This window comes from Sphaeramia orbicularis, chromosome 3 (assembly GCF_902148855.1).
Source record: "Sphaeramia orbicularis chromosome 3, fSphaOr1.1, whole genome shotgun sequence".
NCBI lineage: Eukaryota > Metazoa > Chordata > Actinopteri > Kurtiformes > Apogonidae > Sphaeramia > Sphaeramia orbicularis.
In genome coordinates this window covers 25,924,294-26,170,326 of record NC_043959.1, presented here as the reverse complement: position 1 = coordinate 26,170,326, position 246,033 = coordinate 25,924,294, and the positions used below count along the sequence as shown (strand labels likewise).

General features: G+C 37.5%; 2 protein-coding genes and 1 long non-coding RNA gene across 4 annotated transcripts; 2 read left to right on the top strand and 1 right to left on the bottom strand.

Moving 5' to 3' along the window:
- Positions 1-7,687: 7,687 nt before the first annotated feature.
- Positions 7,688-28,648, top strand: abhd17c (abhydrolase domain containing 17C, depalmitoylase). Its single transcript, XM_030127497.1, has 3 exons — positions 7,688-8,512; positions 20,899-21,078; positions 26,887-28,648. Exons 1-3 carry the CDS (start codon positions 8,028-8,030, stop codon positions 27,104-27,106), a joined length of 885 nt encoding a protein of 294 aa, XP_029983357.1. The 5' UTR covers positions 7,688-8,027; the 3' UTR covers positions 27,107-28,648.
- A 641-nt stretch (positions 28,649-29,289) lies between these two features.
- LOC115414266 (uncharacterized) lies at positions 29,290-48,471 on the bottom strand. The gene is made up of 3 exons (XR_003934595.1): positions 48,459-48,471; positions 41,809-41,812; positions 29,290-29,395 (listed from the first exon to the last, which is right to left on the bottom strand). It is a non-coding gene; the product is annotated as an uncharacterized LOC115414266 (long non-coding RNA).
- Positions 37,504-245,627, top strand: cemip (cell migration inducing hyaluronidase 1). Of its 2 annotated transcripts, none has more exons than XM_030127439.1 (29): positions 37,504-37,579; positions 145,149-145,334; positions 163,139-163,276; positions 164,303-164,441; positions 164,710-164,946; positions 165,542-165,721; positions 170,214-170,284; positions 170,403-170,498; positions 171,013-171,134; positions 174,213-174,360; positions 177,489-177,680; positions 195,148-195,317; positions 205,948-206,157; positions 207,105-207,310; positions 216,286-216,355; positions 220,558-220,686; positions 222,251-222,336; positions 224,834-224,965; positions 226,767-226,802; positions 231,329-231,484; positions 232,279-232,459; positions 233,067-233,282; positions 233,696-233,907; positions 238,067-238,252; positions 239,817-240,021; positions 240,089-240,172; positions 241,521-241,678; positions 242,295-242,395; positions 243,221-245,627. In XM_030127439.1, the coding sequence occupies exons 2-29, from the start codon at positions 145,283-145,285 to the stop codon at positions 243,346-243,348; spliced, it is 4,041 nt and encodes a 1,346-aa protein (XP_029983299.1). In that variant the 5' UTR covers positions 37,504-37,579; positions 145,149-145,282; the 3' UTR covers positions 243,349-245,627. The 2 variants fall into 2 exon arrangements, with proteins under 2 accessions (XP_029983299.1, XP_029983307.1); XM_030127447.1 differs by lacking the exon at positions 37,504-37,579 and adding an exon at positions 37,762-37,781.
- The last annotated feature ends 406 nt before the right edge of the window (positions 245,628-246,033 follow it).

The window sequence follows — 246,033 nt, the reverse complement described above, 5'->3', positions numbered from 1 at the left end:
GTAAATTTCTCTTGCTGAAGAACCTCCAGACTCCACAGCTGTAAAGTACTAGAACCTAAACAGAGTCAAATAAGTTCTGAAAACAAAACCCTGATCAGATGATGGAAGGATTAATTCTATGCAGTGATCAAGCTAAAGCGGTTTCTCACGGATTCTTCAAGAAAATGAGCCAGATCGCTACGACGTAAGATTCTCCAGTCCACCAGGGTTGTTTTACAGAATGAGTCTAGTCGGTGGATGGAGGTAGAGGGCACATTTAGGTTCAGCACTCATGAAGAGACAGACAAATTGTTGCTGCATGGAATTCCCACTCCCACAATGTACTTCGTGACAAAATTTCCAAAAAGGTCCAAGTGATGTTTTGTTTTTTTATGTAAACAAGCAGACTGTGTTTATGATGGAGTCATCTTTGAAGTTGTTCACCGTGAGGGAAGTGATTCAGGTGCATAAGTACGGAAAGACGAATGGATTAGCGGTAATTAGGCTAGCAATGGGGTTTGACACATTTGAAAAAAAAAAAAAATTATGATTAAAGTCATTTGCTGCTTTAACCCATAAAGACCCAGTGCTACTTTTGTGTCAGTTCCAAAATATTTTTTTCTATATATTTAGTTTAGTTTGGTGATTTATTGACATTTATTATGACATTATGACAGCAGCAGGACATACATGTTAAATGGGTCAGTGGTAAGGCCAAACTAATTTTAAACCGCCCTGATCACCCACTTTTTAGGTCGCCGTTTTAGGCTTCCTCAATTGAGAACTGTGTGGTGTAGAATTTACGACTGCTGGTGGGAGACATCTCTGGTCCCTTTGAGGATCTTCCCCAGTTGTATTTATGTCTCTGTACTCCCATCTATGTAGTGGAACTTTGTCAACTAACAGTCACACAGAACCAAAGACAAACTCACAGACTGAGCAGAATTCGAGCCGCATAAAGTGTTTATTCATACACAAAATAAACACTGAGTTGACATCTGCAGAAACAACTGACTTTTCGCTCTGGGGGACCGCTTTTATTGGACCAAAAGTAGGTTGGGTTTTAGGTATAGACCGTACCCCTACGTTCCCTTTTTATCATATTTTGAACATTAATTTACTCACGTCAGAAGCCCTCCTTTTTTTAGCTTGTCTCCGATAGGGTAAGGTCTTTTTGGTGTCTGTCAAGATTGGTCAAAACATATACATATGCAACTAATTCCCGGTATTTAATTATCATATATAAATATGTAACTTTTTTCACGGAAAATGTAAGTTACTTCCCAGAATGTTCAAAAATTTCCACTCACGTGTACTTCTTTTGTACACCATGTTTTCCGAAACTTTCCATGAGCTCACATGTTCTTTCTGCCCCCCCGTTTTGTAACTTTGCATAAATTCACATGTTCTTTCGATGGCTCCACGTGTTCGTTCTTTTGTGGGTCTCCCAGGAAAAAAAGTCAACTACTCTGTTACAACCATCACATTACACTGAAATTTAACTTCTGGTATGCAAATGAATACTTTTTGAACATAAAATGAATACTTTGATTAAAATACCGATTTCTGACACCACAACTGGACAGGCAAGGGATTCCTTTATTCCTGTGGCTATTAGGAATCTGAATTCACTTAGCTGATATCTACATTTTTTTGTGATTATTTATTTATTTTTTAAGGCTCATGGACATTATGGCAATTAACTTGTGTACTGCCTTACTAGACCTTTTTTATTTGTGTTGGGAAGAGAGTGGCTCCATTGTATGTTGTCCTGTATTGTGTAATTTTAATGTGGTGGCATCTGGTGGTGCTGTTTTTATGTATGTGCTCATGTGTTTATGACCCCTGCTGCACACTGAATTTCCTTTCCTCAGGATAAATAAAGTTGAAAGTTGAATTATCCTCTGTATTTTGCATTTTTTTCAGTGAACATCAGATATTTTCCTATAGTTAATGTACTGATCATGTAGATGTTCATAAAAGTTCAGATTACAGTTGAGGGTTATTATATCAAAAACTGAGAAAACTGAAGAAAAAGTGACTTTTTTTTTTTTTAAACCCAGTGTGTCCATCTACTGTCATTGATCCAACTCCATGGGTTTTACTGGTGAATCAATGTTGTAGAAGACGACAGTGTTAAATGGTAACTACAAGTCTCTGAATGTCCAAATAGGTCATATCTGATGACCATGAAAAAATGACAAACTGTATTTTAAACCAATTATTTACATGTATCGATAGGATTAGTAGATCAATAGGTATTAAACATTTTAGATCAGTAGATGGTTTTGATCGTTGCTGGCTGTTTGGGTCTTTATGGGTTAATCATCACAAAGTTTTCACCATTGTTTTACTGAAACCCTGATGTGAACCCTGTCCTTCCTCCTCCTCAGACCTCATACCGACTGATTGAACGTTCATAAACCCTCCTCTGGATCGGTTTGTCTTGTTTGATAGATTTCTATGTTCTAATGAGGTTCTTTATCTGTAACAGTGTCTCCTCCTCCTCAAAGTGAAGTTTACATTCCTCCAGTTTGCTTTAATTCTGTGTACATTGTAGAAATGCAGTGAACTTAATCCACGTCCAGAGCTTCCATAGAGGAATGTAAATACACTCTGCTGATGTTCATCCTGTTCAGATGCTGAACGAAGGGTTAAACGCCCAGAGTCAGAGCTGTTATGTCTGCAATGGCTGACCGGGTTCAGACGTCTACATGTGAAAATATTATGTTTGACTGTGGATCCAGTAGGTTCCCCTGAGGAATGCCACGGCCAGATATCACACAACGGAAACATTACTCTGTGGTTTTATCAGCGAGCGTCTCCTGATGTTTGGACAGAAAAAACAAAGACAGTAACATAAGGCAGAGCGATGCAAAACCCAACCAGGAAACACATTATACAGGGTTTATTTAATGCCCTCGACACTCAACGGAAAACACTATTACACAGGGGTATTTTTGTTTTTTTTTTTTCAGAAGATGGACTTGTGTGCCTTAGTTCAGTGGCTTTTGCTTCTAATTCTGACTCCATGTTTTTCATGCCATTACATTTGTTTCTGTATCTTTTTGTTACAGTATTAGATTTGCTCCATTTCCACATGCGGAACTTAAACTTTAACTGGATTCCTAAAAACCTTGGTGTATTTCCACCAAATTTACCAGGTAAAAAACTTTCCCCTGACCCCAAACTTTCCCTGATTAAAGTTACTAGTACCGGGGGGACTGGACTTTTCAGATTACTAGAAGTCTTGTGGGCGGGGCTGTATGTTGAAGAACACTGATTGGTGGAACACTGTCAGCGTTCCACTCTTCCGTTCACCCTCCATGTTTAATCCAGTGGCATCTGTGAGTCTGCACATTGTAAAGAATGGAAAATTACTACACTAGCACCCGTCCCCCAAGTGAGTAAAAAACATGAATTTCAGCATTTTACATTTGATTTAGCACAAAAAATGCTGTTAATCATTGAGAAATGCCAGGCTGCAAACATGACACTTATGGTGTATGTTTTATTTTTGTAACTTGTGTATAAATAACGCGTATCATATTCATGCACTTTGTCCAAGCTAACGTTGGTCGAGCTACAGGGGCACCTGTCTTTTTATTACTCATTCATGTAATTTTTCATTGTTTTTACCTCAACCAGGAGGTACTGTGATCGCTTTGCTTTGTGCATGCGTGTTTGTTTGTTTGTTAGCAAGATAACTCAAAAAGTTATGGATGGATTTTCATGAAATTTTCAGGAAATGTTGATATTGGCACAAGGAAGAAATTATTAAATTTTGGTGGTGATCGCTTGCCCCCCCTGCCCCCCTAGGCCCAATCACCACCAAAATTTAATTATTTCTTCCTTGTGCCAGTATCAACATTTCCTGAAAATTTCATGAAAATCCGTTCATAGCTTTTTGAGTTATCTTGCTAACAAACAAACAAACACGCATGCACGGGAGGTAGATCTGTCCTGGCGGAGGTCTGCGCTCTCCGAGTGCTTTTCTTGTTTTACCTTGTTATTGTCTTTTGTGTATCTTTATGCTGAGCTCTTGCAATTCGTTCCCAATGTAGTTTTTCTGCAAATGGCAAATAAACTGATTCTGAAAAAATAAGTGATCTAATTTTTATATAGCATATTAAATAAAGGGTGTTTTTTGCATCAAATATGTGGTTTGTTTACATTACAAACATGGTATTTAAAGGGTAAAAATATAACAGTTATGGAGTATTTGATATTTTTTTATGGATCAAGTTGATGAAATACAAAAACATTTCAAAAAGTTAAAAACAAACAATGAAAAACATTGACATTAGGACAGCACTGCACAATATCACCCACTCCGAGATGAGTACAAAATGCACATTGAATGATTTCAGCATTTAACATTTGACCCAGCACAAAAAATAAGAATACATATTAACCAATGTTGCAGTTAATCATTGACATATACCAGGCTGCAAAAAAAAAAAGATGATCCATTTTTTATGTGGTTTAAAGGAATATATATATATATATATATATATATATATATATATATATATATATATATATATATATATATATATATATATATATATATATACATATATATATATGTGTGTGTGTGTGTGTGTGTGCGTGCGTGCGTGTGTGTATATATATATATATACATATATATATACATATATATATACATATTACATGCTTTTGGTGGTTAGAAGGACCTCTATGGGCCAGATGTTCTGTTCACATAAATATAGATATTTTCCTTCTGCTTTTACTCAAATGTGTGTGTTTTATGGACTATTTCTATACATTAGAACATAAAACCAGTACAAACGCTCAGATAAATCATTGTGTTTTCTCATCTCTTCATCTTCCATGCCCATAAACAGATAAAGCCTGACTTTAAGGTTTAATAAATCTGGTTCATAGAGAAGAACAGTCACTTTACTAAATATCTGACAGAGGATAAAACTCCATCAAACTGAAATGAATATGAAATGTGAGTCAACCCATGATGTAGATGTTTTATCTGGATGGATTCTCTTTCCTCCTTTATGTAAATGTCTTTATAATAGATGTTTCTTCGTCTGAACGTCCACCATCAGCTCCACATTCCTCACCGTTTCACAACCTGTGAAAACAGCAGATGAACAGCATTTACCGTCAGAGTAAAGGAGGAGGAGGAGGATCTGTGGATTTATCTCAGCTTCATATCGTCCACTCCCACATCCCTTTATTTATGGATGTTATTCCAGAAACTAGAGGACGACGAAACTACGGTGACTCCAACGCAACAGGAAAACCTCCTGGAGTCAGAAGAAAGAAGTAGAAGAAAACACCTGAATAAACCCAGTCGTTCCTGGATCAAACCATGTTAACGTCACATATTCATCAACATTTTATTAAGCCAAAAAGACCCAGTGTTACTTTTGTGTCAGTTCCTAAATATTTTCTTCTCTATATTTAACTTTTCTTAAGTGATTTATCACAATTTCTTATGACATAACCCTCTGTATTTTGTATTTTGAACTGAACATCAGGTAATTTCCTATATTTCATTTATTGATCATGTAGATGTTCATAAAATCTCAGATTAAATTTGAGGATTATTATATCAAAAACAGAGAAAACTGCTCTCAGACTGTCGGGAATATACCTGCAACACTACAGCATCCACTGGAACTTGGAATGATAATCGTTAAGAGGCTGATATTAAAAGAATGGAAGTCTCCAAATCCTCCTCCTTTTCAAATGTGGATCAATGATTTGTTGTCATTAATACAGATGGAAAAGCTCAGGTCTTTGAGGACATGTTCTGTGAACACTTTTTCCAGTGCTTGGACTCCGTTTCTTGCATGCTTGGTGTAAATTAGATATGACCAAGGATTATATCTGTATACCAGTGACTGTCCTCTGCCTCTGCCCCTGCCCCTCTTTCTTTAAGTAAGGACTGGCTAGATAATTAATTAATTAGTTATTACACACATCTGCACCTTTGTTTTTATATTTTTGTGTTATAACATAACTGAAAACTGCAAAATAAAATTTACATTTAATTCAAATTCAAGCAATAAAAATTAGCTTTTTCTTTCTTTTTTTTTTTTTTGCTTAATTCAAGCAAAAAAAAAAAAAAAAAATCTGCCAATGGAACAAGTGAAAATTATCTTGGTAAGATTTCTTGAGATAAGATTTTCAAGATCTACTGTCTAAAAATAAGTTCTTATATCTCACTGAAAAGTTACTCTTTAGGTGATTATGTCTTAGTTATTTTAAGTGTGATTTGATATTTTGACTAGAAATGAGAAAAATACATTTGGTAAGATTTAGATTTTTTCCAGTGAAACTGAACAACAGACAAATAAACAGAGGATGTTGAAGAAGCAAGTTTTGCTTTTTGAGGGTTTTTTTTTCTTTACTTTTCAGAGGAACCTGATATAAGTGATGTCCAGGATCAGAGTCAACCCTGCAGATACCGATCAAATCATCTGAGCTTTAATAAAGGTGAGAATCTTCTAGAACCACATGACTCTGACCTGAGTTAAAGTATCTGATGTGTTTTATCTGCAGGATGAACGTCTCCTCCACACGGGTCCAGGTATCGACGGATCTGGGATTAAAAACAACCGCTTCCTGCTGCCGACGAGGATTAGAACGACTGAAGACACAGTTTACTGTCCCTAAGAAAACACAAAGACATGAGGACATAACGACTCATGTCCTGTTAAACCTGGTTCCTCTGGATGAGAAGGAGATCTGATGAAGGTCACACATCATCATCATTACATGTTTAAAGGCTGATGTTTGATACTGATTAAAAAGGCAAGAAACCAGTTATTAAAGGTTTTGATTATAATTTCAGACAAATAAAAGGCGGAAAGCAGTAGAACATAGATTCTAGATCACAGATTATAATGACAAGAATATGAAGAAAAATTTAAACAACAAAAGACTGAAACAAGTGTTCTATAGAGAATAAATTTATTATTATTATTATTATTGTTGTTGTTGTTGTTGTTGTTGTTGTTATTGTTGTTGTTGTATCCACACTGGTTGAACAGGATAAAGGCTCTGGTCATGTGACCCACACATGGAATAAACTTTATAGGCTACATACAGTATTCATGTCAAACGAAACATTCTATTACAGATTTGTTTTTAATTAATCATTTACCAGTTTCACTACTTTTATTACTTAAAAAGGTAAAATACTTTTATTTTACTTTAAATCCATTTAATTGTCTGTTAAATCCAAAACTGAATTATAAGAAACACATAAAATAAACTTCATGAAAATAAACTACTGTCCCTCTGACAGTTACTATTTGTACCATAAAAGATAATGATAAAAAAAAAACCAGACAAACTGTCAGAATAAAACTATATCATCAAAATAAATGTAAATAATAAGACAAATATTCTAAGACACAAAATAAGAATCAGTGAATAATAGAAATAATACATAAAAATCTTCATAAGTGAATGAAATGAGGTTCACAAATAAATGTTGATAAAAAATTATTATAACATCAAAACATGATGAGGTGAGGTCATCTGGACCAGAACCAGAACCATGTCCACATGGTTCCACCTGAAATAGAATAGAATTTAAGACAAAAGAATTAAATGTCCATGTCAGGAACCTTTTCATTCTAACGGCTCATTCATTCCGTTTCGGTCCGGGGTCTGAGGGTCCCGGGTCCGGACTGTGCCGGTCTGTGCGGACCGGATATCCGGTTGTAGCGGAAGCCGGCTGTGTCCAGTCCGGACTAATGGCCGTGTTCTCCGCCTTCAGCTCTAGCTCCTCGGTACAGCGTCAGACCCGGGATGAGTAACCGGACCCGGACTCTGCCCCGGGACCATCCGCCACTCTCAGTCCACTCTGGTCCGTGATCTGAACCCAGTCGGTCCGTCCGGTCCAGCCCCGGTCCGGGCTGCGTTTATCCGTTAGCTGCTAGCCCCTTGCCGGCGCTAGCGTTAGCCGCGGACCGCCGACCCTTCATGGACCCGCAGTAGAACCGGAACCAGCCTCGGTCCGGTTCTGTAACGGTCAGTCCCCGGCTCCGCGCCTCATGCCCGGATCAGGCCCCAGGATGAACGGGTTTTCCCTCGGAGAGCTGTGCTGGCTGTTCTGCTGCCCGCCCTGTCCGAGCCGTATAGCCGCTAAGCTAGCCTTCCTGCCCCCGGAGCCCACCTACTCCGTCCACACCGACCCCAGCGGCGCCTCCAGCCTCCACCTGACGGAGCGGGCCGACTGGCAGTACTCCCAGAGGGAGCTGGACGCAGTGGAGGTGTTCAGCACCCGGAGCAGCCGCGGGAACCGGGTCGGATGCATGTTCGTCCGCTGCGCCCCGAACAGCCGCTACACGCTGCTGTTCTCCCACGGGAACGCGGTGGATCTCGGCCAGATGTGCAGCTTCTACATCGGCCTCGGATCCAGGATCAACTGTAACGTGTTCTCATACGACTACTCAGGGTACGGGGTGAGCACCGGGAAGCCCTCCGAGAAGAACCTGTACGCGGACATAGAGGCGGCCTGGCAGGTCCTGAGGAACAAGTGAGTAGAACCGAACCGGGGGGACGGGTGGGCCGGGGTCTGGGCCCTCAAGAGACCCCCAGGACGGGTCTGGTCTGGGTCCAAAGTGAACCCCCAGGACGGGTCTGACTTGAAGGTCTAGTATGAGGTAATGGTCGTGAGATAGATGTCAGATGTCCATTCATCCATTCGTTCATTCATGTGGAAGTTTTTGGTTCTGGTTCTGAGCTGAAGTTGAGTCAGCCAAGTCAGTTTTGGTTTTATGTAGTGGATCCAACAGACCATATCCAGACCCAGGTTCTGGTCTCCATCTCTGGGTTTATTTAATCCTCTGTCTCATAAACTCAGACCAATATGAGTTCTTCTTCACCTCAATAAAACTGATATGAGCAGACGGGTGTTGGTGGTTCTTGTGGTTCCTGTGGTTCAAACGTCATTGTCCTGGTCCAAACTGGGCTCTGATTCACATCCTGATGTAGAACTTTGAACACTGAACACCATCAGAACGTTGAATCTTTACTTGAACTTAATGAATGAACCCAGATGACTGAACTGGATGTGGATCTGTGGTTCTCCTGGTTCTAGAGATGGTTTGGTTCTGGTCTTCATTCCAGCTCTGGTCTGTGAGCAGTTCCTTCTGATCTCTGTTTGTCTGTGGTGACTCATACACATGTTGGAGTTTTAGGTTCAAGGTTTTCATCAGGAAAGTGGATCAGAACCTACATGTCTGAAGTCTGTTTTTACATTCTCAGATGTTTCGTTTTGTTCCGTTTCATTTACTTGCAGTTTTCAGATCCCGTCCAGTCTAGAGGTGTCCATCATGTCCGTGTTCCTCATCTAGTCTGGGTGGAAATGTTGAATAATTCCAGTTCATTTTACCTTCATTAAAACAGTGTCTGCCTCTGACCTGATGGAGACGAACAGGAGATATTAGAATCATGACTTCAGATGATTCCAGTGTCACAGACAATGTTCACCTGAAACATAAAACATTAAATCAGAGACAATGGGGCTGAAAAAGAGGAGGACTGATGCATTGTGGGATGCAGAAACAAACACGTCCAGTGTAGTTTATGTTGGGGTGTTTGTCAGACTGTTGGAGGTCAGTGTCAGAGCGTTGACATGACACTTAAAAAACTGAATTACTGTCTTAGTTTGACTAAAACTGGACTGTAAAAGTTCATGTAAAGGTGTTAGTTTTCCCAGTGGGACTTACTCACCCAGATAATGGGATGAAAGTACATCAACCATGAGCAAAATAAAACAGCAAAATGAACAAAATAAGTAACAAAATGAATAAAAATGAACAACACATGCATTAAACTGAACAAAATAAGCGTCATAATGAGCAAAATACGCACAACAAATGAACAATAAATGCAAGAAATTAACAAAACACATGATAAAATAAATGACCACAAGCAAAATAATCAGTAAAAGGAACAAAACTGGCAGCATAACGTACAAAATAGGCCAAATAATTAACAAAACACACAACAAAATAAGTGAGCAACGCTGATTCTGAAGGAGAAAATGTAAACGTTGTATGATTATAAAGATCAACTACCAACCAGAGTAGTATTTTGCTGGTCTAATCCACTTCAGATCATATTGGTCTGAATGTGGAAGCGGAACTAAAATGATTTTTAACACCATATATTGTGAATATCTTTAGTATTTAGTATATCTTTTGTATTTTTTTGTATTTCATAAATTCATCCCACGGTCCTTTTATCTTTGGTTCCAGGTCTTGGTTTATTTGTGATGAGGTTTATTTAGTTCAGTTGAATCCTGGTGTTGGTTTTATCAGAGCTGATCACGATGCAGATGCTCATAAAGCGGTGGTTTTCAGCAGACACACTGGGGACATTGTCCATCTGTTCTGGTCTATCTTGGTCTGGTCTGGTCTGGTCTGTCTTGGTCTATTTTGAGCTATACTGGTCTGGTCTGTCCTGTTCTGCCTTGGTCTATCCTAGTCTGTCCTGATCTGGTCTAACCCAGTCTGTCCAGATCTGGTCTGTCCCAGTCTGTCCTGGTCTGGTTTCGGTCTATAGTCAGTATTATATGTTTTTTACTAACTGTCCATTTTCAGACTCTGAAAAATAACTGAGAACAAAAACACAACACTGACAGAAAATAACACATCTCTGAGAGTCATAGCAGTGTTTAGAGTCACAAGTTAAAGTTAATTACCATGGCAACGGAATGCTCTAGGCAAAACTGCATTATTATAATTATAAAGGGCTGAAAACACTGTCATTAAATGTCAACTCCTTAGTTTAATGTAATTTAAAGGAAAAAGAAAATCCAAAATAAAAGGGTTGGTGATGACCGCAGATCATAGACCCCCACCCCCCTGCCTGACCCCCATGACCCCGCCCACAGGCCACATATACAGGAAACACTGAGCATCAACATCAGGGACCTAAACTCAGCAGAACACCATGGATGTGGTTATGATGGAAGAGTAAACAGTAAAAGTAAAACTTCAACGCTGTCCCTCTAGACCTCAAACATCACGTGTGCTGATGTTCAACACATCAGTCATACATGCTGTCATGACTTAAAGTCCAGCGGCTCATCTTTGTGACCGTCCATCTTCTGGACACATTCTGTTGGTTTTCATCGGGTCCAGTTCTGGACGTTTGGACCGGTCTCTGTGATGACCACAGAAATGCAGAAGCTGAGGATGCGTTGGTGATTTGTTGATCATTATCTGTGACAGCAGTGGATGCAGAACGTTCCTGAAGCGTTCACATTGACCTCACATCGCTCACAGTCATTTGCAGATGCTTCTGCAGGAAAAATGTGGCGTTTTCCTCGTCTCCTGACAGCATGAACGGCTAATTTTGTGAAGTGATGAAGCACTTTTGAAGTGAATCCAGATTTAATGATAGAGAGGCGGTCGACTCCTGTCACCTCTGTCTTAATGATCAGGCTGAATGCTAATCGGCGGTTTATCGGGGACACCGCACACGCTCAGGTAGTGCAGGCATTTCAGGGTAATCTTGCATGTGACAGATGGTCTGGATGGGTGTCCTCGGCGGCGGCTGTTTGCAGACCGACCTGTCCAAGCAGAAAGCGGCTGATCATTAAGCTCAGCTCGGGGGAGTCCAGCACCTGAGGACCACTTTCATGTTTATTCAATATCTTTTTAATTACATTTGGTGGAAAATCATTAAGACTGTCGCCTTAAACAGCGATTTGTTTTCATGGAGCTCGTCGGCCTCCGGGCTCTGCTGAATCACACCGACTTCTCAGACTTTAGAGGCAAAACTTGGACAAAGACCTATTCAGCTGACATTCTGATAATCGCTAAATGCGTTTATTACACTTGTTGTGACTTTTGGAGCTCGGTGCCTTCGGGCTTTAGCTTTCCAGTATTCGAATGAGCATCTGATGCACACTTTGCATTTCATGTTATAAAAGGTCTTATTATTTTTCACAATTTGTATTAGGTCACATTTCAAAAGTTGTTAATTTTTGCATGATTTTTAAAATTGTCACTCAGCCACTAAAATCAGCACATTGTAAACAATTGAAAATTACTACACTAACACCCTTCTCCAAAGTGAGTAAAAAAAAAAAGCATATTGAGTAATATTGCTGTTAAATGTTGACATCTGTCAGACTGCAAAAATTAAAAAAAAAAAAAAAAAAGTAATCAAATGTTTACCCCGCCCCCCAAAGGGGAGGCAAGGGTTATTGTTTTTGGTATGGTTTGTTTGTTTGTTAACACTTCAGCAGCAAAACTATTGGTTGAATTCATACCAAATTGGGTTTATAGATTGCCAGTGACCCAGAATAGATGTGATTATATTTTGGAAAAAGAAGGTCAAAGTTCAAATTTTTTATGAAAATTTTTTTTTTCTTCCCAGTAGCTTATAATGGCAGACATTCGTCTATGCTGACATCAGCACACACATAGACATGATGACATCAGCTGGATCGATACCAAAATAAGCTACAATATGTGCGAGGGGCGGGGTTTGTTGGGCCCGGCACCACTTGTTACGTAGTATATTGAAATATAAGTTTTTATGTGGTTTTTTTTTTCCCCATTTAAAAAAAAAGGTTGTTTATATTACAAACATGATATTTGAAGGGTTAAAAATAGATGGATAGTAGATAGATAGGTATTCAGTATTTGGTATTTTTGTTTGACTCAAATTGATGAAATACAAAAATGGATAAAAAAAAATTAAGAACAAATTGTGTGAAAAAACATTCTGACTACAGCGCTGCGCAGGTTATGTACTTTTGGTGGTTTTGAACGGTCTCTGGGCAGGATACTGGAGGGTTAAGGATGGATAAGGACGTCTGTTTGGCTGTTGTTTCTCCTACCGTCTCCTTTAGTTAGGACACAGTTAAGTGTCTCCAAGCATCAGGTTGAACCACGGGGACGGACTCGGATCTATGTGGGTCTCATTAAAGCCGTGGGTTGTGATGGTTCTACTTGAAAACCTTCCAGCTCAAAGTATCAGTGTGAAGAAATAACAGTTTGGGCGTTTTGTCAGAGATATCAGTGTGTTGTACTGCAGAGATAAGAGACATTATCAGACTGTGCAAACACATGAATCAGAAAAACACAAAGACCAGTTCACTGCGAGTTGATGGAATGTCCAAACGTCGATCGGGTCCAGAAAACTGACCTAAAAAACCAGACCTGGACTATGCACCGACCTCCACTATCAGAATGTGGAGATTCTGCAGAAACCTCATTCACTATTAGGATTAACTGTGATTAAATATACTTTAATACCAGCTCATAGTGAATCAGACACAGAACACTGGAGATGTTGGTTTCAGACGTATTAACCCTTACCGCCCTGAGGATCTGGACTGGAGTGGATCAGGTCAGGCCCATATGTGACTCAGACCTGATTCCTGATCCAGTAAGTTAATAAAGAAGCTCGTCTTCAACAGAAAACATTTCTGTAAATTTAACTCATGACAACATGGGTTTAAGTTTTTAAGGTTTTAAAGGGGTCATATTTTGCTAAATCCACTTTTATTAGTCTTTGGTACATTTATTTGTATATTTGAGGACTCTAACAGTTCAAAATTTAGAATTTGAACCCTCCAGGTGCTGCAAAGCTATCTTTATATTCATTTTGGCAAAAATTGAGTGGATTTCTACAACCTGTTTTAATTCCTTCTTAATTTGTTGCATCTATAACCAGTTGCGTCACGACATTTGCACATATAAGGTCAAGACCATAATTGTTTCAGCAGCAGTGGTTGTAGTAACAGCAGAAAATATGTCCAAACTTCGAGCTGATTACCTAAAATGTTCAGTTGTTGGTTGAACGGGACAGAGCGGCACAGCCAACAACCTGGAGGGGGTGGGGTCATGTGCATTTAAAAGGCCAGCGCTTAAAACAACCTTTCTGGTGTCATTACTCAGAAATAGGGTTGAAGATGGACCTGTGGAGCTGAATTTATAAAGAATTCAGACCCAAGCAGAGCATTTGCAGTTTATGTAGACCACAGGGAAATGTTTTAAAATGCATAATTTCATTAAAAAAAGCAAAATATCACTACTTTAATGTAAAATGATTGATTATCACAGTAGGTGTCAATCACTGAAGGAAAGTGTATTGATCAGACGTTATTAATGGGTTTAAATTAGTTGCAAAAGATGCAACAAGGTGAAAATAATGAACATAACACACAGATGATGGTTAATACTAAAGCAAAATGCACAAAAATGTAGCTCTATACCATTTTACTGATCGTAAACACAGAAACAACAGGTACTTCATGGTGCGTTCAGGTGCACTTTGTTCATCTGTGTTCAAATGGTTACAAATGGTCAGATATTTTAATCCGCTCGTCGACATCTGACTCCCTTTCATTTTCCTTCTGTATGTTTTGATAATTGGATCTTAAATTCATAACAATATCCCACTCATTTCCACATGTTTTGAAGTATCATTTCTTTTTCATTAAAACACCACAGTCCTCTGGTCTCTGATCATTTTCAGTGTATTTAACAGCAGCATTTGTTCAATAATTAATCACTAAACTCCAATCCAGTGAGTGCAGTACTGCCTTGAGGTAATCATGTTTCCTGGTCGTTTCTGTATAAATAAAACTGAATTGACTCGACCCTCAGATGATTATTCTCAGTGTTCTGTAAAGTTCTGGTTCCAGATCAGTCTGGAGTTGACCCGTACCAACCCTGACGTCGTTCAGACCGACCCGTGTTCAGTTTTCTTAGTTTCATTTCCGTCTGGAGTGTGAAAGGTGAGCCTTGGCGCTGCCTTCGGCGCCCGGTGCCAGAGTTAATATTTCCGTGGCGTTGGTCCATGGCGTGTTTACTCTGGTCATTTTAGCCTGGCCTCATTTCCACACGGACACACGGTGCTCTGTCTGCAGCTCAGACTGGAACAGGCTTTTACAGTGTGGACGTGACTGTTTGTGTTTCCATTCATTCCTGAAGATGCCTCTGCTTCGACAGGAACCTGTTGGGTTTCCACATCCACCGTCTGGTTAAAGACGGGAGTTCATTCACGATCCAACAGCTGTAATGTTCTGTCATTTATCTGGACCTGTTGGACCTGCTCAGTTTTCATTCTGGGTCTAATCCTGCCTTCATGTGCTATGGGAATTATGGTAAATACTAGTTTTTCAGACCATTTCAACATGGCGTAGAGCAATGAGGGATTCGTTGCAAATGCTAAACAATGCTTTTATTAATGTTCTGCTGCCATTAGCTGATGATTTTGCACATTTTTGGCATGCGCAATTTGCAAAAACAATAATTTCTCAAAAAAAAACATACTGTAGCAGAGGAATTAACACATCTAAAACTGTTTTACCCAAGTAGCAGGTCATGATAAATAGTTTGTCAGCCATTTTTCATTTCACTACGACAACAAAAGCACTTGAACACAACACACCTGTAATTTCGAATTCACTAGTGGAAAGCATCATCATATCGATAGCACGTGAAGGCAGCACAAAGCCCATGAGGACCAGACGATTCAACTTCCTGTTTCAGTGTCACATGGTGTCTCCATGCCCCGCCCCCTTTTGGGAGGCTATCAGCACACCCAGTCCAGTTTATTTTCAAAGGATAAATGAATCTGAACATGGTTACATAAAAATAACAATGAAATGATATTTTAGACATGTTGAGTTCGGTTTGGTTTCTCCTCAATCCAAACCTAAATAACAATGTGTACTTGTAATGGTTTAGTACTGATATTGACTGTTAAATCCTCTGTTTGTGAGGTTTTCAGCCCAGTTGTAAAGTGCTGCAGCTGCTTTAACTAAAACCAAACGTATTCAGGCTAATTAGTAAACATCGCTATAAATGTAACTAATTTGCATAGAGTTGGTAATGTAGTTTTAGTGCAAGCTGCTGAACCACTTTAAAAAATTGGCTAAAGCCTCACAAATAGATCAAACACACATTATTATTACTAAAGCATTACAATTATTCATTTTTATTTAGGAGAAAAGTCTACATTGCTCATTAGCATTCACACACTTTGGCCACATTCGGCCCAATATGATCTGAAGTGGGTCGGACCAGCAAAATAATAACCTTTAAATAATGATGACTCCAAACTTTTCTCTATATTTTACAGTGAATTATTATTAGTAATAGTTATTTTAATTACATTATGAAAATGTTTTAACCACCCTTGAAAAAAATGCGAATAACATGACCAACCTGAAATGCCTTAAACAAAATAAGTGCAATTTTACCAATATGTTAGTTTATCATTTACACATGTATGTTCAAACTTACATATACACAGTACATTTAGTAACAGGCAGAATATTATTAAAATTGCACTTATATTTCTTTAGACATTTCAGCTTGCTCATGGTTGCTGAGATTGTTCCGTTTTTGTGAAAGGATAGTTACTTTTTTCACACTGATCATATTTTATGTGTGATCACGTTTTAATGTCATATAATGCGATGTTCTATTGACATGGGAGCAGCTTTCGGTTCGTGTCTTCTCTGTAAAAGCAGCAGAAGCTGGGATGAGTTTGGAGGAGTTGGGTCTTCACGGGTTTATTAATGTTCACGTCCTTGAACTGGATTAAATCAGGCTGAAGGAGGAGTAATATGGTTAAATGTTTAATTCAGGAGCTCTGTGGAATTAGTTAATTATTACAAATAACTGCAGTTAATGATAATGTGGTCTCATTTGAGTCTAGTACTTTTTTAGTTCAACACATTTATTGGAACGTAGAAAATGACATTGGATATTTGTTCATTAAAAAACTCTGATTATGACAGATATGACATTAGTAAAGTTAATATATATTAATTGTTGTCCTTATTTAATAATCTGTTAGTTTCTTCTTGATCTGTTAGAGCGTGATTAGTGGTATTGATATTAAATGACGCTAAAAGTTCATCAATCACTGAATTTAAACCATGTTTATTTTAAATTTATTTATCTTAATATTGTTCAGTGACATAAAACATTTAGTTGTTGGTGAATAAACAGCAACAGAAAGAAAAGACAGATCAATTAATCACTTAAAATATGGAGAATATGGAGGTTAGACGATAAAAATCAGTTTAAATAGATGTTTGACAGTTAATTTGATGTTTACCACCTCATTTAATGGCGACTTCTGTCAGATTTCTATGTATTTATAACTTTGACCCGTGTTCAGTTTAATGGTCCTGGTTTTAATAAGGTGTAAAATTTCAGCTTCCTCATGCTCCAAACTGTGACTATGAGCCTAATGGAGATCCATCAGAGTGGTGTTGTCTGTGTTGTCATGGTGACAGTCGGGGGAGGGGGGGGGGGGGGGGGGGGCTCTGTCTGTCCATATGTGGGGTCATAAGCTCCATCAGCGAAGGGGCTTCAGTCACTTCAGTCTCTGCTTATCAGAGGATGGTCGGCCTCATCCAGGAGATTAGTCACAGTCGGCCTGTTATCTGAAGTGCCGCGACCGTGGCATCACTTCACAGGACGCACACAGACCAGACCGACCCCCCCACCCCAGCACCGGACCCCCCCCAAATCCACCGTCACGCCTTCCTCTTAAGTCCGACTCTAATCCTCCTGCTCCTTGTCTCTGGCAGGAGGTGGGAGGCTTCGCTCAGAGCTTCCTCCCAGAGTCAGAGTCCTGGCCCGCGAACACGCCATCCCATCCCATCCCCCTCCCCAGACCCCCCCATCCCGTCTCCCTGACAGGTTGTGGACTAGCCTGCTTCCTGTCAGCGCTGCACTGTTTGTCTAAAGGAGCTGGAGAAGAAACGCTGCAGAAAATCAGTCTGAACCCGGTACCAGGCACCGACTTGAACTACAAACAGTTTATTTTACAGACGAGGAAACCCTTCAATGTCTGAAATTGCTTATTATTTTGTTGATTATTTCGCTCATTTTGTTGATATTGTTGATAATTTTATTTATTTTGTTAATTTTTTTTTTTTTTTTGGTTAGGTTTTTTGCGTTGTTTTTTCAAGAGCTAGAGACGAAATGCTGCTGAAAATCAGTTTAAACTCGGTACCAGGCACCGACTTGAACCACAAACAGTTTATTTTATAGACGAGGAAATGATTCAGTGTGTGAGAACATTTGTGTACATGTAGACGACAAGAAAGACCTGGAATTAATGCTGTGTCAATAAAACACCAACAGTTCAGAGGAAAATATCACCGTTATTAGAAGAGTCTTTGTAACTGAAGTCCAGTTTTTCACAGCTGATTCATTAGGTCTGAGCATTTTGGTTTAACCCATGAATGAAAACACCAGATAGTTCAGATTAGAGGAAGTTATGGGATTGTAATGACACTAAAAACAAGAGAAAAATATTAACAAAAGTCGGTAACAATGAGCCGAATTTAACACATGGATGTAGACGATGACGATGGGATGAATCTTTCTGAGCCACAACGAAAGTGAAAGAGAAACGAACCAGACCAGGTGTAGATGAAACTCATGGACTTAGATCAGAACAAGAACATGAATGACATGAGGAAGTGACTCAACCTGTTAAAGTCCAGCTCAAAAACAAAAAAAAAGTCCAACTGTGTTTAGAAACCATCATGGCTGAAGGATGAACCGACTGGAACTGACACTTCCAGTGAGGGTTTGGCTGATGCTGATGTTGGTTTTCTTTCTTTTATGTCACTAGCTGATAGATCGTGAGCTATTGTGAACGTGCCGTGTCCATCATCATTGTTGTCGTCATCTTCGTCATTGGCGACGGTGTCCTTGTTAGCGATTTCATCACACATCTTCTCTGATGAAACTACTGGTCAGATTCATTTCAAATTTCATATGTAACTTCCTTGGGACAATGTCTACAAAGTTTGTTGACAGTTTTGAGCAATTTTGATTTTTGGAATATTAAAAATTGGCCTTCTACTGGTCCTTATTTGAATGGCTTATAACATGGAAATGGTTAAAGATATCAATATAGTTACTATTGAAACTTGAGGTCACCAATGTCTAGATTTCAACAATCTTCTTTGAAACTACTGGTCAGATTCACTTAAAAATGTTTGGGACAAAGTCTTCAAACTTTGTTCAGTTTTGAGAAATTCTGATTTTTGAATTTGACAAATTTTTGACATATCAGTTTGCTTTTACTTATAATGGTCCATATTTTGATGGTTTATAACATGGAAATGGTTAGAGATATAAACATAGTTACTAATAAGCACTGATATGAAGTCATGGACTTTGATTGAATTAGTTGAGTTCTCCTCCAGTGAAAGTACCACCCACTTCTGTTGGGAGATTGATCTGCTGCATCCAGACCACAGGACTCAGAACCTGACATCCTCACAAATTCATTGTTATTACTGACTCTTGATAGAACATGTTGGTTAGATACAGGGACATTGGTCCTATTTTTGTTTATATATCATTTGTTATGTATAAAACTGGACTAACTCAGTCTTTGAGCCCTTCATTTTCTTACATTGATGAGCTCTGAACTGATGGTGGTTATTTCTGATGTAGCATGTCGTCAGTGTTTCCTGCCTCATATTCAGAAACAGTTTCCGCAGGAACCAGGTTTATTTTTACTGTTGAATCTTCTGTTGCTGTGGAGGAAGGATAACGGTCATCGATCTGTTTCAGGACGATGTCAACGCCGTCTTCTCTCTACAGCCTGGACCTTTATCAGGTTGTTTTTGGAGGATTAAATCTGTTAAACTTAATTAGAACTGAAACATTCAGAGAACAGGAGGTCTAACACATCCTCAGGAGGTTTTGCTGTCGTCTACAAAACTGTCAGTCTGGCGTCCACCTTGTTGACTCCTCCCCCTTCCATCGTCTCCACCCCCTGGTTGTCATACCAGTCATTCCATCCCGTCCACATGTCTGTAGATCCATCCCATCAGCCCCAGCTTTGACGTGTTGATACCGGTCTGTTATTAAAACCGGGGCCTCATGTCATGTGTGCGTTATTATCACGTCCAACCACAAAACCACAACATGATGAGTCCATGAGATCCTGAATAAACATGAGACCAGGTTCCATCCAGATCCTGAATGAACATGTCCACAAGAGACCAGATTCCATCCAGATCCTGCAAAAGGGGGTTACCCTGTCTAGACGGACCATGGTCTGCATTTGCACCGTTTTACAAAAGAGTTTTTTTGATTACGGTATTTTGCTATTTTTATTATTATTTTGTTCATTTTTGTTCCTTTTATTTAGTATTTTGTAAATTTTTGTGCATTTTGTTGATTATTTTATTCACTTTTGTGCATTTTGTTTAGTATTTTGTAAATTTTTGTGCATTTTGTTGATTATTTTATTCATTTTTGTGCATTTTGTTGATTATTTTATTCAGTTTTGTTCCTTTTGTTTAGTATTTTGTAAATTCCTGTGCATTTTGTTGATTATTTATTTTTGTGCATTTCATTGATTATTTTATTTTATTCATTTTTGTGCATTTTATTGATTATTTTTTTCATTTTTGTTCATTTTGTTGATTATTGTATTCATTTTTCTTCCTTTTGTTTAGTATTTTGTAAATTTTTGTGCATTTTGTTGATTATTTTATTCATTTTTGTCCCTTTTTGTGGATTATTTATTCATTTTTGTCCCTTTTGTGGGTTATTTATTCATTTTTGTTCATTTTGCTGATTATTTTATTGATTTTTTTGTTGTTGTTGTTGCTTATTTAATTAGTTTTTGTTCAAGTGTTTTTTTTCCTGTTATAAAACCTCAGTAAATTAATGCCATAAATGTCATATTGTCTGAGCTAAAGGGTTAAAGACATGTTCATTTTAAAGGCAGGTCACAGTAAATATGACCATTGTGGTTTATAGAAGCGGTTTCTGTTCATTATGTTTGTTAATTATCCGTACCATTGGAGACTGGACATGACTCACCTGTGACGTCGACCTTTGACCTTTTCCAGGTGTAGAAATGTTGTAACTGAATGGTTGTATCGTGTTGGTCCAGGTACGGTGTGACGCCAGAGAACATCATCCTGTACGGTCAGAGCATCGGCACCGTCCCCACCATTGACCTCGCCGCCCGCTACGAATGCGCCGCCGTCATCCTCCACTCGCCGCTCATGTCCGGTCTGAGGGTCGCCTTCCCCGACACGCGCAAGACCTACTGCTTCGACGCCTTCCCCAGGTGAGTCCACGCCCAACAGACGGCAGGCAAAGGGGCGGAGCTTCAGAGAACACCTGTTACACCCGTGACCTCTGATCTTTAGGCTCAGCGACAGTGAAATACACAACTTCTGATGGAGAAATCGACCGTAAATCTATGTTTTACAGCTGATATTCCGGACATTTTCATTCAGGTTTAAAAGGATATTTATCACCTCTTCTCCCTGATGAGTTTTTGTTGAAGTCATTGGTTGAATCGATGAAACCTTGGATTCAGACACTGAAGAAAAACGATAAAGACAGACTCGACCTCAGGGTTCAGATACTTTGTTATTGAATTTGTTTTTTTTTGTGTTCTGATCTATAATCCTACATGCATCTGCAAATACCATTAAATTCATCGTTTTTCTGAGTCATTTAGGTGAATCTGAAAATAAGCCAAGTTTTCATCCAATACTTAGCTGAAGTTGACATCGCTTTTCTTTCTTAAAGGTTGTGAATCATGAAAAGGTTGAATTTTTGTCCATGTCAGGCTTGTTTTAATGTTTGTCAGCATTGACAAGAATGAGTTGAATTTGATCAAACAGCGACAGATGTCTTTAGTTTTTCATCTTTTGTCTATAACTGTCATAGTATGGTTACTTTTTTACCTTTTTTGAAGTTGCTTTTTTGATCAAATCTATCATTAATTGAACATAAACTGTCTCCAACCTTATTTTGTTCATTCTTATTCATTTTATTAGTTATTTACTTACTTATTTACTTATTTTGTTTACTTTATTAGCTTATTTCGTTTATTTTTCTTCATTTTTGTTCATTTCATTGATCTCTTTGGCTGTTTTTTTTATTTTGTTGCTTATTTTAGTCTTTTTTACATCATTTTAGTAAATTTGTTTAGCATATTTTTCCACATTTTTTATTATTTTATGAATATTTTATTCATTTTTATTCATATTATTTATTATTTAATATATATACGTATATCTAAATCAGGCATATCCAACAACTGTCATTTATCAAACTGTGGGTTTTACTGGTGAATCAGTGTTGTAGAAGATGACGATGTTTCCACATTCACTACAGAGCCTCTGAACGTCCAAATGGGTCATATCTGATGACCATGAAAAGATGACAAACTCTATTTTACATCAATTATTTACATGTATTGATAGGATTAGTGGATCAACAGGTATTAAACATTTACATTAGTAGATGGTTTTGGTCGATGGAGGATGTTTGGGTCTTAATGGGTTAAAATAGTTTTAATTCCTAAATGATTATTGCCATATTTTCATCAAACCCCTGAAGTTAAAGCTGGAAGTCCGCACTTCAGTCACATCTGGATTAATTCATTTCAGATCCACTGTGATGGTGAACAGAGGAAAAACTACAGAAGTAGAGTCACCGTCCAAATCCTTGCATTCCCTGTAACTGAACCCAGATCTGCTCTGACTCTTTGTGGTAAAGTCGAGCCCCAGCGTCGCCTTCACTCGAATAACTAGTCGTAAACACCCTGAATCCTCCAGGAGACGGTGTCCGGTGGTGACACACAAACAGACGTGTGTCGACATCATTAAAACTGCCTGGAGGCTGACGCCAGCCTCTGACTCATCCTCAGCATCCTCACGGTGTCGTCACGGTAACAAGGCTAAAGTTCAGGCCAACAAACCCGAACTCTGAAAAAAGCTGCAGGAGATGGAAAACAAAACCAGTAAATGTATAAACAATATGATGGCGTTCGACGGGTTCAACATTCACATCAGTCAGTAATGATAATTAAAGTTAAGTCATTAAAGTTTAAAGGCTGATTCTGGTTCTGGAGGAAAAATGAAGGAAACAGACAATTATTAAAAGTTTTAAATAATTCATGAAAGACGCAACAAGATGAAAATTAAGGAAAAGATGCTTATGTGAGTGTGGAAAAAGTAAAAAGTATGGTTTAGTAAGATTTAGCACATTTAACCCACTGGTATTCAAGTGAGCTTATTATGCACACTTAGCATTTCATGTTATAAAAAGTCATATTTTTCACAATTTGTTTTTGGCCAGAATTCACAAGTTGTTCATTTTTGCAGGATTTTTAAAATTCTGATGCAGCCAATATGGGTAGGACTGTTGTGTCCCCAACAGGTGGCGCTGTAGATGATATTATGGCTGTAATAACTAGAGTAGAAGAAGTGGAGCATTCTGTCCTTTTTTTTTTTTTCATGGGTGATTCATATTTACTAATATGTTTTTATATTTATGATGCAGGTTTCAGACTTTGACGTTAGAGCTAAATGTTCACTACGTCAGAATTTCCATTACCTGCATGTGAATTTGCTCTTAGATGGAAAAAAGATGGTTAAAACAACCTGAAGCGTGTATTGAATCAGGTTTTTCAGCCTCCATAATTATTTTCTGGTGCAAAATGTAGATTAAATTCATTTTAAATAATCTAACAAATATGCTCCGGGCGAAGACCAAGGTTCAGGAGATGAACAGACAAAGAGAGTCCACGTCTTTAACATGTTATGTTTTAAACCTTTTTGTATTTATTTATTTATTTATTTATTTTTGATCTGCTCTAGCATTTTTAGTTTTTTTTCCACATATGGTCATAATGATGATGTGGACTTGTAGACTTTTTTTTACTGTAAAAACACCATCCTGTTCACTCAGATCCTCCATCTGGATGGGACGATGCAAAATAGTGATAATTGGCACCAAATCCACTGAAACCAAGGAGACTGTGAACATATGTGTGTGTTAAAACATTCAGAGTAGGAGTAAAAACACATCCTGAAGTGCAGGTACTGAAGTACAGGTACTGGTGCTGAAGTGCAGGTTATTATCGTTAACGAAAACGAACGAAATGACGAAAACTAAAATTGAAAAAACATTTTCGTTAACTGAAATAAATAAAAACTCTAATTAAAAGAAAAAAACGATAACTAACTGAAACTGTATTGTGAGCTTACAAAACTAACTAAAACGTATAAAAATTATGGATACAATTCCCTTCGTTTTCGTCTCTGTCAATGTCGGATTGATATGAAATTAATTTATTTCGCTTCAGCAGTTTGAGCTGGTGACACCATACGACACTTCACAGTCTGTCATGTCTGGTCATTTGTGGTTTCCAGTCGTCTTCTGGTCCCCACTCTACCTGGAACATACAGACTAAAGCTGGGACACAGCAGCACAGTCCTGTCTGGGGTTTACTGTAGTGATACATGGGTCGTTTTTTTTTTTTTTTTTTTGGCGTACCGTGTGTGTGTGCGTGAGTGACAAACAGAGCTGAGCTAAAGGACAGTCAGTGTTGAACTAGCATCCAGGTTAAAACTGGAGAGTTTATCACCATGAAAAGGCCTTCCAAGCCCTGAACTGCACAGTTTAGAAGAGGAGAAAAGAGGAGGATGAAAACTAATCCAATTACAGAGGTATGGAACCTGTTATAATGTTAAAAAATGTTTGATGTTACTAGCTACAGCTAGCTGAACTGAACTGAAGCAAAGTTGGCTAATAATGGAACTGGAGATGATTAAGAGATGAGAAATCTGCTAAGGTGTGGTTGACTGATGAGGAACTGGGTTATATATGTTTATAAGTGGTTTGTATATGTTTCTGTCTGCTTTAACTGCTGGTTAGCTGGTTTATAATAGGTTCCTATCTGGTTTAACTGCTGGTTAGCTGGTTTATATATGTTTCTATCTGCTTTAACTGCTGGTTAGCTGGTTTATATATGTTTCTGTCTGCTTTAACTGCTGGTTAGCTGGTTTATATATGTTTCTGTCTGCTTTAACTGCTGGTTAGCTGGTTTATATATGTTTCTGTCTGCTTTAACTGCTGGTTAGCTGGTTTATATATGTTTCTGTCTGCTTTAACTGCTGGTTAGCTGGTTTATATATGTTTCTATCTGCTTTAACTGCTGGTTAGCTGGTTTATATATGTTTCTGTCTGCTTTAACTGCTGGTTAGCTGGTTTATATATGTTCCTATCTGCTTTAACTGCTGGTTAGCTGGTTTATATATGTTCCTATCTGCTTTAACTGCTGGTTAGCTGGTTTATATATGTTTCTATCTGCTTTAACTGCTGGTTAGCTGGTTTATATATGTTTCTATCTGCTTTAACTGCTGGCTGCTTTGTGCATCTCCTCTCATGCTTTGCACATCTTCGCATTGTTTCACGTAAGTGACGTTGTGTATGGATTGCACCCCACCTCAACCTGCTATAGGGAATTTATACATTGTACGGTACATTGTGTCTCTGCTCAGTCCATGAGCCGCCCTAACCCGACCCCCAAATAAAGTGTCCAGGGTAACACATATCCACGCCTCACTAATTTCTTTGAATAGGATGATGAGGAAGATAAAATATATGAAATAACTAAAACTAATACTAAAACTAAACTAAACTAAACTAAAACTAAGCATTCAGAAAAAAACGATAACTAATAAAAACTAACAAACCTGCTCTAAAAACTAATTAAAACTAACTGAATAAGAGAAAAAAAAAGTCAAAACTAATTAAAACTAAACTATAATTAAAAATCCAAAACTATTATAACCTTGGCAGGTACAGGTACTGAAGTGCAAGGACTGAAATACAGGTACAGGTACTGAAGTACGGGTACTGAAGTACAGGTACAGGTACTGAAGTGCAAGTACTGAAGTACAGTTACTGAAGCACAGGTACTGAAGTACAGGTACCAAAGTCCAGGTAGTGGTACTGAAGTACTGGTACTGAAGTGCAGGTACTGCAGTATTTGTATGTGGTTCATGTATCTGCTGCAGTTGAACGTGTTCGTGTCCTGGTTCATTCTCGGTTCCAGCTGTGAACGGAGCAGGATCATTGTTTTATTCCATCTCAAATCAAATTATCTGCTGATAATTTCCTGGCTTTAATCTTCGTAACCTCTACACGAGCGCGAGGCCAAGGGAGATTAGTGATGACTTAGTATTCAGAGCAGACGCCACCGCCGCTCATTCAGGCCGTGACAGGAGGCGATGGGCGCCACCCGAGTCCGTCAAGGTGACAGCGTTCCACCATCGCCAGTTAATTTCATCTGTTCCACTCGTTCTTTTCAGTTTCAGATTAGATTTAATTAGTCTCTGTCCGAGTTTTAGTTTGTGTTCTGTGAAAAGGCCTCGTTTGATTGGATGATCGTCGCCCAGGAAACGGCCACCTGGTCAATAGAAATTGGAACGATTATATTAGTCATCACTGGAATCTGTCGTCTCCCAGTTGTTGGTTTATAGAAATAAAACAGAAACAAAGACTAAAATCATACCTGTCCCCTTCATTTGTACAGATGTAGATGAAGGTAAAGGGTTTCATCTAATAATTAAACCCCATCATCATTGCCTCTGTCTATTTTAACCATCAGTTCTTCTGTTTTGTTCGCTTTTACACCATTAAGGATCTACCAGTTTGTTTATTTCATCTCTGAGGGCGGAGTCAGCCGGACAGAAGGTCACATGACGCAGAATCAGGACATGATTTTCAGGCTGCAGAGGCTTTTTACTATAAAACTGCATTTTTCATCATTTTTAACCATAATATTACAGTTTTGGATAAAAGATGAAGAAAAACCAGAAAAATCTGGCATTGATTAAATGATGGTTAAATTGAAAACTGAAGTTGTTTTCTGTTTTTTTCTCATTTTGTTTCATGAAAACAAAGACATATAGAAAAATAAGTTCAGTGAACTATTGTAAAACTTGGTCCTGGTTCCGGTACATGTCCTGGTCCTGGTCTTATTTCCATTCCTGGTCTTGGGTCCGGTCCAGATCTTGGTCCAGGTCCTGGTTCTGTTCCTGGTCTCTAACCTTGTGTCTTCTGTCCACAGTATTGACAAGGTGTCCAAGGTGGCGTCCCCGGTGCTGGTGATCCATGGGACCGAGGACGAGGTCATCGACTTCTCCCACGGCCTCGCCATGTACGAGCGCTGCCCGCGTGCCGTCGAGCCACTGTGGGTGGAAGGGGCGGGGCATAACGACATCGAACTGTACGCCCAGTACCTGGAGAGACTGAAGCAGTTCATCTCCTTCGAGCTGCCGGCGTCCTGAGGCCCACGGGTCCAGAACCGGGCCTGGTCCGCCTCCACGCGGTGCCCCGCCCCCTCCTGGTGGCCGGCAGAGCAGCGGCGTTCCGGGTGTTGAGGTGTGGCCAACGTGTGCAACTCAGACTTTTGGTTGTAGTGCGTCCAGAACCGGGTCGGCACCACATGTGGACCCAGGGTGCCAACGAGCCCTAGACGCTGTTTGTACTCGCTGCTAAATCTGGAATCATTTCACACTCCGACTCTCTGTCCTTGAACGCCTCACCCTGTCCGAGAACACTTCACCCTGTCCATGTCCCTGAACGCCTCACCCTCTATCCCTGAATGCCTCACCCTGACCTTGAACGCCTCACCCTCTGTCTCTGAACGCCTCACCCTCTATCCCTGAATGCCTCACCCTGTCCTCGAACGCCTCACCCTTTCCCTGAATGTCCTCTGGTGGTAGAGATTCATATCAGTCAATTTCAATGACAAACAAAATCCTTAAGTTTAATGAAAGTAAAAGTTGTAATAAGACCAATCCAACGAGGTTCATTTCATTCATGTTTATTATGAAATGGTTCAGTCTGAGTTTGACGGATCTTAAACTGGTTCTAAACTCATCTGTCGACTGAATATTTAACACTAATGTAATAAAATGTCTGACTCCAGGAGAAAATGAAGTAAATATTCAAGTTAAAGTCATGATTTCACGTGACGTCAACTCAGATTTGAACTTGGTTTTGGATTCGTTGTCTCAATCAAACTGTCCCTTATGATCTGATCTGCCACTTTAGCCCCGCCCCCTCTGCCCTTGTTTGCCACGTTAACCCCACCCCCAGCCAGACCTTGGCTCCTCCTTCTCACTGAGAGTCTTTTCAGATCTTCAAGCTTGATTTTTTTTATTCTTTTATACCACGTAAAGAAGAATAGATTTTTGCACCTGGAGACAAATTGAAGTTTTTTACTTATATCTGTTTTTACGTTGACCGGTCGAGTTCACAGCTGCACCGATGACGTGCAGGTATTTTCAGGTAATGATTTTTCTGTGTTCAGATGTTTCTTGTTTTTTTTTTTTGTTTTTTTTTGTTTCTATGTTTTTGCATTCCATGTTTTTTCTTAATCACAGTCAGAGGCTGGATTTGTTTTTGGTCGTGTGTGTTTTTTGTGACCTCGCTGCAGAGATGTTCAGGTTCAAGGATTGTTATGAATCTGTGGGTTATGGACGTTCACGCCTGAACTCTGTGGATGACGTCGCCCTGATGCTGCTGCTGAATGGGAAGAAGAATAAAACACTGTTAATATTAACACTGTAATGTCTGCAGTCACTGGTAAACTGAAAATATGTTCATCTAGAGAAACAAACTGGACCTAAACCAGTGGACACTAAAGGTGGACGAGACCAAACATGAACATCAGTGGATCTGATGAAATTGTGGAACTTATTAAGCTGTGGATTTAATAAAACTGTGGATCCTCCAACTGACGGAGCAGCAGGTATCAGGACTGAACCTGTGGAAATACCTGAACATCATCTGCAAAAGGACGGAGCTCATGTCCTCAAAAAAAACCAAACCACAAACGGGACGACGTCGACAAATGAAAGACAAACCACAGATGCATCAGGCTTCACAAACAAAACAAGTGGTGCCAGGCACAACAAACCCTGCCCCTCGTACATATTCAGCATATTTATTTTAAAAAATCATTAAAAAAAAGTGAACTTTAACCTACTTTTCCCAAAATGTAATGACATCTATTCTGGGTCACTGGCAATTCATAAACCCAATTTGGTAGGAATTGAACCAATAGTTTTGCTGCTAAAGTGTTAATAATCAAACAAACTGAACCAAAAACAATACCCCTTGCCTCCCCGTTTGGGGGTGGGGTAATAATAACAACAGTAACAGAACAAAAGGAGGAGGTAAAATAATAGATCTGTTCAACTCCAGGATGATTTTAGTTATTTTTGACCCGATTCAGACGTCAAATAAACATCAGAGACAAAAGATCTACAAACTGAAACTGAAGATTATTAAAGTAAAACAACCACAAATGGATGAAATTTTTACAGATTTAGTCTAAATGCTGTAGGCGTCGTTTCTTCTGAAACATGCGCAAAGTTTTCTGAGATTTCGAGTGCATTCTGTCACTTAGAACAGTATTGAATTTGGTCTCAAAGTTCATAAAAAATAATTTAAAAAAACTCCACAAACTGAAATCAACACATGAAACATTTATTTCCTCATAAACCTGAACCTGAGCCTCTAGAGCTGGACCTGAAACAGAACCATCAACTGGACCTTGACACCTGTCACTGTTTTTTTTTTTTTTTTTTTTTTTTTGTTACAATTTTGAGTCGTTTATTTTCTCATAAATTGGTCTTATTACCTCCGCCAAGGAGGTTATGTTTTTGCCAGGGTTTGTTTGTTTGTCTGTTTGTTTGTCTGTCCGTTAGTGTGCAACATAACTCAAAAAGTTATGGACAGATTTGGATGAAATTTTCAGGGTTTGTTGGAAATGGGATAAGGAAGAAATGATTAAATTTTGGTGGTGATCGGGGGTGGGGGGGCCCACGGGGGGGGGGGGCCACTGATCAGCCTTGGTGGAGGTCTGCGCTCTCCGAGTGCTTCTAGTTAATCAGTGAATGTAAATCTGCAAATTGAATTTCAGTGGATTCTGTAAATGTGTGTTTTTTCTGCAGATTTATGAGTAGATCATCTTGGAATATTCTTCTTAGAAATCTTCAAATCTACAATCAAACCTCAGAGAATATTAAAAGGGATAGTTTCACTCACATTTACTGCTTTAATCTCTAATAGTTAACGTTTTTTCTACTTTATACGTTTTTGCAGATTTTCAACACTGATCATCTAATGTCACATGGTTTATTTTTTGTTAATTTGCTGGATATTTGTTTCTGAAGCCTCATGTACGTATCAGGTGTTTTCTGTTGGGTTTGTTTTTCATCGTCAGACCAACCCGCCAGGTTCTAAACTCGGTTCTGGTTCTAAATGAGCTCCGTTCTGCTGGACTTGACGCCTTACGTTGGTCGACCTTTGACCCCGGTCGCCGCCGCTCATCCTCTGACGGATCAGCCAGTCTGACACTGTGAAGGACTGAAGGAACCGAACCCAGTCCACCATCTGAGACCAGGACCGGTTCAACCTGAACCCGGTTCAACTCCAAAAACAAGAACAAAACCACTAAGAACCGGATTATCATCACCGGGGTTCAGTCCAACCCTCGACCTGATGATGGACAAACTGCAGAAAATGAAGTAGAAATGATATAAAAACAGTCAAATGAAGTGAAAGCGACAGCAGAACGCTGCTGTCGACGTCAAATATTCACACACAGATGAAAATCATAGACATTTTAGATCAAACTGAGCCAGAATCAATGGTGACGAGACAAAATCAGAAGGTTTTAAGATTAAAGTTGCAGATTTAAAAATTAGAAAATAGAAATACAGTTAGATTTTTTAAAAATATATCTTTAATCTCATAGAATGTGAGTTAGATCTCTTACAAATTCATGACAATTTTTAGATAAAATGAATAAAAATCTAATCAGGAACTGGAAGATACGTGTTGAAAAGTTGAGCCTCAAACTGTAAATCATTTTTTTCTTGGTGAATCTGAGTCGACTGAACCACGAAAACAGAACTTTATCTGTCAAACCTTAAAGACGAGGAAGAGGATGACGTGGAAACCGGTCCAGTCTCCTTCGTCCTGGTTAAAGAACGAAGGTAAATGGACGAAGCCACCGTTGGAGGGCGTTCGACTCATGCTCGTGTTTTGCTGTGACGTGTCCGTTGGATATTTGTTCGTTCTGATCGGACTCGAACATCTCGTTTTTAATGAAATGAAGAATGCATACACCCCGATCCTTGTTTTTTTGATACTGACGTTTTTACGAGGTTTTCCAGACTACGTGTTGATAATTTCCACTTTGTACGGTGAATAATCTGTGACGGTGAAGTCGACCATGTTTAACCCTCCAGTATCCGACCCATACAGGTCCTTCATAAACACCAAAATCACGTATTCTGCACAGTACGGTACTAATGTCAAAATGTTCTTCGTATACTTTGTTTTTAATTATTTTTTCACTTTTTTTTTGCATTTCATCAACTAGAGCTGTAAAGAGAAATACCAAATACTCAATCATTGTCATATTTTTTAACCCTTTAAATGCCATATTTGTAATGTAAACAAACCACATTTTTACAGATTTCCTTTTTTTTTGTCACACATAAAAAAAGTAGATTTTTATCTTTACATGTTTCAGCTACAACCTGTAGCCTTACTCGATCCTGATCGGAAAAAACCACATTTTTTGACACAAAAAAATGTTTTATTTCAATATACTACATAAAAATGTTATTATTTTTTTTGCATCCTGTCATATGTCAGTGATTAACAGCATTGTTGGTCAATATGCATTATTATTTTTTGTTTTGGGTCAAATGTTAAATGCTAAAATGTGTCAATTTGCATTTTTTACTCACTTCGGAGAAGGGTGCTACTGTAGTCATTTTCCATTGTTTACTATGTGCTGATTTTAGTGACTGGGTCAGAATTTTAAAAATCATGAAAAAAATGAACAACTCTTGAATTTTCACCAAATACAAATTGTGAAAAATAATATGACCTTTTATAACATGAAGTGCAAGGTGTGCATAATATGCTCACCCGGATACCGGAGGGTTAATGTGTATGTTTTAGTCTGAATATGAGGACGTTGAACACTGGATTTATGCAAACGGAGGCAGACGACGCTCGTATAGTTTTGGTTCTAGTGTAAAACAGACATAAGCCTTAAATATGCTGTGAATCTGATTGTCTTTATGTGGTTGTTGTCATGAAGAGGCAGCGTAAATGGATGTTTTAACGCTTATAATGGAATAAAGAATGCATGGAAGAGCGTCGCATTGTTTCACTGAGTCCTCACTTTATTCACATTATTCAACACTTCTATTCCTCAACTCACAACATATGAGTTATACAAGTTTAGTGATTTCAGTAATGACAAAAAATATCAACGGTTACACTCATTTCTAGTGTTAAATATCATTAAAATGATCTGAAATATTTTTACGTACTTTAACATAGAAATACAGTAGAAATTTTAAAGTCAACATTTGTGTTGATTTCAAATACGTTATTTCTAAAATCATGTATTGTTTTCATACTCTTTGTCATTTTTACGTACTTTAACATAGAAATACAGCTGAATTTTTTTATTTTTTTTTTCACTTTTGTCCATTTTTATTTATTTATGTAGTGCTAGACAAATATTGTGACAGTGGTAACGAAAACAGACCAAAAATAAAAGACTCATAAGACATGGACATGTAAACAAAGGTCTATTTACAGGTGTGTTTATGTGTGTGATTATTTCTGGTTATTTTGTGCGAGTTGGGCATATTCAGGTGGAGACAGATGAGAGAATGAATACAAAACTGACAGTCTAGTAATAAGTACAAGGGTCAAAAGCGAGAAATCGGGAAAGGGTTTTAAATAATGGTATAGAAAGAAGCTTAAGGGAAAAAAGAGGGTAGAAAGAAAGGAAGGGAAAAGGAGAGAGAAAAAGAAAGCAAAATCAATAATCCCAAATACAATAATAGTGACAGCCTTTTCTTCCCCCCCCCCCTTTTCTAAATGGGTTGACGTTTGTGTTTATTTCTAATAAGTTATTTCTAAAATCATGTATTTTTATTTTCATATTCTTTATTGTCATTTTTATCTATGTCATATTAGTCACAATAAAACCAGATAAAACACTACAAATACAATAAACAGGGTCTTAAAAGTCTTGAATTTACAGATCTGCATTTAATACCTTAAAACACAGGTGTCAAACATGTGGCCCGGGGGCCAAATCTGGCCCACCGAAGGGTTTAGTCCAGCCCTTTGGATGAATGTGTGAAACACCAAAATTACAGTTAATAACAATCATTTTAGTTCACTTCCACATTCAGACCAATATGATCTAAAGTGGGTTGAATCAGTAAAATACTATTGTAATAACCTAGAAATATTCATTCATTCATTCATTTTCTGAACCAGCTTTATCCTCAGTAGGGTCGCTGGAGCCTATCCCAGCTACTTATGGGCAATTCCAAATGTTTCTCTTTGTAAATGTAAACATTTTCATGTATTTACACTAAAACAAAGTATAATTTCGCAAAAACTGTGAATAACCTGAACAAATATGAACAACCTGAAATATCTTAAGAGAAGTAAGTGCAATTTTAGTAATATTATGTCTGTAAATGATAAACTGAAGCATAATATTCTTAAAATTGCACTTATTTTTTCAGTTTGTTCGTGTTATTCACATTGTTTTAAAGGATAGTTTGTAGACACGAACATTTTCATAATGTAATTTTACTTTTTTCACACTAAAGCATAGAGGAAAATTTGGAGTTGACATTATTTATATATTATTACGTTATTATTTACTGGTCCGGCCCACTTCAGATCAAATTTAGCTGAGTGTGGCCTCTGAACTATAATGAGTTTGACACTCCTGCCTTAAAAGAAAGTCTTTAAAAGTTATTAACCCTTTCATGCACACTGGTCACCAGAGTGGACAGTTATTCAAAGCTCTTCTCTTGTATATTCATGGGTTTTGTTGTTTTATTTCCATATCAGCCGACACAGTGGATGCTTATGCATCATCCCATACACTGACATTCATACCATTTGTGTAACTTTGCTGTTCTAGATAAACCTGATTTGCACTAACATGTTTGAGTGTTGAAGGGGTGGGATTAAATAAATTATATTTCCTCCCACTCCTTTTCGAATATGCAAATGAAGTCATGTAGACGTGTAAGTTTTGTTTTTGTTTTTTTGTTTTCTTCAATGACCTCTTACTACCTGTTTTATTTCTAAAGACTAAGAAAGATTAATTTGTCTTGTTGCATATTTGAAATAAACTAAACAAAAAAAACAACAAACAAAAAAAATCAATTGCTTCTTATTGTTACTAAACTGCAATTAACTTATTTCTTTTTTTTTTTTAATTTTTCTTTTTCTTTTTTTTTTTTTTTTTTTTGCATATTGTCTCCCTGAAGTGAGTAATGACTAGTATTAGAGTTTGTTAAAATGTGAGAAAACAGCAGATTAGCAGCATTAACAATGTTTTTATTTCATAGTTTTCACACAATATATCAGTAAATCTTTGTTTCTTTTCTTCAAAAATTAAATGCATGGTGTCAAGCTGACATTTTTGGAACTCCATAAAAAATAGGTTCATAAGAAAATTTTCAATCGCATTGTTTTTTTCATGCCTCAAGAGGAATTAAAACACTCAGGAAATAAATATTGATTAAGGCTCTCATAATTCATGCATGAAAGGGTTAAATTGGATATGGTAGGTCTTAAGTTGTTAACAAGGTATGGAGGCTGGTGCACACCTAAAAAGTCTTCAGGAGACAGGTGCGTAGGAGCATGAGGTTCAAGTGAAGAAGAAGAAGGAAAAAAAAAGGTTTCCCACACACTGTACAACTTGCAAAAAACTTTAATATAGGATAGAAACGTATGCAAGTAGAATGGACTGTGTGTGGGATACCTTTTTTCTTCCTCAGATCTTAAGTTGTTGCCATAAGCTTGTTCACTGTATTGTGTTTAAATGTGTCCAAGCTGTAAATACATTAATCGACTCAGTTCCACCCATCCCAGCCTGACAATTTATATTGAAATTAGGAACCAACTGTCGCTAACTTTGCAGCCCCCTGGTGGGAATCAAGGCGTTGGAGTAGATAAATACATCTTCTTAAATTCTAGGACTCATGAATTTTTGACAGTATGGCTGTGAAATGGGCATTAAATTCTGTTCTGACTAGTCTTAAAAACTCTTAAATGTAACATGTAAGAACCCTTAAACAGAATAAAAATCATGTGTAGAAAAATATATATGAATATTCATAAATATCTGTACATGATAAAATCTATGGTGAAAACTGTACCCAGTTCCACGATGCATTTAATGTCACTGTATTGCACTGTGTTATAACGGATGATGTTAATTAATAGGAATAATCTGAACCGGATCCAGTGTTGGTCCATCATCTCATTTGGGGCCAGAATTATTGATGTCGAGAATTATTTGGACAGTGACACCAGTTTTATACTGTATAGTGGATCTGAGATGAATCAGATGTGGCTGAAATGAAGATTTTCAGATGGATAATGACCTGAAATGAACTGCAGAAGCAAAACAAGAACTTTAGATACTAAAGAAATGGAGAAAAAAAAACAAAACAAGTATTAAAACCGTCTTAGTTCAGTTACTTTTGAGTCTCTGGACAAACTGATTAAAATGGGTTATAATTCCTAAATGGTTAACGATATATTTTAGTTAATCTACTGAATTAAAGCTGAACATCCACACTTTAGAATTAATTTGATTCATTCATGTATAATCCTGGACATGAGTGAATCTGTTGAACTAATCTGAAGTTATTAAACTTCATGAACATTCATGAAAAGCTCTGATCATCTGTTCAGAGTAAAGATGAGAAACCAGACGATTGAGACTGAGACCGGATGAAGGTCCAGACCCAGATTTGGGGTCAGATATGTACAGAACCTGCCTGGTTCTGTTTGGTTCTGGTGGATGTGAGTTCCTGTTCCTATTTAAGGAACTGAAACGTGTGGTTTCTGTGGAGGCTGAACACACTCTATAGGTGGGTACAGTGCCGTGGTTTGACCTTTGACCTCCTCCTCTGTGGAGACAAACAGGACGAGGATGAAAATCTGACATGTTTGTCTGTTAATATTTTAATAAACATTAGGTTCAGATTTATTCAGCAGTATCTGAACATCAGTCTGATCATGTTTAATGTTCATTTTGACATTTATCTGCATTTATTCTGATGTTAATTATTATTATTATTATTACTGTCAATAATATTATGTTCCTTGCTCTTATTATTATTTCTATTAGTATATTCTTATTATTTTGATTAATAATAATAATAATAATAATAATAATAATAATAATAATAATAATAATAATAATAATAAATTGCATTTATAAAGCACTTTTCATTCAACAGAATCTCAAAGTGCTACAGAGAGAAGCTATTTATAGGTTATGAAAGTATTTTACTGACCCATTAATTGTTGATATCTTCAGTGTAATGTTTTCATCCGTGGGCCGGATTGGACCCTTTTTGTGACCCGTTTTGGTCCACGGGCCGTATGTTTGACACCCCTGGTCCAGACTGTATTTTAATTCGTCTGTAGATAACCTCTGACTTAATTTCTGTAACACTGTGTCAGATATTAACTTGGTGAATCTCTAGTCCAGTAAATAAACAGAGCTGTCTTTACATGTTAATCTAAAATTACTAAGGTCAAATAAATATTGAAAATCAAAGTGCGTTAATATGAAGTAAAAATAAATAAAGTATATGATTAGAGATGTGCAGTCTCTTATTTGGGTGAATATTTGTGTTTTTTTAATATGTGTTTTTATTTTCAGAGGCATCTCCATCTGGAACCTTCTTCTCTTTCTCAGCCTCCATAGATGAAGATGAGCTGAGGCTGAAGCTGTCATCTGCACCTCCACCACTAGATGGCGCCTCACTCTGAACCGGTACCACAGAAGGGTTATGACCTCCGCCAGGAGGTATTGTGATCACTTTGCTTTGTATGTTTGTTTGTTTGCCTGTTTGTTTGTTTGTTTGTTTGTTTGTTAGCAAGATAACTCAAAAAGTTATGGACGGATTTACATGAAATTTTCAGAAAATGTTGATACTGGCACAAGGAAGAAATGATTACATTTTGGTGGTGATGGGGGGGTGGGGGTGGGGGGGGTCAGTTCTGTCTTTGCGGAGGTCTGCGCTCTCCCAGTGCTGTTCTTGTCAGTAATTATAGGTTTAACAGTCATTGATGCAGGTCAGTTTATCAAGATATTATTAATGGAAGAGTTTCTCCTAAAATGGTGAATTCAGAACCAAATGATTCAGAAACAAACAGGTGAGTTTCATCATATTATCTTTTTTATTTTTTATGTCTTTTTTTTTTCCCCTTGGTGGTTTTCCTGTGATATTTATCACCAGTGGATCCGTTTTTTCTCAGTTTCTACTTCATCCATTTATGTTAAAATCAGACACAAATAAAAATAAAAACAACAGAAAAGAATAATTAAACTGAATCTGTTTCATTATGTGTTAAATTCCGTGTTTTTGTGTTATGTATTGTCTGACTGTCAGTTTTTGTTTCAGTTCTTTTATTTCCACGGAATCAAAACACACACACACACACACACACACACACACACACACACACACACACACACACACACACACACACACACACACACACACACACAGGTATGCACGCGCAATGGGCGTGTCCTCAAATGGAGTAAATAGAGGCGGCGCTGCGTCGCGCGCCTCGGACGGGGAATGTCCGCGTGTGGCTCAGACACCGGCTCCTGCATCACGGACCCACACCGGGACACGGAATATAACACAGCGGTAGGTGTGCGTGGGGGTCCAGGGTTTGTGTGTGTGTGTGTGTGTGTGTGTGTGCGCGCGTGCGGTGCGTGATTCCTCCGCGGCCGCAGGAGCCACAGGTGTGTGGGAGCGGGTCCACGGGGACGCGGTGGAGGTGTCCGGTCCGTCATCAGGTGCGTGACGCCAGATCACCAGCCGCGTGTCCTCCGGGTTCAGCACCAAGGTAAGTGGACCCGTGGACCCGTGGACTCCAACGCGCCGAGACCCGCTCCGTGTCCGGTCCACGAAGCCTCTCGACCCGCGGGGGTTTCCGTGACGAACCGGCGTCCGGGACCGGGAACCGGGGACAGATGGGATGCGCGTGCGGGGTTCGTGTTCCGCGACTTTGGATGCAGCAGGTCTGCGCGTTATTCAGTACACTGGTCCGGGTCTGGATCCGGATCTGAGTCCAATCCGGGTCTGGGTCCGGGTCCCTCACGCAGAGCTGCGGTCCGTCTACCTCGTCCTGACCCGGGTCCTGGTCTCGCCCTTCGCGTTAAATAGTGCGCAGCGTCCGGAGGAAACAAGTGCATCCTCCAAGTCCTGGTCCGGGTCCTGCATCCTCTGGGTCCTGGTCTGGGTCCTGCATCCTCCTGGTCCTCATCTGTACCGTGCATCCTCCAGGTCCTGGTTCTGGTCTTCAGGGTCTCCTCCAGGTCAGTGCTGGTTCTTCTGCTGATGTTCTGTGTGATGGTTCTCCATGTGACCTTCTGAGGTTCTGGTTCTGGTCCAGGTTTTATTGTGAGTCCGGGTCTGGTTCAGTGACATTAATGATGTTTTGTAGAATGTGATTAAATGTGTTAAACCCACATCTGATCAACATGAACATCCAACTGGACCAGAACCGAGGCAGGTCTGTGCTGGTTAACTTTCCTTCAGTGTCACTGGTTCCAGTTGTGGGTGGTGGTTTTGGTCCTTCTGGTTCTGGTCCGGATCTGGTTTTAACGTCCTTTTGGTTCAGATTCAGCATTAAGCTTTAGTTTAATTTTAGACCTGAGTCTGAGTCTGAAGGAGGTTCAGTCACATGACCAAGACCAGGGTTCTGTTGGGATGAAGATCCATGTGATGATGATGATGATGATGAAGAGCGGAGGTAGAAGCAGCTTTCATCCACAGCCACAGTGTACAGTCTGTGTGTGTGTGTGTGTGTGTATGTGTCTGTATGTGTGTGCGTCTGCTGGGTAGTTATCTGCTGTGTGTGTGTTGTGTGTCTATTGTGTGTCTGTTGTCTATTGTGTATGTGTGTGTGTGTGTATGTATGTATGTATGTATCTGTGAGTCTGTTGTGTGTGTGTGTGCGTCTGTTGTGTGTATGTGTGTCTGTATGTGTCTATATGTGTGTGCATCTCTTGTGTAGTTATTTGTGTGTGTCTGTTGTGTGTGTGCGTCTGTTGTGTGTATGTGTATCTGTATGCGTGTGCGTCTGTTGTGTACTTATTTGTGTGTATGTCTGTTGTGTATGTATGTGTGTGTCTGTTGTGTGTGTGTGTGTGTGTATGTGTCTGTTGTGTGTATGTGTGTCTTTGTATGTGTCTATATGCATTTGCATTTGTTGTGTAGTTGTATGTGTGTGTCTGTTGTGTGAGTGTGTGTGCGTCTGTTGTGTATACGCGTGTCTTTGTATGTGTCTGTATGCGTGTGCATCTGTTGTGTAGTTATTTATGTGTGTGTCTGTTGTGTGTGTGTGTCTGTTGTGCATCTATAGTTTATGTATGTGTGTGTGTCTGTTGTGCGTCTGTTGTGTGTATGTGTGTGTCTGTGTATGCGCCTATATGCATGTGCATTTGTTGTGTAGTTGTATGTGTGTGTGTCTGTTGTGTATGTGTGTGTGTGTGTGTGTGTGTGTGTGTATGTGTGTCTGTTGTGTTTGTGTGTGGCTGCTGTAGATTCCGTCTTATTTTAGTCTGTGGTTGAAGCTGCAGCTGCTGAAACGTCTGAAACAAACGACGACCAGAAACAAATGTGTTATCGTCACATAGAGACACAGACGGATGGGAGACATGAACACATACACATATAAATATAAACACATTTGGACATTTGGACACTAACTGGTGTCTGTCCTCAGATCGCTTGCAGCCGAGTCGACAGATTCTCCTGCTGCTGAAAATAGAATAAAACTCAGAACATGAACAAATAAAATAAAAGTGAACAAAGTAGAGAACAACTGAACAGAAAAAAAACAGCAAAACAAATAAAATCAGTAACAATTGAACAAGAAATTAAAGGAACAGAAATGACCACAATAAGTGATGAATAAAATTGGGAATAAAATGAAATAAAAGCAACAAAATGAATATAAATGAACATGGTATGAAATAAAATGTACAAAAACAAATACAATAATCAGCAAAATGAACAAAATTAGCAACAAAATGTATTAATAATATACACATTAAGAAACAAAATCATAAAGAAATGAACCAAAATAACAATAAGCAACAAAATGAATAAAGTTCGTAACGTAATAAAAATCCACACAGGAAACGGAAAATTAAGGGGTTTTCAGACAGGTCGGGGTTAAATGTGTGCTTGTCAGCTGTAACAACCAATCGGTGATCAGATTCAGTCCGATGTGAGTCTTCTGCTCCAGTTCAGTTCATGTCGTCAGAATATCGTTTATGATGGATGCAGATACAGATACAGGATGTAAACGACCTCTGGGACATCCATAAATACACGATTAATCCTGAGTTGCTGACCCCTGTTTACATACACACTAATAATCTGATCAATGTCTGATTTGTGGAGTTATCAGATTACTAGTGATTATAAATCTGTGTTTCATTAAATTGTGAATGGGATCCCTCAGGGCCCCATCTTTGGCCCCATCATTTATATGTTTTATATAAACTGATTTTCAGATGTAGGTCTGTAGGTGTACGCTGATGATACTGAGCCCGTTTACGTCCACACCAATACTCTGATCCTTATCTGATTATTATTGATCATATAAACAGTATAATCTGATCTGTTTTATCAGATAACAGCAGTAATCTGATTATAAGAATTCAGATTAACACATCTGGATTTGTCCCCAATACTATGATGTCTTCATGCGTCCCATTAATCTGATTTATGTAGTTCTTTTACATCTGCACAAGTGGAAAAAGTATTAAATCAAAGAAAACAGAGGTGATGTAGAAGACAATAACAGGAAGTTTAATTTGCATTTTTGTTCAGTTTTTGTTTTGTTTCTAGTTTCCATCGTCTTTTCTCATTTTGTCTTTGTTTTCTCATCTGGTTCTTGTCTCATTTTCGTGAAAATTTTCATCAGTTTTTTAGCTTTTTTCATCTGATTTAATTTCATTTGCTTCATTTTGTCCTCATTTTTTTTCTTGCAAAGAACGGATTTGTTTTTTTCATTTTTGTCTTTTTTTCATTTAGTTTTTTTTTTTTCTCATTTCCATCCATCTTTTGTTTTCTCATTTTTTTTGTCTCATTTGTTTTTCACCTGTTTTTGGTTAATTTCTTCTTGTTTTTTCTTCTTTTTTCTTTCTTTTTTTGTTTTCATTTCATTTTCATTATCATCACTATGTACGTATGCACTCTGAAATAGATCTATAATGGACTGAAATGTCTAAAATAGGGTTTATGGATATTCATATTTCTGAAGTGCATGTAAACACATCAGATCTGATTATTATCATTATCTGATAATTAACAGTTATTGGATTTATGTGGTCGTGTAAACAGGGTCAGTGTTTCATGGATGGTGGATTTCGATGTTTTGCACGTATTTTTAGATAAAAAGCATCTATATCCCATAAAACCCTATTTCTACCAAACATGACATGAAAAATATAACGTTATAAGGATTTAAATGTGTTTTTTAAGCTGAAGTTATTTTCAGATTTGGTCGAATGTGAATCCAAGTTGTGATTTTGCTGCTGTTGTGTGTCATAAAACAAGGTCCAGGTGGTTTTGGGATGTTATTGTATATTGTTTTGTTGAATATTTTCCGCAGCTCCGCTTTCAGCCTTTGTAGATTAAACCCGTGGCCTTTCTGCTCCGATGTTCTGGTGTCGGAGCAGAACTCAGCAGAACTAAAAAAAGCCTCGTTGTTCCACGGTGGCTGGAGTTTCCGAGGGAGAACAGAGCGTTGGCGGGAGCTGCCACTGTGGATGACTGACTGCGCTTTTACCCAGAAACCACCACACGTCACCACACTGGCTCAACAGTCGGCACTGGGTCGCCCACGGACCCGACACTTGCCTGTTCGACCCGTCCGTCAGCTCCTTAATGGGCTGAGAAACTGTCAAGGTCGAACAGGAGCCATGTCAGGGTTAATGAAATGAAACCGTGTCCAATGAGGTGGTCCTGGTCCTGGTGTGGTCGTGGTCTTCTACCTGTTGTCCACATGCCGCCACCACGTCCTCAAGTCGGTATTTAGTTTAAATCCCTTGAGTTTTCAATTTGGATCAAAGCTGTGAAGAGGACGGAGCAGAGAAACCCAGTGGATCCATGTTTACCCACTGGTTTATTGGCTGGATGTGAGTTCACCACCTTTACAGCTAAAAACAGAGCTGTGGGAAACGCTCTGAGCTCAGCCAGTAACACGGCAGTAACACGGGATAAAACCATAAATGTAGATTCACTCATCTCAAACTGCCACCTGTTAAAACCACATAGCTATAACGCACACAACTACATACTAGTACACACAAGTACTACTGCTAGAATACTGTAACGACCGGCTGCTTCTACAGTAAAATGTACTCATCACAGACCATCTGTTTCCATGAGAAAAGAGTTTCAGATAAAAATGAAATGATTCAAATAAATCCTTAATTTTGTTAAGTTGTTTTTCTTTTGTAAAGAGCCTAATCTAGAGGATTAATTAAATGTATTTTAGTAAATAAACCAGTTCCAGATGTCGACAGACAAATCTTAAAGGTTTTTAGATTAACATTAAGAGTTTTGTGGCTTAGTCTCAGTCTAAATGAATACCTCACTAGCTAATATTTACTCCGATTAGTTCTCTGAATTTAGCTGCTTTTAGCTCACAGGCTACTTTTAGCCAATATTAGCTCCCTAGCTAATATTAGCTGCTATTAGCTTGGTACTGTACATTAATTGCTGTTATCACATTAGCTAATGTTGGTTATGTTAGCTCACTATGTGATGTTAGCTCACTAGCTAATCCCAGCCAATGTTTCATTACTAACTAATATTAGCTGCTATTAGCCTGCTACTGTATATTCATCTTTGTTACCATATTAGCTAAATGTTCATTAAATGTTATCTCACTATGTGACTGTGTATATTTGATTTTTGCACATTTTTCAGTAGTAGTAGTAGTAGTAGTAGTAGAGTCAAACTAAAACCAAAGATAATATTTTTACTAGTTTCCGTTATGAATTGCGTTGGGATTGTTGACTCTTTAGCTAAAGTTCGCTGCTGTTAACTTGCTAACTGTATTTGACAAAATATATAGCTTAATCTTGTATTAAATGATTACTAAAAACAGAACACAACATATAAACTTTCTTTAAATTCCAAAAATGGGTTTAAATCAAATATTGATAACAGGAAATAGCATTTTTACTCACATGTTTTGGCTACAGATCAGATGTATCAGCTGTGTTTAGTGTAATACTGTGTCCTGTTTAGTTTGTCCATTTGATCTGGTTTTATTGCAGTGTTGTTAAAATGTGATTGTATAATTAGATCCACATTGTAAAGACTTCGTAAAACAGAGTCTGACAGATGCTGTTCGCCCCCTGGTGGCTGATTCCAGTAGCACGGTGAATCCGGTCTGACATTGGAATGAAAACTGCAATATTTGTAATTTCTTGTTTGTTTTTCCATCAACATATTTGGTCGTGATCCATTTTTATTTAGGTCAATAAAAATCCTAAATGATTTGGTTCATAACAAGTTTCATTGTGGAAATTATCTGGGATTGAAAACGAGAGAGAAAACACTAAAAAGAGGGGAAAATAAATGAAATAAAATGCTTATTGCTTTTATAAATGAAAACAGAACTTAGGCCACACTAATAAACAGCTGCAACAACAGCAGTTGGTGCAGAAATACATTTATTTTAATTACAGTTGCAATAAACCCTTTCACAGCCTAAATCCAACAGCTGTGGAGGTTTTTAATGCTGTGAATGTGTTTTCGATGCATGTGTGGTTTTGGATCAAAGTCGACCTGTGCTGATGTTCAAGGATGAGAAAAAAATCTAAACGGAAAACTTTCAAATTGACCCACGTATTGTCGTCTTTATCAACAGTTTGATGAATTCAGCTTCCGACTGTGGTGGTGTTGCTGTGTTACCGACGTCCTACATGTCAGATAACCCTTTAAAGAACCGTTTGCGCCATTGGCTGAGGGGGAGGGGTAGAAGTGGGTGGTGCAGAGAGCAGCAGAGTGCAGTCGGTGAGAGAGAGATGGAAGATTTTTATGACTCGGCAGTGTTTTAGCGGTGTTTCAGCAGTGAATTCTTGTAAATAATGATAGTGATATCTCTGTTTTGGAGTGTTCTACTGTGTTTTGTCGAGTTTTGCTGTTTTTTCACACTTTAATTTTTCCATTTTGTACAGTTCATTGATAGTTGAAGCTTATGTACTATCACACAGGCTGAACATTAAAATTTATTCATTTACACTTGTTTTTCATAATAAATGTGACAAAAATTGTGTTTTTTAAATTTTTTTTTATAACGCACTGTTTTAATCCTTTGTGACATATAATAATCATAATCACCCGATATTAAAAGTTAAGTTCTACCTGTAAAAAGGTGCAGAGGAATTGATGAAAAAAAAGACATTTTCTGACACTTTTATTGCAAAAATAACATAAAGAAGTCTAGGTCTGTTATAATGCTAGTTCTTAAAAGGGATAAGACTCTCGTTAAATGCCTGTAACGACTGGAATCGACTGTTTCTGTTGCCATGTTGCATTCAGAGTTAGATGTGAATGTTGTTGTCAAAGTGTCTGGAGGTCATGTCCCCCCCTTCACTCTTAGCACTGGCTGCCAATTACTGAACAACTGAACTGTTCAGAATTCAATTTCTGCTAAGTGTGAAATCCTCGGCTGCAGATCTTCACATCCTTGTTCTCCTGCCGAGCCACTTTGAGGCGGCATGGACGCTGCTGGATGGGGTTTGTAGTTTGGGGAATGTGAAGCTGCTGCAGGGCTTTAATGCAACAGGCTGACAACATCCCAGCGCTGATGAGTAGTTTGAACAGAGTCTGAGCCGTCGACGGAGATAAAGGAGCATGACTACGCTCTGGAAAACAGATCAACATGATACGGTGCCGCTGACTTCATATTAACGACATCAAGCAGACGATTCGCCTGGTTATCAGACCTCTTCCAAATGTGGCGAGGGATGTGTTTGGACGACTTAGGTTTGGACCGCTGATGCGGATCTGTGGAGGGTTTGGTGACGGAGGTTATGAATAATAAAGGTGAAAGTGAGAGCAGCGGTTCAGCCTGAAACCACAATCGTATCGTCTGTGACAGGAAATATGTGCTGTGTAAGGACGGCGCTGTGTGGTCGTTATCAGGATCTGAATCTGGTTCTGGAAGTGTCTGGAGGATGGCGTCGATCCATCTTTCTACAAACTCAGTACCTGAACATGTAATGAATGGATGAATCATCAGGGGTTTAATGCTTAAAGATGTAGATCCAATTTTGTGGCAACTTCTTAATGAATTTCTCTACTATATTTAACCTTGAATGATTTATCACCATTAATTATATTATATTTTTTCACTAAACATGTTGCTATTCATAAAACCTTAGAATAAATTTAAAGGTTATGATATCAAAATAGAGAAAACTGTAGAAAATGTGACTTCAGCAAAATATATCATTGACTGAACGTAAAAATATGCCATTGTTGTAAGTCATTGTTTTCTCCATTGGACTTTGAAGTTTGATGGTGAAATGTCAGTGTTTCTTCTACACGGCTGAGTTTGATTCTGAGGTTTATGAAGGTATGAAATTATTATGGAATGTTATCTTTGCTAAGTTGCTGTTTGTTGATCCACAGTTCAGACTAAACTGTGACAGTTCTGACCTATTTTATCCAAACAGATCTGGTGTTCATCTACTGACAACACAAACTGTACAGAAAATGGAGGTGATGTTTGGTTTTACTGTGGCTGTTTTTCAGTCTAAAAACAGAGCTAAGCTAACAGAGCTATAATGTAAACTATCAGCTGACACCGCACGTCAACATTGTAAGACACTGTGGTAATTTGAGCAACAGTTAAAATAAGCGTCTAATGAGTTTTAGCTTGAAGAAGAAAACCTGAGATACAGATGCGTGGAAAGTATTTTAGTTTATTTTAACCACCTTTTAGTTAAGTGTTACCAACTTTTAGTCTGTTTAAACTGTCTCTTAGTTTGGTTTTACTATACTTTAGTGTAGTCTAACCATCCTTCAGTTGGGTTTGGCATCTTTTAGTTTGGTTTTATTATCTTTTAATTAATCGTTTCCATCTTTCAGCTTAGTTTTACTGTCTCTTATACTGGTTTTACCGTACTGTACCGTACCGTCTTCATCCACCTATCTTGGTCGGGGTCTCAGGGGCAGCAGCCTCAGCAAAGAAGCCTAGACAGACCTCTCCCCAGACACTTCCACCAGCTCTTCCAGGGGAATCCTGAGGCATTCTCAGGTCACCCGAGAGATATAGTCCCTCCAGCGCGTCCTGGGTCGGCCCGAGGTCTCCTCCCTGATGGACATGCCTGAAACATCTCCCCAGGGATGCGTCCAGGAAGCATCCTCACTAGATGCTCGAACTACCTCAACTGACTCTTCTCGACATAAAGGAGCAGTGGCTTTACTGCAAGTCCCTCCCAGGTGTCCGACCTCCTCACCCTGTCTCTAAGGCTGCGCCCGGCCACCCTGCAGAAGAAACTCATTTCGGCCACTTGTGCCCGCAACCTCATTTTTTCGGTCATTACCCAGAGATAATGACCATAGGTGAGGGTCAGAGCGTAGATTGACTGCCTGGGTGCGAAACGTCTGGTAACCTGCGGACCTCACAATTTCACAGCATACTGGCAGTAAGACAACTAAAGATTATAATGTCAGTTCATCTCGTCTTGTTAATGAAAATGAAGAGACATTTTATCACAGTTTTTGTTTTGTAAACTACATTTAGTCTCGCTTTTATTAGTCAACAATATTGCGTTACATATTTAATCATAGGTATGGTCACATGGCCATCATTTTTGTTATGTTTTGTCTTGTTTTCGTCATGCAAGAAAGGTTCGTGACAAAGATTGTCATAAAAGCAACACTAGCTGATTTGTTGGTGATTTTGGTTCTAAGTGTGTTCTGGTACCAGACTGACCCCTGCTGGTGAGACTTTGGCATATCAGTACTACATAAAAATGCTAACAAGGTACAAACATGTGAACACTGCATATTTGTGTAGTAGCTGCATGTGTTAAATTTTATACTTAATGCTGAGTGTCTTAATTCCAGGTGCAGCTGTTTTCAGTCTCTTGGCTAAAGCTCAACTGTTCATTATGATTTTCATTTGCTTCAGTTTGTTGTTGAGCAGGTGTTTAATGAATTCTCCGTTGTGTCTCCACGGATTTACGATTTAGCTGTATTTATAAATAACCCTGATCGGAGTAAAACATCTGCTGAAAGTGTAATGTCTCTGAAGCTTCTGATTCACTGGTAGTTGGTTCTAAACATCAAATTAACTGTAAACCTTTTCTGCTTCAACATGGGCTGTATGACTCGCTGATGACCTTCTAGTGGACATGTATGGAACTGCAGGGTTTGCTCTTTCTGCATTGCCTTCATTTTCCAGCCTTTGAGGTTTCTGTCCTATTTTATGGCTGTTTTCGTATTAAAACTAATGAAGCTGTGAACTGGATGCAGAGTTTCCTTTGCAAACACAGTGATAAACATCTGAGTGTATGACGTTGCATGACTTCCAGTTGCTTCGCTGCTGATTTGCAGAGTTGGCATCGTTGAGCAGCAGAAATAACCTGGACTGAGCTGTTTTTATCCATGGGCATGGGCGGGGGAGGGCTGGAATCCTGTTTGGGTTGAGGGTTTGGGTTTGGCCTGAGGTAAAGGTGAGGCCTGTGGGTAACGTTCACTGCTGTGGTTTTTCTTCTGCCAGATGAACATTTGGCCTCATTCGCAAAACCACAAGTACAAAGTGAGCTGCAAACCCTCTGGTCTCCGCACCGACGGATGGAAACACATGTGATTTCAGAATTCCACTGCCTCGAGCCGATGCTCGGCGAAGAGAAACAAATAAATACGACTCAACCGAACACGTGGCTTCCTTTACCAGTTTACGGAGTCTGAAACCGACGCTGTTTGTGTGGTTGAGTTGGATTCTCTTCAGGTTTCACACAGATCTGACAGTCCTGGATGAAGTGGTCTGGGTCTGGACAAACTGAGGTGGGATGTGGTCTGGAGGCTTTCAACCATAATGAAACGGTTACCACGATGACTGTGATTAGTATTTGTCTGTTCCTGTTCATCATATTAGTTGCCCATTAATTTATTTATACATGTAACATAAATGAATGCACTATCACCTGGGTTTTCCTGGTTTTCCTGGTTTTTGGGGGGTTTGGTTGGGGTTAGTCTGGTCTGGATTTAAGGACTTGAATGCCACTCAAGTGAAAATGATCATTTAATTCTGGAAGACTTTGGTACATTAGGATTCAGACTGTATAAACAGATCTCACTAAAAATATATAATGTTATTGTAATTATTCTGGATCATTGTTATGGTGAGCACACACACACTGTTTTTATCTTTCCTTCCTTTGGTTTTTGGTTGGAGTCGAGGTCCTTCTACTGTTACATACTAACCATAGCTGTTGATCGTCAGTGGAGTCGACAGGATTATGAACTCATTCACATTTCACATCAGTTTGTTTTATTAATAGAAGTCTCTTTGAGTCATGGAGCATTTCCAGAGAACGTGGTATAAATGCCTTTGTTTGTATCTCCAGCAACTTTGAGGGAATTCAATCTTGTCTTTATTAAAGCTTAAATAGAAGATGCAAACACAGTGACATTATGTATTCCATCCATTTTTCAGTTCGTCTTTAATTCTTATTCATGGCTGTGGCAGCGTCTCCTGGGTTTTGAGTCTCGGTCCAGATCCGCCGTCAGACCTCAGTCCTTCCTCTGGGATTATTGTCAGGATGCAGAGAAATGATTTTGTCAGTTTCTCATCACAGTCTCATAGAGGATAAAACCAAGGCTAGCATGTGTCATATCACACAGTCCCAGTCGGTCAGAGCTTTTAATATTCCTCCGTTAACACTAAGCGTTTACGTGGACGCTGTCCTTGCCTCGGTGAGCTGAATAAAACAGGAGTCTCCTCTGGTGATGGGTTTCATCCTTCATCCCTCTGCTGCCTGTCAATCATCCCTCATCACTGTGTCTTTTACTGTCAGACTCGTCCATCCATGTGGAAAACCAGGACGCTTTGGTTGCTAAATAAACCCGGGGCTCAGATACCTTCAGGCTTTAATATACAGGTAATTTAGGTTTTATTGGTGGGGGTGAATCCTGTGTTTTTAGTTTGTAAATCAAGGGTGTCAAACATACAAAACAGGCCCTCCGAACGGTTCAATCTGGCCTGTGGGATGAATTTGCAAAGTGGAAAAATTACTCAAGAAGACCATGATAGTCAATTTGTATTGGTCATAAAGTGACTTACTGTCTAAATTTATTTACAATTACATAAAAAAAAAACATATTTGTGTTGTACAGGGTGGGGAAGCAAAATTTACAATGAACATTTAGTTGTTTTTTCTCAGCAGGCACTACGTCAATTGTTTTGAAACCAAATATATATTGATGTCATAATCATACCTAACACTATTATCCATACCTTTTCAGAAGCTTTTGCCCATATGAGTAATCAGGAAAGCAAACGTCAAAGAGTGTGTGATTTGCTGAATGCACTCGTCACACCAAAGGAGATTTCAAAAATAGTTGGAGTGTCCATAAAGACTGTTTATAATGGAAAGAAGAGAATGACTATGAGCAAAACTATTACGAGAAAGTCTGGAAGATACTATTAAAGAAGAATGGGAGAAGTTGTCACCCGAATATTTGAGGAACACTTGCGCAAGTTTCAGGAAGCGTGTGAAGGCAGTTATTGAGAAAGAAGGAGGACACACAGAATAAAAACATTTTCTATTATGTAAATTTTCTTGTGGCAAATAAATTCTCATGACTTTCAATAAACTAATTGGTCATACACTGTCTTTCAATCCCTGCCTCAAAATGTTGTAAATTTTGCTTCCCCACCCTGTAGATGCTAAGAGGAGATTGTTAATTTGAATATACCTTATTTTAATATACTTTATTTATCTATGCAGTCAACAATCCAAACAAGACAAAAATGATCCAAAATTAAGTAGAATGTTATGAAATTAATAACAACAGAAACAGGCCATTGAAATCTATGAGTTGTAATGCACATGTGTAAATGATAAACTGAGGCAGAATATTGGTAAAATTGAATTTATTTTTCTTCAGAAATTTCGATTTCTTTATCTTGTTCATATTTGTTAAAGGATAGTTTGTCGATGTAAATAAACATTTCATATGTAATTTTACTTTTTTCAGTTTTGTTATTTTACTGGTCCAAACTGTTTCAGATTATATGAGGCTGTATGTGGAACCTCAACTTAATATGAGTTTGACTTTTCTCACTCAAGAAAAACTCTCCATACAACCCTTTTTTTTTTCTTGTAATATATTAATTGTATAAGTTTTTCTCCAGTCATAAAGTAAACTTTATTTCTATAGAACTTTTCACATATCAAATCACAAAGTGCTTTATGATAGAAGTGCATGAACATGAATTAAAATAATTCATTAAAATAATATAAAAAAGCATACCATTAAAATCATAAATCCATTCCCCCAGTTCACAAGCTTATCTGTGTAACAGTGTCTTTGGTTGTTTTGTAAGAGTCGACAGAATCAGTTTTCAGTAAATGGATTTAAGTTTTACTGGAATAAAGAGTATAAACATACGGAGCAGGGATTCATTAATGTCTGTGGTTGAAGTATATTCTGAGGAGATGAACTTCAAAGTCAGACTGTAAATGTGCTTTTTCTTTTCGTTTCTTCAGTTAAAGGTTTGATGTGAACTCAGTCGTCTCAGAGTTCATTAGTTTTAGACGAATCCTCCAGGTTCAGTTTGACACATTTTATTCCAGTAGATTCGTCTGATTCTGATCCAGAAAAATTCACCGTCTAACGCTCAACTTAAGTAGAAAGGAATCGAGGAGGAGGTTTTACATCGAATCACAGTTAGGATGTAGACGAATTAAGCACAAGATGTACAGGATGATGTTCAGTGATGTCTTGGATTACATTAGATTAGATAGAACTTCACTGATTCCTCCGGGAAATTAAAGTTCCAGTATCGGTACAACACTGTATGTACAAATACAAGACCAATTAGAGGATAAAAAAGGAAAAGAAAATGATAACAGTAACTATTGAATCTGTAGTAAAAACAGGCAGTTACGAATTATTATTATTATTATTATTATTATTATTATTATTATTATTATTATTAAGTGCTAAGATATACCAGTAATGGTCGTCGTAACAACAATATCAATAATCAATAGTAACAATGATAACAGTAATGGTAATAACAATGATTCCAATAATGTAAGTAATATGCTGATATGATGCAGAATACATGTGTGTATATAATATATTTAGTATGTTATATTCATAAACTAATATAATTGTGGGTTATATAAAAACAAAATGAAATCTTGATATATTGTATCAATGATAAGTGAAATTATATTGTATTGTATTTATATGGGTTTATATTTATTACAAATGTAGTAGATTGTTGTAGAATTATATGTATGGACAAATTTTTATTAATGTATATATACATATACACACACATTAATATAGATTGATAAAGTTTGTGTGTTGTGTTGCAATAAAGGGGTGGATTAAATGAGTGTTGACTTTCTCACGCATTTTCAGGTGTGCAAATAATACTAAAATACTTTCTTCTGTGTAATAGTATAAATGTTCTTTTTGTTTTGTCTTATGTTGTTAATTTGCTGTTGTTGGTGGTCATATTGTGCTTTTTATATGTTGAAATAAAAGATTTATTCATTCAGTATAAGTAATAATACCCCTTAAACGCCTCGTCCTTACATGCCTCCTTCCACCGGTTCAGTCCTTAAACGCCTCCTCCATCCGTTTGGCAGCAGCTTCAACTCCCCATGTTCTGATTTAATGTGGGTTAAAAAAAAAACCTCTGCACTGGGTGAATTCTCATCTGTTCTCAGTCGGTGGTTCTGATGATGCTCACAGGGAAACACACTTAAACTCCAACTTCTGTCCATTATGTAAATGTGCAGTGAAGCAGAGGAGGATGTTCCTCTCAGCAGCTGTTCAATGGATTCATGGTTCAGCAGAAACATGGACCTGGATCAGGGAGATGAGGATGAGGAGAGTCTGCGAAACCTTCATCTGGAGCCCTTGAACCACAAACAGGTGGAGAAGGTTCATCATGTTTCTACTGTGGGACGGGTTTAAGGGTCAGAACCAGATAAACACTGAAACCAGGAACTAATAAACAAGTCAGGTCAGGTCGGACGCCCATGGTGACTGCTTCACTATATTTTTTGGGCCCGACACAATTTTTAACAGCAGAGAGTTGTTGGTCATTCAGCATTTACTTACTTTAATGCACTTCTGTCGTTTAGTTAACTGATTGGCTTCATCAGGTTTAATGGATACGTATAATTGGGTTCCATCACCATAACAATGAAAGTTGATGGAGTGCTTCCTAATTAAGTTACCCATAGGGAGCATGTAGAACAGGGGTCCACATGCCAATTGAGGCCCATGGGATGATATTTTTTGGCCCCCTACTTGACATTAATGTTTAGTGTTAGTGTGGGCCGCACGTAGTTCTCAAATGCACCTTTTTGGTGAGTCTTGCCACGCTTTTATTTTATTTATTTTTATCACTTATGGGCTACCATATATGGTCTTGTGACAGGTTCCGGCAGCATGTGTTGTCAACGGTTGTCAAGCTAGCCAACCGTGAAGTACCTAGGGAAGTATGAACGTTAGTCACTTAGTTGAAACATATTCCGGAGTGACACCAAGTGGACAGAAAATATATGCCATCACTCAGTTCCAGTCATGTCTCTCTCAAAACCTGCCATGAAGAGAAAGGTTGGCGATGATCACAGGAATTTCAGGAAGAGTGGGAGACGGAATATTTTTTGTCGAGCACATGGGCACCCCTACATGTCTCATATGCACAGAGAAAGTTGCAGTGTATAAGGAATACAACATCTGACATCATTACTCAACTAGACATGCTGAGGAGTATACAAACTACCAGGCAGATGAGAGAAAGAACCGGGTTGCCAATCTTAAAAAATGTCTCTTGAGGCAACAAGATTTATTCAAGAAAGCAAGCAAAAAGAATGAAGCAGCAGTCGAAGCTAGCTACGTGGTGAGTGAGATGATTGCTAGGGTTGGAAAGCCATTCAAAGAAAGTGAGTTCATCAAAAAGTGCCTGTTACTAGCTGCAAGTAAATAAAGAAACCTTTTTTCATGGAATACTTAATGTATTTGAGACCCCTGATGTATAAGGTGAACAGTATTGGTCCAAGAGGCGAGCCTTGAGGAACTCCATGACTAATTGTGGTGCACTGAGACAATTTATTATTAACATTAACAAGCTGAAAACGATTTGTTAGACAGGATTTAGACCACATTAATGCAGTTCCTTTAATTAAATTAAATTAAATTAAATGTAATTTAATTTAATTTAAATTAATTAATTAATTAATTAATTTACATTTAATTTAAATTTAATTAAGTTAAATTTATTTGCACAAAATAAAAACAGTACTAGAAAAAACAACAACATTCAAACAAGTAACAAAATTGTGCAGGAGAGGTTAGAAGCCAAAAAGAAGGCTTATATGAATACCTCCCCCGAAATGAACAATACACAAAAACAAAAAAAAAGAATTAAAAAATACAATATAACTGAAATAATAAACTAAAGTAAAAACAATAAAAATGTAATCTACATTACAAATCATCAAATACAAATCAAGTGATACACAGCCTTACATTTTTTCATGAATTAAAGTCCTTTTCAGATGCTTTTTAAACAATGATAAAGTAGATGTTGATTGAAGTTCAGGTCTTAGATTATTCCACAGATTTGGTAACGATATTTCAGAGAATACTGACAGACTGAAGTTTGGCAGTACGGAAGATAAAATTTGCTTGAAAATCGTGTCAGAAAGTTGTGAATAACAGAAGACAACATAAAGAAATTGTGAAAAACTTTAGGAAGAATATGAGTTAAGTGAACATATTTGTACATGAAGACACAGGTCTGGTAAATGTTCACATCAAAAACTGAGAGAAGATTGAATTTTTTGAAAAGAGGAGCAGATGAGTCAAGTCTCTTAGAAAAACTGATCATTCTTAAAAATTTCTTTTGAATTAAGAGAATCTTATTGAGATACGTGGGACAGGTTGCCGCCCAAACAGTATTGCAATAAATAATGTGAGGGTAAATTAAGCAATAATAAGAAACAAGAATGATTTATAAATGAATGAACTCTGTTCAAAATGCCAATTTACTTCATGATTTTTTTACAGACAAGATTAATATGAGATTTCCAATTCAATTTTTCATCTACAATAACACCCAAAAATGTAACGTAAGATACCTGGGTTATTTCAAAGTTATCTATGAATATTTTGTTGTTTTCCTTGTTATACTTCTTATTTGTGTTACAAAATATGATAAAATTAGATTTTTGGGTATTAAGAGAGAGTTTATTCATCTGAAACCATCTAGAAATAGATGATAGTTCTTCATTTGCTTCTCTAATCAGTGTATTGAAATTTTCATGTGATATAACCAAACGTGTCATCAGCAAATAAGAGGCAAGACATTTTTACATACCATAGGGAGATCATTGATGTAAATCAAAAAAAGGAGAGGCCCAAGAATCGAACCCTGAGGAACCCCACACATTATCTTAGCTCTATTTGAATTATACTTATTGAATAATACATACTGTTCTCTATCATTTAGATAATCCTGTAGCCATGTCAAGGCAACATCATCAAATCCATATTTCTGTAATTTTGCAATGAGAATGTGATGATCAGCTGTATCAAATGCTTTGGATAAGTCTAAAAATATGCCAAGAGATATTTTTTTTGTTATCTAGGTCTGTAGAGATTTTATGAACAAACTGCAAAAGAGCCATTTCTGTTGACATGTTTTTTCTGAAGCCATATTGATGGTTATATAATATATTACTTCCATCCAAATGTTTTATTATTCTTGTGTATACTAGCTTCTCCATTACTTTAGAGAAACAGGGTAAAACAGATATAGGACGATAATTTGTGAATGTACTGGAATCCCCTGATTTAAACAGTGGTATTACTTTGGCTACTTTGAGGTCACTTGGTACAACACCTGATTTTAAAAGATACAGATATAATATATGTCAAAGGCTCAGTAATAGAGGAAACTACCTCCTTAATCAAGCTTGGTCTTATTTCATCATGTCCTTTAATACAATACAGTAGAAAAAAATTTTAAAATACGGCATGAAGGCTGAAACCTTTTTGCCCCAAAATTAGTCTCTCAATACACATCAGTCACTTTGTAGTCATAACGAAGTGGGTGATCGCTCCAGTGTTTGTCCAGCCTGGCTTTGAAGGTATTGACTGCTTTAATACCAACTGATTGCTCAGATCGTTGCAGGAGGATGTGATCGCTGACAGTGTTGAATGCCGCACTAAGATTCAATAGGACAGGTATAGAAACAAGTCCCTTATCTGAAGCAATTACAAGGTCATTTGTGAGTTTGGCCAATGCATAGTCATTCTGTGGATGTATAGATGAGTGTTAGACCTTCATTTACCTGATATGACTGGCACGTCGACTGATGGTGGATGTGTAGAGGCTGATGGAATCACAGTTCATCACAGTTTGGAAAAAAGCAATGAACCGACGAAATTTATACATAAAAGAGATGCATCGATTTATTGGCTGATATATTTATCTGCTGTGTTTCATAACTGTATGTTTTGGTGTGTGTTCATTCATTGATTATGTACTGAGGGACTGAAGGACTTTAAAATGACGCCTATTTTTATATTAAGAATGAAGATGTGTTTAACTGGGGGCATAAATAAAGAAACAGAAAGTAACGTCGATATCAGCCAAGAATCTTGCAATCGAACCATACTTCATAAAGAGCAAAAGAAATAGATCTGATGTTTTCTTCACACAATACTTAGCAAAAGTAACATTTTCATCTGAACAGAAGATATTTTATCCATGTGGAAAACAGTTCAGGAAACTGGTTTTGTGCAATAAACATGTATTTATATGTAAACTAATAGTTCATTATTGTATAAATCAGTGAATGAGCTACAGTCGATTACATGTGGAGACAGATTCAAGGACTGAATATCAAGAATAAACAGCATAACCCAACACTTTGACTCCAGATTAGAACTGAATTTCCTGACGGATTGAACCTCTGGATGTGAGTCCAGATCATCTGTAATTAGACCAGGGTTGGACTCAGAGTTTGGAGTCAGTCTGTGGACATATGAAAGGTCCACATTTAACAGAACCACTGACATGTAATAACACATCTGTTCAGCTGGAACTGAAAGCTTTGGTTTGGTTTTCAGCTGTAGATGAGTTTATTACAGATCAGAGACTGGTTCATGCAGGTCTGAACTGACCTGTGGCCCAAGTTTGTATGTGGATTTTGTGCTGGTTCATATATGTGGAGGTTGATTATAAAGGTCGTACATGTGTTTTGGTTTCGGTTTTGTGATGCTCTGTGTTGTTTTATTCAGTGTCTGGTCTGAGATGGTGTCGATAGTCGGCAGGTTCATCTGCAGATCATCCTGTTGTATCTGTGTTTAAGATTCTGTCTGACATCCTTTTGCCTTAAGAAGTGAATCTAAGGAAGGTGGAGAGTGTGTTTTTGTGTAATTTCAGTGAAATGACCCTTTAACATTCAGCAGTCGACTCCAAGTCCGACCTCCAGTCATTTGTATTCATGCTCGGTTGGATGCCACAAGATGCTGTAGGGAGTTGGTTTTCTGCAGCAGAATGAAAAGCGCTGCATGTTCCTGTTGTTCCAGGCCTTAACCCGGCGTCAGAGCTCTTGTGGGTGTGTATCGTGTGTGTTCGCCCTCCCACGGGGAGTTGGATGACGGAGGAGGTGTTTTCGGATTCCAGTGTTCAGGTACATGAATACAGACGAACCATCGCCCGGTGCCACTCACTCGAAAGTTAGTTTCCCTTTAAATTGGGAACGACTCCTCACTTCACGCAGCCGAGGCTTCAATCAAAACAGGATTATTGTCGAGGCCTTGCTTTGAAGTGTTGCCCTGGAAAACACACACAGACAACAGATCCAGACGCTTCCATGAGCGTTGGAGCTGAAATACAGACGTATTAGCATTAGTTTGACAGCGGACGGGATGAAGAATCCACCGTTTGACAATAATCTATCGCAGGCTGTGAGCATATGATTTTCTTTTCACGTCCCTGTGGTAGATTCCAATTATCTCCCATTTGTCTGATGCAGATATTTTCTCATTCAAAAGCCAATTGACAGCCGTAGGATAATGGCCGGTTTGGTCTCCTCTGTGAAAGGGTTTTTGTCAATAAACTGACAGACACAAGCGAAGGCCTCTGCTCCTGCAGCTAATAATTCATCCTGATGTCGAGTCAATGGCTCTAATGATGTGTATGCAGGTTGGCATGTGTGGATTTGTGCGTGTGCTGATAGAATTGTCGACGCTGGCTGTAATCCTGTTTTGTGTGAAGAGAGTAGGTGTGTATTAGCTAAGTCGTCGGCTTCCTTCTGTTATAGCTCAGGGCAGAACGCAGAGCAGACGTACTGTGTTTATGTCAATATCTTCCAATTATAACTTCAATAATGAGCCATACAGGCTCCATCTCCCACCGCATCATTCTGCAGAGTTCACTTTAATGCACCACTACAACTCCTTCAGTTTCTGGGCTGTTGTGTTCTTGTAGGTGTCAGTTAACGTAAGTTAGCGTTCAGCACTCGTAGTTACATATTTACAGTCAAACAATGGCAGAAGCAAAACATGGGATGACCAGTTCAGACCAGAAGACTCCAGTTTGATCAGGTGTTAGTTTGTGTCATGGACGTCAGGTCTGAAACTAATCTGACACATTTATATCATGCAGTTGAAGATAATGCTCTAATTAAAGCAGTCAACTCCTTTCATTGTCATGTTTTACCGCTTTGTGCCACTAGAAGGATTAGGGAGTCATGTTATCATCCAGCTGGTCCAAAAGACAAAGAAGAAGCTTCTGTTTGGAGTCTGATTGACCCTAAATCATCATTTAATCTACTTTTTAGATATTTTGTACAGATCAACATCGTGTCCTACTATACAACCAGTCCTCCACTGCATATCTTTACATTTTTACAGCTGTAGTGACATTTTTTGGAGAATTTTAATTTACTATACATCAATATAAGCCTCATTGCCCAAATTTTTATATGTATGTTATACGTCCATTCTGACAAAATAAACTGAGAAAAATTGTTGTAAAAAAACTAAATCCATAAATGACATAGCTGAATGAAATGATGAAATAATGCTAAGAAATTAAAACTTATTTTTTGTCAGGTTGCCAATGTGTTGATGTGTAGAATTATAAAATATCATCTGCATACACGGGTATTTGGGGTTTTTATCATATGCTCTCGGCTGTGTTGCCATATTCCCATAAGTCTGTGATGTTCTGGTTCAATGTGAGTCTGATTTCAGATGCTTTATAGTTAAAAACATCATTAATTGCAAAATTCTGTTGGACAAATCAGGCCACAGTTTATGAATGAATGAATTTTCTTTGTAATCGTCTTAAAATTCATTAATTCTTTCATCTTCAGATATTAAACCCCGATCTATCTTTTTTATTGTTATTATTTAATTTATTTGTTTTTTCAAATTCTGATCTTTTTATAGGAAGGCAAATAAACCAAACTATTACAGACGCATTCATGTAATATTTCACAAAAGCCAAAGCGTAAAACTTTAGAAACGGACACATCCAGAATGATTTATTTCCATCCATGGCTTCATTCATTCTTTCATCATTCTGTTGGGTTTCTGGACCCAATCAGAACCAAGCAGATCTTCACCTGGACCTGGTTTGTTCTGGACTGATGGATTTTCATGCAGACAATAAGGGAAAAGCAGAGAAACCCCCTGTGGAGCTGCTAATCCAATCAGAGTTGTCGTCTTTTGTGACAGATTCTACATTCTGCAGGTTTTTAATCAGTCGTGGCCTCCTGAGCTCCTTGTCTCTGCTTTCTGTCGGTTATTGAGTAGAAAACAGCAGCGAATGGACTCTGCTTCTGTTCGCTGAACTAATCGTTTGTCCATAGGTGCGAATGAGCACCGGCGGTCAACAGTCGACCTTTTGTTGGTGAAGAGGCCCCTGCCGGGCTGAAGCTCACTTTAATTGGATGTGTTCTTTCCCCCGGGCTTTGAAAGTGATTGTCCATTAGTAGAAGTGTAAAACCTCCTCCTCCTTCTCCTCCCCTTCTGCTGCAGAGGGAGGACGCATCATTTCACTGCTGATGCGATCCACAGCCTGTGGCATCACCTCCGGTTTATTACGTTTGACCAGCAGGAGGTGAGATTTGGCTCAGGTCGACGGACTTGGCCTGAAGCCTGAGGACACAACGCCAAGGAAACATGATCCTGTGGGGTCAAAACCATGGTTTGGACAATGGTACAGCTGCTCAGAATGAAGAAAAAACACAGAAACAGATGAGCCTAACCCTGGGAGACACAATGGCTCTGGTTCTGCTGTTTGGAAATGGGTTTTTATTAACCAATGCCTAAATTTGGATAAAGGAGGTGGAGTTAGAAAAGAACAAGAGAACACAAGAAACCACGTCCACTAACAGTCAGTATGTTTACATACACCGTTTAATCAATGTAGGACTGTAACTCAACTAAACCATTGAATCAGACTGTTGTCTTTGTCCTAGTCTACATGTGCAAGACTGTAATCGATTTATAGTTAAATATCTCTGCTCTGCTTTTATAGGTGGTGATATTCACTTTTTCAGCTTGTTAACTTACACCGTCAGAGATGCAACAATAGTCAGTAGTGAGTTAATCACTAAACCAGAGGCAAACTGGAACCACCATGGACAACGGCTAAAATCTGGACATATGAGACCACTCTACTGTTAGTGCAGATCAGACACATGATGTTGGATTCAGGGTCAAGATTTGGGTCAGAACACCTGGTCCAGTTCCAGTCCAACTGGTCTGTTTACTTTCAGGAGTAGATCCACTTCAATCCCATTATCTGGTTGTGTTAGTCCCACGAGGAAAACTAACACATGGACATTTACTGTCCAGTTTTAGTCAAACTAATGCAATAATTCAGTTTTTTAAGTGTCACATAAATGTACTGAATAAAATAGAGGTCAAGATGATCTAGACAGAGGTTTATTATTTGTCATTTACAGTAATTTTTCTGTGGATCCTGAAAATGTCTTAAAAAGTCATGAGTTTGGTTTCCTCAAACCTGCAGATACGCTGGATTAGTAAACAGACAAATAATGATCTACAATACAGCAGTGTCGTCATCACATCTCCAAAAATGTATTAATGGAAATAAAAAAACCTAAATATCCCATTTACAACAGCATATAATAATTATATAGTCTTCAATATCCAGTCTTTTCAGAGTTAGTAGTTTAATTGATGGGACCAGGACAAGACCAAAACCAGACCAGAAGTGCATCATGGGAAACCAGTTTGTACAATATTCCACAGGTGACAGAATGGTGTGACCAAACCAGTCGACAAAAACAACTGATTATGACAGTTCGATTCCATTACTGGTATTTCTCCAGTATTTCACATAAATTTTGATAATGATGTTCTGTTTGAGGTAGGGATGTAATGATTACTGGTATAATGATAAACCGCGGTAAAATTGCAGATGGTTAGTATTACCGTTTAAATTCTAATTATTATGATAACCATGTTTGATTACCGCACTTTTAGGGAAAAAACCCTATGTAAAGCTATGCTTTTATGTCAAATATTTGACTATAGTTTTAATTTATAACAAATGTAATTTTATATACCTAATATTTGGAACCAATATTCACTTTTAAAGTCTTTGAAAAGGTTCGTTAAGCATCTGTGTGTTAGTTATACAATAAAGTATATACATTTTTCAAATCAAATTTTATATTTTTTTTAATGTTTTCTGGCCTTTTGTGTCAATATAGTAGGTTAAAGTGAAAAAATAATAGGTAGATGATATAGATGAAGTTGTGCTGAAAAAAAAGATGCCAAACATGGGTAATATTTCTTTATATAGTATATAAAGGTAAAATCAAAAATACTGAAAAACGGCCTAAATAGGATCAGACCACTAGGGGTTAATATTTGAATGTTTCTGCCAACAGAAGGTACACTGTACCGATTATTGTATTTGGGTTTTTTAAAATTTTTTAAATAAAATATAACTTGGTTAAATTATTTCAGTGTACGTGTAAGTACTTTTTGAACATTTTGAGCACAGTTTCAATAATACCACGATAATAATGATAACTGTGATGATTTTGGTCACAATAACCATGATATGACATTTCCATATCGTTACATCCCTAGTTTGAGGTCACGGCGTCTAAGCACTCCAAAAGAGACTGTGCACATTTACATATTGTGCAGATTTCTTCAGTAACTTCAGATCAGGCTCTGACTTAGTGTTGTTTTTCATAAACCAGTCGATATAAACAACTCATTCTCACAAAAACGCAGTGCTTCCTGTTTCCAACTGATTGAACACGATGAAATCCTGTTTATGAAAGTTGGATTCCAGTTGTGCAGTTAAATCCTCCCGAATCCGACTCGGTGGATGTTTATTAGTGTTGAATATTTCCATGTGTTCGTGTGAAGACTCTGCTGCTGTTTTTAATGAAGTCATTACACCAGGGTCAGCTGTATTGGATCTAATTATAAACTATGATAGGAATGTCTTTGACTCCAACAGGGTCTTCAAATGCATCGTGTATGAGTTTAATTTGTGTTCAGATGCCGCCTCAGCCTATCCATCCCGGGCTGATGACTGCCAGACTCTGTAAACTCAACACACATGGGTGAATGGTGAGCTTGTGCTGTCAGTCGCTGCTCAGTGGCGTGCGGTGCAGGAGACGTGTGAAGCTCCACCCGCCACATGGCTGAGCCTTCACCTACTGAACAGCTGTAATTATACGACACCAGGAGGTATTTTACTCCTTTTGGACGCCGACGTCTGCTCTGAAGTGGGTCAGTGCTGTGAGCAATTGATAATTATGTCTAAAAGTAACTCGGGCACCACCACGATGATGATGGTGATGATGATAATGATGTCATACTGGTGAAGCCTATTACAGGTTAGTGGAGGGAAATGCAGACCTACACCCGAGTGGGGCTCTGTGTTGTGGACGTTACATGGACCGCATATGGACCTGAAATACGAACATAAAACAGAACCAGGGTTTGATGAAGCTGAATTTATGACTTTTTAAGACTTTTATTTGGCATGTTTGGTCAAATTTCCAACCTCACATTCACATAAATAACAGTCTAACGGGCCTCATAGTTATTATACACCAACATGCACAAAAATACACTAAAATGCACTGATATGTATGCTAAAATAGGCTAAATGCACAATCAGGGTGTCGTCTGAAATCAGTAATGAACTGGGTCTTTCCATGAAACTGAGTTTATTTTAGTATGTACCAGCTTTTTTAGACCCATTAATAAAAGAGAAATTTTGACATATATCCCCCCAGGATCTACCTAATGATGACCTCAGATAAATGCAAAAAAAAAATTTACTCTTGCTCTGAGCCATCCCAAAATTAATGAATTTGTAATAAAATATTGGGGCCAAAAATAGGACCAAAATTAGGACATGAAAAGTTACTCTAGGTGCATTTTATGTTGAAAACATGGCTTGAAATGGTCTTATATACCGCTATAAATAAAGACACTGTGTTAAATTTGACAATCCTAGTGGTTTTTCTAATCCAGACATGCAGGTTTTTCATGATTCGACAGTCTCATTCCAGGTTTCGTGCGTAACCCATCGTGTCCACTCATGTTACGTGTGGAACCTGTCCATTTAAACACAAATAAATCGTGAGCGATTTTGCAACAGCGGTCATTTTTGTGAAACACTCTGCCTTGCGTATTTACTTTGATTCCCAAAATGTACCTGTGAGAGAATAAAAATATTTTTGAAAAAATAGTAGTGTGTAATTTTCGTGTCCTTTTTACTGTTACATGCGGATTTTTGTATGCGCACGTCAAATAAAAATGTGTTTTATCTGAAAAATAGTTTCTCTTTTATCTCAGTAAATATTTATATGTAAAATAGACCCAAAGTGCTTCCAAACTTACTTCATAACATTAGTCTACATCTTGTTTGAATTTTTAGCGCCTCTGTCCTGCTTTTAGGGACCAGTTTCATAGAAGCCCCCAACTGCAAACTGCACAGGAATCAACAAATGAAATGTTTAGTCTATACTCACAGAGGATAAAAATGATTCTTTAACCTCATAAGACCCAGGAAATGTCAGCAAAGTACAAGCTTTTTTTTTTTTTTTTTTTTTTTTTTAAAGTGCCTATATTGGAAACATCATGATGCAACAGTTTTTTCAGATGCAGTTTTTAAAATATTTATGGAATGTCCTTTGTGGTGGACAATTTTCTTTTCTTTTTTTTTTGTATAAAGTTGTGAAACTCTTGTCCACAAATGTGAACAGAAAACCCATAGCTGGGTCTTAGGAAGTTAAAGTTCAGCCAAAAAAACCCCAGTCTTTAACTTAGAGTCTGGAGTCTCCCCAAACTTAAAGCATCAACACACTTTATCTGATAATACTAATACTGATCAGTCATTCAGACAGTTAATGCATAAAGGTCTGTAAATGCACAGATGTTCTAATTGAGCATGAATCTGTAAATGCATTTAGGTTTGTTTTCCTCTATATGTTACGCCTCATATCCTCGAAACAGACCAAACTGAACTCGTCCTAGAAAATAAACGACCGTCACTCGCATAGAACCAGGACTTCAGGATCATTAGCCTGAGGACAACCACGTCAAATGTCCGACATAAATCTCTCTTTAGTGACTTTATGATCCGACATCCTCAGAGTCTGAAGCCGATCTGTTTGACATTAACGCCGCCGACTCCAATCTCTATTAAAACGCCGTCTGACACGATGAGCAGCTGACTGACACTTGGACGAATAGATGAAAAATCTGCTGACGGTAACAGACTGTTAAACATGCTGCTGCGATGCCTCGTGTTCTGTAAAAACACCACGCTGATGGTTTAAAAATTATGCAATCAAAGACAATTATTGCAAATTAAATGAGAAAACGGGCACAAAAAGGACATGACGTTGTGTTTATGTGGTTGAACGTAGGATGGAAGAGTTTTATCTGCAAAAGGCAGCAGAAAGTTTGTGAAGCAGTGCATGAATAGTACAGTAACCCCCCCGACCCACCCTCAACACCCACCCCTCCCTGTTAATTATCACACACTGACTCAGCCCAGATCAAAGAGGCTTAATGGAAAGGTGAGATTCCTTAACATTAATATTGCAGAATAAACCTTTTACAGAGCCCCTCGCAGCTCAGTGAATCCAAGTCAAAGACGTCTTCTGCATCACAATCAGCCCGTTCAGTTGACAATCCCCCAATGCCGCCCGCATCCCATTTGCATGATGAAGGAAAACCCACCGCTTAATGAAGCTTTATTCTTCAGCGACTTCCCCATGTGGGCATATTTTAACAGAATCCGAAGGCTTTCCTGTAAAATTCCTTTTGAAGAAAACGCAGCTCAGCCTCTCATCATGGTTCAACCTGGGAAACCTGTCAGAGCAGATGGATGGAAATGTTGATGGTGCCGGGGAATAATAATAGTAATAATAACCTCAAACCTCAACAACAACACTTTAATGCTCATAAGAACCGATGAAAGGTAGAAAATGTAAGAATCAGACTCTCATTTGATCCAGTCAGTGCCAAACATTAACCAGTAAAGACCCCAAATCAGCTACTGATGTAAAATGTTTAATAACTTCTGGACCACTAATCTTACTGATACTTTGAAATAACACTGGTCTACATTAAAAAAAAGAAAAAAAAATCTGCTTCAGAGATTAAATGTGCTAAATGTTACGTATTTTAATAAGATTCATTGGAAAACAAATGACAAAAGTGCTGGTTTGCTGATGTTTTCAAGGAATATGATAAATTGTTATTACACATATACAACAGATTTATATATCTTCCACTGATAGTACCCGTAAAGCAGGGGTGTCAAACTCAGATCCTCAAGGGCCGGTATCCTGCATGTTTTAGATGTTTCCCTCTTCCAACACACCTGATTCAAATGACTAGCCTATCATCCAACTCTGCAGAAGCCTGATAATGACCGTCAGGTGTGCTGGAAGAGGGAAACATCTAAAACATGCAGGATACCGGCCCTCGAGGACCGGAGTTTGACACCTGTGCTGTAAAGTGAACGTACTGTCATGTGCAGACAGTGTTTTGAAGTAGATCTGGTAGCTCTGAGACTAATATTCTTTTTGAGTCAAATGCATTCTCTCATTAATTCTTGAATTTCAGATTTTCACCCTTAGACTGAATCCTGGAAACTTCAGCCAACCAGCATTTTTGACTCGATATTTGTTTATCAGTGACTCACATGTGGTAAAATTTCACTACTTTTATTCTGGAAGCATTTTACTTGTAGACCAGTGATATTGATGTAAAATGCAGTTTGTCATCTTTTCATGGTCATCAGATATGACCCATTTGGATGTTCAGAGGCTCCGTAGTGAACGTGGAAACACCGTCATCTTCTACAACATTGATTCACCAGTAAAACCCATGGAATTTGACAAATGACAGTAGAAGGAGACACTTGTGTTTACATCAGGTTATTGATATCTTTGCTGAAAAAGTCACTTTTTCTTCAGTTTTCTCAGTTTTTGCTATAATAACCCTCAGCTTTAAACTGAGCTTTTGTGAACATCTACATGATCAGTGAATTAAATACAGGAAAATACATGATTTTCATTGAAAAAACACAAAATACAGAGAATGATATTATAATAAATGGGGATAAATCACTTAAGAAAGGTTAAATATAGGGAAAGATCTATTTGGGAAGTGCCACTAAAGTACCTTCATGGGTCAATGTATTATTTATGTGGAGTCGGCGATCTGGTCTAAAGATCATCTGAGGAAGATGAATCTATGGTCTGAGTCTGTTTGTTCTTAAGTATCTGTCACAGATTTGATGTCACTGTTCATTTTGGCACACATGCAAAATGGACACAATGGACGTTTTTATTTTATATGTAGACACTCAAAATAGTTTTTCTATGGTTTGAAAGGATTTTGTGTATCTTTTTCACATTTTTTTTTTTTTTTAACAATTTTTATTTTTCAATTTTTAACGGTACAAAACAGTCTCCTCAGGTTGAGGAGTAGGAAGAAAAAAAAAAGATGAATAGAACAGCCTGTGATGGTGTCAGAATATTAAGGTCCCTTAATAGATACATTTGTCTCTGAATGTCAGCCACTTTCCCCAGTTTTTCACAAAGAGATTTTCTTTTAACTTCAGTTTATATGTAAGATGTTCCATGACAAGTATATCATCTATGATTGAAATCCATTGTTTATAATCTTTTTCACATTTACAGTTTTGAGGGATACAGCTATGACATTTATGTATTTCGAATTTTGAATGAATGAATGAATGAATGAATGTTTATTTCAGTTAAATACAAAATACAAAACACATACATATTAAAAAAAACAACAAAACAAAACACCTACATATTAAAAAAAACAAACATAAAATTAACACATTTTGTAACTGAAAAAGGAAGAAGCTGAAGCCGGAGGCTTATTTCTGCTTCTCCTATTCACATCCTTTGTCCAAGTCCACACCTTAAGTTGCAGCAGATAAATACTTAAACTTAAATTATACTACATTCAGTGTAGTAAGTTATTTTGTAATCATATTACTTTCATAGCCCTTCATAACTTGACAAATTAAATTCTTTTTGAAACTCAACAGTGAGCTACACAATTTCACTTCATCCTTCAGTTCGTTCCATAGCTTGACACCAATAACTGAAACACTGTGATATTTAATGTTTGTTCTTACTTTACATTTTTCAAACACAAACATCCCTCTTAAATTATAATGTCCTTCTCTTAACTTAAAAATTTTCTGAATACAAAAAGGAATGTTTTTACTTTTAATGCGAAACATAAATTCCATTGTTTTTAAATATACAATGTCAAAAAATTTTAGTAAACCAGATTCTACAAAAAGTGGATTACTTGATTGGAGATAACCAGCTTTGTTTATGACTCTAATAGCTTTTTTTTGGAGTTTAATTATCGGGTCTAAATTAGTTTTATACACATTGCCCCATATTTCCACACAGTATGACATATATGGCATTACAAGTGAACAATACAACATATGCAAACATTTTTTGCTTAACAAGTCTCGAGTTTTATAAAGAATCGCAACAGCCTTGGACATTTTGCGTTTGATATATTCTATTTGTGGTTTCCAACAGAGTTTTTTGGTGGTTTATTGCAGTTTTTATCAGTTAGTGTGGATTTATATATGTAATAATAAAACTTGGGATATAAAGGCTGTGTTTATGTATACAAAATTAAAATGCTCCAAAAAATGTCAGAACAATATGTTAAAATGTAAATATATGCTCGGGAGGACTGGTTCTATGGGACATAAAGGGTTAAAGGTGCTACATGGAGGCATTGCTGTCACAATGAAAGCCCAGATTTTGCCTAAATACGACCATTTCTATTTAAAGACTGGACTGGCTCTGACCCAAACCACCTTAAATGAAGACCTGGACAGTATTTGATGAAGTACAGTGCAACAGTTCCAGGGGAAAGTGTCAGAATACATGAAAAACACATTTGTTGGAGCATCAACAACCTTTGTGCAGCTTCATGTGGCCATAAACTCTCAGTGTCTCCCAGACTAATGAGAAACTACATCACTGAACAGACTCAAAGGCAGGTGGACTGGTTTTATGTCGCCGTTCACACACAAACTCCATCATATTAATGACTGTGATGCAGGGGGTTTTGTGTAGAAGTGGGACAGACTCTGTCCATAGAGTCTTGTATTCAGAGCAGATGCTGTGATGCCATTTTTAGTCGATTGTAGATCAGCGAGTCCAAACCCAGACTCAAAACACACATTTGGTCTCGACTGGATCTAAATTCTCAAATCTGTCAAGAATTTTCTTATATATTGTTTCCATTTTGACCAGATTTTCCATTTTCGTTGCATTTTTTTATGTAGTGTTTGTGTTATTTGTCTTTATATTTCAGTACTTCCCATAGCTTTTGTGGCTCTTTTACTTTAATTAGGAAAATAAATTCCCACATCGTATTACTGTTATGTAATTGGCGACCCAGTAAAAACAGATCTACAGCACTTTTTCAGTTTTACAGGACATGTAGACGACATCATAAGGGTCGACGTTTCAACAGCTGCATCAGACTCATCTGTCTTGGCTTAAAACTAAACACCGAGGACAGATCCATGACGGATTTTGCAGCTTTTGTGCCACAAAATAGATACTTGTAATGATGCACCTGCCATGTCTTTCTATGCAAATTAACCTTGTTTGCATACTTCATGTAAAACTAGAGCAAATTACAACATCAGGTCAGTTGTTGATATTAATACCTGCAGAAAACCTCGTGTAAACTCAGCCCTCACTCACTGTCTCGCTCTTTTTCTTCAAATCTTCCAGTTTGTGAGATTTAAATGATGTTGAATTAATGTTTAATGACATCGAGGATGAAATCTTCAGTCAGATATCAAAGGGATCAGGTCGGTATGGGGTTATCTTGGAGTTTCGGTAACTTAACAGGCTAAAAAGCAGATCTAAAGCACTTCATCAGTTTTACAAAACATGTACATGACGTCATCAGAGTCGATGTTTTAGCAACTGCATTAAACTAACCACAGAGGGCAGATCTGTGAAGGATTTTGCACCTTTTGTCCCACAAAACAGATACTGGTAATGATGCACCTGTTATGTCTTTCTATGCAAATGAACCTTGTTTGCATATTTCACATAAATCAGTACATGAAGTTTGGCTGTTTTATATGAATGTTTGCTGAAAACTAGATGTACACTCATGTTTCTTGCTTTAAAAAAAAAAAATCTTCCAGTTTGTGAGATTAAATAATGTTGAGTTAAAGGAGTGATATTTTCCTTTTTTGAATGGAATTATGCATTTTAAAACACTTCCCTGTGGTCTACATAAACTGTAAATGTTATACTTGGGTCTGAATTCTTCATTAATTCAACTCCACAGGTCCATCCTCAACTCTATTTTTGAGTAATGACATGAAAAAGTATACACATTTAGTTCCGCTTTTTTGTGTCTTTTAAGGCTGTGCATATATTTCTTGTATTTTGTTGTTATATCTGCAGAAAAGAGAATGACAAATAAATATGCATGATAATTTCAACCTTGTAAAACAACACAAATAAAGGTGGGATACGATTTTTACACAGGACTAAATGTGGAGAAAATAAGCATGAAACACCAGTAACTGATGCAAAATGGGTGAAAGGCATTGATGTGCAAAACTTTATGACCATGTTTGTCTCAGCACATTGTTGGTGCAAAGTCTTGTGGGCATATGTCCTTAAACCGCGGGCTGGTGCAGTGCATTCTGGGTGTATTTTGTGGTATATGTAGTTTGTGTGTTTTGTGCCTAACCATGTGTTTGTGTATTTGTTGAAATCAGATCTGTGTACATATCTGAAAACCTGATTCCTGTCAAATGTCCATGTCCTCAGGTCAAAGTTGAACTCTTAAACGCTTAATCACCCGTTTTATTCTCAGATTCCTGTTTTTTCCGACTCAACGCTGCCATGTTACACCACATTTCGCCACTGCCTCCGGTGGGAAAGTGACGTCGGTGCCTAAACCTCGACACACATTGTGTAACCAACAATAACCTCATCAGGGTTAAAACTCCAGCCGCGGAATGCAATATACTGAGTTTTTGCTGTTTCGTTCGGAAGCTTTGTGGTACCAACTGTGCTGAACAAACTGACTCTTGTGGGAAACAATCTGCTTCTAAATTAACTCAAAGACACCAGGCACTGAGTGAAACTGAAATGCAACGTGCCGTTTTGTTTCACTTGCTGAAACAGTGAGTTGAGTGTTTTTGCAGAATTCTATCATGATTAAATCAATAGAAAAAATCAATTTATCATGCACAGACAGGCCCGTTGGATTGTACGGATGTTGCATAAATGTTGTGCACTGAAGCTCCACCAACCACATGGATCTGTTTAGTGTTTGGTTCGTGGTGATGAGGGAGGTTTTGAAACACTGATGTCGTATAGAAGCTCTGTGTTTTGGTGGCATTTAATATCAGGGTTTCTACTTGTCCAACACAAGGTTTTTGGTGTTTTTTTTAAATGCATTTAATTAGTGCTGCCACTAATGACTAATTTTCTAATGACTAATCTTTTGGCAAATTTTTCAATCAGTCGACTAATCTAAATGACTAATTTAAAAAAAAAAAAAAAAAAAAACCAAAAAAACACAAGCGTTTGTCATTTTGTTGTCCATTTTATTTGGAATCCTAAGAGTGGGGGTTGGGGGTGGGGGTGGAGGTGGAGAATGAATGAGGTAAGCACGGATCTGCGGACCGGGGGGGAGGGACTGAAACTTTCACTTGCTCTCTCTTTGAGGTACGGTCGTACGGCTGCAGGCGCCAATGCCAGCATGGATTGCACAGGTGCCACGGCCATACCCGTGCCATGAAGCTGTGGTTATACCTGTGGCTTGTCTCTGGCAGTGGTCGCAGGGAGATTCTATTCCTACTGTGTTTGAGACGGGAGGGAGACCAAAAATAAATAGACGGTCAAATGACACGTCGACTAAAAAAACTGCTGTCGAGTAATTTTAATGTTCGATTACGGCAACTAAGTCGACAAATCGCAGCAACACTACATTTAATCTCCATGATTAGGTGTCAGATCTGTTATATATATCTATATCTATATCTATATATATATCTATATCTATATCTATATCTATATATATATCTATATATATATATATATATATATATATATATATACACAGGTGGGCAGAGTAGCCAAAAATTAGACTCAAGTAAAAGTATTGTTATTTTTGCAAAATTTTACTCAAGTAAAAGTAAAAAAGTACTTAATGAACAAATTACTCAAGTACTGAGTACTTCCTGAGTAACATCACATTTATTATTCTTTTAAATTCAACAATTAATAAATGAAATATTAAAGTAAAATATAGAAAATATATATGGGAACATTACAGCTAGTTACAAATATACCTTGCAATGATCATTGTTGATTCCATCCCTTTAATATCTAGTCTGTTCTTATGGAGGCAGATAGTGTGCATGGTTTTCTATAGACTTTTACCCGTTGGCTTAGATATAATTATACTTTTCTTTTACTCTTTTTCTTTTTTTTTTTAAATTTTTTTAATGATTACATAGTATAATTACATAAACAGAAGACAAAATGAACGTCATTAGCCTTAGTCTAGATATCTTTAAACATATCTTCCCCTTCTGTTGAATTTCTTTAACTCATGTGAGTCATGTGAGTTTTTGGTGGAAATCTTTCTAACGAAACAAAACAAATGGTTCGTGCATTAACAAATGACCAAAAATAAAAGTAACAAGTAGAATGTGCACCATTGTAATGGAGTAGAAGTAGCGTTTCTTCTTCGTAAATATACTCGAGTAATAGTAAAAAGTATGTAGTAGTAAAAGTACTCTTAAAAGTACAATTTATGTAAAAAGTTATGTAAGTAAATGTAACGTAGTAAATGTAATGCATTACTACCCACCTCTGTGTGTGTGTATATATATATATATATATATATATACACACACATATATATATATATATATATATATATATATATATACACACATATATATATATATATATATATATATGTATATGTATATATATACATATATATATATATATATGTGTATATATATGTGTGTGTATATATATATATATGTGTGTATATATATATATATATATATATATATAAAGGGGGAAAAAAAAAGTGTCAGATCTGTAGCAGGATGTCGCTTCACTGTGACATTTATTTGTATGAAAATAAACAACTATAAATTAAATTTGTGTTTTACTGACATAAGCCCTATTCAGATGTGATTAGTTTTACATAGGTACGTGGGGTAGAGTAATAATTGCCAGAGATTTTAGTCCCATCCGAATGTGCTCTGTTAGTAATCATTACTGAACAATGTCAGTAAAGATTACTGCAGCTTTTACCGTGTGCAAAAGGGTCCTGGAAAATGACCCCAGGTAATACTAATCCTGTGCGAATAGTTTGAAGTTCGAAAGCACTTGTTTGAGGCACAGGACTTCTGATTGCTTTAGGTAAGCTAACCAATGTAGCAGGGCTATGTGGATATCAAAAAAATGTTAGTAGCTTAATCATTCAATTGATGAACAATATTAATATTCTAATCAGGAAGCGTCATACCCACATGACGACTGGAGGGGATGGCGGTGTGTGAATGGATTGACCCCTCCCACTTGTTGTAGTTTTACTGATATTTCTTATTCCGTGCAAATCCTGAATTGACTGAAATAATTGAGTCCTGTGGTAAAGATGTGTGCAAATGTACTTTTTCATGTTGATGTTCACTTTTGCTTGATCAGACCCTATAGAAATACAGTGTAACTGGAAGAAGAAGAGAAAGGAGCAAATATTACTGATTTATCTCGTGTAGAAATCCATAAAGGCTGCAGAAGGTAAATGAAAAAAAGTATCAGTATCATTAGATAAATAGAAACATTGTGCAAAGCATAAAACTAACAGTCAGTAAATCAACATGTGAACAACTTATAGTGAAGCGATGACTACATGAGGGCTCTCACCTTGTGTTTCTGACAATAAGAGGATAAAACAGTACAACTGGTCTGTGTTGGTCTCATATCAGTGGAATGTGTCTGTATTGGATTCTCCAGCTGAGAACAAACGGAGTTAAAAGCTTAAACATGAAGGATCAGAGTCAGAAGCGCATCAGTGTTTCAGTCACAGTGAAACCAAACAACTGCAGCGAATCACGGAAGACTAATGAGAAAAAGACCTGATGCACCGTCGCTACGATGCTTCTGATTTTCAGTCGCAGCTTCACTCATTCGTCATCCTCTCAGCTGGAGGTGAAGCTGTTAACTGTCAAATACGACGACGTGGAGCCATCATATCCAGTCTAACCAGTAGAACCGGCGTTCATTAAGACGACAGTGAACAGGATGAGGACGCAGAGATTTACCAGTGATGGTTCCACTGATGGTTGGTGAAGATGCATTATGTTGTTGAGATCAGATGTTTCAGTTTGATGAAGCCGATTCTGTTTCCACCCAGTGCCTGATGTCCAGGGTGGACTGGGAGTGGACTGGGAGTGGACTGCAATTGGAGTGGGATTGGACTGAGACTGGAGTTGGACTGGAGTAGGAGCGGACCGTCCTTCCTGTCCCACCCCATTCCCATGACAGATGAAAACCAAATCCAGTCCCATCCCAGTCCCAGTAGAATGAGTCAGGTCCATCCCAGTCCCATGATGTGGTTGACAAGTGTCTTCGGTCAAATCCGTCTTTCTCTGGTGTCTCTGGCCTTTTTCACAATTGTTTTCCGATGCTTATTCCTTAATCGCATTTTACATAAAACTGTCAGTTACATGTCCCGATGACATGTTTTCTTGTCCCGTCTCGAAAACAACCTCTCCATCCTTTTCACTGACGTACTTTAATAAACTCCTTCATGATACTTAAGCCAAACAACACTACATTTGGTGAATATGATTTATACAGAACTTTTTATTGAACCCATTTATGTGCACACAGTAAAAATCACTACTCATTCTCATTACTCATATCATTACTAAATCATTACTCTGGAGTAATCAGATTATTCAAGTGATCATATAAACAGAATAATGTGACATCATCAGATTAACAAACCTGGATTTGTCCATGGTGACGGGTTCAATGAGTTCGTTTACATGAGCATAAGAATCATATGTTATTAATCAGATAATTGTAATAATCACATCTGATGTGTTTATGTGTTCTGAAGAAATATGATAATCAATAAACCCTGGTTATACGTTTCAGTCCATTATTGGATTTATTTTATTTTGGGATTTGTACACATGTAGAAACAAACTTCCTGTTATTGTCCTCAACTTCACATTGTTTTTCTTCCATTTTAATAGTTTTTCCACATATTCAGATGTAAAAAAACTATACAAATCAGATGAATCTCATAAAAGTGCAGCATTATTTTTGTTACATTATAAGTTTTTTTTTTATTACGACTCTATTCTCATAATATTATGGCCTTATCCTCGAAATAGTACGACTTTATTCTTGTAGTGACAAGAGTTTTTATATTTCCTATTTTCAAAATATTACAGCTTTAACAGGTACACATGCATAAAGACAGCAAAGTATTGGGGACAAATCCAGGTGAAACAGATCAGACTATACTGTTACATGATCAATAATAATATATCTCCACGAATCAGATACTGATCTAGGGCTGCACGATTTTGGCCAAAAATAAAATAATTTTTTTCCCCTTTAAAAACATGGTTTTTGATTTTGATTTGGGCTGTTGGTGGTGTTTTAGCTGACATGTCATTTTCGTGTGCAGCCTGTAATGCAATGCACTGCTCCCACTCTTTGCTGCAAGGAATGGTGTGATCTTCATTGGAAACTTTGCAGCCGTACAAATTCCACACAACTGACTTGCTCTAGCGGTTTTTAGCCACGAACTTCTCACTCACACTCAGCCATTTTTGTCCTGGTGTGTGGAGACCAAAGACTGTGGAGACCGCTCTCACAGTTAGGAGGAGGAGCCTATAGTAGCCTGGAGGCCTGTGGCTCGGAGATACGAGAGAGATGAAGTTCGATTTGATGATTACCCTTTTATAAACATCGTTCTAATTAAATAATCCGAAATTGAATTAGAATCGATAAATTGTGCAGCCCTACACTGATCAGAGCATTAGTGTGGATGTAAATGGAGTCCGTGATTCAGGTTTCTGCTCGTCCTAGTTTCTAGATTTGAGACAATAATACTAAGATTTGAAACAAAAACAGATCTAAGTCCTGACCCCCCCCACCCCCCCATCTGCTCCACACCACCATAACCCATAAACTGATCTGTGTTTTGCTGTTTTCGTCAGCTGTTGACAGGTGTCGAGTGGTTCTCAGTTCTCCAACGGCTGCAGGCAGTGCCGCTCATGCCTTCTTTTTAATGCTGATGGGTTCTAAACAGATCTGCCTCTTCCAGGCCGTTGTCGTGGTGAAGACACCGGGTCGGCGCTCAGGGCAATCGGCGTCGAACATGTCTCAACCTCATCCACGCAGCCCATTACATCAGTGTCAGAGAATAAAAGAGCCACACCTGGAGGGAAGTGAGCCGCTCGTAACAGGTTTATGGGCTGAAACGGCGGAGCCTCGGCCTCTAAGCGCTCACCGCCGTGTTCAGAACCAGCTCATCACACGCGTTACCCGAGGATATGCCACCGGTACCAATTAGCCTGCGATCTGTGCATTGCATCCTACCGAGTGATGGCGGCTCTGGGAGGAGGTGCACCATGTGACCCGGTCGCATTCAGGTCGACAAACGAGAGGCTTTAATCTGATGAGAAGCTCAGGCTGAACCTCGAAAAGCCAAATATGAAAACAGCTGCAGGCGAACGCACGATGGATTAATTAGATCACACATCAAACACAATAAAGAGATCTGAGATGGGAGACTTTAGAGTCTGTCTGTTCAAGTAGAGACACGATGATGTGGTTCATCTTCAGATTTCAGGTTAAATGTATCAGATTCAGGAAGATTATCACATATTCACAGTTCAGTTTCCATTAGTGTATCAGGAAACTGGGTTCAGCTGATGTTTAACCCTTTTCTGCTCTGAGTTGTATATCTATTTTTAGCTCATCGGGCGATAGACTATGACCTGTTGTGAAACCGCTGTGTCAGGCATCATCGTTGTCTTCATTGTTGTCTTTGTCAGATTCATTAGCAATTTCTTCAAACATCCTCTCCGATGAAACTACTGTTCGGATTCATTTACAATTTTTTACGTAGCTTCCTTGGGACAATGTCTACAAAGCTTGTTCTCAATTTTCAGAAATTTTGATTGTTGAATTTTTGATAGTGATGTAGTCATCGAGACCGGTCTTGGTCTTGACACCAGTTTTTTGTGGTCTCGGCCTTGTCAGAGACTCAACTCATTTGGTCTCGGTCTTGTCTTGGTCTCGAACATAGCAGTTTCGATGGGATTTTTACAAAAACCGCATCATCACAAAATAGTATCATTATTTATTACTTGCCTTCTTCAAATGCAACCACTCAGATGCATCTATTTTAAAAACGTTATAAAGTATTGTATATGTATTGTATATATCATATTTTTAAAAGTAAACTTAAAACTTATCTTTTTAGTCTAGCTTTTAATTAAACCCTTACTGTAAATTTTACTTTGTTGCTTGTATTTTTATTTGCAACCGCGGGACAGTGGGGGGTTTTGTTGTGAAGCACTTTGTGCTACATGTACCATGTATGAAAAGTGCTATAGAAATAAAGTTTGATTGAGTTTGATTGATGTATAAATAAAGGCCTAATGGGTAACTCTGACAAATCTGGATGATTTAACATGAAAGACATAAGGACAATATAACAGAAAAGATAACATGAATTTGATTTTAGTCATGACTCTTTACAGCGGTGCCTTTAGCTCAACAGTTGATATGAGTTATCATATGTCGATTCTAACTCTAGTCTGTTGTTGGTCTTGGTCTTAGACTTGGTCTTGACAAGGTTTGGTCTTGCTCTCACCTTAGTGTGTCATGGTCTTGGTCTTGATACCCTCCGGTCTCAGCAATGTCTTGGTCTCGGTCCAGCCAGTCTTGACTACAACACAAAATTTTTGACGAATTTTTAAATATTAAAAATATGGATGGATTTACAGAATACCATCAAAACTCTAAAACTACAAACATTCATTTCTGTTAATGATTTTAAAGGTATCATGGAGAATGCAGTGAAGGAGGAATTTCACAGTTTGTCTTGAGGCCATTATCCCTGAATAATTGTTCTTCATTTTATTGTGTATCATGTATGTGTTTTATATAGTTTCGGCTTTTTGGCTGCTTCCTTGGCCAGGTCTCCCTTGCAAAAGAGATTTCTAATCTCAGTGGAACTTCCTGGTTAAATAAAGGTAAAAGAAAAGAAAAAAAGAAATTCAGCAGGACTTGAAGTCGACAACAAGTGGAGTCTGAGCTGAATAAATGTAACAGAACTTTGAGGTGGAAACACAAACCACACCAGGGAAGTAAATACCAGGAAATAAAAGTGCCAGGGAATGTTGGTGATAAAGGGGCTGATGTTCATCTCCATTATTTACATTTAATCCTGTTAGTTTTTCTTCGACATTTATTGACTGTGTTGAAGACGTCGTTCTTCATCTGCTGTATCTCTTGGACTCTGAACTGTTTCTGAATCCGTCTAATGTGTCGACAATCCAACAGTTCTATCCCAAAAGATAATATATCACACAGCCAGGGGCCAAAATCCTAGTTTATAGTTGGGGGGGACAGTAAACAGTAAAATCTCAGAGACTTATTCCTGGGGGGGAGTGCTGTTTCTTTTTACTGTGCTGTCTGGCATTCTCTCTTACTTTCCTTTGAAACTTGCCTTACAGTGTTCTTCAGAAGTTTTAAATATTGATGTTAAAAGTAACTAGAAAAGCTCGGAAAGCACAGACCTCCGCCAAGGCAAATCACCCCCCCCCCCCTTCCCCGATCACCACCAAAATATGTTCATTCATTTGTTCCTTGTGCCAGTATAAACATTTCCTGAAAATTTCATCAAAATCCTTCCTCAACTTTTTGAGTTATCTTGCTAACAGACAGACAGACAGACAAGCCCCGATGAAAACATAACCTCTGCTGTTCCTTGGTGGAGGTAATAATAATATCTTTATCCTAGATTCGTCCTGGGCATGACATTTAACTGCATCCACCTACTGCTTTGTGGGTTGAGTTACTAGTCCTCCAGGAGGCTCATATCATCCATTATCATCACTGATAACCTGTAATCTAAATGATCCAATGACGTTTATGCTGTGTTGTTTCTGCAGACCCGTGTGAGCTTGTTAATAATCATTAGCTACAAGCTTAACTGGGATGATGATAAAATGCTGTGAAATTGGGGGAAAAGCAGGACAAATGTTGCTGTTCCTATTACAAGCGTGTGCTTATTGAACAGTTGGTGTGATAAATGACTTACCGTCTGACTCGTGGTTTTATATCTCCGTTGGACTGGCCATTGACCGTGCCTGCATCTGACTTTCTAAAAATAGAAACAGTGGACCTGCCACTCATGCTGCAAGTTGAAGAGAAACTTGTAGACTGAGCCATTGTGAGGAAGGGGACATGGGGGTGGGGCATTGTAATTTCCAAAACTAAAACAAAGCCATTGTTTTACTTTTATTTTATGTAGAACCACTTGTATCATGCCTTCATTGGATCTTGATAAACTATTCAAAATTATTTTATTGTTTTTTTGAAGATAAATTGACTCCAACAGTAATGGTGTGTGCATAGGCAAAAATCCTTGTGTGTGGGGGGGGGTTGGTGCAGACATGCCCCCCCCAATAATAAGGTTGTCCTCCCCAGGATTTCCGCCCATACACACACTGTTACTGTTGAAGTCAATTTATCTTCAGCTCTGTCGTCTCACACGTGGCCTCCCAGTGTTTTTATGTCTTTTTCATGACTTTACATGAATTTGTCACATCGTATATCTGTTCAGGTCTTGTTCTCATCCTCACCATGTGCTACCAGGCCTTTTCCTTCAGCTTCTGTTCTTCTTTTGATGAATGGTCCTTCTGTAACTTCCTCTTCACGTCTCCTGGTCGGATCAGAAACCGCCTGTTTTGTTTTAACACTTTAACATTTGGTTCCAATCAGCTGGAACATCTGAAATCTGGACCAAATGAGGCAGCGGTGGAGGCGTTGAGCGACTCGCATGTCTTTAACAGCCTCAGTAGGAAAGGAATAATCAACAACATCATCACTAGATGTCACTAAGTACCACACCACTTTATTTCAGTCTTTTCAGTCGATGTGGGATGACGTTCATGGACTCATTGACCTGATGGAGACAGAGTTCATTTCACATCATCATCGCCTCCATCAGCGACCGATTGTTTTGTTTCTGATAAGAAAAGACATCGGACATCCAATGAAAATGCAACTCAATCCATCAGGTCCTGAACTTTGTCAACTGGAGATTCAGAGGATAAATATAGTGTCTTCACAGGATCAAAACTTAGAAAAACACATGAGGAAATTCCAGAGCAACTAAAGAACAGTGATTTATCAGACATCTTAGACCTCTTAATGTTGTGTTTCTCAGCATCTCATAATGAACATGGACTGATGAGAAAAATTATCAGAATCAGAAATACTGTATTAATCCCAGGATGGGAAATTGTTGGTTACAGTTTAAACAGGAGTGCAAAAACAATACCTACATTTACAACAATATAATAGAAAATGAATAAATAAATAACTTTGTGATTTAGTGGTGAAGTAACAGATGCAGACTTTTTTTCCAGCCCAAAAGTCTAATTTTGGTCTTAAAATATTAAGAATGTTGAATTAAAACACAAAAAGTACAGAAATATGCAGTTTTTTTTTTTTTTTTTTAAATAAATTAATAGGATAGATTTCAATTTTGGGTTTAAAGTCTGCCTGTGTCAAAAAAGGCCCTTATAATTTTATTATGTAATTATTAAAAATGCTGTATTTTATATACCTACACAGCATAAACCTTCCTCTTTTAGGCCATTTGGGGATGAATGTTTACAAGGTGTACCTGAATGCAACATGCCCACCATGTACGTACACTAAAGCCACACACCTGTAAATTATGTTCTTTTATTCTGACACTGTTTTGGTGCATGTATTTACCCTCTGGTTTTGCAGAAAGCCCCTCATTTGTTATGTTACAGTGTTGTAGTGTTTGGAAAAGACAGATATGATGATCCTAATTATCACAGATTAAAACCTAACCTAAACCTAAACCAAGTCTTAACCGTCATTTAACTGTTTAGGTGACGTCACGTTGACTTACATCCATTTCCCTTTGGTTTTTGTCCACGTATGGAGATGAACATCCCATTATAAAGCCACACAGCAATGAATATTTAGTTTCTCTACATCCTATGTAAAAGCTCAGTAATAGTTAAATGATAATCACTCCAACTCCAGGGAAGCAGTAATTAAATGCCAGAGGACGTTAATACAATTTAAAAAAAACACACCAAATTGAAATCAATAATTGAACCTTAATTGGTTTTCAGTGTTTATTTTAATTTATTAATTAAAACTGTTGCATCTTGGACATTGGAGATGGTTGAAGCTGAGAGGTTTTGAAGTAATGATGATAAATGTCAAAATTATGTCAAAAAATAAATTAGCCTAATAACATTGGTAAAACATGGCTAGGAACGCTAATGAAATGAACAAAAATTACATATTCAGACCTTCATGGTCAACTTCCTGTTGGGTTCAGGGTTTGGGTCCAAGAGTCTGGACCTGAGGTATGTTTCTGCCAAACCCAGAGCGGGGTTTTGTTCTTTACAGATTCACTTATTCTGTCCTGAACACGTCAAAGTTTAACACATGAACAAAAACAGTCATGGTGCATTCAGGTGCACTTCATTAACCAGGAATCCCCACTCAAATGTCCACAGAGGTTGTCTTAAACAGTGCCTTTTGTATTTTTTTCTTATTTTGGTTTAACAGAAGTAGACGACTTATCACAGGGACTGATTTTTAATTTGTAGGGGGCGCTATCGAGCTGTTTAATCACTTAACCACTGAAGGGTTATCTATTGTTTTCTATATTTTCTTTTTATACTCTTTTAACTGCACCACATTATTGCATACAGTAGCTATTCTTTACAGTGTAATATTCTACTTTTAATATTTAACTGTTTTTGCTGCTTTTTGCTGTTGTTGTTCTGTAAATTTCCCACATTTGAAGGATTATCTTGTGCTGTTTTACCTTTTTAGCTTTTACACTGTTTAGCCAAGACTCTATTTTTCTAACTCTTTTTCATGGAGATCTTTCTATGACACTAATGACATTTGACATTGTTTGGGTTAATCCTGCAGGAGCTGAAAATCTAAAATTGCATCTGATACTAGATTCAATCCAAAATGGCGACTTCCTGTTGGTGATAATCATAGTTTTATCATGTTTGTATATGTTTCTGGATCTGTACTGAAGGTTTTTTTTCTTGCTTACATAACTTTTCTTGGATACTCTCATTTGTTTCCTTTTCCATTTTCCTTCTGTGCAAATATTCCTCTCTCAGTTTTCCCATTTGTTAGTTGACATTTCTTTGCACACTTTAAACCCTGTTCGTCTGAATGTTTCACCTCTGTTTTTCTTCTTGGTCTGTATTTGTTGTAGGTTTATGAATTCAGCTTTTTGTAACATGTCTTCATCAACAACCTAATGCCATTAGTTGTAATTTCATTACCCAGCCTCAGTGTGAGTGCATGTTGGACGGTCTGCAGGGAGCCTTAAGGCCATGATAAATTAGATTCACTCGTCCAAGTTTCAGTCTGGAGGCGTTTTTTTTCCCGTTGGGCTGAGGCCTGGCAGAGGCAGAGGACGGTGGCAGTGAAAGGGTTTTATTATGGAGCTGCTGTAAAGGGTTCAGTTCAGTGGCTTTTGGTAGATGATGGCGGTGGAGCTCATCCCGGTGAACCGCTCATCCACGTCGCTGTAGATCTGCAGGGACTGGATGGACGAACGGACGGATGGAACGAATGCACATCTGTCAGGTTCCACTGTGTGTTTAACTGTCCAGGAACAGATTGTGGAGGAAAGTCTGAAAAGTATAATCAAGTGAGTCCTAACATACCAAGGAAAAGGAAAAAAACAGCAATAAAAATGAAAGAAATGTGGAGAATGTACCTGGAATGAACCACGTTTTATTTGACACTGGAGAATCTTTACTGGAATTAAAGCTGTGAGAGGTTTTCTATCAGGCATGAAAACATCTACAGGACTCACCTCTGATTGGATGGTGATTAAGAGTTAAAATCACCATGAGACGCTAAAGAATCAACACTAAAAACATATAATTTCATGATGAAACAGTGGAAGGAAATGGCAAATGAGGCAGAAATTTGACAAATTTAAGTTCATTTTTAACCCATAAAGACCCAGTGCTACTTGTGTGGCTTTTCCAAAACATTTTTCCCTATATTTAACTTTTCTTCAGTGATTGATGAACATTTATTATAATATTTTCCTGTGTATTTTACGTTTTGTTTTGGGTTTTTTTTTTTTCAGTGAAAATCAGGCATTGTCTTATATTTTATGTACTATCATGTAGATGTTCATAAATGCTTAGATTAAAGTTGAGGGTTATTATAACAGAAACAGAGAAAAGTAAAGAAAAATTTACTTTTTCAGCAAAATTTATCATTAACTGAACATAAACCAAGTGTCTCCATCCACTGTCATTGATCCAACTCCATGGGTTTTACTGGTGAATCAATGTTGTAGAAGATGACGGTGTTTCCGCGGTAACTACAGAGCCTCTGAATGTCCAAATGGGTCATATCTGATGACCATGAAAAGATGACAAACTGCTATTTACACCAATTATTTACATGCATTGACAGGATAAGTGGATCAACAGGTATTAAACAGTTTAGATCAGTAGATGGTTTCAGTCACCGGTGGATATTTGGGTCTTTATGGGTTACATGAAACCAAATGAAATTGCAGCTACTTGGTTAATTTGATAAAAAAAAAAAAAAAAAAACTGAACCATTAAAGGTCTTTAGATGAAACTGACATGGAGAGGCTTTTAATTCTGTAGGAGTTTGTCAAAATGCAGCAGAAATGTAGGATATACACTGAAAAAATGCAAAAATATCTATAGGTCTTTAAGGGTTAAATCAGTCTTGATGTTGTGAAGATGCACAATGATGGAAAATAAAAATAATGGGTAATTCACTGGAACTCCATCAAAGTTTGAGCCTAATATAATGTGACAGTATCATCAGTGCAAAACTGTAGTTTTATCAATAAATGATGTATCTGACCTAAAAAGTCACTTTCTCTTCAGTTTTTTCTGTTTCTGATATAATGACTTTGACAACTGAGCTGAAATCGCATCTTCAAACCAAGATGGAGGAGTTTCCTTTACATTCCATTCATAAATTGATAGATGATGATAGATACTTTATTGATCCCAAACTGGGTAATTCCAGTGCAGCAGCAGCAGCAGCAGCATGACACACATAAAAAAATGGAAACACATGTGCAAACACACTCTACATAATAAATCAGAAGAAAAAAAAAATCATACCTGGGGGAAAAAATAGGTAATTGAACTGTAAGGTTCAAAAATAAACTGTAATGTTCAGTATGATGAAAGTCCAAACGGACATTTAAGTGTGTTTAACCCAAACCCTTTTATCTAGGAGGTACATTTTCTAGGTGCTTTTAATCCCATATGTCATATTAACCCATAAGGACCCAGTGTGACATTTGTGTCAGTTTCCAAATTATTTTTCTCTTTTTTTAACCTTTCTTAAGGGATTTATCACCATTTATTGTGATATTATCCTCTTTAGTTTGAGTTTTTTCAGTGTAAGTCATGTATTTTCCTATATTTAACTTACTGATCATGTAGATGTTCACAAAAGTTCAGAGTAAGGTTGAGGATTATTGTATAAAAAAAAAATAGAGAAAAGTGAAGAAAAAGCGATTCCCCCCCACAAAATCTATCATTAACTGAACATAAACCAAGTGTGTCCATCCACTGTCATTGATCCAACTCCATGGGTTTTACTGGTGAATCAATGTTGTAGAACAGGGGTGTCAAACTCACTTTAGTTCAGGGGGCACATTCAGCTAAATTTCATCTGAAGTAGGCTGAACCAGTAAAATAATAGCATAGTATATATATATATATATATATATATATATATATATATATATATATATATATATATATATATATATATATATATATATATATATATATATATACGTGTATGTATATATATATATATATACGTGTATGTATATATATATATATACGTGTATGTATATATATATATATACGTGTATATATATATATATATATATATATATATATATATACGTGTATATATATATATATATACGTGTATATATATATATATACGTGTATATATATATATATATATATATATACGTGTATATATATGTATATATATATACGTGTATATATATGTATATATGTGTATATATATATATATGTGTATATATATATATATATGTGTATATATATACGTATATATATATGTGTATATATATATATATATATATATGTGTATATATATATATATATATATATATATATATATATATATATATATATATATATATATATATACGTGTATATATATATATATATGTCAACTCCAAACTTTTGTCTGTTTTAGAGTGAAAAAAGTACATTTACATTATGAAAAGGTTTACATCTACAAACTATCCTCTCAAAAGATGTGAATAACATGAACAAACTGAAAAAATAAGTGTAATTTTAACAATATTCTGCTTCAGTTTATCATTTACACATGTTCATTATAACTTCCAGATCACAGTGGATCTACAAATACACAAAACATTTAATAACAGACAGAATATTGGTAAAATTACACTTACTTCTCTTGAGAAATTTTAGGTTGTTCATATTTGTTCAGGTTATTCACATTTTTTGCGAATTTCTACTCTGTTTTAGTGTAAATGCATGAAAATATTTGCATTTACAAAGAGAAATATTTGGAGTTGTCATTATTTTTGTTATTATGATAGTATTTTACTGAATCCTGCCCACTTGAGATTGAATTGGTCTGAATGTGGAACCTGAACTAAAATGATTGTTAATATCTTCAGTGTCATTTTTGTATTTAACAACTTCATCCCAAGGGCCGGACTGGACCCTTTGACGGGCTGGATTGGGCCCCCAGGCTGCATGTTTGACACCTGTGTTGTAGAAGATGACAGTGTTTCCACAGTAACTATGGAGCCTCTGAACACCCAAAGGGGTCATATCTGATGACCATGAAAAGATGACAAACTGTATTTTACACCAATTATTTACATGTATTGATAGGATTAGTGGATCAACAGGTATTAAACAGTTTAGATCAGTAGATGCTTTTGGACACTGGTGTATTTTTGAGTCTTTATGGGTTCAACACTCATATAATGCTGATAGTTTAGAGCAAGAAAAAGCTGTTATTTTTTAGTATTTATGTGGATTAGTGGATCAACAGGGATTAAACAGTTTATATAGATGATTTTGGTCAATGGTGGGTGTTTGGGTCTTTAAAGGTTAAATTCTTCACTGTTTTTGATGCATATGCAAAGTTTTTGAGTTTTTTTTTTTTTAGCCTGGTCTGGTAGAAGAATAATCCTTCATTGGTCAGTGCTTAGACTTTAACTCCTGAAGCAGTTTCCAATCCACTTTGGAAAGACTAATGTAAATACATGAGTAAACATTGAGTGTGGTAGGCGTGTAGAGGCAGCTGTGCTTTTCCATCCTCCTCCATCATCTGTAAATTGGCGTCCTGCCTTTTCACAACAGAAACAAACCTCTGAAGTCAACACTTTCCACCTGAATCCTTAATCCACACCGTTCAGTCTGAGGTGACCCCACTCCGACGTTCATCTGCCTCCAAGTGCCAGGAAATATCTGGGCCATTTTCTTCAGGAATGTTGGACAGAGTTTCTCCTCAGTGTGTCAGGGTTCAGTAGCTCGTACACGGTGTTGTTGCCAAATGTTGAAGAAACAGGCTCAGACTGAGATCCAATGGAAAGGATGGGCTGATGTGGACATGGGCTGGGTCAGACGTCCATGGTGGGACACTTGTCCACGACACCGGTTCACTGGGTTTCAGGTCAATATGAGGTAAAACAGTGTCAACCCCCCCACACAGTCTGGACTGCAATCAGAACATGCAACGACAAGACTGTGTTTAACTCATAAAGACCCAGTGCTACTTTTGTGGCAGCTCCCAAATGAATTCTTTTCTATATTTAGCTTCTTTTAAGTGATTTATCACCATTTATTATAATATTATCCTCTGTATTTTGTATTTTTTCAGGGAAAATCTGGTATTTTCCTGTGTTTAATTTACTGATCGTGTAGATGTTCATAAAAGCTCAGTTTAAAGTTGAAGGTAATTATATCAAAAGCAGAGAAAACTGAAGAAAAAGTGACTTTTTCAGCAAAGATATCAATAACACGATGTCTCCATTCACTGTCATTTGTCAAATTCCATGGGTTCCATGAGTAAATTCAAAGGTTATTATATCAAAACAGAGAAAACTGAAGAAAAAGAGAGACTTCTTCAGTATAATAACTCATTAAGTTACAACACACCCTTATGCTGATGATACTGTCACGTATGTTACATTATGTTAGTCTCAAGTTTTAATGCATTTCAGGTGCATTATCCATTATTTTTTATTTGGCACCAGTATCCGTCATCACAACATCAAGACTGATTTAACTCCTAAAGACTGATAGTTGTTTTTGCTCCTACAGAATTGAAAGCCTCTCCATGTCAGTTTCATCTAAAGACCTTTTAATGATTAAGCTTTTTATTGAGTTAACCGAGTAACTGCAAATTTAGTTGGTTTCATCTAACCCATAAAGCCCAAACATCCACCAGCAACAAAAACCATCTACTGATCTAAACTTTAGGAACATTAGGAAGATTATTATATCAAAACAGAGAAAACTGAACAAAAAGTGACTTTTTCAGTAAAGTCTATCATTAACTGAACATAAAACAAGTGTCTCCAACCACCAACATTCACTATTTAAAGGAAAAACAAAAACAGCAAGAGTTCACAGTAAAAATGCCTTTTTTTTTTTTTTTTTTTTACCTTGTTTTTGTTTTTTTAAATTGACAACGGTGCAATTTCAGTGCAGACAAAGAAAATGTAAAATATGGACTTTAACCCTAAAAGACCAAGAAATATTACGGCAGCAACTCCCAAATTACATTTCCCTCTAAATTTAGTCTTTCTTAAGCGTTTTATCACCATCTGTATTTTGCATTTTTCAGTGTAAATTTTGTATTTTCCTATATTTAATTCACTGTTTATGTAGATGTTCATTAAAGCTCAGAGTAATTTCAAAGGTTATTATATCAAAACAGAGAAAACTGAAGAAAAACTGTCTTTTCAACAAAATCTATCATTAACTGAACATAAACCTAGAGTTTCCATCCACTGTCATTGATCCAACTCCGTGGGTTTTACTGGTGAATCAATGTTGTAGAAGATGACGGTGTTTCCATGGTAACTACGGAGCCTCTGAACGTTCAAATGGGTCATATCTGATGACCATGAAAAGACGACAAACTGTATTTTACACCGATTATTTACATGTATTGATAGGATTAGTGGATCAACAGGTATTAAACAGTTTAGATCAGTAGATTTCTTTAGTCGCTGGTGGATGTTTGGGTCTTTAAGGGTTAATAAAGATGCTCTGATTGTGATGCTGATATCACCTTTGGCAGGATTTCCTTCACTCTTCTGGAATATATTTCCAACAAATATGCGAGTGGCTGGTATTGCTCAGACATTCCTTCATCTCTAGTTACTGGGTGTCTTGTCTTCTCTTGTGTTTTCTATCAGTCCTTCACATCGTGTCCCTTCCTTCACCTTCTTTTTGTCATGTAACGGGTCATTACATTGGTTTCTATTTATACTGACGGCTTATATCGCCTCTTCTTTGGTTTGTATCATTTTCATTCCTTTGAAAACCTCATAAAATCTAATGTTCATGTTTAGCCGCTCTTACATCTTGTGCTGTGTGTGTTCTTTTTAGAGTTAAATGATGGAAAATCCACTGACTCATCCTGTTTCTTGGATGTGTACGTTCACTGGAAATGTGCAGATCTAACAGCACTCTGCGGTTATTTCCTGCAGGGGATTTGAAGATTTTGTCATGTTTTTTTTTGTGTTTTTTGCACTAACATTGAATGATGAGGTTGTACTGCTTTAATGGCCAATGGAATCGCTGAAGTAATGTTCACTATATGTGCACCGACCCAATGAACAACAAACAAAAGTAGAGGAAACTGTACTTATTCAAATAAACCTCCACAATGTCCACAGGCTTCTAAAGGCTCTGAAACAAACCTTACAACCACCACAGGGGATTTAAAGTGTTTTTTTTTGTTTTTTTTCATACCACAACATCTTAGGGGCATTTTTATTGTCATTATTACAGAGCAGAACCTTCAGCTATAATGGAATATTTTGATTTTACTGTTAATACCAGAAAATTTCCTGTCACATATTAAAAACACTTGGGTTTTGTGTTGATTTGGGGCATGAAATAACAACATATAGTTGAATATTGTTGTGGATCTTTGGTTGAATCCATTTACATATTTTACGGAGGTTCCAATTATTTATCCCAGATAAATTCAAGACCAAATTTCTAGTGTTTTCTTTCCTTTCTCGGGGACTTGGATGGTTTTCCTAACATTCTTCCACTCAGTATTCAGTATTGATATAAACTGACATTTCTCTACCTCTGTTTTCAATAATAACATTGTTCACACCAGATTGGTTTCATCTATGTGAACATACAGTCACGGAAAAAATGGTTAGACCATCAAAAGTCATTAAAACTAATGGTTATGCAATCAAGTACTAACTCCTGTGTGTATCATGTGACTAAAACAGACAGGAAAGAAAACATGGAATGCCTAAAAGCACTGTTTTTGGCAGAACAATGCTATTGATATTAGGGGCGTGAGAAAATATCGGTTCTGCAATATATCGCGATATATATATGTTGGTTCCTTTAGAAACTAGGAGACGTAGAAAAATTTTGAGATTTTGCATTAGATCCTGTTCTGATCAAATAAAAACGTGTTTCGTATTTGTACATATATCTGGTATAATTCAATTCTCCCAGGAAATAATCTTAAAAAGAAAGAAACAAACCAAAAATAGCTTTTTTAACAGTATCATTATATATCGTGATATATCGTATCGTGATCCTAGTATTGTGATTTGTATCGTATCGCCAGATTCTTGCCAATACACATCCCTAATAGCTATTGATTTAAGAACTGAAGTGATTTTGGTTATTGTCAAGAAAACATGGAAAATGACAGGATATCAGCTCTGAAATTAAACTCTTGTGAGCTATTTTTGTCGTTATTATATTTGTCCAAACAAGTGTACCTTTAGTTGTACCAGGCATTAAAATGAACAAGAAATCGAAGAAAAACGAGTGGTCTAATAATTTTTTCCGCAACTGTACGTAAATACACAATAAAGCGCCTTCATGTGGTTTGAGTTAGAATCAACAAAAGTCACATGACACTGATGCATTTTTTGTCTCATACTGTGATGTTCAGACCATAAAACTTAGAAATAATGTTTTTCAGTGACATGAACCAGAGTTGTAATATGGATGGAAATTAAAAATGCAGAAGAAAATCTACTTTTTCCTAGTCATGAGTTTGTCACTGCATCTTTTCTAATCCTTTAACAGCTTCAATGGTGCGTCTGTGTGTCTCGGCTGTAGATACTTAACCATTAGTTAACTTTACATTATCGTGAACTGAGTGAAGGTGATTTCAGGTGTAAATCCATGTAATTGTGACATGTTTGAGTCATTTTTGTGTCTCTGATATTATGCTCGAACCTTCTAGCTCAGCCTCTGTTGCAGAAATAAGTAAAGTCATGTCAGATTTGGCTCCAGGAGGATCCGGTGGTTGGATCTTTTTTAGACCTTCTTGTCTTATAACTACAGACTGGAATGTATTTTCTAATTGTCACATTAATCTTTACACCACAGAGACTGAAACTAAAACCAACAGTATCTGGTAACAATCACCAACCAACTGCAGTAGAAACGGACCAATCAAACTCTGCCTAAAAACACAGATAAGACATTTACACCATAAAGAAACATAGTTTAGACCAGGGGTGTCAAACATGCAGCTCGCGGGCCAAAACTGGCCCACCAAAAGTCAGTTCAGATTCCACATACAAACTAATATTATTTCATATAAAATAATAGCATAATAATCTTTAAATGACAACAAATTTTCTTCTTAGTTTAATGTGAAAAAAAAAACCCAAACATTATACCAATAAATAATGACAACTCCACATTTTCAAAAATGTGAACAAATTGAACAAATATAAACAACGTGAAATGTCAAAAGAAAATAAAGTGTAATTTTAACAATATAATGCATTTTACTAAATGTTTTGTGCCTTTGTAGATTTGAACCTGTATAAATGGTAAGTGAAGGCAAAATATTGTTAAAATTGCACTTATTTTTCTTAAGAAATTTCAGTTTTTTCACGTTATTCACATCTTTTGTGTTTGGATAGTTTGTAACTGTAAATATTTGCATAATTTAACCCATAAAGACCCAAACACCAACCGGTAACCAAGAGCATCTACTGATCTAAAAATGTTTAATTACTTCTGTACCACTAAACCTATCGATACATGTAAATAATTGGTGTAAAATACGGTTTGTCATCTTTTCATGGTCATCGGATATGACTCATTTGGATGTTTAGAGGCTCCATAGTGAACGTTGAAACACTGTCATCTTCTACAACATTGAATCACCAGTAAAACCCATGAAGATGCTTGTTTTTATGTTCAATTATTGATGTCTTTGCAGAAAAAGTCACCTTTTCTTCAGCTTTCTCTGTTTCTGATATAATATTATTCAATGTTAATGTGAGCTTTTATGAACATCTACATGATCAATAAATGAAATATAGGAAAATACATGACTTCCATTGAAAAACCACAAAATTTAGAGGATAATATTATAATAAATGGTGATAAATCACTTAAGAAAGGTTAAATATAGAGAAAAAAGTATTTCGGAACTGCCACATACTGGGTCTTTATGGGTTAATGTTATTTTATTTAAACTAAAACAAAGAGAAACATTTGGAATTGTCATTATTTATAGGTTAATATGTTATTATTCTACAGGTCTGGACTACTTGAGATCAAATTGGGCTGAATGTGGAACCTGAAAGATAATGACTTTGACATCCCTGGTTTAGACAGTGCATTTAATGATAGACATGAGTGTCTGCATCTGAACTGCAGAGTCTGCGTCTGTCCAATGATATGATACTGTAAAAAGTGCAAATAGACCAGAGGAAAACCCACTTATAGGTCAGTGCTCGTGTAAAGCTCCTCTTACTCTGTATTTATACTCATTCCTCAGGATGTGCAGTCGATGGAAAAATAAACTCCTGCAAGTCAAATAAGCACAGGTCCATTTTCCTCATTTGCTCCATAAACGTCCTTCTGAAAACCCCAAAGCACATGAGAAGCACCAAGATTAGGTCTCGAAGTGTTGGTTTATCCACAAGTAGAGACGTTAGATTTAATCTGTGGGAAAAGTGCATTTACTTTATAGTGGGTTTTACTGTACGAGGGTGGAAATGACAACAGAAGCAGAATCTAGTGTTTAATTTATTACAGATGAACCGACAGCTGTAAAAACCATCTGAAACTGTAAGCATTTTTACAGCGTTTACCCAGATGAGATGTGTTTTTAAGAGTAAAGTGGATAAATGGTCCAACATAGATGTACCAGGATGTCCGACATTTCGGTTTGAAACTGCATTTTCATCCTGTTTTGGTCATTTCCAGTTGTTTTACTTAAACCTCTCCATCCAGTCTTCATTTTTTTACAGTATTCCTGAACAATAAAACATAATTAGTGACAGAATCACCTGGATAGTGATAGAAGTGAATGAGACTCCTCCTTGTTCAGTGTCATCAGGTCACATGACTGGCCCAGTCCAGAGTGATACCCCCTCGGTCCAGGACTGAACGCAGCAGGAGGTCCTTCCTGTCAGCTGCTGACTTTTTAATATTGCTGAGCAATAAATTATCGTATGCTGGGCATACTTACAGGTGTTTTGTCCTATTATTGCCTCCGCCAAGGAGGTTATGTTTTCATCGGGGTTTGTCTGTCTGTCTGTCTGTTAGCAAGATAACTCAAAAAGTTAGGGACGGATTTGGATGAAATTTTCAGGAAATGTTGATACCGGCACAAGGAACAAATGATTAAATTTTGGTGGTGATCAGGGGGTGGGGGTGACAGATTTGCCTTGGTGGAGATCTGCACTCTCTGAGTGTTTTTCTAGTTTTACCTTAATTTTACTGTATCATTTGTTCCTTGTGCCAGTATCAACATTTCCTGAAAATTTCATCCAAATTCTTCCATTACTTTTTGAGTTATCTTGCTAACAAACAAACAAACAAACCCCAATGAAAGCATAACCTCCACCATTCCTTGACGGAGGATATTGCATGTTAACCCTTTAACCCCTGATGTGTCTGTGGTGAACATTCTGAATATATGATTTATTTTAGATATTCATAAAAATGTAACCGTTTTCTCAATAAGTAAACTTTCAAAACATGCTGATAGAATAGACCTGTGCTCTCTATAGACATCTGAGCAGGCTCAGTGCACCCCCACTGCCTCTGGAATGGGGGGTAAAACAGAACAGTGAGTGAGACTGACTCACTATAAAAATAGATGGTTTGAGCTTTTATTTTTACCCTGTTTTTCTTGTCATTTTTGTTTTTACTGTTTGTAGTGTTTTGGTGATTTTCTTTTTCTTTTCTTTTTTCTTTCTTTCTTTTTTTTTTTTTTTACTGTGTTTTCTTACCGAGTTTTGGCCGTTTAACTGCTTTTTGGAGTTCAACCAGGTGTCAAAAAGCAGCTGGACTAATTTTTAAAAGAGAGCCCAAAACAAAAACTACTGGTACAGAATTCAAATACTTGTTCAGTGTGTTCCAGTCACAGTTCATGTTCAACATCCTAAATCTCTTATTGATGTACATTCTGAGTTCCTTATTTAGTAAAATCCTGTCAAATTTCAATTCCTATCTTTGTCTTTTTCTGTTATTCCACCTGTTTTGACCCTAAAACACACAGTAAAACAAAACCACTGAAGAAAAGGAACATAAACACATACTCACAGCAGCTTTTATGAACCTAAAACAGGCGACACTTCACAGCAGCAGCTTTACCTGAAATAATGTCTCAGGGCTTAAAAGCTTAGTTATATGAAGGGCGGGGCTGCTGTGATTGACAGGTATGAGCTTCTGTTGATTGAATAAAACATCTTTTTTCTTAATAAACATCTCGATTGGTGCAGGAACAGTTTAGCAAACTCCTACAGGACCTTGGTGAGTTTCTGATGAAAGTACCCCAGTGATGATCTAAAGAACGTTGGCGTTTGTTCCAGATTTTCTCTACATGTATTGGGTTCTAGATGATGTAACTTCTGTATCTTCTGTTTCGTCGTCTGATGGTTTAGTTCTCAGGTCTGTTGTTCGACTGTCTGATCTTTATTCCACATGACAGGTTCCTTTTTGTTGCCGTCTGCTAGTTTGTTGTTTCGGTTGGCGTATCCTTCTGTCCGTCACTTCTGATGGATTTAACGTGTGATACTCGATGCTTCGGGGAGTTTCTGTCTCGTCAGCCTTTAAGGCCGGGATGAATATCTTAAACGGTGTCAGTCGTAGGCGTTGTCGTGGGATACGATGTCTGGGTGAGCGGTCGTCTCTCTTCCTCATCCATCTATCTGTCTCAGAGCTCCGTTTCAGTTCATCCTCCCTCATGAGCCAACCTGCAGCTTCACAAAACGACAAAATGAATCACATCTGCCCCAGACGATTGCAATTAAATAAGAGCAGATTAGCTTGGTGCTAATCTACGCGTCGGCTGCTCAAACAGCTGCGTTATCTAAGACAGTCCCAAGGCTGATGGGATTCCGTCTGGAGGCGGTTTGGGTGGTTTAATACTGGCTTCATTCACTGATTTTAATCCTGTCTGGAGCAAATGTCACTGGTTTTTTCGCCCTCTCCGGTGTTAAATTAGTCTCAGAACTCATCGTCAGGTTGATTTATTAATGAAATTACTACAAGGAAGTGAAGTGTTCATTTACATCCAAAGACTGATGATGTACAGCACGACCAGAACAAAAAGAGTCAGCATTGGTAATGGGTTTTATTATAAATCACATTACGACGACTGAAAAATAAAACCCTCTGTAGCCGTGTCTGCCATCGTCTTTGTCTTCAGTTTCTTCAAACGTCTTCTTTGAAAAAACTGCTGGTTGGATTCATTTCAGATTTTACATGTAGCTGCCTGGGCACACAGTGTAGAGAGATTTTGATTTTTGACAATTTTTTTAAATATGTAAAAATTGCCTTTACTTATAATGGTCCATATTTGGATGGTTTATAACATGCAAACGCTTAAAGATATCAATAAAGTTACTATTGATCACTGATACAAAGTCATATATGAACTTTGGTTTAATTCATTGAGTTCTCCTCCAGTGAAAGTACCACTCACTTCTATTGGGAGATTGATCTGCATCCAGACCACAGGACTGACATACAGACAGAACCTGACAACCTCACAAATTCAACTTGGTATTGATTCTTGATAGAACATACTGGTGAGATACAGGGACATTGGTCCTATTTTCATCTTCCTCCATCATTTCTGGATGCTTCTTGTTGCATCCTTTAATCTGTTCCTTCACCTAATTAGTGTTAATTATTCCCCCTCAGGGGTATACAGATTTACCAGGAATTCCATCCATTTGTCTCAGATTTTTGTCCAACCAATTTCTTGGACACTATTCTTTTCAAATTTTAGCAATATGTTTTTGACATGTGCCCTTTACTTAATTTTGGCATTGTTTATATATATATATATATATATATATATATATATATATATATATATATATGTATATATGTATATATATATATATATATATATATATATATATATATATATATATATGTGTGTGTGTATATATGTGTGTATATATATATATATGTATATATATATGTATGTATATATATACACACATTTTTTTTTTTTTTTTTTCAAATTTACTAATTTTAAAAAGGTTTTTCAAAAGATTGAAAGTTAAGACTCAAAATGAATCCCTGTGTAGATAGGGGATCAGTGAGCAGGAAGTGTTAGTCATGACGGGGTATTGGTAAGCTCCACCTACTTTTTAAACTTGTTTGCTCCTTTTTGCTAAGTTCCAAAGTTTAGAACTGAAGAACCACAAGGACTGAATTAACCAATGACACTCCATTTAAAAGTGATAACCTCTAGTTTCAGTACATTTAATTTATTAGTTTATGGAGAAAATACAACCTGAACTACAGCAGAAACAATTTTTTCCCTTCATATATATATATATATATATATATATATATATATATATATATATTTATTTATTTATTTATTTATTTATTTATTTTTTAATGAATTATGGATGTAATGATGGAATGGACCAGTCATGTGACCTCATGACACCAAGCAGGTAGAAGTCCCATCAGCTTCAATCACTATCCAGGTGATTCTTTTACTAATTATGTTTTGTTGTTCAGGAATATTGGAAAATAAACTTAGTGACTCAACTGTGGAGAATCTGGGCTTTATAACAATGTATAACATGAATATATTGACAAAAGCTTTATTGTACAAACTCTATTGTATATGTAAATGACATCTGGTGCACTTAAAAAACAGGTCTACGTCAGCTCTGGGAGGTTCTAATGTGGTCTACATCTGACCCACAGACCTGGATCAGAGCAGAGACCAGTTAAAATCTGCATTTTCATTAAAACCTGAACAGTTTCTATCACAGTGAACAGTCTCCACCTACAAATACGTTTTCCATTAACACACAAATATCAGAAAGTCAGTAAAAACTCAGCTGCTCTTTAAATATTTAAAGTGTGTAACATTCACAGCAGGTTAATGCTGGAGCGGTCGATGTGTAGGAGTGGAGGAGAGAAACTCAGCGTGATTTATTCACTGAAACTAAACCAGAAACACATCAAACACTGATTGTGAAATAGGGTGAATTCAGATGTAAACTGATGCTCAGTTTGTGAATCAAAGGCCAGTAAATGAACAGACCCAGGCTGATTCTGCTGTTTTACATCGTTTTCATCTTGTGTTTGTTCTGTTTGATCGTCTTTTCGGTGTCTTGTTGTTTCAATTCAGTTCAATTTTATTTGTAGAGCCCAATATCACTACAAGGCTGCCTCACAGGGCTTTACAGAATTTGTTGAATTGATGAAAAACACAATGAAAATAAGCAAACAGTCAAGTTTAATGTGATATGGCATCCTTTTATTTCTTATGTAGAACAGCTGACAGTGCACCTCTTCTCTGGTTAATGTGTTCTGTGTACAAAGTGATTGGGTGGAACATAGTGGAACCTTTTAATAATTTTTTTTTAAAACCCATGGAGTTGGATCAATGACAGTGGATGGACACACTTGGTTTATGCTCAGTTAATGATAGATTTTGCTAAAAAAGTCACTTTTTCTTCAGTTTTCTGTTTTTGATATAATAACTCTCAATCTGAGCTTTTCTTAACGTCTACTTAATCAGTAAATTAAATATAGGAAAATATATGATGTTCACTGAAAAAATACAGAAGATTATGTCAGGATAAATGTGATAACTTAAGAAAAGTTAAACAAGGGAGGAGGTCCATCCAGACAGGTGAGGGTAAAGGAGGAGGTCCATCCAGACGGGTGAGGCTGAGGGAGGAGGTCCATCCAGACTGGTGAGGGTAAAGGAGGAGGTCTATCCAGACAGGTGAGGGTAAAGGAGGAGGTCCGGGGTCACAGGTCAGGTCAGGTCAGGGCCCAGATGAGTCCTCTTGGTCCCGTCGTCATTGGACCTTAAGCGTCTACATCTGAAACAGTAGCCACTCCCCCAGAGGGACGTGTGAAAAAGGGACACTGTGAATAACAATGAACCATTTAGGTTAAAATGACCCAAAACACACTGGATGGTTCACCTGCTGCATTCAAACCAAAGCCTGTTTTAAAGTGTAGGCAGTAAAAACAGAACTCTGAGGTCAAACCACGTCGTCCTCTTTTGATCTCGTTGAGGTGAATCTCGCTGTCTTGTCGGTTTAATCTCCATGTCGTCGTTCTCCTCCGGTTTGAGGGATTATGTGTTCAGACGGTCGATACGTGACGGTGGCGGCGGTGACATGTGTTTAACGTGTGTTTAGCATGTGACCGTTTGCTTCTTTGTTTGTGTTTGGTTGTATCAGTGTCAGGATAATGAACACAACACCTGAAAAAGTAACTCTTTCTTTAGTTTTCTCTGTTTTGATACAATAACCTTTGAATTAAGTCTGAGTTTTAATGACCATCTACATGATCAGTGAATTAAAAATAGGAAAATGCATGATTTACACTGAAAAATGCAAAATACAGGGGATAATGTCATAATAAATGGTGATAAATCACTTAAGAAAGACTGCATTTAGAGGGAAATGTAATTTGGCAGTTGCTGAAAAAATACTTCTTGGTTTTTTATGATTAAAGTCCACATTTTACATTTTCTTTGTCTGCACTAAAACTGCACCTTTGTCAGTTTCCTTAAGAAAGCAAGGTTTTTACCTTGCTTTTTACCTTGCAGTAAAAGTGAGGTATTTTTACTGTGAACTCTTGCTCTTTTTGTGTTTTTCCTGTAGACAGTGAACGTTGATGGTTAGAGACACTTGTTGCTGTTCAGGAAATTTTTGTTGATTTTACTGAAAAATTCCATTTTTCATCAGTTTTCTCTGTTTTGATATAATAACCTTTGAATTTACTCTGAGCTTTAATGAACATCTACATGATCAGTGAATTAAATATATGAAAACACAGGATTTACACTAAAAATACAGAGAATAGAATAAAAAATGCAGAAGTTATATGTAGAGAAAGACCAACTTGTGGTTCTTACTTATTTTCCATAAATATGTTCTGATGTGAGCCGTCTCAGTGGACATTTAATCAGTTCATGTAAACATGTGATGGTGGAGGCGGAGCTTCCGACTTGGCGTGGGTGTGGCTGGTCGTAGAATCACCGGGTTCACCTGAAAATGTGAGACTCAGGACATTGTGGTGTCACTGTTGTCCTGGTAACATCACCCTGAGGATGACACACATGCCCATTGTTTGCAGTTGGCAGCGTGTGAACGGCGGCGGACTCGAATGCATCCCTGAGGACGACAAGGACGTTCCCGCCAGCGGTCCACGCCGTGCCGGCCTGAAATGTCAGGTGTTCAGCAGCGGAGGGAAAACACAGGCAGACAAACCGGTCTTTGAGTTCAGTGACTGCCAAGTGTGAACATGTTGTCGACATTAGCATTAGCATTAGCATTAGCATACAGCTCAGTCCCCCAGGGGGTCACGACCCCACTCACATGAACCCGACGACGCCATCAAAGGCTTTTTGTGAGTCAGACCTTTGTGTTTTCACAGATACAAGGTTTTTACCAGGGAGACTCAAGGAGTTTGATTAATGACACTGGATGGACACACTTGGTTTAAAAAGAAAAGGAACAAAAATGAATTAAAACTTTACAAAATCCTAAAAGAATAAGAAAAAAATCCACCAAAATTATGTAAAAAAGAATAATCTAAGCAACAAGATGAAGAAAAACAGCCAAAGTGATCAATAAAATGAATAAAAATGAATAATAAACCAAGAAAATAAGTAACAGGAATAAAATAAGCAACAAAAAATTGTGGAAAAAATAATAAAATAGGCCACAAAATGAATAAAAAAATCTACAAAAATAATGAACAAGAACATAATCAGCCACAAACTGAATGAAATTGAAGAAAAATAATAAACTCGTGTAGTTAAGTGACAGTGGATGGAGACACTTGGTGTATGTTTAGTGAATGATATATTTAACTGAAAAAGTCACTTTTACACCATTAAAATGGCACTAGTTTGTACATTTCATCTCTGAGGGATGGATGATCTGGACAAAATGATTTTTTTCATATATTTTTTCAGGCAGCAGGAGCTTTTTTACTTGTTTTGTACAATAAAAACTCTACATTTTTGCATTATTTTTAACCATAGTATTGCAGTTTTATATAAAAGAAACACAAGACAAATCTGTTCACTGATTAAATATAGTCAGTTCAATACAACATGAACCTGAAAAAGGGATGAATGACGAAGAAATCAGGGTAATTGTACTGGTTTTTAGCAGTAATGGAAGTCATCGTTCAATCCGAGACTCCAGGTGTGTTTTTATCTGAACCCTTTAAGTCCCGAAAATCACACAGTAACATTTAACCTTTACAGAGTGATTTATCCCAATTTATTATAATATTATCCACTTCAATTTGCATTTTCTGTGTAAATCATGTATTTTCCGATATGTAACTGATTGATCGTGTAGATGTTTCTTAAAGTTCAGAGTAAATTCAAAAGTTATTATATCAGAACAGAGAAAACTGAAGAAAAAGGGACTTTTTCAACTAATTAAGTCGGTTAGAATATGTCTATATAGCTTCTATAGAACCAAGTTTATGACAGAAATGGTCACAGATATCAGTATAAATACTATTGAGCACTGATAGGAAGTCATATATGGACTTTGATTTGGTAGTGATGTAGTTCTCGAGGCCGGTCTTGGTGTCAAGACCAATTATTTGTGGTCTCAGTCTTGTCATGGACTCAAGTCGTTTGGTCTCAGTCTTGTCTTGCTCTCAGACATGGCTATGTCAATGGGATTTGAACGAAAACCGCATCATCACAGAATAGTATCATTATTTATTACACGCCCTCTTCAAATACAACCAGTCAGATGCATCTGTTTTAAAAACATGTTATATTGTATACATTTTCTCAACAGACAATGCCAGCCCTCCACAGTCCACTGGTCATGTAGTTCTCGAGACCATTTTTTTGTGGTCTTGATCTTATCACAGACTTAACTAATTTGGTCTCAGTCTTGTCTTGGTATCGATACCCTTCGGTCTCGGCAGTGTGTTGGTCTCAGTCTAGCCCGTCGAGACTACAACACTATGGGACTGTGACCTTTGACCTTGAGTGACCTTGAAGGGTCAAACTCAAGGTCATCAATGTCTAGATTTCAACAATCTTCCTCTCTAAAACTACTGGTTGAATTCATTTAAAAATTTTATGTAGCCTCCATGGGACAATGTCTACAAAGTTTGTTCAGTTTTAGAAATTTAGATTTTTTAATTTTTGATGAATTTTTGAAATATTTAAAATGTGCCTTTACTTAACAGTTGTTCCATTTTCTATTATTCAATTTTATTATTATTATTATTATTATTTTTAATTTTTGTATTGTTTTGTTTTTTTCCTATGTTTTGTATTATGTTTGTGTCTGAAATAAACTAAACTAAACTTATAATGGTCCATATTTTAATGGCTTATACCATGGAAATAATTAGAGATATCAATATAGTTACTATTGAGCACTGATAGAAATCATATATGGACTTTGATTTAATTTATCCTTCAGTGAAAGTACCACCCACTTCTATTGGGAGACTGATCTCCTGCATCACGACCACAGGACTCGAACATACAGACAGAACAACCTCACAAATTCGACTTGGTATTGATTCTTGATAGAACATGCCGGTGAGATAAACTGGCACTATTTTTCCAATTCTCTCCTCATCCTGGAAAAAAAACTCCACCTGAAACCATCAAAAGTGCATTTATTTTGTCATTACAGTTGCTGTGAAATCATGCATTTCAGACTGAAACCATCCCTGATAAAGAGTATGAAGTCCCGGAGGGAGGGACTGAATCTGTTTCAGGCTTAGACACATTGTGGTAAAGTTTCAGATTAGAATAAATCTCCAGGAAATGAACATAACGTCCTGTACACTCATGGAAACACACGCCTGTGGATGTGTTTTCTTTTCTGTCAGTGTGTCAAAGGTGAAACCATCGTGTTTTTGTTGCCTGTAATTAACCACTGCATTAACGTCCCTGCAGAACGTGTCCTATTATCTAGTGTCGACACGCTCTTTCCACAAACACACACTTGGTTCTGTTTGTGGGACTCCGGCTTTTGTTGCGTTTGGTTTTTGTCGACGTGTTTCAACTTGTCCGACTCGGCTCTGAATAATGTTATTATGGGATGGTGGTAGAACTGGCGACGCTGCAGCACTGTACGAGTGTCGACAGGTCAGCGGATCATGGATTAGACGTGTGAAATGACAACAATGCAGAGGGAGGAGGAGGAGGAGGACGGATGGATGGAGCATGCTCAGAAGCTGTCAGTGAACATCTGGCTGCAGGTCCACGTCCGTGAGGGTTTATGGGAAAATCAAACTAAAGCCCTGACACTTTCAATAAATAACAGACAATAAAATTAATAATAATAATAATAATAATAATAATAATAATGATTATAATAGAAAAGTCAGTTCAATTCAAGTAAAAACAAATTATTTGAAAAATTAAAATTACATGTAAGCAGCAGGATTACATTTATATTCAACTCAAGAAATCTAACAGAATAATTTCTTCTGCAGTTTTAACAAGGATGAACCGTTGGATTTTACGCTAAAAATATCATTAACACGAATTTACTCCAACGTTTTGATCTGATTTTAATTCTATCATTATTTTATTATTATTTTATTCATTTTTTGTTTAGTTTGTTTAAGTTTTTGTTCATTTTCATCTAAATTTACTTCATATTTTGTTCATTTTGTGGTGATTTGGCTAATTTTATGAATTATCATCTTTGTTTATTTCAATTCATATTGGTTTATTTTGTTCATATTTTGATGATTTTGTTGATTATTTTGGTCATTGTGTTTATTTTATTCATTTTTTGTTGAATTTGTTTTTGTCCATTTTTATGTAAATTTACTTCATATTTTGTTCATTTTGTTGGTTTTTTGATTCATTCTGTGAACTATCTTGTTCATCTTTGTTTAATTGGTTTAATTTTATTCATATTTAGTTCATTTTGTTGATTATTTTGGTCATTGTGTTGGTTATTTTCTTCATTTTGTTAATTATTTTTTTCAATTTTGTTATTTTAGTTTTGTGAATTCCTTGGTTCCTCATACTGTTGAGTTAAGTCCTTTCCATTTCCTCCACTGATGTCCAAACCTTGTGGATGTTAACAGACACTCTTTGCTTTTATTGTTCACTCTATTTTCAGTGCTGTGCAGCTCTACGTTTTACTCTCCACAGTGTTAAAGACAGTTATTATTGGAGTGAAATGGTTTGGCTGATGTTGTTCCTTGGACACTGAGGTCATTAAAGTGCTTTTACCTCGTCTCTGACCGAAGATGGAAATATTAAAGTGTCTGTAAGAGACAAGTTTGAGTCTAAAAGCCTCAGAGTCCAGTTATTATCGATCCGACCTGAAAAAACAACAAACTCAGATGACGTTAAAATGTCACCGTCTCATTTAGTAGAAGAGGAAGAAACACTGAAGGAAAACTAGAAGAAAAGAGTCTTTACTGCAGGAAAAGGAAATGTATAAAAACATGTTTACAGAACTGAACAGATGTCATTTTAACCTAATGTGCAGACGAGTAAACCATTAAAACCTCAAATTAAATCAAAAACACTAATGAAAATAATGAACATTCACTTCATTACAATGTGAAAATCAGTATTCAGCGTCAGCAGAAGAAGTAAAATATTACGATCCAGAATCCTTTTTCTTTTACTGAGTTTCCATCCTTTTTTAGTACATTTAATTCATCAGGATAAACCATAAACTAAACCCACAGGATAAAAATAATAATAAAACTCCACTGTTGTAAAAAGATAAAAATAGTAAAAATGGTGAGAAATAGAGACAAGAACAGCCAAACATTAAAAAGATAAAAGAAGAGCAGTAATTATAAGGGAATTAATTCAAATAAATAAATGAAAAAAAAAAGGGATTTGCCTCCTCTAGACTCTGTTTTCAGTGGGAGGGGTTAAATCTGTGATTGACAGCTCCTCTTAGTCCATGTAAATATATAATTATATAAACAGATATTTCCCACCTGTGTTTTCAATAATAACCTCGTACACATTCAGTCGTTTTTTTGTCTCCATGAACCTGGATAAATACGATGTTCAGCGCCATCATGTGGTTAATGTTCAAATGAACAAAAGTCACACGACAGTGATGCAATTTTTAGCTTGCCGGCCGACAGTCCGTAAGCTATTGTCGTCTGTTACAAAAATTTTAATTGTCTTCTTCTCCGAAACTACAATTCCGACTGACTTCAAACTTGGCATACAGCTTCTTTTGATCATGTCAACAAAAGTTAGAGAAATTATTTGGATCCCAATTTGATTCTGGATTTGGTGCGACTTTGAGATATTTCCCCATTATAACAGATAGGCAGTGGATCGATGCAATAACTCAGTAAATATAAATGATATCCAGTGTAAATTTCTACAGTCCAGCCCTGATGGGGAGATGACCAAAACATAATGTCCACATGCTGATCAGGATCTTCTTCTGGATCCGGGAACTTACGGAAAATTTAACATGAGATCTTATGGGGAAAAAATTTCAATCATCTTCTTCTCCGAAACTACAGTTCTGATTGACTTCAAACTTGGTATACAGCTTCTTTATGATGATGTCAACACAAGGTATTGAAATTATTTCGATCCGGATCTGATTATGAATTTGGTGTGACTTTTAAACATTTTTCTATTATAACAGATAGGAAGTGGATTGATCCAATAAATCAGTATCAATGATATCAAGTTGGAATTTGAATTTTTTACAGATCTGATTGGAATATGACCAAAACATGGGCTATTTCTGTAATATAATAAATACACAGAACTGGGTGATAATAAATGGCATCTGGATACATTTCCCAAAGCTTTTAATTTGGCCGGTAAGCTACAGGGCCATTGGTCTTATTTTTTTTTTTTTTATCTCATACTGCGACGCTTGGATCCTAAACTCAGAAATAATGGTTTTCAGTGACAAACTGGAGTTTACATGTGGATAAACTGAAAAAATGAAAGGGAAAATATAAGTTTTTACAGACACCAGATATGTAATCGATAATTACTGACATTCAACAAAAAAACAACAACAAAATAATCAATAGCATTCAACAAAAAAATAAACAAAATGGAGAAAAAATCTGAAAAACAAAATGACAAATAAAAAAGAAAATTTAGCATAAAATGAGTAAAATAAAGAATAATCCACAAACTGAACAACATAATTAATGAAATTCAACAATAAATTAACACATGGAAGCAAAATTGTACAAAATAAATAATCAACAAAATGTTCAGAATTTTACAAAAAAATATAGCAAATGTAATAAACAAAACTGAACAAGAAAATGTTGAAATAATTAATGAAATAAAGTTGAACAAAATCTTCCAGAATGAAAGAAAACATGAACAGTCCTGGTTTATTCCGGTGAACAGACCCGGAGGTTTTGTTCATCAGGTTTATGAAGCTTAGTCTGTTGAAGCCCCGCCTCCTCTGGATGGGGGCGGAGTCTTTCCATTAGCTCAGGAATCTGTCAGAACAAGATGGCAAAAAAACAGCAACAAAGAACGACAGGAGATGAAGAATCTTGAGTTTATCCGCTGTCAATCTGTCGCCACAAACTCTTCATCACATCATCACCATCATCTTAACGCCGTTAATCGATCCGACGTTTGGTTTGTGAAACAACGTCAATTACTGTCACGGACGACGGAAGAAACAGTTAGAGATTCAAGGAGGAAGGAGATGATTGAAAACGAGAACATTTAATGTCCTCATGACGGGATTTAATCTGCTTCTGTTGGAAAGAAAAAGAAGAAAAGAAGAAGAGGAAAGAATGAACTGATGTTAAATGAAAATTAACAAAATAATAACATTCAAGAATTATTAATATTAAGAAAAAAAATCTGCAAAATACTACTACTAATAAGGATAAGAATACAATGTGCTAAATATAGGATAAGCAACAAAATGAACCGAAATAAACTAAAGCAACAAAATTCACCAAAAAAATGAACAAAACTGAAGAAAAAATGAATAAATAAATAAAATCAGCAAAATGCAACCTAAGATTAGCAAAATCCACAAAAATCCACAAAATGAACAATATAATTCAACAAAAATGAACAAAGTTGAAGAAAATACAAAATAACTAATAAAATCACCAAATTTAACATAAAATCAGCAAGATAAACAATCAACAAAAGGAACAAACATGATTCAACAAAAAAAATTAAATTGCACAAAATTAACAAAATTATCAAAATTTAACAATAAAATGTAAAAAACAAACAAACAAAAAAAACACAAGTTGAACTGTCAAAATAATTTACAACATAAGCAGCTGCACAAAAATGAAGATAGTCAATGAAGAATTTGCAAAATTTTACATATAATGAACAAAATAAACAGTTGTCAACCAAGCCAAAGAAAATAATCAACAAAATAATACAAATTGAATGAAAAATTAACACAATAATGAACAAAGTGAACAAATTTATCAAAAATTTATCAAAAAACCAACAACATAATAAACAACTGAACATTTTCCTCCATAAACAGACTAAAGTTTTTGTGTTAAACCTTCATCTCTGTGTTTTTTTTCATACATTCAAGGGTGATTTTCTTCTTCGTATTCAGTTTATTAAACCTCCAGATCTGAGTTTGATTGACTGGAAACGACTGGAACTCACTCATACGACGCATCACAATAAAATGACAAATAAAACAACAAAAAACCCCACAGTTTTGACGTTTAATGGAGTGAAAACGCCCCTGACTGTGGCAACGACCTCCAGAGTGATAAAATACCAAAGGTTAAATGTGTTAAAAGTTCATTAGTGATGGTTTTAGATGTTTAAGGGTTAATTAAGTAGTAGGTTAATGAGACATTTGTCCATATTAAAACACTGAGGGTTGAACATGTTCAGAGTTAATCGTCAGATATATCCCATCATGCCATGCTCCCTGTGAACATATGGATGTATATCTTCTTCTCATGTGTTTCCCGTTGACATGCGTCTGTTCTGTTTTTACTTGGGCACGTGCACCCGGCAGGACCCTGAACACACCATGGGCTTCAGGGGCCTCCTCACATTTCCTGTGGATCAGAGGGGGTCGGGGGAGAGGGAGAGGGGTGAGATTTGCCCCCGTGCTCTTTAATGTCTTCAGTGAAATATGAAACCTGATGTATGGAGGTATACAGCGGCGCGGCGAACGCTGGAAACCCCAACGCCGACTCCTGCCTCGTGTTTAGGTCGGACCGTAGATGAACGGTCCATGTGACCAACACCGTGACCAATCAGAGAACATATGGAGGATTATGCAAGAACCGCTTTGTTCTGCGCTTAATACGTTTAAAGAGGAACAAGCTGACGTGGACGAAAACCAGAAAAAACAAACGTACATCAAGGAAAAGCACAAAATTAAAGCAAGAAACAGTGGATCTACGGGAATAAAATGATGCATTTAAGGGATTCAAATCTGAATCGTTTGCAGTTTTGTTCAGTTTCAGAAAAATCCACTGTTTTAGATTTAGTTAAAGACCCAGGTTTGTTGCACATCAGTTTGACCTTTAACCTTTAACCCCTTCATTCTCATCGGATCCAGTCACGACTTTATATTAAATACATTTACAAGTTTCTACAATAAAACTTTTGTCAATATATTTATGTTATAAAGCTCAGATTCTCCACAGTTGAGTCTCTAAGTTTATTAACTTCAGCCATAAACAAAAATAGCCAATACTGAATAACTGTCATATTTTTAACCCTTTAAATGCCATGTTTGTAATGGAAACAAACCATATTTTTTGATGCAAAAAAACCCAAAACAAAACATTTTTTTCCCAATAAACTACATAAAAATTGGGTTACTTTTTTTTTTTTTTTTTTTGGCATATGTCAATGATAACAGCAACATTGGTTGACATGTATTATTATTTTTTGTGCTAGGTCAAATGTTAGCCTAAATGCTAAAATCATTCAGTGTGTGTTTTGTACTCATTTCAGAGTTGGTTGCTATTGCACAGTGCCGTACTAATGTCAGAATGTTTTTCATAGTTTGTTTTTAACTTTTTAACTTTTTTTTATATTTCATCAACTCGAGCCGTAAACAAAAATATTATCCCGGTCTTTTTCGAATGTTCTTCCTTTCTTTTTCTCCAGTATTCATGAAAAACAAAACATAATTAGTGACAGAATCACCAGGATACTAATGGGACTCCTACCTGTTTGGGGTCAGGAGGTCACATGACTGGTCACATGACTGGTCCATTCCATCATTAATCATATTCCTTTTGTCCAGAAGAATCCAATGTTCAGAAATATTCAAAGTGCTTTTCCATAAAATTATTCCAAGTTATGACATTGTTCCTGTAAAGTCCATTGTCTGTTTTAAAGTTGACCAAATGTATCAGGAATGTTTCTAGGCCCAGTTTGGATCAGTTTGGATTGGTTAGGATTGGTTTGGTCACCCGACACTAAAAACTCCACAGCTCCTATATTTTACTTAAAAAATATAATATATCATCCAGGTGTAGTTGACAAGATGTACAAATGATGTAGTGTAGTAAAATAACATAGCAGGTGGTTCCAGGCACAACAAATCCCGCCCCTCGTATTGTAGCTTATTTTGGCATCGATGCAGCTGATGTCATCATGTCTGTGTGTGTGCTGATGTCAGCGTAGACATAGACAGAATAGACAAATTTCAACCAATATAAGTAAATGGGAAAAAAAAAAGATTTAAAAAATTCATAAAAAATTTGAACTTTAACCTACTTTTCCAAAATATAACCACATCTATTCTGGGTCACTGGCAGTTTATGAACCCAATTTGGAAGGAATTCAACCAACAGTTTTTTTGCTAAAGTATTAACAAACAAACAAACTTAACCAAAAACAATACCCCTTGCCTCTCCATTGGGGGGCGGGGTAATAACCTACAAATAATGTCAATTCCGAACTTCTCTCTATGTTTTAGAGTGAATAACAAAAATTACATGATGAAAATGTTTACATCTACAAACTATCCTTTAAAAAAAAATTGTATAACATGAACAACCTGAAATTTCTTAAGAAGAATAAGTATAACTTTAATAATATTCTACCGCAGTTTATCATTTACACATGTACATTGCAACTTACAGATCACAGCGGATTTACAAATACACAAAATATTTAATAACAGGCAGAATATTGGTCAAATTTATACTTTTTTTAAATTAAGAAATTTCTGGTTGTTCATATTCACCACAGGGTGTTGTCGTCAGTTCATCGTCTGTTTGTCCGTCCATACATATGTGCAAAAACTTTGGCGTGGACTGAAGGCTGAAGGTTTTCAAGTGCAAGCATGTTTTTTTGTAGCTGTCATTATGTATAGGTTATTATGACAGTGCTTTACTGGTCTGACCCACTTTAGGTCATTTTGGTCTTGTGAAACCTGAACTAAAATTATTTTGACACCCTTGATTGTTAATGATTTATTTAAAAGTCTTATGTGTCATAAATTCACCCCATGGGTTGGACTAGGCCCTTTAGCGGGCTGGTTTTTGCCCATGGACCACACACCCCTGCTTTAAAACAACACAAACGAGTGGATCTGTTCACTTTTTGCTCATTCTACAGCATCAGAAAGTGACAGATTTGAAGAATGATCTAGAGTTTGCAGATAAAACGTCAGCGGTGTGACTCTATAATCGGTGTTTCTTCCTCCAGGTGTTGGAACAGAAGGGTCCGATTCTGCGTCGGCTGGTTTCAGCTCTAATAACTGCTGTTGAAAGGCGTCCGCTGTCAGCACATGTACATCTGAAAGTATAGCTTTGAGCTCCGTGAACAAACTGTAAAGGAGCCGCTCGCTCGGCCCGCTGAGGCCGACGCTTTATTAAAAACCATAAAAGAGTCTGAGCGTCGTTATTTCACTTCCTGCCACCGTTTGGCTTCACATCTGCAATATTTACGACATATTTACTGCATTTGAACATCACAGGGTGGGGGCACACACCGGGGTGGTTGTGTTGAAAGTGTATTTAACGCAGCGGAGATGTGATCATGTATGGTGAGGAGGCAGCAGATGCAAAACTCAAACATCTTTTTCTTGTGCTGCCTTCACTGACACGTGGTGGTGCATTCGAGTGTTTAAACCCCCCCCACAGAGGTCCTTCTAATCGCCAAAAGTACGGAATGAAATAATATCACAATGTTTTTCAACTTTTTTTTTTAACATTTTTTTGTATTTCAACTTCAGCCATAAACAAAAATACCCAATTTTGTATAATTGTCATGTTTTTAACCCTTTAAATGCCATGTTTGTAATAGAAACAAACCATATTTTTCGATGCAAAAAAAACAAAAACAAAAACTTTTTTTTCCAATAAACTACATAAAAATCGGATTACCTTTTTTTGTCTAATGTCAATGATAACAGCAACATTGGTTAATATATATTATTATTTTTTGTGCTAGGTCAAATGTTAGCCTAAATGCTAAAATCATTCAGTGTGTGTTTTGTACTCATTTCAGAGTTGGGTGCTATTGCACAGTGTCATACGAGTGTCTGAATGATTTTCATCATTTGTTTTTAACTTTTCAAACTTTTTATATTTCATCAACTTGAGCCGTAAACAAAAATATCATCCCACTCCTTTTCGAATGTTTTCCTTTCTTTTTATATAAATCTTTTTGTTGTTTGGTTTTAATGTTATTTTCAAAATAAATAAACAAAACAAAAATACCAAATGCTCAATAACTGCCATATTTTAACCCTTTAAATGCCATGTTTGTAATGTAAACAAACCATATTTTTTTGATGCAAAGAACACAAAAACTTTTTTTCTTCTTCAGTATACTACATAAAATGGGATTACTTTTTTTTGTAGATTTTTTCATCCTGGCATATTTCGATGATTAACAGCAGCATTGGTTAATATGCATTATTATGTTTTATGCTAGGTCAAATGTCAAATGCTAAAATGTGTTAATGTGCATTTTTTTACTCACTTCAGAGGAGGGTGTAAGTGTAGTAATTTTTCATTTTTTACAATGTGCTGATTTTAGTGGCAGGGTCAGAATTGTAAAAATCATGCAAAAATGAACAAGTTTTGAATTCTGACCTTGTAAATAATAATATGACCTTTTACAACATGAAGTGCAGTGTGCATAATATGCTCATCCAGGTACCAGAGGGTTAAAATGTCACAGATACACAGATGTGTGTGAATATATAGGTTGAACTACATGTAGATAAATACTTTAACTGTGTTTTTTGAGTTTTTCCTTTTACTCCCTGCTGGTTAACACACACATCTGTACATTCTAGTTCTCACAGACTTTAGTTTTAATGCATTTAAGCTGAATTATCCTATTTTCATTTTGCGTCATCGTGCATCTTGAAAGACTATCTCTGCTGAATCCCAAAAAAATGCAAAATGCAGAGAAATAAATCACTTAGGAAATGTGAAATGTAGATAAAATTTGCAAGTCACGACTGATATCCCGCTGTTCCTGTTTCCTGTTTATGTCCATTTCATGTTGATTGGTTCCTCAGTCTTTGCTGTAGTTCAGCTTCTTTCAGTGTGAAGTCATTGGCAGATGAAAGCTGTGATTTCTAAGTCATTTACTGTCATTATGTATATGTGTGTCTGTGTGTGTGTGTGTGTTTTTAAGGCCATCTTCCACATAAATAATAGTGTGCATAAACGCTTCACTCATATCTCTGTTGATTTATCTGGTTGCAGTCCAACCCGCCTCCTCGTTCCAATAAAACTCACACAGAGGAATGTTAAATGGGGGATAATTGTGGTACCTTTGCCAGGGAGGGACTGCAGTGATTTAATGTGATGCTGAAAGGATAAAAGTCTCTCCCACCACAGTCATTCCATCGTCAATTGCTCAGATTTACGGTGGCCGTGACAGTCCAGCGTCCTCCTCCACCTCCCAACATCTGCACACACTTTTAACACGTTAGCATGTCCACTGCCTCCGCCGTTAGCTCACGTGTACGTCACTGTAAAGATGCCGCTTTACGGGTGGTGTTTCCTATAAAAGCCCCTTCGCCCTCCACCTGCCTCAGGCTCTTATCTGTCTCTTTGAAACTTTACAACCTCTTCAAACATCGGGAAGTACCTGCTCAACACGTCCACACAACGCCGAACGCCGAACCACAACCTGTCGCATACTTCCACGCTCACAGCCTCTGCATTCATGCATTTATTCAGTCACCGATAAATTAGGCCTGAAATGCTGCAGGCGGCTTAAGCACAGTGTATTTTTGGAGGAAGATCCATAATCCTCCCAGACGGGATTCTGCTGCGACAATAAACACATCATTCACCGGAAGAATTCTCATTCTCAACCAAACAAAATACAGTCGTCAGTGTGTAGGTTTGGAACAGATCCTCAGAGGTGGATTTAACTCTAGCAGAACCGGTTTAACCCTATATGACATAGTTTTAAGTCTAATTATGACCAGGTTTTAACTCTATATGACAGATTTAAGATTATATGACAGTTCTAACTTTATACGACCAAGTTTTAAAGTTATATGACCCAGTTTTAATGCTGTATGACCAAGTTTTAACTCACTTAGATTGAGTTTTAATTCTATATGACCAAGTTTTAACTCTAAATGACCCAGTGTTAACTCTGTATGACCAAGTTTTAATGCTATATAACCAAGTTTTAACTCACTTAGATTGAGTTTTAATTCTATATGACCAAGCTTTAACTCTAAATGGCCCAGTTTTAACTGTATGACCAAGTTTTAATGCGATGTAACCAAGTTTGAACTCTATTAGATTGAGTTTTGACTCTATACGACAGTTTTAACTCTATATGGCAAAATTTTAACACTAAATAACCCAGTTTTAACTCTAAATGACCCACTTTTTACTGTATTTGACAAAGTTTTAACTTTATATGAAAACGTTTTCATCTTCGATAACCAAGTTTTAACTTACTTGACCTGGTTTTAACTCTATATGACAAAGTTTTAACTCTAGCAGACTAAGTTGTAACTGTATATGACATAGTTTTAACTCTAAATGACCCAGTTTTAACTCTATATGACCAAGTTGTAACTCTGTATGACCAAGTTTTAATGCCATACAACCAAGTTTCAACTCTATTAGATTGAGTTTTGACTCTATATGACAAAATTTTAACACTAAATAACCCAGTTTTAACTCTAAATGACCCACTTTTTACTGTATTTGACAAAGTTTTAACTCCATATGACAACGTTTTCATGCCTGATAACCGAGTTTTAACTTATTTGACCAGGTTTTAACTCTATATGACAAAGTTTTAACTCTAGCAGACTATCTTGTAACCATATATGACATAGTTTTAACTCTAAATGACCCAGTTTTAACTCTATATGACCAAGTTTTAACCCTGTATGGCATAGGTTTAACTATATATGACCAGGTTTTAAGTTAATATGGCAGTTTTAAGATTATATGACTGTTTTAACCTTACATTACCAAGTTTTAAAGCTATGGCCCAGTTTTAACTCTACATGACCCAGTTTTGACGCAATATGACAGTTTTAAGACTACTACAGTTTTAACTTTATACAATTCTGTTTTAACTCGATTTGACAAAGTTTTCACGCTCTATAGCCAAGTTTTAACTTTATAAGACCCTGTTTTAACTCTATATGACATAGTTTTGACTCTAAATGACCCACTTTTAACTCTGTATGACCAAGTTTTAATGCTATATAACCAAGTTTTAACTCAATTAGATTGAGTTTTAACTCTATATGAAAAAGTTTTAACTCTCTATGACAAAGTTTTAACTCCAGCAAGCTGAGCTGTAACCCTAGAACCTCTAAAAATAAAGCAGAGCTGCATCAGCACTGACTCCATCTCACACTCAGATGAAGAATCATTTGTGAAGAAAGTGAGTGAACTCTGCGTATGAATGATGCATCATTTCACTGCAGGTTAAACCAACAGCGAATCGGCAGCTTCTGCTTCAGTAAATCACACTGAGAGTCATTTCCCTCTGGTCCTGCATCACAAAATGACTTTTCATTCAAGTACGGTTCCACGCAGAAGATAAATGCAAACCCCAAATATAATAAACCACACATCCAGCCTGGAAATCAATTTACAGAGGAAACGTTTCACAAATTAACATTCTGAGGTGAACATTTCCCATTTCTGTCCTCACCTCTGTAAATATACTGTTGAATGTTGTTTATTTTAAGACATGAAACGGTTGTAGATCCTGTGCATGAAATATAACAGTAAATAAAAGCAGTTAAACATTTTGGAGAGGAAGATGTCAAGACCTGAAAAAACTTTTATTTTATTTATTACTTATGAACATCCACCAGCGTCCAAAACCATCTACTCATGTAAACTGTTTAATACCTGTTAATCCACTAATCCTATCAATACATGTAAATAATTGGTGTAAAATACAGTTTGTCATCTTTCCATGGTCATCACGTATGACCCATATGGACGTTCAGAGGCTCCGTAGTTGCTGTGAAAACACCGTCATCTTCTACAACATTGATTCAACAGTAAAATCCATGGAGTTGGATCAATGATAGTGGATGAAGACACTTGGTTTATATATATTAAATAATAAATAAAATGAACAAAATGAATAAAATATTTACAAAGTGATAACATGCCCTGCAATGAACTGGAGACATGTCCAGGGTGTACCCCGCCTTTGCCCATAAGTAGCTGGGATAGGCTCCAAGCGAACCCCGTGACCCTAGTGAGGATAAAGTGGGTTCAGAAAATGGATGGAAATGGGTGGATAAATAACATAAAAAATGATCAAAAGAAGGCTAAAATGAAGTAAAACCAATAAAATAAGCAACAAAATGAACAAAAACAGCCAGTGATCAATAAAATGTACAAATATGAATAATGAACCAACAAAATAATTATTAACATGAACAAAATAAGTTATATGTTCAGTTAATGATAGATTTGAATGAAAAAGTCACTTTTCTTCAGTTTTCTCAGTTTTGATTAAAAAAAAAACAAACAAACTTTGATTTCTGAGCTTTAATGAACATCTACATAATCAGTGAATTGAATATAGAAATGTTTAATGTTTTATGGGTGGCTATGGCTCAGGAGGTAGAGCCAGTTGTCCAATAATCAGAGGGTTGGCAGTTTGAATCCCGTTTAACTCTTAGTTGTGTACCGTTGTGTCACTCAGTATTATAATGTGGAGAAAAATGTAATTTGGAAGTCACCACAAAAACAGCTCTAGGTAATGGATAATTAATCTAAAATGCATTAAAACTTCAACCTAATGTAATGTAAGTGACAGTATCATCAGCGTAAAAATGTAGTTTTATGAATTAATATTATATTTGACTGTTCTGATATAATAACCTTTGAATTTACTCTGAGATTTAATGAACATCTACATGATCAGTGAATTAAATAAAGGAGACTACATGATTTACACTGAAAAAAACAAAACATGCAAACGTAAGGAAATGACCTCCTTTAAGCCATGTTTTAATGATGTTACAGATGACTAAATGTAAGTGTACAACATCTGCGTCTTCAAAACATCCACAAACCAATGAGTAAAGTCACAGAGGCTTTGCCTGATTTTTATATGTGAAATGTAACCAATAATCTACAATTATCTTAATATATTAAACAGAGAAACTTAACAAATCCCTTTGGCAACAAAACAGAAAATGTCTGGTAAAGGAACCAGGCCGGTGTCTGCATCCTTAGGCTTTGATTGATGGGAGAGAGGAAATAGAACAGAAAACAACACAAACCCTGAAGTCGTCCAAATGTTGTCCAGGTTGGAGGTCGTAAACGTCTGGAGATGAGCGTTCTTTAGTATTTGTGTTGAACGGTGGTGGTAAACAGGGTCTGGAGGTGGTTTCGGGTCGTGTGTTGGTGCAGATTAATGTGTCCCTGTGTAGAAGTGTTTCCACGTCCACACCTGTCACCTGTGTTGACACGTTGCCATGCGATTGCTGTAAATTGCCTCATAATGACTGACAGTTTGATGGGTGGTGCCACTGGCTGACCGCCAACATAACGGCTTCAGTGATGGGCTGGTTGGAGGAGGCCGAGTCCTCCGTCTGCTCTGGAATCATCCACCGCCCCAACACATGTTCATCAGATGGAAAATCCCTGGCGGCGAACAGGACGGTTTGTGATAATGACGCCCAGCGGCGCTTGGCTGTTCTGAACAAACGTCTGACGCTCAGATTAAGACCCGGCGTCACCACCTCGTCTACGGAGGATCGACCAGGCCTCATAATCACTTATACTCGTCTCCTGAGTCTGAATGAGATTAAATTATTCCGCCTCTGAGGATCAGTCCCTACAAGGGCAGGTTTGGTAAAGATACTCAACTGGAGGGAAGCTCACAGATCATTTCACGCTCTTTTGTCATAAGTCGAATCTCAGAGTCTGGAAGTGAATCGCAGACAGTTCAGCTCTTCATCATCTGCTTCACTTACTCCTCCTCATCCTCCTACATTTGAACACTAATATCTGGACCTTCTACTTCATTTTCCAAAAAGCTTTTTAGTTATATGGATCTGAGGTGGATTATTCGGTGTTTTTATTTTACATTGTTTAATTTTAAGGTAATTGGATGAAACGATAATTGACGGAAAAGCCCGTAGTCTCCACCTCCTTACATTGGTCATCTTCTTTATTATATTCCCGATATCAAGATTCAGGGATATAATGGTTTTTACCCCAAACCCTGCCAGATATCCTTGGTGTGAATGCAATAACTAGGACAGATTTGGTTGGATTTCTTCTCCCTTGGTAACCAACATAGGGGACCCCCAATGGAAAAACCCTATTGATTTCAGCTTCTCTGTGAGTATTATAAGTCCTCCAAATGGGGGCACTTTAGTTCAAATCCATTTTTTGGACATAAATCTAGCAATAATAGGCCAATTGAGATAAAATTTGGTTCATATTGATCGTCTTACAAATATCCATTTTCTTTCTACCATCATATGGTGTCATTTTCATTCACTAGGTGGAGTTTTGTAGGAAAAATTGGTTCTCTGACCGTTGTTCTGCCACTGTCAGGTTGATGCAGCTCAAATGGAGTTCATATCAATTGTCAAATAATTATCGTAGATAGGTTTATATTAGTGCTGTCAAAATTAAGACATTGATGTGGATTAATCTATCATGACTGATCTGATTAAAAGTGTTTAATGCAATTGACACATCTGCAGCGGGCAGTTTGTCCAAGTAGAGTTACCGTTACGCATGTGCAAATGGGCAGTTGATCTGGTAGTGACAGGTACCGATAAAGATGGAAGATGCTAAACAGCACGTTGGTCCTCTGAATGGGAAATTTGAAAAACCAGAACGAAACAGTCAATCGACATAAAGATTTACACACACTCTGCAGGAAGGAGTTTTCTTTTCAATGAAGCATGTCCAGGTTAAAATACCACATTAACGCAAAGCATACTTTAGTCTGGGATTCTGCTAGCACTTCAGCTAATGTGTCACCCAGCCTGCGAAAAACATGTCAAGTGCATAGATATTCCCTTCTTTCTTGAGTCTGTTTGCTCATGCAAAATGAAATGTGATTAATATAGTTTAAAAAAGAATATTTAATTGTGATTAATCAAAATTAATCCAAAGCACCCCGTGATTAATCTGATTAAAGATTTTAATCGTTTGACAGCACTAATTTATTTAATTTGTTCAATTTTTAAATTATTAAAAATTTACCTTTACTTATAATGGTCCATATTTTAATGGCTTATAACATGGAAATCGTTAGAGCTATCAATATAGTTACTATTGAGCACTCATAGAAGTCATATATGGACTTTGATTTAATTTGTTGAGTTCTCCTCCAGTGAAAGTACCACTCACTTCTATTGGGAGATTGATCTCCTGCATCCAGACCACAGGACTCTGACATAGAGACAGAAACTGACAACCTTGCAAATTGAAGTTCTATTGATTGTTGATAGAACATGCTGGTGAGATACAGGGACACTGATCCTGTTTTTATTTTACATCATTGTGCATCTAATCTCAGTATAAACAGATGAAACAATAACACACAGAAAAGATAATTCACTGGGGAATCTGTCATCACAACAAAATGGAATTGTCATTTCCATCTCCAACAGTTACATTGTTAATTTTCTTTGCTTTGATTTATTGTTGCATGTTGTAACGAATGCACTCAGTTTTTACTGAATAAGACAAACAAAACAAATAGATGCAATAAGATGAAGATGTAAAATGATGAAACCAGAAGGCGCTTTGGTTTCTACGTCTCAGAGTCTTTACATTTTCACTCTGCTGTAAATACCCGGTTCTTGTACTTTTACGACCCTCATGTGTGTTGGCGAGTTGACGGTCGGGGGCTTCCAAGGCGCATTGATTGATTTCTATAATGATATTGATGTGCTCGGGCTACAGTACAGGTTTAAAGATCAACCGCCCTGTCAAACCGAGGTGACTTATCCAGATTAATATCAACGCTGAACGTTCCATCTCCTGCTCACGACAGCCCAAACGCAAACCAACCGTTTCGCTGCTCACCTCCACATTGGACTTGCTAATACACCCTCGGTGGTTCCAGACTCTGAAACCGGTGAATATGTGTGAAAAAAGGAAAAAAAAAAAAACCTGTTTCTCATCTGACTTTCAAATGTCGGCCTTGTACAAACCCACGGAGACGAGGTGATCTTATTAAAACCATCCGCAATGTTTCCATTAAAGTTATCAGAGCAGCTCCCCGCCGTGTCAGGAGTCATTTATCAGGAAATAGAGATTTGTTCACCGCCGTTGAGCTTGTAAGGAGGGAGTGCTGTTGCTTTACAAACAGGCGGTAGGAGGAATGAAATAAATAGGTCGTTGTTTGTTTGTTAAATGTTTTGTTGGTTTATTCTCGCTGCAGCTCCACAAGAATCAGCAGTTATTTCGTCTCAACCGTCCAAACACCTTCAGTCACAATAAAACCCTCACTGCACTTCACAGAACAACAAGAAAGTGGAGTTTCAGTTCTGTTTTCAGGTTCCTTTTACTGGTAAAAGCCAAAGCCTTTCAGTCGTTTAAAAAGACATTTCTGCAGAGTCTCAGTGGATCTTTTTTTTCCAACAAATTAGCTCCGGTTCTTCAACTGCACAAGTGGAATATAATGTTCACAACTATGTTTTCATCAGTTTATAATCACCTGAAAATATGAGGTGTGATGTTTTTGTTCCCTTTCAATGCAGCGTTTATTTTACCCCTGAATGATAAGCGTGAAAATAAAATGAGAGAAATGTAAGAGGGGAGTTAATAAGATGAGGAGATGACTGGCAAACCGCGTAAAATCCATCACATCCAGCAAATTTACTGAAAAAATGTGGGTTTGTTCATTACACAGAAGATGAACCAGTAAAATCAGAAATGCAGAGAGAGGCTGGATGGAATCATAAATCAAACGATATGTGGATTTATTCAACAGATACGAGGATAGACAGAGGAACTGGATGGGGAGAAGGAGTTATCTGGTAAAAAAAAAATAAAAAAAAATACTGTTAATAGAAAGAAAAGAGACGTTTCAGGAAACTGAGGGAGAGAAGAAACACAATGACCACAATGACGTAGACCGAAGAAACACATCAGGATGACAAAAATAGGACAAAAGGTGAAAGTTTCTGTTTCTGTATTTGCTCAGAACAGTGTCTTTTATCTACTGTTACCATTAAATGACTAGAATTTCGTCCTGTTGATGCCTTGTGCTAATATGACGACAATAAAATTTCTATCTATCTAAAAAACAACCATCACTGACTCTAATGTTGCATTACCTTATATTGTTTTACTTTACAGCAGTTCTGTTGCATTAAACTACATGTTAGATTTCATTATGTCACATTACTTTAAATCACTTTTCAATACAAGACATTAAAGACCAGTAAGTGCTAAATAAAATGCAGTGTTTAACGAAGACGAAACCCACCCATCTTTAGCATAAACGTCACAATGATTAGTTCGATAGTTATCACCAGTAATTAATCTTAGCGCTGATGATAAACAGCATCAGTGAGAATTGCAGATGAAGCATGTATAGAATGCCGCCATAATCTAAAACTGATAAAAAGTCACTTCAGTAATCATCTTCCCACAATGCACCAGTTCTCTAACATATTTAAAAGTCAACTTCTTATCAGTCTACAGTTGAAGATGCTTTGAGGAAACAAAACTTTAGGCTATGACTGTATTTCTGGCTCCTAAGAACAATTTATTTTTTATCTGAATCTGGCCAAAAACTGGCTTGGAATTATTATTTGCAACTTCCAAATCAGCAAAAAAAAAGGCACTGAAGTCAGATGAGCAGTGACTGTGCAGATTGTGTTGTGAAGTATACAATGGTGAATTTCACATCCAGTTTAAACAGCATGATTTAGATAAAGTATGAATGACATAGGTCCTAGAACTGAGCCTTGAGGGACACTTTTATTGATCATGCCACATGTATTGAACACCACCATAATCTCAAACTGAAAAAAAGTTGCTTCCATAGTCATCTCCCCACAATGCACCAGTTCTTTTACATGATATTTAAAACTTACAGTAGCTTATCAGTTGTCAGTTATTCATACTTTTACTTCGTCAACTCTTGAAGCATTTTTATCGGAGATGCTGATGTTACAGTCATGACAGTAGTCGCTTTTCCATTGACCCTTAAAATGCGCAAATATAACTTGAGCATAAAAATTTACCTAAAAGGAAATACGACAATTTCACCAAACCTCTCATTTTTTTATTAAAAGTTTTTGCAGTGGGAAGAGGTGGTTTTTCAAGCGTAGCGCAAATGGTATATCATCAAAACTGCAATGGAAAGACCTTTTTTCGCAACTAGAGTCACGTGAATTAAAAAAAAACAAAAAAAAAAACAAAACAAAACATGTGGACGGACATTACAACAAGTGAAGAAGAAGAGTTATGATGTGGTGTGTGGACACACCAGGAAACGGAATCATTTTTTTCATTTAGTACGAGACAGAGGGGTAATATATAATAATAATGAATATATCTGTAAATCAACATGATATTTATGTTGGTCGCCATGTTTATAGAATGACTCCTCGTCATCTCACGATAATAAATAAACAAATCAATGCTTTTGTGATTTAATGGAAAAACCGACATTACGCATTTGTTTTTTTGATATTTGGTAAATATAAGTAAAGTAAAGTTTTGCGCAAACGTCCAATGGAAAAGCAACTAGTGAGACAAATTGACTCTTTGCATGAATATGGTTTATTTGCAAATACAATACAGTCTTTGAAATTTAAATAAAGAAACACTGGAAAAGAACACTGAAGCAGCAGAACTTGAACAATAACGTAGTTTTATCTGCATCTATAACTAGCTTGAAAAAGGGCACTAATCGAGGTCACAGGTAATTGATCAGGTTGTGTTGCGCAAAAAACAAAGGTGTCTGCATAAAGGTGACGTTTACATCCAGTTGAGTCAGAATCAGTTATATAAAGTATGACGAACATTGGTCCCAGTACTGAACCTTGTGGGACACCTGTAATGGTTACTTACTGCTCTTACAGTGTAAACCTCTTGGTTATAATTTGATGATTTTCCTCAGTTTTGTTAATTTTTAACGTTGGTCTGTACCCATGTTTGCAGTGTTAGCCTACAACACAGTTATATTACTGTATTAACTTGTACGAACATATATAACGTCATCTACAGCTGCCGTGTGTTTACATAGATTTTCTCAGCTGTAAATTGATGTTTACCTCCACCAGGAGGTACTGTGATCACTTTGCTTTGTGTGTTTGTTTGTTTGTTAGCAAGATAACTCAAAAAGTTATGGACGGATTTGGATGAAAATTTCAGGAAATGTTGATACTGGCACAAGGAACAAATGATTAAATTTTGGTGGTGATTGCAGGGGGGACTGATCTGCCTTGGCGGAGGTCTGCGCTCTCCGCGTGCTTTCCTTGTTAATGCGTGTAAATGTTGAACTCGGGTGATCCGGAATTAAACCGAAGATGATGTCAATGGTGCACAGTTAGTTTGAGGAGATACAGTGAAATCCACATCAGTTTGCATCCTCTTGGTCAGATTGCTCATACGTGATTGGATGTCTCGAACATGTCTGCAGTAGAAGAAATGGGCACTGTGTTGCGTTCAGGGACTCGTCCTCGGCAGGTCTTTGTCTTTGAACCCTCTTCTTCCTCCTCCTCTTCTTCTTCTCTTGTCAGCGTGCCTGCTGAGCATCACCACGAGGAAACTCTTAATTAGAAGAAGTAATTAAAAGTAGCGTCTTATATATTTATTTATCACATCAGTGGAGGCAGCGGCGGCCTGGAAACATCTCTGAGGCAGCAGACACTGGAGACACGTCCCGGTCAGAAAGGTCTCATCAACACAGGCCTGGAACTACACCCACCACTGCTGAGGCTGATGGGAAATATACGCCTTAATTATGTTTGTCACATGAAACCGTTGACTAGTAACAGATAAAACTGTCGGCGCCTCCGTCCAGCTGCTAATACGAAGATTAGAACGAACTCGTATATGTATGAGACGTTAAAGATCGGCTGAAACTCACAAACTGAAGGAACGTACCGATGCTGGAAGGACGTAAACACACACCGACCAACTCATTTAATATGCGCCAGGATCGTTAAGTGAATAATTAATGTTTCATGTAAATGTAGTAAAAGGAATGGTATCCTCTCGAAATTTGACATGTTTGACGCAAACCTTTCAGAAAAGAGACAAATCTGGCGTCTCTTAGAACCCAGACTTCAAAACTTTTTACACATATCCAGGGTAGATTCAGTAGATGTGACTGACTCAGGTTCATAACCACTTGTTCAGACGTCAGCAGTAAGCAGTCAATATCTGAACCCATCAACAGCTCCATGAAATGCACTAATATCTCAAGGTTTAACCTGTTAAAACCTGAGGAGAGTTCGGAAGCAGTCTCTTAAAAAGTCTTACCTCTGGTCTTAATGTGTTAAAGAACCATCATGGAGAATTATTCTGTACTTTCAACCTCCAGTCAAGGTTATAATAGTTTTGGATTTTTTATTATAGTTTTGTTTTATTTAGTTTTGACTTTTTTTCTCTAATTCAGTTTGTTTTAATTGGTTTTTAGAGTAGGTTTGCTAGTTTTTATCAATTTTCATTTTTTTGTAAATGCTTAGTTTTAGTTTAATTTTTCTCATATCTTTTATCTTCCTCACCCTCATATTCAAGTAAATCCCAGACAGGACTCTGCTGCTTTCTCCCAACTTTAGTCTCCATGTTTCCAGGTAGAGTGGAGACAAGAAGACGACTCCAAACGACAAGTGACGAGAAGTGACGGACCATGAAGTGCCGTATGGTGCCGCCAGCTAAAATTACTGAGGCGAAATATATCAATTTCATATCAACCCGACATCTAGAAAGATGAAAACGAAGGGAATTTTATCCATCATTTTTATCTGTTTTAATTAGTTTTGTAAGCACACAATACAGTTCGTTAGTTATCGTTTTTTCTTTAAATATAGTTTCTATTTATTTCAGTTAGCGAAAATGCTTTTTCAATTCTACTTTTTTGTCATTTTGTTAACGATAATAACCTTGCCTCCTGTAGAAGTGAAGTTTTATTTTTTTTTTTTCATTTTGTTTTTATTGAAAAAGGTGACAAAATATCTCCAACATGACCAGTGATACAGATATTATCTATTAGAGCCCTTTTCGTATTTCTTATTTTATACGTACAAAAGTGTTTAAAAAAAAAACAAAACAACTAACATATGAACTGGGTGCTTACAGTTTCGGAATTTCTCACTTAAAAACAATCACAGCGTTACAATACCTCTGGGTTCTTTATACTTTACACATATACAGAAAAACATAAAACGAAGAATGAATACAGGGAGATTATAAAAAAGAGGACATTTTTAGAAGAGCGATACAAATTCTGATTGGCTAGAGGATACAAATTTGATCCATTTATCCCAAATATGATAAAATGTATCCCTCTGGATTCTGATAGAGTAAGTCAATTTTTCCATTTTAAATACTTGCAATATGATCTCGTACCAATCTTCTATTGTTGGTGGAGTTGGGTTAACCACCTTCTTGTAACAGATTTCTTGCCGGCTGCTAAAAGTGCCTGTAATCATTTTATATCCTCCCTCCGTTCTAGTACAGCGACATCACAGAGATATAAAGAAGTTTTATTTTTAATGATATCTTGTCTTTGTCAGAGGTTATACCGGGTCCTGGGGTGTTTTTATTTCATTAAATACAGTTGGAAGCAGATCCATGAGAATTACTGAACACATGTATTCCGTGTTTAGTCCTTTTACATACGTATACTCACAGATAGACGTACCTTTATATGTTAAACATCTGCATTTAACAGCTATTCATTAAACCATTAATTCCCACCAGATGGAGTCCCATGGAGTTGATGAATAAATCGGGGGGTATAATACATAACAGCGGGGGGGCTTCACAACGAACTTATGAGTAACGTAAAATTTAAGCTTGACAAAAAATAGTGATTTGATTTATATCCTGATACATATTGATATCGTCTGATATGAAAAAAAAAATTATCGTGATATTTCCTTCCATATCGCCCAGCTCTACAGTCACTGTGAAATATGCACCATCTATTCTTTACTGAACCATTCACAAGTCTTGGGGGCGGGTCTTTCACAATGCGTCATACGTACCAACTCCTTTTTGTCGCAAGTCAGTCAGTTCCATGTCTGCAAGTCTCTTTACAACTGTTGTCGGTTGTTTACTTGATTCAAAAATAAAGCTTGAATTACAGATTACACCCTTTATTCTCAAATTTCACTGACAAAAGTGGCAGTAATCACATCTGTCTTATCTGTGATTGGTTTACTCGGTATCTGTTAGTCCCGCCTTCATATTTGGATTCAAGCCCCGCGATTCCAGACAGATTTCTCATTGAGAAAGATGGATGGCTGGCCAGGCCTTTTTGAGCCACGGTACATATTTTACATTAGAAAAATCCCAAGGCACACCACCAAAAAAAAATGTCACAAAAAGTGTATTTATTGAAATTTAATGCTAATCTAGTCTGAATTTACCACTCAGTGTGAAACCTGGGCCTGTTTAGTTGAACACAAAGCTGATAGGGTGGGGTGTGGGGGGGGTGTACGGGTGACATTGTCAGGGGGTGTTTGGAACAAGAAAGCTGGGAGGGGTCCGCCAGCAACCCCCCAGAACCCCCGGCTTACAGATTGAGGTCGGTCGCATAAAAACTTCAAAAACTGTAAAACTACATACATTCATTTTATTAATGATTTTAAAAGTATCATGGAGAATGCAGCAAAGGAGGAATATCACTGTTTTTCTTGATGCTGTTATGGTTGAATAGTTGTTATGGTGTTTTGTTGTTCATTGTGTATCATGTATGTGTTTTCAGTTGTTTGGACTTTGTATGGCTGCTACCTTGGTCAGGTCTCCCTTGCAAAAGAGATTCCTAATCTCACTGGGACTTCCTGCTTAAATATAGGTAAAATAAAATAATAGTATGGGGGGCATATCTCCCCCGCCCCAACCTGATACCCAAGGTCTGCTCGTAACTTGCTAATCTGGGGCGGCCATGGCTCAAGAGGTAGCGCAGGTCATCCAATAACTGCAGGGTTGGCAGTTCGAATCCTGCTCTGTCCTAGTTAGTCCATTGTGTCCTTGGGCAAGACACTTTATCCACCTTGCCTTGGTGGTGGTCGCAGGGGCCGTGTAGAAGCCAATAATGTAATAACAACCAATAACGTAATAACGGCCGATAACGTAATAAATTTGCCGTTTTTAAAATGTAATAGGCCAATAACATAATTTCTGGCCAATAACGTAATAAAAGTCCTGAACTGATAACGTAATAGCTTTTGGCCAATAACGTTATAACTTATTATGTTATTGGCTTAGTTATTAGATTTGCAAAGAATTTTTTTTTTTTACCAGGCCAATAACGTTATAACCAGCCAATAAGTTATAATGTTATTGGCTAAAAGTTATTACATTATCAGTTCAGGGCTTTTATTATGTTATTGGCCAGATATTACGTTATTGGCCTATTACATTTTAAAAATGGCAAATTTATTACGTTATTGGCCGTTATTATGTTATCGGCTGTTATTACATTATTGACTTCTACAGGCCGTAAGCGCGAATTTTAGTTTACCACCACCAGAGGGGTAATGTGAGAGTGAATGAATAACATATAAGTGCTTTGTAATAATTATAATAATAATACTAATAATAATGTAAAGCGGTTTGAGTGTCCAAAAAAGCGCTATAGAAATCTAATTTATTATTATTATTATTATTATTATTATTATTATTATTATTATTATTAGTATTAGTATTATTATTATTACACATCACAAGTGAGGGGGGCTTTATCAACAAAACGCACTGCATTGGGGCAGGTTCACTTGCCCTTTTATTTTGTAAAAGGAAAGAGGACACACAGTTCTTATAGAGTGGATCATTGGTGCATGCTGTTGTATGCATCTATATTACGCTGCTTGCTTACAGAACCAATCAGGTGAAACTGGACAATCTTCCACAGCACACCTGATGATTTTTCACGACACACTTGTGTACTGTGGCCTCCTGGTTGGGAAACACTGGGCCAGGCTATTTAAACTTTGCAAATAGGAAGAAATTAACGCTAGTCAGGTGGAAGAATATAGGTTTTGTTCTTATAACTCAAAGTACAAACATGGCAGTAAACGAATAAATCGCGCCCCTCTCGCTGTCGACACGCTCCCGTTTGATCCACTTTAACGCACTTTGTTTTTTCCGCCATTGTCTCCTCTGGCTCCTTTCTTCTGATTCTGTGTTTCCGTTTTGATCTCCTTCTCACTCAGCAGTTTCACACTGATGTTTCAGACCGACCCCCTCCCATCGCCATCCCCTGCCGAGCCCCGCCCTCTCCTCCCCAGGTTTCATCATTTGTAGTGTGTGTTTGGTTTCATCAGGCCCCCGTGGAGCTGCTGTAATCCTCCAACCACACAGGGATCACACCGTGTGACTGCAGGGCCCGCCGCCGCTGCCTGCCGCCGTGTTGATACGACCGCCAGCTTTAACGAGCTCCTCGCCTCGTCCTCCTCTTTAATGCAGGTCTACAGAGGTTTCATCATGTTACCGCGGCGACTGGATGAAGGATCAGAGACTCAGATAGAAATGAGAGGAGAAGCATCGTGATCTGATCCGCAGCAGGTGTCGATTGGACTGTGAAAGTACAAGTACTTCAGTCCTGTACTGCATTATTTACTCTTATATTAACAATCTCCAAACAGGCTTTAGTTTTAATTCATCTGAGGCAAATTATCTAGGATTTTTATTTCATATATCATTGTATGTCTTCACAACAGCAGCAACAATAATAGAAAAAAAGAAAATCATTCACAGCAAACGCACAAAAAAGAAAAAACAAGAAAGAAAAAGGCAAAACAAGACATAAATATAGATAATACACAACCGATCAGCTTTACTTTGCAAATCTATAACAAATGTTCCAAAACACTGTGGATTCGTTCATAAATTCGGGGCTTTTCTCTGCTAGTTGATGTATTTTGGCATCCAGAGGCGGGGCTTATCAGGAGCCATGCCCCGCCCCCTGTCTTCCTGTTCTGTAGGTCCGTGTTAGACCTGGTTTGTTCTGTAAAAGGCTCCTCATTGGTGTAAAGCTATAATAATAATAATAATAATAATAGTAATAATAATAATAATAATAATAATAATAATACATGAGTTTTATAGCACTTTTGTAGGTATTCAAAGACACTGTGACATGTGACCTGTTTCATGTTGGTTCTGCTCACATGTTTGGCGTGTATCACAACATGTGTGCGTGTCGTTGTTTGTTCATGTGTTTCCATGGTAACACTAACCTCGTTATGAATCTACCTGGAAGTGGTTGACGACGGTGTGTTCAGACTGTGACTGGATGTTGCTGCTTTTCCAGAGATGGCGCCCATTTCCTGTCACGACTGTGTGGGGGCGGGTCTGTTATTTCAGCTGGCTGATTGGCTGCTGAGCGTTAGGATCAGGAAAATTACTTAAATATTTTTGACATTGAGTCTTTTATTGGAACTGATGGCGATGGAATGGGGTGTCGCCCACCTCAGACATCAGACTTTATCTGATTAGAAGGCGCAGATTAACACCACAGTACTGATGTTTGTGTTTTAACTAGCATCAGCGCGGCCACAGGGGGCGCTGTAGTGCATGTAACAACACTGGAACTATTACTGTTACTATGACGATGGAAGGGATGATGTGATGAAGATGATTTTAATGATAACTGAAACACCTTGACATGAGATCAGGTCAACATCAAAGATGACGTCAACTGGATTCATTACACCTATGTACTCCCATTACTGTTCAGTCCTGTTACTGTTACTTCTGTTCACTCCTGTTACTTCTGTTTACCCCGGTTACTTCTGTTCACTCCTGTTACTTCTGTTCACTCCTGTTGCTTCTGTTCACTCCTGTTACTTCTGTTCAGTCTGTTACTTCTGTTCAGTCCTGTTGCTTCTGTTCACTCCTGTTGCTTCTGTTCAGTCCTGTTACTTCTATTCAGTCTGTTACTTCTGTTCAGTCCTGTTACTTCTTTTCACTCCTGTTACTTCTGTTCAGTCTGTTACTTCTGTTCAGTCCTGTTGCTTCTGTTCAGTCTTGTTACTTCTGTTCAGTCCTGTTACTTGTGTTTACTCCTGTTGCTTCTGTTCAGTCTGTTACTTGTGTTCACTCCTGTTACTTCTGTTCAGTCCTGTTGCTTCTGTTCAGTCTTGTTACTTCTTTTCAGTCCTGTTACTTGTGTTTACTCCTGTTGCTTCTGTTCAGTCCTGTTACTTCTGTTCACTCCTGTTGCTTCTGTTCACTCCTGTTACTTCTGTTCAGTCCTGTTACTTGTGTTTACTCCTGTTGCTTCTGTTCACTCCTGTTACTTCTGTTCAGTCGTGTAACTTCTGTTCATTCCTGTTACTTCCATTCAGTCCTGTTACTTCTGTTTAGTCCTGTTACTTCTGTTTACTCCAGTTACTTCTGTTCAGTCCTGTTACTTGTGTTTACTCCTGTAACTTCTGTTCATTCCTGTTACTTCTATTCATTCCTGTTACTTGTGTTCAGTCCTGTTACTTCTGTTTAATCCTGTTACTTCTATTCAGTCCTATTACTTCTGTTCATTCCTGTTGCTTCTGTTAATTCCTGTTACTTCTGTGCAGTCCTGTTTCTTGTGTTCAGTCCTGTTCCTCCTGTGTTTAGTCCTTTTAGTCCTCCTTTTGCTCCTCTTACTCTTGAGTTTAGTCCTGTTACTCTTATTTATTGTACTCCTACAACTCTGTTTAGTCCTGTTATTCCGTTTACTCCTGACAACCTTGCAAATTCAACTTGTTTTTGATTCTTGAACGAACATACAGATGAGAAACAGGGCCATTAGTCCTATATATACATATTTATTTGTTTTATTTTATTTTTTTCAGAATGTTTCTCAGCGTCAGGACTTTTTAAAGGTGCGAATATTAGTGCTTTGACCTTTTTGTGAGTTAAACCAGGATAAAAACAGTTTGAAGCTCATGAAACTGATTTTATTTTTTGATGTGTTGAAGGTTCTCAGATTAACATAAACATTTTTATCAGTTTGTGTCTTCTTGTTTCTTATCTTGGTTATTTATTTTTTTTCTTGTACTGACAGATATTGGTGTTTGAAGGATGTCGTGAAGACTTTGATGTAAAAACGTCAGCGTAGTAATATTGTGGATAATCGGCCCGTTTTATCCTGGTTTAATCCATGGCAGATCGTCTTCAAACCACATGGAGTCAGGAGTTAAAGCTGCCGTAGCTGTTATTCTTGTGCCTTTTCTTTCCGGGTCCGTTTGGCTGTTGTTCTTTTTTTTTGCTGTTTCCATCTGTTGCGCTCGTGTCTTTCATACTAAAAGATATAAGTGGTGCTTTGTTGTTGTCGGTCTAAAGGTTTTCTGTCATTTCGAGGCGAACTCAGACCGCTTTTGCTGTCAAAGCCTTTTATTCCATGTGATAGGACTGAAGTCAAGTGTTTTTTGCTCATCTGTACTCGAACTCTGAGCTCAATTAGAGTTTTTGACGTTTTCTAGTGTCTGAGGAAAACCAAAGTGAGTTTATCAACTACATCCACATTACAGTGAACATATAAAATGTAGCTAATGTACTTTAATCATGACCTTTCTGAGCATCTGCTTTATCAGGATTTTTTTTCACTCAAATAACTTTTACTTAACCCTTTCGTGCCTAGTGGTCACTCCAGTGGACATCTTTTCAAAGCTGTTCTCTTGTATATATAAGTATGTATATGTAATAAGATTGTCTTAATTCAAAAGAAATTTTTAAGAATGATCAGTTTTTCTAAGAGACTCGATTCATCTGCTCCTCTTTTCAAAAAATTCAATCTTCTCTCAATTTCTTTATGTTGTCTTCTGTTATTCACAACTTTCCGACACGATTTTCAAGCAAATTTTATCTTCCGTACTGCCGAACTTCAGTCTGTCAGTATTCTCTGAAATATCGTTACCAAATCTGTGGAATAATCTAAGACCTGAACTTCAATCAACATCTACTTTATCATTGTTTAAAAAGCATCTGAAAAGGACTTTAATTCATGAAAAATTGTAAGGCTGTGTATCACTCGATTTGTATTTAATGATTTGTAATGTGGATTACATTTTTATTGTTTTTACTTTAGTTTATTATTTTAATTATATTGTATTTTTAAGTCTTTTTTTTGTGTATTGTTCATTTTGGGGGAGGTATTCATATAAGCCTTCTTTTTGGCTTCTAACCTCTCCTACACAATTTTGTTACTTGTTTAATGTTGTTTTTTTTCTATTCTTGCTTTATTTTGTGCAAATAAATTAACAATTAATATATTCATGTTTTTTGTAGTTTTAGAATATCAGTCAACACAGTGGGCGCTTGTGCATCATTCCTTACACTGCCACCTATTGGCCAGTTGTGGGAAGTGCTTTTTTTTTTTTTGCTCATAACCAAGATGGCCAACAGGAAGTCAAAAATGCTAAGCATCCCAGGAATGTCTTGTAAATCCACCTATAGCGTAACACCCCTGAAGGTAGAAAAAATATGTTGGCATCATCTTTTGCCCAAATCTGTTTCAAAATTATGACACAACGTCTTACATACGAAATATGTGCAGTTTCATCTACATATGTGCACAACACTGTAACAGATGTTATAAACCAAGATGCAAAGAGTGAAACCTATTCTAATTTAAACTTAAATGGATGACATAACAAAAACATAGAAGCATTAAAAAAGGGGGAAAATTTAAATATATTTTACTTTAAATATTGACGTTTTAGGATGAATTGTTTTAATATTAAGTAGTTATTGTTTGAACATAGGATTCTTTTGTTTAATCTGTCTTACTTCAATAATAACAATAATAATAATAAATTTTATTTATAGGCGCCTTTCTTGGCACTCAAGGACACCGTACAGTAAAACAAGAGAGTATAAAACAAGCAATAAAGCAGAGTAAAAAATAAAAGGCAGGTTAAAAAATTGGACAATGCAATTGTGTTCACAAAGAGAAAGAGGTCCTAAACAGATACGTTCTGAGTTTGGATTTGAAGAGAGGGAGTGAAGTGGTGTTTCTGAGATCTAGTCCATGGGCCAGATGAGATGTCGGTACCACTCAAGGTGGCAAAGGTTGCTTATACTTTTTGAAAAGATACATGTCTGTAGTCAACATTTTGGTATGATAACCTTTCTGGAGTCACAGCTAAATTACTGTTTTCAACTGTTAAAATCCCCCATCCCCATTGAAAAAATGCATTTTTGACACTGGTACCTATCTTGGTATTGGCCCTGATTAAGGACATGCTTCAATGTGTTATAGTAATTTGTTTGGTATCATTTTAAAGGGGACACTCTGGGCATTCATTCGAGCTCTTTTGTGAATACTTTTGACAAGTACAGTAGACACTGGAGCTCTTCAAACTTTTAGTCACACAATTTTTCCTACCATTTTCACCTAAATCATCTCTTTTCTTTTAGTCCTGTGGCATCAGGAAGCATCAGAGATACAAAATACAAACACTGCAATACTGACATGACTCTAAGGATTCAGGAAATGTATAATTTACCCATATTTTCTCACTGTGGGGGTGTGATTTTCAGCCGAATGTCAGACAGACAGTTATTCTAAGAAAGCAGAACAAACAGTAAGATGAGGCTTCCGATCCTGTCAACTGACAGGGCGGCTGCGTGTTAGTGATGCATGTAGTGTCGCATTGTGTAATAACGATGCAATATATAATAATGTAATACTTTTTCACCTCATTGTGTAACAACGCCACATTTTGTAATTAAATGCCCCATTTTGTAATAAAATTTTTGAACGCATTTTAGAACAAAAAAAGCACTTGGAGAGCGCAGACCTCCCTCAAGACAGATTGGGCCCCCCCACGCACCCGCTAACCACCAAAATGTAATCATTTGTTCTTTGTGCTGGTATCAGCATTTCCTGAAAATTTAATGGAAATCTGGATCATGGAAATTTCATGGAATTTACCCATATTTTCTCACTGTGGGGGGGTGATTTTCAGCCGAATGTCAGGCAGACAGTTATTCTAAGAAAGCAGAACAAACAGTAGGCAGACCAAAGTCAGTAAGGTCACATTAATTGAATGCATTTGTTCAAATCAATGGCAATACGGGATAATCATTTATCTCACAGTGAGGTTACAGCTATACAAGTAAGGATTCAGAAAATAATATATGGTAAATATAATAAATCAATCAATCAATCAATCAATAAATAAATAATAAGTAAATAAATAATCTGGTGGCAAGGAGTTCCAGAGTTGGGGAGCAGAGCGGCTGAATGCTCTGCTCCCCATGGTAAATAAATAATGTTAATAATGAGTTCTTTGTGACCAGGATTTATGTAGTACTCTGTTGAAGTTTAAGTATGTTATCACTAGGTTTTTAGAAAGGAAACATCTGTCTGCACAAGAGTTAAGTAGGTTCTGTTCTTCCTCTAGGTACACGTCTGAACACACACATTCACACACATAGTGTTGTCAAATATAGGTGATGAGGGTAAACTTATTGTTGGCATAAGTTTACTGAGAGTTAAGGCCCCACATCTGTTTGATCTTTTTAGATAACGCTAAATTAAAGACCAACCCATTTGTACGGGTGAGCCCACCCATAGGGTCAATAAATGTACATTTCGTGTCATGTTCGGGGCTCATTGTCTTTGAGTCCTCAGCGCCAAATGTCCACCTTAGTTTTGAGCTGAATAAATTTTGTCAACTTTGAGACCGATCTGAATCCAGACTTGTCCTTAGAGCTTCCAATAAAAGAACACATTAACAAAATGAAAGCAGGAAAAACAAAAAACATTGAAACAGGAACAAATATGTAACAGGATGAAAATGAAAACATCTGACAAATTGATGTAAATGATGTGAATTAAATATAAAAATGAAATGACACAATTATGAAACAAAAACACAAAAACAACTTAAAAATATGAAAGAAAATGACATAAAAATAACAGAAAAATTAAATGACGACACAAAGATGCGTTAAAGTAATAAAAACTAAATTTAAGGGTTAATGGTTCATGGTCTGTAGAGGCAGCTGATGATCACCTGTCAATCACCTGTCAGTCACCTGTCAGACACCTGTTAAACACCTGTCAGATACCTGTCAATCACCTGTCAGACACCTTTCAATCACCTGTCAATTAACTGTCAAACAGGTGTCAGTCAGCTGTCAATCACCTGTCAATCAGCTGTCCAATCAGCTGAGGGAGTGTCCAGAACATGAACCAATGAAACTGAGGCTTTAGGGCTGTGATACCTTCATAAAACCTAGAACTGAAACCATTCAATCTTGGAGTTAATTAGATTTCAATTCTAGGTTTTATGAAGGTGTTACAGCCCTAAAGCCTCGACTTTTATTGGTTCGTGGTCTGGACTTTCCGTCAGCTGATTGGACATGTGACTGACAGGTGACTAACAGGTGATTGACAGGTGACCATCAGCTGCATTCATGCTGGAGCTAAAGTCGGATGTAGATTCAGATCGTGCTGGGTCAGGGTTCCGGACTCCCTGGAATTCTGGGTAATCTTTGTGTAAACCTCAGCGTTGCTGTGGCGTAGCCGTGGTGGCGGTGGGCTGGGCTTCCTGTAGTCGAGACAGGGATCTGAGCGTTTCCTCCGCCTGTGTCTGTGTGTGGATTCAGGTTGAACCTCCGTCAGTGGATGTTTGTCCAGATGTCGACTCCAGCTTCGCCCTAAGCTCCACCCACAGACGCCTGTTATCAGACCTAATGCCTGTTTCTGCTGAACATTAATTCTATGTTTTTGTTTATCCTGGATGAAAAAAGAAGTGTCCTCTGCCCTCAGGTTGGACTCACAGATGGATGTGTTTATGCAGCGGTGATGAAGTACTAGTACTGCACTCTGTACTGCATCAGCACTTCAGTATCTGTGTTGGACCACAGGGTTTATTTCTGTTCATGCGGAAATGTCAGCGCTGTGTCTGCAGGAGGCGGGGGGTGTGGTTTATGTACATGTGGTTTATGTACATGTGGTTTATGGAGGTGTGGTTCAAGGCTGAACCTGAGGGTAGAAGGTTCAGAGTTTGTACTTTAACTCTGTAGTTGTACTTTCAGTTTCTGATAGTTGTAATGGATTTGAGGTAAATTATCCAGTATTTAAATTTTGCATTATTTTTAACATCTAGACTGAATTCAACCTAAAACGATGAAATGATCAAATATAGAAAAGACAAAAACATGATGAAAGCAGGAAAAAAATGTTGAAACATGGATCAGTGTCTAACAGTGGGCCAGATTCTTCATTGGATTCTGATCCTGTTTCCAGTCCAGGTCCTGGTTCTGGTCTAGTCTGAACCTTTTCATAACTTCCCTCCCATGGTGTCAGACTGAGAGCTTTTAGTTTTACTAATGCATGAAATTCAGGACTTTAGTGTCTTCTGATCCTGGTCCTGGACCTGTGTTGATCCATGGTGGACCAGATCTTCCATCAGATCCCAGTTCCGGCCCTGGTTCAGGTCCTGGTCTGTCATGGTGGTGTTAGATTGAGAGCTTTTAGTTTTACTAATGCATTAATAAAGGACTTAAGTGTCTTGTGGTGCTGGCCCTGGTCCTGGTCATGTGTTAATCCATGGTGGGCCAGATTCTTCATCAGGTCCTGGTCCTGGTCCCGGTCTTGTTCTGTCAGATCATAATGGTTGCATCAGTTTGAAAGCTTTTAGCTGTACCAACGCATGAATGCTGGACTTAAGTGTCTGGTCCTGGTCCTGGTCATGTGTTGATCCATGGTGGACCAGATTCTCCATCAGATCCAGGTCCCAGTCCTGGTCCTGGTCCTGGTCTAAGTCCTGGTCTGTCACATCATAATGGTTGTGTCAGTTATAAAGCTTTTAGTTTTACTAATGCATGAATGCTGGACTTAAGTGTCTCCTGATTGTGTGCTGATCCGTGGCGGTGCGTTTGAGGCACAGGTGGACCGCTGCTCGCCGCACGCCGCACTGAACATGTGCATTCATTTCCTGTCATACTTTAAAAGGAACACGTTTGGAAAAGGTCAGAAAAGCTCTTTACTGACGTTAGTCTGTTTGATTCAGTGAAATCCAAGTCAGTCCAGTTTTATTTCAACTACAACTGTAAACGATCAGAACATCATCACAGAACTCACAGAACCTTCAGGAAGAGTTTTATTTACAGGGACGTGAACAAAACAAGACAAGCAGGACATAATAAAGACACTAAGATGACAGAGGTGAAGTCAGTGCACAAGTAAAAAGCCTGCAAATGTAACCTTTTAGTCCCAGTTGAGGAATCTACACAATAATATGTAATACAATAAATAAATAAATGTTTCTATTGTAGCTCAGAACTACAGTTATTGTTCTTCTAAAATAAGAGACAGAAAAAAAAATTTCAATAAATCTTGTAGAGAAAAAAACAAACAAAAGAGAAAGAGAACAATGAAAAAAAAAGGTAAAGGTAAAAACTAAACATTAAATCTATAGATCATTGTGTGTAAGTATTTTATTTTTATAATTCTGTTCTAAATATGTTTCCTTTCTTTTTTTCTTTTCACTAAAATATGAAACTATGAATCTCAAGTCTTTATATGAACCCAATGACATATGACTGGAAAATAAATGTAAAATAAATATGACGCTGAAGAGAGAATAAGATCAGAAAAAAAGTATAATAAAATGATGACAATAAGTAAAACCAGACGAGAGAATTAACAAACGATTGATTATATGAAATGAATCAGAACGAAATGAAAAGATGATACTAAGAATGTCTGACAACTGAAAATAATACCTACAAACATAACGTACAGAAGGATGCAGAAGGATGAAGTATGGATGCGCAAAATTTGGCAAAGTATTGTTTAATCAGTAAAATGTTAAAGTCAGGGTTTGATAAATACTCAAAGGTAGATGTTTAACCTTCCAGCATCCATTTAACCAGTGTTGTTGTTCTTGACATACGCCAGGCTGGGGGAAAAAAAAAAAAGTTATCCAATTTTTATGTAGAATATTGAAAAAAAATGTTTTTGTGTTTTTTGCATTCAGAAATATGGTTTGTTTCAATTACAAACATGACATTTATAGGGTTAAAAAATAAGACAGTTGAGTACATTGAGTATTTGGTATTTTTGTTTATGGCTCAAGTTGATGAAAAAAGAAAAAAAAAAATTCTCTCTGGGTGTGATATAGATGAGGAGCATGTAGAGGTGATCTGCTCTGACTCGTATGTTAAGAGTTTTAATAAATGTATGTGTCTATTAGTATATTTCCAACAGTTTTCTGGTGTCTAATAAAGTGGATTTGAGACGTACATGATGTATTTCTATTATCAGATCAGATCTACCTGTTCTAGATCTACAACATTTACCTCCAGCCATTCCATCCTGTTCAGAACAGATGGAAAGAGAAAAACACAACAGTTTTTTGCATCAGAATCATGAGTTTGAGGCATTCCGGGTCGTGGATATGTCCTGATTAGTTCTCTCGTGGAGGGGGCGGAGTCTGTGGTGGTGGGGGACGTCCTGCTGGACACAGACGGGCCGGAGGAATCAGAGCGAAGCGTTTGTCCTCAGGCCTTTAATGTAAAACACAGAGCAGATGATGGACCCGACACTGGAGGACGTTCTGGTGGTTTGGACTCGTCCTATAGAGGCGTTACTGCCCCCGTCTGGTCCTCGTCCAAACCCAGACCTTCATAGACCTCCACGGGTCCACATCAGTGCACATTTACTGGAGGTTGATGTTCAGGGACCGATCCACAGTACGACTCAGATCTGGTCTCTGTTGGTCAGTTCGATGGCGGTCTCATGGTCCAGGGTTCTGAGATCCATTGTAGTCCTTCAGGGCCAGATCCAAAACCATTGGACCAGTTTCAGATCCAGATTCAAACCCTCTGGACCAGTTTCAGATCCAGATTCAACCCATCTGGATCAGTTTCAGATCCAGATCTAAACCCTCTGGACCAGTTTCAGATCCAGATCTAAACAAATTCTCTTCAATTTGTAAATTGTTTTGCTCATTTTTTCATTATTTTTTATTCACTTTTGATCATTTTGTAGATTATTTTCTTTTTTTTCTTCATTTCTGATCATTTTAATGATTATTTCTCCCATTTTTTAATTATTTCATATTATATATATTTCTATATTTGTTTGTGTCCTATTTGTTTATCTAATAGATTAGTAAATGTTCCTGTAAAGTGAATGTATTCTAATGTACAGACTGTTTTGAAATAGATCTTGCAGCTCTGATCTTAATTTTGGACTTTATTTCTTAGTGACTTATTATGCTTTCTTATCAGTGTGAAGTATTTGATGGTGGTTTTTGTTCTTTCAGGATCACTGGACCTGAAGATGCTGTCGTCCTGTTGATGATCATTCAACTTCCTGTTCCATGTATTTGTCATTTCCAGCTGAAAGTCACTTTGTAATCAGACCTAAAATCAAGCATAAAACTCTTCTAACGATCTGATTCTGTGTCTGTTTTGTTTTTTGTACCAACACACATCCTTTTCCAAAGTGACTCGAACAGTTTCTATTTCCTTTGTTGTTCTGCTCAAAGACTGAGAAATGAGGCGTTGGATAAATATTTCAGTCAAGGACAAAACCATTAAACGTTGAGCACAGCGACAAAAATGAGCTCAATTTAAAAAGTGTAAATATGAATGTTAAGAGCAAACATCAGAGGTTTTTTGCAGGACTGTAGTGGTTGATAGAATTAAATGACACCAAATGGGGCTGAAAGTGTCTAAACCTGCAGTTCCTTAAACGTCCACTAGAGGCTCTGTCAGTGAATCAGTCCCATAGATTTGAAAGTTAAAACATCCAACATTAAAACAGAAATGAATTTGGTTATGGTATTAAAATTACGCTATTGGTCGATGTGTGGTATAATCACTTTAAGTAGCACTAGTTGACTGTGTAACCCAATGGGAATGAATGCTAACTAGCTAATGTAGCTAAATGATGCTAATAGATTGTATTGAAATAGATAACAAATATGTTTTATTCAATAAACAGAAGCTCTGACTCATTACCCATGGGCTGTCAAACAGAGCTTCTATTGGACCTGAGATCTGATTAATGGATCTATAATTATTACCTCTGCCAGGAGGTATTGTGATCACTTTGCTTTGTGTGTTTGCATGCGCATTTGCGTGCGTGTTTGTTTGTTAGCAAGATAACTCAAAAAGTTATGGACGGATTTTCATGAAATTTTCAGAAAATGTTGATACTGACACAAGGAAGAAATGATTAAATTTTGGTGGTGATGGGGGGGGGGGCAGATCTGTCTTGGCGGACGTCTGCACTCTCCGAGTGCTTTTCTTGTTGTATCTATAACTCTGAACAAAAAACCAAAAAAAAAAACAACTGTCAGTGAATAATTCCCACAGATTGACATTTTAACGCATTAACATGGTTAAGTTTACACTAGAAATTAATATGGTTACAGTATTAAAATGACAATATTGAGCTATGTGTAGTATATCAAAACCAAAAAACTAAAAGAACAAATGTAAAAAAACAAAGTTTAAAGAAAAAATTTGAAAAGGAGCGGGATGCAATACAACTTATATATTCCTGCCCCTTTACCCCATCTTTTTCTACTGATCACAAAGTCCCATGTCAGTTCCTCACAGTAACTTAACAAATCTTACAGATGTCAAAATAAATTCTAACCTATCCTGCACAAAACGCAAATTTATTATACATATCAAAAATAAACTCTGGTATAATCGCAGTAAGTAGCACTAGTTGACCTAATATGAATGAATGCTAATGCTAATGTAGCTGATTTATGCTAATAGGTGTATTGTAATAGTCTAACCTTCATGACAGAATGCTCTGATGTCATGTTAGCGTAATTTAAAAACAAGAATGTATATGTTTTATTCAATCAACAGAAGCTCTGGCTCATTACCTGGGGGTGGTCCATTAAAGCTGTCAATCAAAGCCTCTGATGGACCTGAGATCTAATTAATTAATCTATAATTGCATCTATAATTCTGAACAAAAACAGACAAAAAACTGCGTCAATGAATCAGTACACAAAACATGACTTTTTTTTACAGTAGAAATGAACATGGTTACAATATTAAAATGACACTATTGAGCTATGTGTAGTATAATCACACTAATTAGCACTAGTTGACCTAATATGAATCAATACTAATGCTAATGTAGCTGATTTATGCTAACAGGTTGTATTTTAATAGTCTAGTCTTCATAACAGAATTCTCTGACATCATCTTAGCGTAATTTAAAACCAAGAAATATGTTTTATTCAATCAACAGAAGCTCTGGCTCATTTCTTGGGAGTGGTCCATTAAAGCTGTCAATCAAAACCTCTGTTGGACCTGAGATCTGATTAATTAATCTATCGTTATACCTACTGCAGAGTCCAATTAAAACCAATTGGACCAGAATGACTCCTGTTGACTTCAGTGTCTTCAGTGTAATTCAATGGGAGTCAAAGCTGTTGGCAGCACCATCTAGTGGCTGTCAGCGGTGCTCCACTTCACTTCACTCATGGACTTAAACTGCCACTTGGCTCGTTGTTGTTGGAGGTTTACACCCATGATGTGTTAATTTTAGTTTTGTACATGTTTTTTTTTTTTTTTTTACCACTAGAATCCGTCCAAATCTAACATTTTCGCTGCATTATCAGTGTAACTGACATATGAAATGACGGGTGCTGCTGTGATTCTTGGTTTCCACTTCTGTCTCCAGGACGTTATGTTGATTTGTTGAGCTGTTGACTGTCCGCTCTGTGGTCGACATAATGACAGTGTTGTGTAAAACCTATAATCAATGTTATTACATTTCCTGAGGGGAAGAACTTCTGCTTCTTCATCTTCCTGGAGGCTCTAGATTCTTCCAGGACCCAAACACTAAACAAGTCCAAGAACCAGAACCAAGATTAAAAACCAGATTAACCTTCTGGTATCTGGGTGAGCATATTATGCACACTTTGCACTACTAAGACCATCTGAAAACTGAAAATAAAACCCACAAACATAACATACAGAGGGAACAGATCATAATGTAGGGATGTGTAAAATTAGGCAAATTGTTGTTAAATCAGTACAATTTTAAAGTCAAGGTCTGATAAATATTCAAAGGTAGATGTTTAACCTTCCAGTATACAGCTGAGCATATTATGCACACTTTGCACTTAATGTTATGAAAGGTCATATTTTTCACAATGTGTATAAGGTCAGAATTCAAAAGTTGTTCATTTTTGCATGATTTTTAATATTCTGACCCAGCCACTAAAATCAGTACATTGTAAACATTGGAAAATTACTACGTGAGCACCATTCTCTGAAGTGAGTAAAAAATGCACATTGGCACATTTTAGCATTTAACATTCGACATTTGACTGGGTTGTGACAGACCTAACACACAAAAACAATAATGCATATTAACCCGTATTGCTGTTAGTCACTGACATATGCCAGGATGGAAAAAGCCAAAAATAAGTACTCACATTTTTATATAGTATATTGGGAAAAAAAAGTTTTTTGTGTTTTTTTGCAGCAAAAAATATGGTTTGTTTACATTACAAACATGCCATTTAAAGGCTTAGGAATATGGCAGTTATTGAGTATTTTGTATTTTTGTTTGTGGCTCAAGTTGATGAAATATAAAAAAAGTAAAAAAGCTAAAAACAAGCTGCATTAAAAAAAAAACATTGAGATATGCCAGGGTGAAAAAATGTTTTAAAAAAATTATAAATCCAATTTTTATGAGTTAGGTAGGTAGGTAAGTAGGTAGGTAGGTAGGTAGATAGATAGATAGATAGATAGATAGATAGATAGATAGGGTTTTTTGCATCAGAAATTTAAAGGGTTAAAAAAATATGACAGTTATTGAGTGTTTGATATTTTTGTTTATAGCTGAAGTTGATGAAATACCAAAAAAAAAAAAAAAAAAGTTAAAAACAAACTGTATGGAAAAAATCATTGACATATGCCAGGGTGCAAAAAAAAAAAAAAAAGAATCCAATTTTTATGTAGTATATTTAAAAAATAAATAAATGAATAAATGTGTGTGTATATATATATATATATATATATATATATATATATATATATATATATATATATATATATATATATATATATATATATATACACACACACACACACACACACATATATATATATATATATATATATATATATGTGTGTGTGTGTGTGTGTATATTGTGTTTTTTGAATCAAAAATTTAAAGAGTTAAATATGTGACAGTTATTGAGTATTTGATATTTTTGTTTAAGGCTCAAGTTGATGAAATACCAAAAAAATACCCCCCCCCCCCCCCCCCCAAAAAAAAAAAAAAAAAAAAAAAAAAAAGCTAAAAACAAAACGTACAAAAAAAATCTTTGACATATGCCAGGGTGCAAATTTTTTTTTTTAAAAATTATAATCCAATTTTTATGTTGTATATTTAAAAAAATATGTTATTTTTTATTGTTAAAAAATTTAAAGGGTTAAAAGAAAAGGACAGATATTGGGTGTTTGATATTTTTGTTTATGGCTCAAGTTGATGAAATACCAAAAAACATAAAAAGTAAAAACAAATTGTATGAGAAACATGGTGACGTTAGCACTGCACTGCACAGATTACGCTCTTCTGGTGATTAGGAAGGGCATCTCTGGGCAGGATACCGGAGGGTTAATTAAACCCGGCGTGTCCGTTCTACTGCTGAACTCATCAAATGTACAGTAACAGCAGAAGGTTCTCACTATATTTGCTAAAACAGGCACTTTACCAGCAAGAAAAACTGGAAATCTTTCACTTTCTCGTCAGCTTAGGGATTAATGTGCTGCTCGAACAGTTAATCATGTGATTCCGATAGGTGGAGGGGATTACCTGGAGGAAATGTTTACCACAGATTACTACAGCTGTGACCGGGAGCATATGCAGAACTCTGGACTGCCATTAGAGCTGAAGAGTTACAGAAAAACAGGAGGAAAGTGGAGCAGACAGTGGATGTAAAGCCTGGTACAGACCTGTCACCTCTCCTCAAACACCACAGTAATTACACTATAAAATAAGTGATGATTAATTATTGTAACGCTCCTTCAGGCCCACAGCTTCCCACTGAGCTCCACACGACACCGAGAGCTAATTAAATCTAATCAAAGCTCCAGGATGATGCGGCGTTGCACTGTTCAGAAGAGTTTCTGGAGGTCATGCATTAGTGGGAGAATCAAACTACCTTCAGACCAGTTAATGCGCTTTAAACATCATTTAGGCTTAGAGTGACTAATTAAAAATGTCACGTCTCAGTTGAGTAGCAGCCGAGTGGTCGACGTTAGAGTTAGAGTCACTGTTTGACCGCAGAGGACAAGCCCCGCCCCTTCTATTGTGGGTATAAATATACAAGTCAGTGGAAGAAATGACTTTGTTTGGATTCCATGTGAATTGTGTTGTTATTTACATGTGTTTCTGAGTTTAAAGTATAATTTTGGTGGTCGAGGAATTCACAGTTTGTGGTAAAGAACCGTAAAGTTTAATGTAAATGGCGTAATGTGTCATTTACTTTAATGTAAAGATGGTAAAATATTGTTTCCTTTAGTGTTAAGACGGTAAAGTACTGTTTAGTTTAACATAAAGACAATAAAATATTGTTTAGTTTATTGTAAAAATGGTTAAGTATTATTTAGTTTAAGGTAAACCTGGTAAAATACTGTTTCCTTTAGCGTAAAGAATAGTTTTAAGTAAAGACAGTTAAGTTCCTCCTATTTTAGTTTAACGTAAAGACGGTAAAATATGGTTTCATTTAGGGTAAAGATTGTAAAGTACCGTTTGATTTCCGGTAGAGACGGTTAAAAAATTGTTTAGTTAATATAAAGATGGTAACGTATTATTTAGTTTAAGATAAAGATGGTAAAATACTGTTTCCTTTAGCGTAGAGATGGTAAAGTATAGTTTAGTTTTAGGTAAACACAATAAAGTTCCTCCTATTTTAGTTTAACGTAAAGATGGTAAAATACGATTTCATTTAGCGTAAAGATTGTAAAGCACCATTTAATTTAAGGTAAATACGGTAAAAAATTGTTTAGTTAAACATAAAGATGGTAACGTATTATTTAGATTAAGGTAAATCTGGTAAAATACTGTTTCCTTTAGTGTAAAGATGGTGAAGTTAAGTTTAAGGTCAAGACAATGAACTTCCTCCTATTTTAGTTTAATGTAAATACGGTAAAATACGGTTTCATTTAGCATAAAGATTGTAAAGTACCGTTTGATTTGAGGTAGAGACGGTAAAAAATTGTTTAGTTAAATATAAAGACGGTAACGTATTATTTAGTTTAAGATAAACCTGGTAAAATACTGTTTCCTTTAGCGTAAAGATGGTAAAGTATAGTTTAGTTCAAGGTAAAAACAATAAAGTTCCTCCTATTTTAGTTTAACGTAAAGATGGTAAAATACGATTTCATTTAGCGTAAAGATTGTAAAGCACCATTTAATTTAAGGTAAATACGGTAAAAAATTGTTTAGTTAAACATAAAGATGGTAACGTATTATTTAGTTTAAGATAAAGATGGTAAAGTATTATCTAGTTTAAGGTAAATCTGGTAAAATACTGTTTCCTTTAGTGTAAAGATGGTAAAGTTTAGTTTAAGGTCAAGACAATGAAGTTCTTCCTATTTTAGTTTAACGTAAAGACGGTAAAATATGGTTTCATTTAGCGTAAAGATTTTAAGGCACCATTTAATTTAAGGTAAATACGGTAAAAAATGGGTCAGTTAAATATAAAGACGGTAAAGTATTATTTAGTTCAAAGTAAAGAGTGTAAGGTACCGTTTATTTTGACGTAAAGACGGTAAAGTATCTTTTCATTCGCCGTAAAAACAGTAAATTACTGTTTATTTTTAAATATTTTAATGAACTGCATCTTTCATCTCTTTCATTACATGTCATCAACACCTACACACAATCAACACATTTAGTTCTTGGAGAATGTTTCCTAATCACAGTGAAGCTCAGACATCTCTGAACGTTACCATGACAACACTTTAAGGCACTTTTGTTATTTCATCTATATTCTGATTGGTCATTGGTTTGTTAATGTGACGTCTACAGCTGTGTTCTGATTGGTCATTGGTTCGTTAATGTGATGTCTACAGCTGTGTTCTGATTGGTCGTTAGTACGTTAATGTGATGTCTACAGCTGTGTTCTGATTGGTCATTGGTTGGTTAATGTGACGTCTACAGCTGTGTTCTGATTGGTCGTTAGTTCGTTAATGTGACGTCTACAGCTGTGTTCTGATTGGTCATTGGTTCGTTAATGTGACGTCTACAGCTGTGTTCTGATTGGTCAGTGGTTCGTTAATGTGACGTCTACAGCTGTGTTCTGATTGGTCGTTAGTTCGTTAATGTGACGTCTACAGCTGTGTTCTGATTGGTCATTGGTTCGTTAATGGGACGTCTACTGCTGTGTTCTGATTGGTCGTTGGTTCATTAATGTGACGTCTACAGCTGTGTTCTGATTGGTCATTGGTTCGTTAATGTGATGTCTACAGCTGTGTTCTGATTGGTCATTGGTTCATTAATGTGACGTCTACAGCTGTGTTCTGATTGGTCGTCGGTTCATTAATGTGACGTCTACAGCTGTGTTCCGATTGGTCATTGGTTCGTTAATGGGACGTCTACTGCTGTGTTCTGATTGGTCGTCGGTTCATTAATGTGACGTCTACAGCTGTGTTCTGATTGGTCGTCGGTTCATTAATGTGACGTCTACAGCTGTGTTCTGATTGGTCGTCGGTTCATTAATGTGACGTCTACAGCTGTGTTCCGATTGGTCATTGGTTCGTTAATGGGACGTCTACTGCTGTGTTCTGATTGGTCGTCGGTTCATTAATGTGACGTCTATAGCTGTGTTCTGATTGGTCGTCGGTTCATTAATGTGACGTCTACAGCTGTGTTCTGATTGGTCGTCGGTTCATTAATGTGACGTCTACAGCTGTGTTCCGATTGGTCATTGGTTCGTTAATGTGACGTCTACTGCTGTGTTCTGATTGGTCGTCGGTTCATTAATGTGACGTCTATAGCTGTGTTCTGATTGGTCGTCGGTTCATTAATGTGACGTCTACAGCTGTGTTCCGATTGGTCATTGGTTCGTTAATGGGACGTCTACTGCTGTGTTCTGATTGGTCGTCGGTTCATTAATGTGACGTCTATAGCTGTGTTCTGATTGGTCGTCGGTTCATTAATGTGACGTCTACAGCTGTGTTCTGATTGGTCATTGGTTCGTTAATGGGACGTCTACTGCTGTGTTCTGATTGGTCGTCGGTTCATTAATGTGACGTCTACCGGTGTGTTCTGATTGGTCATTGGTTCGTTAATGTGATGTCTACAGCTGTGTTCTGATTGGTCGTCGGTTCATTAATGTGACGTCTACAGCTGTGTTCTGATTGGTCGTTGGTTCATTAATGTGACGTCTATAGCTGTGTTCTGATTGGTCGTCGGTTCATTAATGTGACGTCTACAGCTGTGTTCTGATTGGTCGTCGGTTTGTTAATGTGACCTCTACAGCTGTGTTCTGATTGGTCGTCGGTTCATTAATGTGACGTCTACAGCTGTGTTCTGATTGGTCGTTGGTTCATTAATGTGACGTCTACAGCTGTGTTCTGATTGGTTGTTGGTGTGTGTTGTGTTTTGTTACTTCCTGCCAGGCCTGTCATGCTGAGCTTCTTCATTTCAATGTGATGTTTCAGGTTTCTTTGGCCGCCTCCCACTGTGAACTTGGATCTACCCCCTTGTAGCCTTGTAGCCTCACCCCCCACTGTGACGCCCACTGGGAGGTCTGGAGCTTCGCCTGACGGCCTGTGGTCAGCACTGGACGTCGGCCATGGACACATACGTGGTGTTTCTGACTCTGCTGCTGCCGAGCATCAGAGCAGGTAGGTTAAAGAAATAAAACATCAGCGTGTGATGTTTCTAATCCTGGTTCACATGACGACGCCTGGAACTGAAGTAATTTACAGCCAGAACAGTGTGGAAACAGAAGGGAACACAGACGACAAACAGCAAAACACCCATTTACATCATTCAGAACAGGAAATAAGAAAAGGAGATGATGGGTCATTCGGTTTGACACACAGATGGAAAATAACATTTAGTGTCATGTCTGGAGAGTACTATTTATTTTGGCTGAAAGAAGGTAAAGTACCAATTACTTTTGCATGAACACTGTAAATTACTGTTTGGTTTAGAATAAAGAGGATAAATTACAGTTTACTTTAGGGTAAAGACAGTAAAGTACCACTTACTTCAATGCAAAAATGGTAAATTACTTTTTACTTGAGCATAAAAATACTGAATTGTATTATTACCCCGCCCCCCCTGAAGGGGAGGCAAGGGGTAGTGTTTTTGGTTCAGTTTGTTTGTTAACACTCTAACAGCAAAACTATTGGTTGAATTCATACCAAATTGGGTTTATAGATTACCCAATTTGACCCAGAATGGATCTGATAACATTTTGAGAACAGTAGGTCAAAGTTCAAATTTTTTATGTATTTTTAATATCTTTTTTTTTCCCCCATTTACTAATAATGGGCGAAATTTCACATGTCTGTAGCAGCAAAACTATTGGTTGAATTCATACCAAATTAGGTTTATAGATTGCCGGTGACCCAGAATAGATCTGATTACATTTTGGGAACAGTAGGTCAAAGTTCAAATTTTTTATTTATTTTTAAAATCTTCCCATTTACTTATAATGGACGAAATATGTGCGAGGGGCAGGGTTTGTTGTGGCTGGAACCACTTGTTTAGTTTAACATAAAGAGTGTAAGGTACTGTTTATTTTGATGTAAAGAGAGTAAAGTATCTATTCATTCACCGTAAAGACAGTAAAGTATCGTTTATTGTTAAATATTTTAATGAACTACATCTTTCGTCTCTTTTGTTACAACACATTAACACAACACATTAAACTCATTCTTTGAGAAAGTTTGATAAACTTCCTGATCGCAGTGAAGCTCAGACATCTCTGAATGTTACCATGACGACACTTTAACCCTTTCATGCATGAATTATAACAACCTTCGTCAAGATTTTTTTCTTGAGTGTTTTTATTCCTCCTTAGGCATGAAAAAAAGGTGATCGAGTTTTTTTTTTTTTTCTTTCCATGGAGTTACATAATGTCCATGCATTTAATTTTTGAAGTAAAGAAACGTGATTAAAACCCAATATCAGAAAGTGAGATGAAAACAATGAAATAAAAACGTTTTAATGCTGCTAATCTGATGTTTTCTCACATTTTAACATATTCTAATGCTAGTTATTACTCACTTCATGGAGATAATATGCAAAAAAAAAAACCTTTTTGTCTAACAAATAACAACTGATTTACACTCAAATATGTTACTGGAGATCAGGTTTATCAAGAACAGCAAAGTTACAGTAATGGTATGAATTGCAGTGTATGGGATGATGTATAAGCGTCCACTTTGTCGGCTGATAAGGAATAAAAACAACAAAACCCACGAATAAACAAGAGAACAGCTGTAGAGTAACTGTCCACTGTAGTGATCACTATGCATGAAAGGGTTAAAGCCTTGTGTTTTTTCACTCTTTATGATTGCATGTTTTCAGTGTTTTATGACAAACTGTTTCTTGATTTGTAAAACTGTCTTACATTGACAAATATTTATAGTTTCACCGTTGACGACTGTACGTGTTTTTCCTGATGGCAGACCGGCAAAGGGGGCGGGGCTTCACCTCTCTATACTGTCAAAACTGTTATTTCTAAACCAATGATAATTTTAGGTGGTTTACGGTTGTGTTCTGATTGGTTGTTGGTTCCTTAATGTGACGTCTACGGCTGTGCTCTGTGTCTTAAAATGATAAATATCTGTAGTTTCACCCGCAGCAAATCTGCCAGTGTTGATTTTCTAGTGTTACTTGTATTTAACACCATTCAGAGTTAATATAACGTTTGATCCATAAAAACTAACACTCGCAGAGTCTGCTTGTGTCTTTGATGATGTCCTTTTTCGGGGTACATTTACCAGGTGTAAACCTTTCTAGGGCGACACGGTGGTGCAGTGGTTAGCACTCGTGCCTCACAGCAAGAAGGTCCTGGGTTCGATTCCAACACCAGTCGATGGGGTGGGACCTTTCTGTGTGGAGTTTGTATGTTCTCCCCGTCTCTGTGTGGGTTCTCTCCGGGTACTCCGGCTTCCTCCCACCATCCAAACACATGCACTGATAGGTTAATTGGTTAATCTAAATTGCCCATAGGTGTGAATGTGAGAGTGACTGTTTGTCTCTATATGTTCAGCCCTGCGATGAACTGGCGACTTGTCCAGGGTGTACCCGCCTTCGCCCCTATGTAGCTGGGATAGGCTCCAAGTGACCCCCGTGACCCTAGTGAGGATAAAGCAGGTTCAGAAAATGAATGAATGAATGAATTTACCAGGTGTTGAGGAGCATGATTGAACACCATAATGGGTGTTGATTTCTGGACAGAGCAACAGAGAAGACCAGTGTGCTCATGGACGTCATATGAGGCGTCGTATAAGTACCATTTTACTTCTGAAACAAGGCTGTTTATTAGGCTGGAAGTAGCTTTTCTGTCAGCTCTGTCAGTATCATAATGTGTATATTTCTGTTCGGACCTACTTGCTAACCATCTGCTAAAGTTAGCTCTTGCTGCAAACTTGGAACATCGAACATGCTGATTTTAGCTGGACGGCTTCTTGCATTGTAGTCTTTGGTAATTCATACAAGAGTTGAGAGTAAAGCTACTGAACAAATAGTAAGTGTCATGGTGCAGTCCTGCGTTGCCACAGACCCCTTCCCTCAACTTCACCTGCTGGCACCTGTCACACCTGGAGCACATCTGCATTAAGAGCCCTGTTAAAAAAAAAGTAAATACTTTTTTTTATTGCAGTACTTTTTGGAGTGATTATTGTACATGTGTGGTGGATGGTTAGACTTAACACTAACAGATTGCACATTTTTAACTCTAATAGTGTTAATCCCAGTTGACAATGTACACCTTATGAGTAGTATAGTAAACACTAGTTAAATTTACATTTAACACCACAGAATGTTACTTGAATACTGGTGCAGTGTTGAATAGTTAACTCTGTTGGTGTCACTAATTAATGAACTTTGAATGCTAATCTAGTGTTCTTTCATCTATTGTGGTGTTAGTATTTTACACTTAAAGAGTTTGTCTGAACACTGTCATAGTGTTAATTTAACACTTAACTGGTGGTTCCCATATAAACCCTGGCTCGGTGTTAATTTCAACTCTGAGGGTGTTAAATTTGCATTTTCAGATTTGCAGTGCTGTTTCACTTTCACCATAGGCAACTGTGCGTGTTTTTCCTGATGTCAGACTGATGATGGTCCAGCAAAGGAAAAAAAAAAGCTAAATTTCTGTTTACTTTAGCATAAAAATGTTGAATTGTCATTTAGTTTAAGGTAAAATGTCTGTTCATTTGAGGTGAATAATTCATTATTTGTATTCTGCATTATTGTGCATCCTCACATCAAGACGATAAAACATAGAAAGGATGAAAATCACATGACAAATGCAGGAAAAAGAAACCGATATTACAACTAACATAGAAGAGGACATTTCTTGTATGAAATAAAAGTTGAATAAGGCAAAAAGGATGAAACGACAAAAACACACACTGACTTTTTCAGCATTCAATCAACATATTGAAATTAATTTGACTTTTTATTTAACAAAATGAAACAAAAACTCTCAAACTCTGACTTTAAATTCAATATCCTGACGTCTGAATGACTTCTCGTCATCTTTAGTGTTGGACGTCGTGGACTTTCTGTTTTCATGACTTTTTTCTGTCTCGTCATCGTCCATGTTTCAGTCAATCATCGACCGTGAAGCATCTGATCCATATGTAAACACACCTGTCAGAATGCTGATGGATGAGTCCCTGAACGCAGCACGACGTCCACTGCTGCATTCTGGGTCCTGTCGTCAAGGTCTGAGCATGTGTGAACGTTTGGTGGAAGCACAGACTGGACGTTTACGGATCCAGAAAACTGATCTGAAATCAGCTGCATAATCATCATCAAAACCATCTGACACCGATGCAAATCCAGTAAATTCAGACATGTTTTATTCAGTTTTTATTCATTGTCTGATATTCTTCAGTCAGTGTTTCCTCTAGAATAAACACATGATGAACTCAGATTGGATTAGATTGATTAGATTTTACTCATTTTGTTCAGTATTTTATCCATTTTGTGATTAATTTGTTCATTTTATTGATTATTTTGTTGTTTTTTCTGTCTTTGGTCATTTTGTTGATTATTTTGTAAATTTTTACTCATTTTGTTTAGTATTTTTTCCATTTTATGATTAATTTGTGAGTTTTATTGATTTTTGTTGTTTTTTGGATCATTTTGTTCTTTTGGTGATTATCTTTGTTCATTTTGTTGATTTTTTTAAATTCATTTTTACTAACTTTGTTCAGTATTTTATCCATTTTGTGATTAAGTTATTCATTTTATTGATTATTTTGTTTATTTAGCTTTTCTGTCTGTTTTTGTTCATTTTGTTGATTATTTTGTACATTTTTACTCATTTTGTTTTGTATTTTTTTTTCCGTTTTGTGATTCATTTGTTAATTTTATTGATTTTGTTGTTTTTTGAATAATTTTTGTTCTTTTGTTACTTATTTTTGTTTATTTTGTTATTTTTTGTTTGTTTTAGTTAATTTTGTTGTTTATTTTGTTCATTGTTACTCATTTTGTACAGTATTTTATTAACTTTGTCATTAATTTGTTCATTTTATTGATTTTTTAGTTCTTTCTGTCATTGTGTTGATTATTTTGTTCAGTTTTTACTAACTTTGTTTATTATTTTATCCATTTTCTGATTAATTTGTTCATTTTATTGACTATGTTGTTTCTTTTGTTGTTTTTTTCCTGAGGATTTTTTTTTTTTTTTTTTTATCATTTTGTTGATTATTTTTGTTAATTTTGTTGATTATTTTTGTTCAGTTTATTCCAGGTATAAAGCCTCAGTGAATTAATGCCATAAATCTCATATTTGTCTGAACCAAACACCTAAAGTCATGTTCATTTTAAAGGGAGGTCACACTAAATACAACCACATTGGTTTATAGAACCAACATGAAAAGTGTTTCATTACTGTTTCAGCACTAAAAAAATACAGAAATACAGCGACATATTAAAACCTTTGTGCTTTAACTGCAAATGGGAATAAAATAAACCCAAACATTAAATGTGTGTAATAAATCATAAAAATCCCATCTGCGTTGAGTAGAGACAGTATTTTATCGTCTTCAGAGTTGAAGTGGATCATAAACGTGACCGTAAACATCAACTGCTTCCCGTGGAGTCGTTGATTTACTCTGGCATCGTATTAAATGAATGTTTAATGGCCTCATCGTTGAGGAATTAGTTCATTCTAAAGCAAACAGTGACAGATCTGACAATTAAGTCAAAGAAATGTGACAAAAGCAAACGTTGATGGAGACAGGCCTCACGTCGAGTCACATTAAATACGACATGAAGAGATGAAAACAGGTCAAATGTGGAGAATAAAAGACGTAAAACAGCGACAACATCCAGGACCTTCAACAATCAGCTGTTTAGGTTTGGTTTGTTTAAACCACAGATGTGAAAGTCAGATTCACGTTCCACTTTCAAACCAATATGATCTAAAACAAGTCAGATCAGTAAAAGAATATTTTAATAATGTAGAAATAATGACAACTACACACATTTCCTTTGGTTTTCAGTACAAAAATAGTAAAACTACTTCATGAAAATGCATAAATCTACAAAATAGCCTTTAAAAATGTGAATAACATGAAAAACCAGAATTTTTTTCAGAAAAATAAGTGTAATTTTAACAATACTCTGCCTCAGTTTGTCATTTACACATGTTCATTACAACTGACAGATCACAGTGGATCTACAAACACATAAAATATTTAGTAACAGGCAGAATATTGGAAAAATTACACTTATTTTTCAGGTTGTTCAGATTATTCACATTTGTGAATAACAAATGAAGGCATTTCCATGCAATTTTACTTTTTTAAACAAAGAAATACTTGTATTTGACATTATTTATATGTTATTATTATAGTATTTTACTGGTCTGATCCATTGATTTTTTTATTTATTTATTTATTTATTTATTTATTTATTTATTTAAATTTTTTATTCAGAACAGTCTCATAACATAATACACAGGACAACATTGGTACAAAGTACACTGTTCTTTTTTTTTTCTTGAAAAATAAAAAAAGGATGTCAATATTGCTCACTGAAAGGAAGAAAAATAAAGAGGAAAAAAGAAAAAAGGGGGTAATTTTTCAATCTTTGTTGCATGAATATTTTCACATAAACTTTGCAGTGTGAAACATAAGAGAAGAGTAAATTGTGAAGATCAGTGCTTTTCATGGTCATCTTACTTTGGAGAACAATAACATGAATAGTAATAAAGATTATATATGCAAACAAATATATTTGCATTTATTTACACACACTCACATTCATCTACATGTATAAATGATTATGGACATGTCCATGAAGCACACATGAAAAAAAAGGAGTAATAAATAAAGTAAATAAGTAAGTAAATGGATAATAATAATGATATTAACAAATATACATATAGCCAACCACACTTCTAGGAAATAAGACAAAGGAAAATATATATAAATACATATTTACACACATGGTAGTATTAATAATCATAATACAAAGAGAAAAAAAATTTGAAGGAGCTTAACAGTGCACATGTGCATTGAGTATTTGGATATTCAAATATAAAAGGTAACTATGAACATAAGAGTAGCACAATAAAAAAAAAAAAAACCCTTGAGGGAAGAAAGTTAGTACCATCTTCCATGTTCAGTCAAAGTCAGATTTGCTAAAGTTATATACGTAATCCATGATCCATTGAATTTTTAATATCGTCAGTGCAATTTTGGTATTTCACTAATTCTTCCCAGGGGCCAGATTGGACCCCTTAGCGGCCAGTTTTGGTCCATAGACCGTATGTTTGACACCCCTGGTCTAGGCGCTGTGTGTGATTGGTTCATTTCCTCCCGTCTTCTGCTGTTCTGTCCTTACTGAACTTCTAAACCTCAGAAGGAGATGAGGTAGAAACTGAAAGTCCTGATCTATGAATGAACACGAGGAACAGCAGAGTCAGATGTGGGTTCTGGTCCAGGATCACAGTCCACAACACCATCCAGTCCTGAGACCAGACCCTCTACCTGAATCTAACGAAGTCCATGGTTTGAGGACGAACAGAATGCTCCGTATTCGTCTGCGTCTTTAACGTGGAACATAAATGGGCTTTTATTCATGTGTTTTCTCTCTGTCTTTCTTCTTTTCACCCTCTGTCTGTTCTTTTCCCAACACTATCAACATTGTTTTTCACAAATGAGTTTCAGACCATGATTAAACTCCTAATGACTATATTTACACACGCAAAACAATTTGCTTTTCTCTCGATATTGGAACAAACAAACCCCTAATAATCTGTTTAATTCCATCAAATGCATTTGGAAAACCCTGTCAGTCTCCTCTGTTGTTATGGAGACGGACACTGAGCGTCAAAACCTGCACTAAAACGACCAAATCAGTCGCACAATGATGCAAAATAACAAAATAATGGACAATTCAGCCCAGATCTATTAAAACTAAAACCTGTTTGGAAAATGTAGGAGCAGAAAGACCAGATAATGGGGTTAAAATGAAGGAGTTAAAGCTAAATAACTCCTTCCTCGGGTTAGAATCTGTACAAAACTGGGACACAAACAGAGTATTGTGAGATGTGTAAATAATCTGGTCTGGTTTGTTGGTGTCATGTGTCCATGAAGCGTCTGATTTACTTAGTTGTGCGTCACTGGGATGGACGGTGTTGGGTTGGGTTTGTGGTCAACGTAATCCCACTGAACATCTGGCATCACTTAACGTCATATTTCACGCCTGGTTTCGTCTCCATCTTCGTATTCGGATGTTTTAATTGTTCAGAGACATGTTTCTTTTTGGCTGTTTTTATTAGACTGTGGTGAAAATGTGTTTGTGTATTAATGTGGAGGTTGGACTGAGGAGGATTTATGGTTCTGAGGGATCAGATGTTTCACTGAAGAAACAATAGGAAGGAGGTCAGCCCCTTTCTCAGTGTTTTTTGACTGGTGGGGTGGGGGCAGTGTTTCATGAGGTGGGGTGTGGTTTAATGATACTGATGATTAGGGGTGTGTATTAGCAAGAATCTGGCAATATGATACAAATCACAATACTAGGATCACGATACGATATATCACGATATATCATAAAAAAAGGCCTTTTTTTTGTTTGTTCCTTTTTTTAAATGGTTATTTCCTTGAAGAATTGAATTACACCAGAAATATGCACAAATACTAAACACATTTTTATTTGATCACAACAGGATCTAAAACTATATCACAACATTTTCATGTATTAAAACTTAAATTATGTTTTACAGACATTACAGTTTAAGATCCAGTTCAAATGTTCATATTCTATTAGTTCAGAACTAACATCAGAACATTATTTTTGTGCAATCCCAACAAAGGAACTAACATTATTTAATAAAAGAGTGTTAAATAATAATAAACTAGAAGCACTCGGAGAGCGCAGACCTCCGCCAAGGCTGATCAGTGCCCCCCCCCCCATGGGCCCCCCCACGCCAAGGAGGTTATGTTTTGCCAGGGTTTGTTTGTCTGTCTGTTTGTTTGTTTGTCTGTCCGTTAGTGTGCAACATAACTCAAAAAGTTATGGACAGATTTTGATGAAATTTTCTGGTCTGCACCCCCCCCCCGTGGGCCCCCCCACCCCCGATCACCACCAAAATTTAATCATTTCTTCTTTATCCCATTTCCAACAAACCCTGAAAATTTCATCAAAATCTGTCCATAACTTTTTGAGTTATGTTGCACACTAACGGACAGACAAACAGACAAACAGACAAACAAACAAACCCTGGCAAAAACATAACCTCCTTGGCGGAGGTAATAAAACACAAACAAAAAAGAAAAACAAAAATGAACCTCCACAATATCTGCATTTGAATAAATACCTAAAAATATCGATACAGTACTTTTTAATATCGATACAGTATTGTGAAATGAAATATCAGGATATATTGCAGAACCAATATTTTCTTACACCCCTACTGATGATCATAGTGTCTCCATCTGATTTTGATTCCACCTGCACATGCACCTTCTACTGTATTTTACTGTGTTCATTTGTAGTTGACCTTCAACGCATCCTCCTCCATTTAGTAACAGGCAGAATATTAACATTTTGGAGATTGGAGTTTGGAACTATAATGAGTTTGACACAAGCGATTGTTAATATATTCAGTGTAATTTGACCCTGTGGACCCTTTGGTGGCTGTTTTTTTGTTGTTTTTTTTTTATAGAAGAAAGTGTTGTACTTTGTAAATATTGCACTTAGCTCCATGTTGTTATTTGTCTACAGTACATTTGTAATGTAATGTTGGGGGAAATAGACAGTAGAAATTGTTTGACTGTAGAAAAAAAACAGACAAACTGGTAAAAAAAAAAAAATGTCTCGTTTGAGACTTGTGTAATACATGTTTCCCATTTCACCCCTTAGCTGTAGAATTGTTTTAATGACCTTATTTTTTTTTTTTTAAATATTACATCAATCAAATTTAACTTGTTACTTGAATAAAAAACAAGCCAAAAAATGACACACTTTTACAAATGCAATACAATATATACTCAATTTCTGAGTCCAACAAAATAAAACTTGTAATGTTACAAAAATGCCCTCAGCATCGGTCAGTGTTAAGTATGAAAACAAAGGAGGGAATGTAATTTCTCTAAGTTTTAAATAAATCTTTTTTGTGAATCATTCTGCAGTTTCTTGTCCAAATGAGTTCTGGTTTTCTTCGCTATATCTTTATGCAAATTGAAAGTCATGAAATGCCAGTGCTTTAGTCCTGTTATATTTGATTCAATACGTGATCTGCAATATTTCACACTGGTTTTAGACCACAGGCTCCTGTTTTAATGGGGTCATATTTTGCTAAACCCACTTTTATTAGTCTTTGGTACATTTATTTGTGTATTTGGACTCTAACAGTTGAAAAAGTTTGAATTTTAACCCTCCAGGTGCTGCAAAGTGATCTTTATATTCATTTTGGCAAACATCGAGTGGATTTCTACAACCTGTTTTTATTTCATCTTAATTTGTTACGTTTACAACTACTTACCAGAATCAGAATCAGTTTATTTGCCATTTGCAGAAAAACAGTATTGGAAAGGAGTTGCAAGAGCTCAGCATAAAAATACATTAAAGACAATACAAGGTAAAAAAAAAAAAAACAATGAAAAATTACATGAATAAGAGTAATAAAAAGACAGGTGCCCCTGTAGATCAACTGAAACTCACTTTGACAAAGCAGATAAATATAAAGTGCATTAATTATAGAGAAGTACAAAAATAAAACATACATCAAACATTGTTAAGTATGTGATATGGAGTTGTTAAGGCTATGCACAGCACTGGGAATGAAACTGTTGGCAGAAGTACGTCACAACATTTGCACATACAGTTTAAGGTCAAGACTTCTGACGAACATTTCTCAGAGTACGCCTAATTTGTTTGGCAGCAGCAGCGGTTGTAGTAAAAACTGAAAATATGTCCAAACTTCGAGCTGATTTCCTAAAATGTCCATTTTAATTTTAATGTTTATTAGTTTATTAGTTGGTTTGATCCCCATTAGCTGCTGCACACCACAGCAGCTACTCTTCCTGGGGCCATTAACAACATAAAAACAAAGCAACTCACTCAACACACAGGATGTACATACACTCAACACAACAACACAAAAACCAAAAATCAACAACAGCACACAATACAAAACAATTACAATAACAATAATAATACCAACAACAGAAAAAAAAGAATATATAATAAACCCAAAAAACAAAAAAACAGCTCCACAACAAACAAAAGAAAAATAAACTGTCTAGATGATGTCACTACAGGATGTGCAATAGCTCAGTTATTCTTGGGTAAATATGACAATTCTCAACCTGTGCATGAAATGTGCATGTGCATTTAAAGGGCCAGCGCTCAAAACGACCTTTCTGGTGTCATTACTCAGAAAAAGGTTGAAGATGGACCTGTGGAGTTGAATTAATGAAGAATTCAGACCCAAGCAGAGCATTTACAGTTTATGTAGACCACAGGGAAATGTTTAAAAATGCAGAATTCCATTTTAAAAAACAAAATATCACTCCTTTAAGGTCTGAAGACTTTATTTTTTGTCTGGGACGGAATAAAATCTCTACATGGAACTGTAACTCTTTGTACCAAGATGATGATAATGATGATGATGATGATGATGATGAAGTTCCTCTTAACAGATGGCGGCGGTTGGAAACGATGACTTCAGCTGATTTTCTGACTGTTCTTTTAAAATCTGAACTGAATCTGTGCTGAATCCCACCTCCAGACACAAACAGCCGTCAATCAGCCTCAGCGAGAGGCGGCTGATTGCACAACGCCACCCATCAGTCTGCATTGCCCTCTGGGAAATCTACCGACGGTTCAGGTCCTCGACTCGTCAATGCCATTGATGGATCCATTAGTCTATGGAGACATGAGCCAACACCGGATTGGACTCAATGAGCACTTACACACTGTGTCTCAGTGCCATCCTGACAATAACAGACACTAAACTAAATGGATTTATCAATCACTCTTAGCCTTGGGCGAGCAATCCAATATTCCTGTGTGCTCCTTTATCCTCATTTAGATAGAACCGGAGAAAGTTACTGAGCAGACGAGGAAAATCAAACTCTCAGGAACAACAATAGAACTGATCTGATGAGTTCCACGGACTCACCCAGTTTACAGCATCATCTACTGTTCAGCATCTGTACAACGTCCTTCAGCGCCTCAGGAAGATGTTTGAGATGTTTGGACAAAAAAGGAATGAAATATAGAAGATAAGATAAGTTAAGGTAAGATGAGATAAGATACTATAAGATAAGACGAGATGAGATACTATAAGATAAGATGAGATGAGATAAGATACTATAAGATGAGATGAGATACTATAACATAAGATAAGATGAGATATGACACTATAAGATAAGATAAGATTAGATAAGATACTATAAGATAAGATGAGATAAGATGCTATAAGATAAGATGAGATAAGATACTATAAGATAAGATACTCATAAGATGAGATACTATAAGATAACATAAGATGAGATATGATACTATAAGATAAGGTAAGATGAGATAAGATGAGATGAGATAAGATACTATAAGATAAGATGAGATGAGATAAGATACTATAAGATACTCTAAGATAAGACAAGATGAGATATGATACTATAAGATAAGATAAGATGAGATAAGATAAGATATGCCTTTATTAGTCCCGCAAGGGGAAATTCCAGATTTACAGAAGGAAAGCACAAAAGCACACATGAGCAAAAGAAAGTGCAAAATCAAGTATAAAGACAAATTAAAAAATCTATATATACTGTTGACAGCTGTGCACATGCTGATCATGCCACAGGCTGCATAGAGATAGAAGAGATGGTGTAGTCATTAGACTGGGTACTACTGGAGCTAGATTTTCTGTTTCATGTCATTCCTGATACATCTCTGAGGATAGATAGATAGATAGATAGATAGATAGATAGATAGATAGATAGATAGATAGATAGATAGATAGATAGATAGATAGATAGATAGATAGATAGATAGATACATAGATCATTTATTTTGAGCATGTGAAAGTGGAGGGAAGAAAAGACCAGAAAAACCTCCCGTTGTGACGTTTGCTGATTCAGTCCATGAACTGAACCGTCAGATCGGATTGGACACATCAGCTCCGTTAGCCTGGAATCACAGCGTCAGCGTCTGTTTGTTGAGTCGTTTCTCGTCTGTTAAATAAACTCGACGGTCCAACGTTCAGATCTGTCAGTTTCACTTCAGTGTCTTCAGTTTCCTCAAATGGCAGCACTGTCGAGATAAAGGTCATACAAGTTCAACTCCCACAAAACCCATATGGATTCACTTCGCCTTCGCCTTCGCCAACACATCGACTCATCAGGACCATTTTACCCTCATTTCACCTCGGCTTCAGTTCAACCGGTCATCGTTATTTCAACGCCAACATGTTCTACTAAAGTATTTATTTCTTTTTCCACTACTGTACTGTACAAATCCATGTCGGATGTGTGTTTCCAACACAAAAACCTGATTCATTTTCTTTTTTCCCTCTTCCTCTGGTTGGATGGTCATTGTTTAATTGAGGCTGTGATTAACTCTACAGTCGCAGAAAACATTATTAGACCATCAAAAGTCATCAAAAACAATGGTTATGCAATCAAGTACTAACTCCTGTGTGTATCATGTGACTAAAACAGAAAAGAAAACATGGAATGCCTAAAAGTACTGTTTTTGTCAGTACAATGCCATAGATATTGATGTAAGAACTGAAGTGATTTTGGTTATTATCAAGAAAACATGGAAAATGGATAGATATCAGCTCTGAAATTAAACTCTTATGAGCTATTTTTGTTGTTATCATTATATTTGTCCAAACAAGTGTACCTTTTGTTGTACCAGGCGTTAAAATGAACAAGAAATTGAAGAAAACAAGGATGGTCTAATATTTTTTAACACGACTGTATAATGTCAGGATTGGATTGGATTAAATAAGTGTTTACATGCTCACTCCTTTACAGATGTGTAGGTAACACTACAGTTATATTAAATATTTCTCTTTTGTAATAGGATAAATTCCCTCAGTAGGTCACCAACCAATAGGTCATGAGCTGTTGTAAAGCCGCCGTGTCCAGCGTCGTCTTCATCATCGTTTTCCTCTTCATTGTCTCCGTTAGCAGTTTCCCCAAGCATCTTCTCTGGCGAAACTAGTGATTTGGTTAATTTCAAATGTTTTATGTAGGTTCCTTGGGACAATGTCTACGAAGTTTGTTCACAATTTTGAGAAATTTAGATTTTTTTTTTTAATGAATTTTTGAAATACTAAACATTTGCCTTCACTTATAATGGTCCATATTTTAATGCTTTATAACATGGAAATGGTTACAGATATCAATATAGGTACTACTGAGTACTGCTAGAAAGTCATATATGGATTTTCATGTAATTAGTTCAGTTCTCCTCCAGTGAAAGAACCACCCACTTGTAGTGGGAGGTTGATCTCCTGCATCCAGACCACAGGACTCTAACATAGAGACAGAACCTAATAACCTCACACATTCACCTGAGTATTGATTCTTGTGGAACATGATGGTGAGATAGAGGGACATTGGTCCTATTTTTTGTTTTGGTTGTTTTCTGTTGTTAACTTGCTTTGTTGGTGGTTTTATTGTGATTGTCAAGCATAAACCATTCATTCATTCATTCATTGGATAAAGAAGAAAACCTACCTACATACAGTATATAGATGTATTTACAGACAAACAGTTCGTTCAGCTGATTTTGACCAAAATATGACACACTGTAGTTGATGAAATGTTAAAAAATGTTTTTATTCTTTGCGGATCAGAAATGTAAGAAGCTTTCTACCAAAATTAATGACAGTAAAATGAAGGAAAAAAAAAAGAAGTACTTCTTTACATTCTTCTGACAAATCAACTACAGTCTCCAAACCACACATTTCTTCTTTGTCTTCTTCTATTAAATGAGGAAAGTGGATTCTCGTATTGTCATGTTTTTCTGTATTTAACTGTGATAATTGTCAGTCCATTCCTGCAGTCACACAAATTCTAAGTGAAGCTCTGAGGTTTTATATACATCAAAATGAGTCGCCGTTGTGTAAATATTTGGGTGTATTAGACAGCAGGGGCTAACTCCAACTCGCTAGCTTTTGTTAGCTGGTGAGGCAACTGCAGCTGATACTAGCTAGCAAAATTCTAAATTCAGCTAAGATTAGTTAGTGAGCTAAAAGCTAACATTAATATTAGCTAAATGTAACTGATAAGCTGCTAATGTTAGCTGCTATTATCTTGCAACATATTTTACCTGCTGTAAGATTACTAGCTAATGTTAGCTTCAGTTAGCTTGCTAGCACATATTGGTCACTGTTGCGTCATCAGCCAATGCTTGACTGAGAAAAAAATATACTTCATAAGTTACATTTATATTATTTTTTGTTTAATTACCAGAATCTGATATCTTAATTCTCACACACTGTAACCGATGCGCTGAGGTTTCATATACATCAAAATGTGTTGCTGTTGTGTAAATATATGTGTAAAATAGATATTACAAGGAAGTGGGGGGAGACAGAACCACCAACATAGCACCAATGGATCACAATTATTAAAAGAATATATACAATGGAAAAAAACACTCACAAACTGCGACTACAAGAAGCACAAATGGACTAAAAATGGAATAAATGGACTGATAACAGAACTTGGAATGGTGGAAGGACTGAATAATGTGAATGTAGTGTCATATAGCATACCCAAGCAATGTTAGTTAGTTTGTTTTCTGTTGTTTTTGGTGACTGTGTTTATAAAATTTCAATAAAAACTCAAGTGAAAAATAAATAAATATAAATATATATATATATATATATATATATATATATATATATATATATATATATATATATATATATATGTATATTTATACAGGGTGGGGAAGCAAAATTTACAATGAACATTTAGTTGTTTTTTCTCAGCAGGCGCTATGTCAATTGTTTTGAAACCAAACATATATTGATGTCATAATCATACCTAACACTATTATCCATACCTTTTCAGAAACTTTTGCCCATATGAGTAATCAGGAAAGCAAACGTCAAAGAGTGTGTGATTTGCTGAATGCACTCGTCACACCAAAGGAGATTTCAAAAATAGTTGGAGTGTCCATAAAGACTGTTTATAATGGAAAGAAGAGGATGACTATGAGCAAAACTATTAGGAGAAAGTCTGGAAGATACTATTAAAGAAGAATGGGAGAAGTTGTCACCCGAATATTTAGGAACACTTGCGCAAGTTTCAGGAAGTGTGTGAAGGCAGTTATTGAGAAAGAAGGAGGACACATAGAATAAAAACATTTTCTATTATGTCAATTTTCTTGTGGCAAATAAATTCTCATGACTTTCAATAAACTAATTGGTCATACACTGTCTTTCAATCCCTGCTTCAAAATATTGTAAATTTTGCTTCCCCACCCTGTATCTATCTATCTATCTATCTATCTATCTATCTATCTATCTATCTATCTATCTATCTCTCTCTCTCTCTCTATATATATATATATATATATATATATATATATATATATATATATATATATATATATATATATATATATATATACTTGTAAAATAATGGTCAAATGTAGAAAAATTAGCATCTTATGGGCGACTGTACCAGTTTACACCATGATTCTGCAGTAAAGTCATCTGTTTAGGATGAATCTACATGATTACATCTATATAATTAAAACATATACACATTTCTACATACACAAATTAAACCCTGGTATATGTGAGTGTTTTCATTTTGCAGAATAATCTTGACATACTGACATTTTGTGGGTTTTCAGTCGTGGACACAAAGCTCTGAAGGTTTCTGTAAAAGGCTCTGTTTGTTCTTAACAAAGCTGAGTGTTTTACGTCATGTCTTGTTTTCACAGTGAAGGTCAGAAACAGATAAAGAACAGCTGACTCATGGTGTTTTGTTAGGGACATCTTCAGTTCTTCATCACGGCTCCATTTTTTTTATTAACCTTCCGAGTGAGCACACTTTGCACTTAATGTTATAAAAGGTCACATTATTTTTCACAATTTGCATTAGTTCAGAATTCAAAAGTTCTTCATTTTTGCATGATTTTTAACCTTGTAAGACCTAGCTGTGGGTTCTCTGAGGACAAGAGTTTCACAGCTTTATACAAAAACAAAAAACAAAAAAAACAAAAACTGTCCACCACAAAGGATATTCCATAAATTGTTTTTTAGAACTGCATCCGAAAAAACTGTTGCATCATGATGTTTCCAATATAGGCAATTTAGTTTTTTTTTTTTTTTTTTTCTTTCTGACATTTCCTGGGTCTCAGGTGGTTAAAATTCTGACCCAGCCACTAAAATCAGCATATTGTAAACAAGGGAAAATTACAACAGTAGCTTCTCCCGAGGTGAGCAAAAAATGTGCATTGACACATTTTAGCAGGTAGCATTTGACCTAATGCAAAAAATAATACTGCATATTAACCAGTGTTGCTGGTAATCATTGGCATGTGCCAGGATGAAAAAATTTAAAAATAAGTAATCTAATTTTTATGTAGTGTATTGAGAACATTTTTTTTTTGTTTTTTGCATCAAAAAATATGGTTTGTTTACATTACAAACAGCATTTAAAGGGTTAAAAATATGACAGTTATTGAGTATTTTGTATTTTTTGTTTATGATTCAATTTGATGAAATACAAAAAAAAAAAAAGCTTAACCCAAACTGCATGAAAAAATTCTGACATTCATACTGCACTGTGCAGATGACGCTCTTTTGGTGGTTACGAAAGACCTCTATGGGCGGGACGCCGAAGGGTTAAACACTCGACCTCAGGATATGTAAAGGTTATGATCAGATGGAGTGTGGATGTTTCTGTCACCTGACCTCCTGGTTTGATGAAGCTTCTGTTGAAGTGTTTTTCTTCTTTTCCAGCTTGTCCAGATCAGGAACCCGGACTTCAGCCCTGGATCCCGGGTCACAGTGAAGACCACCGGGTCACCATTGGCTTCGGTAGGAAGGTCGTCCTCAGGTCCTCAGCCACTGTCCACTCCATCCAGATCCTCAATGGAGGTGCGTGTCTGAGTCCAGAACCACCAGAACTGGGTCCAAAATACTGGGTCAGACCTGAGTCGACAGATATGATGGTTTTATACATAAAAACAATGCAAACTTAACCCTTAAAGATCCAAACATCCACCATGGACCAAAACCATCTGCTGGATCTTAACTGTTTAATACCTGTTGATCCACTAATCCTATCAATCCATGTAAATAATTGGTGTAAAATACAGTTTGTCGTCTTTTCATGGTCATCAGATATGACCCATTTGGACATTAGGGGGCTCTGTAGTGAACATGGAAACACTGTCATCTTCTGCAACATTGATTCACCAGTAAAACCCATGGAGTTGGATCAATGACAGTGGATGGACACACTGGGTTTATATATATATTTATAAATATAATGAACAAAAATGAGTAAAAAAAAAATGTAGAAAATAATAAAATACTTGACAAAATAAGAAAAGAAATTGGACAAAACATGAAACTTTACTTAAAAACAGTTAAGGTCTTTAAGGGTTGAACAGTTTAATGTTATATTGATTCAAATGTGTGATATAAATCAGATAAACTGAGTAAAGTCCAACACCGGTGTTTATTAATCATATTTATTGTATTTATTAACAGTATTTTAAAGAGTTGATCCAGGTGTAATCTACTTTTCACCCTCATCACCCTCCTCCTCCTCCTCTTTCTGCTTCTCTTCCCCTTCCTCTTCTCCCTACCCCTCTTTTTCCTCCTCCTTCTTCTCTCCCTCTTCCTCCTCCTCTTCCTTTTCCTCCCCCTCCTCTTCATCCTCCTCTTATTCCTCTCCCTCTTCCTCCTCCTTTCCCTCCCCCTTCTCTTCCTCTCCCTCCTCCTTCTCTTCATCCTCCTCCTCCTCTTCCTCCTCCTCTCCCTCCTCCTCTTCCTCTTCTTCCTCCTCCTGTCCCCTCTCCTCCTCTCCCTTCTCCTCCTCCTTTTCCTCTTCCTCTTCATCTCCCTTCTCCTCTTTCGTTTCCTCCTCTTCTTCTTCCTCCTCCTCCTCCTCTGTAGGGAGACTGGTGGTCGCTGACACCAGTCGTCCAATCCTCCTTCGTACTAAACACATTCTTATTGGTGAGGGGGGGGAGTTCATCGTGGGGAGTCCGGACTGTCCCTACAGGGGGAACCTGACCATCTCCCTGTTTGGAAGGTGAGTCCACCTGAACCCAGAGCCTTCATCACCTCCTCACCATCATCTTCATCATGTACCTGGACATCTATCTGTGTCCAAACTACAAATAAAAGTATATGAATAAATGTGTATCTGATCAGATCCAGGTGCTCAGGGGTTTTCCAGGGGTTTGAGTTCATCTAGTTTCTACTTTTGATCTAAATGTGTCTATTACGATCATAACATTTTTGAGTTTTGAAGACGTGGACCTGGTTTGCATCGGTAACTCAGTGTTCTTATCCTTCAGGTCTGACGACAGCGACCAGGAACACAGTTACTTCGGCAGGAAGTACATTGGCGTGGGCACCGGGGGGGCGCTGGAGATCCATGGTGCCAACAAACTGTCCTGGACGTTCCTCAACAGGACACTACGACCTGGAGAAGGTGCCGAGAACAACTACCTGTTCCAGAGGAGCTGGGGCAACCGGGGCATCATCATCCACGTCATCCACCCCAAGACTGGGGAAGTTCTGCACGATGACCGGTGAGGACTGGCAACCTGGACTGGGCCTCAAACCGGACTAGGTCTTGGTCCAGACTGGGACTTGGACCAGGCATTGTATCTGGACCTTGGACTAGGTCTGAGACAAGACCTCAGACCAGGCCTCGAACCAGACTGGGACCATTGACCAGACCTCAGACTAGGCCTTGGACTGAGACCTTGGACCGGACTGGGACCTTGGACGGGGCCTCGGATTGGGCCTCAAACAAGCCGGAGCCCAGGCCTCGGACTGGACCGAGATCTTGAACTGGGCAAGGACCTTGTACCAGGCCTTGGACCAGACCAGTATTTCAGTTAAAGACGAGACGTAACAAATTAGAATAAAATTAACCTCTGTAATTAAACAGAGTATATGATCAGAAAAGATCAGAAAACGAGTAAGAGCAAAAAACTGACCATTAAAATAAATCAAAACCAATTAATCTATGAATAAAACATCCATAAATAATTATTAAAATAAAGATTTGACCAATAAAAGTAAGTTCCAAATTAAGTCCAAATTAAATTAAATTATAATATTAAAAGTAAAGCAGAAGATGGTGATACGTACCCAGAATCCTCTGCTCTTCCTCTTCAGATTTGACACGTATCGCAGCAAAGACGAGAGCCGTCGTCTGGCGCAGTACGTGGATGGTTTGGAGGCGGGGCTTATCGTTGCCATGGTGGTCAATGATGAGGGTTCTAATAACCTGGAGGATTCAGCGAAGAAGAGTCTGACCCGCCTCGGCAGCCGACACATCATCGACCTGGGCTTCAGGTGAGTCTGCCGCCATCGCCACCGCCACCACCACCACCACCGCCACCACCACCACTACCATCAGAACATCCATAACCATGACTTGAATCCAACAGGAACATTTCAACTTTTAACTCTATGTTTATGATGAAATGTGACAGTGACTTTTGATCAGTGTTTTACCAGAGCTGGTTCTATAAAATCTTCTAGGAATAAGAAAAACCTCCATATGTCAGATTCAGGTACAAGAAGTCCACCCTGATGTGAGTTTTACTGTTGGAGAATTAACTCAAGCAGTGGCACATTTCACATCCATGCAAACAGCTGATGAACAGAACAGGGAGATTTGGTTGAAGTCTTTGAAATAAAGCGTTTATTCCTTGACATAAGATGAAATACAACAAAATAGCACTGTAATCCAGTGCATGGCCTATGATAAAATAAAAGAAAACTAAATGTAAAAAGGATAGAATAATATCAAATAAAAATAAATACAAAATATAATAAAATTAAATAAATGAATTAATTAATTGCTTTCATCTTTTTAAATAACCTACAGCCTTAAAAGCATCAGTGTTAAATTGCTAAATTATTATTACATTTTCATCATTCGTTCATTAGGGGTAAGTATTCTACATAGTTTTTGTCTGATCTTCTTCCCTGTTTCTGCAGAGTTGCTTCGTTTTGTGGAACCATTTGTGAATAGTTTGGATGTAAATATACCCACATCGATCTTTACCATCTGTAAACACGATAATTATTGATAATTACAGATGTTGAACCATGAACGTGTCCGTGTTTCTCATCCGTTCGATCAATGTTTGGTGTTTTAATTATGCTGAATCTCTGTGTTTGTTACTATGTGAGGAATGCATGGGAAAAGGAAACCGAATCACGGCCGATAACAAACCCCTCGAGGTTGTCACAGTTTTTGGCAGGAGGTCTGCACAGAGGAGAGGAATGCGCCCCCCCACCCCTCCAACCCCTCCCACATTCTTCAGACAAGACTTGACTCTTCATTGTTAATGTGAATAAACCCCACAGAACAGAACAGTGAGGCCTCGGCGTATTAACCCGCAGATGGTCAATGGGGGCTCTGAGGGTCTCGGTCTGCGGTTCAGTGCTGTGTTATGAAACTTGATGCTTCTGAAGCGACAAACTGAGGCTTTTATCCACGGCGTTATGATGGTGGACATCGGCCTTCCCAGAATGCACCCTGCTCCGTGGCCGAGGAGGGTGGGGGGTGTGTGGGGGATTCCTGTCTAATGACTCCTGTCGCCTTCGCTCTGACGCCACCGCCAAACAGGCCGGTTGTGGTGTCATCGGGACAGAAGGCGGCGCAGCCACAGACATTTTTATAAGATGGGATTCATGAGGGAGCATTGACTCTGATACGATTTCACTGGTGTTGTTCGCATTTGTTTGCTGAAGCTGATGATGGCGCCGACAAATACACGTCAAATACGCTACACACCTATGGCGCTGCTCAGCTAAATGGATGAGAACGGCGAGGGTCAAGAAGGTCGAACCAACAGAGGAGTCGACCGTATGATGAACTGACTCTACACTCATATGTCTACCATAGAACCTGCAGAACCTGTAGAACCTGCAGAACCATGGACTTCACAGACCGGCCATGATGTCACAGCACTAACTCATGTTCCAACGTGATATCATAAGTTGCGTAAATATACACGCCATTGGGCGACACGGTGGTGCAGTGGTTAGCCCTCGTGCCTCACAGCAAGAAGGTCCTGGGTTCGATTCCAACACCAGTCGACGGGGGGTGGGACCTTTCTGTGTGGAGTTTGCATGTTCTCCCCGTGTCTGCGTGGGTTCTCTCCGGGTACTTTGGCTTCCTCCCACAATCCAAACACATGCGCTGATAGGTTAATTGGTTAATCTAAAGTGCCTATAGGTGTGAATGTGAGAGTGATTGTTAGTCTCTATATGTTCAGCCCTGCGATGAACTGGCGAAATGTCCAGGGTGTACCCTGCCTTCGCCCGTAAGTAGCTGGGATAGGCTCCAAGTGACCCCCGTGACCCTAGTGAGGATAAAGCGGGTTCAGATAAGGAATGAATGAATGATACACGCCACTTTTAATTGGAGTGTTATTTGTACACATTATAAGCTTTCCACACGTATTAGCGATTAGCGGTTAGGGTTAGGTTTAGGGTTTGCGGTTATGCATATGTAAACCGGAGATCTTGGCGTAAATTGACACACGATCAAATGGCATTGAAAAACGTACGAAAGGATCAAAATGCGTACGTATAGCACGTCAAATGCCATAAGAACTGACGTGACATAGAAACACAATTTCATGAGATGAGTCTGCATGTTCGGTTCTAGATTTTCCATCAGTCCATCATGTTTAGGGTTCCTCAGGGTTCCATCTGTTGGAGAACATGTACAGTCCACATCAGCCGTTGATTTTTACTGCTGAAGTTTGGATTTAGTGTGTTTTCATTCTTTACAGTGAGAAGTAAAACAGTGAACTACCATGGTTTTATTTTGTCAGTGTCATTCATCATAACTGTCGAGGAGGTGTTTCTGCACAAGCTGAAAGTCAATCACAAACCCCCTTTTCCACCAACATTCACAGGAACTTTTATTTTCAGGTGTGAATTTCCCTGGTAAATGAGATATTTCTATTAATCTGTGTGATTTGTGTTTCCACCTCAAAGTTCTGTTAAATTTATTTAGATCAGACTTGGTTGTTTCCAGTCGTCAACTCCAAGTCATACTCAATTCCTTGGTGGTATTCTGTAAACCCATTGTGGTTCTTTCCAGGTTTATTATCCAGAGTGTATTCAGATGCACACAGATATATACAATGACTTTGGAGGAGAGGAGTATTGGTCAAATGTCGGTGGGCGTTTTCCACTTCTCGTAGCTTCTCTTCTTTTGCTCCATTTAACAATTGATCCAAACACAAACCAGGTGAATCTGGTAGAAATGGAATTAACCAGTTCACAAATGCCACTGGATTAAACATGGAGGGTGAATGGAAGTGTGGAACGCTGACAGTATCTTCTACCAATCAGCATTCCTCAGCACATAACCCTGCCCCCAAGAATTCCAGGAAGCCACTAGGGAGACAAATTTATATCTATAAAAAAATACTGTAGATTAATATTTTTTTCTGTTTTTTTTTGGGGGGGGGTTAAACTCCAGTTCTGATCAAAACTCAAATAACTCAAATAATTACCAGTATTTTAAAATGATTAAGGTCTTCCATTTTTCAGTGTGAATCAGCAGATGGACATGGTTTTTTTGCTCTTTTCAGAGGTTTACCCTCATCGTTCTCCAGTAGGTTATTTCCAGTAGGATTGATTACTGTAATGCCCTGCTTTCTGGTCTTCCCAAAGATAGAATCTCATAACTCCAACTTCTTCAAAATTCAGCCGCTCGAGTACTGACGAAGACCAGAAGGCAGGCTCTCATTACACCGATTTTAAAATCACTGTTATGGCTCCCCGTGTGTTTCAGAATTGATTTTAAGGTCCTTTTAATAGTCTCTAAATGTCTTAATGGTCTTGTGCCTTCTTATCTTTTAGACTTGCTTTTACCTTATGAACCCTCGCGGACCTTGAGGTCCTCTGGCACTGGCCTTTTAACAGTTCCAAAAGCTAACACAAAAACTCATGGCGAGGCAGCTTTTCAGCATTATGCTCCTCGCCTTTGGAACAGCCTGCCAGGGAACCTCAGGGCCGCAGAGAATGTAGAAATTTTTAAAACCAGGCTCAAGACCCACCTTTTTAATTTGGCTTTCAACTAATGCCTCTGTTTTATCCACTCAGAGGTTTTATAGTTATATTTAACATATATATCTTAAGATTCTTTTAACCAGTGCTTCTGTTTTATCATTTTAATGTTTAATATTTTTTATTATTTTCATATATGTCTTAAATTTAGCTTCTTTTAATCAATTCTTTTATATCTTTTTAATGTTTCTTATTCTCCGGTGTTTCATCAGAGGGAGCCCTCCATGCCGGGGGGCGGCTGTGGACTCCGGTGGCTGTGGCGCCTTTCACTGAGGTCTGCTCCTTTCTGGTGGGTGGGGCTCCCAGTTGGCCCTCTCCCACTGGTTGGGATGCGGCGCTGTGTCGCTGGTGCCTGGTTGCCGGGGTCGGCGGCTGCCTCCTGGTGCGGATGGCTCCCTGAGACAGCGCCTCCTCTTTTACTTTTACTTTTTCATTCTGGTCTACCCGTGCTCAGTCAGTCTATTTAAGTATGTGTGAGCTTGTGGGTTTGCATATGTGTGTGTGTGTGTGTGTGTGTGGGTGGGTGTGTGGGTGGTTGGTGGTACTGATTTTTAAATTGATATGTAAAACACTGTGCTACAGTCTTAATGTATGAAAAGTGCTATATAAATAAAGATTATTATTATTATTATTATTATTATTATTATTATTATCCATAACATCTCCAACTTCGTCCCCATCATCTCGTTTCTTCATCTGTCTTTGTTTTGCTGCTTCAGCTCTGGTGTTTTTGGTTTTTCTTCAGGCATCCGTGGACGTTCATCGCTGTAAAAGGTGATGCGTCGTCGGTGGTGGAGGATCATGCTGTCTATCAAGGTAAGAACTACAGTCATCTGATGCTAGAATGGGACGTGGTCAGAGTTGAACCAGTGCAGGAAACATTGATGGACATGATTCCGTTAGTGTTTGTATAATTTCCTGTTTGCATTGTCAGGGACCAAGGCGTCATCTGAGGCCCGAAGCTCTCGGATTTTTCCATCGAGTTATGGAGAACATTTCACCATCACCACCAGCAGCCAATGGGTTCAAGGTAAATCTGATCAGTCGTCAATACTCAGTACCCTGTTCTGTTAGTTTCTACATTTTAACATTAATATCTGTTTCTTCTACTCCTACATTTTCCACACAGGCTCTAGTTTTAATGCATCAGAGGTGAATTATCCAGTATTTTTATTTTATATCACTGAGTGTCTGATATTAACATAAATGAATGAAACAATAACACAGAGAAAAGATGATAAACTGGTGAATCTATTGGTGAAAATCACATGAAAATCACATGAAAAACACATTTAAACGAAAATGATGCAAAAGCCTGAAAAAAAAAGGAAAGCTATGTAAGACACAAATGATGTTAAAGATACAAATGACGAGTATCGTCACCTTATGGTCTTGGCCTCGTTTCCCTCCTTTAACTGATTCCATGTAGATGATTCTCATCTCCGTCACATACTGAAGTCTCTAATGAAACCTCCATCCATTCACATAAACTCAGATCCTCCTAACGGACCGGACTGGACCTAACGTCTGTGTCTGATCCATAGAGTCCGAGTGGACGGAGTGGTTTGACCGAGATGATGAACGAGGGTCTGGAGACTGGGAGAAACTATCAGACCTTCACCAGGCCTTCCCTGACCGGCTCTGCAGCAGCCCACTGGACATTCAGGTCAGTACCAGAACATATGGGTCAGTACCAGAACGTATGGGTCAGTACCTGGATGTATGGGTCAGAACATGAATGCACGGGTCAGCACATGGACATACAGGTCAATACCAGAACATATGGGTCAGTACCTAGATGTACAGGTCAGCACCTGGACATATGGGTCACTACTAGAACATACGGGTCAGTGCCTGGGCGTACGGGTCAGAACATGAATGCATGGGTCAGTACATGGACATTCAGGTCAGTACCAGAACATACAGGTCAGTACCAGAACATACGGGTCAGTACCTAGACATACAGGTCAGTACTAGAACGTATGGGTCAGTACCAGAACATAAAGGTTAGTAACAGAACATACAGGTCAGAACCTGGACGTACGGGTCAGAACATGAATGCACTGGTCAGCACATGGACATACAGGTCAATACTAGAACATATGGGTCAGAGCCTGGACATACAGGTCAGTACCTGGACATATGAGTCAGTACCAGAACATACGGGTCAGTCCCTGGACATACAGGTCAGTACCTGGACATATGAGTCAGTACCAGAACATACGGGTCAGTCCCTGGACATACAGGTCAGTACTGATGATGTCGTGGAACAGATAAGTGGAATCATCGGACGATACAGGATAAAAAGTCCATCAACTGGAACAGATTAAACACAACGAAGGAGGAAGACAGCAGAAAACACAGCAGGGTCTGGGGAAAACCAGGTCTGGGTCCAGGTCCAGAACCATGGGCCAGGACCATCTGGACCATGTGGGGGTAAATGTTGCGTGGTGGGTTTATGTTGTGTGACTAATGGATGAACCAAGGGCAGGTGTGTTTGGCGAGGAGGGCGGGCCATGTAGACAGGAGAGGACTGAACAGGTAATGGAGACAAAGGGTTTGTAACCATGGTAACAGCAGAGGAACAGCATGGAAGGGCTTGACGTTGCAGGGACAATGTGGTTTTTGTTAAAGTAAGGGTTTTTTACTGGCTTTGATTTATTACAATATTACTTATTACATTGTTTCAAGTTCGATTTCGGGTAACGCCATTGGTTTCTTTTTTGATGTCAAGTAATGCCATTGGTTTTCCGGTTCGATGTTGGGTAACAGCGTTGGTTTTCCCATTCGATGTCAAGTAATACCATTGGTTTTACGGTTCGATGTTGGGTAACAGCGTTGGTTTTCCGGTTCGATGTTGGATAACATTGTTGGTTTCTGGTCAGATGTTGAGTAACGCCATTGGTTTCTAGGTTCGATGATGGGTAATGGCGTTGGTTTTCCGGTTTGATGCTGGGTAACGGCATTGCTTTATAGGTTTGATGCTGAGTAACACTGTTGGTTTTCCGGTTCAGTTTTTGGTAACACCATTGGTTTTCTGGTTCGATGTTGGATAACGCCATTGGTTTTACAGTTCGGTGTTGAGTTCTGTCATTTTTTCTATGCAATACCGGGTAACTGCATTAGTTTCTGGTTCTGCTGGACTGATGGCGCTCCAGGTGTCGGTCTGGACATTTGGGTCAGTCCATCCCGTCATCTCGGAGCCAGGACGCCATCACTCAGCGTCTGGAATAGGGAACATGGCATCAGAAAGCAACAGCTGTTCGCCGATGCCAGCCCCGCCCCCTCCCTCCGGCTCGCCATTAGTGTAGGACGCTGAAGGCTGCAGCTGCCCTTTCACCAGGAAAACTGGATCTGTTCACTGCCCCCCCCAGCGCTGTCACTGTTAGTCCATGTGTTGTCTTTTTCCTCCTGGGGGGGTTTTCTCCAGTGCAGTTAATTCCAATAATGAACAATAGTAAATGGACTCCTGGTGTAAAATAATGATCTCTACAAACCTGTTAATCGTCCTTTTCTATTTATATCCATCCTGCTCTTCTGCTTTAACTGCTCATTCCTGCTGGATTTAATAGATTTAGTCTGAACTCCTGTCGATGTGTCATCGTTTTTTCCACTGGTCTGGACTCAGTCTTGGTTTTCATCCTCAACGGGGCCTATTTTTAGCCTCTGACTGGTTTAATATGTTGTTCCAGTCTGAGGTAATGTGTTTGTGATTAGTCCAGGATTATCTGAGCGTCCTCTGGAGACGTTCCTCTGGTTGTTCCGCGGTCGATGGAGTTCGACAGGTCACGGTTTTAAGGCTGACTGGAAAAAGGACCTCCAGTATTTTAATCCTCTGGTATCCTGCCCATAGAGGTCCTTCTAACCACCAGAAGGGTGTAATCTGCGCAGTGCCGTAGTGATGTCAAAATGTTTTTCCTATAGTTTGTTTTTAACTTTTTATCATTTTTTTTATTTCATTAACTTGAGTCATGAACAAAAATGGGTGCTTCTATGAAACTGGTGCCTAAAAGCAGGACATAGGGACTAAAAATTTTATTTATTTATTTATTTTTTATTTTTTTCATTTATTTGTTTTGAGCAGAAGGAGAAAAAAAATAAAAATTTTTGTGTACAAGGAAATAATATCCAAGTAAATAAATTAATAAATAAAGGTGATAAAGACAAAATAGCAACTGCCATTTACACGAGTAATAACAAAATAAATTCAATATGTACCACTCAAAAAGGAGTGGAAATTGAAACAAGATGTAGACTAATGTTATGAAGCAAGTTTGGAAGCACTTTGGGTCTATTTTAGGAGTAAATATTTACTGGGATAAAAGAGAAACACATTTTCAGATAAAACACATTTTTATTTGATGCGTGCATTCAAAAATCCACGTGTAACACTGACAGCAGGTTTCTATAATGAACTCCCCCATCTGTTTGTTTCAGTTTTTTTTCCCCCAATACTCACATTGTTACACAAGCCAAATCCACAGACAACTCTGTGATATCTGAGTTTTCCCCTGAAATTATGACTAGTCAGTATTCCAGCAGTACATGGATGATTCTGCCTGCAATGATTAGCCCGAAGTAACCAAGGAAAAAAGGACATGAAAATTATGCACTGCTATTTTTTTGGGAATATCTCTTTACTCTCTCACAGGTACACTTTGGGAATTGAAGTAAATATGCAAGGCAGAGTGTTTCACAAAAATGACCGCTGTTGCAAAATCACTCGTCTTTCCTCCATCTTCAGGCTGAAACCCACGACGGCCGACCAGCCAATCAGACCGGAGATGTGATCCACAAGAACGACAAAGACTATGGCTTCGTGTGTCTGAACAAAGACCAGCTTCACGGACTCTGTCACAACTACAGAGTCCGATTCCTCTGTGGGAAACTCGGTACGTTCACAGTGTTGATGTTTTGACTCTAGAGGTTATTACCTTTAAATGAGGTGTCACAGATTGGTTTAGTCTTTGTGGTTCTTCAGTTCTATGGTTTGGAACAGGAGAAAAATAGGAGAAAATTAACTCTAATTATGTGGAAGGAACAGGTTAACCCATAAAGACCCAAACATCCACTGATGTAACTGTTTAACACCTGTTGATCCACTGATCCTATCAACACATGTAAATAATTGGTGTAAAATACAGTTTGCCATCTTTTCATGGTCATCACATATGACCCATTTGGACGTTCAGAGGCTCCGTACTTACTGTGGAAACACTGTCATCTTCTACAACATTGATTCACCAGTAAACCCATGGAGTTGGATCAATGACAGTGGATGGAAACACTTGGTTTATGTTCTGTTAAAGATAGATTTTACAGAAAAAGTGACTTTTTCTTCAGTTTTCTCTGTTTTTGATATAATTACTATCAACTTTACTCTGAGCTTTTATGAACATCTACATGATCAGTAAAGTAAATGTAGGAAAATACCTGATTTTGACAGAAAAAACACAAAATGCAGAAGACAATATTACAATAAATGGTGATAAATGATTTAACCCCTAAAGACCCGGTGCTACTTTTGCACTGTAAGCCCGGATAAGTAGAGTTTACTCAAAAAATTTGAGACAAGTGATTGCACTTAAATGATTTGAGTAATGATCGACTAATCAATTGGTTTAAGTAGGTTCAACTTTAATGCCAAAAGTATTGAACTTAAACTATTAAGTAGAAAACACTGAAAGACAAATTATTTGTACTTTAAATCTGTTGTAAAATCAACCTCACTACCCAACCATTCAATTCAGCATTTTAAGTTACACTGACTAATTTTCTCAATTGCAGCCAGATGAATTTATCATTGTTTAAACAACTTTTTTTAAGATAATCAAAGTCAAAATCCTATTCCTGATCAAAATACTTATGAATTTATTCAACTTAATACATTGTAGCATGAATGGAAGGTAGCTCAACGTCATTTACCAGTACAGAAAGTGCTTTTAATTTGACAAGACATTAAGATTTCCATTGTACAATAGTAGTTTTAGATGAACAGTAAAGCCATTGTTCTTCCTATGGCTCTCACTCATGGTGCAGCTCTACAAAAATACAAAAACAAACACAAAAAGGCCAATAAACACTGCCATACACACATTAAATCCAAATTAACACTAACACCACAACCCTGCTGAGCCCCTGCACATAAAAATAACACATTTTCAACAACATGCTCAATACCCACAATGCAATGCAAAGATAAAAAGGTGTGGTCATGACTAAAACTTAGTGATTTAATTCCATTCAACTTAAACTTTTTCGTATTTTCAACTATGTCTACAAATTAGTAGAATATACTTAACATTTTATTGTAACATCATAAAACTTAAATCATTTAAGTGCATTGTAATTAAAGCATTTTAGTAAATACAAATTCCGGGTTTACAGTGTGTAGCAGATCTCAAATGATTTTTTTCTCTCTATTTAATGTTTCTTAAGTGATTTATCATCATTTATTCTAATGTTATCCTCTGTATTTTGCTTTTTTTTTTTAAGTGTATATCAGGTATTTTCCTATATTTAATTCACTGATAATCTAAATGTTCATTAAAACTCAGATTAAAGTTGAAGGTTATTATATCAGAAACAGCAATAACTGAGGAAAAAGTGACTTTTTCAGCAAAGATACCAATAACTGAATGTAAAAACAAGTGTGTCCATCCACTGTCATTGATCCAACTCCATGGGTTTTACTGGTGAATCAGTATTGTAGAAGATGACGGTGTTTCCACGGTAACTACAGAGCCTCTGAATGTTCAAATGGGTCATATCTGATGACCATGAAATGATGACAAAATGCATTTTACACCAATTATTTACATGTATTGATAGGATGAGTGGATCAACAAGTATTAAACGGTTTAGATCGGTAAATGATTTTGATCACTGTTGGATGTTTGGGTCTTTATGGGTTAAGGAAGGTTAAATATAGAGAAAAATTCATTTGGGAACTGACAAAGTAACACTGGGTCCTTATGGGTTAAACCAATCCAGTGTGAATAGATGTTTATTCTCCATGAATTCTAGACACAAAGTAAATGTAAAAATGGAGTCAGTTTCAGGGTTTAGATGCACTGATATTTTTTTTTTTTTGGTATTTGACTAAAACCAGTGAGTTTTTTTCATATTTTCTGAGGTTAAACCAATTAGAGAACTGAAAAGATGCTGTTGAGTAAATCATGCATCTGTTCATGTACTTGTTAAATATGTGAATCCAAACTGATCCTAAATGACATATTTATCTGTATGAGTGTCTTGGTGGGTTCTTTAAACAGCTCTGTTCAGTCTACATTCATGTTGGATGAAGAATCATGGATCCAACAGCAGATACATGTGGGTTTTTACATCACTCTGCCTGTAAAATTGATGAGGTTTTCAGTCATTAAAATAACACATTAATCATTATTTAACAGTTTAACGTCTAGATGCAGTAGATGCTCATTTATCTCACAGACAGAACAAACCAACAACATCTTCTACTTTATCAAAAAGAGAAATTAAAGAACTAATACATGACTGAACAGAGGAAGTTTGGAACTTTAATATGCTGTAATGAGAGGACAGTGCTTCCATGTATTGTCTGGAACTGGAATAAAAACCTCTGATCTTGATATTTGTTGAAGTTTCGTTAGCAGCCTGTAAGAAAACACTCACAAGAAAATGGTACAAAGCAGCAAAAAACTGAGTGAGATATATGTAATGGAATCGTTGACCTAGAAGATAAGGCCTCAAGAAGAACAATGCTGAGAAAAGTGGGAAAAATGGTCTGTTTATACAACGGCAGGATAAGGATGATCTTATTGATAACAACACTGGAGCAAACTGTAGAGACATGGCAACCCACTATGTTCTTTTTCTTTTGAGGTTTGTATTTCTTTAGTTTTTTGTCTTCCTTCTGTATGTCCATATCTGCTACATGTTCTTAAAAAAGAAAAGAGAAAAAGAAAGTGTTTAAAAAAAAACCAAATCTCTGATCTGTGAACTGTGTGGTTTTAAGTGTACGCCGGTGTTCCCCTTCCAGTCCGTCCACAGGCGTCCATCTCAGTGGACACGTGGTCCAACAGCAGCATCCTGGACCTGGCTGACCCACCAGAGGGCTGGAGGCCTGGGGACCGGGTGGTGGTGGCCAGTACTGACTATTCCATGTACCAGGCGGAGGAGTTCACCCTGCTGCCCTGCCCCACCTGTACAGCCAACCAGGTCAAAGTGGAAGGTGAGGACGGGTCACTGCTGTGTGTGTGTGTGGGGGGTGTCTGGAGCTGCTACAGTAGAACCACAACATGGTTCAGTAAGTTGTATGACTGTAATTTCCCAATTCAGATTGTTTGGTGAAATATGGTTTTTGTGCAAAGGTGTTCACATTATAATTGATATAAAGACAGTTCAACCACAGGACATAGACAGATCCACCATACGTCATAGACAGGTCCACCACAGGCCATAGAGAGACACCATCACAGGTCATAGACAGATCCACCACAGGTCACAGACATGTCCACCACAGGTTATAGACAGGTCCACCACATCATAGATAGATTCACCACAGGTCATAGACAAATCCACCACAGGTCATAGACAGGTCCACCACAGGTCACAGACATGTCCACCACAGGTTATAGACAGGTCTACCACATGTCATAGACAGATTCACCACAGGTCATAGACAGGTCCACCACATCATAGATAGATTCACCACAGGTCATAGACATTTCCACCACAGGTTATAGACAGATCCACCACAGGTCATAGACATGTCAACCACAGGTTATAGACAGGTCCACCACAGGTCATAGACAAGTCCACCACAGGTCATAGACAGGTCCACCATAGGTCATAGTCTGATCCACCACAGGTCATAAACAGACCCACTGCAGGTCATAGATAGGTCCACCATAGGTCGTAGTCTGGTCCACCACAGGTCGTAGTCTGGTCCACCACAGGTCATAGACAGACCCACCACAGGTCATAGATAGGTCCACCATAGGTCGTAGTCTGGTCCACCACAGGTGACAGACAGACCCACCACAGGTCATAGTCATATTATGTGTCAAAATGCAGGAAAAGCAGTAATGTCCAGATGCTGAAGTATCTGTCATCCATTTCCTCCCACCTCTGACTGAAATGGCAGCTTTTTAGTAAAATCCGCTGAAGTATGAAAGCGTGAGCGGCTTTCCCTCAGAATTGACCACAGGATGGAAAACAGGATCATGCGCTGGCGTCCACAAAACTCTGCCTCTGATACTGGAACCAAGCATCACTTCATGGAACGTCTGTGGTTTAGTCCTGAGGGATGCAACAGGGTTTGAAAAGCTTTGGTCAGAACTCGCTCTAATCCTAAAAACAGCCTGAAGCTCCAGCGCCAACGTCTACAGGAGGCACTGTGGAATAAACGGTTAAACTGTGAAGAGATTCAACCAGACCACTGGGCTTCTGTTGGATTTCTGCCTTGTGAATATGGACGAGTCTTTAAATACATGTTCCCTTCTCATCTCCAGGAATTATTCATGCATATATAAAAATGCTCATATCTGTGCAGCTCATTGAATGCTGTCGGTATCAGCCGCTCAGGAGCTGTAGTTGGACGAATATAATCTACTACCAGAACCTCTCAGATGCAGGTTTTATCAAATCTGACGTTTCCCCTAGAACTTCAGAGCATCTCGGTTGCTATCGCCGTGGTGATGCCTGTCAGGACTCATCACATCAGGGTATTGTTTTCACCCATGTCCATCTGGAACCGGGATTCATTTAGGTATAGAACGGATAAAACACAGTCTGAACATCGCCTGTTCATTAAAGTTACACTGTTCATTAGATTTTCTCTGAATACCGCTGATGTCTACCGGGATGAGGGCAACTCTTTCCATCGCACACAGTGTCAGGATTGCATTCCTGTAGCAACTAATAACCTCATACATGCCAATAATGTTATAATTTTGGCCAGACCTAGTGCTACTTTTGTGGCACTTCCAAAACATTTAACCTTTTAAAGTGTTTTATCACCATTTATTATAATATTATCCTCTTTATTTTTGCACTTTTTCAGTGCAAATCAGGTATTTTCCTATATTTAATTCACTGATCATGTAGATGTTCATAAAAGCTCAGATTAAAATTGAGGTTTTTTATATCAGAAACAGAGAAAACTGAAGAAAAAGTGACTTTTTCAGCTGAGATTTCAATAACTGAACAAGTGAACAAAACAAGTGTGTCCATCCACTGTCATTGATCTAACTCCATGGGTTTTACTGGTGAATCAATGTTGTAGAAGATGGCGGTGTTTCCACAGTAACTGTAACCTCTCAACGTCCAAATGGGTCATATCTGATGACCATGAAAAGTAGATTCAAAGTAAAACATTTTAGATCAGTAGATGCTTTTAGTCGACAGTGGATATTTGGGTCTTTATGGGTTAAATGGAATAAAGACAATAACATAACATTTTGACATTAAGTATTTAAGTTATTACATTATAGTTTTGCATTATTGGTCTAGCATTGGACAAATATTTTCTTACAGTTTCCGTGCAGTTTGCACATCAAAAATGGGTACAGTGGATGGAATAGTCGTCATATTGGGAAATGCAGGTCAATGGTCGGCGTGTGGACCACATCTGGCCCACAGAATCTAAATAAAATGAGCAAAATATGAGGAAAAAATGTGTCGTGGTGATGAGGAGCTGCAGATCTATTCCAAAACCAATCATCATTAACCCACTCTAGACTTCTTAAAGACAATGAATCCATCATCTGTCAGCTCAGTGTTAGAATCCGACACCTCATCGGGTCAAAACCAGTTCATCTGATCAGTATTTCTTACAAACCACCACATTCTGCCATTATATTTCTGAAATTACAAATCTCTGCTTCTGTGTCGGAGTTTGAGATGCATGGATTTGTGTGGCGCGTTCAAGTGTGGCTTGTAAACAATGCCATCGTCATGGTGCATTTATGTTCAGGTTGAAATGGCTCAAGTACCTCTGAGATAAAGTGGTTTCACTGCAGCATTTTTAATCATTAAATACTTCATGGAGTACATTTTGGTTGGTGTAAATATACTTTATAGATACTAACATCAGCACTAAACAAGTATTATACGTCAGAAAAATGTATAAGATTGTCTGGTCTAAGCTAGAGTTTATGGATTTATATTTAATCCTCAATTTGAATGCACCATGACGGTTGCAGAGTTTACAAGCCACACTTGAATGCACCACACAAATCCATGCGTCTCAAACTTAGAAATCTGTCATTCCAGAAATATAACAGCAGAATGCAGCGGTATGTCAGAAATTCAAATCAAATTTAACAGTTTTTTTTTTCTTATCACAACGTGGTGTTTCTGATACTAATACTAAAGAGGCAAAACAGGAACATTTCTTCTGTTTAATATTGGTTTGAGAGCTTAATGTGTTTTCTACTTCGTTCCAGGAGGATCAACAAAAATAGTAAAACGATAATAATTGTTGAGTTTTCCGCTGTTGTGACATTTCATCGTGGTTCGCAGCTGAGTTTTAAGGATGTCAACAGCAGATATGAAGGACTTCTGAGGCCAAACTGATGCATTAGAATTCAAGCAGCGATATTCACAGACATTTTCACTTTATTTGAGGGAATTTGAGTCTGGATTGAAGTAGAAAACCAGCGGCTGGACCTTTACCTTCACAGCATTTAAAACACAAGCCTCAGTGATTCACAAGGTGAGGAGTAAAAGGTGAGAGAAGAGGAAACAAGCTGCACTAATGAAAACCGACCACAGAGAAACAGCATCAGTCACACAGACGACCAAAACCATGTCCTTGAATCAATGCCTTCAAATGGCAATGAATTCTGCTGACCTTTAACACAGCGGCGGGATGTTTGTGACGGAGAAACAACAAACACTTTATCACCGTCTGGGTCAGGTTTGGGGAGGGGTTATGTTAAGGTAAACCCAGGTGAAACCGTTTTAGACAAACTCATGATTAACTCTACACAAGTGGTAATAGAATCGCACAATTACACACAAACCACTGCAATGACTTCCGTGAAACTTGGTTGAAGGTTAACACGAACTTAGGAAAGGTTGGAGGAGATCTGTGAAAAGGGGTGGAGCCTGTGGGGCCTTGGTGGAGGTGTGGTCAGGTGTGAGATGGAGCGTTTAACTCAGGGGTGTCAAACTCTTTTTAGTTCAGGGGCCACATTCAGCCCAATATGATCTCAAGTGGGCCGGACCTGTAAAATAATAACAGTGAAAAAAGTCAAATTAAATTAAGATAATGTTAACATCTACAAAAATCTGAATAATATGAACAACTGGAAACATCTTAAGAAAAACAAGTCAAATTTTAACAATATTATGCCTCAGATTATCAGTTTAGCATTTACACATGTGCACTACAACTTAGATTACAATTACAAATGCACAAAACATTTAATAACAGGCAGAATATTGGTGAAACTGCATTTGCTTATCTTAAGACATAGAAAATAACAGTTTTTTAATATAAACATTTTCATGTAATTTTACTTTTTTATACTAAAACAAAGATGAAGATTTGCTGTTTACATTATTTATAGGTTTAATATGATAGTATTTTACTGGTCTGTCCCACTTGATATCTAATTGGTCTGTATGTCGAATCTGAATTAAAATGATTTTGACATCCTCGATAGTTAATATCTTCAGTGTAATTTTTGTATTTCACAAATCCATCCTACGGACCAGATTAGATCCTTTAGCGGGCCAGATTTGGCCCCCGGGCCGCATGTTTAACACCTGTGGTTTAACTGTTGAATTTTATTAGCATTATTTAATAAGTGACATCACAGGTAAAGGAAGACTGACAAAAATAAATAGATAAATAAATGTGGTGGTATGTACACAATGTGGTGACCTCCAGGGTGGAATGATGAAGTGTCAGATGTCCACATAGAACCCACAGCCTGGTACCAAATAATAGATTGATCTGCATCAGAAATACCCAAAACTTTTCAGATTCAGATCTAAACAGAATTTGTCTGATGGCCAGGTTGGACTGAACTGTCCTGTAAATCAGTGTGTCATCAGCATAGCAGTGAAAAGTCACATTAGAAGCATTTAGATCAGGGGTGGGCCATTCATTTTCCTATGGGGCCACATGAGGAACTTTGACAGGTATTAAGGGCCAGATCAATCAAATCAATCAAAGCTCTGCTCAATATATATCTATAAAAACAGTAAATGCAGCAATACAATGATACAATGAAAATGTGGAGCACAGAATACAACTATTTATCTATAAATATATATTTCTGTAAACGGACAGAAAAAAAACAAGACAAATTGACTAAACCAACACACGTACAGCATCCTGATGTATACATTTCAATTTTATCTTGTTTACATAATCATCATTATTGTTTCATCTTTACTGCTCTTGTTTCATTTACGTCATTTTTCTCTTGTTTGATGTAATTTTGTACTTGTTGCGTCTTTGGTGTCTTTTTACTTTTGTGTCTTTTACGTCATCATCATCTCGTCGTGTCTTGTACTTGGTTTTTTTTGTCTTCTTCAATCCTGGTGTTTAAAGGATAAAGGGTGCATTGTTCAGGTCAGTCCCGTCAGTCATCAGCGCTCTGTTGATTTAATTGGCCTTCATCTTCGTCTTCCTGTCGCCACGGTGACAAAAAGTCAGCGGTAACGAGATGTGACATGTCTTCAGCCGATCTGGAAGGAGGACACACTGGGTTCAGATACTGACAGAAACTGAGCTAAGGTTACTGCGGTAAAAGACATGAACGTCCTGAAAGTGTCAAAGTCTGAAGGACGTTCAATCAAACTGAAACTGACATCAGACGAACGCCGTGTTGTCCTCTGTGACTCATTTTGTCCTTTGTTTCATATTTGTTTCATTGCATCTGTTGTGTGATATTTCAACGTGATATCATGGCTTGCGTAAATGTACACACCACTTTTAATTGATACACATTATAAGCTTTCCACGTGTATGTTCATGCCGCGTCAAATACCATTCACTGAGGGTTAGGGTTACGGTCAGGAGCGCTGCTACCAATTGTGGGCCCCGTGAAAGGTAAACATTGTGGACCCATCCATACATAATGTCACTTACGCTTGCATGAAACGAAACTGAAACTTAACATGCTTTCAACGTCCGACTCCCGACTTCTATCCCTCTCTTGTACAGCGGATCTTACATGAAATTTTCACTTGTAGCCTGTATCCACTCGACCCCCTCCACTGATCTATGGACCCCCCACAAATGCTGGGCCCCGTGAATTTGTCATGTTCACACACACACACACACACCCCCCATCAGTGCCCCAGGTTACAGTTATGTGAACCAGAAATCTTGGTGTAATTGACACACGATCAAATCAGGGTTCTTATGGAAAGTATGGAAAAGTATGGAATTTGATTTATAAATTTCCTGGTCTGGAAAAGTATGGAAAATGGAAACAAATGTATGGAAAAATATTGATGTTTCCGAGACTGTTTCCACTGTTCTATTTTCTAAAACATAAAATTATGAAAATCTAAAAAAAAGAAATGGATCGATCTGTTTTTTGTTTTTTTTTAAGGTGCTTGCTAGAGTAGCTAAAATGTTTGTGTGAGAGCACATACAGTAGGCGACATGTCCCAGAAAACATTTGGGCAGACTGACAAGTTGAATGTCCAGCCTTCTGCTCTTATCCTCCTCCAGCCCATCCTCCTCCAGCAGCAGTGAAACTTGACGACACCTGGGCGGGCCGCCCAGGTGTCGTCAAGTTTCACTGCTGCTTCGACGGACAGGTGATGTCCACACACTGTTGGTGAGCGAACTATCCAACATACCTGATTTGATCGTTGGCAGAACTCATAATAGGTAGATCTAAATTCTCTGACGACTGGCTCATAAATCCCAAATGTAAAGACTGGTTGGATTTTTTTTTGTTTTACCAAGACATCTGGAAATTAGGGTCTGGAAAAAGTTTGGAATTTTGAAATTTCAAATGTGTAGGAACCCTGTCAAATGGCATTGAATAACACGCGAAAGGTCAAAAATGCGTATGTAAAGCACCCCAAATGCCATAAGACATACAGCGCGATTTCATGCTATCAGTCTTGATATTTTCTGTCAAATAAATACAGCTCCGATGCATCAAAACTAAATCCTGTTTGGAGAATATGAGGAGTAGAAAGTACAGATATTAGTCTTAAAATGTACGAAAATACTCCTGTTACTGTGGTTGGTGAGTACTTCTACTGCAGTAATTGTACTCCATCAGGTTAAACCTCCGGATAAAGACATGTTCAGATGTCGTCCTGCTCTGTTTTGCTTCCTTTATTGATCGTCTCTAATGAAAACCCTCCTTCATCCTCTGGTCTTTCACTTTGCCTCCAGTCTAAATCCTCTGTCATCTCCTGTCACTCAGTTTTTTTCTGGACATAATCGTTTTTATTAATTTTTGCGGCTTCGACCCCGTCGCAGTGATCACATTTTATTCCCTGAGCTTGGGTTCCAACAGGACGTTTGTGTGGTTTTTGTGGACTGACAGAGGCCTCAGAGACACTGGGCTCCAGGCTGTTTATCACTGTGAGGCCAATAAACTGTGGCCAGGTTTTACATTCTGAACTGTTGACAGATCTAAATGGCATAAATGATGATGAGAGTAGAAACTAAAGGCTGTGGAGTGGATCGATGGCCTGAGGCGCCACTAGCACGTTTGGCTTCGTTCTATTTCTATCTGACATTTACTGAGTCGAACAGAACCGGCCCAGTTTGTGCCGAGAGATTAAAGTCTGGAAAACACCAACCCTCATCAGACGATTCATATTAAACCAATGAGCAAACAAGCAAATACACACATGGAGGTGGAGGTAGTGGTGAAGACAGGGCAGAAAAGGTAGAACCTCTGGTCCTCATCCTGGCCCCGGTCCGGGTCCCTCTCTAGACCCGGTCCTGGTCCCTCTCTAGACCCATTCTCATGCTATGATGTGATAAATCGCAGTAATGGGCAGAACTTCTGGCTTTGATCCCAGTTCTTTTTCTGGTCCAGTCCTGGTTCTGATCCTGGCACCAGTCCTGGTCCTAATTCTGGCTCCAGTCTTGGTCCCAGTCCTTGTTCCGGTCCCTCTCTAGACCTGTCCTCATAGTATGATGTGAAAAATCGCAGTAATGGGCAGAACCTCTGGCTTTGATCCTGATTCTTATCCTGGTCCAGTCCTGGTTCTAATCCTGGCCCCAGTCCTGGTCCTGATTCTGGCTCCAGTCCTGGTCCCAGTCTTGATCCTGGTCCCGGTCCTGGTCCCTCTCTAGACCCATCCTCATACTATGATGTGATCAATCGCAGTAATGGACAGAACCTCTGGCTTTGATCCTGATTCTTATCCTGGTCCAGTCCTGGTTCTAATCCTGGCACCAATCGTGGTCCTGATTCTGGCTCCAGTCCTGGTCCCAGTCCTGGTCCCGGTCCCTCTCTAGATCCATCCTCATAGTGTGATGTGAAAAATCACAGGAATGGACAGAACCTCTGGCTTTGATCCTAGTTCTTATCCTGGTCCAGTCCTGGTCCTGATCCTGACACCAGTCCTGGTCCTGATTCTGGCCCCAGTCCTGGTCCTTCTCTAAACCCATCCTCATGCTATGGTGTGATAAATCGCAGTAATGGGCAGACCGTCGGCGTAGAGCGTCCCTCCAGGCGTGAACTGGACTCCACAGGAAACCCAGACAGACGTGGTTCCATGAAGACACTGATTCATCATAATAATAAAACACTGTTGAACATCAGACTCAGAACTGACGTCCTTTAACCGAAGAGAAGAAACACTTTTATTTAACCCAGAGGAAAGTCTAGAGTCAAAACTCACTCAATGTTCAGTTTAGTTTATTTATTTCATTCATAAAAGAAAGACACAGAAAAAGAAACTGTGCTTCGACATGTCAGTAAATCGACCACATTATGAAAGAAAAGAAGCAGAAAAAACAAACTTAGATTTTTGCCTTTTTAACTAAATACTTAATCATTTCAAACAGAACTGTGAAATCGGCCTCTTTATACAGTAGCTGTCTCACTGCTGTAACTGCCCGTTCTTTGTCATTTTTCGCTTTTCACAGCCATTCTTCACTGTTGTTCACAGCCGTTCTTTGTTGTTTTTAGTTATTCTTAGCTGTTCTTCACTGTTCAAAATTTTCACAGCTGTTCTGTTTTTCTCTGTCCTTCATCATTGTTTACTGTTCTTCACTGTTCTTCACCGTTGCTCACGGCCGTTCTTCGTTGTTCTTAGCTGTTCTTCACCATTCTTCTACACTGTTCTTCACCATTCTGTTCTGTTCTTCTCTGTTCTTCGCCATTCTTCACTGTTCTCCACCGCTGGTCTTCTCCATTCTTAAAAATTTTCACTGCTGTTCTTTGTTGTTGCTCACAGCCATTCTTTGTTGTTCTTAGCTGTTCTTTACCATTTTTCTATATCGTTCTTTACCATTCTTCTCTGTTTTTCACTGGCGTTCTTTGTCGTTCTTCACCATTCCTCACTGCCGTTCTTCTCTCTTCTTCGTTGTTCTTCTCTGTTTCGTCGTTCTTCACCATTCTTCACTGCTGTTCTTCATTCTTCTTCACTGTTCTTCACCGTTCTTCTCTGCTCTTCACCATTCTTCTGTTTGTCACCACCGTTCTTCATCGTTCTTCTCTGTTCTTCACCATATTTCACTGCTGTTTTTCTCTTTTCATTGGTCTTCACTGCTGTTCTTCTCTGTTGTTAATTGCTGTTCTTCATCATTCTTCACCGTTCTTCTCTGCTCCACCATTCTTCTCTGTTTTGTCGTTCTTCCCCATTGTTCACTGTTTTTCTCTGTTCTTCACCATACTTCACTGCCATTCTTCTCTGTTTTGTCATTCTTCACTATTCTTCACCGCTGTTCTTCATTGTTCTTCATTGCTGTTCTCATCTGTTCTTCACCATTCTTCTCTGTTCTTCACTGCCGTTCTTCACCATATTTCACCGCTGTTCTTGTCTGTTCTTCATTGCTGTTTTTCACCATTCTTCACTGTTCTTCTGTCCTTCATCATTCTTCTCTGTTCAGTCGTTCTTCACCATTCTTCCCCATTCTTCACTGTTCTTCTGTCCTTCATCATTCTTCTCTGTTCTGTCATTCTTCACCATTCTTCTCTGTTCTGTCGTTCTTCACTGTTCTTCCCCATTCTTCACCGTTCTTCTGTCCTTCATCATTCTTCTCTGTTCCGTCATTCTTCACCATTCTTCACCATTCTTCACCGTTCTTCTGTCCTTCACCATTCTTCTCTGTTCCGTCGTTCTTCACCATTCTTTACCATTCTTCACCGTTCTTCTGTCCTTCATCATTCTTCTCTGTTCCATCGTTCTTCACCGTTCTTCACCGTTCTTCACCGGGCCAGCGTTTGTTCAGTCCGACTCTAACCTGTAGTAGTTTGTTACAGACATGAACCAACTGCTGCAGTGAAATAAATGGTCATATTGAACTAGAGTGCAGATATTTAACAGCTCTGGAACAAACAGCGGCGATGAACAAACTGTGTGTGTTTTAGTTGTTATTTGTGTTTGTCTGAGTGCCGCCGTCGAACATAATTATACGTGTCGTCTGCCCGTTGTGCTTTAAAAAGAAGAAAAACGCCGCTAGAAGCTCTGACTCAGCTTCACCATTATGTCCTCCATCGCAATTATGTCAAACACCTGCTCGTGTGCAGACAAACAGCCAACTGTACGAGCATGTTCAGAGAATCGACATCTGTTAATGTACGTGTCCGCCGCTGCTGGATGGAGATTTGGTACAAACTGTCATTCTGTAGCCGGAGCGCAGCAGATGGTTCTGTATGTTCTGTTTGTTCTAATATTTTAATGTTGAGCTGAGGGATGGTTTATGTGTTTCACCAGAGGGAAGAAACCAACACAAAACCCTCGGTGCAGTTTCATCATTTTCAACTCGCTGCATTTGGAGACAAAGATCTGGACTATTTACTCATTAGATTTCACAAACAGGCTTTAGTTTTAATGTGTCTGAGCTGAATTATCTTTTATTTTTTTGCATCATTATGTGTCTGATTTCAACCCGAATGGATGAAATGACAAACACAACAAAGGAATGGAAATGACATAAGTAGATAACCGATGATCCTGAGAATGAATAGAAGGTTTGGTTTAACACCACAGCTGGTTCCAAAGGTTAAAGGTTAACTTTAACATGGACTGTAGTCGGTAGATCTGAGTGTGACAACAGAATATACAGATTAGATCAGATTAGGTTATATTACTTTAGATTAGATTATGAGAGACGATATTATATTATATTATATTATATTAGATTAGATTAGATTAGATTAGATTAGATTAGATTAGATTAGATCAGATCAGATTAGGTTAGATTACTTTAGATTAGATTACAAGAGACTATATTAGATTAGATTAGTTTAGATTGGATTAGATTACAGGGTGGGGAAGCAAAATTTACAATATTTTGAGGCAGGGATTGAAAGACAGTGTATGACCAATTAGTTTATTGAAAGTCATGAGAATTTATTTGCCACAAGAAAATGTACATAATAGAAAATGTTTTTATTCTATGTGTCCTCCTTCTTTCTCAATAACTGCCTTCACACGCTTCCTGAAATTTACGCAAGTGTTCCTCAAATATTCGGGTGACAACTTCTCCCATTCTTCTTTAATAGTATCTTCCAGACGTTCTCGTAATAGTTTTGCTCATAGTCATTCTCTTCTTTACATTCTAAACAGTCTTTATGGACACTCCAACTATTTTTGAAATCTCCTTTGGTGTGACGAGTGCATTCAGCAAATCACACACTCTTTGACGTTTGCTTTCCTGATTACTCATATGGGCAAAAGTTTCTGAAAAGGTATGGATAATAGTGTTAGGTATGATTATGACATCAATACATGTTTGGTTTCAAAACAATTGACGTAGTGCCTGCTGAGAAAAAACAACTAAATGTTCATTGTAAATTTTGCTTCCCCACCCTGTAGATTAGATTAGATTACATTAGATTAGGTTACATTAGATTAGATTAGATTAGATTACATTAGATTGGATTACATTAGATTAGATTAGGATAGATTACATTAGACTGGATTAGATTGGATTAGATTAGATTAGATTAGATTAGGATAGATTACATTAGATTAGGTTACATTAGACTGGATTAGATTAGGTAAAATTAGATTAAATTCATTTAGATTATATTAGATTGCCCTACATTACACTAGATTAGGTTAGATTAGTTTAAATTCGATTAGATTAGGTTTGATTAGATTAGATTACATTACATTAGATTACATTAGATTAGGTTAGATTACTTTAGATCAGATTACATTAGATTAGATTAGGTTAGATTATATTACATTACATTAGGTCACATTAGACTAGATTAATTAGACTAGACTAGATTAGATTGCATTAGGTTAGATTAGATTAGATTACAGTACATTAGGTTACATTACATTACATTAGGTTACACTGGACTAGATTAATTAGACTAGACTAAATTAGATTGCATTAGGTTACATTAGATTAGAATTAATGAATTGAGATAAAACTAGCCTGTTGACCCATGGGGAACCACAGGTTCTAGATTTGGTAGATAATAAATTTACCTCTGATACAGTTCATTCCTTTATTTTTTTGGTAAATTCCTTTGACATTTTCAGTTGAATAACCTCTCAGCTGGCATGTCTGTTTCTGCACCTGAAATTTGACATCATGGCAACATGGCACTATTGTTTATCTGTTGCTAGGTAACCCACTTCAGTGATGATTCTATAATTCTGGGACATGATTGTAAGGCTATTATGTTCCAAAATTACTAATATCTCTCAAAATATTGGTCCTATCAACTTGCTGTTTTCGCTAGTCCCTTCCTTGACCAAAAATACGTAATTACGTCAAACTGCAGCAGTCTGCTCTGTCTGGATTTTGTGTGATGCCCGAGACACCCACGACAGTCCACTTACCTTTTATAATATACAGGGGTTGGACAAAATAATGGAAACACCTTAAAAAATCAACAAAATATAATTTAATATGGTGTAGGTCCGCCTTTTGCGGCAATTACAGCCTCAATTCTACGAGGTATTGATTCATACAACTTGTGAATTGTTTCCAAAGGAATTTTAAGCCATTCTTCAGTTAGAATACCCTCCAACTCTTTTAGAGACGATGGCGGAGGAAATCGACGTCTTACTTGAATCTCTAAAACTGACCATAAATGCTCAATAATGTTGAGGTCTGGGGACTGTGCCGGCCATACGAGATGCTCAACTTCATTAGAATGTTCCTCATGCCATTCTTTAACAATTCTAGCTGTATGGATTAGGGCATTATCATCTTGAGGTGAAGGTGTTTCCATTATTTTGTCCAACCCCTGTAGATTAGATTAAATAGATCTTTATTGATCCCACTGAATGTATACATATAAGAAATATTACAAGAAAATAGTAAGAACAATAACTATAAAAACAGCAGTGAAAAACAGGCAATTACACATTAGAAAGTACTAGTAGAAATAAGTAATAAAGTAGTAATAATAATAAATGACAAAAAGCAGTAATAATGATATAAATAAATAATATGAATGAAAAAAAATAAATAATTATGTTATTATATTATAATACGCACAATAGCTATAGTTTAATAATCACAGGATGATAATTATAATAAAGTGATAATCGTAAAAGTAGTCGTAACAATGATATATAAGTAATAAGTACTATAAGTATGTAAGTAATTGTAAAAAATAACTGTTATTATTATTATTATTATTATTATTATTACTTACATACACTTACAGAATATGGACATAGTTTTCAGTAAATGTTGAGTACAGATTTGGTCGACGACGACTCCATCCCAACAGACCTGATGGTTTTGATCGCCACATCACATCACAGTGAACTAAATGAACTCAATAAATTAAATAAACTAAATAAAGCCGTTTGGAACTCAGCGTCTTGAATCTGAGACTCATTTACTCTGAAATAACTCAACAACGGTCCAGTTATCAGAAGGAAATCTAATAAAGTCTCTGCTTCCTGCTGAGTTCATACAGGAAACTGAAGATAAAGGTTCAGTTTTCTATGATGAGCTGCGTTTCCAGCTGGTTTTACATTTTCAATCGACGCCTAAACCCAGGAAACACAGAAGATGAGTTGGATAATTAATGTTAAAATGACTCTGATATTAATCTGCAACGACCACTGAACTGACGTTTTACATCGAAACCTGATTTAATGTGTTTGAACTCAGACATGAACAGTTTAATATCTGAGCTTTTTCTTGGTTTTTTAATCAAATGTGACCTCGGAAATCTGCGTGAACGACCCATAAATATAATGAATGAGGCCGAACATCAACACTGAGGATGAACTCACTGCAAACGGCTGCAAAGAAATGGAGTATACAGACATTTATACAGTTAGAATCAGGTAGAAAAATGAGAATTACAGCAGGTCTGGATGATATGGACTAAACAAACTGTGATCTTTTTCAGTGTTAGAGATAATTCACAAGAAAGAAGGCAGAAAAAAAAGAGATGATTTACAATGTTTTCTTTATTAAACAGAAATGAATGCTTTGGTTTAAACACAGATACAGAGAATAAGAATCATCTGTGACAAAAAACCACTATATTTGGCGCAGACATATATTGATGTTTGCACTGATATATTACAGATATTTAGTGATATCGTCCAGTACAGTGATCCCTTATTTTTCGTGGTTAATGGGGACCGGCGCCCCCCGCGAAAATCGAAAATCCGCGAACTGGAGCCAGAGCCCCCGAGCCTATCCTAGACCTAGGTACATGTATGTATGTATCTATAAATAGTATATAAGTACTGCAAATGTAATAATTATGAAATAAATGAGATATATATAAAAGAAAACAATGATTAGTACATGTATACATGCATATACATAGATCGGATACATGTACATGTACGTACTGTAAAACATCTGAAAGAAAAGAATGTAGAAAGTAAACAAAACACACACACGTGCATACATACTAACAGCTGATACGTACTCTCTCCTCTCTTCATTCGTGACGCTTATCCATCGTATACGTACACACGAACACACACACATCTACTCCCAGCTCTCTTTTCCTCTCATACGCACAAGAAACGAATCAGTTCTCTCTCTCTCTCTCTCTCTCTCTCTCTCTCTCTTTGGTCTCGAGCATCAACACACACAAACACGTACATGGACATGCATGAACTGACATTTCTACATTTTCTCTCTCTCTCTCTCTCTCGCTCGGGGTAAGCGGTTGCTGGGCCGTCTGCGTTTCTCGTGTTGCTTACAGGAGGCTGTGAGTCATCGTTTGACGTTTCGCTGGCAGCTGCGGCCTCTCGTCTGCTGCGGGATGGATTTTCGCGGAATTTCCACGATTTTTTCTTGATTTTTTTATTTTTGATGAATATTTCTGAAAAATCCGTGAATAACTAAAACTGCGGAACTTAAAGCGCGAATTGGCAAGGGATCACTGTATCAGATGTGTTTCCACCAATGTCAATGTCAGATATTTAATGTGTTTTACAAGGGTTTTTCATAAATGGGTTTTAATCTGTGTTTATTTGTCGTTTGATAATGTGATGAAGGACTGAATGACATAAACTAGGAACTATTTTGAATTAATAATGAAGATTTATCGTATCTATAAAAATGAGCATATATAATCTAAGCCGTAAAAATAAAAAAAATCAACTTTTCCACAAAAACGTGTATTTTAGTGCAAACAATGTTTACACATTTTCTAACCTTTTCAGGGCTAAATATATGAAATTTAAAATGTGAGACAAGAAGAAATAAATCATTTATATCATGGTAAACGCAGCTGTGGCACGGCCATGTTTGTAGTCCAGTGAAAGGGGGAGGAGCTACTGAGTCAAATGGTAGCATAAATTCTAAGGACTACAAAACCCAGCTGAGGTCAAACCCATGTGTAAAGACCTTCAAACACACATTGGAGTTTTAGTGAATTTTAATGAGTTTTAGTGACAATAGACAATGCTAATAGACGCCTGTAATGGCCAGTCCCTCCAGGATTTTGTGGGATTTTTTTTTTTTTTTATTACTGCAGCCTAAAATGCCTGATTTTGCAGCACCTTTTCCAAAAAATTGCGGTGAAAGTTGCGATGATTTGAGGCTTCTTTTATTAAAGTCACAGGAACATGGGCATTTACAAATTACCTAGAACAGTCTTTTTGAGTTTTTAGCCTTAAAAAGCACCAGGAAGCCATGATTTTAAACAAAACAGGCTTTTTTTCAGTCATTCATTTATTTGTTTTGAGCAGAAGAAAAATGTAAACATTTTTTTGTGTATGAGGAACTAGTATCAGAGCAAATACATTAATCAAGATGATCAAGACAAAATAACAATTGCCATGTACACTAGTAATAACAAAATAAATTCAATATGTACTGCTCAAAAAGGAGTGGGAAGAAGAAAATGTATTAAATTCCATTCCCATCTCACATTTATACAACACATGACTTTTGCTTCCTTAATGATATAGTAGTATATTTAGGGTTAGGGTTAGATGGGTTACACACACACACACACACACACACACACACACACACTGCAGCCAAACTTGGGTTTCTTTCTATCTAACACATAAGAGTAAACATTAATATTAACACCAAGTTTAATGACTATTTTCGTTTGTGAGCTCGTTTTTTAACTCCACACACAGACTTGCGCTTGCGCTCCCTCACACACACACACACACACACACACACACACACACACACACACACACACACACACACACACACACACACACACACACACACAATCCACAGAAAGGAAAGCATGCCTCCACAGGTTATTTCTTCTTCTCTTCTATTGCCTTATAGAGTAGATCTGTGCTAACTTTGTCCCTTTCAGCTCCTGCTGTTGTTCTGGATCCAACAGCCTCTGTCATTGGGACTTGTCTGGTCTTTCCTCTTCCAGTTTCAGTCGTTCTCTTGCATGTTTTGTGGTTGAAAAGTGTCTGTGGAGCGGCTGCTTTCGTTGGTGTTCCACCACAATATTGCAGGCAGTGCAGAACAGTATACTTCCACTTTTGTGTAACACATCTGGAAACTGACTTGCACAAACTTTGGTACTGATATTTGTTGGTAAATGTGAGTGTTTTGAATCGCACATGTCTTCATCTTCACAACCGTTAACAAGGACGTGAACGTGATGACGTACATGTTACGTAGACAGGGGTGGGCGAAAGGGGGCTAAGGTGATTAGTCAAATTTGCTGAAAATTTTCGGTGATTGGACGAAATTGCAGTGCCTCACAGAATTTGAGATGATTGGTTGAATTTGCGTTAATAGTTGCAATCGCAACATCGCAAATTCCTGGAGGGATTGAATGGCCATAAGTTGTACTTTCTATCTAGGTTCCTTTAGAAATAATAAAAAAGTAACCCACTTTATTTACTTGATTTGAGTGTTTGAGTGTTTGAGTGTTTGAGTGTCCATCTGGTGGTGTCTTTACGAAAGCCTTTTTGGAAGTTTAAGCCTCAACTTTTTGTGATAAACATCAACAAAAACAGAATAAAGAAAAAGAGGCACATTGGTATCAGGCAAAATGTCATAGTTGGTGTAACTGTTCCTGTTCCAGACTCTGGTCTCTGTGGTCAATCACCGTCCTTTAACCCTTTCACCCCCCTCTGTCCAGGTAAGGCCCAGTTCGTCCACATGGGGGAAGAGGTGGACGGTGTGGATATGAGGGCTGAGGTGGGTCTGCTGACCCGAAACATCCTGATCCGAGGCGAGATGGAGCCCGGTTGCTATGGCAATGAGGCCTGCAAGTTCTTCGACTTTGACACGTTCGGAGGCCACTTGAAGGTAAGTGGTGACCCCCAGTGGTCCTCAAACCTCACTTTGAACCTCAGAGCTGTGAATAAGGTTTTAGAAATGACTGAGATCCATTAGGTCTCCTTGTGCTCCAGACTGAGGGTTCACCTGGTTCTGACTCAGCCAGGAAGTCCAGAACAAGGAACTTTAGGAATAATTTACCCTCAGGTTCAGTTTAACAGAACTACAACAGGAAATCTGAATTTATTCATTCTGAAATAAAATCTAAATCTAAATTAATTATAATTAAAGCCTAAATTCAACAAAGACCAATCTTTTTTTTTTTCCAGGTGGTCTTTAGTATTTTTGTTCATTTTATGTCTTGTTTGTATTGATTTCTGATAATTTCTGATTACTTTTCTGTTTTGTAAAATGAATTATTTTCTATTAATTTTTGAAAATTTTTGGGATAATTTAGTTCATTTTGGCAGTTATTTTGTTGATTCTATTGACAATTTAATAATTTTTTGCATATTTTATTAACTTTTTACATCCATTTGATCAGTTTGTTCATTTTTGTTCATTTTATTACTTATTTTTCTTAATTTTTGTTCACTTTCTTGATAATTGGGTTCATTTCTGCAAATTGTATTGATAATTTTCCTCATTTATGATCATTTTCTTCATTTGTTTGTTGACTTTTTCTTTCACAGTTGAACCCTCCATACTAAGCTCCTCTACAGTTTAACTATCATTCAACCATAGTACATATATCTATATAACCGTATTTTGTTCCATGTTGTTGATGTGTTTTTCCTCATTTCCATCCGGGTGTAAAACAGCAGATGCTTCTGTTCAGTAAATCCTGGTTTATTCCTGAGGCTGAGTTAATGAACATTAACATTCAGACCAACAGCTGTTGATATTATATTATGATAATCACTGTGAATCGACTGTAATGACACATTTAAACTGTTGATTGTACTGGACAACTTTTCCACAACCTCCTGATTGATTCCAATAGTCAAACTGAGAAAAAATAAGCGCACAAACAACCTTGTGGAGGTTCTTGACTGAAAAAAAAGTCTGATTCTTGTTGTTGTTCTCAGTTAACAGACAAAACTCTAAACTCTAAACCCTCTTGACCTGGTTTTTACTGCTGATAGAAGGCAACACTTCAGTCTAATGCCGAGTCTCAGATTGGATGATATTTCAGAGGTGACAAACAACCATTTAAGTTTTAGAGGATTATTATCAGACAGTTGATGAGTTGTGTTTGATTGCTACAAGTAGAGGATTGTAATGAAAGATAGAGCTGGTGTTTTACATGATTAATAATAATTTAAAAAAAAAAAAAAAAAAGGTCTAAAATGGACCCCCGAGGAACATTGTAAGTAAAAAAAACTATGATTTTTTGAAAAACTTCCATTATAATAGAAGATATTTTGTTATCCAAGTAAAACTGTGTCATGAATGAATAAATTTTTTATGACTGTGTCCTTCATAAGAATATGCCCAGTCCTTACATCAGTTTATAAGACACCAAAAATATAAACCAAAGACCAAATACCAGACAATAGGCACAGTAGGTATACACAAGACAATGTACTGACCTATTTAAACAAACACATCTGCCGCTTTTTCCAGGCTTTACAAACAAATAATGCTAATTTATATACATTTGAACTAAACAATCATTTCATCATGTCACCATCAGTGCTCCAGAACATATCAGGATTTCAGATAAACATCTCATCTGTGTCAAGTTAATGCCTCAATCCAACAATAAGTCCATTTTGGTTCAATCATTATATTTCACTCCTATATTACTCGTCTCTCTCTGTTCCACTAACATCTGAATGCTCTCTTTTATGTTTCTCTGCGGAATCCAAGCACCTTTTATCAATGAATCGTCTGTAGCATGTTGCATGAAACCCAGCATCTTCTGGAGCATTGTCAAAGTCAATAGTGATACAGTGTTTATAAGTTTCAGCTACGGTTTTCCTCTCACCACTCAAACAAAATCATTGTTCGACTTTTTTTTCTACAAGTTTCCCATCGTTTTGCCGAAAAATCCTGTATTTGCTCTTTTTCAACAGATATCAGGTGCATATAGTGTATTTTTGATAGCTTTTAAAAACTTTTCGTCATGTTTTCCTCATCCGAGCTGCTGGAAGCGTGCATCCTGGTCGCAGCCATCTTGGATGTTTTGCACTCTTTCATTGGACCAGCAGTTTACACGTGACTTAAACCGCAGCACACATGATAACAACATCATTACGCAAGTAAAGTAAGTAGTACCAACTTCAAACACTAATTTTATCAAATCTGCAGGTTTACAAATGGAGAACTTTAGACATCTAGCTCAGGACAAATATATCTTTGTAACTGAGTAAAAAGATTGTAGTGCCCCACATGTCGGAACGGGATGAAACGATATAGCTTTCCCCTTATGGTCTATATACAAGATGGGATAGGATGCCAGATCTGAGGGCCTACATTAAAACCTCCTGACTCCACCCCTGTCCCTCCATCATCACCATCTGCAGCTTTAATTAATTATTTCTTAATTTGTAGATCATCTGTCACGTACTATAGTCTCTCCAAATCTGCAGAGCTAACACGTCTTTACCCATGTGAGATGAATTGTGACTCGGTTTTGTTGAATAATGTGTGAACAAATGACTGCTGTATTTTCCCTCAGCGTTGACGGTTCCATGACAGCTGATCTCACGGTTTCAGTTCTTGAAGGCTCAGTTCTATCAGTTTGTTTGATCGTGAAATTCTTCAATAGAAACATAACTGATGCTGTGAGAGTCAATGAGCGTCATGGGACCAGTCAAACAAACCGACGACTATTAAAATAATCATACTTGTTTCATATGGATTCCTTGTTCCCTGAGATGTTTTGGTGTTTTTAATTTCCCCAGCAGCTAAATGAAACCAGATGTGGAACAAAATGTCTGCTGCTTAAAGCCTCTCCAGAGCCAAGACCTATTATTTGGATTAAACACTGATTTTCACATCAGATGACGGTTCAAGTCCCCAACAACCCTGTTACTGAGGCTAATTTATCTGGGATGTTTCCAGCTGCCCACACTCACAGACAGTAATTTAATAATGCACTGGCCCTTTAACGTCCAGCTGTCGAGGAAAGATCAGGGTCAGACAGGAGGGAATTATGGGTAAAAACATGAAACAATGTCAGATCCAACCCAGGAGACGTCAGGTTTCTGCCGATTAGTCCAACACATCGTACCATGATGTGAAAAACCACTGGAAACGACTCAGAGAACAATACGACAAATCCAAGTTAAACAGAAAAAGATGGAATGGATTAGAACAGTGGTCAGATCTGAATATGAAGATGAGAACATCAGCAGATCCACAATCAGAACTTAAACCTGAACCCAGCCCAGAATAACATGAAATATAACCAAAAATAATTTGTGACTTTATGTTGCACCTTCAGATTATTGATAAACCAATGATAAAATGAGATAGACTAGAATGACTGAGATCGACTAAAATAACAAAATACCTTAAAATTAAAGAAACATAAAGCCAATAAAATAAGAAAATAGTCTAAAAGTCAGTAGTGAATTATAAACTTCCGGTAGCTGCAAGATACAGGCAAATTCTTCAGGTGTAAAATTGATAAAAATAAATGAATAGATGACAAATCATCAATTTTTCACACTTAGATACTACACATAAAATATACATATAGCAGTGTATCATCTGCATAACATATTGGATGTGATGTAGTTTAATAATGTTGTTCATAAACAAAGAACATTAATGGTCCTAAACTGAAGCCCTGTGGAACACCATGACTGAAAACAGTTATGTAACAGGAAGTGTTATATTAGTCCGTATGAATGTAAATCTTTGGGATTACCAGGGTTTTTTTTTTAGACGATGAAGTGAATGACCTCATGTTGGACTAAAACAGGGTTGTCAAACATACAGCATGCAGGCCAAAACCGGCTGCCAACGGGTTGAATCCGGCCCGCGGGAAAAATTAGCAAAATGCAAAAATTTCAGTTACAAGTTATTAACAGTCACTGAGTCTTGACAAGTTATTTTGGTCATAAAGTTAAATACTCTATTTTTCAGTTCCAGTTGAATGTTTTGTGTATCTGTAGATCAACTGTGATCTGTAAGTTGCAATGCTCATGTGTAAATGATAAACTGAGGCAGAATATTGTTAAAATTGCACTCAGAAATTTCAGGTTCATATTTATTCAGGTTATTTACATTTTTCTTGAAAGGATAGTTTGTAAATGTAGATTTTTCATAGTGTTATTTTATATTTTTGAACTAAATCATAAACAAAAGTTTGTAGTCACCTGAAGGAGAGGCAAGGGGTTTTGTTTTTGGTTCGATTTGTATGTTTGTTTGTTTGTTAACACTCTAGCAGCAAAACTATTCATTGAATTCATACTAAATTGGGTTTATAGATTGCCAGTGACCCAGAATAGCTCTCATTACATTTTGAGAAAAGTAAGTCAAAGTTCAAATTTTAAATGATTTTTTAATAATTTTTTCCCCCATTTTTTACTTATAATGGGCAAAATTTCAAATGCCTGTAGCAGCAAAACTATTGGGTGAATTCATACCAAACTGAGTGTATAGATTGCCAGTGACACAGAATAGATGTCATTAAATTTTGGGAAAAGTAGGTCAAAGTTTACATTTTTTAGGAATTTTTTTAATCTTTTTTTTTCTCCCATTTACTTAAAATGTTCGAAATTTCACAGGTCCATAAACACATCAATTTTCTTTTAATTTACTTCAATCTTGGCACATATACAGAGGCAATTGATATGCTGACATCAGCACACGCATAGACATGATGACATCAGCCGGATCCATGCCAAAATACGCTACAATACGCGTGAGGGGCAGGGTTTGTTGTGCCTGGAACCATTTGTTATGGTAGTATTTTATTGGTGTGATCCACTTTAGATAATATTGGTCTGAATGTGGAACCTGAACTCTCTGGACTAAAACATGATACACGATAAATCTGCAGTTTTTGATGCGTCTGAGAGGAAACACGTCCTGCAGATTCTAATCTCAGGTGTTTTCAGATGGGCGGGGGTTAAACATGTGATTGACGACTGTATTTACTGAACCCTCGTGTTCGGCTGTAGATCTGGACTGAGGAGAAGCTGCAGAGGGAAAAACTGGATGATTTCCTGCTGTTTGTTCCCCCTGATTTCAGCTCCTGCAGTTTTAAACCACATGAGTCGACATGACAGATTGATTTATAACAGACCGTTTGTATCCCAGAAGTCCTTGTTTCAATGAACAACCACTTTCTCTTAGAAAATGTGCCAAATGTTGTTTGATGTGCGGCGGTGAACAGGCTACTGATGAAACCCTGCATTATGATTTGACTATGAACAGGCTTAAAAACCCACCGTCTGAGGAGAACTACTCACTGTATCCTGAAGCTTTGATGACGACAGTTAAATGACTGATTATGAGACACACGACTGGAGGCTGGATGATGTTTTTAAAGCTTCTTCTCATGTCTCCTGCCATCACAAGTTTCTGGTGAAAAAAAAAAAAAAATCAAATATAGTCTATTTGAAATGTCTTAATCTGTTAAACCCTGGTCCATTTAGTTTGAGTCTGAACCATTTCAATGTTACACAAACCCATGGGTTAGCATCGATAGCAGAAGCTTCATTCATATAAAAAACCAAAGTATGATTAGAAAACACCAAAGGTAAGACAATGTTCATCACCATCTCTTCATGAACATCTCACTGAGGGTCAACATTAGTCTGATTTTAGTCCAGTCTTAATGTCGACAGCACCCTCTGGTGGAACCAGGTTAAATATCTGTGCAGAGTCATTTTCAGTATGTTTACTTGACACCTAAAAAAACTATTATCGCATTACTTTGACTAAAATTGGACTGTTATAGTCCATGTAAATGTGTTAGTTATCCCAGTAGGACTAACCCACCAACCAACCATGAACAAAATAAAACAGTAAAATGAACAAAGTAAGTAATAAAATGGACAAAACTGAACAACGTAAGCATCAATAAATGAACACAAGCATAAATAGGAACATAATAAGAATCAAAATGAACAAAAATGAAGAAAACAAGCATCACAATGAGCAAAATACACAAATATGAAGAATAAATGCAAAAAACTACACAATAAAATAAACGACTGTGAGCAAAATAATCAGTAAAATTAATTTTAAAAAATAGTAGCATAATATTCAAAACAGGCCAAATAATTAACCAAATACACAACAAAATGAATAAAAATGAACAACTTAAACATTAAACTGAACAAAATAAGCATCAAAATGAACAAAAATAAATAATAGAAACAAAATGAAAGAACAAAAATGAGCACAAGCATCAAAATGAACAAAAATTAAGAAAACAAGTGTTGTAATGAGAAAAATACACCAAAAATTAACAATAAAAGTAAAAATTTACAAAATACACAATAAAATAAACAACTGTGTGCAAAAACATTTGTAAAATTAATAAAAAATTAGCAGCATAATGTTCAAAATATGCCAAATAATTAACCAAATACACAACATTATGAACAAAATATGAGCAATGTTGATCCTAAAGGAGAGAATGTAAAGTAAATATTGTACGAGGGCTGTTCAATAAGTTCATGGCCTCACCCAGAAATACTGGTTGTTATAATACAGGATGTTACATTCTTTCGTGATGGGATAGTGATGCTTGAACATCGATGGACCAAGTGCATTGCTGTAAATGGAAATTATGTTGAAAAATAAAATATAAATTATCAGTCTGTGTTGTTCTGTTCTGGGTGAGGCCATGAACTTATTGAACAGCCCTCGTATGATTATAAAGATCAACCACCAACGTCTTTAATAAAAGACTAAAACTGGACTGTCAAGGTCCATGTAATGGTGTAAAATACTCATTATAATAATTCACCTGGAGGTTCATTAATATAAAACATGCTTATCTTTAATTTCTGTTGGTGGTTTTGTTTTCCTCGTTTGGTCCATGAGTCGATTTCAGCCTCATTTTCATCCATCGTTCGTCTTTGCCTCTTGAATAAAACCTCTATATATGAGCAGTAAACAGGTAGAAGAAGCTTTAATTAGAGTCTGAATGTACCAGCGCTGTCTATAAATATCCTTATCATTGGAAACATCGCTGCTTATACAGAGGGTTTTAATCTCATTAAACCATAGAGAACAAATGGAGCTGGAACTGTATGGAATATACTGAAATTAAAGAGGAACACAGTGTTCACACGAGTCAAAGGATAGTTTCATTAGCATTTTCCAAGTATTTCTCATAGTTGTGCACCTTAAATGCACCACGAGGCAGGAAGAAGTCAGGATTATTTGATGTGTTTTTATTTAATGTGTAAATTGGCAGATGCAGATCCAGATACTATCCTTCTTTTATGAAAGGATAGTCTGTAAATGTACATTTTTCATAGTGTAATTTTTCATGTTCGCACAAAAACAAAAAAAATTATTTATTATTTTATTTTGTTATTTTACTTTTACTGATCCACTTCGGGTCATTTTGGTCTGAATGTGGAACCTGAACTAAGTGAGTTGGACAGCCATGGACTAAAAAAATGATACACAATAAATGTGCAGTGTTTGATGTAGATTCTGTAGATCAGGGGTCACCAACCCTGGTCCTCAAGATCTACTATCCTGCTTGTTTTAGATGTTTCCCTCAGGCTTCTGCAGAGCTTGATGATAGGCTTATCATTTGAATCAGCTGTGTTGGAAGAGGGAAACATCTAAAACATGCAGGATAGTACAGGGGTTGGACAAAATAATGGAAACACCTTAAAAAATCAACAAAATATAATTTAATATGGTGTAGGTCCGCCTTTTGCGGCAATTACAGCCTCAATTCTCCGAGGTATTGATTCATACAACTTGTGAATTGTTTCCAAAGGAATTTTAAGCCATTCTTCAGTTAGAATACCCTCCAACTCTTGGAGTTGATGGCGGTGGAATAGATGGCGATGGCGGTGGAAATCGACGTCTTACTTGAATCTCTAAAACTGACCATAAATGCTCAATAATGTTGAGGTCTGGGGACTGTGCCGGCCATACGAGATGCTCAACTTCATTAGAATGTTCCTCATGCCATTCTTTAACAATTCTAGCTGTATGGATTTGGGGCATTATCATCTTGAGGTGAAGGTCTTTCCATTATTTTGTCCAACCCCTGTAGCTCTTGAGGACCAGGGTTGGTGACCTCTGATGTAGATGTAAGTCTATGGGAGCAGCATCTAGTGAGGGTTGGTGGTACTACACTTTATTAAATTAAAGCAGGGGTGTCAAACATACGACCCACGGGCCAAAACAGCCTGCCAAAGTTTCCAATCCGGCCCATGGGATGAATTTGCAAAGTGCAGACACTACACTGACGATATTAACAGTCAAGGGTGTTAAACTCGTTTTAGTTCAGGTTCCAAAATGTTAAAAATATTATGCCTGTTACCAAATAATTGTGCTCACTTATAAATGACAAATTTAGGCATAATATTGTTAAAATTGCATTTACACTGGAAAAACTCAGAATCTTACCAAGTGTATTTTTCTCATTTCTAGTCAAATTATCTCATCAATTAAACCAATTAAAATAAGACATAATCACCTAAAGAGTAACTTTTCAGTGAGAAATCAGAACTTATTTTTTAGACAATAGATCTTGAAAATTTTAATTCAAAAAATCTCACCAAGATAATTTTCACTTGTTCCATTGGCAGATTTTTTGGTTTGAATTAAGAAAAAAAAAATCTTGAATTAACCAAAAAAAATCTGCCAAAGGAACAAGGGAAAATTATCTTGGTAAGATTTCTTGAGATAAGATTTTTCAGAGTGATTGTCTAAAAATAACTTCTTATATCTCACTGAAAAGTTACTCTTTAGGTGATTATGTCTTATTTTAAGAGTGGTGAGATATTTTGACTAAAAATGAGAAAAATACACTTGGTTAGATTCTGAGTTTTTGTTCTTACAAAATTTCATTTGTTTCAGGTTATTCACTTTTTTTGTGAAAGGATAGTTTGTAAATGGGATTATTTTCATGATTTAATGTTTTTATTGCATTGAAACAAAGAGAAAAACTTGTCGTTGTCATTATGTATAGCTTATTATGTTATTATTTTACTGGTCTGACCCACTGGAGATCAAATCAGGCTGAATGTGGAACCTGAAAAAAAGTTTGACAGCCATGAACTCAAGCACTGACTTCATTTTACCAGAAGAACAGAGTGAGGCTGTGTTTTTTTCCATCATGCCTCCCTCTCTCATCATGTCTGATTATACAGAATCATGTCACATATTCTTCATTCCATAAAGCAGCAGCTGACAGATGGAAAAGCCCTGATTTCAATGACGCCTTTGAGAGCGAACGCCTCAAACTGTCGTATCGGCGCTGACATCAGGAGCATCAGACTCTGTTACAAAGACAGAGGTCGTTATCTCTCAGCTTCACAATGAACGTCATGTGATCTGTGGGTTGAGAGGTTTCCCCGTGGCCTGGGTTTGTGGATCAAAGCTGCTTTTCATGGTTCAGATCAGCGTCATCTATCGCCGTCCACTCACTGATGTGTCCAGATTGAACCGTCCGTCACGTTAACCCGTCCTGTCAGACACTCCTGTTCGCTTTATTCTCCCATCCATCCCTTCTGTTGTCTTTGCTCGTCCTGAACTCTGATTACCCTCACACTCTTTATCTTCCTCATCCTCTTCCTCTGGTCTTTTTCTCATCCTTATCTCTGTCTTTATTCTCATAGTTTCCTTTGCCTTTTATTAACTCACCAGATGATAGGCTGGAGCTATTGTGAAGACAGTGTCCGTCACTGTCTTTGTCATCATCATCTTCGTTGTCTTTGTTAACGTTGTCACCGTTGTCTTTATCATCATTGTCTTCATTAGCAGTTTCTTCAAACATCTTCTTGATACAACTGGTCGGATTCATTTCAAATTTTATATGTATCTTCCTTGAGACAATGTCTACAAAGTTTGTTCACAGTTTTGAGAAATTTAGATTTTTCCTTTTTTTAATACGAACACATACATTATATTAGTATAGTATATCGGAACAAAACAAACTCCTAATAATCGGTTTAATTCCGTCAAATGCATTTGTAAAACCCTGTCAGTCTCCTCTTTTGTTATGGAGATGGGCATTGAGCGTTAAAACCTGCAGTAAAACGACCAAATCAGTCGTACAGTGTTACAAAGTAACAAAATAATGGATAGTTCAGCCCAGATACATGAAAACTAAAGCTAAAAAACTATGAAACTATATGTTTGGTTCGAGGTTCTCCAGAGAGTTGTGAAGTGAATGGATCCATAAGGACCAGAGGAACCAGGTTTGGTGGGTTCATGTATCAGGTCCAGGTCTAAACCCAACAGGATGTTCACCATGCTGGCTTGATTGGCTTATTCTTACAAAGTTTTTACTGTCGACACAGGAAGTGATATTTAACGCTTTGCTCAGCCTCTTAAAACCAGACCTGAAGTCAACCTTAAGTACTTCTTTCTTCTTTCTTCTTCTTCTTCTTCTTCTTCTTCTTCTTCTTCTTCTTCTTCTTCTTCTTCTTCTTCTTCTTCTTCTTCTTCTTCTTCTTGGTATGATGGTGTTTTTTGTTGTCCATTCATCCTCTAGGTGGAACGTGGATTCAGGGCAGTCCACATATCAGGGGTGGAGCTTCTCCACATGGGTCAGCAGACGATGGGACACTATCCCGTCCACTTCCACATGAACGGAGACGTGGACGAGAGGGGGGGCTATGACCCCCCCACCTCCGTCAGCCAGCTGTCCATCCACCATGCCTTCTCCCGCTGCGTCACCATCCACGGCTCCAATGGACTCATGGTAATATAAAAACACTGTAAAAACACCGTAAAAACATCCTGATGATGATATTTATCATAACAGGTTTTTATTTTGTCTCTAAGGTTTATTTGATTCAGTTTGTCAGTGTTTCAGTGTTTTCATCTCATTGAGTCAGAACATTAGTAGACTAGATTCTATTTAATCTAATTCAAGTGAATCAGTTGGTTTGGAGGTCATGATGCTGTTGCTGATCGTTGGCTGACCATTGGCTGTTTTTTGTTGACAGTTGGCTGATCGTTGGCTAATTGTTGGCTGATGGTTCACTGACCATTGGCTGTTTGTTGCCTATTAGTTGGTTTTTCGTTGGCTGACCGTTGGCTGATCATTGACTGATGCCCATTGATGGGAGGCCATGGCTCAAATGGTAGAGCGGGTCATCCAATAACCGAGGGGTTGGAGGTTCCGCTCTGTCCTAGTCATGTGCTGTGGTGTCCTTGAGCAAGACACTTCACCCTCCTTGCCTGTAGTGCTGCTACTCACACTGGTGTATGAATTCGTATGAATATTCGGTGGTGGTCGGAGGGGCCGTAGCCGCAGATTGGCAGTCACGCTTCCGTCAGCCTTTCCCAGGGCAGCTGTGGATACAGATGTAGTTTACCACCACCAGAGTGTGAATGTGAGAGTGAATGAATAATGGATCCACTGTACGTGCTTTGAGTATGCGTTCATAGAAAAGCGCTATATAAATGTAATCCATTATTATTATTATTATAACCACTGGCTGACTGTTAGGTGACTGTTGGCCATTTGTTGGCTGATCGTTGACTGACCATTGGCTGATTGTTGGCTTATGATTCCCTGACCATTGGCTGTTCGTTGCCTATTAGTTGGCTGTTCATTGGCTGGAGGTTGGCTGTTCATTTGCTGAGCATTAGCTGACTGTTGACCATTCGCTGGCTGACCATTGGGTTCTTTTCCTTGACCAGGTGAAGGACGTGGTGGGCTTCGACACCCTGGGCCACTGCTTCTTCACAGAGGACGGTCCAGAAGAGAGGAACACCTTTGACCACTGTTTGGGTCTGATGGTCCGAGCCGGGACACTGCTGCCATCTGACCGAGACAGTAAGATGTGCCGTGACATTACTGAGGGGGCGTATCCAGGGTACGTGGCCAATCCCCGCCAGGACTGCAGGTGAGAAACTATGAATAGAAACACCAGGGGTTAAATGGAGAGGTCACATGACCACAATCTGTTTGGAAAAAGTGACAGTTTGTCTGGAGAGTAATAATCTTCCTCCTCCTCCTCCTCATCTTTTTCTTTCTCATCTTTTTCTTCCTCCTCCTCCTCCTCCTCTGTCTTTTAATGAGTTTTCGGTCTGATTTGTCTGAATCTTTGTGTTTTGTAATGATTCCAAACCCTTGTGTATTTATTACCGTGGTTCAAAAATTCCTATTTAATGGAATATGATTGCAGTAACAACGCTCCCCGCTGTACAATTTACAATGATTAATTTCAAGTCTGCATTTGTGGTTCCCTCGAGGCTCTTTCTGTCATTGTCGACTGGTGTTTGTGTAGAACTTAAACGCTCAGATGGGGATAATAAATTTGCGTCAGATTTTGCAGAAACAGGAGACATGTGGGCTGGATGAGGAGGACAAGGCCTGTCATTTAACACAGCAAATCAATGTGCACCACTTCAACACTTCACTTATTTCGCACGTGTCCTCCAGGCTGGATTTGACAAAATAAATGATGCACCCAAGCATCTCCTTCATAGAGAACAACAGACGCTTTGGTTTTAACACAAACTCATCAAACCACAGGTTGAGACCCAAATTCAACCTTGTTCCTCCTATAAAGTCTTAACTCTACTTCCAATTTATCTGTGAAAGATCTGGAAGAAACACCGCAGGATGGAGTTTCAGTCCAACATCAGGTGGATATAAGACTTGAAACTACATTCTGCTTGTTGAACAGTGGCATTAGCGATTCAGATTCAGAAAATTTCAGCTGCAGAAACTCTGGATCTAGATCAGGTTTCCTTCTGTTTATTTTTTAGTTCTTGTTTGTTTCCATTGACTCCTGTTTGAGCTGAAACACTTAAAGCAGGGTTTTTCAACCTTGGGGTCGGGACCCCTCCTGGGGTCGCCTGAAATACAAATGGGGTAGCCTGAAATTTCTAGTAATTGATAAAAAAAGAAAAAAAAAACATACTAATAAAAAATATATGGTGAGTTGAGAGAGACAATCCCAATACATAAAAGGCGTGACAAACTCTGAAGCTGAAACTGAAGCACTGTGGTACTGTTTATCTGTCAAATGTTCATTGTGGTCAGTTTCAGATGCTGCAGCTCTTTCATAATTCATAGTTTGAGTTCTTGTTTGTTTAATATTAATTGTCAGCCTTGTAAATCCAAGCTGGACTGACTGTACATATCCTGACCAAGGAAAATCAAATTCTCACTTTGTGCAGTAATCTACACCTGGCTTTTCTGCCTCCGTCCATAATAATATACATTATATGGACTAAATGTTGTCTAAAATTAACGTTTATTGGCAACATAGTGTAGCAAACTATTACATGATCAAAAACAAATTAATTTTAGCAAAAAAAAGTCTCAGTTTTGAATTTCTGTGGTCGCCAGAAATTTGTGATGTTAAAATGGGGCCACAAGCCAAAAAAGGTTGGAAACCACTGTATTAGAGATTCAGGGGCTCGTTTCTGGGTTAAATAGTGAATGCAGCCGTTTGTGCACCCTTCAGCACAAATAGTGAGCAAACGATGGGTTGGCGAACGCAGAGGCTTAATGAACGCAAAATCCCTTTCTGTGCTCGTTGCATTCGCTAAGCCATCATACACTCACTATTTGCGTTGAAGGGTGCGCTAAACAGGTGTGTTCACTATTTAACCCAGAACAACACCTCCGCTCCTGCTGTTTCCAGTCATCTGACAGCATTATGGTTAGAATGAAGAAGTATTATAGGTGATCTGTGAGCCCAGACCTCCTCCCTTACCCTCACCTGTCTGGATGGACCTCCTCACCCTCATCTGACTATAGATGGACCCCCTCAGCTGTCTGCATGCCCCCCCCCCCCCCCCCCCCCACACACACACACACACACTGAACTGAACTGAATTATTTTCACATATGTATCGTACGTTCAGCTGGACATCTAAGGATGATCCCAGTTATTCTGCACTGGTGACTTTATTCACAGAAATCTAAATGGTCACTGTTGGTCGTAACCACGGCAACAACAGGACAAACAGACTGTATAGAAAAACTAAACTCTGTTCCGTTCCTCTCATCCACGCGCTCATATCTCATTACACATGCACAGACACACACACACACCCGCTGGTGTGTGTGGCACCAGTTCACTGGCTTTGCCCCCATACGGCTCTCATTCATTCATTCATTCATTCATTCATTCATCATTCATTCATTCATTCATTCATCTCTCAAAGCCACACACACTTTGTCCTGAACTAATCTATATTTATCCATAAATCGATAGAGAATAAAATTCAGTGAGCGGATCAGTCCTCACTCAGTAAATTTGTTTTTATCGGTGCAAAATGTCCATGGGAAAAATCTGATATCATTAAAGATATTGTCAAACTTGTGTTAAAAATCTTCTTTTTCAAATATAAATAATATTTCAAAGGAAAAACATGACAGAAACAAAGTGAAATGAAGCGAAATGAAGCGTCCTTCTAACGCGGACCTCCGAGGTCCGCGTTAGAAGGAGGATGTATTCTTGTAAAAATCAGCCTGTAGCAAGGAACTGGGCGAGTGCACACTTTTAACCAACTAGCCCAGAAACCGGATAGCGCATTTTGTGTTGCGTTGAGGTTAACGAACTAAGGCATGAACGCATTTAGCGTTGCGTTAGTTGTTAGTTGTTAATGAACAAAGAGCGAGCCCAGAAACGGGGTAGCACAAAATGCGTTAAATGAATGCAATTTCAGGTTGCGCTTGGCTTAATGATTAATGAGCTAGTGCAGAAACGAGTCCCAGATTCAGAATGTTTCAACTGCGGAAACTCTGTTTCTGGATCAGGTTTCCTTCTGTTTGTTCATTTGGTCATATTTTAGTTCTCGTTTCTGTTGACTCCTGTTTGAGTTGAAACACCTAAAGCCATTAGAAACCGTGTGCTAGGGCTGTTTCTGCTAGATTAGATTCTACATCATGGTGTCAAACATATGGCCCGTGGGCCAAAACCGGTCCACCAAAGGGTCCAGTCCCTCACATGGGAAGAGTCTGTGAAATACGAACATTACACTAAAGATATTAACAAACAAAGATGTTAAAATCATTTTAGTTGGATTGGATTCTTCAGTGGCTGGTTTTGGACCACCGTTTTTGTATGTTTGACACCCCTGGTCTAGAGGGTTTTATTTTGTTTGGTGTTGATAAGTTTGGCTGAACAGGAAGATTCTGTCCTTTATCTGATCACCTCCAGCACCTGGAACAGATTCACCTCCTGTCACCAGGATCACCACTGACGTCATGTTTTCATCCATGTACATTTTAAAACATGACAGAGTAAAGACGTATAGTGCATCTCTGGACTTAAACCAAACCTCTTAATCCAGACCACGATGATCTTTTCACAAAAGAAAAACTGATGAAATGACATTAATAACAGGCTTTGCTGTGCACATCAGCCAACAGTACTGAGGATAATCTTCAACTGTTGTCACCCACATGTTGAATTAAACACAGAAAGAATGATACGTTTAGAATTAGAAGGAGGAAAGAAGAAAGGCAGAACAGAATAAAAGCATGAACGATGACGTGAACAGATGATATAAAACAGAATATTATAAACACCAGGTGAAGTTGACATTTGATGAACGATGGCACAGAGTTGTTCATTTGTATAAAATAAAGGCCTGTTATATGATAAAGATGATGCAGTTAAAACCTGGATTTGCATAATAGATAAATATGAACCTGAAATTTCTTCAGAAAAATAAGCGAATTCTAACAATATTATGTCTCAGTTTATCATTTACACATGTACACTACAACTTACAGATCCCGATGGAACCCCAAATACACAAAACATTTAACAATGTCAATCTGGGACTGAAAAATGTATTATTTAATTTAAATTCTGTGTTTAATCTATATTCTCTGTCATTTTTGCACTTAGTAAATTCATGCCATGGGCCGAATTGGACAGATTGTCAGCCAGTTTTGGTCTGCGGGCCATATGTTTGACACCCCTGATCTAAGAGATGCGAATAATGAATGTACTGGGTTTGTTTTATGGTTAAAGCGGTTAAAGCCTGTTTTCACATTCAGCAGATGAACCAGAGCCTCCAGGTGTGAACTCAGAATAATCTGATCTTAATCTGTTGTAAATGTTATGAAGCCTCTGGGTCTGAAAAACCCTGAAAGAAGAAAAGCTGATTTACTAGTTTCGGTTTGGTCTGAGGGATTGTATTAAACATGGGCTCTGGTTCTGGATCCTGGTCCACGTCCTCAAAGTCATCTGTAAAACATCAGCCACGTGGTCCATTTGTAGGAGTTCAATGTCAGTGTTTTTTTTCGGTGGCCTTTTAGTTTTTATTATAATGAAAACAACACATTTTATTCCATATTATTTCATTATTACGATGCAAATGAAAACTGTGTATGTGTCAATAATGAATATTTCCTAATTATTCACTGTAACAGAGCCTTTAATCAATGGATACCAAGGTTTTTCAGCTCAACACCTGAAAGATTAAACCTCAAAGACCCAAAAGCATCAACTGATGTAAAATGTTTTATAACTTTAATCACTAATCCCATCAATACAGTGAAATAATTCAGGAAAAATGCAGTTTGTCATCTTTTCAGAAGCATCAGGTGTGTTTTTCAGATGCATCCATCGTCTCTGAAGTGAATGTAGAACACCATCATCTACAATATTGATTTACCAGTAAAACTCATGGAGTTTGATAAATGACAGTGGATGTGCAGACTTGGTTTATGTTCAGTTAATGATGGATTTGACCGAAAAACTAATGTTTCTTTCAGTTTTCTCTGAAAGATATGATTGATATAATGATGAATTTACTCTGAGCTTTTTATGAATGAAATGGATCCGTTTTGGGCCTTGACCCTCAGTTTGGGAAGGCAGTTGTAGAAGATAACATCATATCTGGTGTTTGTGATCTTCATTACCTGAACCAAGACCTAGACTCTGACAGACCAAGACCAGGACCAGAGCTACATTTGTCCAACAGTTACAGAAGAATCTGATGCGATACATTGAGATCGGTTTAACCTCATTATCTTTAAGATGACTGAATATCCACAGAAGAGGATAAACCCAAGAGGACGAACCAAACAGGATGAACCCAAGAGGACGAACTGAAGAGGACAAACCCAAGAGGATGAACCCAAGAGGACGAACTGAAGAGGACAAACCCAAGAGGAAGAACCCAAGAGGACAAACCAAACAGGATGAACCCTAGAGGACAAACTGAAGAAGACAAAATAAGGAGACAACGCCAAGAGGACGAACCAATTGCTGTTGTTTCGGAAGCAGATGGTTGATGTTTGATGATCTTTGCATTTCCTTCAGGATTTGTTGGATTCTTTGAATAATCTGATGGGATAACAGTGAACATGTCAGTTGCTCAGTGTCAGGATTTTCATCTTCCTGTTATTGTTCTGAATTTTACCACATGATGATTCCTCATCTGCACCTTTCATTTACTCTCTTAAACTGAATGATGAAGAAACGTCATCCATGTCCAAGTTCTTCCCACGTTCCAGACGGAGAATGGAGTCAAACCAACCTTCAGATTTGGTCCAGACCTGGTCCAGGGTCTGGAGGTTTAGATGTCAGTAGTCGGTTCAGTTTTCCTCTGGTCTTTTATTGGTAGACATTTCATTCCATTAGATTTGACTGATATACACAGATGGTTTTGTGATCCTCCTGCAGATGGCGTGGTCTTCAATTTATCCAAAGTCTTCGTCCATGTTAAGGCCACACACATGTGCACCTTTAGTTTCAGGACCATGACCTGGTTCTTCCTCTCTGTGGGACCTTCCTCATCTCCATCCTCTTTGACAGAAAACACATTTCGGTGCTCAGTAGGGGGAGGGGGGGAGACACCCCCCCCCCCCCCCCCGACAAGATGGAGAATGCACTGATTACACCGAGCCTAATTTGTCTGAGCTGCAGCAGGGGGTTATGGGTAGAAGACGGGCCGTCCTTGTTAAAGATGGAGGTTAAGTCCTGTAGAAGAACAACTACGGAAACCCTCATATAGCTGTCATTAAAGGGCTCATATTTAGCTAAATCCACTTTTATTAGTCTTTGGTTCATTTATTTGTGTATTTGGACCCTAATAGTTCGTAAAGTTTGAATTTGAACCCTCCAGGTGCTGCAAAGCTATCTTTATATTCATTCCGGCAAAAATTTAGTGGATTTCTACAACCTGTTTTAATTCCTGCTTAATTTGTTACGTTTTATAAGTAGTTACGTCACGACTTCTGCACATATAAGGTCAAGACTTCCAACGAACAATTCTCCCAGTACGCCATAACTGTTTGTCAGCAGCAGCGGTTGTGGTAAAAACTGAAAATATGTCCAAACTTAGAGCTGATTACCTAAAATGTTCAGTTGTTGGTTGTATTAACGAACTCAAGTGGCTGAACGAGACAGAGAAGCACAATTAACAACCTGGAGGAGGTGGGGTCATGTGAATTTAAAGGGCCAGCGCTCAAAATCCCCTTTTTGGTGTCATTACTCAGAAATAGGGTTGAAGATGGACCTGTGGAGTTGAAGTAACCTCCTGAGACCCAGGACATGTCAGCAAAGTACAAGCTTTTTTTTTTTTTTCATTAAATAAGTTCCTATATTTGAAACATCATGATGCAACAGTTTTTTCACATGTAGTTTTTAAAATTTTTATGAAATGTCCTTTGTGGTGGACAGTTTTGTTTTCTTTTTTTTTGTATAAAGTTGTTAAACTGTTGTCCACAAGTGTGGACAGAAAACCCATAGCTGGGTCTTAGGAGGTTAATGAAGAATTCAGACCCAAGCATAGCATTTACAGTTTCTGTAGACCACAGGGAATGTTTTAAAATGCATAATTCCATTTAAAAAGGCAAAATATCACTCCTTTAATAGGTTGATCAGCATCATTTTTGGACCCAGTATCTGAAAAACTAATGAGGATCCATGTTTACAAGGACTGATAACGTTATTTTCTGAAAGTATAAAGCAAATCGAGGCTTCCATCCATCCTGTCCAGACATGGACAGTCAAAAACTCAAAACTTTAACACGTCAGAAATATGGATGGTTTTATGGACGTTGGGCATCATTTCTTACAAAATCCATCAATATTAAAACCTCTGAGGGATGCAGTGATCACAGACTATTTGGCGTATGACGACAGAGCCTGCTTTGCTCCATTTAATTGCATGTATTGATAGGATTAGTGGATCAGCAGGTATTCAACATTTACGTCAGTAGATGGTTTAGGTCGATGGTGAATATTTGGATCTTTGAGGGTTCATACAATGATGATTAAACTTATAGACGTTTCCGCTTTCCTCTGGTGAAGGATCAATTTTTCTCCTTTTTCCACAGTCATCTAGATAGAAGATTTAGATTAGATAGAACTTTATTGATCCCTCAGGAAATTAATGTTCCAGTGGCAGCACAACAAAGAATGTACACATATAAGAAATATTACGAGACAAAGAGGAAAGAAAATAGTAATAACAACGGCTATAAAAATAGAAGTGAAAAACAGGCAATTATACAATAATACACAGTAACGATATTAACACTAATACAAACTAATTATAACATGCACAGTACATATATATATATATATATATATATATATATATATATATATATATATATATATATATATATATATATATATATATATATATACTGTAACTACCACTACTATAACTGCTACTACTACTACTACTTCTTCTACTACTACTAGTACTACTAGTACTACAACGACAAGTACTTTAACTATTACTTCTACTGCTACTTCTACTACTACTACTTCTAGTACTACAACTACTACTTTAACTACTACTACTACTACTACTACTACTTCTACTACTCCTGCTACTACTACTTCTAGTACTACAACTAGAAGTATTTTAACTACTACTTCTCCTACTACTACTACTTCTACTACTCCTGCCACTACTACTACAACTACTGCTTCTAGCACTACAACTACAAGTACTTCAGCTACTACTTCTACTACCACTACTTCTCCTGCTACTACTATTTCTAGTACTACTACTACTACTACTGCTACTACTACTTCTAGTACTACAACTACAAGTATTTTAACTACTACTTCTCTTACTACTACTACTACTACTACTACTTCTACTACTACGACTACTACAACTAGATTCTGTTGGGTTTCTGTAAATTGGCTTAGAGTCTGGTTTTTGACCAACTCTATATATAAAGTGTCATGAGATAACTTTTTTTGTGATCTGGCATTATATAAATAAAATTTGATTGATTGAGTGATTTAATTGGTTTTCCCCTGTAAGTCGCTTTGGAAAAAAGTGTCTGCCAAATGCATAAACTACTACTTCTAGCACTATAACTACAAGTACTTCACCTACTACTTCTACTACTACTACTCCTACTACTTCTCTTGCTACTACTACTTCTAGTACTACTACTACTACTACTACTACTGCTACTACTCCTTCTAGTATTACAACTACAGGTACTTCTACTACTTCTACTACTGATACTACTACTACTACTACTACTACTTCTAGTACTACAAATACAAGTACTTCAACTACTACTTCTACTACTACTGCTACTACTACTTCTACTACTACAACTACAAGTACTTCTACTACTACTAGTGCTACTACTGCTACTACCGCTTCTGCTACTACTACTACTAATAATAATAATAATCAGTAAGAAAACTAAATTACCACAACAACAAACAAACGTTGCACCACAGAACTGCACAGTTTTTCACATTTACTTTTACTATTGAAGCATAAACCTTCCCAGAATGCCCCTGTGTTTTTCCCTTCTGTTTGCTGTTGTTTTCTTTTGTTTACCTCCGCCTCAGGGTTGGATGCATTTGTGTGAAATCCAAAAACCAAACTCGTATTTCTTTCTCCTCTGTTCTAGTGCCACTTCGACTTTCTGGATCGCCAACCCCAATAACAACCTCATCAACTGTGCGGCTGCAGGCTCAGAGGTGAGTCCCATCCCCTCCTCCCCCTCCCCCCTCCCCCCTCCAGGTGAAGGTCTGTCTCATTACCATGTTGCCAGGTCAGATTAATGGCTGTAAACTCCTATTAACTTGAGCATCAAGCAGACGACCGACAGAGGCAGAGAAGTCTACGCTCTATGATAAAGTGCCAATTATCATCATACTTCTGGGATTTCACAAGGAGGCGTCTGAGGAGCAGAGCCTCATTTATCCTCGCCGCTGTAATAACTTTTCTCATTTGCATACCTGCGAAGAACAACAGTAGAACAGACAGGCTGACACGATAACGATGAAACAAAGAGGAGTGAAGGCACGTTTACGAGTGTGAATGGATCCGAAGTCATTCATATGAAGGAGACGACGTGGAGTTGAACATCTAGAACAAAGGTTGCATCGAAGACGCACAGAATATACACAGTTTTATTCTTATTCCTGGTGTCATTCTTCTTCTTTTCCTCAAAGAATCATATTTCTATAGTCCAATTAGGTTCATAGTGTCTACTAGAACTTATACAGATTTCCTTTTCTTATTTGTCAGACAGATGGAAAAAGAGTGAATTCGTTTACAATTTAAAAGAATTAACTCTTTTTCCATCTGTCTGACTAATGAGAAAATAAAATCTGCATATTTCTATAGGTTGAAATGTCCTGGAAAATTCATGGAAGGTTTCACATGTATCATAAATCGCTCTTGTTCTTCATCTGGTTCCTCTTCTTGTTCTTGCTGCTTTTCTCTGCAAAGAAGAATCACATTTTGGAGACTGAAACCTGCTCAAAAATGTATGAAAAAACACTCTTCTTACACTTCTCAGTTTCATTCCCCCATAAAACCACTTGAAAACTTACAGAAGTTTATGCTTTCATTAGAAATCATTCCAGTTCTTGGTCTTTTCATGTAAAAATCTTGTGTTTTTCAGATGCAAAGATGTTAAAAAATTCACTCAATTCACACGTATTAAAATCATTGTTAGTTTAATTTTATTTCGAGCACATAGAATCATCTGATAACGAAGAATCATATAACATGGTCAAACAAAATTTTTAGCGCTCAAAAAGGAGTGGGAAGAAGTATAACTAATAAACTCCCACCCCCTGTTTACAAACTAATAATTACATTAATTCTGCTTCCTTTGCTTTGTTAACACCCTTTTTCTTCTATATATTTTTACAATAACACAAAGCATCTGTACAAACCATTCACATACACTTTGTAGTCACCTCACAATCAGATTTGCATAATGAACCTTTTTTAATATAAACTATAATATTTAAATGCATTTTTAATATTTACTACAAATACAATAATTGATAAATATGATAGTGGGTACAGTTACATGATGTTTTTTAAATCTGATTTATTTTTCCAGAAGAAATTAATTCTGAACTAAAGTATTTTCTCTTCTGTTTACATGGAAATGTTAAACCCGAATAAAGGTTTACATGAGGTATTAATGAGGTAGATAAGTGAGCAGAAGGGTTTGCGCTGCAGTGCTCACATTGCCTTGTTCTCACAGCCCTTCTGTTAGCTTAGCTTAGCATAGTCACTGCATTTCCATGGTCACACGGAGCCAGTTTTTTAAGGGTGATTTGTTGTCTTTTGTAAGTGATTTTCTGAAATCGATTCTCCCTAATTATTTCTTTAGATCTGCGACTCACTGCACTCATACAATCTTGGGACTGTTGTGTTGACGGAAGTCGGAAAATCTTTTTGTTGGAAGGGATGCATGCGCTAAATTAGCTTTGCTTTACCGTTTTAGCTTTGCATTAGTTTTTATTTCCCAAGATTTTATTAGTGCAGTAAGTCACATCGCTATGATTTGAGCCTCAATTTGTGATCATATTGACCCCACCGGACTAAAGTAATGATTAGGGAGAACTGAATTTCACAAAATCACTCATAAAATACTACGAATCACCTATAAAAGCCTGGCTACGTCTGACCATAGGAATGAAGTGATTATGCTGAGCTAGGCTAAGCTAAGCTAACGGAAGGGCTGTGAGAACAAGGCAATCGGTGCACTGCAGTGCAAACTGATTTGCCCACTTATCGAACTCATTCGTGCATGACAAATGAATTAATAAAAAAACAGGTGATGAACTCTTCCTTCAGGGTTTTCCAGGCTGGTAGATCCCATCAGAATAGCCCACTGGAACGGTTTGGTAAGACTAGACTACATTGCATATTCTTCCGCCAGCGCAGAATGTGTGCGTCATCACGACAGGACAAGACAACGAGCATGTGCAGAATGGAAGGAATAAAGTCCAAACGGAATAAAGGGTTTACATGTCCGAGGAAGAATTTAGTTCAGAATTAAAAGGGGATTAAACCAGTGACTTTAATCGGGTTTAAATTTAATCTGAACTTTTCTTTTTCAACTGGAATAAGGTGTTTACATGGGCATCTGAAATAGGATCTAACCTTTAATCAGATTAAACCAGGAATAAAAGTTGTCATGTAAACACATGGAATATCTCCTTATCATTGTCGTTCTCATGTCTGTTCTACTTCCTGTTCCTGTTGTTTTCTCCAGTTATTCACATTTTAGAGTCTTAAACCTGTTTGAAAACTCATAAAACTTTGCACATTTGTCAAGAATCTTCCTTCTGCTTCCCATTCTAGTTCATGTATCATGTTTTAAAGCCTTAACCCATAAAGACCCAAACAGCGACAGGTGGCCAAAATCATTAACCAGTTTAGACTGTTTAATACCTGTTGATCTGCTAATCCTATCAATACATGTAAATAATTGGTGTAAAATACAGTTTGTCATTTTTTCCATGGTCATCAGATATGACCCATTTGGATGTTCAGAGGCTCTGTAGTGAATTTGGAAACACCGTCATCTTCTACAACATTGATTCACCAGTAAAAACTGTCATTTATTACCAGTTTGATAAAATACAGTGGATGAAGACACTTGATTTATGTTCAGTTATTGATATATTTGCTGATAAAGTCACTTTTTCTTCAGTTTTCTCTGTTTCAGATATATTAACCCTCAACTTTAACCCATAAAGACCCACTTTTGTGTCAGTTTCCAAATGATTTCTTCTCTATTTTCAGCTTTTCTTAAGTGATTTATCACCATTTATTCTAATATTATGCTCAGTATTTTGCATTCTTGCGTGAAAATCAGGTATTTTTCTATATTTCATTTACTAATCACGATTGATGTGAATAAAAGCTCAAATTAAAGTTGAAGGTTATTCTACCAAAAACAGGGAAAATGGAGGAAAAAGTGACTTTTTCAGTAAAATCTATCATTAACTGAACATAAACCCAGTGTGTCCATCCACTGTCATTGATCCAACTCCATGGGTTTTATTGGTGAATCAATGTTGTAGAAGATGATGGCGTTTCCACGGTAACTATGGAGCCTCTGAACATCCAAATGGGTCATATCTGATGACCATGAAAAGATGACAAACTGTATTTTACACCAATTATTTACATGTATTGATAGGATTAATGGATCAACAGGTATTAAACAGTTTAGGTCAGTGAATGATTTTGGTCACAGATGGATGTTTGGGTCTTTATGGGTTAATCTGAGCTTTTATGAACATCTACATGATCAGTGAATTAAATATAGGAAAATACCTGATTTTCACTTTAAAAATGCAAAATGCAGAGGATAATTATAATAAATGGTGATAAATCACATAAGAAGTTGGAATTTTTTTGAAATTGCCACAAAAGTAGCAGTTACTGCTAATGCAAATGTCAGACCTGAACCTCATGATTAAATATTTATGCAAGGTCATTGAAACATCACCAACCCAAGGATTAGATCATTTTGAAACAAGGTTTATTTGCAAAAAAGGTTCAGATTTTCCACCAAATGTATAAATATTCCCTCATTTTCAGCCAAGTATTTGTGAATTATACACTTTTGTTTTTAGTTTGTTTTGTAGAAATGCAGTGAAATCCTTATATTTTTCAGATTTATTCATTAACATTAAGAAAAATCTTTCCAGCATTTTTGGGTCTAAAACTTTTCATAATTGATTGATTCTTCTTCAGTAGGATTCATCTCACCCATTCAACCATATCGGTCTGGAGTCTTATCCTTGTACTTTGACAGTAGAGTCTGTACTTTTTGTGGGTTTTACCTCCTCCCCAGAGTGTTGGTGATGTTTTTACCATACGTTCGTGTGGTTCATTTGTTCCTGTGTTTGGTCCTCAGGAGACTGGGTTCTGGTACATCTTCCACCACGTCCCCACGGGTCCGTCAGAGGGGCTGTACTCACCTGGACGCACCGAACACACCCCCATGGGCCAATTCATCAATAACCGCGCACATTCCAACTACAGAGTGAGTCTATAGGAGTCCCGTAGGATACACCTGGTCCCTGCTTTACTGTGGTTCAACCTGTAAATAACACTTCCTGTCACCTTTTCACAGTAAAAGCCCACTGTATCTCTGAATGGAGTCTGATCTGAGTGAACGGAGTGTCTCATCTTCCATGTCATTTTAATCATATTGCACCAGGTTTCATGTCATGTTTTTTGTCATGTCCTTCTTGTTGTGTCTTTTATGTCATTTTGATCTTAAATAGGTCATGACTTACTGTGAAGACACTGTGTCCAACGCCGTCTTCATTAGCAATCCTACTATATAATACATGTTCTGTGTCCCATCGATGTCACAGCACAGGAGGGCGTTTGTACGGATTTTCCTCAGCCTTCACAGGCCTGATCACTACCAAATTCGCCAAATGAATAGAAACATTACCTGACTATCTACTAGGCACAATTTTATGCCTGTATTCAAATGTTGTGCGGTATGCTGGGTGAGTTTAGCCTCTCTCTACTTTGAATTCTTCATCCCTGCCGCCATACTCCATTTTCGGGAGTGGTTATGCTGCCGTTCATGAAATTTCTACTGCTAGCAGACGATGCTACAATGTGAAGGCTGCATTTACAATAATGTATAGGCACTTTTCACACACAGTGGCACCACAGGTACAATGCCGCTAGTTTCTTCAAATATCTTTTGCAACAAAACTACTGTTCGGATTAATTTCAAATTTTTTATATAGCTTTCTTTGGGCAATGTCTACGAAGTTTGTTCACAGTTTTGACAAATTTCATTTTTTTTAAATTTTTGACGATTTTTTTATGGATATTAAAATTTGCTTTTACTTATGATAGTCCATATTTTAATGGCTTAGAACATGGAAATGGTTAGAGATACCAATATAGTTACTATTGAGCACTGATAGGAAGTCATATATGGACTTTCATTTGGAACCATGACCTTTGACCTTGAGTGACCTTGAAGGGTCAAACTCAAGGTCACCAATGTCTAGATTTCAACAAGCTTCTTCGAAACTACTGGTCTGATTAATTTAAAATTGTGTATAAATCTTCCTTGGGACAATGTCTGCAAAGTTTATTCACAGTTTTGAGAAATCAAGATTTTTGATTTTTTTGGTGAATTTTTTAAGTATGGAAAATGTGCCTTTACTTATAATGGTCCATATTTTAATGGTTTATAACGTGTAAATGGTTAGAAATATCAATATAGTTCCTATTGATCACTGATAGAAGTCATATATGGGCTTTGATTGAATTAGTTGAGTTCTCCTCCAGTGAAAGTACCACTCATTTCTATTGGGAGAATGATCTGCATCCAGACCACAGGACTCTGACATAGAGACAGAACCTGACAACCTCACAAATTCAGCTTGGTATTGATTCTTGATAGAACATGGTGGTGAGATTCAGGGACATTGGTCCAATTTTATGGATTTTCTGTGGATGTTTATAGAATCTGAAGTCTTAATTTGTCCTCAGATACTAAGACATGCAAAACCTGTGATTATAAAGATGCTTACAGTTTTTTTATGAAGTGTTTTCTGGTCTTTGTGTTCTAGGCTGGAATGATCCTGGATAATGGGGTGAAGACCACCCAGGCCAACGACAAGGACAAAAGACCCTTCCTGTCTCTGGTTGGAGCCAGGTCAGACCATGAACCAAACATGAACAGAACACATCCCACCATGTAAACAGGGCTGTCAGAGTCATTAAAGTGCAGGTTTCACATTCAGACCAATATTATCTCAAATGGATCAGACCAGTAAAATAATAACATATAAATAATGACAACTACAAACATATCTGTGTGTTTATAATGAAAAAAGTAAAATTACATGATGAAAATGTTTACATACAAACTATCCTTTAACAAAATGAATAATATGAACAACCTGAAATTTCTTAAGAATAAGTGCAGTTTTAATAATATTCGGCCTCAGTTTAGCATTTACACATGTACATTACTACTTACAGATCAGGCAGAATATTGGTACAATTACACTTATTTGTCTTGAGACATTTCAGGATGTTCATATCTGTTCAAGTTGTTCACATTTTTGGTGAAAAAATAGTTTATAAATGTAAATTCATGTCATGTTTTTTTTTTACACATAAAACAAAGAGAAAAGCTAGGAGTTGTCATTATTTATAGGTTATTATGTTAGTATTTTGCTGGTTTGATCCACTTCAGATCATATTAGTTTGAATGTGGAACCTGAACTAGAATGATTTTGACACCATTGATTGTTGATTTTTGTATTTCATGAATTCATCCCATGGGAGGGATTTGGCGGGCTGGTTTTGGTCCACAGGCCATATGTTTAACACCCCTGCTGTAGAATGAGCATGGGAAGTGTTTCCTGTTTTCAGTCAACGGTTAGTGGGCGATGGACAGTGTTGAACATAAGGGCGTTATGTTCCATCATCCATCACACATTTGAGTTAAACTAGTGAAGTTTGAGACCATTCCATCCTTAAAGTGTCACAGTGACCTCAGCTCTTCAACATGAAACCGCCCTGATGAAACACCGACTCCTCCCTCCTCACACTGGCCACGCCTCCTCTTTCACATGTTTTGGATGCTCTGTCCTCTTATTCAGATTAAAATACAGATTTACTGAAGTTACAGGTTAAAGGAGACTGTGATTTTACAACAGTTAACCCTTAAAGAACTAGAAATACTTATGTGGGGACTTCCAAAGGACTTTTTCCCCACAATTAACCTTTACTAAGTAATATATCACCATTTGTCCAATATTATCTTCAGCATTTTTCATCATTCATTAAAGCTCAGAGTAAATTCAAAGGTTTTTATACAATATCATATATAGTCTTATATAGTTTTCTACCTGCGTAGGATTTTTGTCTCCGATATTAACCTTTGAAAAGGCCTCAGCCGCTGTAACTTAATTAATTATTGGGCATTACTGTCATGTTTTTGCAACTTTTAGTTTCATATTCAGCTTCATGAGGTGATGTGTTTGTACTAGAGCGGCCTGTTCTACATCAGTTTATTTTTAGGTAAATGAAAGTCCAGGAATGGCCCCAGATCCACCTGAACCCCAGGGTTCAAATCAACACATTATCAAACCATAGCTACAGTTGTTTCATCCATATGTAAACAGTGTTTTCATCACTTTTTAACCTCTTAACCAGGTCTCCAGTGACCCGTTGTAGGGTTACATTTAATGTGATGTGGTTTAGTTTGTGTTGCATCCACTTGTTAAACTCGGAAACTGCCTTAAATGACTCCCAGGGTGTAATAAGTGATAAGATAAGATAAGATAAGATAAGATAAGATAAGATAAGATAAGATAAGATAAGATAAGATGACTTAATTGTCATTGTATTTCCATACAGTGAAATTTGGGTGCACCTCCAAAAGAGATACTCTAAAAACCGAACATACATGCATATATACATACAACATGTAGTTGGCAACATCTAACACAGGATGGATGTGCAGGTCTTCAAAGTTTCAATAAGTATGGAATTTTGAATCTCTGTTTTCCAGACCTTGAAAAGTTTGGAATTTTGTGCAAAAGTCTAAAAAAAGAATGGAAAAAAGTTTCTCTCATAGCTGAATTGTAGAGTTTGTTCAAAGGCACATAATCCTGTAAGAAAAGAAATACATGAGGAAACATAAAAAACTTGATGATTTCACTAACCGGTCGGTACTGGAATGATTCTAATGTTGTTTGTGTGATATTAATGCACTTTTGTGATTTTCATATGTTTTCAAAATGTTTCTGGCAGTAAAACATAATTTACTGCCAATTATGCATTCAGCCAGTCATTCATTTATTAAAATTAACTTTTGTACTGCACACAACAGCTACAATCTCAACCAAAAAAGTAGGCACGGAGTATAAAACTACATAAAGTCAAGGTCTGGGGGAAGAATATCAGTTCTGGAAAAAGTTTGGAATTTTTATTTGGATAAAGAGCAAGCACCCTGTAATGCACAAGGCACAATAATTTAGTAGTCGATGAGTTAAAAACCTAAAAAACTTGCATATTTCAGTTAATAGTAAATAAATGTTACTGCACATTGTGATAATGTGACTGAACTGGACTGACAGTACCAGGGCAGTGTTGGTGTCGTTCTCAGTGTCTGAACCGGTTCTTTGGTGGGTTTCCAGGTACGGTCCACACCAGGACGCCGACCCCTTCAAACCCAGAGTCCCCGCCCTCATCCACCATTTTGTGGCCTATAAGAACCAGGATCACGGAGCGTGGCTTCGAGGAGGCGACGTCTGGCTCGACGACTGCCAGTGAGTCCAGATGTAACAGATCCATCATATAAGAAAAGATTTACAGTCAAAGGGTGGAAACACACTGAGGTGAACTCAAAAAGAGGCAAAGTATTTTGGCACTAAATTTAGAAAAAAAAAACAAAAAAACATGTCATCTTTTTGGGGGGAAAATCTTAAAAATAACACAATAGTAATATTTAATTAATATCTTGATAAGTTCTGCAACAGTCATGTCCAACTAAGTGAACTGAATTTAATTTGCTCTTAATTAACCCTTTCATGCACGAATTATGAGAACCTTTATCAAAATTTTTTCCTGAGTGTTTTTATTCTTCTTCAGGCATGAAAAAACACAATGCGATTGAAAATTTTCTTCTGAAAGATAAATGTAAAAAAAATAAATGAATAAAATAAAAATAATTTTAAAAATTAAAAAAATACATAAAAAAATAATAATGAAAAAAAAATTCTTATGGACCTATTTTTCATGAAGTTGCAAAAATGTCCACTCAGCTGGACACCATACGTTTAATTTTTGACACACAGAAACATGTATTTACTGATAAATTGTGTGAAAACTATGGGGAGGGCTTTGTGATTCTGGGGTTTTATGCTCAGAAGAGATCTACATAATGTTACCAATTCATGTCAGAAAAGATATGTAGTGTCTTAAAACTTTAATAAAGATATGTGTGGAAAAAAAAACCAAAACAACGAAAACAACAAAATCCATGAACATAGAAGAGAAAAGCTGTAGAATAGCTGTCCACTGTAGTGACCAGTATGCATGAAAGGGTTAAGTATTTTAGTTACATCCACAATAAAATAAATTTAATTCATTGCCCTGTTTTAATGACCAACTCACAAACACATCCATAAATTAACACATTTGTAGGATTTTTGTTTTGCGTCTCATCTCTCTCAAAAATTGACACCAATAACACTGGTCTACAAGTAAAATGCTTCCAAAATAAAAGTTGTGAAATTTTACCACGCAAGTCACTGATATAGAAAAATCAAGTCAAAAATGCTGATTGGCTGAAGTTTCCAACATACAGTCTGGGGTCAAAATGTGGAATTCGAGAATTAATGAGAGAATGGGTTTGACTCCAAAGGAATATTTGCCTCAGAGCTGCCAGATCTACTTCAAAACACCGTCTGCACATGACAATACATTCACTTTACAGGTTCTTTCTAGAGGAAGATTTATAAATCTATCATATAAATGTACATAAACCAATATATATGTGTTATTACATTTTATCAAATACCTGGAAAACATCAGCAAACCAGCACTGTGGTCAGTTTTTTTCCCAAGTAATCCTATGAAAATACATAACATTTAGCCCATTTAATCTCTGAGGCAGATAATTTCTAAAAAATTGTAAACCAGTGTCTCTGAAGATGCCCAGTGCATCTAAACTTGATTTAGCAGCGGTAAATTTATGAATTCATGGTCATTAATGTCGTTTTTACATTTAGTGAAGTAATGAAGTGTCTGTAATAAAGCAGACAGAACCTGACAACCTCACAAATTCAACGAGGTATTGATTCTAGATAGAGCATGCCGGTGAGATACAGTGACTAATGGTCTCATTTTTATCATATTTTGCCTCTTTTCAGTAAAACAAAGACTAAATGAACTGAATATTTTTCCCAGAGTTTATGTTTAATGATTTTTAGTACATTTTAGTAGAACATGGTGTGACATTGTTAGTTTCAGGGTGTTTTATTGCTCAGTCAGTGAACGTTTTAATAATGTTTTAGCTTGCGGTGTGTGAGATCTTCACACTGATAATATCCTCTGTTTATTCTTTAGATTTGCTGATAATGGCATCGGCCTGACGCTGGCGAGGTGAGTCTATGTACCCCAAACTCCTGCTATTAAACCACTGTTAATGTTTCTGTGGTTGAAATAACAGGCTATTTTTTGCACTGACACACTCTTTGTCTCGGTAAGTAATTGGAAAACACCTTATAAGGAGCTCCACGTCGGATGCTCCGGGAAAAGCAGCATTTGGATGAAGTGTGAAAAGTAATTCAGGGGTGTGATGATCACTGAGGGGGGAATGCTCAGAAAGATACGACTTCACATCAGTCCAGATAAATGTGTTCATATCGGGTCAGATACTGAACCAGTATCAAAAAGTGTCTGGTATGGTGTGAAAATAAAACATTTTATTCAGTCATTTCAAACTTCAATACCCAAGAGTTGTCAGCATTGTGTACATTTTTATTAACCTTCCGGTATCCGGGTGAGCATATTATGCACACTTTGCACTTCATGTTGTAAAAGGTCGAATTATTTTTCACAGTTTGTATTAGGTCAGAATCAAAAGTTGTTCATTTTTGCATCATCCTTAAAATTCTGACCCAGCCACTGAAATCAGCACATAAACAATAAAAAATAAGTACACTAGCACCCTTCTCCGAACTAAAGACTACACACTGACACATTTTTTGCATTTAAAGGAGTGATATTTAGCTTTTTTAAATAGAATTATGCATTTTAAACCATTTCCCTGTGGTCTACATAAACTGTAAATGCTCTGCTTGGGTCTGAATTCTTCATTAATTCAACTCCACAGGTCCATCTTCAACCCTATTTCTGAGTAATGACACCAGAAAGGTCATTTTGAGCTCCGGCTCTTTAAATTAAAATTTAATAAAGATAATTGTGGGGAGAAAAAATTAATCCAATTTTCATGTAGAATATAGAAAAAAAAGTTTGTGTTTTTTGTGTAAAAAAAAAAAAGTAGTTTCTTTACATTACAAACATGGCATTTAAAGGGTTAAAAAAAACATGCTATTATTGAGTATTTGGTATTTTGTTGATGAAATATAAAAAAAAAAGTATATATAATATATGTGAAAATGTACATACATATGTAAAATATGTATAAAAAGTTAAAAACGAACTGTATGACAATAAAAGTCTGACATATACTGTAGACATACAGGGTGGGGAAGCAAAATTTACAATATTTTGAGGCAGGGATTGAAAGACAGTGTATGACCCATTAGTTTATTGAAAGTCATGAGAATTTATTTGCCACAAGAAAATTGACATAATAGAAAATGTTTTTATTCTATGTGTCCTTCTTTCTCAATAACTGCCTTCACACGCTTCCTGAAACTTGCGCAAGTGTTCCTCAAATATTCGGGTGACAACTTCTCCCATTCTTCTTTTATAGTATCTTCCAGACTTTCTCGTAATAGTTTTGCTCATAGTCATTCTCTTCTTTACATTATAAACAGTCTTTATGGACACTCCAACTATTTTTGAAATCTCCTTTGGTGTGACGAGTGCATTGAGCAAATCACACACTCTTTGACGTTTGCTTTCCTGATTACTCATATGGGCAAAAGTTTCTGAAAAGGTATGGATAATAGTGTTAGGTATGATTATGACATCAATACATGTTTGGTTTCAAAACAATTGACGTAGTGCCTGCTGAGAAAAAACAACTAAATGTTCATTGTAAATTTTGCTTCCCCACCCTGTATATAGATGGAGTTATGGAAATGCATCTTATACTGCTCTTTATATGTCTTCGTTTTTACGCTACAACCTGGCACACTGCATCTCTCCTGTTTAAGGTTAATGTATACTGTGCATCGTCCCTGTCTAGATAAATAAATAAAATACAAAAAAGACATGAAAAGCACTTGGAGAGTGCAGACACCCCCCCGATCACCACCAAAACTTCATCATTTCTTCCTTGTGCCAGTATCAACATTTCCTGAAAATTTCCTGAAAATCCGTCCATAACTTTTTGAGTTATCTTGCTAACAAACAAACAAAAATGCAAACACACACACATGCACGCAAACACACAAAGCAAAGGGATCACAATACCTCCTGGTGGAGGTAAACATTACTACCGCTCTGTGCAGATTACACACTTTCAGTGGTTCAGAATGGCCTCTATGGGTTTGATACCAGAGGGTTAATAGTGTTTTAAAGCTGCAGGAGATGAAAAAAATTACAGCTACTACAGCAAATCCAGTTTTGTAATAAATAAATAAACAGAATTCTGCCTGCATTAGGTTTTACTACGACACATGCGCATTGTTCTTCCACTTTATCCTGTTCATCAGTGAATTAGGATCAATAGAGTTTCATCGTATCTCATCTAATCCACACATTGGACGCATCATTGTTGTGTTTTCTGTCTTTGTTGTGTTTTGTTTTTATTAATGAGTCGAACCAACCCTTTCATCTGGGTTTTTAAAGCAGTCGGAGCTGAAAACGACAGCACAAACCCTTAGTCCAAATGAACAGATTCAATCCACAGTGAGGCCAGTCCAACTCATATGTCGGGTAAATATCAGCAGGATGCAGAATATCAGAGAGTAAACATGAATAACTGATGGAGAACACGCTGAGGGTCACGGATTGGACAGAAGATGGTCGACGCCCACAGGGTCAGAGCATCAAAAACCACCCACAGATCCAATAGTTCACATTCCACTGCAACACTGTACTTTAGTTTGCATTTACTTCAGCTTTTCACGCAGATTCAGATGTAAAATGAAGTGAAATTATATGTTTTTATCAAAAAGTGCATTCTCTTACTCTACTTAAACCATTATCTTTTCAATAAACCTGTGGGAATCAGCCAATTACAGCGATTCAGTCATAATTGGTGCAATTACATTTATGTATAACTGGTTTTTATTGATGTTTACACTCATTCAGGAAACTAAACCCATTCATCCACTGCAAAAATATGCTTTTAGTTTCAATATTCAGATAACAAACCACTGAGTTACAGTCACAGTGGACATGTTTGGACACAAAGTACAAGACAGAGTACAACACAAAGTATTAGATGACGTAGTACAACACAAAGTACAACACACAGTATAACACAAAATATGAAACCACAGTACAACACATAATATGACACACAGAATGACACAAAGTATAATAAAGTATGGCATGATGTAGTGCAACATGCAATACAACACACAGCAGCACACATACAGTTACACACAGTACACACATTATGCAACACGTAGTACGCTGCAAAGTACAACACAGAGCTATAACGTAAAGTATTGACAACACAAAGTATACAGGAAATAGAGATGATGGTTTAACTGTGGCTGTTTTCTGTCTAAAAACAGAGCTAAGCTAACAGAGTTAAGCTAACAGCTAAGCTAACAATGCTATAATGTAAACTATCAGCTAATGCAACAAGTGAAGATTATAAGACAGTGTTAATTTGAGCGATAAGTGTCTGAGTTTTAAGAGAAAAATCGATGATACCAAAATACAGATGTGTGAAAACAATTAAAGTATAATTTATCCACCTTTTAGTTTAGTTTTACCATCTACTATACTACTTTTATCAATTTTAAGTCTGTTTAAAGCATCTCTTAGTTTGGATTAAATCTTTAAATCTGATTTAACCATCAAATAGTTTAGTTTCTACCATTGTCTAAACTTATTTTTACCAAATTTTACTCTGTTTTAAAATCTTGTAGTTTAGTTTTATTATTTTTTAGACTGTCTTTACCAACTTTTAGTCTCTTAGTTTAGTTTTACTATATTTTAATCTAGTTTAACCATCCTTTAGTTGGATTTGGCCTTCTTTAATTTGTTTTCAGTGTCTTTCAGCTCATTTTTTTTTTAGTTTTACTGCCTTTTATACGTTGTTTTTTTTTTGTTTTCACCAATGAACTTTATTTTACAAAGCTAAGCTAGCAGAATAATAATGTAAACTATCAGCTGATGCAGCATGTGAAGATGTGACTATATAGTGTTATTTTGACCGACTGTCAAAATAATCATCTATGAGTTTTAGTTTCCTATATTTAATTCACTAATCATTTAAATATTCATGACAAAAAGTAAATTCAAAGGTTATTATATCAAAACATAGAAAATTGGAAAAAAGTGACTTTTTCAGCAGAGATATAAATAACTGAACATAAAAACAAGTGTCTCCATTCACTGTCATTGATCCAACTCTGTGGGTTTTACAGGTGAATCAATGTTGGAGAAGATGATGGTGTTTCCATGGTAACTACGGAGCCTCTGAATGTCCAAATGGGTCATATCTGATGACCATGAAAAGATGACAAACCATATTCTACACCAATTATTGACGTGTATTGATAGGATTAGTGGATCAACAGGTATTAAATGTTATTGATCACTACATGCCTTTGGTCGCCAGTGGCTGTTTGGGTCTTTATGGGTTAATCACAATCATAATTTTCCTGCAAAAAAAACACCAAAAAGCAGCGTTTAGGTAAGAAACCAGCCCACATTAACCCCAAACCAGGTCTGTGAATGTCAGATGTTGTGATTCAAACCCTCCTTTTTCCTTATTTCTTCTGTGTCTCACTCTTGGTTCTGTTTTCGGGCAGCGGTGGAACGTTTCCCGATGATGACGGTTCTCGCCAACAAGTCAAGAATTCGCTGTTCGTGGGTGAAAGTGAGAACCGAGGGATGCCGCTCCCTGATAATCCAATCTGGGGTCCCGGAGGAAGTGACCTCAGTGGCAGGACGTTACCACGGGGCATGTGAGTCACATGATGACCCCGCCCACCTCAGGGTCAGACCTAGAGGAACCACTGATACATGTATAAAACAGATAATCTAACACTTCAGATTCAGTGAATTCATGTTTTTATGAGTGACGTGTCTCTGATGGGCTGTTAAAGTAAAGTTTAACACATGGGTTGAAGGTTTGATGCCCTGAAGGTCGACTGTAGGCGGAGTCATAGTGTAATAGAGGTCGGAATGTGTGAGAACCAGACGGAGACGCTGGCAGTAATGAAACAGATGCAGATCCAGAACAATCCATGAGTCCATGTCTGGACGTCTGGAGGATCACATAAACTCATCTGATAAACCAGCGTCTCCAAACACAGATGAATGCTGGGAAACTACTGAAATTATGGCTATACACTTAGTTTTAATCAGAAATTGTGTTTTCCTTCCAGCTTTAATTTATTTCCACCTAATAACATCTGCTGCTCACAAGATTTTCATTTAGTACTATAAATGTTCAGAGAAAATGAATCTAAAACAGGAACAACTTTTTAATCATTAAGTTTTTTTATGTCTGACATTTTATTTAAAAGAAAAACAGAAAAAGCCACAGGAAAAAAAAAAAATCAAATAACTAGAATAAATGAATTAACCCACTGAACATTACATAAGTGTTAAAACACCTTAATGTTTGCTGAACTTTGGTTTCATTGAGTAAATGTTCTGTTTTTTGATGTCGTCTCAGTTTTATCTGTTTTCATCAGATTCTCTGTGATCGTTTGAGTCCAGGTCCTGATAATCAGGTTGTTCTGTTTCCGTGTAGTGACTTTCCGATCCGAGGGATGCAGATCTATGACGGGCCCATCAATGTCCAGAACTGCACATTTCGGAAATACACCGCCCTGGACGGACGCCACACCAGCGCCTTCGGATTCAGACTCAACAACTCCTGGCAGAGCTGCCCCAACAACAATGTCACCGACATCACCTTTGACCACGTACCGGTGAGTGGCCCCCAGGGGCCGATGGGTGGGTGTCAGAGGCCAGCGGGTGGTCCTCAGGGGCCAGTGGGTGGACCTCAGGGACCAGTGGGTGGTCCTCAGGGGCCAGTGGATGGTCCTCAGGAGCCAGTGGGTGGACCTCAGGGGCCAGTGGGTGGACCTCAGGGTCCAGCGGATGGTCCTCAGGGGCCAGTGGATGGTCCTCAGGGCCCAGTAGGTTGACCTCAGGGGGTAGTGGGTGGTCCTCAGGGGCTTGCAAATGGTCCTCAGGGGCCTGTGGGTGGACCTCTGGGGCTTGTGGGTGGTCCTTAAGGGACAGTGGGTGGACCTCAGGGGCCTTGGGGGACATTTTCGCCACTGAAGAACGATGTCATGATGTTTTATGTTATGTGCACATCTGTAGTTGTAAACTAACATTATCCAGATCTAAGTTTTTATTTCAGATACTATAGATGTGATGTTTCTGTTGAGTTAAAAAGAGATAAAAAGAAACAGAATAATTATCAAATATCCAAAGTTTAAACCGATTACCATAATCATTAAATCATTAAAATAATGCTCTAACCAGACATATAGAGGCTCCAGGTTTGATGTGGTCCTTTGTGTCCAGATCACGTCCCGGGTGTTCTTCGGTGAACCAGGTCCGTGGTTCAATAAGATGCAGATGGACGGAGACAAGACGACCATCTTCCACGACATCGACGGCTCTGTCAGTGAGTATCCCGGCGCGTTCCTGGTCAAAGAAGACAACTGGCTGCTGCGCCATCCTGACTGCATCGACGTCCCCGACTGGAAGGCGGCGATCTGCAGCGGACACTACGCACAGGTGGGTCAGGACCAGGATATGCCACGCTAAGTTACAGGACAGCAAACGATGCTACGTTAAAGGACGCTATGTTAAACTACACTATATAAAACAACACAACGTAACCAAGTGCCATGTCTCCGCCTCCATCAACAATGATTATCTCTTTCTCTCAACATGAACTTTTTAAGGATAATTGATTATTTGTTTCCACATTTTAAGATTCTGAAAATAAATACATTTACTTTGTGATGAAATTTAGTATCAAAACCAAACCAAACTGTATTTTTATTGATATTCAATGGTTTGTGAACTATTCAGTGTCTTTAAAGTGTTAAAATCTAACATCTGATGACATGTGACTCTTCAGGGTCTCATTAGTGTTTCTATCCTTCGTACCTCATCATCACCGTCATCTCTTCCCGTCTCCTCAGATCTACATTCAGACACGTAACCCAGCTAACCTCAACATGCACATGGTGAGGGATGAATACCCGGACCACCCGCTGACACTAGAAGGTGCTCTGGGGAAGAGGAAGCACTACCAGCAGTTCCAGCCCGTCATTACCCTGTACAAAGGCTACACGGTCCACTGGGACCAGGTGGCACCGGCCGAGGTCGTCATCTGGATCATCAACTTCAACAGGTCAGTGCGCAGAACTCAAACTACAACACACAGTACGATACAGGACTGCAGTGTACTGCTATTACATATAATGGTATTTGGAGCAACTTCACTGTTTCACCACCAAAATCATAATTTTGCAACAAGTAACATAACTGAATGAAACAGACCATAGCTCCAAGTAGTTACCAAATCTTGTTACCACCTCCCACCAGTAGATGGTGGACATGTGCCCCTTCAATCCTAACACCATTTCAGGGCATGTTTCTATTCAAAGTGAAGAAGAAAATCCAGTTTGAAAGCCGTGGTTCCGAGCTGGTGATGGAGCGCACGTAGTCAGCAATAAAACGGAAGTACGCAAAATGTTGAGACGTTTGTCCAGCACTGATGAAGTTCTTCAAATGATATTTGCCAACTCTTTGGACGTGGTAGAAGCAGCAGGGGTCAGAATAGCGGTGATGGTGGTTGTGTTTATTTGAGTCTTGAGGAAGTGAATGATGGGTAGATCAGACAGTTGGATGAGCCAGTTGGGTACCGTGGACAGAAGGAGTTGAAACCCACAGATTTTTTGTCTTTATTTCTGAATGATGACTTCTGGGATCTCAAAACAAATGAGGCAAATAGACATGCTCACCAAGTTATAGGCAGCGAAAAAAAGCCTTTGGTTTGGCTAAAAAAGCTACTAAAACTTGCTAGATTTTACTTTCACTAATGTTTTGGTTCATTCATTTTAATGATAAGATGTAAAAAAAAAAAAAAAAAAAAAAAACTTGTTTATACAGGGTGGGGAAGCAAAATTTACAATATTTTGAGGCAGGGATTGAAAGACAGTGTATGACCAATTAGTTTATTGAAAGTCATGAGAATTTATTTGCCACAAGAAACTTTACATCATAGAAAATGTTTTTATTCTATGTGTCCTCCTTCCTTCTCAATAACTGCCTTCACACGCTTCCTGAAACTTGCGCAAGTGTTCCTCAAATATTCGGCTGACAACTTCTCCCATTCTTCTTTAATAGTATCTTCCAGACTTTCTTGTAATAGTTTTGCTCATAGTCATTCTCTTCTTTCCATTATAAACAGTCTTTATGGACACTCCAACTATTTTTGAAATCTCCTTTGGTGTGACGAGTGCATTCAGCAAATCACACACTCTTTGACGTTTGCTTTCCTGATTACTCATATGGGCAAAAGTTTCTGAAAAGGTATGGATAATAGTGTTAGGTATGATTATGACATCAATATATGTTTGGTTTCAAAACAATTGACGTAGTGCCTGCTGAGAAAAAACAACTAAATGTTCATTGTAAATTTTGCTTCCCCATCCTGTATATATGTTGAAAGTTCCGGTTTACTAAGTTACGCAATCCAATATGGCCACTGCCTTGTGTTGTTACAATATGAAACTTAAATCAGTCAGTTTACTCCCATCATAAACTTTGGGCCTTACTAGGCCTGCACGATATTGGAAAAAACTGACATTGTGATTTTTTTAACCCTGCAATATATATTACGATATGAAAAACTACTCAGGAGGATATAATAGCTGTGTGGTGCCGACGTAAATGGTCAAACAAATTAGTTGTGTTTCCTCTTGTGGCAACAGGTGCAAAACATGATCAACACAGAACTCGTGTTTCAAGATCATCCTTCTTGTAGCTGAAATAATTCCAGATAACTGACGTTGCTTTTCTTTTTGGTACCAAGTCTTCATTTACGGTGATTTTCTCTTGTTCGTAGCTTAATTTTCAATATTGTTGCCAGCGACTCACTCCAAACTGATTAAGAACAATTGGGATTGGTGGATCACTGCATGCATTGTGTGTCAGATACACTTGAAATTAGATGAGAACATGTTGAGTGCATTTGCCTCCTACATCGTGGGACCTGCGATGTGATTATTGCGCATACATACATTGCGATGCTGCTCAAAGATATATTGTGCAGCTTACCCATGATTTTCTCCTTTACAGTGTGACTTTATCTCTATCCACTAACCAAGGTTTTGAATTCTTCACATCAAAATTGAATATTAAAAAACAACTCCTAAGGGGCTAAAATAAGTTTAGTTTTTGAAGAAAACTTGATGATACTATAATGCAGATGTGTGTAAACAATGACATTTAGACTTTACTCAGTGGCTGATTCAGTCTGTGGATAAATAGGGTTGGTTGGTTGGTGGTTTTTGTTCTGGTACCAGACTGACCCCTACTGGTGGAACATCACTACTACATAGAAACACCTGTAACATTTCACACTGAGCTTCATCTACTGCAGTCAAACGTTATCTACCTCACATCCATCAAACACATATTGAGTAAAAGATCAGATGTTTGGGGACAGATTCATGTTCACCGTAAAAACATGGAAACACAAGTATTTTCCAGATGACAGCTCGACTCTGTCACTGGGGTGTAACCCGTCATCATCCTGTTGAAGTAAAAAGACGGAGGATGTGAGAGCAGACGATGCTTGGATGTGTAAATCAGATTCAGTAGCAGAATCTGGATCATTATGTCAAGTTCGTCTGGTTCATGTCGGGGGTTTTTCTGGTTCTACTCAGAATTTGTCGGATATTAAAGTCATACATTCATGAGACAAAACCTCAGATATTCTCTGTAACTTTTTGGTCAATTTAAGGGATTTTACACCACCTTAGAGGATATTTGAGCGGTTTCTCTGACGTTTCTTGCAAATGTATGACTTCAATCTCAACGGTCCTATTCTCTGTCATCAATAATCAAAAATTGTTGCAACTATGGATGGAAAAAATATTATGAACCTTATTGTGACACTACATAAGCATTATGTGACAAAAAGATGTGACAGTGGATGTCTCCTGTAATCAAAACCAAAGGGGGTGCAGTCAAATAATGCGCGTTCGACTTTTTTTTTGGCCGGGCAGTGTATATACATTAAATAATAAATAAAATATGCAAAAATGGATTAAAACTTTATAAAATCCTAAATAGAATGAAAAAATAAGCAAAACATTTACCAAAATTAAGTAAAAAAGAATAAAATATAGCTAAAGTGAAACAAAAATTAATAAAAACTAACAAAACAATAACTACATTTTTTTAAAAAAGCCATGAACTGAACAAAGTTGAAGAAAAAATAATGAAATAGACAACAAAATGAACAACAACAGCCAAAGTGAATAATAAGGTAATAAGGTAGGTAATAATAAGGTATTATGATGGGTATAAATGATAATGATTATGAGTATGATTATGTATTAGGTATTATAGGTATGAGGGTATGGTATATATATTATTATGGGTATGGTATACGTCTGCAGGTGTTTGAAAGGCTGTAGTTGTTGGCTGAACAGACAGAGCTGCTGTCATGGTGGAGAAATGATGATGGGTGTTCGACGTCTGAGTGTCTTTGTGTAAATGTCAGATGTTGTTTCCTCGTCCCTGAGGTCGACGGACAGCGCTGATGGATTGAAGGCGACAGAGGCGTCACTTCATTCCTGCTGATTTTCTCCGCGATTTACTGCGACCGCCGGAATGTCGGAGTGGAGGCTCCGCACCTCGATGGCGTTTACAGTGACCGTCACAAACACCAGTGTCGTCTCAGACACGTCAGATATTCCCCACGGTGGAGTCCACCCTGAACCCACAGACCTAGACCAGAACCAGGCCAGACCCAGGCCAGACACCGGTGCCAGCAGGGCCTTCACACAGAACCACCAAAGGCAGAACCATGGCTCCACCCACAGGCAGAACCACGGCTCCACCCACAGGCAGGACCAAGGCTCCACCCACAGGCAGAACCAAGGCTCCACCCACAGGCAGAATCAAGGCTCCACCCACAGGCAGAACCAAGGCTCCTCCCACAGGCAGAACCACAGCTCCACCCACAGGCAGAACCACGGCTCCACCCGCAGAACTAGTTTCTACAATAAAACATTTGTCAGTAAATCCATGTTAAATAAACATAAAACAACATAAAACTCTGATTTTTCCACAGTTGAGTCTTTAATTTTATTTTACAGTATTCCTATACTGTACTAGTCTGGTCCAAGTCCTAGTCCTGGTTCTGGTCTTGGTCCTGGCCCTGGTATTGGTCCCAGGCCCAGTTCTGGTCCTGGTCACTGTCCTGGTCTTGATCTCAGTCCTGGTCCTGCTAGCATTCAGGCCCATCATGACATCCTGTGTTCCCTGTGTTTCAGGAAGGACTGGATCTCTGTGGGCATCTGTTACCCCCGTGGAACCACCTTCACCATCATCTCCGACATCCACAACCGTCTGACCAAACAGACCCGCAAGACCGGGGTCTACCTGAGGACCGCACAGAGGGACAAGGTCCAGCACTCGCACCAGGCCCGGGGATACTACTACTGGGAGGAGGACACTGGGTTAGGACACACACAACCTACACAACAGTACACAACAATAAGACATACACAACTATACACATCAATACACAACATATACAACTATACACAACACTACACAACTATACACAACTATACACAACTATACACAACGATACACAACATACACAACTATATACAACAATACACAACATACACAACAATAAGACATACACAACTATACACAACTATACACAACATACACAACAGTACATGACAATAAGACATACACAACTATACACAACATACACAACAGTACACAACAATAAGACATACACAACTATACACAACAATACACAACATGCACAACTATACACAGCAATAAACAACAGTACACAACAATAAGACATGCACAACTATACACAACATACACAACTACACACAACATACACAACAGTACACAACAATAAGACATGCACAACTATACACAACATACACAACTATACACAGCAATACACAACAGTACACAACAATAAGACACACAACTATACACAGCAATACACAACATACACAACAATAAGACATACTCAATTATACACTACACAGGTTACATCTTAAAGATCTCATAACCTCATTAAATAAAATGATTAAGGAGGCAAGATCCAGCTACTTCCACAAACTTATAGCCACAAACAAGAAAAACCCCAAAGTAATCTTTGACACAATCCAGTCCATTGTGTCCCCTGCTGTCCCTGCTGCCCCTGTGCTCTGTAAAGCTGACAGCAATGACCTCCTAAACTTCTTCACAGACAAGATCAGGGATATTAAACACAATATCCCACCACCCTCTGGCCATCTGACCCGAGCTGATCCCCCTCTTCAAACCTGGTCCTCTTTCGACCCTGTGACACTGGAGGACATCTCAGCACTTTTATCCAAAACGAAACCCTCCTCCAACCCTGCAGACATCCTCCCCTATAAGCTCCTTGTCGGTGTCTTTGACACTATTGGACCATGGGTCACAAAGCTTTTTAACCTGTCGCTCTCAACTGGTTTGTTTCCCAGCTCCTTCAAACAGGCCATCATAGAACCTAAACTAAAGAAAACCACACTGGACCCCACAGACTTCAAAAGCTACAGGCCCATTTCAAAGCTCCCCCTATTGGCCAAAATCCTTGAGAAGGCAGTGTCTAAACAACTTACAGCTTTTCTGGAGACACACCAGATCTATGACACTTTTCAGTCTGGGTTTAGACAACGCCACTCAACAGAAACCGCACTATTAAAAGTGTCTAGTGACATCCTGATGGCGGCTGACTCCGGGAAATCCACGGTCTTGGTCCTGCTAGATCTCTCCTCGGCCTTTGACACAGTGGACCATACCATAATGATTGAGAGACTGAGGGACCTGGTAGGGATGTCAGGTCCTGTGCTAGACTGGTTCTCCTCTTACCTGACTGGCAGAAGCTTCATTGTGTCAATAAACAACTTCCAATCTGACTCAGCGGATCTACTGTGTGGTGTGCCCCAAGGCTCTGTCCTGGGACCAGTCCTGTCCTGATGGTTTCCTTTGTCCATTGTCCATTATCTGTCCTCTGTTGTCCAGCCTGTTGTTCCTGAAGGTCAAGGCCCATAACGACCGGGACCTCTTCGCCTTCTGTTCGGTCAAAGGTTGCGAGCGGGTGAAGATCACGGCCACCATCCCAAAAGGAAGTCCGCCCAGTGACTGCCGTAGCCAGGCCTACCCTCGCCACTCCGAGCTGCCAGTGGTGGATGTACCGATGCCCAGGAGGCTGCAGAACGTCCAGCAGGTGAGGAGAACTTCAGGTCGAGTAGAGGAACCTGTGGTGGGCGGGGCCTAATAGTTGTGTCCTCCAGTCCACAGATCATTTCCTGGAGGTCAAGATGGAGTCGTACAACACCCGCTTCTTCCACATCAAGGAGGACTTCGCCTTCACTGAGGTGAACTTTGGCCCTTCTGTTACAGACAGTGAACGCAGAATGTTCTAGACCAGGTTCAGGTTCCACATACAGAACAATAGGATCTAAAACAGGTCGGACCAGTAAAATAATAACATAAAAACCTATAGATAATGACAACTACAAATTATTCTCCACATTTTACAGTGAAAAAAGTAAAATTACATGATGAAAATGTTTACATCCACAAACTATCCTTTAAAAAATGTGAATAACATGAACAACCTAAAACTTTTTAAGAAAAATAAGTATAATTTTAACAATATTACGCTTCAGTTTATCATTTACACATGTACATTACAACTTATAGATCACTGTGGATCTACAAATACACAAAACATTTAGTAACAGGCAGAATATTGGTCAAATTCCTCTTGCTTCTCTTAAGAAATTTCATGTTGTTCATATTTGTTCATGTCATTCACATTTTTTGTTTTTAAATATAAACAATTTTCTGTAATTTAACTTTTTTATTTTAAAACAAAAACATACAGAATGGTTTGTAGTTGTCATTTTTCATAGGTTATTATGTTATTATTTTACTGGTCTGATCCTTTCATCCCTGAACCTGAACTAAAATGATTTTAACACCTCTGACTGTTAATAACTTCAGTCTAATGTTTTCATCCCATGGGCCAAATTGGATTTTTTGGTGGCCGGTTTTGGGCCACGGGCCGCATGTTTGACATCCCTGGTCTGCATTCGCTTCACATTACAAACCACACTCAATTATTGTCTTTTAACGATGACCATGAAAAGATGACAAACTCCATTTTACACCAATTATTTACATGTATTGACAGGATTAGTCGATCAACAGGTATTAAACGTCTTAGATTAGAAGGTTTTGCATCTTTAAGGGTTAAATTTCCCTCAATGCCCTGGTCCTAACATAGTGTCCGCTTTTATTTTTTAGGGCATTCATCTAACTTCATTTTGGACTATTCTGCCACTTCAACAGACCTACAAATGTTTCTTTTTATGGAAAAAGCTTTTTGGCCTGTATATTTTTGGTTGTAGTACCGTGTAAGGCCACATGGGGAAGCTGGTGTATACAGTTCTTTAAACACATCTCCATCGGCTACACAAAAATGTCAAACTTTAGGCTTCAGCAAGTAGAACACAAACAGACAGATGACACCACTGAGACCTGGTTCAGTTCTGGTCCAACCTGAGCAGTTTACAGACAGCTTATACAGTCCTTATTTAACTTCTAACATGTTGTTTTTAATTAATATGAAGGTTCGATGAACACTGAGATATAAATATTTTCCGTTTCCTTTTCATCTAAACCGTTGTTGTCGCGTCTGTGTGTGATTGGTCGGTTCAGGTGAACGGGAGGAAGATCTACCAACCGGAGGACGGCATCCAGCTGACAGTCATTGATGGACATGATGGGACGCTGGTGGAGAGTAAAGCCTTCAGGAACTCCATCCTCCAGGGAATCCCCGTCCAAATCGAAAACTACGTGGACGAATTGAGAGACGGGTGAGAAGACGGAGATGATGATGATGATGACAGTGATGATGATCATGATGACGACAATGACGTTGACGATGACAATCATGACAATAATGATGATGACGACAACAATGACGCTGATGATGATGTTCACTCAGACCAGACGTGTTCGGGTTCAGGTTTCTTTATTCGTAAATTGATTGTTCAGTACAAAAGAAATACATCCATTCAACAAATAAATAAATTAAACTAAGACTGGTATTAATTATGTTAACTAAAATAATTATATATTATTATTGTTATTATTATATATTATTATCAATATTATATTTTATTTATTTTTTTATTCTTATTTTGTCCTTTGTGTGATTTTCACTGATGGATAAATTGATTGACTTTTCTTTAATATTTTATACATTTATATCAGAACAATGATGCAAAACAACAACACGTACATTCAGTCTCAACCCTGTTATATATAGCTTGTGAAAATAAGGAGTATAACCTCCACATATTTGTGTTCAAATGCAGGAGTTAAATGAAAACTCCTCTGATGATGGGTGTGATCTTCCATTCCTCTTCTTGGTCTGGTGTTTTTGAGGCTCATGCTTAGTTTTTTTGTTTTTGTTTTTTTTTCCTGCAGGTCCATCGTCCTCATGACGTCCAAAGGTCGACTGGTGACCAGAGGATCATGGACCAAAGTCCTGGAGAAACTTGGAGCCAAAAAGAGCATCAAACTGAAAGGTACCTGAACCTGGTTCCTTCACTGTCTGAATATAATTCCACATGATGCCAGCAGATGGAGCTGTGGTTACCTGAAACAGCATCAGCTGTTACAATTGACAGTAATCAATGATTTTCTGCTGTATTTTATGAAAGAAAACATAGAATACGGATAAATACAACACTTATTTTTTCAGAACATCAATGACACACTCATTTCCGTTTATTTTTGGATCAGGGAGAAACCATGTAGAACCTGAAATTTCTAAGAAAACTAAGTGCAATCAACAATATTATGTCTCGGCTTATTATTAACAGAACTTATAGATCACAGTGGAGCTACAAATACACAAAACATTTAGTAACAGGCAGACTACTGGTCAAATTGAACTTACTTTTTACTGTCCTCCTACTCTTTTACTGTTGTTGTCTTGTAAAGCACTTTGATAGAAAATGGAAAGCTCTATATAAATACATGTATTATTATTATTATTATTATTATTATTATTATTATTATTATTATTATCATTATTACCTCCGCCAAGGAGGTTATGTTTTTGCCAGGGTTTGTTTGTTTGTTTGTCTGTTTGTTTGTTTGTTTGTTTGTCTGTCCGTTAGTGTACAACATAACTCAAAAAGTTATGGACAGATTTTGATGAAATTTTCAGGGTTTGTTGGAAATGGGATACGGAAGAAATGATTAAATTTTGGTGGTGATCGGGGGTGGGGGGGCCCACGGGGGGGGGGGCCACTGATCAGCCTTGGCGGAGGTCTGCGCTCTCCGAGTGCTTCTAGTTATTATTATGTGACTGTTCCTCTGATGGGATGTTGTGTTTTTGGTTCCAGATAAACTGGCCTTCGTGGGCTTTAAAGGCTCCTTCCATCCGGACTGGATCCACTTGGAGGTGGACTCGGACCGGGCCAAGATCCACCAGGTCCTGCCCATCCCCATAATCCACAAGATGAAGCTATGAGCACCGGTCCGGGTGGGGAGGACACCCAAGAGACTATGTAGCCCCGAACACTGACACACAACCCCCCCCCCCCCCCACAGCGACACACACAAACACACAAACACGCACACACACACACAGTCGCTCTGAGTCATTGGTCCAGCGGCGGGCGGGCGTCGATAGAAGGAAATGACTCGGTGTGTTGATGAAGAGGACGCCCCGCCCCCTCCCAGAGCCGGCCCCGCCCACGACCAAGCACAGGAGGAAGACCACCTGTAGAGGACTTTCAGGGGACCGCTCAGCCTCCGGCGGCCATATTGGAGGTCCATGACCACAGGGAACGTGGCTCAGAACTTCAGGAGAACTGACCCCGAAAACCAAATCTAAACTCATTTCATCAGCGAACGTTAAAGGTAAAGATCAGATAAAGACTGAGATGAAACCGCGACCCAGAGCATATACACAAGAGCATTATGGGAGTTTAAACATCACACATTGAAAAGGTTTGAGGGTGAGTCAACTCCTGTCGTTTGTGAAGACGTGGACAGAAGAGTTTTACAGCCAAAAGATTTGATCTAAATGAGGTAAAAGCGTCATCTGGACCACTGAGGTCTGGACCGGACCAGAAACATCTGCAAGGCCTTAAAAAACAACCATGATGCTATGTTCTAATGTCCATCCTCTGACGTCGCTATTGGTTGGATGGACGTCGGTCAACACTTAAAACACTCAGAGAAACCATTGATACTAGAGGTCGACTGATGGTAAAATCACAGTATCAGGAGATGAAGTTAGAGAGGTTTGTCGAGGTCATCTCTGTGTTTATGATGAGCAGACGAGGTCAAATACATCAGTCGGGCATCCAGATCTTCATTTGTCGGATATCCCATCAAATCTGACTCACTTAAGATATTATTTTTTTTCTTATTATTTTTTTATTGATAACAACTGCGTAAAATAATGCAAGTTCTGCAAAAAGAAGTTCACATAAAGCTCTGTTTATTTCAGATATTCCAACATTTCAGACTCAAAGACCTTCTGTATTTAATCTAAACTTGTATTATAATTGTCAGCAGGGTCTAACTAAACTGCTTTTATTGTATACTTGAAACACTGGAAAAAAAAACTCCTGAAATATCGCAGTTTTAGCTCAAAGAGGGAAACTTTGCCAATTAAGTTTCTGGAAGAGTTTTCTTCATCAATGATAACTTTACTTGACGCCAGAAGTTCACAATCTACTTCCTCTTCACAATTTTACACTTAACCTCTGTTCTACATAAAGTTTCTCCTGATTGGAAAAAAATAGGAGATGGAGAAGTAGATGATGATGATGATGAGGTTGAAGCAGATGTTAATATTTGTACAACAGTAGCTTGTAAATAAGTCTTATCTTTTATCAATGTCCTGAAAATTAAGTGTAAATTTATGATACGTTTTAGGGGAAATGCACCTTCCGACCATGATGCTTAGTGTCCGACATCCACAGATAAAGTCATAATAACATCAAACAGGAAAACGCCCATATACTGTATGGTCTGGTATCAGTCGACCTCTGATCCGGTTGATTCTCCATCCAATAGCGGCGTCTGTTGAACCACCTCTGGATGTGGCGTCTGGTCAACCTGCCTCGTATCTGTTTATTTGACACGTTCCACCTGTCAGACATCCAGACTCTGGGATATTTCCACGTCACTGATGGCCACGCCTCCGCCGGACCTCCACCATGTCGAGCCGTGGCTGCTCGGCGAAGCCTCTATGCGAGCAAAGGGAGCAAACTGGAAGTGTAAGCCAGCCAATCAAAAGCATGCATTCAGTCCATGCATCAGCGCCGTCCTTCCTGTACAGGTTTCTGTGATTTCTGATCGAGTCGAGTGGTTTCATGTCCTGCTTTGTTTGACTGAACTGTTTAAAGACAGAAAAGACGAGGAGAAAAAAAAAACAGTTTTGATCCAGACCGGCGGCGGTTTCATTCAGAGCTCACTTGATATTGTGATGTTTTGCTTTTCATGTTCGTTTCATGTCGGTGTTTGTGATCCATCTCTGTGAGTCTGAACCAGCAGGAAGTCCACGACGACCAAAACGACCAAAACCCACAACGATCACACAGAACAGCATGACCACGGAGAGTAAGGTCAATGTTGATGATCTGACTCCAGAGGTCAGTGGGTTTGGATATTAGACACCAAGAGAACATGTAGAGCTCCAAACAGCAAATGGATGGGATTTATCTGACCAGCACCTCCCACAGATACTCCACTGTCAACAAAGTGAATAGAAATAAACCAAAAAAATTAACAAAATTGAATAAAAATTAACAAAAATGAACAAAGAGTGACCAAATAATGAACAAAAATGAACAGAAATAAACAAAAAGGAACAAAGAGTGACCAAAAAATGAACACATAGTGACCAAACTAACCAATAAAATGATTATAGTATGCAACAAAATTAACACAAAGTAATAAAAAAATACATGATTGTCAGCAAAATGAAAAAAATGACCAAAAAATGAACAAATAATGACCAAACTAAGAAAAGTATTAAAAACTAATGCAAAGGAATACAATAGGCAATGCAATGAACAAACTGGACAAAAATGAGCTAAAAATGAACAAATAGTGACCAAACTAATTAACAAAATGATTAAAAACTTATTCAAAGCAATACAGTTTGCAATGCAATGAACAAAATGGACAAAAATGAGCA

What these genes read in the sequence shown, in the direction of transcription:
- abhd17c (XM_030127497.1), top strand. Translation starts at nt 8,028, where the DNA reads ATGCCCGGATCAGGCCCCAGGATGAACGGGTTTTCCCTCGGAGAGCTG. An exon ending in TGGCAGGTCCTGAGGAACAA is followed by an intron (nt 8,513 to 20,898) that starts GTGAGTAGAACC and finishes GTGTTGGTCCAG; the next exon opens with GTACGGTGTGACGCCAGAGA. An exon ending in TGCTTCGACGCCTTCCCCAG is followed by an intron (nt 21,079 to 26,886) that starts GTGAGTCCACGC and finishes TTCTGTCCACAG; the next exon opens with TATTGACAAGGTGTCCAAGG.
- cemip (XM_030127439.1), top strand. Translation starts at nt 145,283, where the DNA reads ATGGACACATACGTGGTGTTTCTGACTCTGCTGCTGCCGAGCATCAGA. An exon ending in ATCATCGACCTGGGCTTCAG is followed by an intron (nt 165,722 to 170,213) that starts GTGAGTCTGCCG and finishes GTTTTTCTTCAG; the next exon opens with GCATCCGTGGACGTTCATCG. An exon ending in GGCTGCAGAACGTCCAGCAG is followed by an intron (nt 240,022 to 240,088) that starts GTGAGGAGAACT and finishes TGTGTCCTCCAG; the next exon opens with TCCACAGATCATTTCCTGGA.